The 284,326-nt window shown below is 39.4% G+C and overlaps 9 protein-coding genes and 3 long non-coding RNA genes across 15 annotated transcripts; 4 read left to right on the top strand and 8 right to left on the bottom strand.

The window, feature by feature from the left end:
* Positions 1-9,296: 9,296 nt before the first annotated feature.
* On the bottom strand, positions 9,297-19,914 carry sirt2 (sirtuin 2 (silent mating type information regulation 2, homolog) 2). Its single transcript, XM_082180682.1, has 16 exons — positions 19,755-19,914; positions 19,545-19,591; positions 18,691-18,742; positions 18,503-18,613; positions 18,242-18,283; positions 16,375-16,481; positions 16,213-16,269; positions 15,241-15,309; positions 15,010-15,139; positions 14,847-14,906; positions 13,590-13,645; positions 13,426-13,502; positions 12,888-12,939; positions 12,727-12,794; positions 10,784-10,850; positions 9,297-10,681 (listed from the first exon to the last, which is right to left on the bottom strand). Exons 1-16 carry the CDS (start codon positions 19,762-19,764, stop codon positions 10,547-10,549), a joined length of 1,140 nt encoding a protein of 379 aa, XP_082036808.1. The 5' UTR covers positions 19,765-19,914; the 3' UTR covers positions 9,297-10,546.
* Positions 19,915-20,901: 987 nt separating this feature from the next.
* Positions 20,902-25,400, bottom strand: dmac2 (distal membrane arm assembly component 2). The gene is made up of 6 exons (XM_082180729.1): positions 25,279-25,400; positions 24,104-24,294; positions 23,877-23,957; positions 21,926-22,065; positions 21,401-21,563; positions 20,902-21,222 (listed from the first exon to the last, which is right to left on the bottom strand). The coding sequence occupies exons 1-6, from the start codon at positions 25,294-25,296 to the stop codon at positions 21,024-21,026; spliced, it is 792 nt and encodes a 263-aa protein (XP_082036855.1). The 5' UTR covers positions 25,297-25,400; the 3' UTR covers positions 20,902-21,023.
* A 45,392-nt stretch (positions 25,401-70,792) lies between these two features.
* gjd1b (gap junction protein delta 1b) lies at positions 70,793-106,426 on the bottom strand. The gene is made up of 2 exons (XM_082180721.1): positions 105,473-106,426; positions 70,793-78,164 (listed from the first exon to the last, which is right to left on the bottom strand). Exons 1-2 carry the CDS (start codon positions 105,541-105,543, stop codon positions 77,321-77,323), a joined length of 915 nt encoding a protein of 304 aa, XP_082036847.1. The 5' UTR covers positions 105,544-106,426; the 3' UTR covers positions 70,793-77,320.
* Positions 106,427-110,847: 4,421 nt separating this feature from the next.
* nop53 (NOP53 ribosome biogenesis factor) lies at positions 110,848-122,815 on the bottom strand. Its single transcript, XM_082180656.1, has 12 exons — positions 122,592-122,815; positions 121,922-121,998; positions 121,745-121,832; positions 120,254-120,462; positions 120,120-120,175; positions 115,968-116,063; positions 115,779-115,877; positions 112,782-112,943; positions 112,521-112,696; positions 111,311-111,377; positions 111,148-111,224; positions 110,848-110,992 (listed from the first exon to the last, which is right to left on the bottom strand). Exons 1-12 carry the CDS (start codon positions 122,795-122,797, stop codon positions 110,932-110,934), a joined length of 1,374 nt encoding a protein of 457 aa, XP_082036782.1. The 5' UTR covers positions 122,798-122,815; the 3' UTR covers positions 110,848-110,931.
* Positions 122,816-137,242: 14,427 nt separating this feature from the next.
* On the bottom strand, positions 137,243-221,150 carry LOC309506808. 2 transcript variants are annotated; one of them, XR_014208927.1, is made up of 3 exons: positions 220,068-221,150; positions 137,824-138,195; positions 137,243-137,663 (listed from the first exon to the last, which is right to left on the bottom strand). It is a non-coding gene; the product is annotated as an uncharacterized lncRNA (long non-coding RNA). The 2 variants fall into 2 exon arrangements; XR_014208928.1 differs by having other exon boundaries at positions 137,243-137,657.
* On the bottom strand, positions 143,664-154,543 carry LOC309505934. Of its 2 annotated transcripts, XR_014208600.1 has the most exons (6): positions 153,212-154,543; positions 145,889-146,007; positions 145,452-145,761; positions 145,211-145,361; positions 144,749-145,029; positions 143,664-144,633 (listed from the first exon to the last, which is right to left on the bottom strand). It is a non-coding gene; the product is annotated as an uncharacterized lncRNA (long non-coding RNA). The 2 variants fall into 2 exon arrangements; XR_014208599.1 differs by having other exon boundaries at positions 145,211-145,761.
* Positions 157,853-206,753, bottom strand: LOC309505841 (uncharacterized protein; the record flags this gene model as incomplete). Its single annotated transcript, XM_082179305.1, has 2 exons — positions 206,531-206,753; positions 157,853-159,700 (listed from the first exon to the last, which is right to left on the bottom strand). Exon 2 carries the CDS (start codon positions 159,263-159,265, stop codon positions 157,853-157,855), a length of 1,413 nt encoding a protein of 470 aa, XP_082035431.1. The 5' UTR covers positions 159,266-159,700; positions 206,531-206,753.
* Positions 182,500-195,020, top strand: LOC309506736 (cilia- and flagella-associated protein 57-like). Its single transcript, XM_082180679.1, has 10 exons — positions 182,500-182,619; positions 186,120-186,310; positions 187,187-187,342; positions 187,459-187,617; positions 189,775-189,918; positions 190,243-190,359; positions 192,756-192,890; positions 192,977-193,120; positions 193,407-193,568; positions 193,697-195,020. Exons 1-9 carry the CDS (start codon positions 182,508-182,510, stop codon positions 193,491-193,493), a joined length of 1,245 nt encoding a protein of 414 aa, XP_082036805.1. The 5' UTR covers positions 182,500-182,507; the 3' UTR covers positions 193,494-193,568; positions 193,697-195,020.
* On the top strand, positions 210,519-213,856 carry LOC309505839 (olfactory receptor 52E8-like; the record flags this gene model as incomplete). The annotated part of the gene is given in 3 exon segments (XM_082179294.1): positions 210,519-210,554; positions 212,976-213,168; positions 213,171-213,856. Coding segments are annotated over 3 exon segments (915 nt in total).
* On the top strand, positions 216,732-217,434 carry LOC309505838 (olfactory receptor 56B4-like; the record flags this gene model as incomplete). The annotated part of the gene is given in 2 exon segments (XM_082179293.1): positions 216,732-216,838; positions 216,840-217,434. Coding segments are annotated over 2 exon segments (702 nt in total).
* A 9,989-nt stretch (positions 221,151-231,139) lies between the features above and the next one.
* Positions 231,140-233,392, bottom strand: LOC309506794. 2 transcript variants are annotated; one of them, XR_014208913.1, is made up of 3 exons: positions 232,116-233,390; positions 231,727-232,030; positions 231,140-231,694 (listed from the first exon to the last, which is right to left on the bottom strand). It is a non-coding gene; the product is annotated as an uncharacterized lncRNA (long non-coding RNA). The 2 variants fall into 2 exon arrangements; XR_014208912.1 differs by having other exon boundaries at positions 231,140-232,030; positions 232,116-233,392.
* Positions 233,393-255,402: 22,010 nt separating this feature from the next.
* On the top strand, positions 255,403-269,421 carry LOC309506733 (cilia- and flagella-associated protein 57-like). The gene is made up of 10 exons (XM_082180675.1): positions 255,403-255,672; positions 259,927-260,117; positions 260,995-261,150; positions 261,267-261,425; positions 263,557-263,700; positions 264,025-264,141; positions 267,157-267,291; positions 267,378-267,521; positions 267,808-267,969; positions 268,098-269,421. The coding sequence occupies exons 1-9, from the start codon at positions 255,549-255,551 to the stop codon at positions 267,892-267,894; spliced, it is 1,257 nt and encodes a 418-aa protein (XP_082036801.1). The 5' UTR covers positions 255,403-255,548; the 3' UTR covers positions 267,895-267,969; positions 268,098-269,421.
* The last annotated feature ends 14,905 nt before the right edge of the window (positions 269,422-284,326 follow it).

Genomic DNA, 284,326 nt, shown 5'->3' with positions numbered 1-284,326 from the left:
GTCTTATGTTTCCTGTTCCCTGTTATCCTTCGGTAAGTTCATGTTCTGGTTTTGTTTTGTATTTACTAGTTATGTTTTCCCCCTCGTGGGTTTTGTTTTGTGTTTGTTTTTCTTTTTGTAATTAAACTATCATTCTCCTGCACTTGAGTCCTCGCACCTTTTTGTATTACTGTATATTCAGCCGTGACATAACGATCCGACCACATGAGGACTCAGCAGAGAGAAGCATTTGATTGGGTTAGTTCTGGGGCGATGGTGGATGATTTCATTCGTGATCGGGAGAGAATTGCCAGGGAGGTAGTCCCAGTTCCGGTGGTCCCAGTGCCAGTGGTCCCAGTTCCGGTGGTCCAGAGTCCGGTGGCTCCAAGACACAGGAGGAGGAGGAGAAAGGCTCCCTCCGTAACTGTTCCGGTGGTCCCAGTTCCGGTGGTCCCAGTTCCGGTGGTCCCAGTTCCGGTGGTCCCGAGTCTGGTGGTCCCGAGTCCGATGATCCCGAGTCCGGTGGCTCCAAGACACAGGAGGAAGAGAAAGGCTCCCTCCGTAACTGTTCCGGTGATCCCAGTTCCGGTGGTCCCTGTTCCGGTGGTCCCGAGTCCGGTGGCTCCTAACACGGAGACCATCCCGGGGGTGACTGGCGTCCCTGACGCGCCGCCCAGGCGTCTTGCTCTGCCCACGCCGCCCAGGCGTCTTGCTCTGCCCGCGCTGCCCAGGCGTCATGCTCTGCTGGCCCAGCCAGAGACTGTTCACGTCACGTCTGCCCAGCCAGAGACTGTTCACGTCACGTCTGCCCAGCCAGAGACTGTTCACGTCACGTCTGCCCAGCCAGAGACTGTTCACGTCACGAGGGGTCGTCTCCGCCCTGGCTGCCCGAGGGGTCGTCTCCACCCTGGCCGCCAGATGGACTGTCTGCCCCGCCCTGGCCGCCAGATGGACTGTCTGTCCCTCCCGTCCCTCCCTGGTCTGTCCCTCCCGTCCCTCCCTGGTCTGTCCCTCCCGTCCCTCCCTGGTCTGTCCCTCCCTGGTCTGTTCCTCCCGTCCCTAGTGGAGCGTCTGGTAGCCGCTCCTTAAGGAGGGGGTAATGTCACATGCCTGTCCTAGGGTGACCAGACGTCCCGAAAAATTCGGGACAGTCCCGAAATCTAAACTGTTGTCCCGAATCCCGAATCTGGCCCTAATTGTCCCGAAAATTATACTAAAGCAAAATCTTGAGTAGTTGTCTGATAAACATTAAAAACTGTCTGCGGAGGTTGAGGCCGGCGACACACTGGCTGCGTGGCGTGTCCGTTTTTATTTCGGCTCCCCTGTTAACAGGTTAACTCGTCCGTTAGAGCTTGCACACTGCCTGCGTGACACGCGCGTCGCAGGCGCGCCTCGAGCCGCGCGGAAAACGCGTGCATGCTATAAATAGAACCGACGCCTATTTTTCACGCGACACGCAAGGCAAAATAGAATAGGAAAAGACGTTTGTATGTCATTTTGACGTCCCGAATTTCAGCCAATCTCATCTGGTCACCCTAGCCTGTCCTGTCTCGTGTAGCACATGTGGTGTTTGTGTTCCTGTCTCTGTTTTGACCCCACCCTCCTTGTTATCTCATTATTGGTTTCATTTGTCCCACCTGTTGTTCCCTCATTATCTGCCTGATTTGTCCCTTTTATAAGTTCCTTTGTGTTTGCAGTCTTTGTCGGATCGTTGTATTGTCTTATGTTTCCTGTTCCCTGTTATCCTTCAGTAAGTTCATGTTCTGGTTTTGTTTTGTATTTACTAGTTATGTTTTTCCCCTCGTGGGTTTTGTTTTGTGTTTGTTTTTCTTTTTGTAATTAAACTCTCATTCTCCTGCACTTGAGTCCTCGCACCTTTTTGTATTATATTCAGCCGTGACAGTATCCTAGTGACAAAGATATATATTAATTATATTAAGAAGAGGATCTGTGACCTCTGGAAGCATCTCTTTCAGTAGCTTAGTTGTTATAGGGTTTAACATACATGTTGTCGATTTAGATTATTTAACGAGTTTAACGAATTCTTCCTCTTCTATAGCAAGTAGACTGGCATAGTTATAATTTTCTCCCTGATATTATCAATCTTATAAGTGAAGAAGTTCATAAAGTCATTACTGCTGAGCTGCTTGGAAACTTTTGGCCTTGAAGCTTTATTTTTCGTTAGTTTAGCCACTGTTTCAAACAAATACCTAGGGTTTTGTTTATTGTTTAGTGACGTGCAACACAGACGCACTACGCTATTACACTACGTGAAAAGACTCGAGGCCCAGAGAGAAGGAAATGAAAAGTGGAATAAAGTCGTTATTTTTGTTTGTTTTTGCGCACAAAAAGTATTCTCGTTGCTTTATAAACTTAAGATTGAGTCACTTGGACTATATTAACAATGTCTTTAATAAATTTTCTGGGCCAGCAAGTTATAGTGTCCATAAGCCTGTGGAGGAGTGATCCAGCACTCAGATTTCATCAAAAATATATTAATTTGTGTTCCGAAGATGAACGAAAGTCTTACGGGGTTGGAACAACATGAGGGTGAGTAATTACTGACAGAATTTTCATTTTTGGGTGAACTAACCCTTTAAGGGCCCGAGTGTGCTCGTTGTACCATGGCGTTGGACTATTTCCTTTAATCTTCTTTAAGTGCAAAGGTGTCTAAAGTGCTGGAGAAGAGAGAGTTTAAAGTTTCTGTCGCAATATCGACTTCTAAGCTATCTGGGATGCTGAGATGCTGAAACTGATCAGGAAGATTATTAATAAAGCAATCTACACAGAATCTACTCTCTCCCAGAACCACCACCAGAGAGCTTCATGCCCAAAGGTTTAGCTTTTTACTCTCACGAACTGCATTTCCCATTGAACTATGCCCGGACTCAATTTCACCTCGCACCTGTTTCCTATTAGTCCTCGACTAATAAGCTTCCCATGTTCTCTCATACTTTGCAAAGTCTTGTTAGCCAAGCCTGCAATTCTGAGTGCTTATTTTTCTGTAATTTTTCCTATGTTTAACTTGTGCCTATTTATTCGGATTTCCCTGCCTGCTTGTGAGTTTTGGACTCAGTTTGCCCCGTTGTTTTCAACTTCTCTTCTGCCTATTGGTTTACACTTTGTTTGCCTAGTTGGACTGAACTTTGTGTACCGAACCCCTGCCTGTTTACTGTACTACGTTTTTGTCGTTATCCTTAAACGGCATATGGATCCTAACGACTTCACTTCAGTCTCTACTCAACAGAAGACGTCAACGCAATTGGATCCTGCAGCGCTTCAAAAGCTACACAAAATTGTTACTGCACAAGTGGAAATGCTGTCAGTCACTGTCAGCAACTCTACAAGCTCACCATGTTGACGGAGGAGCTCGTCAGATCTGTGCAGCTGCAATCCAGCATGAGCGCGCGTCCGGGTGAACTAACCACAAGCATTCATGCCGGCAACACAACGCATATCGCATCTAGCGTCTAGAATCTCGACTCTCTCCCTGAGAATTTTGTGTTGAGGCTTTCTAATGCAATGTAATCTCTTTCTGACCCAAGAACCCCTTCACGAGTTCACACTTACATATAATTAGATAGAGTAAAGGTTTATGTGTATTTGGCATGCTGTCCGAGGGGAATTTGGCCCAAACCTACAATTGTAGTACTCCATCCCAGGTTGGGATAGGAATAGTAAGAAGTGAGGAGATGGGGTGGTCGAGGGATGCTGGGAAACTGTCATAGAACAGAGGTAAGTCTGCAGTATATAGACCTCTTAATGCTAATTGAGTTGACTGGATGAGCTCCTCCCATGATAATTAGGTTAATTATCTGAATGTGCTTCTCCCGAACTTTGTTTATAAAACATCACATCTTTATCCCACTGAAGAGTCTCGAGATTCCTATGTAGCATCGCTGTTGTCAAGAAGAGCACTAGACTGTGCCACCACCATTTGGAATCATGAAAGTGAATTGCGAGGCTCCTGTACCCAGTTCATCTCCCGCATTCGGGAAGTGTTCAAACATTCAGAGGGGGGAAAGATGCAGGGGAGATTCTGCTGAGCCTGAAACAAGTACAGAGTTCAGCCGCTGACTTCGCTTTATTGTTCCACATGCTCGCCGCTCAAACTGTGTGGGTTGATGACACTTTAAAGCTTTTGTTTTGTCAAGGGTTGAATCCCAACCGCCATGCTGAACTGGCCTGTTGTGATGAGGACAACTAATGTTGCTATCCGGTTGGACAATTTGATCAGGGCATGTTGACCTTCCAGACACCTGCAGGCCTTCACAAGATGCAACCCAGACACCTGCGATCTTGAACCCATGCAGGTGGGTCGATCTTCTATGTTGGCTGAGGAGCATAAGAGCCCATCTGTGCCTTTACTGTGGACAATCAGAACACCTACTGGCTGCCTGCCCGTTTCGTCCCCTAGGAAGGGGTGACACTCGGTGATGAGTTTGGATTTTTCATGATGAGGCACATTCTGTATCAGCCAATTTAGATTCAGGAGCTGCGGGCAATTTCATAGATTTTAGTTTGGTTGATTTCCTGAATTGCTCTCTTGTTCTTTCTGTTCCTCTACAGTGCTAGAGGTCCACCTGTTGGGCGTGGGCAAGATTCAACACATCACTCCACCCATTTGTCTGCAAGTGGGCCTTCTACACTTTGAGAAGATCCAATTCCTAGTCACTCATTCTCCCGAAAAACCGTTGGTCCTCGTTTTGCCCTGGTTAAGATTTTACAATCCTGAGATTTCTTTCCACCTACTCTCATTTCTGTCTCAACCTTCTGGTACAAGCCACTCTCCCTCCAGTAAGCACCACAGCAGTGACCAGTAATGAGAACACTCTGGCCCTGCCCTCCACATCGCTCCTGTGTATGTGCTATTGATGTTTTGCCAAGTACTTCTCCCCTCACGGACACATATATACCCCCTTTCTGAACCTCAGGCCAGAGCCATGGAGGAGTACATTTCTGAGGCACTGGAGAAAGGCTTCATCCAACCAGGTACCATGCCTCCGCCGGCTTCTTTTTCATAGGAAAGAAGAGCGGGTTTCTCCGTCCGTGCATTGATTAACGGCATGTGAATGCTATCACCATTAAGTATCACTTTCTTTTACCCCTTGTTCCTGCAGCCTTTAAAACAGTTGAAGTCGGTGAAGATCTTCACATAACTAGACCTTTGTAACGTGTACAACTTGATCTGCATCCATGAGGGGCACGAATGCAAGGTTGCCTTTTCCACTTACACAGGGCACTATGAACATCTGGTGGTGTTGTTCGGTTCATCTGTCTTCCAGGCCTTTGTCAATGACATCTCCAGAGAATTCCTGGGCAATTGGGTCATGATCTATATTAGGGGTCTCCAAACTTCATCCTGGAGGGCCACTGTCCTGCAGAGTTTAGCTCCAACTTGCCTAAACTTGCCTGCCTGGAAGTTTCTAGTATACCTTGTATGACCTTGATTTGCTGATTCAGCTGTGTTTAATTGGGGTTGGTGCTAAACTTTGCTGGACAGTGGCCCTCCAGGAACAGGATTGGACCCCCCTGATCTATATCGCTGATATCCTGATCTACTCCTCTTCCCTTGATAAGCAGGTCCAGCATGTCAGAGTGTGAAGTTTAAGTTTTTCCAAGTATCTCAAACTACGTTTTACCAGCAAACCTATTTTTCACCATCCTAACCCTGCTCTCTTCTTAGTGCTCGAGGTCGATGCTTCTAATTTCAGTGCCGGATCCGTGCTCACCCACAAGACTCTACCCCAGTGTAGCTCTCTCATGGAAGATGTCGGAGGTACACCCTTTGCACCAGAGAATTCTCCAAGGGGTTCACTGTTCAACCAGCTCTGGCCATCCAGGAATCCAAGCTACCAGGTTCAGAACCGGTTTTCCCTTGCCACTGATGTCGCCACCTATGTTACTAATTGCAATGAATGTACCACATCAAAATATTCCAGACAACTTCCCTCTGGACTCCTTCATCCTCTGCCTACTCTGTCATTCTTGGTCTCATATTGCAGTGGATTTCATCATGGACCTACCCTGCTCACAGGGTTTTCAGCCATTTTGACAGTTGTAGACAGATTTTCCAAGGCCTGTCGACTCATCCGCCTTCCCCAAGAATGACCGTTCCAGTTCGTCTTCCACTTCTATGGGCTATAGATCTGGGAAAATTCCTCCGTGCTTACTGGCAGCTGAACCAGACAGACTGGAGTTGCTTCCTTCCTTGGGCGAAACACACTCAGAATTTTCGATTCAAACCTGCTACTGGGACCCACCCCTTCAAATGCATCCAGGGCTTTCAACCTCCACTCTTCCCATGGCCTGGAGAGCGATCAGATGTCCCTGCAGGTAATGATTGGATGCTACGCAGTGAAACCATGTGGACCCAAGCCCACGTCTATTTGTCGAGCAAGGTCCCAGCGTCGACCAGGTCCCAAATACTCTCCGGATCAGTGGGTGGGGCTGTCGACCAGAGTTCTCCATCTACAGCTTCCTTGCAGGAAAGTCCTAGGTATGTTGATCCTTTCAAAATCATCCGTCAAATTGATCTTGTATCTTTCAAGTTACAACGCCCTTTCTCACCCACTTTTCATGAGGAGGGCTCATAAGACTCACATAAGTTGACATGTACTAGCAGAGTTACTTCTAGTCAGGAGACCATCAAAATAAAGTGTTAGATATTAATTAGACAGTCTACTAATCCTCTAATGACTGGTTGTTGACATGTAGTTGTAAAGTTACTTATAGAATGTCTAAAGTGGACCATCAAAATAAAGTGTTACCTTATTAAATAATAAATAAGGACGGGTCGTTCATGAATATATTACTACAACATTAAGAACAAAACCGTGTTCCTAATTATAAAACAGTGTGGAATGAGAGTTAATGCTATTATGAATATATTATTTCTTATTGCTAACAAACTTGCTACACAATAAAATTATTAAGGACACAATTTTTCATCAAAACATCAAGTAATCAAATTACTAAGGTGTCATCCTTAAGCTAAAAGATATGGACCTGACACCAGGGCTGGACTGGGACAAAAAAATTGGCCCAGGGATTTTGGCCCAGACTGGCCCACTATATGATCATAAATACCACCCATCTTTGCACGCCCTTAATCATATGCATACCAACTCCTATTCCTTAAAACCACTAATGCCATGTAATGAGTGAGTATAGGAACGAGTGAAAATTTGACATTTATTAATTAATACAGTTGAACTATACTCCACAGTGATGAATCCTAAAACAAGCTATAAGCTGCAATGGCATAGCAATACCAGTGTTTCTCACAGGATTTTTGGTAAAACTGTTGGTGGGTGGACCTTGGTTCTTCTAGGGGAGTCCGGGGGCATGCCCCCCGTGAGAAAATTTTGTGCATTTTAATGTTAAATTCATCAATCTGGTGCACTTTGAGAGTTCAAAATTAAAAGCTCCAACCCATATTCAGTGTGCAAATTAAACGAAAAATTCAAACCTCTTTTAGTTACAGTGTCTATTTACATTACACACTACATAATAATAGTTATAATATTAATCCAATGACAGTAATAGCCATATTTTGTAAAACAAATGCACTAAAAAATAAAGGAAACTTTCATAATTAGTTTTGTACCAATTTCTATACTTGAAAGAGATAAGCACATGATCTTTTATTTTGACGCAAACTGCTGCAAGCTTTTATATTGGCGGAAAACATGGTTTACAAACGCCTCTCATTAAATTTCTAGTGAATTGCGGTAATCGTCTTTATATACTGTCTATGTAATCGTCAACTATGCAATGTGGAAATAATCTGTAACTGGGTTATGGGTTCCTACACTCGATCATGACAGCTTAAGTGTTTTGAAAGTAGGGCCCTGTCCCAAATGGCACACTCCGGACTTGTGGACTTCCTCAGAGTCCACACTTTGGTGACGTCATGTAGTGCAGACCTATAGGGCCCTTGGTGCGAGTCCACGAGGGCGCATTGAGAGGTATTTTTGGGACAGACTCGATCGGCATGCCGGAAATAACGGTCTGGTTGTTGTTGGACAGGAGAAATCACATTTTTGCGCTCCGACGTCTTATCTCCATGTCAACTACACAGCCTAATTTTACAGTTCTATATTTTGATATTGTGCATATCACCTGGGCATTAGACAATAGATACATCATGCTTATTTAAATGATGTATACAGTTGAACATAAAAATACATAATGTTCCATTTGAACTAAGATTACAATTTTAAAACATAATTTAAACATAATTTTTTCAATTTACAGGTTTCAATATTCATACTATGTTTACATATATGACTCAGTGAAGCCCTGACATTCGGTTCTATTTATTTAATGAATCATAATGCGATCATATTATTAAACGCGCTATTATTATGTTTGAGACATCAACCACTGCTCGATGACCATAATGTTTGTATAAACTGTAGGTAACAACTGGTAAAATGTACATTTAGGTCATAAAAACAGTCATATTTTCTTCTCAGCCATGTCAACAATTATCCGTGAGTGAAATCTCCTCCCATCTGTTGTCTGATTGGCCTTTCGCAAGGATTCCTGGGTAGTTAGTGCGTGGAGCCTGCTTCTATGCGGGCTTCGTGGAAGACCGCTTCAAGGGTACAAAGGGGGCGCTGCTGAGCACACTTCAGAGCGATAAAATGCTGAATGGGACGGCCTACGGACTCGTAGACTCAGCGAGCACGCGCAATTCAAGTCCACAAGACCGACATGAAGTGCGCCATTTGGGACAGGGCCTAGTTCTGCTTACCGCAGGCTCTACACTTTCTCATCTCTCTCCTGATCCTCCTCACTATCATCATCATCACTGGAGCTGATGAAGGGCAGAAAACATATATTTTGACACATTTTACAGTATCTGCTTTAAGGGCCTGTTTCAATTTTTTCACGCTATTTCTCTGCACTTTCCTTGCGTTTCTTCTCTATCTCGCAGACTATTTTGACAGATACAACTGACACTGCTGCACGCTCGCTCACTCGTTTAAAGTTGTGATTGGGCCAGCCCAGTGTCAATCAAGAAAAGAACCAATGGGCTGCTGATCTACGTGTTTCATGGGCTGGTCTGTCAGAAAAAAAAAAACTAACACTGACTTTTTTTTACCACTGCATTACACCGGCACAAACCCAGCGCCGCCAATTAAGCAAAACAAAACAAAACAAAACGAATGGGCCGCCGATGTACAAATTTTATGGGCCGTAAAAATAATAATAATAATAATAATGATAATAAATATTATGTATGAGTATGAGATGTATCGGCCAGTCCAGACTCCAGCCCTGCCTGACACATAAAATAAGGTTAATAGTTGGCTTGTTGGTGTTATGTAGCTTTAATGCCTTTTGATAACATCACACCACATGCATACATACAAAACTTGTTCTTGTTTCCTAATAAGGTTGCGTAGGGCTCAATCAGATATGATAGTAATGTTGTAAAACACTACTGGGCCAACTTCCTCTTACACAACTGAAGCATAGGGTGGATATCATTCCAAACCAAAGATAAGCATCAGAAGAAAAAAAGAAAAAAAGAGGAGAAAAAAAACAGCCAAATGTATTAGAATAGTTTTCTGCATATTATTAATAATTCATTAAAAGAAACAATTAATTAACCCTTTTAAAAATATAACATTATAGTCTACTAAAGTCTACAAATGATTGCACAAAAAAGAAAAGTCTCATTGACAAGGTACACCCTCATTAAAATTATGTTGAATATCATGAAACCTGTTAAGAATTTACCTCAGACTTAACGCAAATGCATTTCATAACGCAAATAAATGTAAATCTCATTATAGTAGTGCAAAAAAACAACAACTATTGCATCTAAATGGTAAAAAATGTATACAGCATGCTATCATTTGTTGTACAGCTTTTGTAAGTTTCTATAAATTCTATTTAATTTAAGTTAAATTTTTGTTAATAATTAAAAACTATTTTTAAAAGGGTGAAAAGTAACACTCAATGTTTAAATTAAAATGTCACAGTGCAAAAAAATCTCCATGGTCCTTAAAGTACGCTTCATTTTCTTTATGTAGAATATATTTTTTGTTAAATGTGACCTCAACATGTTTTCCTGTTTCACCCATAAATAACTTTTCAAGCCAACAGCCAAGTTAGCCTGTGCGTCTCATTTGACACAACACGCCACATCCCTGCGGCTTCAGACACATTTGCTTTTGCAAGATTAAACGAGACCTTATGTGATAAAGCCAAGTGTAATGCTTATCAGCTTTAAAAAATTACATTTAAAGCATCATGTTTTTTTTATAATTGTGTTTCACAAACTGTTTTTGTCAGAGCAGTCTCTTGGCCAAAGCAGAACACCACACTTCTGCTAAAGTATTTGCTGTCTATCTGTCTCACTGTTCCTGTCTGAGCTCTATGTGGTTTCTATACGATTTCTATAGCATCTATATTGCTATTACAGAGAAAACAGCTCAGAGAAACAGAAAAACATGATGGACAGTAGATACGAGAACTTGAAGGCCAGAGTGGAGTGAATTACGGAGATCTAATAGGACTGCCATGCAAACCCTCTGCATGCTCTGATTGGTTATTCTGTCTTGTCAGCCTTCACAGGCTCCGCCCCAGTGCTTCTGGAGCTCTGATTGGCTTCCTTGTCTTTCTTTTTATCATCTTTGCTGTCAATCAAAGCATGTTCACGCTTCACCATCTCTTCCAGCTCTGCCTGAAACCAAAAAGGTTGACATCTCATGCAACAAACAGTTTAAGAAGGGAACATTTTTACTGATTTAAATTAAATGTGAATGTGAATATTTATTGTATTTACCTTCCAGCCCAGCAGTTCGGCAAGAGCCATGCAGCCGTCATCACAGGTGCTCAGGTGAGCCACATCTCTGTGAACGATCAATAAAGTCAATCTTCGCAAACCACACTTATACATGTACGTGTCTAAATGCTCATTCACACCACCTGCCATTTTAAAAGTTTGGAAATACTTAAGACATTTTATGTTTTTTGGTATATTCAATAGTGGGGTATAATGGAGTACTGTATACATGAGCTGAAGGGGAAAATCTGGAATCTACTGCTGCTTAAATGTATATCTAATGAGTGATTATAATCAAGGTATTAATATTTTTCCTTCTAAATATCAAATGAGTTTAATGACATCTCTAGGCTTATGAGATTTTACTTTGTTATAGAAGTTACCAGTGTGATCACTGAAATGTTCTTTTCAGGTATTCTCTAATGTCTGTATTTGATATCTGAATGATATCTTTGATATCTTTTCTAGGGTACCCTGACAACTAAGGTCATTGAAGTCTATAGTTTAAGGGACCATTTCTCAGTTAAAGCTTTACTTTACGGTGTTATTTAAAAGTGTCCTCTCCTTGAGAGAAAGAACGCATTATCTTGATGTTTTGAGAATACTCTCCTGTTTAGAGTTAGAGCCTGGCCAAATCCAAGCTTGAAGAAGCTGTGTGTCGGTGTGTGTGTTCTTGGTTACAGGTTAAGGAACAACTGCATTATTGGAAAATGATTGAGTTGTTGTTCGGGACATGTTGGCGCCCAGCAACCCAGATCTGAGAACTGGAAGGTCACAACGTGCCTAACTTCAGGGTCCGAGTGTCAGCTGCATAATCAATGATGATATGATTCAGTCTATCTGTATATGTGTGGAAAATTACTATGTTTATCTATTTCTTAGCCAATGAGAATCATTTAACCTGAAGCAAGGATGTAGCTTAGACCTTGGTGTAGGGTATAACTGCTGTGTGTGTGTGTGTGTGTGTGTGTGTGTGTGTGTGTGTGCGCGTGTGTGTGTGGGGTATAACTGCTGTGATCTTTGTAACTGTAAACGGGCGGCCTACGAACTCCTGTGTGAGTCCTGTTAATCCCCTTACAGAGTCATTTGTCACATGCCATTTGTGCCTGTATTTCATAAAGTCCTTTTTTTTTTTTTATCATATCAAAGGTTAATGCTGAACTGAAAAAATCATATGTTTCCTCACGTCAAGCACAATTCCAATTTTGTGGTCAATTTTCAATAGCTAATTCTATATTACAGATAAAAATATATATATTTATTTTTTCCTGAAATAAAATTAATAACAAATCATTCAAAAATGATTTTGCATTAACAGAGCTAAATTGATCAAATAATGTAACTAAGTTCAATATCCTATTATATCAATAGTAAATCCTAGGAACACGCATAGCACACAAATAGCACAGTTTTAAGTCAATTAACTATATATTGTACCTGCTTAAATTCAGTATCATGTCATGAATAGTGTGAATAGTTTGTTACACTGTAAAATCTAATTAGTTAAACTTAAAGCATGCAAACCAAATGCCTTAGAAAACTAAGTAAAGTGAAATAGGAATATGTTGTACTGACAAATACTTAGTTTGAATACTTCACTTACACAAGAGTTCTAGTAACTAAAAAAGAACTGAGTACTTTATAATTTACTGTAGATTTACTCTTGACTTAGTATAGCTACTTTGCATGTTGAAGTCTGTGTGTCTCAAGCATGATCAATTGCAATATATTGACACAAATATAGAGGGATTATATCAACTCAATTCAAAGTTTTACAAGGTGTTTATGACATAAGTGTTAGCAATAAAAATGTAAAAGATCATTATTCAGCATGAAAAATAGACTAAAGGGATACTTCAGCATTTAGCATTAAGCTTTGCTTTTTGTGTGAACAGGCCTCAAAAAGACACGCTGTTTAACATGACAATACCTGGAGGCCTCACCTGTAGGCTTTATCTGAGTCAAAGTCCATTCCTCCTCCAAAAGCGAACAACCCCATGCCAAATTCCGACTGTCGGAGAAAGACACGTAATGCAAGAATGTAATTATAAAACGAATTTGTTTCATTCAAATGTTTATTATAATTAGATTAGCAATTACAGACCTGTCCGGTTTTCTCCATATTGATGAGCAGTCTAGGACAGCTGTTTGACACTCTAGAGATAAGACAATAAATGAGTCAGAGATTTAAACAACTGCAGACTTGCATAAAATTCTATTTTTGATGCGATGCGATGCGCTAGCCTGGCTCCGCCCTCCTACGTTCTTCCGCTCAATTTTCATTTTCCTTCAGTACTCCGTCTGGGTTTGCGGTATATTCGAGGGTTTTCTCCGGCCAAATTTTAACCGGTCCAATCAGTGAACAGAGCAGAGCAGAGAACGCTGAGGTTGTGCGCTAGTTTGAGTTGTAGGGTTACGTCACGACCAAACGTTAGCGATTGGTTATGGCAGATCCAGAGTGGCTCTGGGCAGATCCAATAGAAATGTACAAATGAAATGTACGAGATTCTGGTAGGACCAGGCTAGCGATGCGCATCATTCAATGTTAATTGTTGGAAAAATCAAATTAACCAACATTATTCATTTTCATTTAATTTGTGAATTTAATGCACATTAATTTGGATACCTGGAGACATGCTTACCTACTGACTAGTGATGCGAACGGCTGAACCTGTAGGGATGTGCCCAATATGATGAGAAGATCACATCGAGGAAAGTCCTGCGGTACACAGTGGGATGACAGTAAGAGTTGAACTGAAAATGTGGAATGACTGGCTTCGACCTTAAAGATGGACTGAATTCTCACCATTTTCATGGAAGTGAAGAATCGGGCAGGTAGATTCTCCCCAAAAAACACAATATCTAAAAAAGGACGAGAAATATATCCACAAAGAGGCTAAAACCATCAGAATATAAAAAGAGACTAGTCACCAATGAAAGCAATTTAATGACGGAGTGACAATAGGACTGTTCCTCACACTAAGCTTGTATGGTATGGTATTTATACCATAAAAATAGTTTCATTCCATATTCAATTTATTTGTATGCTAAAGGAATTCTGCAATATATCTTTTGTGTTTTGTGGAAGAAAGAAAACCATACAGTTTTGGAACAATATGAGAGTAAATAAATGACGACAGAATTATCATTTTTGGGGTGAACTATGTCTTGAATAGTTCCGGCAGATTCCTCTCCTGCTCTGAAAGCCCAGTTAGGTCCTCTCTCAACAAATGTATGCAAATAAATCAAAAACCTTGGAGTGATCTTTGACTCTTCACTATTTTTTGATAAACAAATTAGTGCGGTTATTAGAGGAAGCTTTTTCCATTTAAGATCTATTGCAAAGTTGAAGAACCTTCTTTCAAGCAAAGATTTAGAAGGTGCAATTCATGCATTTGCAACATCACGATTAGACTATTGCAACTCTCTTTATTGTGGTCTTCCTCAATCTTCACTATCTCGATTACAAATTGTGCAAAATGCGGCTGCAAGACATTTTTGACTGGGTCTAGAAAGAGGGATCATATTTCTCCTGTTTTGGCATCCCTTCACTGGCTTCCCATTAAGTTTCAAGTTGATTTTAAGATCCTTATGTTTGTTTATAAGGCGTTGTCTGGCTGTGCACCAAGGTATATTTGTGATCTTATTGTGCCATACTGTCCTGCTAGGGCACTTAGATCTTCAAATCACTTGCTTTTAAATGTGTCACGAAGTCGCTACAAATTAAAGGGTGATCGGGCCTTTTCTGTGGCTGGGCCCAAGCTTTGGAATGCTCTCCCTTATCATGTGAGGTCTGCTCCTTCATTGGACATTTTTAAATCTACTCTGAAAACACATTTTTATTCTTTAGCTTTTGGAAACGTGTAATTGTTGTTTTTTATAGTGTAGTCCTGCTATGCACTATGTACAGCACTTTGGATCAATTTGTATTGTGTTAAATGTGCTTTATAAATAAAGGTTGTTGTGGTGTTGTTGTTGTTGTTGTTGAATCCAAAACTAATTCTAATAAGAAAAAGAAAAGGCTCCAGATATTATTCTTGTTCTTAGAAATGATTGCTCTTACCAGGTTTGACCAGGCTTCCACAGGAATCGCACTTAGGAATATCTTCAGAGAAAATTTTATCTGCGAGTCAGAAACATGGAATAAGAATAGTGAAGCGAAACAACATTCCCACATCTCGTTTAAAACTGAGACCGCAGAGACATGTCAGTGTTCAATCCTGTACCTTTCATCCAGTCCATGGAGTACTCCTTACGACAGAGGAAGCTCACGCAGTGAGAGGTGTGAAATGTGCCATGAGCTTCAATCAGGTCCTCGCCTTCCAGACCGGCAACTCTCTCTAGAGTATCGATATTCTGAAAAAAAATAACAATAATAATTGTATAATATACATATATTATTGTTTCGCTCGCAAAGTAAGTGCGTATTCAATATATGCAGCCGAACACTGTCTTACCTGAGAGTAACAGCGACTCAGTAGGCCTTTGTCCTTCAGCATCTTCATGAAATAGTGACACACTGTGGGCTGGAGAAACCAAAGCGCATTCAACAGTCAAAACTACATTCATCACAGTATTAGATGGGTCATTATTTGTATGTGGTGCCTTTCTGACCTCATGACATGACAAAGAAGACCATGTAATATGTGTAAAATAATAATAATGAAATGTGTACGTCAACATTTTTTTATTTTGTTCGATTTGTTTATTCTATGCTTGCAAATTGAATGACTGGTATTTAAAAAAAAAATACTTATTCCACACTGCTGTCTAAAATTGGATTTTTGGTAAGACTTTACAATAAGGTCTCATTTGTTAACATTAGTTAATGCATTTACTTACATAAACTAAAAATGAGCAATAGATTTTTACAGCATTTATTAGGGTCCAAGCCTAAGGGGTGAAGGGCCCTATAGTTTTCCTATGGCAAACCTTCAAACTTTCAGGCACGTTTGGTGCCCTTAACATGCTCAAAAACTCTTGAAACTTTGCACACACGTTGGAATCGTCGGCCATCAGGACCGGGCCCTAGCACACATGGGCAACCTTTTATATGGTTGTATTTGAGGGGCTCTGTAGTGCACCCCTTTTCAGCTACAGTAACCAAACTTCATACATTTATAGATCTCATGGTACCAACTGCTGCAGTAACTGTGGCATATTCAAACAATTTTGATGAAGTTCTTTTACATTTACCCACTTTAAATAACTTTGGATTTTAATAATGCTGAGATTGACTAAGATGAATAAATGCTATAGAAGTTGTTCATTGTTAGTTTAAGTTAACTAATGTAGTTAACTAATGTTAACAAATGAAACCACACTGTAAAGTTTGCAGGATTTTTCCATTTGAAGAAAAAAAAACTAAAACAATTTAAGACAAAAGAGTATAAAAAGAGAAGAGAGAAGAGAGAAGATTCATAAACTACCTTAAACTGTCCTGGGTAGAGCTCTCTGGCCAGAGCAAAGAAGGGCTCCGGATGTTTCTGGAAAAAGGGAATGGAAAAATACTTTCAAATATGACTTATGTCCTCTTAGATGACAAACAATGAGAGTAAGACAGCAGCATTTCTTCAGAATCACAATCAGACCTTGAAATAGTCGATCTGAAAGATGGCCTCTGGGTAAGGCAGGTTGTACTTCTGTAAATTGGCATATAGACCAGTGCCAGGAGATCGGAAATCTGGGATTCCAGCAGCTACATTATGAATAATTTACAGGTTAATTAAAGGCACACTATGTAACTTTTTTTGTTAAAATTAACACAATTTAAATAATGAGTCAATACATCATCAGTCCTTCTTCCAAAACGTGTTTTTGTCTTAACCTAATTCCCTATGGTAAGCAATTATAAGCGTTTATATTTTAGACCTGACAGGATGGTTTTTACAGAAAATTGCGAACATGTCACTCGCCCGTGATTGTTTCATCATATCCGTAAATAGAGAGAGGTTGCTCCGGCTACTTTGACGTGTGTATGGTGTGGGAGTGTCGTAAGTTAGTTGTTACAAAGAGCGAGAAAGCTTGACATGGAGCAGATAAATCTCCAACCTCCGGGGAATCACGTGTTTTAAACAAATGCCGAATAGAGGAGAGTCCGCTGGAGAAAAAGAGAACGCAACAGAGCTCGTAATAAAACAAGAACCAACACTGGATTGGCTTTTCAGAGATGGCGAGAACCGAGGGATTTGAAATGTTGTAGAAGCGATGCAGAGATGGCTTTTTTATTTCTCAACAGGTGAGTAAGGTATTTAACTGAACAGATAAGCTGCCATATGTAGCTCTCTAACGGAGTTCATTGTAAAGCATCAATGGGTAAAGCTACAGTAACGTCTTCAGCTAGCCAGCTTTCCATCTAAACTGGTTATATAATCTCTTAAGCCTAGTAGTGAATATTTTATTAGCAGAAGAATAATATTCATCCACACAGTCACGCAGAGATGAAGCACAACCAAAACAACGTTCTTCCGGAAAAAGCATGCAGTTTTGATTTTTAACCGCTAGAGGGCCAAATGTGACAGTGTACCTTTAATAAAAAAGTCATTAATAAAGTCAATAATAATACATTTAAAATTAAAATAGTATGACCACAGATCATTTGCATCTACAGAATATATTCATGCAGCTCTGAAAAAAAATAAGACCACTGCAAAATGATCAGTGTATCTGGATTTACTATTTATACAGATTGTATTTATTTGAGTACAAATTTTTTTTTTATTGTTTCATTCTATAAACTACTACTGCATTTTCTTCATTTATTTGCAGAAAGATCAAGACTTAATATTCTGCAATATTATTGACCTGACTGCACTGATATCACTGTTTTCTCCAGAGCTGCTTTATAGATGAATTGAACTCTTTCCATAATTGATTATCTTTACACAGTTATTGAACCAAACTGAATCAACACTGAACTGACTTCACAATTGTCATTGAATCATTATTTTCTAGTTGATCACTGTAAAGCTATACAATCTCTATTGTATAAAGTGCTATATATAAATAAAGGTGACTTGACTTGTTTTCTTTGCATTATTTTAGGTCTGGCATCTTTTTTTTGTTATTTTGACCAATTGTTATTTTCTCCAATAAATGCTCTAAATCACAATATTTTATTTGAAATTGGAAAGAAATGCTATCAGTAGTTTATAGAATAAAACAAAAATGTTGATTTTACTAAAACCCATTCAGAGAAACCAATAATCTTGCTTTTTTCAGAACTCAATAAAATACAGCAGCAGAAAATACTACAAGTATTATAGCCTGTTTAATTTTAAGGATCAGTGATAGGAAATGGTCTAAAAAACTAAATTATGACTGCTTTTAAGCAAGAAAACTTAGCCAGAGGTTATAAAAGGGCTCTGTCATTATAACAGGTCTTAAAAATATGATCTATTTAAAAATAACTATGCTTAATTTAAGAAAATGTAATTTTATGATAAGATATTTACTTACATGTAGATATTCCAGCTCCAACCATACAGATAATGTTCTTGCCTGTTGACACAGACAGACACATCAAACTTCCTGAACAACCGACTCCTCAAACAGAGCCATGTTTTCACAGCACCATGTTAACACTGTTTCAGGAAGACAACCTTCAATTGGCTTTCTTATAGTTGGCTGTACATATTGAATGGAATATAATAGAGTATTTTAACATCGAAAAAATGACACACTTCACACCTACCACCCTCATCTGAGAAGTCAACTCACATTTGTCACTCAGGATGTAGCGGGCGACCCCATCCAGGGTCAGCTCATCCAAGACTTTCTCTCCAGGACTCAGGCCAAGGGTCCGTGAGAAGAGACTGCGCAGGAAATCCACTGAAAAACATCGAACTTTAGCTAAGATCACATGAGCTCTTTAGATGTACTTAAGGGAGAAATTCCTTGACACATACTCTCAGTGTCTCCTGAAGCTTCGCCTTCGTCACTGCTGTCGTCAGACTGACCCTGCAAAAAAAGTTACAAAAAGAATTACAGAGATTACCAATCCACTCCAATAATAGAAAACACTCACTATTAAAAAATGTCTTAATAATATATTAGGAGTAAGAAATAAAGTGTGAACTTGTACATGGTGGATGTTTGCTAAATTGACTTGTCTCATGTTTGTCTAACATATTCATCTCCTATATATACACACACGTTTTGTGAAAGAAAAAAACACTAGAAAAATATGACTGATATACTAATATATGGCTGAAATTTGGCCTTTTTAAAAATATTGGCATTGGTTGATAATGATGCCGGCTTGATTAACAGATGTATTAGTTCCATTCATGTCAGTTTCAAATTCTATTGGCAGCTTTTCAATATTTTTTTTTTTTGTACATATTTTGTAAAACAAACCTTTTTATTAATTAAATTAATTATTATATATTTTTACTATTTTATTTTTACTTAACTTTTAACCACTGAAAAATATAGGCCAATAATAATGTTGATATGTATGGTAATAATAATAATACTGTAGCACTACCATGGTAAAGTGATGGCACAAAATGGTAATACCATGGTATTTTGATAAATACTTCAGAGCACTTCAAAGTACCATGTATTTCCAAGGTCCAAAAAAAAGGTGTTTTAGCTTTTTAAAAGCCCCAAATTACATGGTTATTAGTCAGGTAAATGTCCTTGATTAGTATAATGATGTTTTTAGTGTCGTGACTCGTGTGCCAGGTATAATGAACTTATTTTGTTTAATAAATACAAACATTCATCTCTATCATAATAACAACTCATGGTTATTTACCTCGAGATCTGGTATCTCAGCCTCCTCTTCTGCCCTTTTAGAAACCTCTACAGGACACAATAAATCATATCACACTGATGTGACTGTCATAATAACAAATATCAATCACACAAACAGCGAAAAACTTCCAATGCACACTTAGCTTTCTCTTTTGCTAAAGGCTAACTGGATCTGACAACACCCATATATACAAAGGCATAATTATATTACCTTCAGACATCTATCCGCTTTCAAACAGTACTATACAATTCCAAAACACATAAAGTTAAGAGATGACAGCACTGTTTTTATTAAAGGGACAATTACTTGTGTGCGTCGCTAATATTTCTTTGGGTGGCTTGGCTAATGTTGATAGTAAATGTTTAATATGGCACATATACAGTTATTCCTCAAGGGGGCGCATGGAGGCTCAGATTGCCATTTAAATCAATTAATTATATTTTTGGAGAAACATATATGCTAAAAGTACGATCATTTAAATTCATTAATGTAAAGGAATGGACCTGACATATGAAAATCCGCCCTTGTAATGGATATCAAATTAAAACACGGATCTAGCGATCACAAACGACTGTGATTGGTCCTTCCTGACAGTGATGAGAAAAGTAACACGCATCACATGACATGCCATCTCTGCTTCGCACAAGTGTCGATCATAAATAATGTACACCGGTATAATGAAACTGAAAATGTATAGCCATTTAATTTTTATCTATTTATCGAATCTGAATAATTAGAAACAGCTTTTGGGCCTCACGTGCACGCCCAGTTCGGCTATCGTGAAAATTACCATTATTTACAATTCTATATTATTTATACATAATAGTTGTCTACAATTTATTGATCAGATCTTCCGGGTGGAAACTAATGATTTGTTCTTATATTATATTAGTTCAAAACATGTGTTTCAAGGACAATTTACAAACCGTAGTCATCTTTTTTGATTGAAAGTAGATTGTTCAAATATTTACATTAAAGAAAAACATTACCTATAGCGAGATTTCTTCATCCACCTTTCCATTGCATGTGCCTCAGTCTGTCTAACACTTAAATATCCTCACACCTCTATAAAAAGGATTACAGGATTTACTCCACCTGACTAATTAGACTCAACACCTTTTATGGATGGTACCATAGTATTACCATGTACCACCACAGTGCTGTTTCATTAGGGAAAGTGGTAGCACTTTATTTTACAGTTTTGCATGTACATACCATGTACTTGTTGACTAGTAACTGCGTCCTAACCTTAACCCATGTAGTTACCTTACACTGGTTTTGTGGTAAGTACACTGTAAGAAAAGTGCAAGTGGAAAAGCAGCGGTTTATAAGGAACAAATCATGTTTTAAGAACAAGTTCTCAACATTTACATATAAAACTTTATTGTGTCTGTCTCAAAAGAACAATGTATTTTACAACAGTTAAATATAAGTACACAGAACATACATGGGTGCAACACCATAACTCAGCCATGTAGTTTATATATGTCTGACTCCAGTGTTTGCGGAAGCTTCATGATCCTCCTCTGTTGGCTCTCGGGTGTCTGGCTGGATCAGGCCCTGCTCGTATTCAGCTCCAGTGACCCGACAGTGCGGCAGCATTTCCTCCAGCAGAATCCGGACCAGGCCTGGACTCTGAAGCCGGGCAAGTCCCGAAATATCCAGACGCTGTAGCTTTCTGTGGAGTAAAGACAGATCAAATAACACAGAAAATGAGGTTTAAAAAAACATACAAGGTATGATTTGGTTATTTGTTGCCCTACAAATATTTTGGGACACATGTCAGACTGAAATAAAAACCAAAGGACTACTAAAACAGTATTTTCGGGCATAAGTCCCAAGTGAAGACTGATCACCTGAGGTTTTGTAATGCAGCGAGACCTCCTACAGTGACACAAGGGCAGTGCGACACGTCTAACTCCACCAGACTTTCTCCAAAGACATGAAGACGAGCAAGAAACCAGTCGTCCACTTCAGGACATCCTCGCAGAGAGAGACTCTGCAGTTTATTCTGCTTTACTGAGAAGAGACAATTTGTTTGAGTGAGCCAGAGAACAATAATACACCACAACAATATGTTTTACTAGCAGCTGAACACTTCATAATCTTCATATGGATCATATGTTTTGTTACTATTTGATTCAGGAAGGGATTTTCTGTTGGCTACGTCTATACTGTTCAACATCTATCATGACAACTCCCAGAACAGATGTAAACTGCATTTATTGATAAGAATGTGTTAAGGCCCATTCACACCAAGAACAAAAAGTATATTAGCTGCTGCTTTGCCGTCTGAATCTCGAAACATAATTTGGCTTCATAATAAGGAAGGATTTCATATTGACTAGTCAAAGGCTGAGACATCAGGAGAAGTTGATTACCAAGGTTGTCAAGTCCATTATGGTTTATTATAGTGCCACTCAGATCTACTTCCTCTATTTGTGCGTCAGGTGTGCTCATGAAGTCATAGCTGAATCTTCCTCTCGAGTCTGGACGAAACCATTCAGACTGGCCTGCAAATCTAGAGACACAAGGGTTGAACTCATACAGGTTTGAAACAACTTGAGGGTGAGTGAATGATGACAGAAAAGTGAACTATCCCTTTAAGGACTTACTGTCCATAACACTCTCTATGATCTCATTTCCTGCCTTTTTCCCTGCACCACATATTTTGATTCGGCAGACAAATAGTAATTAAGCAGTTTTGTTTGAAATAATTATGAAATATTAAGCTAAACTACTCAAGGATTTCATTTCAAGGGTAAAACTTTACAATAAGGTCTCATTTGTTAACAAAAGTTAATACATTAACTAACAATGAACAATATTCTCTTACATCATTTATTAACCTTTGATAATGTTGCTTAAAAAAATAAATATCATGTTCATGTTAGTTCATTAGAATGGCATGAAACTTGGTAAAGGTTTTGGCACTTGCTATGTGAACACAAAAGAAAAAATATTCAAATGAAATAGGTTAAATGAAAAAGATAGTCACACTTGTACAAAAATGACCGCATTGGAAATGAATGGGAAGTGAATTTCATCTAGTGGAAACATTTGGTACAAACAAAATCTTACTGAAAGCTCATTCTCACATATATAAAACTCAAATTTGGAACACAACTTGTTTAATAAATTCATGGCTATTTAATAAATGTTTTTTTTAAACCTTTTTTTTTTTCACTGCGAAGTGTCTTCTTTAAAAAGAGACCCAACTTAAGTCTGTGCTCAAAAGCATCCAAGATTCATCACAGTTTAAGCTGGACATTTCATTTTCAGGTCTATGCTCAAAAAGTTAATAAATGGATTATAACTACTGTATAAATATATTTTAGTACCATAAAATTCCCTACAAATAAATAGTAAATATAAATGGTAAGGTAAATTCATTTGATTGAAATAAAAAAATGTCAGCCGTTTTTGAGCGCCACGCGAGGAACACCATAAATGTATTAATCTGAGATAAACATTAAAGCTGCCGTCGGCAACATTTTTTTGATCATATTCAGTGTAATCGACACTATAATCCGACAGAACAACATAAATAAGGTGGTTTTAGAAAAAAACCCGAGCTTCTAACTCCACCTGGAGCGTGTTATTTGTTTTGCAAAAATCCAGCGCTCCCGCTTCATCAGGTCCAATCAGCGCAGGGGGGTGTGAGATCTGACTGTCAATCACAGGTCGTGCACACGCCACAGATCCCCCTCACTCGCGCACGTTAATATCACATGCACACGCCAACGCCTGAAGTTCGCCTGGAGATTGCATGAAGCGTGATGGCGGAGAGAAAATCTACTAACAAGCTTCCAATTCCTCGGTTATTGCTATCTATGGATAGATTAGCCAGGGCAGCCTACCTCCGAGTCCATGGTGTTGATAGATGCTGAAGAGACGGACGCGTTCACAGAAAATCAGGTACACACGCACAGTGACGCACTGACGAGCACGACCTCGATGGGAGGGTGCTCGCTGGTAGTGGGGAGGGGCATGAGAGTTGTAAACATTCAAAATTTTGGCTAATCGACCCAATCTGCCAGACTTGCCGACGGCAGCTTTAACTAAGATGAATGAATGCTGCAGAAGTATTGTTCATTGTAGTTAATGTAGTTAACTAATGTTAACGAATGAAACCTTATTGTTTTTTCTTCATAATGACTTCAGACTTTATGCCCTCAATTAACTTTAATTCACAAAAAATATTCAGCAGTAAAATGTGTATTCATTTAATGAATGTTTGAATTTCATTTTAATGAAGTTTTTAATTGATTAACAGACAAAAAAAAAAAAAAAAAAGATATAAAAAAGGGGTGTCACATCATGGACTCTTACCTGAAGCTCCCTCTGAGAGTCAGAATATAATAGGCCGCTCCTATATTATCACCAAACCTCTGCTGTGCATAACCAAAAAACCTACAGAAAAAAAACCGTAAAGTCAACATTTCAGCAGAGAGAAATAAGTAAATAAAAAATGACAAAAATGGTTTTCATTTACAGTGCAATATTCTATTGAGAAATAAGACAATAACACATCTGAGCACACATACACTGGCACTTACGTATTCTTGCTTCTGACCAATTTCGTCCTCGCCCAGTCATTCCAACCTACAATGTGCTCCACATCATAGAAGTAGCGACTGAGATTTAATAAGAGCCTGGTGAAGACGGATGGAGGAGCAGCTGAACTCAAACCCCTCCTGACAGCAGCAGCAGCACAGGCGTGTGCTGAACATCTCCTCATGCCATGGGACTTACATAAAGAGACAATATATGAGACATAAAGAGCATTTACAACATGATGCTACCAAGAAGATGAACAAGTTTCAGATTAAAAAGCATATCCAGTTAACAACAACATATGTTTGATGAAACTTAGACTAATAATATTTAGTATGTGAAACTGTAGCATGAATTTAGCCCTCACAGAAGTACTGTGGTTTCATGGATGGGAGATCAGATGGCATTATCATCATGGTACGGTGACAAATAATGGCAATTTCCATGACATTTACGTTACCATTTATAATTCTGAACAATCAGCCTTCTTTCAATTCATGAGCTGGAACATGAGATGAATTCATTTCTATAGGTGGCATTTCAAACATTGATTACCTGCATCTAATATTTCTGAAAATACCTCATATGTGGAGCTGGATTAATATGTTTATGGGTAATTAATGCTGAAAATGACACTTGGAGCAGTTTCTTTGAAATATTTATATATATATATATATATATATATATATATATATATATATATATATATATATATACATACACACACATACATATATATATATATATATATATATATATATATATATATATATATATATATATATATACACATACATACATTATATATATATATATATATATATATATATATATATATGCATATATTGTAATTGTGCCTCAGGAATTGATTTAATTCCTGAATTTGAATCGAATGAATTGATTCCTTGACATTGCACTTTAGGTAGCTACTTCATAACACCATGGTAACGTTACCAGGTACAAAACAACAACAAAACATTACATTACCATGGTATAAACATGGTAACATCGAGCATTTTGCTAGTTTTTTTTGCTAGTATAGAACTATGCACAAGTGACTCGATTATAAAATTAACCAATTGAAATGTAAAACTCTGGCGTGTGTTATGGAGAGAAAAACAACAGCAACAATTTCCTCAATAAATGAAATGTATACACGCAGGACAGTTGAACTCACCAGCAAGGAGGCTGCCATGTTTTTTTTCTTCTTCTTCTTGTAATTTCAAAGATTTGGCGTTAGGAGGCGCGATCTCAGCGAACCCATTGAACTAACGTCTACACGTTTTAACTGAGTTCGGATTAGTGTTATAATGTAGACATTTTATTGGCTTATTTGTATAATAAAAAAGAACAGCAGTACTTAATTGTCTCATTTGTATATCAGTTTGCATGTTTGCGTTTTCGTTACACTTACATGTTTTGACCAGCAGATGTCGCCACCGTGTAGTATTTTGAGCTTCTTAAAACAGTGAATGATAATGATTTCGATTGGTTCAGTTGATTCGGAGCTTCGAGAAAAGCTCTGTTTCTCCCACCAGTACTAGGGGAAATTGCTTCTGTCTCTTCGTGTAATCCCAGTCTGACTTGGGTGAGATCAGATCTCTGTGTGGGTCAGAAAATCTGTTGCAAGACTTGGACATTCAAAATTAGATTTCCTGAAGGTAAGTAGCCCGAGTGGATGAAAACAAAGAGCTTACTTGCACACCTCCAAAAGGTTTGTCTTTGGACCACTGACGCAAGAACTCTCACATCAACTACAGTTTGATGAAAATACATCTGCCAGAGCTTATATTGTGCCCAAACTTATATGATTGTAAAATGAAGGGGTCATGACTGAGAAATCAAATTTGCCTTGATCTTTTGACATGATATAAGAGGTATTTGTCCCATTAAAACATCCTGCAAAATTGAATGGCGTAAAAAGGCCTCCTTATTATAATAAAAAGCATGTATGGGTCGACAGTTGAGGACCCCATTGCCTTACATACTATGGGGAAAAAATGCAATGGAAGTCAATGGGGTCCCATCCATTGTTTGGTTATACCAACATTGTCCAAAATATCTTCTTTTGTGCTCAGCAGAAGAAAGAAACTCATTTGGGTTTGAAACAACTTGAGGGAGAGTAAATGATGAATATTACTAGCCCTGTTGCTTTCCAGTGACCCTCACCAACCCAAATCTCCCAACCCAATCATTTATATATTGGAAATATATTTTCTTCTCATAAGGGCAGGGGCCCCAGGATCCTTAAATATGAATATTAACTTTAGGTTTGACAAGCACTCTACAATAAATAATTTATTCAGTAAGAAACCTATGATAATCAGGATCTTGTGTGTCCGTGTTTGGCGGTGTACAGTATGTGATGCATTTTATTAACAGCTGTTTGTTAACTCCTCACCCTTATGAAAAGAAAATATATTTCCCTATACATGAATGATCAATATATTAAATGGTTTAACAGTATATTTGAAAATATACAGAATAATATATTATGTTATACAATATATTGAATTATACATAAGGAATTGCCGACAATATGTGACAATATATTTTCTAATTTGTCATAATGTATGTAATTTTATATTCAGTAAGACACTTCATATAATATATAGATGACTAGATGTATATGTGATCAATATGGTACTGCATGTGTAATATGTAATATCGCATTATATTTTGCAGTATATTCCCATTTTAAAAAAAAATTTCCCTGAAGGGGTGTTTCACTCTTTATTATAGTTTTCACTCTTACACAATAGCGATGACAAATAGTTTCTAATAGTTTAACAATATACACACAGATTCCACCATTGGACACATAAACTTATCACACAGTATAAAAGTTGCTGGTGAATGTATGACGATTCATACAGTATTTGGCAGAAAATGGAGCAGGTTGTTCATCAGGTGCTGTCAGACTGTTCCTCAAGAGAAGTGATGCACACAGAGAAAACAAACACCTTATTAAATATGCCAGACACCCATATTCCTTTTATAATTGATAGCTAAATAAATATCTGTTTTGTTGTGCAGCTTCTGCTGTAAAACAGCTCTAAAAAGACAATAGCAAGCACTCATTATTCCGTTTAAATCAGTTCATCAATTCTGCTATGAGTTGAGTTTATCTATAAAGCAGCTCTGCAGAAAACTGGTCATAGGGTCTGTGCAGAGGACTTTCCTGGTTCTCACGGTCTTCTCCGCAGGGGATCTGTCTCTACGGCTCGTCTAGTTGTCATGGTCTCTGCTGACATTCAGGGCTGTAAGGAATAAGGATGAGACAGACTAATATAAGCATAGATGCAATTCCTCTTATGACGTAACAAGTACATTAGATGTTATGGGAAGTGCTGTGAAACTTCTTTGCACTATATATTGTATGTTTGTTCATATGTGTGTCCTTGATCTTGGTGTTTTTTCTCTTCTTTCTTTCTTATGTTTCTTTCATGTCTTGTCTCATTTTCTCTCAATAAATATATGATGTTGTTGAGATCTCTTCTAAAACTATAAAAGAGACCATTGTGAGTGTGTTAGAGTTTTTGTCTCAGGAGACAAGTGTGAGAAGCAGAAGACTCAAGCAAAAGTCTCCATTTGATGTCAAAGTAACCTAATTTTTGTCTAGTAGAAACATTTGAGATGTTAAAGAGATCTCATCTTTCTTTTTTTCTTCTATGGGGTGTTTGTTTCCCGAACAAGGCTAGGAAGACTGTTCCAAAGTTTTGGTGCTAAGTAGGAAAATGATCTACCACCTGCAGTTGTTTCTGATATTCTAGGTATTATCACGATAAACATGAAGGACTATAATGCGTTAAGAGCTCGCTCAAGTACTGGGGAGCTAAACCATTTAGTGCTTTATGAGTAATCAGCAAGATTTTAAAATGTATGATCTGCTGCTGCGTTTTGGACTAGCTGTAATTTGTTTATTAAGCGTGCAGGGCAACCACCCATAAGAGCATTACAATAATCTAGCCTTGAGGTCATGAATGCATGAATTAACTTTTCTGCATTTGTCATTTAAGAGCATGTGAGCATATGTCGTAATTTAGATATATTTTTAAGATGAAAAAAAAAAAGATTTTTCGAAATGCTTTCAAATGAAAGATTGGTATCAAAGAGCACACCCAGGTTCTTAACTGACGACAAAGACTTGACAGAGCAGCCATCAATTGTTAGACAGTTTTCTAGGTTATTACGTGTGGATTTTTCTGTGCAGTAAGTGTTGTGTAAATTTGCCATATCCCAGAGTTTTTTTTGTGCATCCATATATAATTCTTTAAAGGGGTTGTATAATGCCCTTTTCACAAAATGTAAAATAAGTCTTTGACGTCCCCAGAGTGTGTTTGTGAAGTTTTAGCTCAAAATACCCCCCAGATATTTTTATATATCATGTTAAAGTTGTCACTTTTTGAGGGTGAGCAAAAACGCAGTTTTTGTGTCTGTTCCTTTAAATGCAAATGAGCTGCTGCTCCCGTCACAGGGGGCGGAGCTTCAAGAGCTCTTGTCCTTTTACCTCAAACAGACATGCACTGAAAATTTCAAAAACATTTAGCCTTTTATGTTCAAACCGAAGTCAGAAAGATGGAGAAACTCAAGAAGTGACAACATGTAGACAACATTTCTAAATGGTTAGTTGGTGAATTTATGTAGCATATGTGTAGTTATCTTCTAGTCATTGATTAGCATATTCTGTCTTGATAATCTATAAATCGTGTCCCGGGGGCGGGGTTTATGTAAATTTTAGGGTTGGTGATGTCACTAACCCGGGAGGAAGCTTGTGTAGTCCCTACCAGCCGTTTGTTGTAGTCCTTAAAAAGCAATTTCTTTAAAAGCAAATATGAACTTTGAGCGTTGTAACTTTGCAGATGTTGTTTATGCTCAAACAGCAACATTACACACTAACTAAAGTTAGAAAAGTGAAATCATATTCAACCACCCCTTTCATCGTTGTAGTGCCTTGCCCTGTCTTGTCGTGTTTTTGTTCTGTGTCAGCTTCAGTCCTTTGCCTTGTCCTGCCCGAGGTTTTGCACCAACCTTCTGTTGGCCTTTGCCTTCTAGCCTCAGGGCCCTTTCACACCTACCTTGTTTGGTCCGGATTTTCGGACTTTTCAGTTTGATCCGAATCAAAATTACAGGTGTGAAACCTCCCCCGGACCACGGTCCGGACCAAACAGACGAAATTTGGTCAGACGAAAAGAGGTAGTCTCGGTCCGGATCAAACTGAACAAAGGTTTGGTTCATTTCTAGTGTGAAAGCATTTTCTGTATGGTTCGGACTTTCAGACCATTTACAGGAAGTTCCGGTGGTTCCCCTAAACAACTGAAGAAGAATATTTATGTGCAGATCTGTCAGTCCTGCCACAGCGTTTCTTCCAGCTGATTCGGAAACACACACACACACACACACAAACACACACACACACACACACACACACACACACACACACACACACACACACACACAAACACACACACACACACACACACACACACACACACACACACACACACACACACACACACACACACACACACACACACACACACACACACACACACACACACACACACACATATTTTTCCTGCGTCCTGCCAGCGACGATAAAATGTTCGCACAACGAGGAAGTTCATTTGGCGAATTTGAACAAGCCTCGAGTATAGTTGGTGCTGCAGGGAGTAATGCCGTAATAATAACAGTATAGTGGCAACGATATGCGTCTGTTCATTCATTCTTGTCAAAGTTACCCGCCGAATTGACAACAGTTACCCGCCGTTTACAAACCAATCAATGTCAAGATGCAGCCCATATAGATGATGATGACAACAACAGGACGCAAGTACGTCATGTAAAGTTCTTTAGTGCGCTCGCATAATTGCAATGTGAAACCAAACCAAAACTAACCGAATGTATACAATGTATCAAAACTTTGGTTCGGACCTTGTTGCAGACTTTCAGGTGTGAAAACGCCCTCAGTAAAGCCCCTTGACTTTGGTTGCAGGCCCGAACTGACCCCTGGTTTCTGACCTTCTGCCTGGCTCTAACTTTCCTTTGTGTTTGCCCTCCCGACTGTCTGCTTCCTTGATCTGACCATCTGGCTCTGACCCTCCCCCCGCCTGGCTCCAACTTTGCCCTTGTGTTTGCCCTGCAGTCTGTCTGTTTCCCTTGTCTGACTACCTGGCTCTGACCTCTGCCTGGATATTACTTATCTCTCTGCCTTCGCCTTGCTGGTTGAAGTTAGTCCTGGGATTATTTGAGCAGTCGACAATTTCCCTTGATTTTTCTTTGTTTTCTAAATTAAGTTTCTGTTTTGCAGTTTAGCACTTGGGTCCTGATATTGGGGGTGATACTGTATTTAGTTCAATGGACTTCATATCTTTCATTTATAACATCCCTTTGTGTGAGTAGGATAAAAAGCCCACTGCATTTAGAACACCCTTAGCTCTATACAAATTCAACCAGCATGCAGAGACTATGAAATATAATAAGCTTCTGAGGCTTTGGATGTATTTGGTCAAACTGTTAGTGGTTGCTCCAAATGAACTGAAGAGGATGGATATGGTATTTTGCAGATTGAGTGCTCATGGGCTGACAGTAGCTCAAAAATAGTTAAAGGGTGGCAACAAACCCTGACAAAATCAAAATCAAGGCTATCACCCCCATTACTGAAGAGTGCATGACCCAAACCCAAACTGTTCTAGTATTGTCAAATGCTTTTCATATTGACTGCTGTAAGTAAGGGGAAGAGGAGCTGACCAAGAGGTGGTGCTGTCTTCCAGAAACTCAGAGCCAATGACTAAATAGATGAATGCTGTCCAATACCTACAATAAACACCAGTTTCATCTGCAAAAGTCAAGGGAAAACTCTGAAATTATGTCCTTTATGCAGCATTTCACATTATTTTCAAGTTATTGGGCCAGAATAATCTGTTTTTTGATGTCTTGAGCTGTTGTTATTTCTGTGTTCACAAATATTCATATTATCACAAAGTACTGGGTTTATTCTTTGATCACTACCGTAGACATCAGTGTTTATATACAAAGTAGAGCATCACCTTTTGAAAGTAACTTGGTGCTTCAAATCAGGATTGTATACATTTTATTGTTAAGCCACTAGGTAGTGTCAAGTGACAATTAAAAATGTATTTGTCATCGAATCATTAATTTAAGAGAAAAAAACGTTCATTCATCTTTCAGCAGTTAGGTCTCAGAGTGTTATCACTGCTAATACTGCAGATACATTTTCTGATATGTTTGATCCTGTTTTAGTCATGGATTGCCTCGATGTGGATGATTTCATTCACTGTTTTAATAATCACTGTGTAACAATTCTGGATCAGGTGGCTCCTGTTAAATCTAACTTGTCTACTCAGAAAAAAGTGTGCCCTTGGACAAATGTGTCGAAAGACTGAACGCCTGTGGAAATCCACTAGTCTTGAGGTGCACAGGCTCTATCTCAGGGATCTTGTGTCGTCATACAACGTGATGGTTGAAAAGTGTTGTTTGACACGATCAATGCACTTGTATGTCCTGCTGCTCCAGTTACCCCTGTTTTTTGTGAAGCTGACAACAACGCCTTCTTGGGATTTTTCACCAACAAAATTAAGATGATTAAGGATAAAATCCCGCCCCTGCCGTGTGGTACCCCTGCTGTTTTTGAGCCTGTCTCCAGCATGTGGTCCTCATTTAGGACTGTGACGTTTGCTGATATTTCGGAACTGGTGACCAAGATGAAGCCATCTTCTTGTTCATGTGATGTCCTTCCTTATAGGCTCTTCCAAAAAGTGTTTGAGGTAATTGGCCCTTGTGTTACCAAAATGGTTAACCTCTCTTTGTCTACTGGTGTGTTTCCCAATGCTTTCAAGCATGCCATAGTGGAGCCCTTACTAAAAAAAGCAGGTTTAGACCCGACGGATTTCAATAGTTTTAGGCCTATTTCTAAGCTCCCGTTCCTGTACAAGATCCTTGAGAAGGTTGTCTGTGAACAGTTGACATTTTTCCTGGAAAAAAGTAACATCCATGAGTCATTTCAGTCCGGTTTCCGTAAACAACACTCTACTGAAACGGCCTTACTGAAAGTGTCAAATGACATTATGATGTCTGCTGATTCTGGAAAACACACTGTTCTAGTTCTTTTGGATCTGTCCTCAGCCTTTGACACCAGTGTCCATCAGGTTTTGCTGAGAAGACTGAGGGATCAAGTTGGACTGTCAGGGTCAGTTCTACAGTGGTTCTCCTCATATTTATCTGGGCGTAGCTTCAGTGTTACAGCTAACCAAATAAGGTCTGAGTCTGCGGATTTGGTGTGTGGAGTGCCTCAAGGTTCCGTTTTGGGTCCTGTTTTATTTTTGTTGTATTTGATCCCTTTGGGAAAGATCATACAAAGGTTCAGTGATGTTTCTTTCCACCTATTCACCCAACTTTACTGCTCCTTTAAGCCGTCTGAGATCTGGAAGCTAAACTCCTTGCTCCTGTGTCTCGTTGAAATTAAAAAATGGCTAAGTGATAACTCTCTGCAGCTCAATGCAGACAAAACAGAAACACTGGTTATTGCTCCTGATGTTTCAATTCCAGGGATTAAACAGTACTTGGGTGACTTAGGCCAGTCTGCTAAGCCAAGTCTTAGAAACTTGGGAGTTATCTTGGACAAAGACATGTCATTAATGCAGCACTGTAAGCAGCTGACGAGGAACTGCTTCTTTCAATTAAGGAAAATATCTAAACTTAGAAATATGGTCTCACGAAATGATTTGGAGCTTATCATTCATGCTTTTGTGTCTTCGCGTTTAGACTATTGTAATAGTTTATTTTCATGTCTGAACAAGAAGGAGCTCTCTCGACTGCAATTAGTGCAAAACTCTGCAGCCAGAATTCTGACCCGTACTAATAGGAGGACTCACATATCCCCTATTCTAAAAGAACTGCATTGGCTGCCAGTGTCCTATAGGATCAAGTTTAAAATTCTGGTTCTAGTTTTCAGAGCCTTGCATGGTCAGGCTCCTTCTTACATCAGTGATCTGATCCAGCCTTTCACCCCTGTGCGGGATCTGAGGTCTGTGGATCAGAATCTGCTGAAGGTTCCACGCACTCGTTTTCGTACTAGAGGTGACGATCCTTTCAGGCTGTTGCTTCTAGGCTTTGGAATGATCTTCCGCCCTCTTTGCGCTCTATTGACTCTGTTGATACCTTTAAGTGCAAACTAAAGACTCATCTATTTGTTCAGGCTTTTAATGAGCTACTTTTGGGTTGATATGATCTTGTATTGTCTTGGCCTTTTTATATTATGTGTATATCCTGATGTAAATTATTTCATTCAAATTAATTAAACATTTTTAAATAGACTGCAGCAATTAACATTTTGTCAGAACATCTAGTAAATCACATTATTTTGTTTAGTTTTTTTTTTTTTTTTCAGAATCATGAGAATAGCGAGATTCTGATAATAATGTGATTTTCAATTTATCCAGAATCGTGCAGCTTTAGTGTCAATAAACAGCAGGTTTAGATTGTGACAATTTACCATATATATTTACATTTACATGTATTATGGGCTCTGTAGTGCACCCCTTCACCTACAGTAACCAAACTTCATATATTTAGTTCTCATCAGAAAAAAAAAACAGGAAGTCCAACAGGAAGTTGGCTATTATGGTTTGTTTGAAAAACGCATGCTCTCGATTTTGATATACTCCTCCTAGGGTATTCATCTGATCGCCACCAAACTCGGTCAGCATGAAGTCAAGACATTGAGGATGCTAAATTGTGAGTGGATTTTTGATATCTCGAATGGTTTGGTCATGGCAAGGCAACAAATTCATGGCGAAAAAAGGGTATCAGGAGGTGTGTTATAACTTCTGCATCATTAATTGATTTTGATTAAAACTTCAGCTGTGTGTTCGTAGTTGGAGGCCGATCACATGGATGTGACTATTGTGAGTCAAAGTGTGTGCAGGAAGTGTTTCACTGGCAGCTGGAACTGTGTCACTTTCAAAATGCTTTGAAATCACTCTCTTATTTTATTCTTATTTATAACTTTGTCAGAATAATGTCAAGACACCACAGATGTACACCTGTAAAAGGATTCTTGATATTTTGAATACTGTTGTCATGGCAATGCATCAAACTTTAATAATCTCATTGGGTGTTTTTGAGACTTTTAGCATTCTTCAAATTTCATGAAACTCGAAACACACATAAGAGTTGTCGGCCAGTAGACATGGGCAAAGCTTTAGAAATGGATGTGTAGGAGGGGCTCAATAGCACCAACTTTTGACTAAACGTTTTACCTACATTTGGATATATATATATATATATATATACAGTCTGTAACTGATCCTTTGATCTCACCCTGCATCTCTCTCTCTCTCTCTCTCTCTCTCTCTTTCTTTCTGTGTGTGTGTGTGTGTGTGTGTGTGTGTCAGTCTTTTTTATACTGGTAATGGTTTAGAGTTTAACCCATTCATAACCATGTGCTTTTAACTGGATTAAAGGGATAGTTCACCCAAAAATTAAAATTAGCCCATGATTTACTCACCCTCAAGCCATCCTAGGTGTATATGACATTCTTCTTTCAGATGAATATCAATTTTTAAAACTTTATCGACTAAATAACTAGCTTCCACTAGAATAACTAGTACACTATGTGTGCTTTATAAATCGTACACATCGATTTACGATGGAAGAGTGACCCTTGACCTGACGCACAACATAATGTCGAACGTGGAAGCTCAGAGAATAAAGCAAAACAAAACTCTGTAATGTCGGAGGAGCTTGAGTTTGTTGCCCAGCCCTGTTTGTTTGAACCGCGAGAGGCGTCTAAACTTACGATACTCCTACATCTACGTCATACAAACATCACGAGTTACTCTTATGGCGCAAGTCGACTTGCGTAGACAGTCGTCTGCCGGAAGCTAGTTATTTTCGATACTCGATAAAGTTTTAAATATGGATATTTTTCTTACACGAATATTTACACATATATATACACAGATATTTTTCTTACACATCGCTTCACTTCAGAAGGCCTTTATTAACCCCTGGAGCTGTGTGGAGCACTTTTATGATGGATGGATGCACTTTGATGGACTTCAAAACAGAAAAATAGTTGTATATAATTAGTTTAATAATTAGGTTTGTAAAAATATAAAAAGACCTTAAGATAAATACTTCTGGACTGATCCATTTATCTCACTCTGCCTCTTTGTGTGTGTAAGACTATTTTACACTCTTGGTGGTTTAAAGTTTAACCCTTTCATTGCTGTGTGTTTTCCCCCCTGCATTACAGGATAAGAAACCTCTAAAGACTTAGGTGTCACGAAGATGAAGATGGATGAAGACGAATTTACACAGGATCCAATACGAAGTAATTTTTTATTATACAATAAACACAGGAGCAGATAGATATAAATGTATTTATTTATTAATTCATGAAAACAGATCTATGAACAAGCAAAACTGAATGTGTGTGACATTAGGGCTTAGGATCTGTTTCTATCAGGTTTAATGACAAAATAAAGGCATAGAACCAGTTTATTTGTAGTGCACTGACAACATAGTTTTATATAATTAGTTTAATAATAAGGATAATAGAATGAAAAAAAAACTATGAAAAAAAACCCAACAACTTTAAGACAGATACTTCTTCAAAAAACATTTGAGCTGCAGATGATAACTTCACTCTCATTTGAAAGTGGCCTATAGGATCTATGACATGAAATGTATGACTTACATTTTTTATTTCAATTTATAATCTACATTTTTTATATACATTTAAATGATCTCATGGATGTAGCTGTTGTGGTCATAGTGGCACCAGCTGCTGCAGTAAATGTGGCATATTCAAACAATTTTGACGTAGTTCTTTTAAATTTACCCACTTTAAATGCATGTTTCCCGCCGTGCACAGTTACCCAAAGCCACCGGGGGTTTGGGCCTGTCATCGCTGCTTGCAGCTATATTTTGTTGTTGAGACTTGAAGGTGTCTACTGAAACTGACTTTCAAAAATAAAGCCATTCCGAGTGATATTCACAGGACTAAGAAGTGTGACAACCAGTCTCCCCATTTGTGTTAACTTTAAATTTGATAGCCTGCATGACTTGAATAAGAACATGTTGTAAGCAGGTGATAATCAGCATCAGACAGCACAACATGACACTCACTCAAAAAGGACCCTGCTGGAACACAGACTGCTATTATAGCAGCTGAACAGAAAGTTAAATGACAGATCAAAAAAAAAAAAAACTACAACAAAACATTCAGGTTTTAATTAATCTACTGCTCCCTGTTCTCACTAAATAAAGTTTTAAGAAGAAGTTTGTTGAGTGGATAGTATAAACTTTATTACAGTAAATATTATAAACCAGTGTTTAGTTTTTCATGTCATATGTAATGGTATTTTTATATTGCTGTCAGAGAACAAACAACTACCTTTTCCTGCAATATATTTATGCATAATGCATTCCGTTTAATTAAAAATTAATTTACAATAGATGCTTTTGGCTTTAATGAAATCCACCTAACAATGCAGTATTTATATAAAATCTACATATGATTACTCAGAGTCATTATTAATTCATGCACACATTTGAATATGCATGCAGACTTTTAGATGTGATATGCCAGTAATTAATCTTATTTATGATTAAAAAAAATTACAGTACAACTAGTTTATTCAGTTTCTGGTTTCTGTGTTGCCTGCTTCTGTATAAGACAAATTGGACCCACTTTATATTACTAACATTTTAATTAATAATTTGATGCAATGCGCTTATTGTGTACGTACATGTTTTTACACTGTACTCATATAAAAAAAATATGCATGTGATTACATCTATAATTCACCATACCCCAAAACCTGTCCCTTACTTTTACCATATCCCACATCAAAAGTGTTTTGCAATAAAACATAAACACAAGTATATTGTACCGAACCATCTTTTTATACAAGTATATAATAATTAAAGACACCTAATATATGTTACTGGAGATCTGTATTCTTTTGTCGCTTTTCCACTGCATGGTACGGCTCACTTTTGGGGGATTTTCCACTGTGTACAGTACCTACAGTAGTACCTTGTACTTTTTTTTAGTACCCCCTCGGTTGAGATTCCAAGTGAGCCGTACTGATACTAAAATGAGACGTGTAAACACTGCAGATCACTGATTAATCAGAGAGAATCGTCACTACAGTGTCATTGGATTTGCGGCACGAGACACCAAACCCACTAGATTTAAATAATCAGCAACAACCATCATTTGTTCACACGACTTTTTTAAATGATTTGCTTTAAACGACTGTTGCACGCAACTTGAGAAGAAAATGGCTGTATCATGGTCAGAAGATGAGGTGGCGCAACTATAACGATCAGTCTATAATCCCAGCCACTTTTAAGCGGTACTAAACTGCAGTGGAAAAGCAAACCGAGCCAAAGTTAAGCGAGCAGAATCGTACCACGCAGTGGAAAAGCTCAGTTTGGGTGGATTTTCACATGTTTAGTTCAGTTTCCTTTGTTTTCAGTTCGTTTTTGGGTTTTTTATCTGTTTCTATGGTTATTCATTGTTTGATTAATGTTTGCACCTGTTGTTCATTTGGTTAATTACCAATTTTGGTCTGTGTATTTAAAGGTGTAAGATTGACAGCTAGTGGTTGAAATGGGTACTGCAGTCCAAATTCTAAATATTGGAGAGAGTTGTTTCCCCGCCACTCCTGCTCAGACTCGACGCTCATGCTGGTTGCCAGATTGAGGACACGCAACAGGAACAAGCGCAATTGACAATGGAAGGCGAGAAGATATACACACTGTAAGTTGATGAGTTAATTTTTTGATTCATGATGAGTTGATATAATGTTTTAATAAGCTCCAGATGCAGAGGCTTTTTAGGTCGGGTAGAATCTGTGATCTCTGACCAAGTTTGTTCCTTGGCTTCCATGGCTGCAATGTTTTCCGCCAACTGGCAACCTGTGGGGGCGAAAGACTATTGGGTAAATTGGCACAGACCAAAACTAAAACAGACATTCTGCCACGGAACGCACATTTCAAAGTAAAATAACTGGCTGTAGCATTGTTTTTCAGAGAAACGAGTAGGCTATGTGAACTCGGCATGTTTCCTAAATATTTGCAAACATATTATGGAATTTTTTGCTTTAGTACAGTCAAAAACGTACATACAGCACCTTTAAGCCCTGTGTTTTGTTCTGTTCACTGTCAGTTCTCGCTACTTGGTTTAAAGTTTGTGAAAATACAATTTAATACTGCTTGAGATTAGATTCAGCACTCATCTTTATTTGCAACCTAACTGTGACAATATATGGGACTTTCAAATTTGTAAATATCCAATTACCAATTTCATCTCTTTTCCTTTTCAATACAAATTCATTCACCACACCATCTATTATGCTATACTTGTACTAGTTTCACATTGTCAGTTTGTTTTGATTTCTGGGTTAATTAGTTCAGTTCTGGGATCACAAAGCTCACCTCTCCGCACTCCCATAAGCTTTTTGTCTTCTCCTATGCTGCCTGTTCAACTCATTGTGGATCCTCCTTTGACTGATAGTTCCCCAGGTCGACCCTGGACTGTTGACCCGTTTGCTCCACCTAGAACCTCTCAGCCCATCACTCCACCTCAGACCATCGACCTGATGGCTCCACTGTGACTCCTCGCCCCCTCGGCTTCACCGGGCTTCCTCTTGCCTCTGGCTCCATCTTGACTAGTCGTCGCTCTGCCGTTGTCATGAACTTATGGGCCTTTGTCCGTGATGTCCCTCCACCCCTTTGGCTCCATCGGGCTCTGCCTTCCCTCCGGCTCCACTTCAGTCATCAACCACACCGACTCTGCCTCAGTCCTCCGAAACCCTGGCTTCACCTTGGCTGCTCATGCCCATGGCTCTGCCTTGGTCTCCTGGACCTTCAGTGTCGCCTTAGTCTAAGCCTCAGACGTCACGCCCACGAACTGTTCGCTGAACGTATGAAACACTTTTTTGTATGTTCTTGAATTAATAATTTATTATATTCACGCCGGTCTGTTATTGTAGAGACATTATATTTTCACGCCCCTAAACATGACACGGAACAAAACGAACTGTGATTGGTTGTGTTACATGCCAGTCAAACGTCTGCTTGAGCAATGAAAGCTGTGATAGAGTCCAGACCAGTCTGGCTAAGCGAGACTACCTCCGCCTGGAAAAAAAAAGACGTGCTTTTTTTGGGTGACAAACCTTAGTAAAGATGGCGCCGCGGATGGCTGCCTCGGTGTTGAGCTCTCCAGTTGTTACACTGTTTTTGTTAGTTTGTCCTGTTTTATGTTTGTCATACGCTATCAGTTATACCAGGGACGAACTGCTGAACATTCGGCAGTGCACACCAACTGATCACCAACCAGTTTTTGATTCTTCTGGCGTTTTGCGGAACATTGTCGTCGGTTGCGCCGCTGCACTGTGGAAACAGTATAAGACGCGCAGGCGTGGGAAGCGAGCCGGCACACTCGTTAAGCTCAGGCAGCGCGGATTCAGAACGGCGCTGCCTAGCATCCATCTGGCGAATGTCCGCTCTCTCCCTAACAAAATGGACGAACTACTTCTGCTCTCACGCAAAAACAAGGACTTTACCAACTCTGCTGCTCTTTGTTTCACGGAAACCTGGCTGAACGAAGCCATTCCGGACAGCGCGTTACATCTACCGGACTTTCAGCTGTTCAGAGCAGATCGCGATATGGAGTCAACGGGTAAAACGCGCGGTGGTGGGACATGCTTTTACATCAACAGAAGGTGGTGTACTGATGTAACTGTGTTAAGGAAGATGTGCTGTCCTGATGTGGAAGTGCTTTTCCTTAACTGTAAGCCGTTCTACTCGCCGCGGGAGTTTTCCTCGCTCGTTCTCATCAGTGTTTACATTCCACCGCAAGCACACGTGAGTACGGCGCTGCAACAGCTGGCTGATCTGATCACAGAAACAGAACAACAACACCCGGACTCTGTTCTTATCATTCTCGGAGACTTTAATCAGGCAAAACTCACACGTGAGCTGCCTAAATTCAAACAGCACATTACATGCCCCACCAGAGACAATAATATTTTGGACCATTGCTACACCACAACAAAGGATGCATATCGCTCCGTCGCCAGAGCAGCTCTAGGACTTTCCGATCACTGCCTGGTTCATCTTCTACCAACTTACAGGCAAAAACTTAAAACTGCTAAGCCAGTAATAAGGACTGTAAAGAGATGGACCAACGACACAGAGCAGGTCTTACAAGCCTGTTTTGAATGCACTGACTGGAGTGTTTTTGAAGCTGCTGCCAGCGATCTGGACGAGCTCACAGAGACTGTAACATCATACATCAGTTTCTGTGAGGATTTATGCATCCCTACCAGGACTTACTTATCATTCAACAATGATAAACCATGGTTCACACCAAAACTCAGACAGCTTCGTCAGGTCAAAGAAGATGCCTACAGGAGTGGGGATAGGATCTTGTATAATCAGGCCAGGAACACATTGACAAAGGAGATTGAAGTGGCTAAGAAGAGCTATGCCAAAAAGCTGGAAAACCAGTTTTCCTCCAACGACCCTGCATCAGTGTGGAAAGGCCTGAAAGACATTACCAACTACAAGACACCATCCCCCAGCATCGACAGCAACAAGCATCTTGCGAACGAGCTGAATGTCTTTTACTGTAGATTTGAGACCCCCGATCAGACACCCCATACCCGCCCTGACCATCTCTCTACACAGCCATCAACACCTCCAGCCATCCCCCTCCCCTCCCTCCCTGCACTTCAGATCAGTGAGGATAATGTGCGTCAGATCTTCAGGAAACAGAAGAGAAGGAAAGCACCAGGCCCAGACGGTGTTTCACCAGCCTGTCTGAAAACCTGCGCTGACCAGCTGGCCTCTATCTTCTCACTGATCTTCAACAGATCACTGGAGCAGTGCAAAGTCCCTTTCTGCTTTAAACGCTCCACCATCATCCCAATCCCGAAGAAACCAAAGATCACAGGACTCAATGACTACAGACCTGTTGCCTTAACATCTGTGGCCATGAAGTCATTCGAAAGACTGGTGTTAGCATATCTGAAGGACATCACTGGACCCTTGCTGGACCCCCTGCAGTTTGCCTACAGAGCAAACCGGTCTGTGGATGATGTGGTCAATATGGGACTGCATTACACCCTACAACATCTGGACAAACCAGGGACCTATGCAAGGATTCTGTTCGTGGACTTTAGTTCTGCCTTCAACACCATCGTCCCATCACTGCTCCAGACCAAACTGACCCAGCTCTCTGTCCCTAGCTCCGTCTGTCAATGGATCACCAGCTTTCTGACAGACAGACAACAGCTAGTCAGAATGGGCAAAATCACGTCCGACAGCCGCACCATCAGCACCGGTGCTCCACAGGGATGTGTTCTCTCACCACTGCTCTTCTCCCTGTACACAAATGACTGCACCTCTAAAGACACCTCTGTCAAGCTCCTGAAGTTTGCGGACGACACTACTGTTATCGGACTCATCCGGAACGGTGACGAGTCTGCGTACAGACAGGAGGTGGAGCAGCTGGCTCTTTGGTGCAGTTATAACAACCTGGAGCTGAACACGCTCAAAACAGTGGAGATGATCGTGGACTTCAGGAGAAACCCCCCTGCACTCCCTTCACTCACCATCATGGACAGCACTGTGACTGCAGTAGAGTCATTCAGGTTCCTGGGCACCACCATCTCTCAGGATCTGAAGTGGGACACTCACATAGACTCTATTGTGAAGAAAGCCCAACAGAGACTGTACTTCCTGCGTCAGCTGAGGAAATTCAACCTGCCACAGGAGCTGCTCGTACAGTTCTACTCAGCTGTCATCCAGTCCATCCTCTGCACTTCAATCACCGTCTGGTTCGGCTCTGCTACCAAAACCGACCTCCGTAGACTACAGCGGATAGTTCGGACTGCTGAGCGAATCACTGGCACTACCCTTCCCACACTCAAAGTACTGCACTCATCCAGAGTGAGTAAAAGGGCTCGCAAAATCACTCTGGACCCGTCACACCCAGCACACTCTCTGTTTGAACTGTTACCGTCTGGTCGACGCTACAGAGCACCGAGCACAAAAACCACCAGACACAGGAAAAGTTTCTTTCCCCAGGCCATCTACCTCATGAACACTTAAATGTTCCCCTACTGTGGAACAAACATGTGCAATACTTCCCTCAGACATTTCATTATAGCACCTTATAACTTTATATATATTTATAATTTATAATCTTTTTATTTTATTTTTTCTATTTTTTTATTTTATTTTTTATTTATACCTGTTACTTGTCACTTGTCTTGTCACTTTGTATTGTATGTGTACTGGAAGCTACTGTCACCAAGACAAATTCCTCGTATGCGCAAGCATACTTGGCAATAAAGCTCTTTCTGATTCTTCTGATTCTGATTCTAAATAACCCTGCATGATTCATTTAAATATGATTCTCATAAATGTTGTGCCTGAAAAGGAAACTCCTACAAATGCATATGCAATAAGGTCAGCCGCAAAAATAACTGCGTCCAAGCCTTTTCAGTGCAAATGTTTCACAGTGTGTAAATCCTGAGAGTAGTTTTTTAACACCAAAAGAGGGTTTGCGCTGCCACAAGCTGTTAGTAAATCTGTTTTTTTACAATGTGACAGACACACTATATCGCTAATTGTTAGAAAAAGTAGCCTGTTATTGGAAAAAAAAACTATCCCATTTTAAAGACAACTGAACTACTGTCACATTATTGAAAGATGAAGTCAAGTTAGCAACGTCTCAGTGTGCAAGAAGTTGACATGTCAGCCGTTCAAACAAACAGAGCAGTGTTTGGAAAGAACCACAGGGCCAATGAGTTTATGCTCTTCGGGAGGTCAGCCTATAAATAGTTTACTTAAACTGGGATAGAAGAACATTTTCTAACATAAAAATTGCACTCCTACCTTCCATGTGATCCAAATGATCAGTCTACTGTAAACATTAAGAATGAAAAGAGACAGCTTAATTGCACAAAAAGATGCATTTCTCTCTTGCGACCTGATTATGAGGGCAGTCAGGATACACTGCTGCAAACTTTAAATGAACAGCAATAAATGTCAGAGTCTGATGTCTGTCGTCATGGAAAGTTTTCATGCACTTTCTCTAAAGGCTTGTTCAACAATAAATCTGTACATAGATAACTCTGGAATTTTTCAACAGTGCAATAAGATGATAATCATAACAACACTTGAAGTTTGGCTATAGATGTGTGTGCATGTTGTGTGTCATGTAATTATTATTTCTGTCCAATATAGGTAATGTTAAATTACAAGTTATTTTCGTCTCAATATTTCTATGTTGAGTAATAAAATCTAAATTAGAGTCGAGCTTTAACTTGAATTTCCTGTTGAATGCAGAATGCAGAGCACACAACATTAAGTTGTCAACAAAATGTAAATCTACAGTCAAACTAGATTTACATTCTGTGAAGAAAATCTGAATAGTGCTTTCCTGTACAAATTTCACTGCTACAATGCTAGTGTGTTGATGGTGGTTGCCAGCCCATTGCTATGTGGTTTCTAGGTTGGTTGCTAGGGTGTTGCTAGGATGTTCTAGGCCGTTTCTAGAGGGTATTCCTGTACTTAATTATGGCTTCCGCTTTCATTGTTAAGTCTATGAGATTTTTCCTGCATTTTAAAATACTCATGTCCAAAAAAATGTCCATGTCCAAACGCTTGGGTAAATAGCAGTGTCTTTGACACTATACAAAAAAGTCCTGTTTACTTTAGCTTCTATTCGTGTCAGTGTTCATTGGTTAGATTTTCAAGTAGGAATGATGTGACAGGTGAACAGAAAAGCTCCTGGGCTATGTTCACATAGGACATGTTGCCCTTGTCTCGACTGTTGTCAGTCCTTCTGAGAGAATGACTTCAATGGGAAAGGATTACAGCTGACGGTCAACATATGGTGGTCACTCTCTGAGTTAAATACAGTCAAGGCCATGCATCATATCTTGCATAAATACTTTTTTTACACTATAATGGCAATACAATTTTTTTACGTTTCACTACACATGCATACGGTTACACATGGCCTGCATGTGTATTTGTTTATTTTGTGTAATTTAAGTTATGGCGGGTTCAGACTACGCTTATCAGACTATTACTTTATCAGCCCGATTTTGGCACAATCCATTTGACGTATCGATATATTAAGTAACTGTATATAGTAACTGAGTAATAGTAAGTTGATTAATGAGTATGTGAATGATTGAGTTACACACTGACTGAGTAAATGTTAGTTTTTAATAAACACAAAAAACTAAAGCATAAGTTGACATGTACTTCTTAAGTTACTTATAGTCAGTAGAATGTATGTTGGGGGAGCATCACAATAAAGTGTTACCAAATAAAATAAAATAAAATTATTTTTGTAGAACGTTATCTTATAAGGCATTTTAACATATTAAATGAGTTAGTTATAGGCTACTTTAGAACATTAAAATGTTTAAATGACCGTCTTGAAACTAACTGTGGAACATTTTAAATATTTGTATCTATTATTGATCATTGATATTAGTGATCCAACGCTGCATACTCTTAAAGGTTACGTCCGTGGATCACGGCTGAACGCGTCTTCTCCACACTCACTTACAAACAAACAAACTTATAATATAAATTAGTATTAATATTGATAGCATCACTGGTAGCTTCGTTGCTAACTCACTGTCCATCTGTTAAAATGGCGAATATATCAGATGTAAGTAGTCTACCGTTTGGTGCAGGTGAGGACACATTTGAGCTGCACGCACTGCAGTCTGAGCTGGAAGCTGTTGAGAAACAGATCCACAACCTTTTATTGAGACAGGCCGAGCTGAGAGACCGGTGTTTGGCTCTTGAAACATCACGTGCCGATGCACACAAATCAGTGTTTAACGTTACTAACCCGCTGACTCCGACCGCGTCTACTCCGTGCGTTCCTCAGCATCGGTCGCAATCAGCCATGGTCTCGTTCACTCCGGCTCCAACACGCCACCACGAAGCCTGGGTGGTTCCGCAGCGGAAGACGCGAGTCAGGTTTAGACCAAGACTTTCTCCGACCCTCCCGGTTTTCGAGTTATCCACACAAAACCGCTTCTCCCCTCTACGCGAAACAGAACACGATGCTGTGATCATCGGCGATTCCATCGTTCGGCACGTACACGCTACGTTAGGTAAAAGTAAGGTGCAAAGTCACTGCTTTCCTGGTGCTCGTGTTTCTGAAATCGCTGCTCGCGTTCCCGAGATCCTGAACGGTGACGAGCGCGTCGGAACTGTGGTCCTGCACGCGGGAGTGAACGACATCAGGCTGCGCCAGACGGAGATTCTGAAGAAAGACTTCAGGAATCTATTCGATACGGTACGCAGCACATCGCCTGAAACAACGATCATTGTGTCAGGACCGCTTCCCACGTACCGACTAGGGCATGAAAAGTTCAGCAGATTATTTGCGCTAAATGAATGGTTAATGTCATGGTGCAATGAGCAGAAACTGCTCTTTGTAAATAATTGGAATCTGTTTTGGGAGCGTCCTAGGCTTTTCCGTGCTGATGGCTTACACCCAAGCAGATTCGGAGCGGCTCTTCTGTCAGATAACATCTCTAAAAAGTTAAATACCCTTTGACTAGTAACCAAAAGTCCAAATCATAGTCTCTGCTGCTCCAATTCAACTGATATAAATACTAGTGTAGAACATTGCATAGAAACCGTGTCTATTCCTCGTTTAGTGAGATCAAATAATAAATCTAATGCAGGATCTAGGAAAAATCTAATTGTTATTAAAACAGAAAATGTTGCTATTAGTAAACAAAAACTATTTCTAAAGCTAGGTCTTCTAAACATTAGATCACTCACACCTAAGGCAGTTATTGTAAATGAAATAGTCACAGATAATAGCTTCGATGTACTTTGCCTTACTGAAACCTGGCTTAAACCAAATGATTATTTCGGTATTAATGAGTCTACTCCTCCTGGATACTGTTATAAGCATGAGCCCCGTCTGATTGGTCGTGGCGGAGGTGTTGCAACCATTTATAGAGATATTCTAAATGTTACTCAGAAAACGGGTTATAAGTTTATTTCATTTGAAGTACTTGTACTAAATGTTATGCTCTTAGATGTTAGAAAAACATCACTATTATCTCTAGCCTTGGCTACCGTATATAGACCGCCAGGGCCTTACGCTGATTTCCTAAAAGAGTTTGCAGATTTTCTCTCAGACCTATTAGTCAATGTCGATAAAGCATTAATTGTTGGAGATTTTAACATACACGTAGATAATCCAAATGATGCGTTAGGAGCTGCGTTTACAGATTTATTAAATTCATTTGGGGTCAAGCAAAACGTCATCGGACCAACACATCGTCTTAATCATACACTCGATTTAATTATATCACATGGAACCGATCCAACCGATATAGATATCATTCCACAAAGTGATGAAGTCACTGATCACTACATGGTAACTTGCATATTACGTACTGCTGTAATATGTCATGCAGCGCCGCGTTATCGACCAGGCAGAACAATCCTTCCATCCACCATAGATAATTTCTCAAATTGCTTATCTAATTTGTCTCAGCTGCTGCCTGAACCCAAACAAACAGATGAACTAGAAGAACTAACTAGCACTATGAGCACCATTCTCTCTAGAACATTGGATGTGGTTGCACCTATTAAATTAAAAAAGGTCAGAGAGAAAAATAAAGCACCATGGTATAACAATACTACGCATGTTTTAAAGAGAGAAACCCGTATTTTAGAGCGTAAATGGAAACAAACTAATTTAGAGGTCTTTAGAATCGCGTGGAAAGACAGTATGTCACGTTATAAAAAGGCCCTAAAAGCGGCCAGGGCTGAGCACCTCCGCAAACTAATAGAAAACAACCAAAATAATCCAAGGTTTTTATTTAACACCGTGGCTAAACTAACAAATAAACAGACGTCACCCGAACAAAATATCCCATTACAGTTCAGTAGTAATGATTTCATGAACTTCTTCACTGAGAAAATAGAAAGCATCAGAACCACAATTGTAAACGTTCAATCTTCAATCGCGCCTTATAATTCAGCTTCAATTATCACCCCGCAAGAACAATTACAGTGCTTTACAACTATAGAACAAAAAGAGTTAAATAAACTTATCACTTCATCTAAAACAACAACATGTTTATTAGATCCTATACCAACTAAACTACTGAAAGAAGTGTTACCTGTAGTGGAAGAGCCTCTCCTCAATATTATTAACTCGTCTTTATCTCTAGGTCATGTTCCAAGAACATTTAAACTGGCAGTTATAAAACCTCTCATTAAGAAACCACAATTAGATCATAATAATCTAGCAAATTATAGACCCATTTCAAATCTTCCATTTATGTCTAAAATATTAGAAAAAGTGGTGTCCGCTCAACTGGGCTCTTTCTTGCAACAAAATGATATCTATGAAAAGTTTCAGTCTGGATTCAGACCGCATCATAGCACTGAAACTGCGCTCGTTAAAATCACAAATGATTTACTTTTAGCTTCTGACCAAGGCTGTATCTCAATACTAGTTTTACTTGATCTTAGTGCTGCGTTCGATACTATAGATCACACAATACTCTTAGATCGACTACAAAATTATACTGGTGTTCAAGGACAAGCACTAAGCTGGTTCAAATCATACCTATCTGACCGCTACCATTTTGTCTATTTAAATGGAGAAAAATCGATCATAACACCAGTTAACTATGGAGTGCCGCAGGGATCTGTGTTAGGCCCTCTGTTATTTTCAATATATATGATGCCACTTGGAAATATTATAAGGAAACATGGAATTAGTTTCCATTGTTATGCTGATGACACTCAAATATATATTTCATCAAGGCCGGATGAAAACGCTAAATTTTCCAAATTGACAGAGTGTGTTAAAGATATAAAAGATTGGATGACGCGTAATTTTCTTTTATTAAATCCAGACAAGACAGAGGTAATACTTATCGGTTCAAAAAACCGCCCACAAAACCTCGCACAATACAACTTTAACATCATAGGATGTCCTGTTACTTTATCCTCTACAGTAAAAGACCTGGGTGTTATACTCGATTGCAACCTGTCTTTTGAAAATCATATTTCATATGTTACAAAAACAGCCTTTTTCCACCTTAGAAACATTGCTAAGCTACGTAATATGCTATCAGTTTCTGATGCAGAAAAGTTAGTTCATGCATTCATTACCTCGAGACTGGATTACTGTAATGCCTTATTAGCTGGTTGTCCTGCATCCTCAATAAACAAGCTACAGTTAGTCCAAAATGCCGCCGCTAGAGTTCTTACGAGATCAAGAAAATATGATCATATAACACCGATTTTATCATCACTGCATTGGTTACCTATAAAGTTCCGTATTAATTACAAGGTATTGCTACTGACTTATAAAGCCCTAAACGGCTTAGCTCCAGTCTATTTAACGGATCTTCTATCGCCCTATAATCCATCGCGCTCTTTAAGATCACTAAATTCAAGGCTTTTGGTCATACCTAGGATATTCAGAACCACCAAAGGAGGGAGAGCATTTTCACATTTGGCTCCAAAACTCTGGAATAGTCTTCCTGATACTGTTCGTTGCTCAGACTCGCTCTCCCAGTTTAAAACTAGATTAAAGTCGCATCTCTTCAGCCAGGCATTCATATAATCCCACAGTTCAAACTACAATCCGGCCTCTAGCTCATAAATGCCAGAGGAGAACTGGCCCCCGACTGAGCCTGGGTTCTCCCAAGGTTTTTTTTTTCTCCATTAGGTCACCTGATGGAGTTTTAGGACACCATTAGGTCACTTGATGGAGTTTTTCGGTTCCTTGCCACTGTTGCCTTTGGCTTGCTCAGTTGGGGATATTTTGGGGATATTTAATTTAATTTTATCAATCAATAAATTCCTCTTGAAACAAACTTTGTTGTATTATTTAAATTGAATACTGTGAAGCTGCTTTGATACATTCTGTATTGTGAAAAGCGCTATACAAATAAACTTGACTTGACTTGATCATAATTTCTATAGTAGACAAGTAAAATAAATACCACATAAAAAAAAAACGATGTGTTTGTATTGACTAGTTTTTGTGTGTAGTCTATCTAGCCTATATGTACGATATGTGATAGATATGTTATATATCTGCATTATACTAGCCATCAGCCCTAGATATCAGCGTTAACACCGGCCATTGAAAAACATATTTCTACTACTATCTTGGAGAACCATGTAAATATGGTATATGATAAAAAGTATCAGGGTACATATCAAACTTGTGATACCATCACCATCATAAACCATAAAGGTTGCTCAGTTTTTGTTGAAAAATTTTCATTAAATCTTTGTAATATTATGTGATCTATTCAGAAACAGTCCTTTTTCATTTTTTTGTTTGTGTTTCTTCTATTTCTCTACACAAGAAATGCTCTGACTGTAATCTAAAATCAGTAATTCTGATCAGTCATTTGGAGAGAAGGACTGTTAATAAATATAGCAGGTGGACAAACAGGCAAATGATCTCAACAATGACAGCTTACAAATCTGTCTATAGTGTTTTTAATCATATACCACATTCTTATCATGTGTTCATATTAACAGTTTACTACTCTTTGCTTTATGTAGCATATTGTTCTATTGTCGTCGTAATTCTCTATCTTTCCTGGGATAAACCATTCGTTGCTAGAGATTATAAGTAAATACTGTCAACACAGAATACTGAACCAAACCAGGAGTCAAGACCGGCTTAAAAAGTGCAGGCTGCATGTGGCAGGATTACATAACCATGTGTTTGTGTGTGTGTGTGTGTGTGTTAGACTGGGAGGGATACACTTGTCAGGAGAGCCTGTGTGTCCTCTCTGCTATGGCTGTCACTGTGACTATATTGAGGGCTCAGGGCTGGTGACGTGGATGTGACCCGGGTCTTGGCGTTCCTATTGCACACTGTGGTTCCTCTCTGCATGTGTGGGCAGGGTTGCAGGCCAAACATGGCCACAGCGCAGTGTCGTGTGACAGTGTTGCTGCCAAGCTGCCAGAGTGTGTGTGTGTGTGTGTGGAGGCACGAGTGGCACGCTACACTGGTGTTTGATTGGCTTGAGTGGTACCAGTTTACTAGTGCTTTTGTCATTCATCTAAATTAGGCCGCATTTTAAGGCATCACAAGCCGCGTTTCCATTACTGATTTGCACAAATATTTTGCGATATTTTCTAAATTTTGATTAAAAAAACGATTGTAAAATGACGGCGTTTCCATTAACCGTCAATATGCGACTAAACGTCTTTTTTTTTTCTCTCACAATAAGTCATTCCAAAAATTATGGCGACGGATGTTGGTAGGTTTATGTATATCCCATCCACCACACTAGCCATTATTTTTAATGGATGGAGACGTAGGCGTGTTATCCAAGCTGTAATAGAAAGACTCTTATACTTGTGAGCGGCACATTTGAGGTGTTTCTCCCTCCTATCTGCTTCAAGGTCTTGATAAATTGTGGCATTTCTTTGTTGTTTTGAATCCAGTATTCCCGTGATAGTTTTGTCTTTTATTAGTTTAATGAAGAACGCTGTCTTGTCTTCTGTCCAAACATAAAACAAAAGTTGCATGAAAAAAAGGCCTTATGCGTCTGTCGTGATCGTCTTGCGACGACAACATGTCAGGTGGCAATGGGGTGTGATCCTTTGATTTTTGATCCACCACTGGAATGGTCGCATGTGGAGCAGACCCAACTGAACCACAGGGGACGCTGCTGCCATAAGACCCATCAGTCTGCGGCACAAACCCACCTAGGCTCAACATCCTGTCCTGAATTGACTCAGACAGTACTGCAATGACTGAACACGTGTGGGAGACAGCTGTGCCCGCATCGTGTGAGAGTCTAGATCTATGCCCAGAAAAGTTGTGTGTTGACGTGGCAGCAACACACTCTTCTGAGGGTTTATGCATAAACTCAAGCTCCTCAAATGGCTGAGTACCAAGTTTCTATGTACTATTTCCAAGTCCTGAGATTGAGCTAATATCAACCAATCGTCCAGGTAGTTTAAATGTGGATGCCCTGGAGCCGCAGCTGGGCCAGAGCTGCGTCCATACACTTTGTGAACGGTCAAGGAGCCAGAGCCAATCTGAACGGAAGAACACGGTACTGATAAGCTTTACCCTCGAAAGCGAACCTGGGGAATCACCTGTGCCTTTTGACGACCTGGATGTGGAAGTATGCATCCTTCAGATCGATAGTCACAAACCAATCTCCGGCATTCAACGTCAGCATTTTGAACAAGGTTTAGGCAACGTAAGTCCAGTATTGGACGCAAGCCACCATCCTTTTTGGGCACAACAAAATAGCGGCTTTAGAAGTCTGACTCCTTCTGAGTGAGGGGTATTTCTTCTATAGCCCCTTTCTTTAGGAGTGACACAATCTCCTGATTCAGAGTCGAAATCTCCCCAGGACCCACCGCCGTGAGAAGGAGGTGGGCCTTTCCCGAATTGGATGGTGTAACCGTGTCGAATGTTATGTAACACCCATTGCGAGACTTAGGGCAGGCGCTGCCATGCGACCCAGTACTCTGCTAGGGGCGTTAGCCATTCTTCCTCTGGAACCTGCCGTACTGCAGAAGTCAGTACATTTGCTGATTGCAAGAAACAGGAAGTACGGGTGGAGTGACTATGGTAGTCATAGACTGTTCCCCCTGCGTAGGGTTCCGAGGCACATAAGTGGCGGAAACCTCTATAACAGGAAACTGTCTCATCGCCTGATCGGGCTGGCCCATCACGTTTGAACGCCGTCATAAACTGGCCACGCGCCCGTGACCCTAGGGCTTTTCCTGGAAATCCGAAGGCGTGAGTGCGCGAAGTGTCTGGAGTGCTGCTTGTCGAGGAACCGAAACCGCCCGAGATGCAATTTGCGGCAGAACGTTAAAAGTCGGAGCACGGAGGCCACAATGAGAGAGGCCGCGCAACCGTGCAAGCGCAACTCTCCGATGGAGGCCTAGGCCTCCAAAGGACGAGCGAATGAATCAGGAACTACTTCTGGGGACCTGAGGTCGAGAGGTCTTGACTGTCGGACCCAGTCTATCCTTCTGCGTCGTGAACAAAATGGTGGACACGTCCTAGGGCCCCAGTCTCTGCGAGGGGGCTCCATAGGCGATGGTTCACTTCGCTGTGCCTCACGGGGGGTGCTGCAGGGAAGACCAGCGTGAACGGACTGTAGGTGGTTGTCGCTCGCTCTTCCCTAGGCCTATGTGGAATAAGCTGGCGGAAAACAGCAGGTTGTTGTTTTGCTGCTCTAAATTTCTCCACCACAGCGGTCACAAACTTGCCAAATATACCGTCCTTGGACATGGGGGCATCCAACAGGAAGGTCTTGTCTCTTTCCTTGATGTCAGTAAGAGTGAGCCAAAGGTGGCGCTCTACTGACACCATACCCGCCATGGACCAGCCTACTGCTCGGGCAGTGTACTTGGTAGCTCTAAGCGCCAAGTCAGTGGCCCGCCTGAGCTCTTTAACAGCCTCTGGAGTCAGGCCTTCTCCCTCATCCAAGTCTTTAATCAGCTTTGCTTGATAGGCCTGAAGTACAGCCATTGAATGAAGAGAGGCTGCTGCCTGCCCAGCGGCCATGTAGGATTTCCCAACCAAAGCGGAAGTAACTCTACAAGGTTTGGATGGCAGCATGGGCCGCAATTTCCAAGTCGGAGCCGAAGAAGGCGCAAGATGGGCAGCGAGAGTCTCTTTGATGGTCGGCATTGCCGCATAGCCGTGATCCGTGATCCATTTTAGAGACGGTGGCGAAATCTGCGGCCGCGGGATTCGTGATTCGCGCCGAAAAAAAGCTGCTTCCAATACTTCAAAACCTCGTGGTGGAGGTCTTGGAAGAAACGGAGAGGCCTACGGGGCTGGGCTGGGGCGCGGCTAGTCAAATAGCGATCGTCCAGCTTCGACTGGGCCTGAGTTTGAGCAGGCTCGCTGTCCCAATCCAGCCCCAGCTTGTTTACAGCACAAGTAACCACGTCTAACAGCTTGTTATAGGACAGAGAAGTGCGCTTTTCCTGTCCGCTCAGAGGGAGAGAGCCCCACAAATCACCTATAAGCTCCTCAGAATCAGTGCGCGCCAACAGGCCACAAGGGAGATAGAGAGAAAGGGCGAATATTGCGTCTGCTCGCTCTCCATGCGCTCAAGCTCATAATCGTCACCCCAAGCATCCATCTCGTGCGGTGCCTCGGCAACCGCAGAAATGGAGAGGCGGGGGTTAGACGTGAGGCCTTCTTTCCTCAGAAAGCAGGTGAGTCTAGTTTCTAACTTTCAAAGGCAGGCTTTCACAGTGACAACAGCCAGATAGGCCGTTAAGCGCCGCCTGGGCATGTTTAAGACCCAGACATTGCACGCACCTGTCACGAGTGTCTCCTCCTGCGATGAACCTGTCACACAGGTCGATGCATTTCTTGAAACTCATCGTGTCCGCTTCAGAGAAGTGGTAAAACTGTTCTGAATAATAGCAAAAAACACGACAAACACACTTTCCTACGGGCAACAGAAAATCATGCGAGCGTCAAAACTCTGAGCGATATATGAACGTTTTTGCGTTTTGCGTAAATTGACTGTTTCCATTGGGCGTATTTTCAATTCGCGCAATTTGAAGGAAAACGGAAATGCGGCTACATGTGTACTCTTAACAGGAAGGCTGTTCCAAAATGTAAAAGTTAAAATGAACATTGTTGTGGGCAACTAGAGGCAGCTCACTAGTTTTGTGACAGAGCCATTCATTTTCTGTATCTCTTTCAAACTTACTGCAGTTCTTTCCCTCTAAAATCATTTCTCTCTCAGCTTGTCTTTCTAAATGTCTATCTATTGTTACATCCATGAATTATTTAAGCCTGCCACCCATTTTTTAAGTATGTTTTCATGTAGCATGCTCTGTTTGTTGATCCTTTCTCTCATAATTTATCCTGCGTACATTTGTTTATTTTTGTACTTGTTGGGTCCCACTTTATATTTAGTACTTACATTGAAATTAATAATTTGATACAATGGACTTTTTGTGTACATACATGTTTTTACATTGTATTTATATTTTTAAAATACCTGCATGTAAATACAGCTGTAATTAAAGGCGCTCTAAGCGATGTCATGTGTTCTTTAGGCCAAAACATTTTTTGTCACATCCAGCAAACATCTCCTCACTATCCGCTAGCTGCCTGTCCCCTGAACACACTGTAAAAAACCGCGGTCTCTGTAGACAGCCCAGGCTCCACAAACGGCAAGAAAAACAAACTGGCCCAGCCTTGGCCACGAAACATAACAGTGTTCCAGCCAATAACTGACAAGAATGATTTGGGGGTGGGGGTTGGGGGGTGTGTGCACGTGCACATGAAGGGGGATGTGGGGAGTGAGAAGCATGAAGAGGGAAGTTAGCTAGAGGAGAGATGTCCTAACAATGACTAACATTAAAATTGTATATTGGGATGAGGAGGAGGGAGGGTCGAGCTAGCCTCCGTTTTGTTTGACAATACTTCGAACGTCAACAAGAAGTGACGTTACCAAACATCGCTTAGAGCACCTTTAAGGTATGTAATTACATTTGCAAGTACACTGTTGACCCTTCCCTTACACCTTAACCCACCCTTAAACCTTAAAACTTAAAACTTAAACCATACCACCACACCCTTCACTAACCTTAGCCGTATCACACCTTAGCAGCAAAAGTGTTTTACAATACAACATGAACACAATAAGTACATTGTACATATTTTTCAATGCAAGTACATAATACTTAAAGCCTCTTAATATAAACACATACAACTAAATGATGCTGAAAATGATTTAAAACTTTGTGTGCTACATAAACAGTTCTGGGTTAAATACGCTATATGGACAGTCTTAAAGAGAAAGTATATATAAACTTAATAAAGATATGATATAAACCTTCTTATGTAAAGAATTTAATCCTGATTTTATGATTACCTCTAAAACATGCACATGAAAGGAATGTCTGCAGCGAATAGTCAATCATTCAAAGGTCAGCACAATTTTACTCAAGAGATGATTATGAGCAAAATTAAGAACTTAAACACATTTACCTAACAAGAATAAATATTCTTTTAAATATTCGGCCATTCAGTGCTCATGCACCCTCCGAGAACAGCTTTATTTCGGCCAGTCCTTCAGGAATTTGCTGCTTTTGTGCTTTTGACTGAATTGTTTGCTTGTGTTTATTTTCTAGAGTACGAACTTCTTATACTTTAATAATGGCTATTATTGTTCATTTAATTATTAATGTTCAATCAATAATATTTTATTTGATATAAATAATATGTTGTATTTGGTAATGAGAAAGGGTCTGTTAATGATTGTGAAAGTTACATTATTACGTTGTTAGATGGCAGCAAAGACTGTCTTTATCAGTGAGTCAGTAGCAAAGACTTTCATATTAAAAGGGACTAAAACCAGATTTTAAAAAAGTACATTATTTGTTACATTAAGCAACACCTTATAAGAAGCGACCGACAAATGCATTGAAAAGCGCTGTCATTAGATATCCCAATAACTGTTAAAAGGATAAATAGGCAAGATATTGCTTTCCCCAGACCTATTTATAATAAAATATATATATTTTGAATGTTGGCTATTACACTTGCTTAGTCAATCTCTCTCTCATTATACTCTAACTCTGCATAAAACAGTAATTAATAATGAAACAACTCAGTGTTCCTTCGTTTGCTAGTTCTAAAGTGACGTTTTAGAATTATTGTACGTTTACACAACAATGATATGCTTAAAACAGTTTTTTTCTTTGAGTTTTCCGCGTATTGTCTGAAATTGTCATTTTGACATAGTCAATTGTCAAAACGATCCCCTTTCACACGGATCCGCGAAAACGACTAAAAACGCTGTATTCTGCACTTGGGCCATTAGATGGTGATGAAACAATATAGATTGAACACGTAATACGCATGACATCATCGTTTTCAGAGATTTACATTTTTGTTGTTTACACGGAGACCGTTTTCAAAAACTTGCACTTTGAAACCCGTTTTCAAAAGTTTGCATTTTCTGGCACCCAAAACGCAGTTGTCATGTAAATGAACGGCCACAACACATAAAAAGTTTTACGTTTTTAGTTGAAAACAGTGTCGTGTAAACAGCCCCTAAGTGTACGGAGGCTTATCTTTTAAACTGTCAATTTAAGATTTAAATCTGGGATGGAAGGAAGTAGTTCCCCACAAAAGAGGTGTTTTAAAGACAATCCATTGTCATTTCTTTTATTTACACACTTGTGCCGTCGAACTGTTGTATAAAAGCAATATCACATGAGTAGGAATTCGACATGGCTCTATTTCAACACGGCTGTGATTGCCTGCGGCCTCCTACTCCTACTCGTGTGATATTGCTCATATATCATACAATCAAGTTAAACTTTAAAACAATAATCAACAAGCTTGGCCATAGAGTTTTCCTCAGCCATGGGAGCTGTGCGTGCTAACAAGGATGCTTAACCTAAACTTTTCTCCCACCCGGGTCACGGCACCAATGCAACCGTTTCCACTCATTACAGACTCATATCAAACAATCAGAATTTGCACAGCATTTAAATATCATCTTACTAAGACCAATTATTGAGATATGGAGTGACAATGGTTATTCATATAAATTTGATGTAAATAATCTGTTATACGGTTGTACAGATCTTATTGACTTGGCCATATAAAAATCAGTAATTGCACCAAATTGCATATTTTTGCCTCTGAATACATTGAGGTGTTTTTTTCCCTCCTTGAGCATGAGCTACATATTTTCATATATCATACTATATGAGCCATAAAAAAACTCATGTATCAAATATAATACTCCACCAAAAAAACAACAACAACAACAACATGTATTTTTTTTTTTTTTTAAATACAGTTTTTCCAGTAAAAAAACAAACAAACAAAAAAAACTATTATTTCATATGTAAGGCTCTTCAGGATTAATATGACTCTGGGACAGTATCAAGTATTTTACCATTGAACAAAATACACACTTCACACCTAATGCACTAAGCTGTTTAGCGCTCTTTATTCTCTTTTCAGTCTCTCTCTTCTCTTTCAGTAGGATGCAAACCGCTCTCCTCTTCATCTATTAGTCCTGAAGAGACGATCAGTCAGGCAGAGCTGTCCACCTCGACCCCAGCATGAGAGCTGTGAAGAGCGGATTGAAGCCATTTCCCCTGCTCGAGGGTGTGTCAAAGAGAGGTCATTAGTATCTGAAGGCAGAGTGCATGTACATGTCATTATTGAACTTATAATAATTTCACTGCTCCACATGCACATTTCATTGATAGCTGTGTCATGCTATCAACGAATGAGAGGAGCATGCATTAAATAGCAAATCAGTGCTAATGCTGGCTATTATAATCTGAATCTCTCAGTGGTGCGTGAATATGTTACCAGAACGAGTCTGCTTTTTCAGTATTTTGAATGTATGATTACGTTGATCAAAGGTGATTACAGTGACATTTACTTTCACTGTGGGAGATCAGAGGATGAATACGGGTGGTGATGCTAACGATTATGACATATAGCATGTGGGCGGAGCTTGCCGTGATCTCTGCTCGTCTCTTAGGAAGTGACGCTCTCTCACCCATCTGTCCGCACAATAATCCCTGTAGCGCTTAGAGATATTACTGCCTGGCTTATTGCCGTGGCAACAGGCCCTCAATCCCAACTCGCAACCACGTGACTGCGGACAGTAGAGGGGCTTGACATGACACACACACACATAGATGTGTACAATAAATGAAAATAGACACTATCTAATGTCACACGTGCACAAATCCATGACTCGTATATGCATTATGCTTCAAATAAAAAAAAACACATTTAGAAGAAAATGTTCCTGCAGTTTAAATCTTTAATTCATGACAGTTCATTAGCCTTTCCGTTATAATTACCATATTCCTGCTATGACCACTGCTATTAAGAAGCTGTTGTGTATTTTGTTGATCTAGGAACTGCACTGACTCATTAATGCAGCCATTAAGCCATTCGAAATTACATCTTTTTCAGCTAATATAGTAGTTACAATGACTAATATGTGATTAGGTTACTGTGCAATTTAGCGCAGGGCTGATTTAATATAAACAACACACAGTTGGATTCAAAAGTCTGAAACCTTTTTTTTTTGTCATTTTTGCTTTTTCTGACAGCAGCACTCGAACTGGCATGGACTCCACACATTAGTGCTAAACCTGATGATCCATGTTATCCTGGTATATTGAGGATGTTTCAAAGGGCATCTTCTGTGAAATCTGACCTTTTGTACAAACAGTTTAAAAAACAAACAAACAAAACAAATTTTCATATTTGATTAGTGACCTGGAATGGGTGCAGAATTTCTTCCACATTTTACATGACAGATTTACACATAGTCTGGAGCCAACTGTTAAATTAACAAGTATTCAATCTTACCTTTCCTGAATAGTTCTGCGGTCATACAGTTTAAAGTAGAGTGCATAGATTCCTTGAAAAGGAAATGTGGAACAGAAACTGAATTTATTGGAATTAATTTACATAAAAATTATTTCATGAACTGTTTACACGCAGGAATTTATTCTGCTTGTGTATCATGAATAAATTCCAATTAGTTTTCTTCTGCGAAGTCGATCTATTCAGGTCACAAGGTCACACATACAAATAATCAGATAGAGAAAAAGTATGCGTATTTGGCGTCCTGTCTGAGGGGATGGCAAACCAGGTGAGTAACCAGGTGAGTGTGAGGAAACGGGGTGGTGGAGGGATGCTGAAAACTGTCGAGGAACATAGGTGAGTTCTGTGTATATATATATATATGTTCCTCCCGAACTTTGGTAATAAAACATCATGTAAAGAATTGCTCTGGTGTTAATTTACTCTAAATGTCATATTTATTTAAAGGGATAGTTCAGCCAGAAATGTAAAATCTGTCATTAATTACTCACTTTCCTTTCCAAACCTGTAAGATTTTCGTTCATCTTCAGAACACATTTGAAGATTATTTTAATGAAATCTGTCCCTCCATAGACAGCTACGCAACTACCAGTTTGACACTTCAAAAAGTTCATAAAGAGATCGTAAAACTTATCCATATGAATTGAGCGTAGTCCAAATTTTTTAAAGAGACTCGATTGCTTTATATATGATGCACAGATTTAATTTAGGCTTTTATTCATATTCAAAGATTGATCAGTGAACATAAACAAAAGCTCAACTGAACCTGCTTGACGCGCGAGAGCAAAACCTATTGCTGAAGCTCAAATGTGCTGCATAACTCACAAGAATGAACCTCATTGCTTATTGCAGAAGCTCAGATGTGCTGCGTAACACGAGACTGAACCTCATCGGTTCTTGCAGAAGCTCAAACGTGCTGTGTAACACGAGAATGAACATCATTGGTTATTGAAGAAGCTCAAACGTGCAGCGTAACATGAGACTGAACCTCACTGGTTCTTGCAGAAGCTCAAATGTTATGCATAGCATGAGACTGAACCTCATTGGTTCTTGCAGAAGCTCAGATGTGCTGCATAACACGAGAATGAACCTCATTGGTTCTTGCAGAAGCTCAAATGTGCTGTGTAACATGAGAATGAACCTCATTGGTTATTGCGGAAGCTCAAAACTGCTGCGTAACACGAGAATGAACCTCATTGGTTCTTGCGGAAGCTCAAACGTGCTGCGTAACACGAGAATGAACTTCATTGGTTCTTGCAGAAGCTCAAAACTGCTGCGTAACACGAGAATGAACTTCACTGGTTCTTGCAGAAGCTCAGATGTGCTGCGTAACAGGAGAATGAACTTCATTGGTTCTTGCGGAAGCTCAAACGTGCTGCATAACACAAGACTGGACCTCATTGATTCTTGAAGAAGCTCAAATGTGCTGCGTAACACGAGAATGATCTTCATTGGTTCTTGCGGAAGCTCAAAACTGCTGCGTAACACGAGAATTAACCTCATTGGTTTTTGCGGAAGCTCAAATGTGCTGCGGAACACGAGAATGAACCTCATTGGTTCTTGCAGAAGCTCAAACGTGCTGCGTAACACGAGAATAAACCTCATTGGTTCTTGCAGAAGCTCAAACGTGCTGCGTAACATGTGAAAGAACCTCATTGGTTCTTGAAGAAGCTCAAACATCCTGCGTAACATGAGAATGAACCTCATTGGCTCTTGCAGAAGCTTTAACGTGCTGCGTAACACGAGGCAGCACCTCATTTGTTCTTGCGGAAGCTTTAACGTGCTGCATAACACAAGACTGGATCTCATTGATTCTTGAAGAAGCTCAAATGTGCTGCGTAACACGAGAATGATCTTCATTGGTTCTTGCGGAAGCTCAAAACTGCTGCGTAACACGAGAATTAACCTCATTGGTTTTTGCGGAAGCTCAAATGTGCTGCGTAACACGAGAATGAACCTCATTGGTTCTTGCAGAAGCTCAAACGTGCTGCGTAACACGAGAATAAACCTCATTGGTTCTTGCAGAAGCTCAAACGTGCTGCGTAACATGTGAAAGAACCTCATTGGTTCTTGAAGAAGCTCAAACGTCCTGCGTAACATGAGAATGAACCTCATTGGCTCTTGCAGAAGCTTTAACGTGCTGCGTAACACGAGGCAGCACCTCATTTGTTCTTGCGGAAGCTTTAACGTGCTGTCTAACATGAGACTGAACCTCATTGCTTCTTGCAGAAGCTCAAACGTGCTGCGTAACACGAGAATTAACCTCATTGGTTCTCACACGTCAAGTCAAGTCATTTTCATTTCATTTCATTCATAGCGCTTTTAACAATGTAGATTGTTCCAAAGCGTCTTTACAGTGATAATAGGAAATTAAAGTAACAGAGATTGTTTTGACTTTACAGCAACTCTAGAATAAAATTATTGTCCAGCTAAAGTTAGTTTTGATTGATTCACTTCCGTCGCAATGATCATTAGTTATTACATGTAACTTAGGCTAACACGACACGGTTTTAACAGAAAACTCTTAAGTTCTTTCTGCACAAACTTCAAAAACGCGAACCTGTGAGAACTCTGAGGGAATGCACATGCGTATTACAAGTTCAGTCTATAGGTATGTGCGTTTGAATATATGTGCGCGGGCTTGTAGTGCGCAGGCGTGTCAGAGAGGGGAGAAACTAGTTGACATTTCAGGACTGCGCTGTCGTCGCGTCCAGGCTAGGTCCTTCATCAGATCTGGATACGGCCTGGATCCGGCAGACTGCGGTAAACCTCGGGATAAACAGAGAGACTAATATTAGTGTAGACGCCATTCTTCTTATGATGTTGCGAGTAGGGATGTCCCGATCAGGTTTTTTTGCCCTCGAGTCCGAGTCCGAGTCATTTGATTTTGAGTATCTGCCGATACCGAGTCCCGATCCGATACTTCTATAATACATTAAAAAAAGAATAAAGAAGAGCGAAAAAACAGATCCAGGATGTTCCTTATTTTTTATTTACATGTCTGCAAAACCAGACATGTAATTACAGGTCAGCTGGGTAACTTTGTAGATGAGCTGGATGTGCTGCTGTCCACTTTCCCTGAGGACGGCACCCCACTTCTAGTCTTCGGTGACTTCAACATTCATCTCGAAAAGCCACATGCAACAGACTTCACCTCTCTCCTAGCCTCTTTCGATCTCAAACGACTCATCACCACAGCTACTCACAAATCAGGCAACCAACTGGACCTGGTTTACACACGCAACTGCACCACAGAAAACATCCTGGTGACACCTCTCCACGTTTCAGATCATTTCCTCATTACTTTCAGTCTACAACTCTCTACCCCTGCACCCCCACCCCCACCACCAGTCACTTTCAGACGAAACCTGCGCTCACTTTCCCCCTCCCATCTCTCCTCTGCCGTGTCATCCTCTCTTCCCCCACCCTCACAATTCTCATCTCTGGATGTGAATACCGCAACGGACACCTTATGCTCCACTCTAATCTCTTCTCTAGACATTATCTGCCCTCTCTCCTCCAGGCCAGCACGCACTACTCCCTCTAACCCCTGGTTATCTGAGGTTCTTCGGGAACACCGGACCAAACTCAGGGCAGCGGAGAGGAAATGGCACAAATCAAAAGACGCATCTGACCTGAGTATGTATCAATCTCTCCTCTCCTCCTTTTCTGTTGATGTTCATGCTGCAAAATCTTCATACTTCCACAACAAGATCAACAGCTCCTCCAACACACGATTACTCTTCAAGACATTCAACTCTCTCCTCTGTCCACCTCCACCACCTCCCGCCTCCTCCTTAACTGCTGACGATTTTGCGACCTTCTTCACCAACAAAACAACAGCTATCAGCAGTCAGTTCTCAGCTCCACACACACAGGAACCCAGACCGACCCCTTCCACAGCCAATACCCCTCTGTCCTCCTTTTCTTCGCTAACCGAGGAAGAAGTATCTACACTTCTCCTCTCCAGTCACCCTACCACCTGCACGCTTGACCCCATCCCCTCACACCTTCTACAAGCCATCTCTCCCACACTTCTACCATCACTCACACACATCATCAACTCATCCCTCCACACTGGCACCTTCCCTACAGCATTCAAGCAGGCTCGGGTTACTCCACTGCTCAAAAAACCAACGCTAAACACATCATTGGTAGAGAATTACAGACCTATCTCTCTCCTACCATTCATTGCGAAGACACTTGAAAGAGCTGTCTTCAACCAACTAACATCCTTCTTGTCTCTAAACAACCAGCTGGATGTCAACCAATCTGGCTTCAAGAAAGGACATTCAACTGAGACTGCATTACTGTCAGTCACAGAAGCCCTACGGATCGCAAAAGCTGCTTCCAAATCTTCAGTCCTCATTCTCCTGGATCTGTCTGCTGCCTTCGACACGGTGAATCATCAGATCCTTCTGTCCACCCTCTCATCACTGGGCATCACAGGAACTTCACTCCACTGGTTTGAGTCCTATCTCACAGGTAGGTCCTTCAAGGTCGCATGGAGAGGCGAGGTATCCAGAGCACATCAGCTGACCACAGGGGTTCCCCAGGGTTCAGTTCTTGGTCCCCTCCTCTTCTCCATCTACACCACATCACTGGGACACATCATACAGGCACACGGTTTTTCCTACCACTGCTATGCTGATGACACACAGCTCTTCCTCTCCTTTCAACCAGATGATCCCACAGTAGCTGCACGGGTCTCAAGCTGTCTGGCGGACATCTCCACATGGATGAAGGAACACCACCTGCAGCTCAACCTGGCAAAGACTGAGCTTCTCGTCCTCCCTGCCAATCCGTCTCTACAGCACGACTTCACCATCCAGCTAGAGTCATCATTAATCACCCCATCAAGATCGGTCAGAAATCTTGGAGTAACGTTTGATGACCAGCTGACCTTCACAGATCACATTTCAAAGACAGCTCGATCATGCAGGTTTGCACTGCACAACATCAGGAAGATCAGGCCTTTCCTAACTGAGCATGCAACACAACTTATCGTCCAGGCCCTGGTCATCTCTAGGCTTGACTACTGCAATGCCCTTCTGGCTGGACTCCCAGCATGTGCGACCAAACCCCTACAGATGATCCAGAATGCTGCAGCTCGTCTTGTCTTCAACGAGCCCAAGAGGGCCCACGTCACTCCTCTGTTCATCTCTCTGCACTGGCTACCTCTAGCTGCTCGCATCAAGTTCAAGGCACTGACGCTTGCTTACAGAACTATCACAGGCTCAGCTCCCTCCTACTTTCACTCACTCCTACAAGTCTACATCCCTACCAGACACCTACGATCGGTCAACGAGCGACGTCTCGTGGTTCCATCACAGAAAGCCACAAAATCACTTTCCAGAACATTCTCATTTACAGTTCCATGCTGGTGGAACGCTCTCCCCACCCTCATCCGGAATGCAGAATCCCTGACAACATTCAAAAAACAGCTGAAAACCAATCTCTTCCGTGAGCACTTAACCTTATAGAAAAAAAAAAAAAAAAAATCCTTTCCCTTTGAAACATCACTTATCAGGCTTATGCTACTCTGAATAATACCTGAACTTCGTATTTTGAGCACTTCCTGCGTTGTTGTTGCTTTTGCCTCTTTATGATGACTCGCTGAACTTAGTCCTAATTTGTAAGTCGCTTTGGATAAGGGCGTCTGCTAAATGACTAAATGTAAATGTAAATGTATTTAATTCACCTTATTTTAACTTTCAACAACTCTGTTAACAAACAGAGCACTTCTGTGAGGTAGCTTGAACAATCAAGTAATAAATAACATAAATTCTTCACTTTTGGACTTTAGTGCAACAGTAAATATAAAAAAAGTCTAATATATAAACAAATAGCACCTCAACTTAAAATACCCGGCAGGCATGTAAACAAATAAAAGTGCCACAGTGTTTGCAAAGCCAGTAATGTGCTTTTAGGAACTGCACTCCTAACTCTTACGCCGGTTTCACACTGCACGCGTTAGCAGAGCGTGCAGCGCGTATTTTTTTCGCCGCCCATGTTAACAGATTAGAGCATTCACACCGCACGCAGAGGTGGCGCGGCAGTGCGTAGTAGAGCAGAGCAGCAGTGCCGCGATCGTTTCGGCGCCGAGTCTATTTTTGCTGCGCCGCTTATGCTGAATTAAAGTGACTATGCATTGATCATTGCCAAAATACACCGCAGTTTTATCCAAAAAGTGCATTGATGATATCTATTGTGTTTTAAACAGTCAATCAAATGACCAACAGCAATTTAAAAAGAAAACAAATGTCCAAAAACAAACTTGTTGCCAGAACAATAAAAACAAAGATGAACCAAAAGTTATATAAATGAAATTATTAATAAAATAAGCTTCTTGACAAGTCTTTTCTCTTAAATGTATTTGAAAACGAAATAAAGCAATGCCAACTTATCCATTATAGAGTAACCTACTCTGTCTGTAGCCTACACAACCCGCGGTTCAGCCGCGCGTGACAAACGCTGCCAGTGTGAAAGCAAAACGCGCGTGTCCTGCTCCTGCTCACCATACGCACTGCTCCTGCGCTGCTTACGCTCTGCTCGAGTGCAGTGTGAAACCGACGTAACTCTGTGCCACCGCATAACTATAGATGTGTTAAAAAATAATGAGAATATATATACATATATATCCGAGTCCTGATCGGGAGGTAACGTCCGATTCCGATCGAGTCTGAAAACACGTGATCGGGCCCGATTTCCGATCACGTGATCGGATCGGGACATCCCTAGTTGCGAGTACATCAGGATTTATGGGAAGTGTTCCCGGTTCCGGCTGGCCTAATCTATGCATACCTTTGGTGAGTAAACAACCTCCAACCACTAAGTATGTGAGGAAATGGTCTGAGGAGGCCAGTGAAGCACTGAGAGACTGCTTTGAGACCACAGACTGGGAAATGCTCTGTAATTCTCATGGGGAGGACATTGACACTCTCACTCATTGTGTTACTGATTACATCAATTTCTGTGTGGAGAACACCATACCTAAGAAGAAGGTTCGGTGTTTCTCCAACAACAAACCTTGGGTGACTTCAGAACTCAAAGCCTTGCTGAATGAAAAGAAAAGACTTTTTAAATCTGGGGAAAAAGAAGAGTTGAGGATGGTCCAAAAACAACTAAGATGGGAGATTAGGAAAGGAAAAGACAGTTACAGGAAGAAGTTGGAGTCACGCCTCCAACAAAACAACATAAGGGAGGTTTGGAGGGGTCTGAAAACCATCTCTGGTCAGAACAAAGTCAGTGGCAGAGGCTTTGTTTCTGGTGACTGTGACAGGGCAAATGAATTAAATCTTTTTTTCAATAGATTTGATTCTACCCCCTCTCCTCCCACCTCCAACCAGACTTCAGACCTGTCGGGAGCTTCTATATCTCCCTCTAGCAGCCTCTCTCTGACAGTCAATCAGGTGAGGAAGGAGCTAAAAAAGATCAAGGCAAGAAAGGCACCGGGCCCGGATGGAATCTGCCCCAGAATGCTTAAAGATTGTGCAGATCAGCTCAGCGAAGTCATCCTGCACATCTTCAACTTGAGCCTGAGTCTGGAGCGAGTTCCAGTCCTGTGGAAGACTTCGTGTGTTGTTCCAGTTCCAAAAACTGCATATCCCAGGGAGCCTAATCACTTCAGACCGGTTGCCTTAACTTCACACCTGATGAAGACTTTGGAGAGGATTGTACTACGACATCTGAGAACCGTGGTGAGTTCAGAACTGGATCCCCTACAGTTCGCTTACCAAACAGGCATAGGGGTGGAGGATGCTATCATCTATCTTTCACACAGAGCACTGTCACATCTGGAGAGCACTGGGAGCACTGTGAGGGTCATGTTTTTAGATTTTTCCAGTGCTTTCAATACAATTCAACCATCACTGCTCTGGGGGAAGCTATTGGGGGCTGGTGTTGACCAACACCTGTCTGCATGGACCATCAGTTACCTCACTGACAGACCACAGTATGTGAGGCTCCAGGACTGTGTGTCTGATGTGGTGACGAGCAGCACAGGAGCACCACAGGGGACAGTGCTCGCTCCTTTTCTCTACACCCTGTATACAGCGGACTTCAGGCATAACACAAGCAGCTGTCACATGCAGAAGTTCTCCGACGATACTGCCATTGTTGGGAGGGTTTCAGAGGAGAATGACCAGGAGTACCGGGAGGTCATCGGGGACTTTGTCAACTGGTGTGAGTCAAACCACCTTCACATCAACGCCAGCAAGACAAAGGAGTTGGTAGTTGACTTTCGCCGGAGGCCACCTGGTGCTACACCGGTGAACATCCAGGGTGTTGACATTGAGATGGTGGAGACATACAAATACCTGGGTGTTCACCTTAACAAGAAACTAGACTGGTCCACAAACACAGATGTCCTGTACAAGAAGGGCCAAAGCCGTCTCCACCTGCTGAGGAGGCTGAGTTCCTTCGGTGTGTGCAGGTCTCTGTTAAAAACTTTTTATGACTCTGTGGTGGCATCTGCAATCTTTTATGCAGTAGCATGTTGGGGAGCTGGGAGTACAGAAAGGGACAGGAAAAAGCTTAATAAACTGGTGAAGAAGGCTAGCTCTGTTCTGGTCTGCCCTCTGGACACCATAGAGGAGGTGGGGGAGAGGAGGATGTTAGCTAGGCTGACATCTATTATGGGCAACACTTCTCACCCCCTGCATGAGACTGTGAGCTCCTTGAGCAGCTCCTTCAGTAGCAGACTGCTGCACCCTCGGTGTAAGATGTCTTTAATGCAACATCCTAATGCAGCACTGCTAGCTGCTTCTGCACTTGAGTAGCACTGGACAATTATTCTGCATTATGTGTATTTCTTTATCTATTTATTACTTGTGTCACCTACAATTGTGCAATATGTTACCTCCGTTCATTTACATTATACTTATCTGTATATTTGTATATTTGTATTTATATACTGTCTGTTTACATTAGGTTGGTTATTGTGTGAATACAGTTGTTTTCTAATCATTAGGGGCCAAGCACCGAAGGTGCGTAGGCACCTATTGTATCTGTTCCCGTTCCTATTATTATTATTATTCTTCATTTTTCCGACTGGGAGTCTATGGCAGCCCATAGAACCGCTTGCGGGAAAGTTATCAAATTTGGCACACTGATAGAGGAGAGTCTGACCTATCAGCATAGCAAATTTGGAGTCTCCAATTCATTCCCTCTAGCGCCACCAGCTGTCCAAAGTTACACTCATGTTTATGCTAATAACTTTTGAACCACAAGGGCTAGAAACAAAATTCTTTTTTCCTCTTATTCCTTGGCTCAGGACGATTCGACTGCACCCTATGACGTCATTTTCCGTCATGGAAATTTTTCCACCATTTTGAATTTTCTGAAAAACATACTTTTTCAAACTCCTCCTAGACCGTTACTCCGATTTTCACGAAAATTGAACCAGATCATCTCCAGACCATGCCGACAAAAAGTTATGGAATTCGTGTTGATTCGTCAAACTGTTCTCGAATACCGCGCAAACAAATTTTACGTAGCGCTAACGAAAACAGACACAAGCTTGTATCTCCTCAACACTTTATCATATTCAGACCAAACTTGGTCCATATCATCACAAGCATGACCTGAGGCTACATGCTGCGTTTCGTCATAGTGCCACCTACTGGTCCGGAGATATGAAAAATGGCTGTTTTTGCTTATAACTTCTGAATGGATTGCCCAAAAATCATAAACGTTGTCTCGTTAGATTCAGGACGTCATGCTGAGTCGACTGATATCCAATTTTCCCAGATCAGCCATTTTGGCTGTCGGCCATTTTGAATTATGTGCTAAAATGCTGTATTTTAGGCATGCATGAACGTATCGTTACGAAACTCTGTATGGGTCATCAGCACGATGTCCTGAAGGAGTCTGAGAAGTTTCGAAACAGTGCCATCTAGTGGTGATTTTTTTTCCCCAAATGCTTCCAAATGCTTATAACTTTGGGTGTGGTCAACTTATTTTCACGAGACTCATCTCTTTAGACTCCTGAATCGTTGCCGAGTCCAACGATACCAAACATGTTAGGTTTCGCCTTATGGTTTGTGTAGCGTTGTGATTTAGCGCTTAAAAAACATTTGGCTATATCTTTGAAACCGCTTGTCCGATCGAGACGAAACCACCGTCAGAAGTTTGGAAACATAGGTCGATAGCTATACGCCAATGCCCAAATGTGAAAATATTGATGTTTAGGGGTAGTAAATTCCAATCAAAGTCATGTGTCAGTCATTTTTTTCGTGTTTTTTCATATAAATGTCTATAACTCCGAAGCGAATTGAGATATTTTCACCAAAATTGACACAAATATGCATGGGCTCACTCTGAGGACACATAAAAAAAATGGTGGGACTGAGTCTCTTGGTGGCGATATAACAGAACAAAACATGAATTTCCCATTGACTTCAATACAGTTTTGTGAATTAAAATGCTATAGTAAACAAATGCATTGGTGTAATATTACGAAACTCAGAATGTGCCATCAGCACCATCCCCTGAAGGTACCCAAAATATTTCGAGACAGCGCCACCTAGTGATCAAATGTTATGACAAAATTTCCAAAAAGGCTAATAACTTTTGAATAAATCTGGCTTTTGAAATGCCACTGGTCTTAATAGATTCCTTGGGTCAAGCCGAGAACATAGATACCAAGTTTTCCTTATTTGGCCGAAGTTCCTGTCCGCCATCTTGATTTTCAGTCAAAACCTACTTTTTCGAACTCCTCCTAGACCGTTTGTCCGATTTTCACCAAAATCGAATCGTATCATCTCCAAACCGTGCCGACTAAAAGTTATGGATTTCGTGTCGATACACGAAACTGTTTTCGTATAGCGTAGCAGCAAAGTTGAGGCATGATGCTATAAGCACTATTCAGGCTTTATCTCTGCAATGCCTTGACATATTGACACCAAACTTTGTATGTGTCATTGTCACTTCACTCTGACCACATCACATCAGTTTTGTAACTGCGCCACCTATTGGTCGAAAGTGATAATCATTTAAATCATATTTTGAATGACAATTTATGTGATTTTTCAGCCATTTGACCTAAAATCCTCTTTAAATGTATTTAATTGCTCATTGATGCAGTTGGTCTGACACCTTCAGCCATGTTGGCATATCCTGTCATCTGCTTGCGCTTGGCCCCGATAATTGCTGCTTGTTATTATTATTGTTATTGTAATTAATCTTATTCTATTCTATTTTTCATTCCCTATATTTTTGTATTTCTTACTTTATTTTTTATGTTTTGAGCTGCTGTAACACAGAAATTTCCCCAGTGTGGGATTAATAAAGTCTATCAATCAATCAATCAATCAATAACATTGAATTATAGAAGTCTATAATGTGTTGTGTGTATGCTAGGTCAAAGAGATGTGTTTTAGTCTTGCTTTGAACTGACAGAGTGTGTCTGCTTCCCGGACAATGTTAGGAAGACTGTTCCAAAGTTTCGGTATTTTACACTTAAAGCCCTGTTTTCAGATCGTTTCTGATGAAATACAATGGTTAAGATTGAAATTTGGACAAATGCTGCTGGCCCGAGAATTTTCGGTTTCTTTCGCTTTCCCCCCCACCCCCACAATGATTGCATAGGTGCATATGAACAATCCTTCCTAAAACGCATTAAACTTTCGTTTACAAAGACGTGAAACTCACCGAGTGGTCAGGGGTGTTCACTGATATGCTCACACAAAAGCCGCTGCAAAAGATGCTTTCCAACAGGTGTTTTGCCATTCGTTGTAAAACTGTGGACCTATTTTTCCAAACGCCTCACACCCGTACATTCTTCCGTTGAGAGCTTGAATAATAGACACTCCAGCCCAGCGGAGTAATACTGTACCTCACAGCACATCAAATACAAGTCAATGGAGTTGGACAAAAACTACGATAAAACCTGTTGGAAAGCATCTTTTGCAGCGATTTTTGTGCAGTGAACACCCCTGACCATCATGGAATCTTAAGTGATTGATTTGCAACACTAGGCAGCAATTATGCCAGATAATACAGTCAGGGTAGCCATATTTAATTTTTGACAGGAATGAAAAGGAGGTAATATGTTTTTCTTTTCACATCGTTCACAGTATGTGTTCACAAAACCAGTTTTATATTAAGTGATCCTGCTGTTTATATAAAAAATATTTAATCTGCACCAAATATCCACGAAAATATCTGAATTTAGTTGACAGCATACACACAAAAACACACACTTAAGGACACATCATTGAGTTCATTCAAGGTGTTTAATTAAGTACACAATCCACAATTCAGAAACATATAGAAAGAAAACCTTCAAATAAGGTCAGTTACAAAACAGAAATCTGTGTTCCAAACAACAGATTTCCTTGTGGAAATTAGAAACAAGTAAGAATTATTCATTTGGATTGAATTCAGCAACAACTATGAAAGAGATCGAAACAGGGCTGAGAGATATTGTGCCATTTGTTGACTTAACGATTGATGTACAGCTGTCAGTAAAATTTATATTACTCAAGCATTTTAGCAGCACCCATTTGATATTTCAGGAACATCACATTTTGCACACCGGTTTGAACACAATTGTGCGTTGACCTTTGCCTATCATTTCCACACACAAAATAAGACAAAAAAAGAAAAGGAAATCTGATTTAAACGAAGATTAATTAATAAACCCTTTTCAGTGCACATGATCTAACCCATTTTAATTAGTTAAAGTAATCAGACTGTTTATTTCAGGGAGGATTAAAGGGTTGCACATTGTAATCTCAGAAGGACGATCAGCTACAGGTGGCACCGTTACCCTTTACCATATGGCATAAGGTATCACAAGTCTAACATCTGCATTTCTGAATATATTAAAAACTGAAGAACTGTTGCTTTATGTGAGAAAAAAAACCCTGATTATTTTAGGAGTTAGGATAAGACCTTTAAATTGACTAAGCATTGCTTTATTTAGCAACTGTTGCCATCCGCCATATAATCAGACAAACTTTCGCACGTTTTAAGTCGAATATAAAGTGAATATTTTACAGAAATTATAGACTAAAACATTGTTGATAGGGCAATCATTATAGTGACACAATTGTAATCACTATGAAATGAGGTTTTTCTCTTTTCGTTTGACTGTAATAAGCATTTGATTGAACTTCATTACAAATATTCAGTATTCAAATTCATTCATGGGACGCTCTGTAAAGCTTGTCGAGCAAAAGCAACCAAGGGGGCAGAGCTAAGCAAAGTCACTTGTCTATCATGTTTCATATGGCTAATTACATTGATGTCACACTTTGCGATAAACTGAAAAGTTGTCCTGTAATAATCTTTCCCTTGTTAGACGAAGGGGCCCTGATTTCTCATTCTGTGTATAAACGTTGCTTATAGGATTGGTGCCTTTGCACAGATCCTGAGTTATAGCTGCGTGTGTTGATGTGATTTGTCCTGTGATGGTGCAGGTACGAGGGATGGATGACTCGCCTGCCCTTTTGCCTTTGCCAAATGCTAATCCTGTGTTTATACGTCCATGTAAGCAGCTAGCAGTGATTAGGAGCCGCGACTCTTCTTATTCCTGAGAGATTAGTACGGCTTGTGCAGCGGGTGTCAAACAGCCCTGGCAGCACACGTGAAGTTGTAATCGCTTGAAGCTCCCCTTAACTATCATCCTAGACCAGTTTTGTACTTAAAGAGAAAGGAAAAGCGGGTACACTTTATTTTAAGGTGTCATTGTTACAGTGTAATTATAAGTTCTGAGTAATATTAAGCAACTACATGTACTTACTATAGGGATAGGGTAGGATTAGGATTTGGTTGATGGTTAGTTGCATGTAATTATGCATAATTTACTGTTATTACTATGGTAAGTACATGTAACATATGTAACAAGGACACTGTAGAATAAAGTGTTACTGGAAAAGCTGACCCTATACGAGGGTTAAAACTAAAGGATGGCTTTTGGGGAATACAACAGTGGTTATTAAGAGAAGGAAAACAGATTAAAACTGCATAATCTCATTTAACTGTCCATGCCGAAATGAGGGATTCGTCATGAGTCAGGGATTTAGAGGAACACCTGGGTTGGTAAAAGTGTGGTTGGGACACGGGCTCTGGTGACTGTGGGTGCCGTGATTTCTGGCAGTCGCTCAGAGAGCGTTCTGGGACATTTGATGATCATTCAAAATGGATTAGAATGAGATTAGAATGATTCTTTTTCCTGAGCTAAACGGGAATGAACTTCACTCTGTTGTATTCATTACTTAATATGTAAATCTCTGTATGGGTGAATGTGATTTTACCAAGTACAGCATTGAAATCAGATTTGAGTTTACAGTTAATGTGAAGTTTAGTCCTACAACCAGGGTTAGTTGCTTCGGTCACCATGATTTTGCCAAGTAAGACAAGTTCCTGAATCAACATATTTTGATATTTGAGCATTATTCAGATTTTCCTGTATTGTATACATCCTGATAAACATGTTCGTAAAATATTCACTGGTATCAAATTAGTTTTAGAACTCTATAAAACATGGGCAAACTTTCAACTGGCTTTTGCAAAGATACCATACACAAAACAGTAATTGTAGAAACACTTAAACCATGTCATTTGAAAAGGTCATTTAAAAAAAAAAAAAAATCTGACACCTGAGACATTTTTTCCCCCCACATGCACTGGTCCACTGTGTTTTTCTGGGAATTTAATTGCCATTATGACTTTATGACTGAAATATCATCAGTTAATATCTTCATCTCACTGGCAGTAGATTAACGTCATATTGTCAATTAAACAGCAGGCTGGTTACTTACACATCAATTATGTCTCCATAAAACCTTTTTGTTAGTGAAAATGGTTATTTTCTACAAAATCATCTGGCAGTGACTACGGGGTGTATGTAACCATAAAAATACTTCCCTCACGTCAAAAGTTTGTGCTGAAAATGAAGTGTTGCATACGTTTGTAACAAGATTGCTGTAAAAAACCTGCTACAGTCTTTTGATTCAATTTTGGCCCATTAAAGCCTCAAGAATTTGCCACTTTAACCAGTTTTCTAATCTAACCATGCTGTTTACTTGTCCCTGCTTTTGTGTTTCATAAAAAAGAGAGGGAAAAGAAGAATAAAAACATGCTTTCCATATCAGTCATTCATGCTTTACAGTAAACAACCCATTCACTGAAACCCAATTAGTTATGAAGTTGCATATAACTTTGGCAAGTAAAGCCACATTTTTACTTCATATCCTAATTCTGATCTTTAAATACCCCCTGCGGTTAACCCTCATATTACAGCACGGTATAAAAGAGTAACACACATAAACATAATTCACAAGCTGGAATAAATAAAAAGAAGAAACAAAAATTGGACATTATTCTTTTTTCGTCCAGTATTTAAACTTGGATATAGGATTTCTGAAAATATACTGAGGAGAAGAGTGGATTAATGCAAGCACATGAAGAAGTTCTCACTTGGGGAATCAATCTTCATAATCTCTGAACTGCACTTGAAAATAATACGCTTGTAAAAGATGCCCTTTGACGCTGCATAGTTACAGAGGTTATGATTTTGGTAGAGATACTATATCCTTAGATCAGGATAAAAGAACTGGGATTTTCAGGAGAAGGTACAGCGTACTAAAAAGAGACAGATATAGGATGTGCTTGGTCCCAAGAGAAGGGATGCATTTCCTTTTTACCCCACACAAAAATAACTATATCATTTACATGTTAAACTGGTCCCGATATTTAAATCTGTAGAGGATACAATCGAACTTGAACCTTTCGTTCTGTTATTTTTTTGTTCTGATTAAATTGAGTTTCTTCCTAGATAGATACACTGCACAAATAATGTTCTTAAATAGTATTTTTTGTCTTGTTTTTCATATTAGCCTCCTTAAAACAAGATTAATTTACCAAACCGAAATTTGGTTAAGATGAGCAGACTTCAGAGAATACATCTTTTTATATTTGACTGGCATTTTTTCCAAACCTTTTTCCAAAAGATTTACTTGTATGCTTCAAAAATACTGTTGAATAAATATTTTTTTTAGAGTGCATACACGGCATCCAAAATTAACTTTTCATCATGCTGGCAAATGCCGGGGTTGTTTGTTTGTTTGTTTGTTTGTTTTAGTTTTTTTAAAGACAGTTTGTATGTCTTTAAGTTGCATCATCACTTCATCGAGGCTCAGATTATTGCAGTCTTTTGCAGTTCCTAATAAACTGGCAAGCAGTTTCATTTATGTACTTGCCAATTGCATTTGCTGCTTGATGAGAGTTAATTTTGCACCCTGGCGTAAATGTAAGCATAGAAATCCTGGTTCTCATCTTGGAAGCAACAGGATTGCATGTACAGAAAAGTCTGCATTTGCTTCTGAGGGTTTACGGATCATTTATGAGTTGCTTACATTCGTAGTAAAATAAATGCGAGGCCTCATAAACGTGACCCATTTTATACCTCTCATTCAATTTAGATGTGAACGACAATATCCATACTCACGCTGACTTCTGGCCTGAATCAGAATTGTGGCTGAACTGTCCAGCTAAACATAAACACACACTTTCTTGTGAAAGACTTTTCTATAAGACATGCCTAAGTCTGGATACATTGTGTTGCTATTAAAGGGCCTCTGCAGTTTCCTCTCTGTCTCTCTGCCTCTTCTCTGTCAATGTTTTCTGCGTCTGCGGTATGTCAGCGAGCTGGCCTGTGTTAGTTGACTGTGTTCTGTCTACACTGGGCTGTTTTTTATGTGCACGTGCAGAGGTTAGTCAGGGCGGTGTAGGCACAAGTACTTTCTTTAGTGGGCCTAAGCTACTGCTAATATTGGCTGAATGACAACTCAATGTAATTTGTGTCTTTTGTTAGAGACGTTACACCCTGCTTTATCCCACACTGTGTAAACAAAGGCACACAGGGGATCACAGCTACATACACGCACATACTCATCGTTGATCTTATTTAGGATGGACCAATTCAAAAGGCTCACTTTCTCAGCACTAATGTCCGTCCCACAGTGAGTTTCTCCTTTTATCCACTCTTCCCATCCCACAAAGTGCAATGCAAACATATATTTTTTTCTACGCTTCGTCTTTTCTTACTAATAAAGGCATGCTGATAAACACGTGACAAGAAGAAAAAGCTAATAAAACACTGTAAATTATTCCTTTTTCCTAATAACACACACTGAACATCGATTTTCATTTCAAAAGTCATTTGACAGATAAAGCTTTGTAAACATGCCTTTGATAGATACCTTTATGCTTTCTGATAATATATTCATCTGATAGAAACATCTGGACACATTTTTTTTTTTTTTTAATCATTTGTACGGGTGTCCCCACCAAGCATTATCATAACAAACAAGATTTCCTTTGTTAATCACATTCACTAGAAAGACCATGCTGGTTACCAAGCATATTTCTTTTCCGCTGAACAGCATTGGTGCATCTAAAATCGCATACTGTGAGTAGGTACTACATTTGAACTACAAGTACTACAAGTTCTATATACTGTGAATGTGTGTAGTATGAATGAAATTCTGACGTGCTACATCCGCCATATTGTTACTGTCACGTGACCTACGACAGTTGCGTCGCTTCACTGCCTTTCATAAATCCTCTTCTGTGGCCTCTTGGGAGGATAAAGTGTCCATCGAATGCGCACTTCATTTATCATACATACTACTCTTTTGGCATACTGTTTTTGGCATACTTTATAGTGGTGAAGTATTCGATTTCAGACACAGACCGTGGCTATGCTGCTCCACCAGCAATAATCAACATAAACCAGCCTTGGACCAGCATGGAAATTCTTTTCAGCAGGGTTGGCTCCATTTCCCAATAAAGATAAATAATCTAACTTTGTAATAATCTTTTAACTATATGTTTTAAATAATTATCTGAAAAAGAAAAAAAACAGTCATTTAAGTTGATGGCACCAACCTTTTCACACACAAAAAATCTAATGAACAAAAAGGAATCTGCAGTCTCTAAATTCTTTCAACTTTGGTCACATACATACATATAAACACACATTCATGCACCACAAGAGAGAGAGGAATACTTGACTGGAACACGTAAGAGTCTTTGTGGAAGGGCACAATTTGCGCAGAGGTAATAATCATCTCCTAGTCTCGTACGACAACCAGAGAGAGATTACAAAAACGATGCTAATGTTTGTTCAATCATACATCAAAGTGAAGGTGCCACTGCTGTAACAATGTTTATATCTCACCCGTTGTTTGTTTTAGGCCGATTCACTGCCAGGAGAGCAAACCTAAACAGTATTCCTCTTCTGGCACCATCTCAGTGACAACGGTTGAGAAAAAGTGGGAGGTTATAGTCATGCTACGCTCTCCTGCTAAATATCCTTCTTGGTCATTCCTCTTTCCTCAAGATCTGAGAGTGAGAAAAGTGGGAAAACAATCCCAGATTCTTTTGTTTCCATAACATTCTGTGTTTGACGTCCATCAGCTCCTAGTATCATACCTCACGTGCTTCATGCTCTTCACCCTTCCACCGATGCTTGTTCACAGTTTGAGACTTTCAAATTCCTCCATGCCTCGTCTTCACGTGCTGTTCCAGAAGCCTTACATTGTGCAAACTTCCTCAAACATGGTCATACGCAATAAACAGGGAGGGAGTGGCTTGTGGGAAAGGGGTGTGGCTATGTGGAGCCACTCCCTCTTCACCATTATAAACATTTGCACAAGTACTATAAGCACCTTGTAATTTCATCATTCCACTCTCCACTCGACTCCTTGTGACGCCATATTTGGATGAATGGAGATCAGACATAAGCAGACTCACTGGACTGGGTCCTGCCCAGGTTTGGCGGTTGTGACAGGTGGGCCATGTCCTTTTTACGGATTTCACAGATGGACTTCCTGCGGGCTTGCACACCTCGAATGGCAGCCTTAATTTTCCTCCAGCCGAGGTGGTTGAGCTCTGCGAGGTTGAGTACGACGCAGATCCCACTCACTGCAAACATGAACACTAGGAAGACCGTCTTCTCAGTGGGCCGTGATACGTAGCACTCCACCTCCTTCAGGCAGGGGTAGCGGTCACACTCGAAAATGCCAGGAACACTGAAGCCATATAAAAAGTACTGCCCCGCCAAGAAGCCTATCTCAAGTGCATTGCGGAAAACCACCTGGATTATGTAAAAGCGAGAGATTCCCTCTTGTCGGCGTACCTTGGAGCTCCTGCCATGCAGGAGGCCTCTTGGAGCATTTGGGATCTCCTTTACCTCTAAGCAATCAGCTTCGTCCTTTCCTCCACCACTGTCAGAATGCTGCACCAAAATACCATTAATGTTGCGTAGTTTGCGGGTACCCTCACGACTGTAGTCCTTCTCCATGATTGGGTAGAGGAAGGAGTAGCGACGGTCACGCTGTTTGGCCGACTGGTGCACTGAATAGGTGATGAAGCACAAGCTGGGTGTGCAAACAAGGATGATCTGGAAGACCCAGTAACGGATGTGGGAGATGGGGAAGGCCTTGTCGTAGCAGGCCTGGTTGCACCCAGGTTGGAGGGTGTTGCAGATAAACATGGTCTGCTCATCCTCGTACACTGTTTCACCAACAATGGCCACAATCAGGATTCGGAATATCACCACAACTGTCAGGAGAATCCTGGAGGAGAGAAAGAGAGGGACAATTTGATGTGTGATGTGAACAGAACACACACACACACACACACAAAACCTCCCACTGACGTAATTTCTCCCTTATTTTGGCTACCAGCTAATTAGCATTGCAGATGTTCGCATTTGCTATTCAAATGTGCGTTTTTCACTTTCAAGAGCAACTTTGCACATTTAATCAAGAGCTCTAATTTTGAAACAATTCTGCTCTCTCAAGCTCTAATTATAGCTCCTTCTGTGCTATTAAGCTCTGTTAACATGGTAACCTGTCCTCCTGGTACAGTAACCTGTGGAAATGCTAGTCTATGTGATGCTCATTTATTTGGTAGCATAATGGCAGTAAAATATGTTCTCTTCCCTTTTCCATAGCAACAGTTTAGATTTAACACCTCAGCTGTCACTACCGTTAGGGCTATTTCTGTACCAGTGTTTGATTGAGGGAAAGAGTGAGAGATGGATAAAGAGAGAGATTACATATGTTTGTAAGAGAAGGAAGGAGTAAAACACTGAGTGGGTTTGGACTTTACACACTTACATTTAAGATGATTGGCTCTGTAATATGGGTATATAGGGTAGCTCTTTTATATAGGGTATTTGCATATTTCTTTTTAGGTTCTGTAATTTAGCACGTGGATTATTCTTTGCAAAGTCAAAGATGGCGTGCTTTTCAACCCCATCCTCTTTAACCACAAATGTTTTGGCTTGAAAGGTTAGGCACATGTATTCAATGCTGTCCTGATTTTGCAGAGTTAGACACGTTCCTGGGTCAACATATTGATATGATCCTGAAACAATATTTCGGTCCGGAAATTTAATCCTAACCATATCCCTAGCCCTAAACCTAATCCTGATCCCTAAAATCAGAGGGAAATTATAGGTGAATAACACCAATTGTAGAAGCACCTAACCCTGGTTGTAAACCTAAACTTGACATAAAAAACTTGTCCCTCAAATCTGATTGGTTGATTGGAATGTTGTTCCAGGATCAACAAAGATGTCGATCCAGGAACATGTTGCATTTAGTGAAATCAGGTTCTGCATATTCAATACTGATTTGGTTTTCAAATCTGATCTGTAGCACTAACAATCCACTTCTGCAACTGATGAAATCTGGGGTGTGTTTCCCCAAGCCAAATATGGTTAACAACACAATTCAACAGAACTTGCGACCATAGTTGGTTAACTATGACTTTGGGAAATGCACCCCAGATCAGTTGTTTGGACAGCATATCTCAATATCCAGTAAATCTAGAATTGTCACCATAGCAATGACTTTAGCTTTAACACGACCTCCGAAGGAGATAAAAGAGTAGCTGTCAGTGTCGACAGAATTTTTTTGGGACATTTTGACATCTTGCCATTGTGCTGAACTCATGAGGCACATTAGACACCAGAGGCATTACTGCATTATGCACATGATATGTCTAAAAACTCTCACTCTGAGCGAATATAGAGACACAGCTTTAAACACTACTGTGATTTGCATTTGTTAACAGTCGGTCATGTCGTGTCCTGAATGACAACAACAAAAAAATTGCTTGCAATAGAATCTGACTTACTTAAATTAATTTCAAAAACTCTAATAGGCCCATTTTTCTTGTAAACTACATAGATCAAGTATGTGAAAAAAAAAAAAAAAAAAAAAACTTTTGCTTTGCATTTTGACTACAGACAACCAGATGGATATAACCAGATATTTTATGCCTCCCTGAACAAAGCTACAAATCCTGGCAAAAAGTACAAAGCACATTTCAAATAAAAGACACGTTTGTGTACATTTTCCAGAAGTCATGGCAGCATTGCTTCATCAAATAATAGTAAAATGATGGCGAATGTAGTTATATTCTGGCACACATCATTACGTACTTTCTGCTTTGTGGTAAAAATGTTATCACTTCCTTTTTCTTACTCACAGTAGGCTTGTGTAATGCCTGACACCTTAATATGTCATTAAACAATTATAAAAAAAAAAATATCAGGACTTTCCATTTTATGCTTTTTCAAATTTAGTTTTTAAACCCCTTCAGATACATGGTTGTGTCCAGTCTCCTCCATACTCATTTTCAGTAATTTTCAGTTCATAACATTAGCAATTGACAGAAAAGAATAACCTGCAAATCGTGGCCTCATTGCCGTATGACAATGATGTGTGACAGACAACCAGTTGTCATTTGTAGTTGTACATTTCAACTAAACTCACACACGGAATACAGTCGTAGAGTGTTTAAAGGCAATTAAGAGATTTAAATATTGTTCTTTTTTTTCAAAGCAAGATTAAGCCGTTCTAAAAAAAGTATTAATGAAAATATGATCAGATGTCGCAGGTGAAAAGTCTGATGGTCAGTTACCCGGCGGGAGAAAGTAATTACGGGATTTAGATAATGGCTGTTTTTGTTGTAAGCCAGAGTCAGTAAGCATCAGTGAAGAATCTATTTGGTTGTCTTAAAAAATAGCCAGTTGATGTGAGTTTTACTTTGTTTCCAAATGTAATGAGCAGTCATTTAATCAACAATGTTGACAAATATAGGATATGGCTTTAATTTCAATCAGAAGCGTCTCTGATTTCAGACAGAATTACTATAACGTGATGGGGTTCCTTACTGTGGTTGAAAATGAATATATCGTGGTAAGGATTTTGACCATCTCCCACCTCTAAGAAATTTAAACAGAGAGCTACCATATATTTCTTGATGTCCTCATCCAGAAGTGTAGTCGCTTTTCAGATCTCATTCATTTTTAAATCAAATTCAGCACTTGAACATCTATTCAAGCGAGTGGTATAACGATATATTAGGAATCTTAAGGCCCATTCACACCAAAAATGATAACTTTTAAAGATAACTATAGCATCCACATCAGCTGACGATATCATTTTGTTTATTCTGAAGGTCGTTCACACCAAGAATTATAACTGTAAAGATAACTATAACAATAACTATATTTGCATCCACACCAGCGGACGATATATTTCTGTTTATCATAAGCACTTGCTGCAGTTTTGTCATCTGCTGCAACGATATCCGTTCTCTGTGCCGTTATTGTTATAGTTGTGGTGTGGACTCTGTTATTCTCTTATATTTTGAACGATTTCTAGAACTATATATTTATCATTATCATTGTATTTATCGTCCTTGGTGTGAACAAGCCTTTAATCTTGATTCAGAACCACATAAACATGGTCTTGGTGTTAGGTTTCATTACTCATCGTCAACCATTGATTAATTAAGCCAAATTCACTATGTCAAATAAACGTGTCTGTATATTTGTCAGATGTGTCTATAGACTTTAAAATGTTAAATCCTATTCTGACGAAGGCTGACCTTAAAAACATTTTCCCTGACATTATTTCCATTAATCATGTGTGTCCCATATTGTCTGTCGGCTGGAATCAGAACCAGCACACAAAAAGAGCCCAAAATTAGTTGACTTCAATTCTGATATGAGGTTATCTCTTTATAGAAAGTAAACTGCATATATTCTGAATACAGTATTAATGTAGGTTTTAAATCTTCGAATGCTTTACAGTTAAATTTCACTTTATGATTTTAATTGTTTCTCTATGTGCTCTGTTGAAAGTGTCACATCAGGAAAGTGAATTATGGGATTGGAGCCCTTAATTATGATTTATGCACTATGTTCCTGTTATCCAGCTGTGAGGTCAAAGAGGCAGCTTTAATCTGCATCCAATCAACAGCAGTGTTTCCGTTTCTCCTGGCTCAGTCTGAGTTCATGTCTGGACAGGAGGAAAACGTACACCCAGTTCAAAGTTATGTGATAATCAACAGTTAAAGGGATTGTGAATGGCTCTCAGAAGGGTGGGTTTAGAGAGACTGAATCATTATTCAAACCATTTCAGACACTGTGAGAGAAGAGGTAATGCTGCAATATATTATGATAAAAACCTTTTCATAGGACAGAAATCTCTCAGTTTTCATTAAAAATATCATCATTCATGTCCAAAATGAACAAAATTGGAGCTCAGAGCTGAGGGTAGTGAGGTTTCCCTGCTCAGCTCATACCATCATGGTCTCTGTTGCACATACATAATCTGATCGTGGTTGTATCTCTCTATTAGTGTTACTGAATCTTAGTGCTGCATTTGATACTATTGACCATAGCATTCTTTTGAATAGACTCGTAAATTATGTTGGCATTAGGGGAATTGCATTAGCATGGTTTAAATCATACTTATCTGACCGTTATCAGTTTGTAGAAGTAAATAAAGAGATGTCTTATCGATCACAAGTTCAGTATGGCGTACCACAAGGCTCAGTACTAGGACCGTTGCTGTTCACTCTGTACATGCTACCCTTGGGAGATCATTAGGAAGAATGGTGTGAATGCAATGGCCAATCAGAGGTGTTTAAGAATCCGCTCAAAATGCTAGAGGGAAATGCTGGTATCGTCACATTTTTTAAATTTCAGTACCGACTTGGTACCAAAGTCCATACTTTTGACAACACTAATCTAAATTACAACATATGCTCTTAATGACAAATGCAGAAAAGGAAGTTCATGCGTTCATGACCTCAACTAGATTATTGTAATACTTTTATGTGTGGTTGCCTGCACGCATAATAAACAAACTCCAGTTGGTCCAAAACGCAGCAACTCGAGTTCTTACCAGAACCAGGATGTATGACCATATTAGCCCAGTTCTGCATTGGCTCCCTATTAAACATCACATACATTTTAAAATCTTGCTAATTACTTACAAAGCATTAAATGGTTTAGCTCCCCAGTACTTGAGCGAGCTCTTAACGCATTATAGTCCTTCACGTCTATTGCGGTGTCAAAATTCTGGCCAGTTGATAATACCTAGAATATCAAAATCGACTGCTGGCGGTAGATCCTTTTCCAATTTAGCACCAAAACTCTGGAACAGTCTTCCTAGCTTTGTTCGGGAAGCAGACACACTCTGTCAGTTTAAATCTAGACTAAAAACACATCTCTTTAACCTGGCATACACATAACACATTAACAATTTCACAAGTTCACACTTACATATGATTAAGCAGAGTAAAGGTTATGCGTATTTGACGTGCTGTCCGGGGGGAGGGCTCCGAGCTCGGAATTTGACCTGAACCCAGAGTACTCCCCCATGATTCCCGTTCTCATGGATCCGCAGAAACTTTTAATTTGGCGATGTCCCTTTGTAAAGAAAGACTTTGCACCCATGCAAAGACACATTCAAACGCGCATATATCAATTCATGCCTATAGAGTAAACACATAATACGCATTTGTACGCCGCCACCGTTTTCACATTTTCACATTTTTGAAGTTTACACAGAGATGATAACGGTATCGTTTTCAAAACTTGTTTCAAAGTTTGCATTCTCAGGCCACCAAACACCGGTGTCGTGTAAATGAACAGCCAGAACGCATTAAAATGTTTCTGTTTTCAGTTAAAAACAGTGTCCTGTAAGCGGCCCCTAAGTTAATAACTAATGATTTTTATAATGGAAATGAATCAATCAAAAACGTACTTAAACTAGACGATGACTTTCTTCTAGGGCTGCTTTACAGCCAAAACAATCTTTGTCCCATTGATGTCCTATTATCACTGTAAAGCTACTTCTATACAATATGTATTGTAAAAAGTGCTATATAAATGAAGGTGACTTCAGACAAGTAGTTTCTTTAAATTCTTCCTCTTTAAAGCACCACACATCGATAATGTTCAAGCTACAAATGACTAACACCTATTGTCTTCATTAAAATGACTGATGCTTAGAGAAAAACAAATGAACATCACATGTTGCTAGCAGTGCTCAATTGCAGGTTTCCCTAATATTTCATCACTTGGACATGAAATCCAAACTCACCAAAGATTACATTTCTGGTGACTTTGCCAAGGTGTGTAACGATAATGTATTATTTGTTTTATGCTTTTATGCAACTCGTTGCAAGCACTGTGCACTTTGTAGGAGTATGTTGTCTTTGTGTGGTTAACAGAGTAGGAAGCAAGACTGATCAGAAGAGTCCAATGCTGGGAAATGGAGAAAGGAAAAACTGTGCAGGGAATTACACATGTACACAGACACACACAACACTGACAAATAATATGAGATTTTAGTGAATAATAAAAGAAAAACTGCCAATACGGTAAAAATTTAATCAGAGGATGAATTATATAATATCTTCCACATGCCAAACCCACAACCTTTAATCCGCATTGCCGCCAATAGAGGGATTCCTGCATTACAAGTTCTTTAATGCCATCCAATAGCGTTGGATTATCTATTCCCCAAACCCCACCAACTCCTCACTAGTTCCCCTCACATTCTCTCTTCCATCTCTTTTCATCTTCCTCCTGTCTGGCTTACCTCTCATTAGTTTCCTGTCCAAAAATACATTTTAGGGCTATTTTAAAACTGCTTAAATTAAAGAAGAAGTAAAAAAATAAAATAAAAAATAAACTCATTTGTTACAGCCAAATTTATTTTTGAGTTTCTCAAATTATATCTATGGTTTGGTTTATTAATCAAAGATATTTATTTTTATATTTATATTTATTTTGAGATAAATATTTATTATTTTTAAGAACAAAAACATTAAAAGTAAAAAAAAATTATTTGTTATAAAGACCATCCACCTCATCCACCTCAATAAAGGTTCTTTAGACATAAGCCAAAATGTTACTTAATGTAGCTAAATATAATATTTTTTGTGACTTTTTACAATTTAACGTCACCATATTATCAGGAAACATTCCCAATAATCCCAATTTTAATTTTAATGACATTTATTTAGCGGCTAAAATAATAGATGTGATTTGCACATTTACTGTAAATATCAAAGATAAAAGTAAATTATGATCGTTTTATTTTGAATTAAAAAAAGATCAAAGAGAAAACTGAAGTTTTATTTACAAACCAGAAGTTACATTACACTACATATATGACATATAATTAGCAAAAACACTTTTACTTAAACACTCTCATTAACACACTTTACACAGGGTCTGAAAGTTTGGTCTGCTCATGCAATCCCAGTGATACCAGCCATTGCAACTGACACATTCAATCTAAAAGATATAATAAAATTGCATTTACAACCAACCTGTATTATTAAAATTTTAAATACACTATAATTTTTAAAACAAAGTGAAAATAAAAGTGTCTGCTTTGTCTTGTGTAGAGGTACAAGTCACCTTCTTTGGAAAAGAAACAAGGTTATATAGACATTATATTGGTTATCAAATGCATAATTCATCATGGCCTATTAAGATAATCATTAAAATAAATTAGCATTTTGTTTTTCTATGCATAGTAAAATAAAACCATTAGCTTTAGTTTGCATTTTTTGTCCAATAATTTTGTCAGACAAATATCATAACCAAGTTTAGAATTAGCATTAAAAACAAATATTCCCTCCGGACATCACTTTTGGCCACTACTGTATATTCTACTCCTAAATGTCGACAAATTCATAATTAGCAGATGCATGAAAGACAGTCAATCCTGTTGCTCTTACAGAGAAACACTGTTAGTCTTACAAGCCAAAGGCATTAAATCTGCTGCACATTCTGGCCAACAACCATCTATTCAGATATAAGGGCCCAGCCGTTTCAAACCACAACTTGTTCTTACATCACATCAGAGTGCATCAAAAGTGATCGTTCAACAAACATCTGGTTCACTTGGAAATATCTGCCTCAACCATAATTCTTAAATATCTTTCAAGCCACACCATTTGAGGTCTCATGTCTGTACAACGAACAGTACAGGGCACTTGGATACTTGAACTCCTCCACTTGAGGCAGGGACTTTCCACCAACCTGAAGTGGGCAAACCACCCTTTTCCGACTGAGAACCATGGCCTCGGATTTGGAAGCTGTTCATAATTTTAAAGTCACCTTCTTGACTTTACTTCTTGAAGTCACCGGCGCTGATTCTCATCCCAGCCGCTTCACACTCGGCTGCAAACCGTCCCAGTGCATGCCGAAGGTCCTGGTCTGATGGGGCCAGCATGACAACATCATCCGCAAAGAGCAGAGATGAAATCATGTGGTCCCCAAACCTGACACCCTCCAGCCCCTGGCTGCGCCTAGAAATTCTGTCCATAAAAATAATGAACAGAACCGGCGACAAAGGGCAACCTGCCGGAGTCCAACATGCACCGGGAACAAGTCTGACTTACTGCCGGCAATGCGAACCAAGCTCCTGCTCCGGTCGTACAGATAGCCCTTAGCAAAGGGCCCCGGACCCCATACTCCCAGAGCACCCTCCACAGGACGCCGCAGGAGTTTAAAGTCCCCCTGTAGTAAATTATTTTATCTCTTAAAACTCATTTTTATTTTTTTCTTTGAAAATAAAATTCTTATTGCCTAAAAATAGCTTGAATGTAACTCTAGTCTACACCCTTGCCTCATTTATTATATGCGGTTCTATAAATGAACCCCGCCTCCACTCACTCACACCAGCTCAGAGATCCATTCGTTGACGATAACACGTTGATCTGATTGGTTACAAGGTAGTTTGTGACGTCAGAAACACCAGCGATTTCAAACCGTGTTTTTGAGACTGTCTTTGGTTCACTGCAGTTTTAAGGAGAAAATACTCAGCAATGGTGTTGACTGATGAATTTGCATATAGTTTGTCTTAAAGCACATTAAAAACACCACATATACATATAAACAATATTAAAAGCTGGATTTTCACCACAGGGGGACTTTAATGGTGCGTTCACACCAAACGCGAATATGCGTCTGGCGCGAGTGATTTCAATGTTAAGTCAATGGTAAGACGCGTTTACGCGCGTCTGGAGGTCTTGCGGCGCGAATGAGGCGTTTAGCGCGGCGCGGTAGACGCGAATTCGCCTCATTCGCGCGAATTGAGCGTTTGGTTACGCGCGAAATTTATTAGTGCTATTTGTGCATTCACGCGTTTGACGCGAATTCGCGTCTGCCGCCCGAGTTGAAAAATCTGAACTTCTGCGTCAATTCGCGCCGCGTTAACCAATCAGAAGCCTGCTTGCTGCTGTCACGTGGTGAAGTGACAGTTTACAATGTTATTTTATGTTTGGCCTCAATAAATTATTTTGTAATATGACTAAAATGCACAACAAAGCAAATCTTTCACATAAAAACTCGATTTCAATATATGAGAGATACTCATTTTGTATTGAATGCTATTTATTCCATATCTATTCTAGATTATAATGAAACATTATTATTCTAATGTAAAGACAACAAACACAATTTAGTGTATAAAAACAAAAATCACAGGACAGGTTTCACCTTTGGAGGCTGACTCCATTTATTATCAAAACAAAAATAAATGACAGATTAGGTGGGTGCGGGCGAGGGTGAACCTCGCGCCGGGCTGTAGAGCGCGGGCTCGTCAGGCAGCGACCACTCGAGGCCGAGGCCTTACGGCCTACGCGGTCCTCGTCAGCGTCCTCACCGTTAGGTCCACCAAACCTAGCTCCTGGAGCAAATTGTGAAACTCCTGAAACCCTCCGGAGGGTCTGGTGGACCCGAGTACAGCGACGATGATCCCTACGCCGCTGTTCTGCTCTCCAGAGCAAATACAGAGCAGCGACTCTCTCGATAAATGACCGATCAATAACAGACATCTTGTAAAAAGATGGCCGCCAACGGGGTTCGAAACTTTCGCCTCTGACGCGCGTGACGCGCGTAAATTTCGCTTCAAACTTATTTCGCTCTTGACGCGCGAATGCACACAAAGTGGTCACGCGTATAACTAGACGCGGCAGGCGCGAATTTTGACGCAGATTCGCGTTTGGTGTGAACGCAGCATAATACTTCGAGTTGGGAGTTTATTGGGTAACACATTATTTTGATAGTCCACTTTAGATCTTCTACTAAGTAACTACATCAACTAGCTCTCATTAGAGTATTAGTAGACTGTCGGATTAATATTGGCTAAAACTTTATTTTGATGCTCCTCAACAGAAATTCTACTGACTATAAGTAACTTTGTAACTCTCAACTAACCCGAACCCTAACCTAACAGTCTACTAACAGTCTAAAGTCTACTAATACTCCAATGAGAGTAAGTTGACATTATAGTCAATAGAATGTCCATTGAAATAAATAAAATGTAAGTTTAAGTGAAAAAGTTACAATTTCCAGGGACTAAAAAGATCTGTTGTCTACTGTCAATAATAATCTATGTTATAATAAATATGCTATTGATGTTTGAAGCACAGCTTATACAGAAGTAATATGCATCATGAATCCACATGACCAACTTGAACACTTTGCGAAATCTGCACGGGAAAATCTTTCACCCTCATGCGAAATTCCAGCTCGCGCATGTCATTTTAAATGAATTAAATTGAAATGACAGGATTTTGCCAGCAAATATTTACCGAGCATTGGTAAATGTGACTCACCGCACCTTTATATTATGCTCTAAGTATTATACTTGATGGCATCAATGTTTTCTCCAGAGCTGCTTTATAGATGAACTGAGCTCATCCCAACAACACTTCGGCTGAACATATTGTTTTTTTGTTTTTTTTTAAAGATTTGCTTTACAGAAGAATTTAACATCATTGAATCATTGTTTCCCTGTTTATCACTGTAAAGCTGCTTTGTAACAATCTGTATTGTATAAAGCGCTATATAAATAGAGGTGACTTTTTTGAAAAGAATTAAATTAATACACTACAGCGTAAAATTCTGTAACATCATCAATCAACATGGTAATACAATGACCTTTATTTCCCTGATAAATACATTGAAAGCACTGTTGAACCACTTTATGTGGAGAAAGGACACTAGATATCAAGTGCATCTACCACTAGCCTGTAATGCCTCTGACTGTGTGTAGTAAGGAGGTGTGAAGGCGTTCAGTCGGTGAGGGCGAGAATCCCCCAAAACTCCCCCCGTCAATGGTACCCACAGCATCACTCTCCTCCCTCTGCCTGTTACCACGGCAACAACACAGGGCAGAAAGCTGGAGAGAACAGGGGAAAGGAGAGCAAGAGAGTGATTTTCCCTCAGTTATGTGATAAGGACCTGCTATATTGAGCCGTCGCGCTCTATTCAGCCTCTTTTTGAGCTCTAGCAGTGTGATAGCAGCAATTACACTGGCACACTGATGACTGATGAAGAAAACACAAAGGAGCCGAGAGGCACGAAGAAAGGGCTTGTTTTGAAAAGCATTTTTCATAATGCAACAAACTATCATGTAGTTCAGTTCAACCCAGCTCTTTCTCTTTCCCTACTGCTTCAGAAAATTAGGAGAACGAGTCGGATATAAGGAAAAATGGGGAAGAGAAGATAAAAGACCTCAATGAATCAATGAACCTGAAAGCTGATGTTCCTGTGCAGTTTTAGCTTGTGGCGTTTTCAGCTGCGCTGCGGACTGTGAAGTGTGACTGGGATTTGCTTTACATGCATATCTTACCATTGCTTAAATTACTGCATTAATTAATTATGTTAACTATTTAATATTCCATTTTTGATTTTCCACCGTGCTCACACTTCTCTGAGGCCAAACTATTATAATGCATAAACTCATGTCTGTATGCATAATGTATGGGCATATAACAGCCTTTTATACATTGTTGGGAGGGATGGGAATTGTGTTTTAAACATAGTTATGTCAAACATAGTTATTTTAGTGTACAAATTACTAATTTCTTACTAAAATGTAATCAGTAACACAATGCAAATACGACGGGTGGGTTTTTGCCACATGTGCACATACAAGAAAGGAGACAATAGAAAATGTAACTACAGTAGATGATATTTAAAGGGATAGTTCACTTTGAAATAAATTTTTGGTATGTTTTAGCTTACCACTCTATGGTCACTGTCTCAAAGAGCATGCACAGAGTCCAAATTAAAACAATTCCCCGTCGTCTCTTTGAGACAGTGACCATAGACCTGCATTATATGACTGACAGACAAGAACGGTTTGACCTAAAAATATCAAAATTGAAACTACTGTGGAAAAAAAGACACCTACATCTTGGATGCCCTTGAGGTAAGCTAAAACATACCAAAAATTAATTTCAAAGTGAACTATCCCTTTAAGACCTAAATGCCTTCTGGACACCAACAGTACCAGTAAATGGCAGTTTTATCTTAGAAATAAAAAAATAGGTGCAAGATTATTATAATTTTTTTCAATATACAGTTGGCAACCGTACCAATAGAGCGTGTTTGACTTACTGTATGACCAGAGTGGCTTAAGTTATAAGAATGGTGTATTTTGTGCATGTGGCACACACCTGAATGTTCACCACATAATGTTCCCCAACTTGAACTAATTAGCTGTGAATTTAATGGAGCTTTATGTAGAATTCAGAAACCCTTATAGCGACACCGGTGGCTGTTAAGTGAACTACAGCCACAATAGCTTCAATAGACTGAGGGCCCTATTTTAACGATCTGAAACGCAAGTATCAAACGCGAAACGCAAGTTACTTTGTGGGCGGATCTCGATGTTGCTATTATACCGGCGGGATAAATGACTCTTGCACCCGACGCAAATCTAAAATGGGTTGATCTGAAGTAGCTTCATTATTCATAGGTGTGGTTTGGCCGTAATGTGAAATAAACCAATCAGAGCGTCATCTCACGTTCCCTTTAAAAGCAGGCGTGCTTGTTCCATGGCGGATTGCTATTATAGCGGCGGATTTGCCAGGCGCCCGCCAGGAGCGGTTCACAGCCGAGGAGACCGACGTTCTCGTCAGGGCCGTAAAAGACAAAGAAGTGACATTGTATGGGGATGGGAGAAACACACCCAAATTAGCTTCGGTTAAACAGGCGTATAACAATTTGGGTAAATGTGTAAGCTAGATTTATGCTTATTTTTTCACATCTTCATGGACACAACAATGATTTCCCTCGTGTGGAATATTTTTCCTTAATGGTTTGCAAAAATGGCAACTGCTGCGTCTGTGTGTAGATGAGAGAAGTGTATGCGCATTGTGCAAACGCTACATTATGGCCAAGCATGCGCCCTTAAAATAGCATCTGAATAATGCGCCACTGACTTTAGACTAGGTTTTTCCTGGTCTGTGGCGGAATTGTTTTCTGAAACTGCAAAATAGCATCAGGGAACGTTTGCGCCGGAACACGCCTCCTCTTTTCGCTGAACCGCCCCCGGAAGCGCAAGTTAATTTCCTAATTTACCGACGTGCGTCTGTGGAGGGAAAAGTCTGCTGTGCGTCGGGTGCAAAATAGGAATGATACATGCGTTGGTGTACAAAGTCAATTGCGCTGGGTGCAAGATAGGGCCCTAAATTCAATTCAAGGCCCCTATCAGCAAAGTTCTTTTCGTTCTTTGCTTAGAAGTACAATACATTTGTAAGTATCTTTTGCAGCTGTTAACGAACATCCCGATGCCGTCTACGCTGCTGAGAGTGATGTTTATGTATATGTAAATATGTGCAGCGCGCTTTCCTTTGTTTCATGTGTCTTATATATCATTCATAAACAACCTAGGAAATTCAGTTTCGTTACAAGCTGTTCACACTGTCACAAGAAGATGAAGATGCTGAAGACAGGATACAAATATAAATGTGGTTTATTAAAACAAAAAGGTAGACAGGCATAACAGTGTGCAGCAAACACGAACATCGACCAACAGCAACAGACTGGACAGAGAGGAACTAATGGCCGTTCGTTTACACGACAACGGCGTTTTGGGTGCCTGAAAACGCAAACTTTTGAAAACGGGTTTCAAAGTGCAAGTTTTTGAAAACGGTCTCCGTGTAAACAACGTGAATCTCTGAAGACGATGATGTCATGCACATGTGTATTACGTGTTCAGTCTATAGTGTTTCATCGCCATCTAATGGCCTGGCAGCAGAATACAGAGCTTTTAGTCGTTTTCGCGGATCCGTTAGAATGTGGATCGTTTTGACAATGTAGGCCAATATTGTCTGTATGCGGTAAACTCAAAGAAAAAACGTTTCCGTATTAAGCATATCGTTGTTGTGTAAACGTACCCGAAGACAAAGAGACACACGTGACTGATGGACACAAATTGAAAGTCCAAGAAAACAGAAACTAAGATCGAACTAAACTGAGTGTGTAACACACACAGTGGCAAAAGTCATTAATACATGAAAAATCGTACATATAGGCAACATTTAATTAGTTAATGGAAATCCATTAGTTCTTTTAAAATTCAACGGTCCATTGTAACCAGACCTCTGAATATAACTTGAAATTGTTAATAGCTAAAAAAAATTAATCCTTCGTATTAATCCTTCGGCATGAATAAAGCAATATTTTATCTGCACTAATATAATCCAATCTAATATAATCCAAACCTCAATTTCCAAAAACCTGACTTCCTAAGACAGACCTACGTAACTAGTTTTCTGTTATAACTCTTGTACTGTCAAAATATTCTTAAAATATGTTAATAAAATTATCCTTTAATAAAATAAATGTATATTCATTCCATTTTAATGTAAATTAATTGTAAATTGAAAGCTGCCAATTGAAAACATTCGTAGCTAAAGAATGACAAACCTTTTGCATTGCTTTTTTCATTGTGTAAAAAAAAAAAAAAATGAATAAAACTGGACTAGAAATGAAGGAATGCATTTTTACATGAAGCCTTGCTTATCTCACACCCTGTTTCAATGAATTCTGCAAAACCTTCTTCTGACTTCTCGGTGGACAAACACATTAGCTTAGGTAATGTACTTCATACAGTCCTGTAATGAAAAACATCTCAAGATATTGCCTCCGTCTCTCTGTAATTCTCCAAAATGTGATTAAAACATTACTAGGGTGATGTTTCGACGCCTCACGGGTAAAGCACTGTTTCTTATGTGAGACTGCGCTGTTCAGTACCACAGTTATATCAAACTATGGGATTACCGGCACATTTTAGGTATATTTTAGGTACTTCCTTTCACAAACCCAGCAGAGACCCACATGTCCTTATATAGAGAGTCAGAGGAGGGCTAGGCAGAAGGACAGAGGAGAGGAAGGTCCCCACGCACAGTTTTGTGCCAGGACAACCATCCGTTTACCCGCACTGACTTCCAGAATCCTGCGTGACACACGCACACACAAGTCAGCAACAGGAAGTGACCGTTATTGTGTTTGACTTTAAATGAGAAATTGCATAAGGCTTTTAAAGGTCTTTAAATGTATTTGTGTGAAGCTTCTGTGGATCTTTAAGAGTAAATTTGGAGGTGATGTACTGTATGTACATTGCATAACTTGGAACGCTTTTCTCTCTCAGCCTTTATTGTTTTAAATCTGCTGGTCTAAGAAAAAACAGCATCCCTGTAGGATTACACTGCTGTGCCGATGTGTGCTGTGTTTGTGTGTCACTGAGTGGAATTATACATGGTTTACGCACATCTTACGCACTCGCTTGTCACTGTGAAGTCACATCCTGCTAGACAGTTGCTGTGTTGTGGGATATTTGTAATGGATATCTCTGACTTCCGAGTGAATGACTAAAATCATCCCACTGCCCAGCGCTTGGAAAAAGACATACAAGAAAACTAAATAACAATGCTACCCTAACTCTAATTCTATCCTTGTCTACAAAGACTTTTCTTAACAACCAAACTTGATGGGCATAAACAATGCTACAATTATCTACTCACTTATGCATTTTATTTGCTTAAAAGTGAATATTAACTCTGTACATCTCCTTGTGTGTAGTGTTTAGTGAATTTAATCCAGACGTACTACATTCACTATGTACTAAGTACTAGTACATACTACTCTTTTCACATACTGTTTTTCACTTACTATATAGAAGGGTCACATCACTCACGTGATTTTGGATGCAGTCAGTAGATCTGCTGTAATGAATGGAGATGGATTTGTCAACATCTAATGAGGCTAAAGTAGTTTCATGTAGAGGTATAATTTCATTCATGGGTCATAGAGCTTTTCTTTAGCTGTATTTTCTTTAGCTGTGTTAGAACAGAAATGGCGAATGAATCTCAGTAGTAGCTTAGTTGTATCTTCCTGGACAGCACAGAGATCAATGGAGAGCAAAGCAAGAGTTTTGCTTCTCAGATTTTTCTCAGACCCCAATAAACTCACAAATGTCCTTCTGTCCAGTTTCATAAAAAGTCTCAAATTGTTATAAACTGTCCTCAGATTTCCCAAGACAAACATCTGCCTAACCCTAACCCCAAAAGACATTTCAATATGAAGACTACCACATTAATTTAAAGCTGCATGTCAAAAAAAATGTCGCAAGTATGAAGGGTGCATGTGATTGTTGCTATGCAGAAATATTTATGGCAGCCCTCCTACATGTTTGCCACATATGTGAATGTGTGTGTGTGTGTGAGACATACCCCTGAAAGAACGCTTGTCTTGCTAATATGATGTGTTAGTAAATGGTGACATACTGTTGGTACAGACACCTCTGGTGGTGTGCATGTGTTGATAATGAATGTGTGTGTGTGTGTGTGTGTGATCTGATATTTGTTTTCATTTTGTGTTTGTTGGGTGGAATTTTGAAACACATGTTTTTGGGGTTTTTTTTGTTGGTGTTAGTCAGATCAGTCAGTGTGTGTGTGTATGTAATGGTTAGTGGTCTGTAAAGTATGTTTTTTGAACAGATTTGTCTTTGTTTTGCCTCAGTCTTGAGGAACGTAGACATTCACAGAACCTCACAGTATCAGCCCTAAACCTCGTGTTGTGGTATATTGGTACTGACAACCATCTCCTGTCCTCACAGGACCCTTTTACCCTTCTCATCTGATCTTTCATCGAGAAGCTTGAGGTTTTGATGAAGTGTCAGAGCGGGAAGACAGTGATTTATGCTTTATTTGCTCAGGAGAGAGGCAGTTACATGTCATCCCACAATTCTCCACGGTAAACTACCACACATCTTCACACAACTTCAAAATCTGATGGTGAATACTACATTGTCTTCTTTATAATGAGTGTGTCTACATAAAAGCTGTGATTTAATTCCCAGGAAAACATTTGCTAGGTGATGTGGTGCCATTCAACACAAAGCTGTTTTTACACTTCAAATGCAGCACTGAAGCCACTTCTGGCATGCTTGACACTAAAAAGTGCTGTAAGCACTGATTATGCAACAACAGTTTCAAGTTTACGGATTTCATTTACACAGAACCAAAGTCGCATTAAAACCTCCTTTGATACTGAGGGGGTCAGAAGTGGCATGTTTTTTTTGTTTTTTTAAGACAGTATTCAAATCTCATTTGCACAAATTCAACGCTAGCATTTGGTTTTGAGATACATGAGAACCAATGGCATTTTGAATATTTGACATCAAAACTGGCCTGACTTGAATTAAAAGAATAGTTCTCCCAAAAATGTTAATTCTGTAACACTTTATTGTGATGTCCACTTTAGACATTCGACTAACTATAAGTAACTTTGTAACTAGATGTCAACTAACTCTGATTAGAGGATTAGTGGGCTGTCTGCTTAATATCTGCTAACACTTTATTCTGCTGACTATAAGTAACTTTTAATGTGTGTTAATTTATTTTACTGGCCATAACCTAACCTAACAGTCTACTGATACTCTAATGAGAATTAGTTGACATGTAGTTGCAAAGTTACTTATAGTCAGTAGAATGTCTAAAGAGGACAATCAAAATAAAGTGTAATTGAAAATTCTGTCATCATGTTATGTGGAACTTAAAGGGGTGGTATAATGCCCTTTTCACAAGATGTAAAATAAGTCTTTGATGTCCCCAGAGTGTGTATGTGAAGTTTTAGCTCAAAATACCCCACAGATATTTTTATATAGCATGTTAAATTTGTCACTTTTTGAGGGTGAGCAAAAACACACAGTTTTTGTGTCTGTTGCTTTAAATGCAAATGAGTTGCTGCTCCTGGCACAGGGGGCGGAGCTACAACAGCTTGTGTCCTTTTACCTCACATAGACATACACTGAAAATGTCAAAAACTTTTGACCTTTTATGTTCAAACCGAAGTCAGAAAGATGGAGAAGATGGACAACATGTAGACAACATTTCTGAATGGTTAGTTGGTGAATTTATCAAGCTTATGTGTAGTTATCTTCTAGTCATTGATTAGCATATTGATTAGCATATCACTGTCTTGATAATATATAAATCGCGTTCCCGGGGGCGGGTTTATGTAAATTAACCCCATATATTTTCTCTCCCGAGATTCCATAGTCCTAACGTGGCCGTAGGTTATATGGAACCATGGGTGCTGAACGGAAATTTCCTTCACATACGAACTCCACGATCTTTCTCCACCTCTTCCTTTCCTGAGCCGCAGTCTTGTTGGCATAATCGGGTGAAATACCATACGCTGCTAGGTCCATCTCCACTTGTTTGATCCACGTCTTTTTAGGTGCGTTTCTTAATACTTTCCAGTCGTCAGGCCTGGTTCGCCATAGGGTGCGGTATGGGAGACGGTGCTCATCCATCCTGCAAACATGTCCAAACCATCGGAGGCGGGCACGTTTGATCAAGACGTTGATTTCCAGTTGGTGAGAACAGCGACGGCGGACTTCCTCGTTCGGGATCTTGTCGAGGAGTGTGACTCCAAGAATCCGGCGGAGGCAGCGCATTTGGAATACCTCCAGTCTTCTCACGTCTGCCTCTAAGAGTACCCAAGTTTCCGCTCCATATAGGAGAATTGGTAGGATCAGAGTGCGATATAGACGGACCTTCGTTGCTGTTGTTAAAGTCTTCTTCTTCCAGATGCACCAGGAAGTCGAACCAAAGGCCGAAGTTGCAGATCCGATTCGGTGGGTAATGGGGTAACCCCATATAAAGGTTGGTGATGTCACTAACCCGGGAGGAATGTCGTGTAGTCCCTACCAGCCGTTTGTTGTAGTCCTTAAAAGCAATTTTTTTAAAGCAAATATCTCCCTTTGCTTTGAACTTTGAGCGTTGTAACTTTGCAGATGTTGTTTATGCTCAAACAGCAACATTACACACTAACTAAAGTTAGAAAAGTAAAATATCATATTCAGCCACCCCTTTAAAAGAAGATATTTTGAGAAATGTCAATGGTCGCCAAAACTGTTTGGTTACCAAGATTCTTCAAAATATCTTCTTTTGTGTTCTGCAGAATGAATTGGACTTTATAACACGCAATTCTGACTTTATATCTCACAATTTTGAAAAAGTCAGAATTGAGAGATGTAAACTCGCAATTGTGAGATTCACGAGGTCACACTTACATATAATTAGATAGAGTAAAGGATATGCGTATTTGGCATGCTGTCCGAGGGGAAATTGGCCCGAATCCAGAATACTCCCCCATCCCAGGTTTGGGATAGGACTAGTAAGTCAGAAGATGGGGTGGTGGAGGGATGCTGGAAAACTGTCATAGAACAGTGTTAAAAAACTGCTGTATATATGCCTCTTTATGTTAATTGAGTTATTAGATTAATTATCTGAACGTGCTTCTCCCGAACTTTGTTAATAAAACATCATTAAAAGTCGCAATTATCTTTTAAAATGTTTTATTCTGTGGCGAAAACAAGCTTCCATAAAGATTTGAAGGAATGAGGACGTTTTTCAGTAAATATTGCTTTAGGAGAGATGAAAAATAGCTCAGAATTCATATTTTTTCATAGTGTTTTTTTCTTCTTCTCCGGTTTGGAGCTTTTAGTCACATTAAATGCTGTACTGTATGAAAGAAAGTCCTTCGGGATTGGAACAAACGATGACATGATGATAGAATCTTAATTTTTGAGTGAACTTTTGAGTTTAACAACGTCAGCTTTTTCATACTGAAGACGCTTCAATAAGTGCTAGAGACATCTTTCTCTTTTTCCTCCGTGATAAATGTCTCTCGCTCTACTCCATCCCTTCTTTGAACTCCTAATCGCAGTTAGGCACGACATCTGTGTATAATCTTGCTTTAACGGAGATTGAAGACGATTGTGTCTACAATATACATTTGTGGTCTCTAATCTGGATGAAATGCTTGTTGATGTTGAGTGGCAAACGGATTGATGATTTGGAAATGTGTGTCATAACACATCTCCTCTGAGGCTTCATGTTATTTCCCTGCACAGAATCGAATGCATAACCAATATAATCCAAAGGCTAAAACCGGCGAAGAGATGAAAACATGGATGGAGGGCAGAGAGAGGAACTGCAAAATCAGGACAGAAAACAGCCAACAGCCTGTGGTTCAGGAAGTCACAGTGGGACTCAAGTCACGCACGAGTGTATGTGAGTGAACAGAGCTGTAATGAATCTGTAAATGGATGTTTAAATATATATATATATAGAAATGACATGGTATGAATGAATGATTGAACAGTTAAATATGACTGGATGGTATGATGGAAATTCAAATCCACTGTGATGAAGGTGTCACTCTCTAAAAATACACACGGATACACGTCGAGAAGCACACATGATACCCATAAATCTGTGCAGCTATAAATACCTCGAAAGTGAGCATCCCTCAGCCTATAGTGCAGAACAATTGAAGTGATCACTCTTGGGGGATGATGGGAATGACTAACTCATATTTTGTGATCCCTTCCCTTTTCTGAAGGGATTAGTTGATTTCGACTCTACAGTATGTTTAGCGTCTGCTTCAAGAATGAAGAAATGCCATGGAATTTGTTCTGCGTGCATATTCAATCCCCCCAGTACTTGCCAAAATGAAAAAACCCAATTATAAATATATAATCTGTAGAACAGTACGCCAGTAGTTATCATGAAACTTTCCAACTCGTGCATAACTGCGGCATTTACGTGTACGTATAAAATGCAGTGTACGTATACAAAAATTCTTGTCTATTATCTTCAAAATAATGTTTTTTTTCTTCTTCAAACAGGTCTAAAGTGCACTGTGCACAGCAAGAATTACTCTAAAATTCACTTTGAATGACATTTATAATAACAAGGCATCTGCATGAAGGATCTACATTATAAAAATAAATTTCTATCTGATTTGGCTCTTGATAAAAATCTCTTTTATTGGTGAAATGGTGCATTCAGTTCATGTCGCAAAGATCGTATTTACGAGTTGAACACACAATGTCGTAAATACGAGTGGGAAGCTCGGGATTTTCTTTAAGCCCTGATGTTAAAGAGTTGGGGACGTGTCAGTGAACAACATGGCGGAATACCACAATACTTGAAGGTATTTATTTAGCAATGATATTGTCAGGCTTTTCTATTTACAGCGAAGTAAGCAAATTGCCTACACAATGTATTATAGTATTATAATATAACAATATAATATGATAAAGTATACAGTGGCTTCATAAATGGATTAAAAACATAAAAAAGCAAAGCACACCTGGTGCACATTTCTTGTTCTTCATTTTCTAGAAGTTGAGTTTAAAAACCTCGCTGTATTGTTGTGTAATTAATGAAGAGAAAGTACACCGCCATCTTACTCCGACGAAAGTGACTATAAACACACCTGCCGTCGTAAACGCGACTTCCCACCTCGTAAATACCAACTTCCCAGGAGGACTTGAACGCACCATGAAATAATGTAGCCACGTTAAAGTGAGTTCAACTATCTTTCAGTATCAAACACTATTAAGTATTATTATTTAATATTCAATCATATTAAAGCTGCAGTCCATAGTTTTCCCTCTTTGTCGCCATCTCTGTTCGAAATCTGCAATTGCAGTTACTCGCGGAATTATCAACTTTACGTGGGTTGTGCTTCGGCACAGGGCGGATGAATCCAATGTTTTGAGGAAAATGTGCGGCTGTCAGTCGGTGTGGATACTGTCATTCGCAATCACAGACTCTACTTCTTGGAAGTATGACAAGTAACATCCACTTTTGTTCTGACCAAGGGGAAAAAAGCATTGCTGATTAAATCTAACGATCGCTTATCATATCATGTCAAACAGTGCAAACTATACTTTGTTCTCAAATTGTTAATGTTAAAAACATCAGCATTGCGTGACTACATTTAATTCCTTTCCAATATTTATCCTTGTAGCCACTCCGAAGTCCGAAGTCTTTTGCGTTTTACAACGGGTGATTCTCCAGTTGTCACTGGTGATTGTCATTTGAACCTTTCTGGATCCGCCATCAAATTGATAAGTTTAATTATATCAAGTGCTGTGAGAAAAGGCTATAAATCTCCACCTCCAGCATCCTCACACTCATGGCCTACTAGCCGAGACTCTATGTGTACAGATGTGACGTAATGACGCAAAGACATGCTCGAATTTCCCACGGAAACCCACCAGTACCACTGGAATTAAATACATTATTACAAGCTTACCATTTTGAATCGAGCTACGGCAAGCAGATAGTTTTGAACATTGGCTGGTTATGTACTTGCTCAAACATTTATTTTGGATAATTTTTAACCCAAAAAAGTTATGGACTGCAGCTTTAAATAATCAAGTCAAGTCAAGTCACCTTTATTCATATAGCTGTAGCACTTAGATCCAATGAAGATGAAGATCAAGATAAATAGACAGCCAACATGCGAGACAATCGGCTTGTGCACAGACAATAATCAACAACTGAATGAAAAGGAGGAACTTAAATACACAGTGGTGATGAGACAATAACAAACAGCTGTGATGATTAGTGTCCAAGGTGAATGATTAGTGGCAGGAAAACAAAGACAAAGAAAACAACGTGATGAATGAAAACAAACTACAGTCAATGAACAGAACTAAAAAGGAACACAACGTGACAATAGCGCTTTAAACAACACAATTACTCGCATTACTGAGGCGACGTGGGTAGTTTTCTGTGTTTTTCAGCGGCGAGCTTTTACGACAAGGTTATGGCCAAAGTCAAAGAATGTTAAAAACAATGTACATGGACATTTTCAATGTATCTAACAAAAGCATTTCTTACACTGTATCCGTAAACATTCGCTGTGAGCACTATATAACAGCACAGCCACCTGTCTGCCGCACATCTCGCGTTGTCTATTTCAAGATGTCCTTTACTGAATAATAGCTTGTAAATGATACAGCTGTTTAGAAGCAGTCGCCCACATTCCTCCACCCCCTTCCCTATATATGAGAATTTAATTGAAAAACGCCTCCCATAAACCTCAGAGCGCTGCAAAATAAATCATCTATTAATTATGGAAGGGTTTATTAGGTGATTATACTGTATTGGCTCAATGACTATAAACCTATCTGGAGCATTTGGAAGTGCATTCATCTAAACTGGATTTTGCTAGGGTGCGGTTTTATCATTTCCAGCTAATTTTGTACGTGGTTACTAAAGTGTTTTTGAGCATTTCACTATGCAGTTTCCAAGGTGTTCAGTGTGGTTGCTAGGACGATCTGGGTAATTGCTTGGTTGCAAGCGCATTTGCAACAAACCAAGGTATCAGTCTGCTGTGTGTGATGTTTTCCTGTGATGTAAAGACTTGTGCATTGGTGCTACTTTTCCCCACTGAGGTATGAAACAAATGCTGTGTAATTGTCTTTTGTTGGACGAAACTCTCTTGTCTTCTATAAGAATACCCAATTCAGGTTCAGACAACTGCTGTAGTCTAATTTCTTAGCCAATTTTAAGCCTTTTTCAAGACAATATTTAATGTCGTAGAATAAAATATCTTGAGCTTGTGTTAACCACAGACCTTATTTGAGAAGGGCTTGTTTACACCCCTGTCTCTGATCAGATAAATGCCCTCTAAAACACTTTCAAGACAGATTTAAATCCGATCACTCAAACCACTTCAGGAGTTGGTCTGAGATGCATTCGAGACGAAACTGGACAAGTGTAAATGCATGGTTGTTGAAACCATGTAAATGTTACCCTTTTCCAAAATGTTAAAATATAAATGTGTGAGAGCATGTTATAGCGAGACATGACGGCGCTACTGCTAACACGCAAATGAAACTAAAAGTAAGTCACAGATGCTCAAAACACAATAATCTACATTAAAAGTAGTGACACTGAATGATCTTACCCGTGCTAAAGCTGCTCTCTCTCCTATCGCGGTCTTTGATTTTGAAATCAGCTGATGATAAATAAAATGCAGCTCATATCTGTTGTTTTCGTTGACGTGAACTCACATATAGAGTGAAATAAATGTGCATATAGTGTGGGAATTGAAGATCGGATTTATATTCGTTTTGCGGAGATGCACGTGGCCAAGTGGAACTGTTTTAACAAACCAGACAGCCATTCGATCAGCAAAAACATATGAACCAAACACAGCCCTGATGTCTAGGCTAAAACAAGGCCAAATTTAGGCTGTCAGTGAAAATTTAATAGACGTCTAAACCATAGCCCAAGAATAGACTAGTCATACACATAGAACATGTCAAAGAAATGAAACCAAACACTGTAATCACTGTTGACTTTGCTTACATGATTGGATATCATACATATCACAAGTTATTTTGGCAAAACGACATGTAACCTAATTCAAGGTTATTTTGGCTAGAAGTGGGTTTCTCATAGCCGGACTATCTCGGGTCTATGGTTAACTTAGACGAGGAAATGACGGCTATTGCTTGCTGGCACCTTCAATTCCCTTTGATATTTGGATTCTGGAAGCCATTGGTTTTTCACCTGCTTTATCATCTTCGGGTGTAAATCAGATGTCTGATCTCTTAAAACATAAAAGTGTCCTTAACATGTTGCTCGATTCGAGGTAGTCAGTGGCACAAAAGAAAGAGCCTTGCGTTGAAACGCAAAGAACATTCTTTGGCAACGTCCTCCATATTTACACACATTCATTAACCTCCTCGTAACAGCTCACATCAGAAAAATACAGAAAACTACCCACATCCCCTCAGTAATGCCAAACATAATGAATGAAACAGTCCCTCGAGACTGAGGCGTACCTTGTCAAGCGTAGTGCGAATCACCATTGGCTGCCAAGTAGCCTGCGCTCACTGAAGTGTGAGTGTGGGGGCAGTAACTGGTGAATGAGATTTGATAAGGGTAATCATTCATATTCAGCACATCGGCATCTCTATGAAAGTGTCGCTCAATGTCTGACCAGCCAAATCGATGCCAGAGCTGACAATGGCAAGAGAAAAACATGGCAACGGTCATCTTGTCTTGTGAATGAGCGGAGAAAGACAAATTCAAGCATCTGCTGCCATGGAATCGATATGTATTCTGAGTCCTGGCGTAGAAATGAACTGCAGATTCAGCAAAAGTCTTTTATTGTGTGCCTGGATGAGGTGGAGTCATCCATTACATCATAGCTTTAGATGGTCGTGACCTATGACGATCATTTGATATATGATACGCTGTCAGTAGGTGAGTCACCGATAACCTGAATGCTAAGCATTGGTAGATGCTTGTTTGGATGTCTAAACCATTTCACACCCCATGTCTTCTGGTTGACTGCCTCAATGTACACTGCTTGACAGTGATTGCCTTCGAGATGAATTCAGATGACAGGCTAAGACAAATTAGTGTGTTTCTGAGAAAAATGCATCAGCGATTATACAGGGCAAAGCACAGCACACAGAAAAGTGCCAAGCTAAAACCACATGTAGCTTAAACAAGCATCAAGCAATGTCTTTTTATAATATATATATATATACATATATATATGCAATGCTTGTTTTAGCATTTATATCCAAATTACAAAGGAAGAAGAGAGCGTGAGAGGCTAAACTGTAAGAGAAAATAGCATCACCCGAGCAGGCGATGTCACTTGAGGTCTCGCAAGCTTCAGTGGTTCAAACATTGGATCTACTGAAGCTTGAGATCGACCAATAGGAGCTTGCGGTGCCCGCAGGATTAGTTGAAAGCTCAGCCACGGGGTCATTTCTCTCTTCACCATAAGCCACCGTTATGGACCGATAACCGCATGCACTAGAGCTTCTTAATCCTGGTCCTGGGGACCCACAGAACTGCATATTGTGTATTTCTCCCTTATTTAATGCACCTGAATCAAATTGTCAGCTCATTAGCAGAGAGATTCATGAACCAAACTTGGTGCGTCAGATAAAAAAGACAAAATGTGCAGGGCTGTGGTCCCCAGGAACAGGATTAAGAACCACTGCACAGTAATTCTTATAATCCATCGATTCATCCCATATATAAATATAATATGTAAGGGATAATGTAGAGCGAGGCGGTTGTTTTAGTGAATACAACCCCGACAGGCTTGTTTTGCATTTAAAGTGTTGCTAATGTTTGCATTTAAATCATTACCTGAATTTGCTTTTTTGTTATCCAATGAATTGTTTGCATTATTTAGGTATTTTATGTGGTTACACTTTATTTTAAGGTGTCATTGTTACAGTGTAATTATATATTTAAGTACTGAGTAATATTAAGCAACTATACATGTACTTACTATTGGGTTAGGGTAGGATTAGGATTTGGTTGAGGGTTGATTGCATGTAATTGTGCATAATTTACTGTTATTACTATGGTAAGTACATGTAACATATAGGACACTGTAAAATAAAGTGTTACCGCTTTTTTTTTTTTTGTTATATCATGTATATTAACTTGCATCTGTTACCTTGGAATGATCTGTGCTTTTGTTTTGCAGTGAAATCAAACCGTCTCTGTGAAGCCATGCCCCAGATATTGCCAGTTTTATCATATGCCAGATGAAAATCAATTTAGAAAAGTAATAGCACATCTTATTACTACTTAATAAGCCACATGGTTCATTCATGTCCATAGCAAAAATGGTATGGGACGAGTCACTCTGCACTCTGTATAATACTTGAGGTTAGGGACTTCGACAACTTGATCTCATGGGAAAATATGACTATTTTACAAGGTGGCGATTTTGTGCAATACAAAAAATGTTTGTCCACCCCAGACCGCACCCCTGGACGTAACCGTTAATAGGGCATATGCAGATCATACAAACTCGTATAACTGAGATGGTACGAATTCATATGAATTAGCCACCAATTCATCAAAATTTTAAATAGTTACGAAACGCAATGATATAATTCTGCTCCAAACTATTGTAGACACAGATGTTGTGCTGTTTAAACAGAGTAAAGGTCCTTGCACAATGAGTCAGAAATTCTCGTCCGAAATATTCGCAAGTTAAAAAATAAATACTATCACATTTACACACTGCCTCCGAAACTTCCGTCCATCATAAAAAAATTTGAATCGGGTTAGATTTTTTTTTCTGCGTTTGTCGCATCCGTAGCAAGCATTTTGAGAGGTGTTTTGACAGTTCAGAGCCACCGGTTGACAAATACGGAAGAAAAAAAACGTATTTGAAAATTTCGGACTCATTGTGCAAGGACCTTGCCAGCGTCTATACTCTTCAGAAATTGGCTTTCTTGTAGTTGCCTCTGCATATGAACCCACGAGAGGAGAATGCACAGTATTTTAAACATTAAAAACCAATCGTTAGACCCGTATCAAAGGTCGCAGTTAATAATCATTTCGTTGAGACAACTGACGCCGATCATTGCATTGATTTTGCATTTCTTACCTTCCAATCATAGTGGAGTGCTGCTGCACGGCGGCCTCCAGGAGGCGCTCTAGAATGGTCCACTCTCCCATGGCTTTCTGCTGAAGACATCCAGGGATCACCGGACACTATACTGGACCCCGCCGATCCTTCACGAAGACCTCCGAAGAAACCCCACCGACTCCGCTCCTTCTCTTTGAGGTAGTCAACAGCAACAGAGATGCTTCGGTCCCACAAATAGTTCTGATGATGGCTCGAAAAGACACATGGTTTCTCCTTATTTTCCTTCAACAGTCTCTGTTTACTGGTTTGCTTTCCCTTTTAGGGTTTGAAGTACTCAGACAGCAGTTGCATTAAGAGTGCAGAATCGGAGAGCTGTGCCTGTCCCTGGATGCCCTTGTGTCCTCAAGTGCTTCAACTATCTTGACTATCTTTTCCCGTCCCTCAAGCACAGCTGCACGGTTTTTCCCTATCTAAACACGCACGCTCGCGGACAAGCTGCACCTAGCCCTTTTGTTCACCATTAAACACACACACTCTGACACACACACACAATCGTCCTCTTCTTGATCTCTCATAATCCACCGAGCACGTTTTCCTGGCAGCATTGGTCGCACGGACAATCAGACCCGCTCACACACACACACTCCACGCTCCGATTTAAGCACCGCCAGTTGCACATCACACACACATTTGAACAAATCACACTTTCTCTCTGCTTCTTCACTGTTGCTTCCTAATGTTTCTATCTAGGCTTGGCAAGCAGTCTGCATTCTCCTGTTTTCTCCTCTACCATTCCAGCTTCAGTGTCTTTCCTGCATTTTTCTTTTCCCCCCTCTGTCAGTTTTCTCTTCCCCTGCTTCCTCGCTCGCTCGCTCTGCCTCTCTCTACCCCTGCTGTCACTATGAGCCACTGTCTTGCCACACTCTCGTTTTCTGCTTAGTTCTCCCTCCCTCTCTCCACTGACGTTCTCTCTGTCACTCATGATAAGTGTGCCGCCTCCCACCATCTCTCTCTCTCTCTTTCTCTCTCTCTCTCTGTCTCACACACACACACACACACAGTGCTCTTGAACTGTTGCACGAGTCTCTGCTTCAAACGGTGTTGCTAACTGGTGGCACTCTTTATTAAACAGTTCTTTGAATTAACCCTGTTCATTCACCTTTCACTCTACAAGCCTCTTTCTCCCTCTCTCTCTCTCGTGGGCACCTGGCTTATGCGTGTGTCCAAAGGATTAGTGGGAGAATTCATCATGCTACCCCTCCTCTCCTTTCCTCTCATCCACACGCCACATATCCAACCAAACTCCTTTCATTTCCAATCGCAATCCCATTTTTGTCTCTCTTGCAATGGCGGAAATAGAGGTGTTGAACAAATAACATGACTCAAAAATTTGCATAAATGTTTAAACGGACACATGTTGAAGGCTGATGATCTAAAGACAGAAAGGAGATGGAAAAATGGAAAATAATAATAATAATAAAAAAAGAAACAGCTTTACACAACAAAGCAGCATTTAACAGTAGGGCAGCTTTAAGGGCCATTTCCAATGCGCTTCTTTTCCATTGTTTTTCTATGTAAACACACCGTTGACGGATGTGAATGACCGATGCGCTCGAATCTTGCGTCTTTTGCAGCATCTCGCACATGACACAGCGTTTTAAAACGTGGAGCTCAAGTTAAAATCAGTTCAAAATTTTTTAAAAACGTGTCTCAAAATATTCCCAATTCTCAAAGCAAAAACGCCCTCTTGTGAACAAGCCCTTACAGTACCTTACACAACAGATGAAACTTTACAGACCTCTACACAATATAATAGCTACACCTGATTTTTGTAGCATTAGGTTTATACAACAGAACTTTACATCACAATTACAAAACAAAGCACCTTTACACAACAGTTACACCACCTTTAAACAGATGTTTTGAAGAACAGAGTGGATTTATAACATATTTACAACAGAACAGCTCTATAAACCTCTACACAGCAAAACAACGTTACAGCACCTTTATGTAGAAAAGCAAGTTTACACAAGAGAGCAGCTTGATGCAACAGATAAGTTTAGCAAAACAGCAGATTTACAACACCTTTACACAGCAAGACAACTTTACACCACCTTTACGTGACAGAGTAGCTTTACACTACATTTAAATGACAGAACAGCTTTACACAATGGTTACACAACTTTTACACAACAGATCAGTTCTGTAATCTTGCTCTTATACATAAAGGTGCTGTAAAGACGTTCTGCTGTGTTGAGGTTTGTAAAACTGTTCTTTACACAACATATACGTTTTACAAAACAGAGCAGTTGTACAATACCTTTACACAGCAGGACAACTTTACTGCACCTTTACGTTACAGAGCAGTTTTACACAACAGAATAGCTTTACACTACATTTACACTGCAGGACAACTTTACAGCGCCTTTGCGTAACAAACGTTTTATACAACAGAGTATCTTTAAACCACATTTACACAACAGAACAGCTTTACACAATGGTTACACCACCTTTACACGACAGATAAGTTTAACAAAACAGCAGTTTTACAACACCTTTACACAGCAGGACAACTTTACACCACCTTTACGTAACAGAGCAGTTTTACACAACAGAATAGCTTTACACTACATTTACACTGCAGGACAACGTTACAGTGCCTTTGCGTAACAAAAGTTTTACACAACAGAGTATCTTTAAACCACATTTACACAACAGAACAGCTTTACACAATGGTTACACCACCTTTACACGACAGATAAGTTAAACAAAACAGAGCAGTTTTACAATACCTTTACACAGCAGGACAAATTTACACCACCTTTAGGTAACAGAGACGTTTTACACAACAGAATAGCTTTACACTACCTTTACTCGACAGAACAGCTTTACATACCGGTTACACCACCTTTACACAACATATCATTTTTTACAAAACAGAGCAGTTTTACAACACCTTTACACAGTAGGACAACTTTAAACCACCATTACGTAACAGAAAAGTTAAACACAACAGAATAGCTTTAAACCACATTTACACGGCAGAACAGCTTTACACAATGGTTACACCACCTTTACACAAAAGATACGCTTTACCAAACAGAGCAGGTTTACAACACCTTTACCCACCAGGGCAACTTTACAACACCTTTGCGTAACATAAGTTTTACACAACAGAATAGCTTTACACGACAGAACCACTTTAAACAATGGTTACACCACCTTTACACACCAGATAAGTTTTACAAAACTGAGCAGTTTTACAACACATTTACACAGCAGGAAACCATTACAAAGCTCTATACAATAGAAAATCTTCACTCTTATGTCCAAGAGCAGGTTTACACAACAGATTGGCTTTACACATCAGATCACTTAAAACAGAGCAGGTTTATAACACCTTTACACATTAAAGCAGTTTTACACAACAGAGTATCTTTCATAACATAACTGTTTTGAAAGATACACAACTGTTGACTTATTATGGCGTTGGCTTGTTATCCTGTTGTTTCACTTTAATCCTCTTGTGACTGTCCACTTTCCCTAATCTTGTTTAATGATTCACACTGATCTTTCAGTCATTACCTTGTAGATCTCTTTTTCAGGGTTATGAGTAGTATAGATGTAGTTGTAGGGAATAAAGGTGCATCAATACACAACTTCACAATAATTACCCATCAGTCATTGCAGATCACCTCAGCACTGCAAGAAGTCTGACTAAAACGAGAAGCAGTTAAGGCATTTTTATTGAGTTTAATTTGTTTCAGGTGTGGTTTGATATTCCCATCAAAATCTAAAACTAGAAATCTAGCATTATTTAGAAATACTCAAGAGACTTTAATGATTTATAACACATCTATAAATGTGTTATTACTCCCCTACAACACAAGATTCAATTACTTTGTCTGTCATTAACATCCTTCACAGATGTGCCAATATTAATAGGACTTTATTGAGGTGAATCTGGCGTGTGCAACGGAGCAGGATTACTGATGTTCCACCGGACAGCAAGGATCAGAGACGATGACCAGGGTGGGCGTCTCTTTAGGTAAGATTACCACCCATGACTGCATGATAATCAGCTTTGCCTGCGCACTGCTAACAGGGGAGAAGCAATGGGGGAAAAGCCCTCGTTTCCCGGCAGGGGCCTTAATTAAAGCTTAAGATAATGGGACTGAAACCAACAATAAATTATATATATATATATACAGTATAGTGTGCTATATAGTGGTCACGTGACCTCATTTTGTTGTGTTTAATGCAGTGAGCACTGTACAGTTACAGTATCACAAAATAAACATTCAGCATTTTCTATTCTATTGCAACAGAATTATGAGTCAAGAAATGTATTTTTAAGTGTACTTTTTATGCCATTTCTATCTCAATGGCAACAACAGGACAGCTTAAAATACAAAGAAGGATGTGTTAGACCTAAATTCTGAAACTTTACACAAAACGCATAATACAAAAATGAGTATGGAAGTATACAAGCATGCCCATTCTACGAAGATCTTTATAACATCTAAACACATTTTAGAAAATGATGTCATAATTTGCTCACCTTCATGTCTCTCCAAAAGTGTTTGACTTCTTTCTTTTATGAAACAAAAATATCTTCTTTTGCGAAAGGCATACAGGTTTGGAACGACACGAGACAGACTTTTTATTTGGGGGATAAACTATCCCTCTAAGATTAAAAAGAATAGCATTGCCAGTTTGTATAACGCCATAGAACGTCTTTAAAAATGGAAATGAAAATGAAAGGTCCAGTCGAGTGCATTGATTTGCGAGATTCTCAATTCCACACAATGTGATTTGCTGCAGTGGAGACATTTCAATACTTTCTTTTTTTTTTTTTTTGAACTCATTCACAAATGGGTCACACAAGTTCTTACATTCGCATATTAAATAATAGACATTACTGGCCTTAATTTTAGCCTGTTTAGCAGGCAATGCCTAGAGCAACAACCACAATCTGCAGCTGTGCGAGTATGAGTGTACCGTTTAGTTTTAACTGACCATGTTCATTACAACCACAATGAACAAAAACACATTACAACACAATAATGATTTATTCGAGGTCCAAAAATGACTCAATGCTCATGATTAGCATTGCACATACTATGTACCTAAATGTACTGCATATGCCTAATATTTTCTATTGTAATGTGTCTTTCCAGGGGGGATGGGCTCCCCCAGCTGAGTCTGGTTCCTGTCAAGGGTTTTTCCCCCACAATCCTCACATCTTATGGATTTTCCCCCTGGCCACAGTCACCTTTGGCCGACCGGAGGCACTAAAGGATGATTTTCTGAAAAGGTGATTTGCAACAGTGCGCATTGAAAAAAAAAAACACAAATAAAATGTACTTTTTCAAAAACACAGAGGCAAGGGGTTGTTGGAATATAACAGCTTTATTTTCTTCTTGCAATATGAATAGCACACCATAATTTGTTGAAGGACTGAGTAACAACTGCAGTCACACTATCTCCCTGAACGCTCTCTTCTCTGAGTACTTCACCTTGTACTTCCTCTTAAACCTGAAAAAGAGAAAAGCAAAGATTAAAAACAGACACAGAAAAAAAGAGAAAGCATTGTAGCTTCAGCTTGCCACAAAAAGCCTACAATTCCACACTGACACTCTTAATCTTAACATCCACTTTAAACAAATAAAGCAGTAAAACATCCAACTTACTTGGCTCTTTCTCTGGGCTCAATAAGGTTTCTCTTCTGTAAGCTCATAAATCGATCTTTTAGGATGCTGCCCTCTGGCTGCATGACAAGAAACACATGTTATTTCAAATAACATGCAAAAGGAAGTCAGTAAGAGATCAACGCAGACACAGTTAAACACACACCTTCAGACCGCGAAGAGAGCCGGCAAGCTCATGGCTAAGCTGAACATCGAGATCTGGTGCCTGAAACCTGTGGAAAATACAACACTAGTTTAATTACAATCAAAGAACAAGAGGTTACATCTTCATCAAACTTTGTTTTTGTTAAATATCTTTGTGTGTAGGGCACTTATGACGATCTTAAACGGCCCTAATGCCAATATATGCGCTTTTTCAACAAAGTGTCAGTAACACGTCAGGAAAATCTCACCTGGAGAGGTGAAACTGTCAGATAATCTCATTGATTTTTTTTATTTTTCATTGAGTCGATGTGTGAAAACTTTTGTGGAACATTATTTGTGAAATCACTCCTAATTCTAACACGTGACCCAATGTCCTGCAAATTTGAGCTCCAACCCTCATCAAACACACCTGAACCAGCCAATCAAATGCTTCCCTGTGGTGAAAATCAAGTTTTTAATGTTGTTTATATGTCTATGTGGTGTTTTTAATATGCTTTAAGACAAATCATGTGTAAATTCATCAGTCAACTCCATTGCTGAGTATTTTCTCCTTAAAACTGCAGTGAACCAAAGACAGTCTCAAAAACACGGTTTGAAATCGCTGGTGTTTGTGACGCCACAAACTACCTTGTAACCAATCAGATCAACGTGTGATCGTCAACGAGTGGATCTCTGAGCTGGAGTGAGTGAGTGGAGGCGGGCTCATTTGCATATTCATAGAACCATGTATACTAAATGAGGCAAGTGTGTAGAGTTACATTCAAGCTATTTTAAGCCATGAATATTTTTTTTTTCAAGGAAAAAAACTTTAAATATGTCATTTTGGTGATCAAAGATGAGTTAAGGGATAAAATGATTGACTACAGGGGGACTTTAAAGGTTGAAAATTTTATTTTGAAAATCAAAAGCTGATCAGGTTGGATATAAACTTTGCAGGGCAGTGGGTCTCCAGGAGAAGGGTTGAAGACCTCTGTTGTAACTCAGATTCTCAAATGAACTGAATTGATCTAATAATACCATAACATAGCTTTGTGTAATAGCGTTGCCTAAACTGAGATCACTCATGAAGGCCTATGTAATTAGGCACCAAACTGAGGTGTGAAGTTATTAATAAGCATTTCCTATTTCAAGATGTTGCCATTGATTTTTGAATCACTCTATTCACATCATGATGTCATGTCAGACACAGCTGGAGAACAAAAGAAACAAACTTGAGTCTGCCGAGTCTGCGAGGCATGCTCTTCTGCGCCTCCTGATTGGCCTTGCGCTGAGCCTGCCTCTGTTTGGTCCTCTGTTCCTGCGTCTTCAGGTTGGCACGGATGGATCGCAGCTGGAACAGTTGCTGCTGCTTGTCAATCATTTGACGCTCGGCCTTCCTCCGCAACTCCTGTTTAATAAATTAAAGGTTTGAATGTGAATCAAGAGATTCATCCCCAACTTGGTCAAGAGGCGAATCCATTCTGCTTCCTTACCTTGATCCTCTGAGCCTTCTCTTTCCTCCTCTGTTTCTCAGTTTTCTTTTCCTGTGTTGCGGTCGGCCCAATGACTGTGTCTTCGCTGCCCCCTTCTGGCTCTTCCGGCTCAACATCCCCTTCTTCAATCAATCCCTCCACCTGCTCTTTAAAGCTGCTCTCCTACAGAAACACAAGCACATCTATATTTAGAACAGCATGTGGACACATTCCCATCTAAACCTGGAGTGGAAACAGAACGCTAGCTTACCTAAGATCCGCACAAACAGCACTGTATAATGCTTACTATTTATTTATATATATATATATTAGGGCTGGGGGAATTAACGCGTTAATCTTTGCGATTAATTTGAGATGTTTAACGCGTTAAAAAAAAATAACGCATTTAACGCAGCACTTTTTTTTTGCCTCGTTTTAATGATTTCCTGTTGCGGCTGCTATTGAAATGCCGAAAATATGGGGATCGGGTTTCATTCTCGCGCAGCTTTCATGAGAGCGGGTCTTTTCCCCTCCGTGTGCGCGGCCGTTTTCCGTTCCGTGTGTGTGTGTGTGCGTGCGTGCGTGCGTGCGTGCGTGTGTGTGTGTGTGTGTGTGTCGGCCATAGGTGTCGGCGCGCTGCGCTCTCTGCTCAATGTTCGACTCCGTGTTTGCGCTGCATGTTCTGCTCTGTCGTTCACGGACCAAACGCTCAATCATGTACCGATCACGCACTGGAAAAGCAAAGTCCGCTCAAATAAGGTGAACTTTCTCTGTAGACTTCTGTTTGCTGAGCTGGTATAGTATTGCTGGGCAACAATGTTAAAGGGATAGTTCACCCAAAAATGAAAATTCTGTCATTTACTCTCGCTCAAGTTGTTCCAAACCTGTATGATTTCCTTTCTTCTGCTAAACACAAAAGAAGATATTTTAAAGAAGGTTGGTAATTAAACAGTTGCTGGTCCCCATTGACTTCCATAGTATTTTTTTTTCCTACTATGGAAGTCAATGGCCTCCATCAGTCGTTTGGTTACCGACTTTCTTCAAAATATCTTCTTTTGTGTTCAGCAGAATAAAGAAAGTCATACAGGTTTGGAACAACTTGAAAATTCTTGAGGAATTTTTATTTTTGGGTGAACTATTCCTTTAAAATTACCTGCTCTGATCACATGCTCTCTGGTAATAATAGCTTTTTTAGGACTATAGTTTATTTTTATAATTAGTAAAAGAAAAAATTGAAAAAAAAAAATCTTAAATTGATTATGTTGATTGATTATTGAAAAAGAATAATACATACAATACCTTTAATATAGGGCTATTTTCTGTTCCTTTTTTTCCGGTGATTCTAAGTTTAATTATTGATGATTACAAGCTTGGAGGAAATGCAATTAATTGCAATTAATTACAGCAAATTGTGCAATTAATTAGTTAATTTTTTTTAATCGATTCCCAGCCCTAATATATATATAAAAATAAATCACTCCGTGATTAACATACGCATGTTATCCATTTAACGTAGTAATTGCAACTTATTTTACATCTCTTAAAATTATTTTTTTACATAATGTCTTAATGTGACAGTTTAATGAGTCAAGAAAGATGCTGAAATAAACTCATTCTTCACTTCAAGTTACACTGTAATATACAGCATTTAATCACATTATACTGTATTATACAGCATTTAATCACATTATACTGTATAATACAGCATTTAATCGCATTATACTGTATAATACAGCATTTAATTGCATTATACTGTATAATACAGCATTTAATTGCATTATACTGTATAATACAGCATTTAATTGCATTATACTGTATAATACAGCATTTAATTGCATTATACTGTATAATACAGCATTTAATTGCATTATACTGTATAATACAGCATTTAATTGCATTATACTGTATAATACAGCATTTAATTGCATTATACTGTATAATACAGCATTTAATCGCATAACACTGTAAAACAGTATTTAATCGCATAACACTATTATACAGTATTTAATGGCATTACACTGTAATATACAGTATTTAATGGCATTACACTGTAATATACAGTATTTAATCGCATTACACAGTAATATGCAGTATTTGCAGCTGTATATTACACATTTTTGCAAATACAATTAAGTGTTGCAGACTCCAAGCCTTTCAGTAAGGACAGAGAAATGACTGTCCTGACTGAAAGGAGTTCAGGAAACATCCTGTCATGCGTTGACAGGGTAAAGGTGCAGTGAAGGAGCGTGGAATGATGGGAGTGGCCGTCTTCACCTCCCTTTATTTCATTTTTATGAATTAGCCGCAAGTAATGTAATGTTAAATTACTAATTACTTTGTCTAATTAAATGGCGTGGTAACGCAGCGCAGTTTTACGTGTTCAAAAAAACACTAAAACTAAAAGTACATTTGAACGTACCACACAGCATTTGCAAGAAGGCTGACTTACTATTCATATATAACCTATACTGTAAATGACTTTAATTACACTGGCATAGACTTGTTCAGCAGACACACCGATATGACACCATTGACAAGCGACAGAATGAGGAAGGACCTTACACTGTTTAAATCCAGAGAAATTAGCAAATTTAACCATTGTTGAAAACATTTGGGACAGTGCAAGTACACAAGTGAACGAACTATATAACACTGTAAAATAAAGTGTTACCAAAATATCCAAAAACCACTAAACACAGTGTCTTTACATACGTACATGTAGTTACTGTAGTAATTACTATAAATTGTGCTTAATTACATGCACCTAACCCTGAACAACACCCTAATCCTAACCCTATAGTAAGAGCATGTAGTTACTTATTATTACTCAATACTTAAATGTATAATTACACTAACACCGACACCTTAAACTGTGACCAATATTTTAATGCAAAAATCATACATATTGTGCCTTTAAGGTGGGGTGGAATTAAATTAATGGCAAAACGTCTGTCACCTCATGTACCCCAGTCTGGGAACCCCTGAGTTAAGTTGTTAGCATAAGGTTCGAGATTGTACCTCAGTGGCGATGTCCTCTTTCACAGCCAGCTGACGTGCCAACCTTTCCTCTGCTTTCAGCTTCTTGACCTCCACTTCATGGGCTTCACGAAGCAGGTCCTAGAAAAACACACACGCTGATTTCTAAACACACAGATGTAAAAGCAGCAGATCAATGTTTACGGATGCGAAGAGCTTTGTGTAGTTTACCTGGTGAGAAAAGAAGTCTGGGTTGTACGAGCCTCCAGGACCAACGACCTCAATTGCAGGAAGAACTGAAGGTTTCTCATTCAGCCTATCTGGTCTCTTAAAGAGGAAAATGAAAAAATTCAGCACATGAACAACAGCTAAACCTAGCGGTCAACACATGTGGATGATTTGATACCTGAGAAAACAGTGGCTGATGGTTGATGTAAAGCCAATATTTATGACAATCACACTATTTAATTTAAAGATAGAAAATAACATGCATAATAATTGCTGAAATTTTATATTTTACATCATATTTAATAAATTAATGAGTAAAATCAGAAAATACATTTGTAAAGTAAACTGATTTACTTTACTAGGATAACACAATCAAAAAGCTGCTAATCTATAGACCACTTAGGAGTAGACGTCACAGTTACGTCACTGCAGTTGCACACGCATTGTAGTGGCAGAAAAATAGTGCTAACAAGAGGAAGAACAGAATAATGGGAAAATAATGTCTTGTGCGTCTGTACGTCAGAATCATTCAGAATGCAAACAAAGATGGTCTTCATTTTTCATAGAACATCGTCAAACACTTTAGATGTATAAAGACTTATGAATTACTTATGAATGGGAGAAAGTACTACGCACAATATGTGGGAACAAGTCCCGTCTTCTAAATAAAAGAGCCAATCACTGATTGATAAAGTCATCACGTCACTGCAGCTGCCGTCAGTTAATATGTTATTTGATAGTGAGTTCAGCGTTCAGTTTTTGAGATTTTAGGATTCCTCCATTCAAGTAGATAGAATTGGGTCTTGGATGCCCGAAGTAGCAAATAGGACCGCTGAGTGAACAGACTTTCCTTGGAAGGGACTTTGATAACGCAAACTTTTATGGTTGCAAATACTAGACTGATGAAACCTGTGGCGAATTACCCTACTATAGATCTACATAATATTCACATATGCAGTTCATAGAAGGCATGGAATAATATTTAAACCTATAACACTGACATAGATAACATTTAAACTAGGGATGGGGCCGATCCGATCCAGTATCGGGACCGATACCAGCGTAATTCACGTATCGGATTTTCCCGATCCAACCTGCGGAGATATCCGATATCCTTGAGTCATGTCTGCGCTTTAACGTTGTCTGCTGAAATGACTCCAAAAGTGATTCCCGCCGGCTAGTCTGCTAGCTGGCTGCAAACTGCGGAATGGATTTCCTGAACGGAGGCGCGGCTCAATGAGACACAGAGTTATGAGACACGCCACCGCTCAGGAAATCCATTCCGCAGTTTGCGGCCGCTGTGTGGAAATACTTCACACTGGAAACACCGCAGAGCAAGACAGCAAAATGCAATGTTTGCAAAGCCGTAATTCAGAGCTCGTTGAAGCTCCCTCGCGTCGTACAACACAACGAATGCAATCAAACATTTGAAAAAGCACCACGTTACTGTGCGTTCACACCAAACGCGAATAGCGCGTCAAATTCGCGTCTGCCGCGTCTAGTTGGACGCTTGAATATTTTGAATCCATTCGCGCGCCCAGAGCGAAATTGACGCTCGTAAAAAGCAAAAGTTTGAAGCGAAATTGACGCGCGTCTGAGGCGAAATCCGCTTGTCTGTTTGCAACATGGCTGATGTTGATCGAGCATTCATCGATAGAGTTACAGCATCGGAGCGAGGATCACCCTTTAGATAGTGTGCAGAGGTGGAAAGAGTACTGAAAATTTGTACTCAAGTACAAGTACCGTTACATTGCTGAAATAATACTCAATTACAAGTAAAAGTACTGGTGTCAAAAAAGTAATTAAGTAAAAGTACAAATTACTCTTCTCAAAAACTACTCAGAGTACTAGTTACTAATTACTTTTTTTTAGCTGGCGATAGTTAATGCATTACCAATAAAAATATTCAACAAAATCATAGATTTATGTAGAAAATAGCTACTTTTAACACGTTTTTACCTTATTGTCAAAGGACATTAATTAGTGGATACTGGAATTTCTAACTTCAATATGACACCTTGAAATATGTCAATATTCAGTAGGCCTAGCCTATAATTTTTAATACCATCGGGAAAACTACTACATACTAAATATTTTAATATACATTTTTGTCCATCCATTTTGTCAAGGCAATCATTATTTTCAAGCATTGAAAAGCACAACACTCATTGTAACAGTAATCTATTTGAATGGAAAAGTTTAATTCAAGTCTTCTGAAGAGACACGTCCACTTTATAAGGTGAGATTTTAATTTAGGCTTTTGTTTACATATTTAAACATTGATCAATAACCATTACAATAATCTAATATTTACTCACTCAGTGTATTTGTCTTTTCAATAGGGTAACGTGAACTGTTGCAATAGCTCACACACAGCACAAGGAAGCTTGATTTCAATTCAAACTGAATTTAATTTGCAAAAAGACTAGATTTTTCATAACTTTTGACAGCGTTTAATTCAAGAGCATGGAGATATTGGAGCTGGACGTCATTTGAGTCTGCAGTGAGAACCACTTGGAGAGATTCGCGATTGCACATGATATGACACAGTCCGAGAGCGCACACTCAATATCCGAGTCCAGTTCATTCGTATATTTGAGAGCTCGCGTCCAGTTTTCTGCGATTACATGAATGTGCCCTCGCGTTATAATATTGTTCGTGACATTTGCCATTAAAATATGCCATAGAAACTTGCAGGTATAAAATTATGCGTAATAGGCCTACCTGCAATCCCGCGCTGAGAGGAGGCAGGTGTGTCAAACTAGCTGTCGTTGAGATGAGAGAATGAGAACGCGCAGCTGGTAAAATATAGATATTTTGACAATACTACTATGTAGTTTGTTGTTCCAAACTTTCAGTCCAGCCATTAATCACTCTGAGCTCCTCGCCTCCTTCATGACCAGCTCTTCAAAACCTGCTGCGACTGCTTTCATTCAGTCCAAATATCAGGGGTTTTATTGGTCCGTTTACGATCGAATATTTTTATTGGCTACCGAAATGCCATTCAAAGATTTGAATATCAATTCAAATTGTACTCAGTAACGAAATGTGATTTTACAAGTAGCGAAGTAGATTACTTAGCTTAATATGTACTTGAGTACAAGTAAAATTACAGATTTAAAAATATACTCAAAAAAGTACAAGTACCCCAAAAAACTACTTAATTACAGTAACGTGAGTATTTGTAATTCGTTACTTCCACCTCTGATAGTGTGTGTGTGTAAGATGTTTACACTTGCACTTTTCTTATATTTCAAGACTCAAGTATTTGACATTTTGGGAATGTAATAAATATTGACATGACCTACAGTTGCATATTTGTTTTCAGAATGGGATTTTTCCTGTTAACAGGATTTACTGTTTTTCTGACTTCCTTTTCTGACCTTATACTTACCATACATGCATAAATATGTAGGCCTACATATCATACTTGCCTGTTGAGAGGAGTTTATTTCAGCATCATATAAAATAAACAATAATGATAATAATAATATTAAAGCAAACACAGCTCTGGTATCGGAATAGTATCGGTATCGGCCGATATCCAAATTCAGGTATCGGGATCGGATCGGAAGTGAAAAAATGTGGATCGGTGCATCCCTAATTTAAACCTTTTTTTATCTCACAATTCTGACCGCAATTGCGAGTTCATATCTCCAAATTTGGAGTTTATAACGCACAATTTTGTGAGTTTTTCTCTCAATTCAGAGAAAGAAAAGTCATAATTGCAGTATATAAACTCACAATTCTGAGGGGAAAAAAGGAAGTTCTGAGAAGATTTTTCTCCTCAGAATTGCAGGATATAAACTCACAACTACTAATTTTTTTTATGCGATTTTTATTGCAGAACTGTCACTTTTTGCCACGTGGAAGGCTCTGCCCAAACAACACGTCAAACCAAAACCAGAATGGTCTATGGTATTTTTATTTTATATAGGAGTCGGAGCTCCTTGTGCGTTTGGGCTCAGGCAATGAAGTTCTCAGCGCTGTCAAAATAAAAGTCCCGCTTTTACAACAATTACCGGTCAAACTGAAAAAACAATCATTTAAAAATGCCAAATATTGTCCAACCACTAGCTACATCCATTGTCCAAATGACTGTGAATACTTTTCTAAAGATAATGATCACAAAACAAAAGAACGCACTGCTCTCACCTTGACAAGCTTTTGTTTTGTTTGTTCCAGGTAGTAGGGATCAGCCATCTCTGGCGCTGTTGGACAAAGACATTGAGCAACATTACGCCACTTGTTTACATTACTGACATATCAGAGAGTGTAAAGATACTCACTGCCTGCACTCCACAGGTCATAAAACGCTCTCGCTGGATTGTTATTGGCCACTGGAGTTTCTTTGACGGGCAGCCCAGAGGCAGCTGCAGCTCTTCGGAGTTGAAGAAGCTTTTCTCTTCGTGGCAACACTCCCATGGCCGCCAACCTCGCTGCTTTCTCTGCCATGCGCCGCTGCTTTTTAGCATTGGGCTGCTGGAACGCCAAGACACTAAAAGAACATCCGGAGAATCAGGGTCATGTAAGATTGGGGATAAATGGTTTGGAGACGATCAGATTATCCTTATATTATAGATGGATTTTATGATGCATTTTCCTTAATACTTAATGCCACTATATAGCAAATCTCTGCTGCATGATTGTTTATATCATCACAAAAACAAAAATACATTAAATCACACAGCTCTATGAAGCTGTATAAATATGTCCAACTTTATCCACACACTCACAAATCCTATATAGAAACTCTCAACTGCATGATTGTTTGAATTGCAAATTCTAAACTATATTATCATCCATCTCTAAGATTCAGATTCACATTATTATATTTAATGCCATGTCAGCATTCAAAGCTATTTTCATGGCAAAAATTCAATTACAAATATCATAAAAATACAATAAAAACAAAACAAACAAAGCAAGTCATATTATATTTTAAATTAACATATTCAAAAAAATCCAAAACCTTTTCAGGCATAATCTTATTAAATATGTCCTTAAGTGAAGTAACTTCATAAAAGAGCATTCTGCTTCTATTAAGTCCAGGACAATCCAATAAAATGTGTTTGACAGATAAGAGAATCTTACAAAACATACATAAAGTTGGGTCTTCACCTTTAAGCCAATCTCTAAGATACTGCAAACATTAACATCACTATTTTCTGTAAAGCTGCTTTAAAACGATGTGTATTGTGAAAAGCGATATACAAACAATACTGACTTGACTTTTAAATCTACAGCGAAGACATGATTTGGTGGTAAAATATAGATCTTCAGCTGTTCAGCTCACAGTTTTTCATCTGTTATGTTTCACGGCCAAATGTGAAACCTGAAACGTGTTTAACAGCGCCATATTTGATTTGAGAGTATTAGTATGACTTCAAAAGACTTTCTAATATAATGCACGAGTTGTCTGAACCACTTTTAGGGTGAATTTTAAGTAAATATTAGTAATTCATCTCAGCAATTGTGTGCATATATGCAATTTAATTATAATAAATATGCCTAATTTCAGTGTTCTCTAGATATAATGGCATTGGGCAAGAGAAAACTAAATAACACAAACACCAAATAAGAGTTTAATAACTGAATCCTGACAATATGCCCTCAGATCCTGGACGGCTGTTCACACAACAGCCCTCCAAGCTCCATTGTGTTATCTTCACATTCCCAAAGAAATACTGGGAGCGCAAGGATGAGATCATCAGCGGGCAGAAGAGGATGCGGATCACAGGTCATTTTGAAAGTTAATTTTACAGTCGTACTGTACTCACTTTTTGGGGGCAGGTATGCGGGAATCCGGCTGAAGAATGAGATCTATCCGCAAAGGTTTGGAGCGTTTACCTTTCTTAACTGTCGTCTCTAATAACGGAAAGAAAAAAAACAGTTTTGGATTGGGCAGGGAAAAAACAATGACATAGTATATAAAGAGAGGACCTTTTTAAACTTACGTGGTTGAGTTTCTTTGTCTTTTTCACCCGTGTCCACAAAGAAGAGACTGGCATCGGGTTTTTCAGCTATCAACCCCCTATGAATGAAGAAAGGAGGAAAAGAAGAAGAATAAATCAATGTTTGTTCAGAATCTCCTGTATCATGAACCGTCGTGCGGTTAACTGAAAGGTTGTGTTATAAGACGATATATATTTTATCATCATTTTATGTAGACAAACAATCAGCCATGCAACAGTAAGTGGAAATCAAAACAACAGCAACAAAATAAATAAAAATAATAAATAAGTTAGACTGGTTAGTTACACAGGGTGAATGACGGAAAAAAATTACCATATCAAATAAATTAGAAATAATATGCAGCAAAATATGCACAGCGCGCGAATTTAAAATTAAGCGAATATATAAAAATGCGAATGCAAACATCCAAGGACATGAGCATATATAAACTTAATGACTCAATGGTTACGTACTAACAGTTACATTAAAAAAAAAAAGCCACGTGACGCTTATCAACTCTTTATAACGCACACACAGTCACATATAACCTAAATTAAGGTTTTGTATTATACTAGAATAAAGCAGACTATAGATATAAATATAGAAGTCTAATCATTTCCATCAATGTTAAACTTTAATGATAATAATAACCCATATTTACCCATGACTTACCCTGCTGCTTTCTCCTGAAGCCGCACGTCGTCCAGAAACTCCTCCACATCCTGGATATCACTATATTTGTTCCAGTTCTTTTTCTTATTTTTGTTCACGCGTTTTCGCCGTTTAATATCCGAACTGTTTCCATCCAGACCCGAGTTAAAAGACAGAAACCCCGGCTGAGACGCCGCCATGCGCTTGTGTTTCCTGGCGGCCGCCATGATGGTAAAGAAGGAGGACGAGAAATGGGGGAGGAGACTATACGTTTGTGGACTCGACTCATGAATATTTATAATTAGGTCACGTGAGCTTAACAAAGAGGGTCGGGAAATCCAATATGTGGCCCCTGCCAGAGCCCGTCTACGGAGAGCCTTGGCACTTCCTATTAGCCCCATTGTATCGATCTTGGTTGCAGTTCCATTAGAATTCCACTGGAGGTGATCGCGGGCGAGTGCAGACTGAATGGGAGTCAATGGGGCTAGACGGCTAAATGTGTCTCTTTCACCCGATTGCCGCTGAGAAATCTCAGATTTTATTGTAGGTTTTGCAAGTTCAACATGGGTTATAGGTCGAAAGTTGAATGAACGAGTACTTATTTCTTTTCGATTTCTTACAGGTTGAGTTGTTGTTGCCCATAACACGCTAGCATTCTGCTAATGACGTCAGCATTCTGACGTCATTGACATTTTAAAAGACTTTTTAAACCAAATAAGTGACTCTAAAAAATCTAACACCCAACAATGTGTAATTTCTTTGCATCTCCTTTCGAATACAACATTCAAATTACTAGACAAAAAATTATATCCTGAGAAAGTGGATTTTGAGGGTTTTTCGCCATAGACCTCCATTCATTCTGCACTCGCCTGCGAGCGCCCCCGCATGGACAGAGACGTGTTACTCCAGAAACCGGAAGTAAGAAGGAGAAGTTCTGGGAGAAGTTCCACTCTCTGTAAACTTCCGGCTTCTGAACTGGTTGCAGTTCCACTCTGGTTCCATATGAGGGCGCTCACAGGACGAGTGCAGAATGAATGGAGGTCTATGGCGCTATACCCATCATGATGACAGTTTTTGTGTGTCTTTCTTGCTTTATTGGATTTAAATATAATTTAGGATTCTTTTTGTTTTAAGAAAAAAATATAAAAACTGTTATTGTTTGAAAACACTTATTTCAATATCGTGATAATACCAAATATATTAGGTCAAATTCCTGAAAAACAAATGATTGGGTCACGCCTTAATGTCCATGGGAAAATGTGGGTCCCATGGCCAAACCAGTTGAGAACTGCTGGTACAGTATAAGGGACCATTTCAGATACAGCTGTAGTGTCTTAGTGACTGTTCAAAGTCTTGTTTGTTGAATATTTCCAGAATATTGTAAAAAAGATTAATAATAAAAAAAAAATCAGCTTGGTCATTTATTTGTAATTTTACTTATAATGGCAGTAATTCAAAATTCACAGATTTAACCAATAAAAGCAAGACATTGCACTCATGATGTGGCCTAATGCTGCGTGACCTTGAAATTCAATAGGAATATGACATCTGTGAAGAACAATCCTCTTCATACAGGCCTCTGGTAAACTTGTTTGGGGTCACAGTCACAGCCTTAAAAAAAAAAAAAAAAAAAGTAAAGTGAAATAGGAATAGTATGTGGTAGGGGAGAGCGGGGCACAAAGTAACGCTTTTTGACTTTCTCAGTTTGTGTACATCTACTTATGGTTCAAAGTATTTTCTTTTTCCCACATTAATTTCCCACATGTCTAGTACAATTATGTGGTTTTGTTTTATTAATACAGTATATACTTTTTTCTTGATATACCCCGAAAGAATGGAAGTAAAATGTGACAACATGCCCCATAGGTGGGGTACATTGTAACATGTGAGGGGCACATTGTAACATGACCATATGACAGCTTAAATTGTTATCTGATGTAATAAAAAAATATACAAGAAAAACTAAAATATTTTCTTAATAAAATACAATTATTGACTTTTTCATATAAAATAATGGCATTTTTTTATAATTAAATATAAACTTATTTTTGAGTTTTGACTACGAACAGGAAAACACAGCTATACAACATAGTTCAAAACAAATAAATAATTAGTAATTTCTGAACACTGACTCTCAGTCTTTATTCACCCTTTTCTCATGTTTTCTCAATAGAATTAATAAAAGTATAGAATATAATAGCATATTTCTAATAGGGGCACATTGTAACGCAGTGTGACAACATGCCCCACCTGTACAACTGGGATTTAAACCCGGCTAGTGTCTTCTGCTAGTTAGCGAAGCATTAAAGAACTATCTCAACTGTTAAATAACATATTGGAGATTAAAATAATATCAGATTTGTCTAATTTTAAATAAACACAAAAAAATTGAGATAAAAAATTAACTTAAGAAATGTACTTTTGCTATGGTTTAATAAATGTCTACGGATATCTTCCAAAAAATATATATTCTCTATATAGTGTTGATATGGCAACTAGTAAATACACCAAGTTTTGTCATGCTAGCATGTGTGGAAGTATTTAAAACAAGTGTGTTACAACTAGCCCTGCGTTACGTTGTGCCCCGCGCTCCCCTACTGACAAATGCTTATTAGTATAGTTCATTTACACAAGAGTTCTAGTAACTAAAAAAGAACTGTAGAGAGTACTTGATAATTTACTTTAAATAAAATATAATTGTTTCCACTGTTGTGTTTTGCATGCTGAATGTTGAAGTCTGTGTGACTCAAGTATGATCAATTGCAAGATTGTCACAAATATAGAGGGATTATATCAACAAAATTAAAAGTTTCACAAAGTGTTTAGGACATAAGTGTTAGCAACAAAACTATAAAAGATCATTTATTGACATGAAATATAGTTATGTTATACATCATTCACTCATATATATATATATATATATATAGTCTTTGCTTACTCAAATTCACACACATGAATATGTCTAGTGCAGAAATATAATTGTGTGCATTTTCTTTCAGAGCACTTCTTTCACCTCTCCTTTCGGCACCACTGCGATTATCCTGTCCTGGTCTTATCAGAGTAACAACCAATCTTTATATCTGTACAATGTGAGTGTAAATGGGGAACGATGGATACAGAGTAACAATGAGACCATATGTCTCTGACCTGATCCCTGGGAACAACTACACCTTTGTAGTTGTGTGACTGTGCGAACTGTAGTAAACGGCATGATCTCTGAACCTGTAGCCATCTCTGCATTCACAGGTATTACAATTCACACATTTCTCAAACACGTCTCTTATACTATACACCACATGGCAGTAAAACTACTAGATGTATTTATTCCACACATTTTTACAGGACACTGTCTATACCGCTGTGATGTTGATAAGTAACCCTCTTTCTCCTCCTCTCTTATGTGTTATCAGTTCTTGGTAAAGCGTCCAATATTTCTGCAGTAGGCAGTACTCAGAGTATGAGAGTGGATTGGAGACTGCCTGCTGGTATTGTGAGTCTCTACAACGTCAAAATCCTGCTAAACGGAACTGTTTTAAAGACCGAGAACCGAACGAATGAGACTACCTCGGTGTTCTCAGACCTGCTGCCTGGAACTCTGTACTTGGTCATTGTGACAAGCATCAGTGGACCCATGAAGCAGGACAGCGATAGTGTGTTAAATGCCACCTGTAAGACCCTTCACACATTCTGAAATAAACACTGAATTACTCATGTACAAGCACTTAAAGCACTACTTGCATTCAAGTCATACTGCACACTGGTATTGCTATTTGCATGCACTTTGTGTGAAAAGGAAGTAAGACATTTGCTTTCAGAAACAAAGAGCTGACTAGTCTGTTCCAACCAGGCATATTACACTGGAAGTAGCACTTGAGTATGTCCTTTTCAAGAAAGATTATTACAGTTTTCACACCACTGTGCAGTTTTTTTCACAGGTTTCCTAATTCTTTTTTTCACAGTGCTGTATGTGTTTATTAATAGTTTGAAGTTTTAAAGTTCAAGGTTAGATTTACAGCAGTAAAAATATATTTAATAACGTTTAACATCTAGTTCACCCAAAAATTACAATTCAATCATTATTTGTTTATTTTTTGAAAATTAAACTGTCAAATAGAGACGTGTTTCTCTACGTGTTTGTTAGTGTGGCTGCCGTATTTTTTCAATGGGAGGGGCCACGTTTTTAAAGCTACACTGTGTAATTTTTTTAGTTGATTCTTAGCAAAAAACACTTAGTTCTTTCAAAAATATATGTGCTCATTCATGTATATTTACTTCTTTCAAGTAATAAAGTATTTTTGTAAGTTTATAATCTGCCATTGAAAATACATACGGGTGAGGGGTTCGAATGCCGGTCGCCATGTTGCCCCTCCATCTTGAAACTACATTAGCCAAAGAGGGACATACCAGTAAATTCAAGCTTCGCCTTTCGAGCTTTACACTCAGTGACACAGAGACGAATGCGAGGGGGAGATTACTCGCGACTGCCGGCAGATTTGAAAGATTGCTGAAGATGGAGGATCACGCCTGTTCTCGAGGACAAGTAGCAGAGTCGCCAAGGAAGCGAAAGAGAGAATTAAAACGTCAACGCGACAGGCAAATCAGCAAGACCAAAGTCAATATTGGAGTAACTTTTCCCAGATGGAAAGAGCTCATGAGGAGCAACGATTTTAAAACGGACGTCGAGGTGGGCAGGACGGAAGAAGGAAGTCGGATGTTCGAGTGCGGCGTTTTTGAAAGACTGCGAGCTGTAACTTCGAACGTAGGTCGTGTTAAGCCCCCGTTTTCTGGGCTCAGAAACGTGTGGGACTTGGCGGTTGGCATAAACTGGTTTGTGACTGGACTAGAATGGATAATGTTAGTCAGGAAGAAGAGGAAGATTGGGAAATGGAGCATGGTAATTGGACATCAGTTGCTAACAGGAGAAGACAAAGAACGGGGGTAAATAGGAGAGGAGCGGTAGGGGGGATTTCGAGTCAAGGAAGTAAACGTAGTTTGGAAGAGAACCGTTCAGATGAAGGAAGTGGGTTTGTGCGGAAAAGGGTGGGGATGAGTGAGGATTTTAAAATAATCCTCAAATTTAGAAAGGAAGATGAGAATGTTGGTTTAAGTCCGATAGCGGTGTCTAAGGAATTAAAAAAGAAATTAGGAGATGTGGAAATGGCAAAGATTTTGAGAGATGGAAGCTTGTTGATAATAAGTAAAACGGAGGAACAGAAAAATAAAGCCTTGCAAATCGAAAGTATTTGCAAGAAAAGTATTAGTGAGAGAAGGTTCTGGGTGAGAATAGAGTAACAAGGGGAGTGATAACAGGGATTCGGGTAGAGGAAGATTTGGAGAAACTCAAGCGGAATATTAGTGGAGGCGAGGTGAGTAGAATAAAGAGGTTGTTGAGAACAGTAAATGGTGAAAGGGTTGATAGCTTGTCTGTTCTTTTGGAATTTCAGGAGTCATTACTTCCAGAAAGAGTGAGAGTAGGATGTATGAGCTTCCTAGTCAGGCCCTATATTCCCCCACCACTACGATGTTACAAATGTCAAAGGTATGGGCATATAGCTGCAGTTTGCAAAGGGAAGCAGAGGTGTCCCAAATGCGGAGGTGAACACAGAATTGAAGAATGTAAGGAAAATGTGCAGGATAAATGTTGTAATTGTGGTGGCCAACACAGAGTAACATACGGTGGATGTGAAATCAGGAAAAGGGCTGTAGAAATACAACAGGTCAAAACAGTTGACAACATAAGTTATGCAGATGCAGTGAAGAAAGTACAAAGACAAAAGGGAAGGGTTGATACTGACAATGTTGTCCAGGTGTCGAGAGTAGATACCGGTCAAACAGAGAAGACAAATACAGAACTGTCAGTAGAGAAGATTATTTTGTATGTGGCCTATGTGATCAATTGTACTGATCAGGTAAAACAAAAAACAGAGAAAATTAAAATAATAGTCAAGGGAGCTGAGAAGTTTTTGGGTATAAAAGAAGTATCTTGGGAGCATATTAAAACAAGACTTGAAGCAGATGGGAAAGTAGGAGGGCCAGGTGATAAGACAAGCTGATTGTTGTACAATGGAATGCAAGAAGCTTAATAGCGAATGGTCAGGAGTTTAAGGGATTTATTAAAGATTTAGACAATAAACCAGAAATCATATGTGTTCAAGAGACATGGCTTAAAGCAGAATTGGAGTTTGTTATTAAAGGATATGATAGCATCCGCAGAGATAGAGGGGAGGGTAGAGGAGGTGGATGTATAATATTTATAAAACAAGGAATGCAATATAGAGTTTTGGGGAAAGGGAAAGAGTTGGAATATTTAATAATTGAAGTATGGACTAGAGAAGGAAATATCAAAGTTGTTAACTTTTATAATCCATGTCGTAAGTTGTCATTAGAATTGCTGGATGAAATGATGATACAATTAGTAGGGAAAGTGATTTGTTGTGGAGATTTTAATGCCCATAGCACTTTATGGGATAACTGTAATGATACAAATGGAATGGTGATTGAGGAGGTAATGGAGATGACAAATTTAGTGTGTTTAAATGATGGAAGTGGTACAAGAATTAATATCAGAACTGGTACAGAATCAGCAATAGATCTCACATTAGTGTCAGATTCATTAGCAGGCATTTGTACATGGGAAGTAGTTAGAGGAACGACAGTAGGAAGTGACCATTATCCTATTATAATAGAAGTAGGCTTGAATCTAGAAGAATTTGATATAGTAGGATTGCAGAAGTGGTCATTCAATAGTGCTGAATGGGATAAATTTTGGAATATTAGTGATCAAGAAATTGGAAAAATTGATAGAAATAAAGATGTTGATAATTTAAATGTTTCTTTTTGTAAAGTTGTTCTAGAGGCTGCAGAGAAGTCAATAAAGAAGAGGGCAGGTAAGTGCAAAAGTAAGATTGTACCATGGTGGACAAAGGAATGTAAAAGAGCGATACAATTTTGAAATAAAGGTTTTAAAGTGTTAAAAAGGAATCACTGTTTTCAGAATCTTATTGAATATAAAAAGTTGCAAGCAAATGTAAGGAGAGTCATAAAAAGTGCAAAGAAAGAATATTGGAGGAAATTCTGTTCCTCAGTAGGAAGGGAGACAGAAATTGGTAAAGTCTGGGGGATGATAAAAAGAATGAATGGGATAAAAAGAGAATATGGATACCCAATTTTAAATGATGGAGGGGAAATAGCAGTGAGTGATAAGGAGAAAGCAGAGATGCTGGCTAAAGCATTTGTAACAGTTCACAGTTCCGATAATATTAGTGATAAGGGGAAAAGAGGGAGGGAGACTACAGTAAGGGAGAATGAAGAAGTACAGCAAGAAGAACATTCGAATGACCTACTAAACAAATCATTTACTATGGTAGAACTAAAACGTGCTATCCAGAAAAATAAGAGGTCAGCACCAGGAATTGATCAGATTTGTTATATAATGATAAACCAGCTCAGTGAAAATTCAAAGGAGGTATTATTGGAACTATATAATAAAGTGTGGGAGGATGGGAAACTGCCACAGAGCTGGAGGGAGGCTGTGGTAGTGCCAATACGTAAACCAGGGAAAGACTGTACAAATCCGGGAAATTATACCAATAGCTTTGACTTCTAACATATGCAAAATAATGGAGAAAATGATAAATGAAAGGTTAACATACTATATGGAAAAGAACGTATATATAGCCAAATATCAAAGTGGCTTTAGGAGAGGTAGAAATACAATGGATCCAGCTGTATGTTTAGAGCATGAAATTAGAAGAGCACAAGTAAATAGAGAAAGTGTAGTGGCTGTCTTCTTTGACATTGAGAAGGCCTACGATATGATGTGGAGAGAAGGTTTGTTAATTAGAATATGTAAATTAGGTATCAAAGGAAGAATATATAGATGGATTAAGGACTTTTTACGAGGAAGATTAATACAAGTTAGAATAGGGGAGAGTTAGCAACACTATCTCACGACCAATTCGTACGAATGATAAAAAGATGGCTAAATCGTACGAATTCGTACGACCTCACTCGTACGAATTTGTACGATTTGTCTAAACCCACGTGATGGGTAGGTTTAGGGGCGGGGTCAGGGATAGGTCATTCGTATGAATTCATACGAATTGGGCAATTCGTAAAATATGTACGATTTTACAAAAATCGTACGAATTCGTATGAGTGAGGTCGTATGAATTCGTACGAATTAGCCACCTCGTAGAATTTGTACGTTTTCCCGTGAGATCGGGTTATTCAAGGAAATATATTGTTGAGAACGGAACACCTCAAGGGAGTATAATAAGTCCTTTATTATTCTCCATACTAATAAATGATGTTTATAGAGAAATAGAGAATGGGATGGGATTTTCACTTTTTGCGGATGACGGGGCGATTTGGAAGAGGGGAAGAAATCTGAAATTTATTGTTAAAAGACTACAGGAAGCTATTATGGAAATAGAGGAGTGGTCATATAAATGGGGGTTCAAATTTTCAGTAGATAAGACAAAGATAATGTTGTTTACAAAGAAAAGAATTGGTACTGAGGTAAAATTAAAGTTATATCATCAAGAGTTGGAAAGAGTGAAACACTTTAAGTTTTTGGGGATATGGTTTGATGAGGGATTAACATGGGATGTACATATCCAGAAAGTAATAGAAAAGTGTAGGAAGGTGTTAAATGTTATGAGGTGTTTGGTGGGAAGTGATTGGGGAGCTGACAGAACAGCACTGAAGGCAATTTATTGTGGATTAATTAGATCAGTACTGGATTATGGTTGTGTGGTGTATGGATCTGCATCAAGCACATCCCTCAAAAAATTAGATAACATTCAGTTTCAGGCTTTGAGATTATGCACAGGGGCATTCAAAACAACTTCAACAGCAGCTTTGTTAGGGAGAAATGCCACTCGAGTTGAGACGAATTCAGCTATCTCTGAATTATTGGGTCAATTTACAGGGCCATAATGAAGATCATCCAGCACAAAGTACTTTAAAACCTTGTTGGGAAAAGGAGAAGAGGGAGACAAAAAGCTTTGGATGGACAGTTTTAAAAAAGGCAAGAGAGTTAAAATGAACTGAATTAAAAATCAGTCCTACAGTACCATTAGTAGTGCCACCTTGGATAATACCTGAAGTGAAAGTAGATTTAGTGCTATTAGAAAAGAAGAACAAAGACGTGTCAATTTTTGACTCACATACTATACAGGAATATATTAATAATTACTACAGTTATATTCAGATTTACACAGATGCATCAAAGAATTTAGTTAATAAGATAGGAGTAGCTTTTATTGTTCCAGAGTTTCATATTTCAATAGCAAAGAGAACTAGATGTACCGCATGGCGGTACAAAATATGACCGCCACTCAGGCCTGCACTGGCTTTCCACAAAAATAAATGACGTGGAGCAATTTGGCTGTATTGCGTGTTTATGTATATACCTAAAAAAAATTGTAGTATGTGCATGTCTGTCTGTGTGTGTGTGTATGTGTGTGTGTTTGTGTATGTTTGTGTATGTGTGTGTCTGTCTGTCTGTGTGTGTGTGTGTGTGTGTGTGTGTGTGTGTGTGTGTGTGTGTGTGTGTGTGTGTGTGTGTGTGTGTGTGTGTGTGTGTGTGTGTGTGTGTGTGTGTGTGTGTGTGTGTGTGTGTGTCTGTGCGTGTATGTATACGTGGAGGTGGTGGTCTAGTGGGTTAAACCACTGAACTGGTAAACTGGTAAATCGAAGGTTGCTGGTTCGATCCCAGCAGTCACCACCAGTGTGTCCTTGAGCAAGACACTTTACTCCACGTTGCTCCAGGGGGATTGTCCCTGTAATAAGTGCACTGTAAGTTGCTTTGGATAAAAGCGTCTGCCAAAATGCCAAAATAAATGTAAATGTAATGTGTATGTCAGTGTGTGTGCATGCTTGTGTTTGTTTGTATTCCTGCATGTGTGTGTGTGACAGTATCATCCTAAACCAGCAACCCTTCGCTCAACACCACCATCTACAGGCCGATGAGTGTACAGTCACTAAATGTGCACATAAATGAATTTATTTTATACCATGGATGAAATTCTACGAAACTTAGCATACCCCCAGAGGATGTCAAGTTAATCATACACATGAAATATGGTGCAGTTCTGAACATCTCAACTGAAGATAGGGGCGATTAAAGCAGAATAATATTGCATTTTCATTTTTTATGGGAGGGGCGCAAATCACAAATGAGTGATTATGGGCTAGGTTGATGTGGGCCCTTAACACCAACATACCATTAAAATTTCTTCATCCTCGGTGCCACGGTTCAGGTAGTTATTTAGGAAAAACTGCATTTTTTGGGTTTGGGGGGGCCCAGCGCGGGGGGGGGAGTGGCCCCCGGGGACCAAACGAAATTTTTCCGTAAAAGTCTAGTGGGGCTACATGCCCACCAAATTTCATGTTCCCCCGTGTTTCGGTGTCCCTGGTATCGTTGACGAAAAATTCAGTAGATGACAAAAAAAAAAAAAAAAAAAAAAAAAACTTTGACAATCCCTATATGACCGCTTTCGCTAGCTACGCTAGCGGCGGTCATAATAAGTGATAATGTATCAGTATACACGGGAGAAATGTTAGCAATTCTGTTAGCAGTACAGTGGATAGAGGAAATAAGGAACCATTGAGGGTTATAATATGTTCAGATTCAACTTCATCATTAGTCAGTTTACAGAACAGTCATTCAAACAGCAGAGCCGATATTTTTATAGAAATACAACAAGCATTATATAGAATTCAAATGATGGGCATTGAAGTTATATTTTTGTGGGTACCAGCACATATTGGAGTCATAGGAAATGAAATGGCAGACAAGGCTGCAAAGGAGGCCACAAAAAGAGAGTATGTTGAAGTCACAGTTAACATCAGTAAGATGGAAATGAAAAGCATTATTAAACAGAGGTTGAAGGAAAGGTGGCAAAAACAATGCTTTCTTCTCGACAGGTAATCCAGCCTATTTGTGTAAATTCGAAGTTTTATAGTTGCTTGTCTAACCATAGCATGGTTGTGCATAATGCCAGAACGACCTCTTACCAGGTTTTTATTTATTTTATTTTTTTACAGTAAAATAATAATGACTTTACCAATCAACGATTGGCTCTTTTATTCAGAATGCTATTATAAGGTATTCCGCCATATTGCGCGTTGCAGTTTCTCCCATTCATAAGCCAAAATCAAAAAAAATCTAAAAGGAAAACCTGTTTTATAATTTCTGATAAAGTTGTATGCATGTGACGGTACCAAATTTTCATGTTGCGACAATTGCTGAAACTTTTATCATGGTACGGTATTTTCTCTACACAATTTTTTAAAACTTTTATTCTTATAACAAAAATAACTCTGAACATATAAATATAATAAAGCAGTACACAATAAAAATAAAGTAAACAAATGTTTCAAATTAAAGTGCAAAATGAATTAAAAAGAACAATAGGTATCACTTTACAATAAGATTAATGTTAGTTAGTGCCTTCTTTATTAATGTTAGTTAAAAAAATACAACTGATCATTGTTAGTTCATGTTAGTATTAAATGTTGAAATTAACATTAACTAAGATTAATAAATGCTTTAGAAGCATTTCATTCTCAGTTTATGTTAACTAATGAAATAACTAATGGAGCCTTATTGAAAAGTTTTACTGAACAATAATAAAGAATCATAACATTTCCATCAATATCTAGGGCATGTTGTAGTACAGATTAAAATAGAAAAAAAATGTAGTTTGAAAATAAATAGCCTATTAAATCTAAAGGTATTTAAAGGGTTAGTTCACCCAAAAATTGTAATCCTGTAAAACGAGAACAAACCTCACTGGTTCTTGCTGAAGCTCAAACGTTCTGCATAACACATTAATGAACCTTATTGGTTCTTGCTAAAGCTCAAACGTGCTGCGTAACACGAGAACGAAGCTCATTGGTTCTTGCTAAAGCTCAAACGTGCTGCGTAACACGAGAACGAAGCTCATTGGTTCTTGCTAAAGCTCAAAAGCTGCTGCGTAACACGAGAACGAAGCTCATTGGTTCTTGCTAAAGCTCAAACGTGCTGCGTAACACGAGAACGAAGCTCATTGGTTCTTGCTAAAGCTCAAACGTGCTGCGTAACACGAGAACGAAGCTCATTGGTTCTTGCAGAAGCTCAAATGTGCTGCGTAACACGAGAACGAAGCTCATTGGTTCTTGCTGAAGCTCAAACGTTCTGCATAACACGTGAATGAACCTCATTGGTTCTTGCTAAAGCTCAAACGTGCTGCGTAACACGAGAATGAACCTCATTGGTTCTTGCTGAAGCTCAAACGTGCTGCGTAACACGAGAATGAACCTCATTGGTTCTTGCAGAAGCTCAAACGTGCTGCGTAACACGAGAATGAACCTCATTGGTAAACCCAGCATGAATTCCATGTTGGTCCAGGCTGGTTTATTATAGTGCTGGTCCTGCTGGTGGACCAACACACTCATTCTGTTCTCAAGCAAAAATGTTTCCCATGCTGGTGACCAGCAAACCATGTGAAGCACAAATGGAGATACAGTAGTGGCCAAAAGTGATGTTTGCCTTTTTGCCAAATAATTTAGTCAGATAAATATCTTAATCAATTTTAGTGTTTTGTTCTTCACTCATATTTAAAATGTACTGTATATATAAAATATTTTATATATATATAAAATATTTTCCCCATTTTGATGGTTTAATCAAACTTGTAGGGTAATAAAAAAATCCCTTCTGGACATCACTTTTGACCACTACTGTATGTTTAATAATTTAATTATTCAGTCTTTGGCTGTCAACCACCAAAAGAAAAAGAAACAAAACCACCATATGATCCATATTAGTGTGATTGTCGTTATATAAGTCTTGTGAAGTCCTACGATTGTGTGAGGAGCATATTGAAATTTGCTAACAGAATAATATCTTGCCCTTTTCTTTCCACCTTGCAGTTTCAGGATGAATCCCGGCAGAAGGTTCGGGAATTAGAGGAATACATAGAGAAACAGGAGGTGGACACAGATAACGAAATCTATGATATCCACATGAAATACGAGCAAAACCTTAAGGAAGAAAAAAAGGCCAACGCTACGCTCAAAGTGGAATTAGATACCACAACAAAGTCGGTGAGTGACTATAATTTGGTTTTGAGTTAAATCCTGCAAAGTACAGTGTATAAAAGTGTATATGCAGTGAGCTGAATCTTATGTACAGTAGGTTGTGTGTCGTATAGTTTAATGGCCTGCAGACGGAAATTGATAAGAGGAACTTTGAGATCGAGAAGCCCTTAAGTGTTCGTAGTTTCCTTTACCTGGTTCAACAGCATCGTCTTCTCCTCCAGCTTGGCCTCATAAGACTGCATCATGTCCTCCAGGGCTCGGGTCTTTCTCTCCTCCATGCTGTGCAGCTGCTGCTCACATTCCTGCTGAACGTTGTGAAGCTTCAAGTGTAGCTCATGGTATTTCTCATATTCTAGCATGAGCTCCTGGTGTTTGGTTGACTCTGTAAAAAGCAGTTCAGTTAGCCTGGATAACTCTGAGAGGGGAACCGGCTGCTTCTGAAGATAGTAAACTGGTTAACATCACATTAAACATTACAAGCACAATAATAGCATTATTATTTTAATTCAGTCTTGATTTAAGTTGTCATGAGCTTGTTGATAAAACATATACATACACTGTTAACCCTTGCTGTAAAAAAAGGTCAAATTCTGACAACATCATACCATGAAGGACAGCATCATGTTGTCTATTTAACTGAACACGAATAGGCCAGATAAGGAAGGATTAAGGGAAAAGGAAAGGATAAGGGTTTTAAGGTTAAGTGCTCACGGAAGAGATGAGTTTTGTATTGTGAAAAACACTAGAGTTAAGGTTTTACTACAACAATCATAGATAAACCATAATTGTTGTAGTTAAACCATGGTTCTTTGTATTAGTTAATGCTTTTGCTGCAAATACTGTAGTAAAATGATGGTTAACCCGCGCACTGGCAGGTCGTATGCAGCAGGGACAATATAACAATGATGTTTTCTAGAGCACCATCTTCTATATATTGTAAAAAACATTCTTCATATCCAGCCAAGTTTCAAATACAAGTTTCTCCTTAGGGTAAATGGGAAAGTCGCTGGATGAGTGGGAACATGCACACGCGCGCATCGCCGAAGCTCACTGGCGCCATCTTGTGCACCGAGAGCCCATTGCAAGCACAGTTCTGCTGATATATGCTGTGCTACATACAAGTCCATTTATGTCGGACTGTGTGTCAGTTCTGATGTTTAATTACCATAGGTTACAACTAGGCCTACATATAATTACAGCATATTTTAAATGGGCCTCTGAAAGTCATGACCATTTTCACAATCACAATAGAAGTTGTGTTAGGATAATTACACATTTCCTTCAAATAGTATTTAGCCTACACTCCTACTGTAGCATATTTCTAAAGCATCTTTTTATAATTTAACTACTATGCATTATTTGTTAGAGAGCCCCTTCTGATAACACATTAAGCTTTGTGAATCTGATTGATATATATCGTATCGTATATATATATATATATATATATATATATATATATATATATATATATATATATATATATATATATATATATATATATACACTCACCTAAAGGATTATTAGGAACACCATACTAATACTGTGTTTGACCCCCTTTCGCCTTCAGAACTGCCTTAATTCTATGTGGCATTGATTCAACAAGGTGCTGACATTTTTTTTTAGAAATGTTGGCCCATATTGATAGGATAGCATCTTGCAGTTGATGGAGATTTGTGGGATGCACATCCAGGGCATGAAGCTCCCGTTCCACCACATCCCAAAGATGCTCTATTGGGTTGAGATCTGGTGACTGTGGGGGCCATTTTAGTACAGTGAACTCATTGTCATGTTCAAGAAACCAATTTGAAATGATTCGAGCTTTGTGACATGGTGCATTATCCTGCTGGAAGTAGCCATCAGAGGATGGGTACATCGTGGTCATAAAGGGATGGACATGGTCAGAAACAATGCTCAGGTAGGCCGTGGCATTTAAACGATGCCCAATTGGCACTTAGGGGCCTAAAGTGTGCCAAGAATACATCCCCCACACCATTACACCTGTAGCTCTCCTGTAGCTCAGTGGTAAGAGCATTGCGTTAACAACGCAAGGTTGTGGGTTCGATCCCAGGGGATTGCACATACCTATGTATAAATGTATAGGATAATGCAATGTAAGTCGCTTTGGATAAAAGCATCTGCCAAATGCATAAATGTAAATGTACACCACCACCACCAGCCTGCACAGTGGTAACAAGGCATGAAGGATCCATGTTCTCATTCTGTTTACGCCAAATTCTGACTCTACCATCTGAATGTCTCAACAGAAATCGAGACTCATCAGACCAGGCAACATTTTTCCAGTCTTCAACTGTCCAATTTTGGTGAGCTTGTGCAAATTGTAGCCTCTTTTTCCTATTTGTAGTGGAGATGAGTGGTACCCGGTGGGGTCTTCTGCTGTTGTAGCCCATCCGCCTCAAGGTTGTGCGTGTTGTGGCTTCACAAATGCTTTGCTGCATACCTCGGTTGTAACGAGTGGTTATTTCAGTCAAAGTTGCTCTTCTATCAGCTTGAATCAGTCGGCCCATTCTCCTCTGACCTAATTCTGCTTAGGGCCCCCAAAAGGCTCGGGCCGGCACTGGTAGAGACATTTATGTTAGGCTATACATTTTACATCTCATGTGTTGGGTAAAGGGAGAAGAGCGAGTTCGGCAAAAGGCGGATTCGAACTCGGGTCGAACGTGTAAAAAAAGCTACTTTCAATCACCTCGCGCCCAACGACCTACCTACTGTAGATATTTAGTGGCAGGCGTCTTTTTGTCACAAACACAGGAATTTTGTGCAAATATACTGTCTGTTATTGGAAATGTAAAAAAAAAAAAAATTTTCCACTCGCTTGGGTGAGAAAAAAATCTCTTGGTGTGACTAGGGCTCTTACTGGCTGTTTGCGCTCTAGGCGACTGCCTAGTTTGCTTATGCCTAAAAAACGGCCCTGGCTACACGTGTGTGAGTAGCCTATCTCTCTGTTCTGGAAATTATTCTGAGTATTAAAGAAACTTTCTTTATCATCCTGTTCTAGTCTGTCTTCCACTCAGCGCGTTGACAATAGCCAGAACATAGTTGTTTATTTTTTTTTTACAACATTGTGTTATTTATTTTATTAACGAAATGTAAATCTTCGTGTTTATAACAGAAGATACAATAAAATACAAAAATCTTCAAGATACAGCCTATAACGGATTGTCACCTTATAAACAGTCCTTTAGCGCCGTTGATCAAAATTACCTATGGATGAACAATCATTTAAAGGGATACTTCACCTCTGGAAAGAAGAAGAAATGTAGAAGAAATGTGAAATTATTTTTGAATTTGGAGCTTTCTAGACTGAGAAAAGTCAGAAAATGTATTTTTGGCTTATGTGGATGAAAGACAACAACTCCCAGAATGCACTTGCTTCGCTGCCCTAGGAGGCCACTCCCAAGCCATGCCTACCGGTAAGAGAGCGCAGTTGAAAACAACAAGGCTAGGCTACTAGTGAGTCTCCGTGACGAGTTTGCCCGGGATTTCGAGATCCCTCAAAATGTCCGGGATTCGGCTTTTGCGTTCTACAGTCGCCATTCATTATGTTTACTGTGGCGTTTACTTACCCCACGCCCCGCCATTTCACCCCCAGCCATTTCAACCCCCACGCCCTGCCATTTCACCTCCACGCTCCGCCATTTCTCCCCCACTATACGTCATTTCACCTCCACGCCCCGCCATTTCACCCCCACTATACGTCATTTCACCCCCACGCCCCGCCATTTCACCTCCACGCTCCGCCATTTCTCCCCCACTATACGTCATTTCACCTCCACACCCCGCCATTTCACCCCCAAGCTCCGACATGTCTCTCTTGTCACCTGGCATACCTGAAGAGTGAGTAGTGAATGCTTACTTCACAGACAATACTGCTCTTAAGCAATTAAAAACACAACATGCTTGCATTTGTCAATATTTATTCTGCCAAGTAACTAACTTGCAAGAAAAGAAAAAAAACAATGAGGTGAAATTCTGTTGTTTTGTAAATCTACCAGTCTTTATTCTGGTGAAAAGTAGCATCCAAGTGTTATACAACATGTTTAAGCTTGGGTATCAGAATATGAGCATTTTAAAGATATGTAATTTAATTCCTTCTTTATGTCAATGTATTTTTTTATCTACAATACAGACATTTGGACATTACTCACATTATGCCAATCAAGTTAATGTCCTCCGTGGAGAGGAATTTGATTGTGCGGTGAGAGCTTTCAGTCGGTCCACGTTTGATCCTCAGTCCAGGCTGGATGTGGTGTTTGTGGATAAGAGTGGAGTGGGTGAAGGGGCTGTTGATGAAGGTGGACCAACAAGGGAGTTCTGTTGTCTCCTCATGGCCCAAGCACCATATTTTTGAAGGGCCTTCCGAATCACGAGCTTTGGCTCTAGACAGTGTTGGTAGGCTATGTTTGCTTTCCACACAATCATCTTAAATGTCACTTTTTTAATACTATTATATTAATATATTAATATTATTAGATTATAACATTAGTCACTGGGTATCCTACACTAAACACTAATAAATGGTAATGCATCAAGACCTTACATTTTAAACAATTTTCCTCTATAGCTCTGCACAACGGGATATATAGGCTTGTCGGCCAAATGGTATAGCAGTTTGCCTAATTCAGGGAGGGGTTTCTCCACACTTCTTCTCCGATCGGCTCTTCAGGCAAGTCTGTGGCCTTCCACCGCTTGCCTCTTCCATAGAAGAGGTGGCAGACCCAGAGTTGCAGGACAAATTGCACAAGGCAAGTTTGTAAAATACTTTATACTGTTAGAATGTTAGAAGAGTTAGTCAAGCGGCAATGTACTGGTTTGTAGATATGACTCTTTTTATGAACTGGACCTGTAACTCTCACATGTAAAGTGTTTCCATGCATTTATTTTAATAGTAGTAATTACTAGTTAAATTTGTAGTTTTAATAGATATATATCAATTGTCTATAAAGGACAAATGGCTTTGAGAGTTTGTTATAACTTCAGAAATTTCCCATAAGTGAAGCATCAAATTCTCCTCTATTGTTAACATGTTAATAACATCTTAAGAAGTTTATAAAAACTCCATAATAACCATCTGTGACAACTACAAACTGTCTAGCACCCCAGCAACCGTTTAGAGCTACCTAGAAACCATATTGCAACATATTTCAGCCCCACAATATCGTACAGACATGGTTGTTGGCTCGTATGCAATCATGTAAAGCACCCTAACAAACGATTGCTGAGTTTTGCCACAGTGAGCACCACTCACATTTTCTCCAGAAAATGTAGATATCTGCCTTCCAGTTGTGCTTTACATTCCTTTCCTTCCTTCCTTCTCATACTAGATAGCAAGTGCTGGTACATTAGAGGAGGCCAGAGAGGCAATCACTGGAGCCACAGATGAGCTGTCTGTTATGGGAGCTTTATGCTAACCTAAACTCCATGGCCCAGAGAGACGAACTGATGACAGCAATTCTGGAGTTTTACACATTCATGCTGCACTCCAGCAGTAAGTTATGGTTAAAGGAATGAAGAAAAATGATGAAGAGGAATTCTCTTGTGTGGCAGATGCATCAATAAGTATTTATTCCAGCTAAGAGACGTAATGAAGCTTGTAAAGCATTCAGATTCAGGGTGTGGAGCTTGTTTTTACCACTTACAGCAGTAGTGTGATTTTAATAAGTGTAGTGCTTGTGAAATGGACTAACTGTTTTTATAGTACATGCAGAGTTGAAAATTTCTTCAATTGTGTTAATATTAAATTATTCTCAAAGAATTGCACATTGTACTTTTTGGAACCCAGATGTCATTGAGTGGTCAAATAGGTTTAAAAATGCTTACTCTGTGATATATTTAGTATTTACACAAAATATTTTTCCTACTACCATCTTTACTTTAGGTTCAAAGAAGGTCTAAATGCCCTTGGGCTCCTAGATGAGCTTGTTGCTCACCCAACAGTTTTTGAAGAACAATTTCTGAAAACTGATGCCCAAATTACTGCTGCTGACATTGTGGAGCTGTTCAAGCCACACTTCAGCTCACCAAGAGGCTCCCATAAAAGCAGACAAGAGACCAGGACCATTGCATTCTGGCGGGACTGGCTTCTGGAGGTGGAGGGTAAGACAGTTTTCAAACTCAGAACCAAATTATTACTTGTAATAGAGCTGAATCAATGAAGACTGCGATCTCGCTTCAAACACCCACAGAATATCATACCTATTTAAAACAGATTTGTCTGTCTATTTAACCTTGGGCAAGTACGGTCGACCACAGCGAACAGCTGCCGCTGACCCAGAGAGTCATAGATATGAAAAAGCTTCACAAATTGTATTTTTCAACCACACCGTATAATTATTTTTGTTAAAATAATTCAAATTAGCATAGATAATCGAAAAACTGCGATAAAAGTTTTTAGATTGGATAACAGTGATAAAAATAATAGAGTAAATCACTTTTTGAAAGTAACTTCAAATAAAAGTGCTTCAAATAAAGATTGTATCAATTACGTTGTTACACCAAATGTTTAAAGGTGTTATCAGTGATCTCGGTTGGCATAACCTCTTGTTGATGTTTGAATTATTATCAAACATAAGCTAGCTAGACCCTCCCTCCTCCTCATCTGCGCAATAACCCCCCAAACCCCACCCCACATCATTCTTGTCGGTTATTGGCTGGAACAGTCTGTTATGTTTCGTGATACGGGTCGAACTGTTTGTTGCCCAGTTTGTTTGAGCTGCGATTGTGGAGCCTGGGCAGTCTGCAGAGACTGTGTTTCTTTACAGTGTGTTCAGGGGACAGGCAGCTAGTGGATAGTGAGGAGATGTTTGCGGTATGTGAAAAAAAAAAAATGTTTTAGTCTAAAAAACGCGTGACATCACTGATAGCACCTTTAATGTATTTGTCATTGTATCATTAATGCAAGAGATTGTTCAAAAATTATGATTCATCCAGTGATTAAACAACTGAAGTCTTAATGAGAGACTCATCGAATCATTCATTCAAACTTTTTCTTTTTTAATTTTTAAACTTTATTAAATTGACTGCAGCAATAAACAGTTTGTCAGAACCTTGAGTAAATTACTTTTATTTTTTTATTGTATTTTCAGAATTGTGTCAGAATTGTGATCTATCGTGCAGAATCGTGCAGCTCTACTAAGTACTTAAACGAAAGAGTTTATAATCATACATATTTCTCATCACTTGACAGGTGGAGATGCAGCTCCAATTTCTCTACCCGATATTTTAATATTTGCCACAGGATTGGAGAGGGTTCCAGCAATGGGGTTTCAACCCCAGCCAGAGCTGTCCTTCCTCCATGAGGGTGATGAACGACTGGCAATGTACCCCACTGCAAACACATGTTTACTTATTTTAAGAATTCCAGTCAAGAATACCTATAGGGAGTTTAAAAGTGCAATGGAAACAGGGATTGGCTGTTCAGACCAGTTTGGTTTCCAGTAAATGTTTTATTTTTTTTGTAGACAAGTTTTGTATTTTATCTGAGTTCCTGTCATGTTTTGGTTTTGTTTCATGTCTGTCACAGTCCTGTTATAGTCATGTGTTCCTCATGTGAATGTGTCATGTTGTCCTTGATTATGTTTACAGGTGACCCTAGTCTAGTAATTAGTCTTGTGTATCTAAGCCCTCATGTTAGCCGTGTGTCTTTGTCAAGTATTGTTCCTGTATTCACTGTTTGTAAGTCTATGTTCACGTTTTTTGTTTTGAGATCCAGGCCACGCCATGCCTTTTTTTTTATGTTTGATCTTGTTCTGAATAAATACTTCACTTGGGTTCTTCAAACTTGCCTTCCGTGGATATTACTTACATTTGTTCCTTTGTAACAAGTTCATATTTTTTTATTCCTGTTTAACGTGTTTGGATGTTTTTACTGAACTGTTTCCCTGTTCACTATTTCACACAATTAATAGGCTGAAGTAGTTTATATTGTTATAGTTTTATTGACTTTAACACATGAAAGAATTGTCTTATGAATGTTGCAGATATCAATTAAACTGCATGTGAAACTGCATCCAATCAATCTAAATTGATTGGATAATAACTAGAATTCTGAAGCAGAAATATTATGAACATTTCAAGGAAAATCTGAATGTATTAGACAAAGCAAAACCAAACCTTAGTGAGATGAATGAGTGCTTAAAATGGGGAAAGAGAGAGGTACTGTACATAAATACAATGTAAAAACAGTACAAAGAACAATAAAAAGGTTATTACAGAGAGTCAAGGAACCTAATGGCCTCTCTCAAGAGGTCCACTCCAGGGTTGTCTCTTGGTCCTCCCAAGGGATCAACAAGTTGCTGAAGTTCACCCAAGTATACCCATTGTCCAGGGTATATTCAGTCAAGCGGACCTCAACGCTGTCTGGACAGTTAAAAGTGGGTACCTGAGGTGAGTGGGGCACTTCTGCATCCAGTTGAGCTGGCTGCTCATCAGCACCAAACACTCCTTGAATCCCAGTCAGATTTTGAGCCTGTAAGCAAAGACAGCCACGCACAAAGATCTGATATGGCGACATGTACCTTGCAGTTCTCAGGCGGTGATGGTTCCACTGATTAACAAAAAGATGTAAGTCCCGGTTAATTCGGGGAAGGTAGATGTAATGGAGTGCCCAAAGGTGCCTCTCATTGTTGCAGTCTACTACTCCATCGTCTTCTAAAAGGGTGAAAAGTGAATGGTACACATTAACAACTCCTCTCCAAACATCTCCCCACAGTCTCTCAATCCGCTGATTGTGGGTGCTCCTTCCCCTCAAAGCACTCCCCCTGTCAGAACCTCGAAAAACCTCCATGAAAAGACAAACGGCATTGTTCTCTCCACCTTGGTCACAGCGAACTCTTGATTGCACACCATACTGGTCGACAGCCTCAACAAACTTCTCCATCACAGTGCTGCTTCGATTGTTGTTTGAAGCTTCCAAAAACTAAAACCATCAATAGCCCCATGAATAACAATTCTCCACCTGAAAATGAAATGCAATATTAATACACTTGTTAAAAAAACATTGTCCTGACCTGAAGTATTTTATATATATATATATATATATAAAAGAGGAAGTATTCAAAACTATGTTCCACCTAATTAGCTTGTGGTTGCCATCCAGATGCCATAAAGAATTTGGCCCTGCAACTCGGTATGTCCGCCTGCGTAGTCTGGAAGACATGGCTCTGCGTGCAGCCCCTTCTGGGTTGGTCCGGAGCATACTTTGACGAACACGCCTCGGTTGCACCAGCAGATCTTCTCCAAAAAGTCTTGCTCGTACAGCCTCTGGACGCCATTGACCACCTGTTTGACTCTTTCATCCAACTCCGCATCAGAGATGTTTGTGAAGCAGCCACGCAGAGATAGATTGAATGATCTGTTTAGGATCAAACATTTAAACATAATTCTGAGTGTAACATTGATTTATTTGACTTAATTTTAAATAATTCTATATGATTTCAGTTTGTAAGTAGTGAAGTCAAGCTGACAATTATCATTATGCAATTAAACAAAATTATGACAATACCCTTGGGTTCATAGGTAAGATCTATATTTACCCAAGACGTCGTTTTACAGTGCAACTTGAAGTGCCCAGTATTTCTGCAATCTGGGGTATGGTGAACTGTAAAGACAGTTGTTCAGATGTGATGTGGCACTTTGGACGCCCAGTATGTCCCCTAACGCGTGGAACTTGATAACCAAGGAAAGCTGCAATAGAAAACATTGAATTAGATATAACAATGATTAGTGCTTTAACATCCACTTTACTTTACTTTGATTTTTTTTTTTTTTTTTTACACTTTATCCAAGTATGCTTTACTTTATCCAAGTATGCTTTACTTTACACTTTATCCAACTGCATGATTTATGTTTTCCATTACAGTGTGGGTACATTGAACATTAAAACCTCTAATGTGAAAGTATATTTATTTCTGTATCCATCAGAGTTCCGATATAGTCCAGCCCATCCACTAGTTTCTCATAGTGAAAAACAACAGGTCGTTGCTGCCGAACATCTGCCACAATTAAATGTAAGAGTCCGTCAGCTAGTTGGGATTCACAAAGTCTCCCTCTTGCCCATTGAAGACTCCGTGCCATCGTTTCCATTCTAGACAGAATTTAACAAGAAACAGGGCAATCAATGGATAGCCTTACCTTAATTTAAGTCAAATACAAAAATAGAGGAGCTGGAACAGATATTTCTTAATAATCAGTTGCCTTTTAGGTTAACTTACCTTGTAATTATTGTTTCAATAGAGTCCTGGTCGTGTGTTTGAGCCAATCGGGTGCACTCCCGAAATGCTCTATTGCAATCAGAAGAGACAGAAACTGTCCCAGCGCCATTGTAATCCTCCTGAAAAGAAGTGTATTATAGTGTAATATAGTTACTTAGGAGTAAAATAAGTGTAATATAGTTAGGAATATATTTAGGAAATAATGCTGATGTGATGGCTTCAAAAATCAAAAATAATAAAATCATATATTACAACAGTTCAGCACACTTGTCAGTCTTTGAGCTTCTATCTATCCATCCATCCATCCATCCATCCATCCATGATAGATACATATATAGCCTAGTTATGTCTGTCTGTCATCAACTCTGTATCATAGAATGGTAACTTTTCTTTCTGTTGTTATTTGTAGATGTTTGTTGTAACAATATGTATATTTGGCTTTAATGTAATTCTAGATAATTTAGTAAAACCATGGTTACTACAGTGATGGTTACTATGGTTTTACTGTATTGATACAATAGAACTGTAGTAAAACCCTGATTTTTCTTTAAAAAACTTGGTTAGCCTATCCTACAGTCATGGTTTACTATAGTAAAACTATAGGTTATATTCGTAAGGGTCTATCTATCTATCTATCTATCTATCTATCTATCTATCTATCTATCTATCTATCTATCTATCTATCTCCAACCGATGAGAGGGAGGTTATGAAAGTAATCAGGGACTGCAAGAACAAAATATCCCAAGACATATATAACATTGACATGAGGATTGTTCGTAATGTTGCTGAAGAAATGATAAATGCATTCACATATATCTGTAACTTATCCTTTCAACTCGGTCATTTTCCATCGCAAATGAAAACTGCTAAAGTCATACCAATTTTAAAGGTAGGGGACAAACATTATTTTAATAACTATCGGCCTGTTTCCCTCCTGCCACAGTTTTCCAAAATTTTTGGAAAATTATATGACAAAAGACTCCGGAGCTTCATTGATAAACACCAATTACTATCTGATTGTCAATATGGGTTCAGGGAAAATAGATGTACTTCACATGCATTAATCGATTTACTGGAAGAAATTACAGATGGTATTGAAATAAATAAATTAGTTTTAGGAATCTTTATAGATCTCCAAAAAGCCTTTGACACCATTGATCACCAGATTTTAATAAAAAAGATGGAGGACTATGGCATAAGGGGAATAGCAAAAAAATGGTTGGAGAGCTATCTAGGCGAGAGGAGACAGATTTTTGAGATTGATCAACATAAATCAGGGTTTCTGGATATAACGTGTGGAGTACCGCAGAGGTCAATACTGGGACCTACACTATTCCTAATGTATATTAAAAAGCATCAACATTTTACACCGAGCATAGTTTCAATCAAATTCCCTTAACATCCTATATTAACTCTACATATTTAAAACTGTTGCTGATTAAATGTTGATTATCGATCCGTTTAAACTTTGTTTATGTTCCTTTGACATGTGCTTCTCTAGATGAAACGAAAAGAAAGAATTCAGACCTCGAATTCAATTAGGAATTATTAATTAGGACAACAACATCAAATTCTTTATCATGTCTGAAAGTAGTGCAAGTTGGGGGTAATATAAAGGCTACTTTTAAGGCGCGAACGAAGCTAACATTGACTAGCTGGGCTGTTAGCTCATATTTTTGTTCTGCTAGCTTGGCAAAGAATTAGTCGCTAGGCTAGACGCCATTTTTATTGAATGCAATTAACGTGAATAATATTTACGAGCACAGTCTTGATCTGTGGAAGAAAATAAAGTGGAACAAAATGTTAGCTGGCTTAATGCCAATTCACACCGCACAGACAAACGCCAACAAACACGGTTTGTCCTAAAGTATATGTGTACACATTTTGATCCTGTAATAAAATGTTTATTTTACTTATGTAAATTGCAATAGAGGAATGATGTTGGACTGAAAGCTGGGTGTTGCTGAGTGAGATCGGGACTCCTATTATGAAAATGAACTGAGGACTCTTATAGAGGAGCAGTATTGCGAGTTTGCGCCGGCGCCCTCACAGTTGCTGGGGATTATGATTAACGTTACGCTGACACGTTTGCTCCTGTTCATACAGGTATGATACAACAAATATGCACACGAGTCATGTAAATCCGATATGTTCATACTGCAAATATTGTGTGTATTAATGTTCTGGGTTGTGAAGATATTGAATATGTGCAGACCGTCCGCCATTTTGTGAACGCCTTGACATGACGTGTCGTGAAATGCATTTAATGGCCTTTTGCTCGGGGCCTGTAACAGATGCACTCTCGACATTTAACAATAAAAACGAGAAGAAAGTCGCGTCATAACATTCTGAATACAACGGCCAACTTTTGTTGGTGACTTTTTTTTGTTGGTGTTTGTCTGTGCGGTGGGAATTGGCATCTAGTTGTACTTTTATGGCGTAAACTGAAGTAGCACTATAGCTAACATTAACATTACCTTTGGGTAAATGCGGGCTGTTCCGGCAGGTTTGAAAAGTTTATTAGCTATCTTCATGCCTGACTCCTTGGCAAGTTAACTTATTTTCTAAGAATAATTAACCGTTAAGCGCCATATAGTGCTAGCAACATCGTGACAAGTACACCGAATAAAATTGCCCTTCAGAGTAACGTTAGTGTTAATCCTCTCCACTAACTTAGTTGACATACTAGAGAACTGAGTTGGCACAACGGAAGTTCGAAATGCTTAGTTGTCACGTGATTCGCGTAGACCTCAGATAGTTCCAGGAAGTGCTTCAGCGCTAACTGTTAGAGAGCAGAACTTTGATTTTTGGTAGTTTGTAGTCAATAAATTAATTGATTTACAATATGTATATAATAAACTGATATGTGAATGTAGTATGTGTTTGTAGTTACAGTAAAGCCAAAACAATCTCTGTTACCATCAATTATACGTGTATCTCTGTAAAGCTGCTTTGAAACAATCTACATTGTTAAAAGCACTATATAAATGAAGATGACTTGACTTGACTATTTTTTGTTCTTAAACTAGAATGTTATTTATTTATTTATTTTTTACAACAGCTTTATTGAACTTTTTTCTTATCACAATAAACAATAAAGACGTCTGACAAAAATAAATAAAAAATATGACATCCTCAAAATGTACAATATAAATCTTATTGTATTATAAACTAAGAGTCACACCTCCAGCAAATCATCTGAAAAGACATTTTCTATACTGTACAAGGGAGAACAAACTAGATTGAAAGAACTCAAAACAATAAAATAAGCTCAAACAAAATAAATATGCAGTTTATGCAGTTTTTTAGCCTGGGCATTCTCAAACTTTATAAGACAGTTTTGGAACAGCAAAAGTTCATTTTTAAGTGCAGACCATGTGGGGGAGGACTTAGCAAATCGACATTTATGTATATAATATTTTGTTGCTATAATTCGATTATTGACCAAAAACTCATCATTTTTATTTTGTAGGATTACACCCATCTGAATGTTTTGATATGAAAAGAAATATATGTTTATAGACCTGGAGGACAACAGGTTGTGAAGAGATTTCCATAAATTCTGAGCCGGTTGACATTCATAAAACAGTTCAGTTGTTTAAACATTAATGTTGCAAATATGACAATTGTCTACCTCAAAATTGAATCTTTTCTTTACAAATTCATTAGAGGGATATATTTTATTTATTGTTTTAAAATGTACTTCCTTAAATTTAGGGGGAATTGGATATTTTAGCAATTTTGTTCTAATTGAATATATTTCAGATTTGTTATAACCAAGAAAAAAGAGAGTGCTTCTTGTTCTACCCGGGTACAAAATGTTAACAAGAGTTTGCTTAAGGAATTTATTATTACATTTTGTATCAACCAGGTCCACATAATCGATTTTAATTTTGTGTAGTCTTGGTGATGCAATGTTCAAAAAATTATTCTTTATTGCTTGAATAAGGACCTTTGGAATGTTCTGTGTTACTTTGTTGTAATCCACAATTGAGCAGTTAATATTATATTTAGAATTAAATTCCTCCAATTCAAGAATATTACCATTTTCATCCAATATATGAACAATTGACCATATTTGTTTTTCCCACCAGTCTTTCAGAAACATAGATTTCCTTCTACACAATATAACTCTGTTGTTCCATAATGGAACATTGTGGGGACTGAAGTTATGTTTAAACATCAGTTTCCACTGTAACAGAACCTGTTGATGAAAAGTTGAAAGTTTTATGGGCAATTTAGATATTTCAAAGTCACATGTTATTAAAAATGTAATACCTCCCACTTTATCAAAGATAAATGCCGGTAAGGAGAACCATATCTCTTCGCCGTTCCTCAAAAAAGATTGGAGCCATTTCATTTTCAATATTCCATTCATAATTTCAAAGTCGATTCCCTTTATGCCACCTTCCTCATAATTTTTCAACAGATCCCCTTTTCTAATGTAGTGATGTTTATTTTTCTAAATAAAATTTAAATTGATTCTATTCAATCTTGGTCAACATCGTTCTTCCAAATAATGTTAAATCTCTTTGTAGCCAACTGTTTAATGTTTTTCCACATTTATCAATATTATCTTGGATATTCTTTTTTTCACTTGTATCTGATGATTTGGTAATCCAAATACCTAGATATTTATTAATTTTTACATTTATTCATTTTAGCTGACGCTTTTATCCAAAGCGACTTACAATTGCTATATATGTCAGAGGTCGCACGCCTCTGGAGCAACTAGGGGTTAAGTGTCTTGCTCAGGGACACATTGGTGTCTCACAGTGGATTCGAACCCGGGTCTCTCACACCAAAGGCATGTGTCTTATCCATTGCGCCACCACCATCCCCGGTATATACCCCTCAGATATTGTTGAAGAATTTCCCCTTGATTCATGTCTAAGTATGATGCAATGAAAAATTACAAGCATGAAAAAATAGGTCTGGAAAGGATGAGAGAATGGAAAAATACCCAGTATGCATAAGAAATGCAAGGTGTCAAAATACTGTATGAAACAGGACACCATTATGTAAGGTTTTGAGATGTTTGACCAATAGAGCTAATTGTGTCAAGGTCACCAGGCGTGACAGAGGGGAAGAGATAGATTTGAGAGTATCTATTGGAGACTTGATGAAATGAAAAAAGTATAAGACATGAACACTGGCCAATGTAACTTTGGATGTCCGGATGGCCAGCCGGCTTCTCACTTTGTTGTTTGTACGATAAAGTTAATTCTTCTGACCTGGAACCTCGACTCTGAGAAACTTCTTTGAGACCTGAGCCAAGAAGGAACTATGAATTTGCCACAACAATATCTAATGTCATTTTTGACTGGTATATTACATAGTGAGGATTCAGAGCAGTTATGAATGCTCATCAGTTCACATTTACTCAGATTCAGATATAGGCCAGATGCTTGTGAAAACCGCTCTATTACTTTTACAGCCACTGGTATTTGTTCCTTATTTTGTAAAAACAGAGTTGTATCGTCAGCGAGCTGACTTATGAGTAACTTGTGGTTGTTTATCTCTAAACCTTTAATATTCGAATTTTTAACCGCAATTGCTAGTAGTTCAGTCACTGCAATGAATAAAAGAGGAGAAATACTACAGCCCTGTCTTATTCCTCGTTCAACCTTAAATCTAGGACATGTACCTTCTGAGAGGGAAACACAGCTATTAATATCTGTATGTAACATAGTGATCATATCAAGAAACTTATTTCCAAAGTGTCTCAGTGTGTTAACAATAAATAAATGTTCCACTGAATCGAATGCTTTATGGAAATCCCAAAAAAGATAAAACCATCTTCCTTAATTAAATAATTATAATCAATAAGATCCAGGACCTGGCGGATGTTATTATGGATGGATCTTCCTTTAAGAAAACCAGATTGTGTTGGGCTGATTAATTTAGATATACCCGTCTTTAATCTTGCTGCCAAAACTGTTGTTAGAATCTTGTAGTCTGTATTCAACAGTGTAATAGGTCTTAAATTGCTTAATATTTTCTTATCTTTTCCAGGTTTTGGAATCAATTTTATTATTCCTTGTTTCATTGTTTCCATCAGTTCTTTTTGATTAATACATTCATTTATAGCCTGAAACAATAGTTGTTTTAAGTCTTCCCAAAAGTGTTTATAGAAGTTAGTTGTAATACCGTCTGGTCCTGGCGAACGATCAGATGCCATTTTTTTTGTAGCATAGTCAAATTCTACAATTCTTAGTTCCTCATCACAAACTTCTTTAAAATTTTAATCAATAACAGGAATCAAATTGTTAATTTTATCAAAAAAAGATGAGGCATTTTGTTCCGAGTAGGAAGATTTATAAAGATTCCTATAAAAATTGAAAACTTCTTTTTCAATGCGTTTGGGTTCTGTACATTCCTCTCCATCAACTGTTAGACTACAAATCGAGTTATATTCTTGTCTGCGTTTTTCTAATTTGCAGACGTACAGTATGCCGTATTCTTTTCTCCTTCTTCAATCCACCGGGCCCTGGATCTAATATATGCACCTTTAGCTTTATCTATATACATTCTATCCAATTTGGATTGCAAATTACTTATCTTTTCTTTGTCCTCTTCACTCCAATCTGATTTACTATAAAGTGTCATGAGAACTTTAACCACTGTTGCTTCTTGTGCTCTCTTTTCTTTATTCACTTTTTTAGCAAACGTTATTGAATGCTTTCTAATACTAAATTTCAGAAATTCCCATTTTAGTATAGATGTGTCTAGTGTATTGTCATTTTTTATATAAAAAATATATTTTTTTAATGGAATGACAAAACTCTGAGTTTTTTAGTAACTGAGAGTTCAATTTCCAATAATCTTTTGGTTTGTTATTTTTATTACTGTTTCCGATTTTCAGGTTAATAATACAATGATCACTTAAAGGACAGTTTCTGTGACATGATCTGATATTGAATTTGATATCAGCCAATAATCAATTCGTGATTTGTTTTGTCCATTAGGTTTATGCCAGGTAAACTGTTTCACCCCACTATGTAAACTTCTCCAGATGTCTATCAATTGGTTAGCAAAAGCTTCCAAAATTGGGTTTCTATGTTCACTCAATAACTTGGAAGGCCATCTATCCATCCACTCATCAGGAGTTAAATTGAAATCCCCTCCAACAATAATATGATCTGTGGGGAATTTTGCTTTTAGTTCTATGATAACTTCTGATATCTGATGTAACAGATTTCTATTTTTGTTATCGTTGTTATAACCATATATGTTAATCAGAATAACAAGATTAGCATCAATTTCCAAGACACAGGCTACCCAGTATCCCTCCTTGTCTGCTTTTTCACCCAGAATCTTACCAGGACATCTGTTGAAACATATGGCAACTCCAGCCGACCGATTTGTCCCATGACTGAAGAGAATTTTATCTCCCCATTGTTGTGACCAAAACTTAACATCAGATATATCAGAGTGAGTCTCTTGAAGAAAGGTGCAATGTGCTTGTTGCCCTTTGCAAAACAAAAAGACAGCTTTTCGCTTAACTGAGTCTTTAAGTCCCCTTGTATTAAAGGAAAAAAAAAGAAAAGTCAGTATTTAACTGAAATACAGAACACATGAACAAATGAATTTTTTGTGAAAAAAATTGAGGGAGGTGGAGTAAAAACGTTGAGGTAGAAGTCCCATCACCTGAACTGATCGACTATGTATTCATTTCAAGCTTTAGTTTCAGCCCCTAACTTAAGTGTCCTCCATAATACGCTTGCCTTCGATGAATCCAAACGGGCCCCTGAAGCCTGCAGCCTTTCCTTCCTTTCTAGCCTGGTCGATTTTGGGCCAGAGAGCCTGTCTGGAACGCCAGTCCTCTTGAGTCAGATCTTCAGTAAAGCGAATCCCCTCTTCTTTGCAGATTGGAGAAGTTTTTGTTCGCCTCCAGATGTCATCTCTCACTGCTCGTCTCACAAATAAAATGATTATTTGTCGTTGCCGGTTGTCCATCCTTCTTCCCACTCTGTGGACAACATCGACCGCTTCATCCATCTTTACCGCCAAGTCCGGTGCAATCCTGCGAAGAAGCTCCTTATGTTTTCATTGGCCGTTTCTTTTTTCCCTTTGATGCGCAGGCACCACCGTCTTTTGTATCTGTCATTGTTCAATACCCGACCCCTCATGTCTTCATTTTCTTTAGTCAGTGTCTCCACTTTCTTTTCCAGGTGTTTTATTTTCGTTTTACACTCTTTTAGCTCTTCTGCGTTGAACTGCACCGACTTAGCAATAGAAGCTAGCATGGAGCTGTGCTGTTGCAACTGCGTGCTAAATTATTCCATGCGGTCGTCTACACGTTGACCGAGAGAGTTGATAGCATTCAGTATGGTCTCGGTGTTTGTTTCTTCTTGAGACATACCTTTCGTTTTCTTCTCCAGGTGTGTTTTTTCAGGGGTTTCCGCTGGGGTTGTCGGCCCTCGTTTGTTCTTGCTAACGTTAGCCATATCTACATAGTCGTGTTCACTCGTCTTCACACAGCTTTCAAATGGGAGACTTTTTTGCGCCGGAGGCTTTCCGCTGTTGTGTTTCTTCATTTTCGTGCTGAGTAGACAAATGGCAGTTAATAGTGGATTTTTTTATTTTTTTATTTTTTTTATTAACTATAACATCGGGACTTCTCGAGGAGCTCAGTGAGATGCGACTGCACAGACCGCCATCTTACCGGAACTCCCCTAGAATGTTATTTAAAGGTATCACGTAATGTTCACTATGGTTTCACAAGGACAGAGACTTGCAGGTAACAGGTGATTGAGAACATTATATTAATGTATAATATTACATTTTAAAACAAAACATGATTATACACACACACATTATTTCATTAGTGTCCATGTGCATTATTTACTTTTAACATAATTTGATAAATTCATGACCTACATCACTTTAATCTATAAAACCTATTTATTTGGTTATTTTATTGTAGTAATTACAGTATACATGATAATGCATCGTCCAGAGGAGCCTTAATGATGAGTGAAAAGGGTTGTAGATCTCTCTCAAATACTGGTAAAAACTGCTTTCAAGTATGGGTTGGTTGGTACACTTTCCATGTCAGGTGAATTTAAACACTTAGAAAGATTTACAGCTGAAACTTGTTTAAATTTCAAAAAGTCAAAGTTCATGACTCAAAAATATTCATTACATCAGTTTTAATATATATATATATATATATATATATATTTGCATTGATTTAGCACAATGGGATTTATAAATGTCTAATAAACTGCACGTCAAGCATGTTGTCTGTCATTTCCTCTATGTTGTTCTTGTAGTGTCTGACACAGAGGAGAAAATATGCTGAAACTGAAGGTGAGGGTACAGCGTCAGTGCAGGGAGTCTTCATGATCCACTGAATCCCTTTGAGCTTCTTGTGTTGAAAGAGATAAAGGAGACAAAAAACGGGACAAATTATATACAGTAGGCTAGTAGTATATATTGCATGTTGTGGTATTTAGTATTATTCCCCATTTAGTCAAGTGTGATTTGTTTTTTAAAATGGCTTGCTGCTTTTAAGCATTGTTTTTAATCTCACAAATAAACTTCCGTTTCCCTTTCTCATCAATCCAAAAATCAGCTGAGCTGAAACATAATATAGACAGCCTAATAGTCTATAGTCACACAATGTATAAAAAACTCCACCCATACGTTTTTGTTACTCAAAAATGCAATCTAAAATAAGGATTTTTGGTTTTGTTTTTTGATTTGCTATTGCACATTTAATGAGGAATGAAACGGATATTCTCATTTTATCACTTCCACATATCACACTCCCCAATGTTATATTTAACCCCTGTTTAGAAGCCTTTCCCTATTATTACACAAAGGATAAAACTGCATTAATAGAACGAGTTTAACCATTAATAGGCTGTTTGTGGTTTGTTATGCGCTACTAACTTTATCCAATGACCTATCTTTTATCTGATAACGTCCCCTAAAACTACTAATTTAGAGAGCAATAATCAACTAGCATGCTTTAATACAAGTTAATTTGATTCAGATGTACGGATAATATACAATCGTATTCTTTAAACGTCTTACCTTTTATAAAAGTCCATCACAAACGGTCTGTTCTTGTCACGGACACACACGGGAAACAGTAGATCCAATAGCAGTAGGTTTATTAAAGTGTAATCCAATCTCGTAGTCATCCAGGCAGGGGTCAAAATCCAAATAAGCAATCCAAGAAACAAGAACAAGAACAGACTAGAAAACAGACCTCAAAGTGTAGCAACATTAAACAACGACTCCGTGACATGGACTGAAACAGACAGGGTATTTATACACAGATACTAACAAGGTGACGGGGAACAGCTGTGTGCAATGATCAATGATTAGACAGAACAGGATGATGGGAAATGAAGTGCATGAGAGAATGACACCGTGGGGGACAAGGACCTCTAGTGGACACCCGGGGAAACACAAACCAGACACTGTGACATAACCCCCCCTCTACGGAGCGGCTACCAGACGCTCCAAGACCCACAAAAACAACCAAAACAAGAGTCCAGGAGGGAGGTGGAACGGTGGAGGATCAGGGGGAGGGATGGGGGGCCAGGTCCATGAAGGGGAACAGGAATAGGGGGTGACAGCTTAGCCGGTGACCAGGGTGAAGCAGATAGTCCATCGGGTGGCCAGGGCGGAGCAAACAGTCCATCGGGCGGCCAGGGCGGAGACGACCCTTCAGGCGACCATGGCGAAGACGACCCTTCGGGCGGCCAGGGAGGAGCAGACAGACAATCAGGCGGCCAGGGCGGAGACTTTCCCTCAGGCGGCCAGGGCGGAGCAGACAGTCCATCGGGCGGCCATGGCGGAGATGACCCTTCGGGCGGCCATGGCGGAGACTTCCGCTCAGGCGGCCAGGGCGGAGCAGACAGTCCATCGGGCGGCCAGGGCGGAGACGACCCTTCAGGCATCCAGGGCGGAGACGACCCTTCAGGCGACCATGGCGAAGACGACTCTTCGGGCGGCCAGGGAGGAGCAGACAGACAATCAGGCGGCCAGGGCGGAGACTTTCCCTCAGGCGGCCAGGGCGGAGCAGACAGTCCATCGGGCGGCCATGGCGGAGATGACCCTTCGGGCGGCCATGGCGGAGACTTCCGCTCAGGCGGCCAGGGCGGAGCAGACAGTCCATCGGGCGGCCAGGGCGGAGACGACCCTTCAGGCATCCATGGTGGAGACGACCCTTCGGGTGGCCATGGTGGAGACGACCCCTCGGGCGACCACGGAACAGGCACCCACTCAGGAACAGGCACCGGCTGCTCAGGAATAGACACCGGCTCAGGAACAGGAACAGACACCAGCTCAGGAACAGACACCACCGGCTCAGGAACTGGAACTGGCACCACCGACTCAGGAACAGGAACTGGCACCACCGACTCAGGAGCAGGAACTGGCACCACCGACTCAGGAGCAGGAACTGGCACCACCGACTCAGGAGCAGGAACTGGCACCACCGACTCAGGAGCAGGAACTGGCACCACCGACTCAGGAGCAGGAACTGGCACCACCGACTCAGGAGCAGGAACTGGCACCACCGACTCAGGAGCAGGAACTGGCACCACCGACTCAGGAGCAGGAACTGGCACCACCGACTCAGGAGCAGGAACTGGCACCACCGACTCAGGACCAGGAACTGGCACCACCGACTCAGGAGCAGGAACTGGCACCACCGACTCAGGAGCAGGAACTGGCACCACCGACTCAGGAGCAGGAACTGGCACCACCGACTCAGGAGCAGGAACTGGCACCACCGACTCAGGAGCAGGAACTGGCACCACCGACTCAGGAGCAGGAACTGGCACCACCGACTCAGGAGCAGGAACTGGCACCACCGACTCAGGAGCAGGAACTGGCACCACCGACTCAGGAGCAGGAACTGGCACCACCGACTCAGGAACAGGAACTGGCACCACCGGAACTGGCAACACCGTCTCAGGAACAGGAACTGGCACCACCGGCTAAGGAACAGGCACCATCGACTCAGGCACTGGAACTGGCACCAACGGCTCAGGCTCAGGAACAGACGCCACCGGCTCAGGCTCAGGAACAGACGCCACCGGCTCAGGCTCAGGAACAGACGCCACCGGCTCAGGCTCAGGAACAGACGCCACCGGCTCAGGCTCAGGAACAGACGCCACCGGCTCAGGCTCAGGAACAGACGTCACCGGCTCAGGCTCAGGAACAGACGCCACCGGCTCAGGCTCAGGAACAGACGCCACCGGCTCAGGCTCAGGAACAGACGCCACCGGCTCAGGCTCAGGAACAGACGCCACCGGCTCAGGCTCAGGAACAGACGCCACCGGCTCAGGCTCAGGAACAGACACAGGCACGGCGGCGGCCATCTTGTCTGAAGACACAGGCTCGGCAGACGTGACGTGAACAGTCTCTGTGGCGCCCATCTTATCCGAAGACACAGGCTCGGTAAACGTGACGTGAACAGGCTCTGTGGCGGCCATCTTGTCCGAAGACACAGGCTCGGCAGACGTGACGTGAACAGGCTCGGCGTCGGCCATCTTGTCTGAAGACACAGGCTCGGCAGACGTGACGTGAACAGTCTCTGTGGCGGTCATCTTGTCCGAAGACACAGGCCCAGCAGACGTGACGGATTGCTGGGGTGGTGCAGGCAGTACGGGCAGCTCGGGCGGGGCCAGTAGAGCATGACACCTGGGCGGCGCGGGCAGAGCAAGACGCCTGGGCGGTGCAGGCAGAGCAAGACGCCTGGGCGGCGCGGGCAGAGCAAGACGCCTGGGCGGTGCGGGCAGAGCAAGACGCCTGGGCGGTGCGTCAGGAATGGCAGTCACCTCCGGGATGGTCTCCGTGTTAGGAGCCACCGGACTTGGGACCACCGGAACAGTTACGGAGGGAGCCTTTCTCCTCCTCCTGTGTTTCGGGACCACCGGAACTGGGACTACCGGAACTGGGACCACCGGAACTGGGACCACCGGAACTGGGACCATCAGACTCGGGACCACCGGAACTGGGACCACCGGACTCAGGACCACCGGACTCGGGACCACCGGACTCGGGACCACCGGACTCGGGACCACCGGACTCGGAACCACCGGACTCGGGACCACCGGACTCGGAACCACCGGAACTGGGACCACCAGACTCGGGACCACCGGAACTGGCACGGAGGAAGTCTTCCTCCTCCTCCGTCGTGTCTGTGAGCGAGTGGATGCTGCTCTCTCCCCGGAATTCACCGGGAGCACAGCACTCTCCTCCCTGATACGAGCACATAAGGCAAAACACTCAAATAAGGTCATGCGAGGCTCCTCCTCTTCGGCTCGAAAAATCCCCCTCTGCTGCTTCCTCTCCCTCTTGGTGTTAGAGGAAGAGTCACAAAAACTCATACCGCTGGATCTATACATTGTGACGGAGTCGTTCTGTCACGGACACACACGGGAAACAGTAGATCCAATAGCAGTAGGTTTATTAAAGTGTAATCCAATCTCGTAGTCATCCAGGCAGGGGTCAAAATCCAAATAAGCAATCCAAGAAACAAGAACAAGAACAAGAACAAGAACAAGAACAAGAACAAGAACAAGAACAGACTAGAAAACAGACCTCAAAGTGTAGCAACATTAAACAACGACTCCGTGACATGGACTGAAACAGACAGGGTATTTATACACAGATACTAACAAGGTGATGGGGAACAGCTGTGTGCAATGATCAATGATTAGACAGAACAGGATGATGGGAAATGTAGTGCATGAGAGAATGACACCGTGGGGGACAAGGACCTCTAGTGGACACCCGGGGAAACACAAACCAGACACTGTGACAGTTCTACCGCGCTGCTGCTACTTCCGGGAACTACTGAGAGGCTCTACGAGCCGCCATTGCTGTAAAAAAAACGTTCCATTGTAGTCAATGGAGTTGTCGCAACTCTCTCTCTATATGGCTCTGGGAAGGCCAAAAGGGAGGGGGAAAATGGCGGTGTGAAGTTGACAGTGTGAGTGAATCAGTCCGTGAACAATTGCCTTTAAACATGTAATTTAAAGGGGTGGTTGATTATGATTTCACTTTTTTAACTTTAGTTAGTGTGTAATGTTGATGTTTGAGCATAAACAACATCTGCAAAGTCAGGATGCTCAAGGTTCAAAGCAAAGGGAGATATTTTCTTTTAAAAAAATTGCTTTTAAAGGACTACAACAAACGGCTGGTTTGGACTACACCACATTCCTCCCGGGTTAGTGACATCACTAACCCTAAAATTTACATAAACCCCGCCCACGGAACACGATTTATAGATTATCAAGACAGAATATGCTAATCAATGATTAAAAGATAGTTAACTCCACATCAGCCAGGCCCGGATTGGCTAATCGGGAGCACCGGGAAAGTTCCCGGTGGGCCGGTATGTTTTTTTGGGCCGTGAGGGCCGTTGTTGTCATGGCACTGGGTTGAATTTATAAAAAATGTTACCGCAGCCCCACTCTTTTTATTTATTATTTTACCGCAGTCCCATTCTTTTTTATTTAATATTTTCTCGCAGAGTGCAGCCTGCAGGATAATGATGACGTGATTATCTTTTGACTCCCTGGCCCCGCCCCCGACACGGCACCTTGCAAGTTGCTCAAAATAAAAAAGTCAGATAAAAATGGATAACAGAAAGCGCAAAGGCGGCGCTGAAAAGGCCAGAATAAAAAAGAAGAAAGCTTTGGAAACTGACGCGGCCAAATGTTCTAAGCTGAGCTCATTTTTCCTCAAAAAAACAAACGAAGACGACGAGGCCGGTAAGTAAGCTAACACGTTAAGGTAGTTAGGAGCAGTGCAAGATGCTAGCGACCGTGCAAAACAACGTTGTCAGCTAACCACCGTTCATGTATCAAACTTTTTCTTGTAGCTCTTCAGCAGCAGCCGCCTCTAGTCCAGTTTGCTGCTAACAGTTGAAGAGCAAGGCCCAGTAACATTACCAAGCTCCAGTCATGAGCCCAACACACCAGAATGGGCAGGTAGGAAGGATTGTCATTCAGAAGAACTGATAGTAATGAAGAGCCCTGCTCAATGAAAAATGCCCTTAGATAATTAATGATACCTGATGATACAGCAATACATTAATGAAACTGACATGACTTGATTTGAAAGCTTTGTAAAAAGGGGATATTTGTGGTGAGAAATAAATGTAAAAAATTTCATTTAGTGTCAGAAACAGAGCCAGGACCCAGTTGTGAAGAGACTAATGCTCTCACTGTGAAAGACACAGGTAAGCTGCTGTTGTACCATAGTGTGTGAATAAGCAAACATTATCACTGAAAAAAAATAAAAAAATTCTTACTTAGTATCTTACTTGTTTCCAGTTCAAATATCTAAATATTCTTCATTCAAGATACGTTTACTAGACAAGTGAAATGGCATAAGAAATGATGTCTTGTTTTCTGGAAAAAAAAAAACCCTAAAAATTAAGTGATTTTGGTTTTTTGTTGTTGCTTAAAACAAGCTAAATCTAAAACAATTATTTTTCTTACCCCATTGGCAGATAATGTAGCTTGTTTTAAGCAAAAAATCACTTAATTTTGAGGTGGTTTTTTCATACTTGTTTAGTAAATGCATCTTGATGTAAGATTTTTATATATATATTTGGACTGGAAACAAGACAAAAATACTACGTAAGAAAAGCATTTTATTTTTTTTGCAGTGATCACATTAGTTACAATATAACAACTTTATATGCCCAAGTGTTACTAGTGACCCATTATGTTTTTAATCAGACGATAGGGAATATACAAAGCCCACGATTGAAAGGGAATAGGGTAGAAGTAATATGTATTAAGCCTGCATATTTTGCCATTTGGAAATTTTTAATTTGCTTTGATTTAATTCAATTTAATTTGAACGTGCTTTCCATGTCAAATATGTTAAAGATTACAATTTGCTTTAATTGTGATTAAATACAGGTGCACACGAGTCTAGGGATACAGAAGGAAGTGTGAAAGGGAGAGCAGAGTCGACTCAGGGACAGATAGCAGAGTCAACAACTCAGCAGCAGAACCCAGAACCACAAGCTAGGAACAAGGCAGATAAAGATGATTCTGTTGATAGTTTTGATTACTTTGCTCGACCTCAGTCACAGGATATACATAAAAAAATTTCTTATCATCCTCAACAAATCCCAAATGTTCCTATACCAAAGGTTTTCAATAGCAAAGATGGAACAAACCGCAAGTGGCTAACTTACTGTGAAAAAAACCAGTCTCTGTACTGTTCAGTTTGTTTGGCATTTGCACCTTTGGTAAGTGATGGCCCTTTCATAAAGGGAGGCATGAAAGACTGGAAACACATTCACCAAAGGATAGTGGAACATGAAAAAAGTAAGACACACAGAGATAGTGCAGAAGATGCTTACTTTCTGAAAATACAAAAGGCAGATGTGAAAAGCCTGTTGACTGGCAACCAAATGTCATTACGTGCTGAGCAAGTGAAAAAGAAACGCCAGGTGATGGAGCGTATAGTGGACGTTGTTAAAGTCATAGGCAAATGTGGCCTTAGCTACAGGGGAGATAAAGAAGAGGGAGCCTTTAGCTTAGAAAACATTGCTGTTAATCATGGGAACGTCCTGGAGTTGATTCTACTCTTGAGTAGATATGACATTTGCCTCCAACAGCATGTTAACACTTGCATTGAAAACAGCAAAAAGCAGCATGAAACTGGTGCAAAAGGCAGAGACGCTCTAGTTGCTCGCTGTCAAAAGAGACAATAAATAAAGTTGTGGATGTCATTAGCCAACTGATAAAGGTGACTATAGCAGAAGAAGTGAGACAAGCTGGCATGTTTTCAGTTCAAATTGACACAACCCAAGATATCACCTCCAAAGACCAGTGTTCAATCATACTTCGATATGTAACAGATGTCATTCACGAAAGACTGATTGCTATGGTGGACTGTGAGTCATCTACTGGCCAGCATTTTGTAGAGCTTCTGGAAAAAGTGCTACTGAACCTTAATATTGACATTGGAACATGTGTGGGCAACTCAACAGATGGTGCAGCTAATATGCAGGGTCAGTTTATAGTTTTTTTTTTAAGAGAGTCATACAAGCGCATGCAGAAGTGGGAGGAGAAGAGTCAGGACAAGCATCACAGACGACTGTGCCCAATAGGGCCAACTAGGTGGTGGGCTAAGGATCAGGCACAAAGTAAAGTGTTTGGGTGCTTCGGGAATCCTCAGGAAGGCTTGTTTTTTGAAGTGCTCATGACTTTAGACACCATTATAGATGACAGTACACAAAAGCCATCTGTGAGGGCCAAGGCAAAGGGATTCATAGAAGGCTTTTTGAAGTATGAGACAGTGGTCACTGCTCAACTCTTCCTTCGCATTTTTTAGCTTACATCCCCCCTTTCAAAATACTTACAGACAAAGGGAATGGATATCATCACAGCTCAACGTCTGGTTGAGGGAACAGAGGAGGGTCTCAGGAAGTGTGCTAGGGACTTTGAAGGAGTTAAGTGTGCAGCTGATGAGTTTGTGAAGTGGGCTAATGGAAAGTTGCAAGAGGAGGAAGAGTGTGAGCTTGTAGTGCAGGCTGCCTTTTCTGAGAGAAGGATCAGAAAAAAGAAAAAAATGCCTGGAGAGCTTGCAGAAGATGAGCAGTTAGCATCAGCTGATACTGACTTTGAGGTAAAATAATAATAATAATAATAATTCATTACATTTATATAGCGCTTTTCTCGACACTCAAAGCGCTTTACAGAAGGGGGGAATCTCCTCAACCACCACCAATGTGCAGCACCCACTTGGATGATGCGACGGCAGCCATATTGCGCCAGAACGCCCACCACACACCAGCTTACTGGTGGAGAGGAGACAGAGCGATGAAGCCAATCAGTATATTGGTAAAAGTACACAATGTCATTGTAGACACAGTAACAGGCAGCATCCAAAGGAGGTTTTCTGCTAATGCAAAACTTTGCTCAGATTTTGCCTGTTTAGACCCTAGAAACTTTGCTCATGTGAGGGAAAATGGACTTCCCAGCTCAGCTCTGGAAGAAATAAGCAAATGTCTGCTTAAGTTTGACGACAGGGCTACAGTTGGCACATTATTTGGTGAACTGTACAGCCTTGCATCTCAGTGGGACAGACTAAAGATGTCCCCTCTGGAGGGTTACATTGTTAGGACAGCTAGTGAAATCCCACAAGGAGGTGATGAGGATCCTTCCATGGAACAGCAGGATGTCGAACTAGAGAGCAAAACTTGTTCCTCCTGTAAAAACTGTGTCATTTGTGTTCATCTCATTCTCTCTCAGTACAATCTACTAACTGATGCCTACCATGTGACTGGACTCGCCTACAAGTTGCTATTAACACTGTCCATCACACAAGTAGCCTGTGAGAGAAGCTTCTCAACAGTGAAATTCATAAAAAAACAGACTCAGGAGCACTTTAACCCAGAAGAACTTTGAGGCATTCATGCTCATGTGCACTGTGAAAGAAATTCTCATGTCTTTGGACAATGACACTGTGATAGATAAAGTTGCAGAGACCAGTGCACTGCTCAGGCGTTTATTAATGTTTTAGGGTTGTCCATGTTTCCTTGAAGCTAAACTTATGCAGAGGAAAAAGAGATGAAACGATCATTAGAAAGTTATACTGTGGAAAAAAAAAGTCAGATAACAGTGCAATACTTGTTTAATTCTTTAACTAATGTTCTCATATTTGTGAAAAATATTTGAAGTTGTAAAGCAGCTGTTTCCTTGAAAAAGAGATGATACTGTCATTAGAAAGTGCAATACGTTTTATTTTAATCTTTATTTTTTATTTTGTTTTATATATTTGTTTTTATTCGATTTTTTTCTTCATTTCAATGTTTGGATATTTATGAATACTAAATCTTAAAGAAAATAGATTCTGATACTATCCTGTTATTTACTGTTCTAATAAATCTTCACTGTGAAGCAAAACTTAGGCTACTGTTTTTGCACTGAATTGGAAATGTAAGACTGAAAATACTGGTTGAGGCCTGATTTATGGGACAAAAGGGCCCTGCTGGCTGATTAACATTTGACCTCCCCAATACAGCCTTTCTTCCTCTCAGAAACTAGGAACTCACACAAGAACATGGTTTAATGTGAATATTCAACATCGACTGTTATGTTTTTGGTGTCATTTGAAATGTCTCAAAGTGAGTGGTACAGATATCTCATATCCAGATAGATAAAATAAAAGGAAATAAGGTTTATAGAAGTTCATAGGAAACTGGTTTAGAGATAATGCCAGATAAGGCAACCCCCCTTCTGTGGGATAGAAGCCATTTGAGGGTGGTCTCACCCCATCCCCCTTGTCACCTGGTCAGAGGATAAAGGAAGGTGTTCTGGCTCTCTCTGTCTCTTCTTCTTGGCTGGACGTGGAATTGAATAGGTGGTTTCTCTCTCTCTCTCCCTCTCTCTCTCTCTCTCTCTCTCTCTTTCCCTTTCTCTCTCTCTATCTCAGGTACAAGCTGGGTAAGATTCTTTGGTGTAACCAATGTATAACCATGTTCTAGATATTTGAATTGATTGTGGAATTGATCTCTGATATCTGAAATATTAAATTGTTACATATGATTATTATAACTGATTTTGACATTGTTCATTTAATGGTTAAAGGAATAGTCAAACATTCGTTCACTTTTAGTGAGGCAGATTATTAAAACCTTTCATTTATGGAGTCAGATGAATTAACGAGTAAATACATATGATTAATGTATTGCAAATTTAACCAACCAATACTTTGCATGAGTGAGGACAGAACACGTGACAACCTTCCCCGTGTATTGGCGAGCCGGCAGATTGGGCCAATATAGCGGGCCTTACAAAATGGTGACCTCGGACGTGATCTCAAAACAGATCAAAACAGTTTCACGAGAAATGTCCTTTTCAGCAAGTATTTGGGATTTTAAAATCAACAAGAGGTTTGAACATCTTCTCTTTCTTCCGCCGCGATGGTAAGTAAACTTTTTCTGCCCTTTATAGAAGTGTTGAAGAAATGTTTGCATTGTTTACGGGTCGGAATTAAAGCCCTTTGTTTAGAACGTGATGCGGCAGCCAGATGAAGAATGAAAACCCTTGTGCATTAGATTTTAAAGATCTCCTTGTTTTGCCTAAGCAACAAGAAACGAAACCTAAAGTATAGCATCTTCCAAATAATGAATAATCGATGAAGAGCTAAAAAAGTAAAGCCTAAAAGTTTTAAAATCAGGCGCATGTTTTCCGGCCATTGTTGAAACCAGCAACACTCGAAGAGAATGAGCAAACTAACAGAAAACAGAGAAAGAAAAATCTAAGTTTGTAAAAGATCGGAAAACACGTGATTTTATAAATAAAAAGGCAGATCGATGCATTGTTTATGAAAAGAAAATTTGGGGAAAACAGGATGATATGATTTACAAGCTAAAACTCAAATATCAAGGCTAATGCTAAGTGCTATTGTCAATGCTAAGCCATGCTGTGCCCAAGGCTAATGCTAAAGGCTAAAGCCATGCTGTGTCCAAACGCTTAAACCATGTTTTGTCTCATTGGCTGACTGGTAGGCCCAAAAGCCACATTGAAAACATTAATATCCTATACTAAACCTAAACTAATCTTGACAAACTCTATATTCCATTAAAATCTTAAACTTTGACACAGATGGAATTAAATTAAGTAATTCAATTTAATTTGGCTTATTTAAGTTCCTCTGAGAAGTAAACCCCTAAAGTATTTGATATGCTGGGATGGAGATAGATCTTTTTTAGAAAGAAGACTATCTAGTCAAAAATCTGGGAAAATTAACTGTAAGCCCATTATTGTGAAATCATGTGTACTGATCATGTCTTGTTTACATTATGGGCCGAAAAGGTTCAGCCTACACTGTACAAACTCAGTAGAAAAGGTCTTAACATGGATGCTATTGACAATGACATTTTCACTTGGTGGAAAACAGTGGGGTAGTAAACAGAAGAAATCAAAACATGGTGAAATAATTGAGGCTTTAAACTTCATAAGTTATAAACGGCTAAATGAGTTAACAAAATTTCTATCTTCGCTTATGAATGCTAAATGTGAAGAAGTGCATTCTAAAAATGCAGAGGCACAAAAGTCTGAGGAAAAGATTCAAGATCTTCAAACACAGCTAGATAAATTACTAGCTGAGCTGTTAGCCCTGACTAAAAAGTGTAAAAATCACAAAGACACCATTGCAGATCTTAAGGCTAAGCTAAATGCTAAAAGCAAGTCTCCCAACAAGCTTAACAGTGATTGGGCTAAAAATGTACACTTCTTAGATGAGGCAGCCTGCTCTAATAATCTTGTATCTTTACAGACAGATGAAGCATGTGATAAAGTTATGAAAAGCCTGTTTCTGCCCTTAAGGTGATACGGCACCCAAACGGCACAGAGTCAACCATTCGGCGTCCTTTAACAGTAACTGAATGTAGCTTGTTTAAAGCAGAGATCGGACCGTTCCCTTTGAAAGGGCCATTCGAACCATGGTGGAGACACATTGTTAGTCTAAAACAGGGTTCACCAATCTCGGTCCTGGAGGGCCGCTGTCCCTGCAGAGTTTAGCTCCAACCAGCTCCAACACACCTGTTTGAAAGTTTCTAGTATGCCTAGTGAGACCTTGATTAGCTGGTTCAGGTGTGTTTAATTGGAGTTGGAGCTAAACTCTGCAGGACAGCGGCCCTCCAGGACCGAGATTGGTGAACCCTGGTCTAAAACATGCATTTCAGCTCGAACCAAAAGATATTTGGCAAATTGTTATCAGCTCAATTCCAGATGTCCTGAACTATAAGATACCACAGGTTTTGATGACAGGCACCATTGTGCAGTCAATGCATCAAAATGAGCCTGAGAGCGAAATCTTGAATAGACTAAAACAATGCCTTCGCGAGCTGCGTGGTTGTAGTCCTGTTGGATGGGAATTGATTTTCAATCGGAAAGTACTGAAGAATCGTTTGAGACATATGCAGAAAATATGTTTGAACTTTTTGAGGAGTATTCTGGAATTGAGGGTGTTAACCACAACAATGTAATTGTCCTTGAATTCCTGCTTACAAATGCAGGGCCGCGTGTACAGCAATCACTCATGTGTGGTGCTTCTCCAGCACAAAACACATTCAAAGGTATTGTTAGTTGGGCAACAAGAATTGAGTCACGAAAACAAATGCATGGTGAGGTAGCTGTGTTAGAATGTCATGAAGATCCTCCATCTGCAGGACAATTCAGAAAGCCACACTGTGGCAAACTGAACAGATTCTGTAATTCCTGTCACAAAACAGGCCATACAGAGGAAAAGTGTTGGTCACTGGGCAGAGGCAGACCTCCACCCTATTTCATAAAACGCAGACAATCACAATCTAATGACAAAAACCAGCACTCTGCAAGTAACCAAAGCTCAAATGCATCTAAAACTCTTACTGACCTAACAACTTTGGACGCTCAAGGCCTTCAGCTATTAGCGTCATTTGCTAGTCGGGTAGCAGCCCAATAGCAAATAGCTTAAATGTTTAACATCTAAATTCATTGAACCTGTCTGCATTTTCAAATTTGAAATTGTGCTTAACACATCGTGCACATAGAACACAATTTGGTTGTTTGTGCTACAACATGCACATAGGCTAATTTAAAGTTTATTCTTTAAACACAGGATTATTTTTCTGTAAGTGTAGTTGAAACACTTAGGCAAAGGTGATATAGATGTTGTATTCTATTGTTTTGCTGTGGGTGTATTTGGAACACTTAGGTAAAAAGGTTGTAGATGTTGTATTCTAGGCCATGTGTCCTGTGTAAACTGAAGTAAACGTGTGTGTCTGTGCTGAATTTGATGGCTATAATGTGATTCACAATGAATTTGAAAATCAGAAACAGCGAACGCATCTCATTAATCCTGAAACAAAAACCTTTTCATATTTAAGGCTTCAGAGAACTAAATATTGTTATGTTTGAATGTATTCTGAATTACTCTGAGATTTGTTTTTTCCAAAATAGATTAACGGATTCGTATATTTCCACAAGATTGGGTCAGAGATTAGCCACGGCTAATAACTGATATCAGGAAGTGTGCGGGTGACTTGGATGAGAGGATGGGTTAGTCCGACTAGGATCAGCTTTACGCTGGTTGATTAACCTAGCTTGGACGCTTCCGATGACTTCTGTTCTAATTTAATAGTTTTGGAAAACGGTTGAATTAAGTTCCTGAAGGGCATCCAAGGGGGCTATTGTATATATCTTTGGTTGTTGCGCGTGTACGGCAAAATCCCTAGATATTTAGCCAACTGCCTCAGCTTCTGATCTTCGGGGCTGACCACTTGTGTCGTGCATCCTTGGGAAGGACTGCAAAGCGATATAGTTTTCCTTATCTATAAACGGAAAAATATAAAGTAAGAGTAAATAGAAGAATCAAACGTTATAACGGCCATTTAAAAAGACTAAATGAGAAGAAAAGGTATTTGAAACCTGGCAAAGGAAAAAAGAAAAACAGCGAATGTACATCTTATCAGCCCTGAGCCAAAAAGGCCTTTTAATATTCAAATGTATTGACATGAGAACAAGTAGAGATTTGACCATGCGTTAAGTTGTTCCAGAGACTCTTCAGAGACCGAAAACAATATAATTTGACTTGTATTGTTAAAGAATATAATTATATTATAACTTGAATTATAATAAACATTATATTACACTCGCCGAGCAGGACAATAATTGGAGAAGTGTGACTTTCGTCATTAAAATTGAATTTCTGAAACAGAATTTCATTTGTGTGCTACCCAGTGCCAAAAAGGGGCGGAGTATGCCTTTATTTTTCACCGTTAGAAAACACGGCTAGGAGTGTGGCACAGGTAATAGCACGCTAAATAATCCTTGACTGGGGTGCACCAACTGAATTGAATCTGATAAGATAAGTAAATTTACGAGGAGGGTGTGAAATGCTAAACAGCAGACAGAAGTACCACAGTTTTTTGCAGGTCAAAAAATATCTGCACAAATTAAAATGTGTGAATGCATTGTACATGCAGACTGAAGGCTGAACTGAAAAAGCAGCTTCAGGTGTCACAACACACTGAGACAACAGCAACAATTCAGACGTGGTCAATGAAACTCGGTTTCATGTGGTTCGCTCTCCTCCGTTTTCTGTCTCAGGCTTAGGCTACCTCTGCAAAATGGTGGAGCCCACCTGGAGCAAATCCAGGACAGCGGAATTGTTCGAACATAACCTGAGACTCGGGAGATGGGTGAAAAGACATTATAAAAGGCCTTTTCACACGTCACACTATCACATTACTGCATAAATATGGCCTCCCAGTTTAGAACTGGATCGAAATTTGCAACACAATTGTTATATATTAGATTCCACCCATCTCCTAGACATGAACACTGAACACACCCCTCCATCACTATACCCTCACAGCAACATCACCTGGGGTAGATGGTCTATCCAGGCTGAACACTGCACATCAGACGAAGATGTGTCATCTTCACACTAACAGATCCAGATAGCTTCACACACACAGGGTGGAGCTGATCTCATGATCATGGCCTAACAGAGACACAGAGAATAGCATACGCTATTCACAACAAACTGCTAACTAATGTAACACACATGAACAACTGAATGGCTACAGTCACAAATCAAGACAAATTCTAAGGCAGACCTGCCATTAAATTTCAAACTCTATGATTGTTGGTGGGAGTTGGAAGATCAGAGGGCCCCTGATTTCTCAACTTACCACTAATAACAGAAACATAATTAAAATGGATAAATCTGAAGTGAGACCAATTCAATCAAGTACAAAAATTTACAATTCAACTCTGTCATCGACTGTGACTTAGCCAGATCAATACACACACTCTCAAACACACTCTCTCACACACACACACACACACACACACACACACACACACACACACACACACACACACACACACACACACACACACACTCTCTCACAGACAAAAACACACTCTGACATTCAAAAAAATTCTCACACAAACACACAAAACCATTGATTGGTTTACACCGACCTCTTGCTGCATTTCTGAAACCTATTTTGATTTCTGCATTTTTTCCTTTGAGTAATTCAGAAAAACATTTCTGAAACTTATTTTGATTTTAATTTCTGAAACTTATTTTGATTTCCTTTGAGTAATTCAGAAAAACATTTCTGAAACTTATCTGCATATTTGTATATTGTCCATTTTACTTGCAACAATGTATTTGGACATCAATTCAATTGAATCTCTATGTTTGGTTACACCAAAATAGCACTGGTTGTTTTGTTAGAATGCCATTTATTTAAATGTTTCTAGAAACAGGGTAAGAGCTTGTAAGATCTTCCTTTGTCCTTCCTTGACCCTCTATAGGAGTACTATTGACGTGGGAATTAAAAATCAGGTAATTAATGAGACCAAACCTACCACTCACAATTGCTGACATGAACATGGTATTTTACATTGAACATGACATGATTTTTCCTTATTGCATTATGCGTTCCTATGCATTTCCTTACGACTGTAAGTTCATATGTGCTCAATCGTGAAGCGGACATTTAAGATGCTTTTCAGGTGTCTCACACAAAGCCGTGTGGACCAAAGGAGAAGCCCTTCATCCACTGAGGTCTGCCCAGACCACCGTACCGCTGGAGGTGACAGGATTGGTCAAGAAGGGTCAGATCATCATCGTGGAGAAGGTGCCAGGGAAGCGGAAGTTTCTCCATGAAGGAATGACACGTCAACTGAACAAGTCACAAAAGGTCCAGATTGACTCTATGAACTTTGCTCACGTCACAGGATTACAGGAAGAGAACCTGAACGCATTCATCCACCTGCTGGACTCAGGCTATACACCTGGTGAGAACAGGTGTTCTGCAGGTGAACACAGCCCACTGAGCTTCTACAGATGCCAACATTGCAAAGACAATTTTTGTGCTACATCTTCAAGGACTATAACAAACGTCTTACTGTGACCCCGTAAGTGTTCATCGGAATGTGACCCACGGGATCAAGGAGGGAAACTGTAAGACTGAAAATACTGGTTGAGGCCTGATTTATGGGACAAAAGGGCCCTGCTGGCTGATTAACATTTGACCTCCCCAATACAGCCTTTCTTCCTCTCAGAAACTAGAAACTCACACAAGAACATGAGTGAGGACAGAACACGTGACAACCTTCCCCGTGTATTGGCGAACCGGCAGATTGGGCCAATATAGCGGGCCTTACAGAAATGATGATATTTTTCAAAAATACAATGAATTACAAGGCTGTAGAGAACAGTGTGCCTATTGCAGACTTATATTCGGAGGTTTTAATTACATTATTTTAACATAGTCAGTCGTGAACTAAAGTGGGCCTAAGTCGTGAACTAAGGCATGAAACTCCAGGGCTGAAAATGAGTCCCAATCCGGCCCTGACATCAGCTACATACATTTAAACATAAACAAAAAAAGTTTTTGACATTTTCAGGACACAAGCTGTTGTAGCTCCGCCCCCTGTGTTGGGAGCAGCTGCTCATTTGCATTTAAAGGGACAGACACAAAAACGGTGCATTTTTGCTCACCCTTAAAAAGTGACAATTTTAACATGCTATATAAAAATATCTGTGGGTTATTTTGAGCTAAAACTTCACATACACACTCTGGACACATCAGAGACTTATTTTACATCTTGTGAAAAGAGCATTATACCACCCCTTTAAAGTGCATCTCGTTTAATACTGCATGATTTATACTTGAAAACACTTTTTGTTCATTTAGGGGTCTGTTCTGTTACTTATTTTATTTTTTAATTTTGCTTTTGGGATGTTCGTTGTCGTGAATTAGGCCTATCCCTTGATTTAGATTTTCGCTAGTTTGGCCTTACATATTCGAGTTACGTGCTCGAACCGTTGGAAGAATTTTTGAACTATGTCAAAGGATAAAAAGCGTAAATCTAAGCCGATGGATTCATCTTTAGATCTCGGTGCAAGTGTTACTGTGGACTTCGACTCTGGTGCAGTTGTTCCTCTACCTGAAACTCCAATAAAGGAACCACCGCGCAAAAAAGGCAAGAATGATGATGATGATGAAGATCTGCATTCCCCTTTAGCCATGATGATAATAACATCACTCAAGTCCGTCATTAATGAAAGAGCCGACATCCTCGATAAAGGCATCGAAGAAGTGAAGGTATCAGTCAAATTTCTGGCAGAAGAAATTAAAGATGTTAAGGGGAATGTGGAGCGAGTTGATAAGCGAGTGACAAATGCTGAAAGACGAATCTGTGAATTGGAGAATAAAGTACAGGATCTCTCCAGATACAAAAGGAGATGGAATCGGCGGCTCCACGGTTTACCCGAACAACCAGGAGAAAACATCAGGCAGAAAGTTCTGGATATATGCGAGGCTGTTGTCCCAGCTTTTGCTGGTAGATCTCACTAGTTAATTGATGTGGCACATCGTTTGGGAAGAGTGAGGAGCGACGGGGTCAATAAAAAAACACGCGGAATTATTCTGCAGTTCACAATGCGTTATTTTCGGGATGCTCTTTGGAAAGCCGTAAAGAACTCTCCTTATCTTGCTACACACCACTTGCGTTTCGCAGAAGACTTGTCCCCCGAGGATCGCGTGCAGCGTAACAAACTTTGGCCACTAGTTGAGAGAGCACGTCAGCAAGGACAACGCGCTTACTTCGTTGGTCCAAAGGCTTACACGTTGATGGCAAAGAACTTAATTTGCAAGACATGGAGGTCGTTGAATGATTTGAATTTGACGATGTTGCTAGTGGTACTTTTCTGCCATTTTTTGTCATGTTTTTGACTTAAGTAACAGTTCTCAATCTTCAAAATGCTTATTGAAAGATTAACAGACTATTAGTGCATCTGCGGTTGCCATTAATGCATGAGGGTTACGTAATGACGTCAAACGTAAAGCTATTTTTATGTATGCTAAATCTCTTAGCTCTGATTTTTGTTTTATACAAGAGTCTCATGCAAACTCTAGTGATTTTAAGTTTTGGAAATCACAATGGGGTGATGAATTGTTTTCTTCATATGGTTCTAATCTTTCAGCAGGAGTCTTAACTTTAAAGCACAAGTTTAAGGGTAAAATAATAGAGACAATCTCTGATCCTGAAGGTCACTTCTTTTATTAGTTTTTTTTAGTTACCTTAAATGATTGTATCTTTGTCCTGGGTAACATTTATGGATTTAACACTGCAAAAAATAACTTAAAATTGTTTAATTCGATAGAAACATATTTAGACTATTTTAAATCTAAATATTCTAATTTGCTTATTATTTTGGGTGGAGACTTTAACCAAACTATTAACAGCTCTTTGGATAGATCACCACCTAGAATATCTAATGGATCATCAGGCCTCTGTGAATTGATTTCCCGTTTTGGTCTGACTGACATTTGGAGGGAAAAACATCATCATGCTTCACAATTTACCTGGTCTAACAGCTCTTCATTGAGGTCTAGGATTGACTTCTGGTTAATATCTGACTCTTTATCTGATTACGTCAATAAGGTTGAAATTTTGCCTTCTCCACTGTCCGATCATAAGTCTATTACTCTGTCTTTTGATAACCCAGCTTACTCAAGAACATACAGTTCATATTGGAAACTAAACTCTGCTTTATTAGAGGATGAGGAAACTTGTCAGTCTGTAATTTCTAAAATTCATTTTTTTTTTTTAATAAAGCTCAAGCTGAAGATAACTTTGGTTCTAATTGGGAGCTATTAAAATACAATATTAGGTTAATGTTATTCAAAGTTGGATCTCAAAAAGCCAAGCAAGACAAATTAGAGTAACTTAAAATTATTAAAAGTATTGTCCGTCTCTCCTGCATCCCCTTTGAAAATGTATCAATGTTGTCCAGAAATTAGAAATGGCTGAACTTCAGAACTCATTAGATAACTTGTATATATGTAAAGCAAAGGGTGCTTTTGTTCGTTCAAGAAGGAGATGGATGGAAGAGGGAGAAAAAAATTCCAATTATTTTTTTAGATTAGAGAAACAGCGTAATCATCTCAATTCTATAAACAGTCTTAACATAAATGGAGTGGTTTTAAAAGATCATTGTGAAGAAAAGTATTGTGAAGAATTTTATAAAAATCTTTATCGTTCTAGACACTCTCAACAAAATTTTGATTTATTTTTTAATTCTCTTGATTCAGACCGTATTTCAAAAAATGATGAAATTGGCAAAAGTCTGTGAATCTCCTATTCAAATGAAAGGTATTTCTGAGGCGATCGACAAGCTGAAACTTAATAAATCTCCTGGAAATTATGGTTTGACCACAGAGTTCTATAAGAAATTCTTGAATTTTCTTTCTCCATTTCTTCTCCAAGTATATTTAGAAAGCCTGCATAAGGGAACTCTTCCAAGCTCTATGACTCAGGGTGTTATAAATTTGATCCCTAAACCTTAAAAGGACCCTGCTCAACTTGAAAATTGGTGACCTATAAGCTTATTAAATAATGATTACAAAATATTAGCCATGATTTTAGCTAAAAGAATTAAATGTGTTTTAGATAATATAATTGATGACTTTCAGTCAGGTTTCATGAAAGATATACTTATTTCAAATAATATTAGGCTTGTTCTTGATATTTTAGATTACTCTGATCTGATCGCTGATGACGGTTTCTTGTTTTTTCTTGATTTTTATAAAGCTTTTGATTCTGTTGAGTTTCCTTTTATTCTTAAATCTTTGAATATTTTTGGTTTTGGCCCCAACTTTATCAATGCAATTCAAACTTTGTTCAATTAAATTACAGCATGGTACTACTCATAGATTTAATATAGACAGAGGCATCTTTCAAGGCTGCCCAATATCGCCGTATCTTTTTCTGCTTCCTATGCAATTATTAGCCATCCACATTCAAACTAGTAATTTGAAAGGCATCTCTGTTGCAAATCATTATTAATAAGCCAACTGGCTGATGATACAAGTAGATGGGTTATCTCGGGTTGTCTATCCTGCAATGGCTCTGGATGTTTCTGTGGAAATTTGTAGAATGCTGGACAAAATGATAGTAAACTTTGTTTGGAAATCTAAGAGTCATTTAATTAAAAAGAGTGTTATGATAGCTGATCGGACAATGGGTGGTTTTGACTTAGTGGACTTTTCCACTCTTAATAATTCTTTCAAGGTTAAGTGGATAAAATCTTTTTTGAACAATCCTACATCTTTTTGGAATATTATCCCAAATTATATTTTCAGTTCAGTTGGAGGTTTACATTTTTTGTTGCGCTGCAACTATGACATCTCTAAAATACCTTTACCTTTTTCTAGTTTTCATAAACAAGCTTTAATATGCTGGTCCCTAGTATATAATTATACATTTTCACCATATAGCTATTTTATATGGAACAACCAAAATATTAAATATAAAAATAAATCTCTATCTCTATTATAAATCTCTAAATCTAATTGGTTTGACAAAAACATACTTTTAGTGAGTCAACTTTTAGATGAAAGGGGTGTCTTGCTCTCTTATGAACACTTTATGCAAGAATTCTCTTTTCCAGTCCCCCCGAGATAATACGGCATAGTTTTTGGGGCAATTCCTGATTGTGTGAAACCTTTAGTCAAACCTGGCCCTATGCTCTCCACCTATATTTGACAACACTAATCTGTTTGTTGATCAATGTCCTCTCAGCAGATTGTCTAACAAGAAAATTGTTCAATTCTTAACAGAGAACACATTTCTTTACCTGCTTGTGTAAGCTTTTGGAATAACAAATTTGATGATACTAGTGCAAAATGCCCGTGCAAAATCAGTTTTTGTGTGTGTTTTGTTGCCTTTTTTTATTTCTGCAAGGTAGAAAGCCCACAGTGAACTCCGAGAAAACGCTATGCTTGAGCAAACAGTTTGTGAATAGGCAACTACAAAAGATGCCCGTGAAAGAGACTGTGAACGCATTGAATAGGATATGTTTAGTTGGTGAATAGCATAGGCTACTATTACACAGTAGCGATAACGTTAAGCGCACCAGAATGAAATATAATATTCAGAAGTAAACAGCATAGCTGACTTACAGATTCAGTTAACATCCACAAATGAATAAGCGCGTCGATTCAGAGAGCAGTGCAAAGTGTGTGCAAAGTTTTTGTGTGTGTTTTTAGTAATTGTTGGTTTGGTGTATTTGAGTGCTCATTGTTACAATTACACAGCAAAAGTTCAGTGACATTTTTATTTGTGCATGGTAGAAACCAAATACTGATACTGACATAATGACATACAATAAATGTGGAACATTGAACTACACGATTCAGGGAGCAGGCTACACAGGGAACTCCAAGCTACTTAAGCTCCGCTGCTTTCTTCGACCCTCTCTGTGAGGGTCAAAAGCCAGAGTGGCTAGAGTGGCAAAAGCCAGTGTGTGCTTCTTTTACCGATATATATTTACAGATATTTTTTGCATTTCTTATCCAAACAATGTCAAACTTGGCACTGCACTTACTCATGCCCGTAGCGAGACACCTGTCAAGTTTGAAATCCATCGGACTAACGGTTTGAGAAATATGCGAATAACACACACACACACACACACAGAAAGACGTTCCCGTAATTTATAAATAGATATAATATACAGAAGTAAACGGCGTAGGTGCCTTACAGATTTCAGGGAGCAGGCTACACAGTGAACTCCGAAAAAATGCTACGCTTGAGCAAACAGTTTGTGAATAGGTTACTACAAATGATGGCCATGAATAAAATATAATATTCAAAAGTAAACAGTGTAGCTGACAGAGTGTTTAAATCAGAATGTTTATTTTTAAACCACAACCTTCTAAGTGCTTCTTTTACTGGTATTTTTAATGATATATTTTCTCATCCAAACAACGTCAAACTTGGCACTGCACTTACTCGTGCCCATAGCAAGACACCTGTCGAGTTTGAAATCCATCGGACTAACGGTTCGAGAGATATGCGAATAACAGACAGACACACACACACACACACACACACACACACACACACACACACACACACACACACACACACACACACACACACACACACACACACACACACACACACACACACACACACACACACACACACACACACACTTATCTGTAATTTATAGATAGATAGTATGGGAGGATTTCTAGCTCCTTCAGAAAAAAATCTTTCTATCAAATAAAGAAGTCGAGGTTTCTATTAAAATGATTCACAATTACTACCCAGTTAATTATAAATTTGCTAAATTTAATATTAGTATTTCCCCCTTGTGCTCTTTTTGTCATCAGGTTGATGAAACAATTATTCATTTATTTTGGGAATGTATATATTGCAAAATCTTTTGGGTTGACTTTTCAAATTTTGTTAAAAGGTATCTATCTTTAAACTTCTGTATAAGCCAAAAAAAATGTTTTTTTGGTGAGTCTCTGAATCTAGACCCTTTTCATTTTAAATTAATTTTCAACCTGCTACTTTTTCTTGCCAAATTTTATATTCACAAGTGCAAACTCCTTCTTTTTATTTATTAAGAAAGATTTTGATATATATTTAAATTATTTGAGGTACTCCAAAAACTATTGTGTATTGTTCTTTGTTAATTATTGTCTTGTTCTGTATTTGTTATTGCATTAAATAAAATTTTTAACATTTAAAAAAATAAAAAGGCCAAAAGGGTCAAAACGTGTGAAACTGTTGTGTTAAAGGTATAGCGGAGGATGTTTTACTTCCTGGTGGGTAGTCTAAACTATTGGTCCTCCTAATTGTCAATCACTCTGGTGAATCAATCAAACTTTTCAAAAAGTGGAGAGGGCGGGTCTTATCTAAAATTTGGAAAGATCCTCCGCTATACCTTTAACGCGTAAATCGCGTGTTAACACGTACCTAAATTTGGGACATTAGCACCACCTACTGGTTTGGTGCTGCTCTTGCTCAAACCCAGAGAACCTAAATTAAAGGGACTATGTGTAGCTTTTTAGGTATTTTATTATCTAAAATCAATATTTTTATTCATAAATATGCCCTCAATGGTGTACAAATACCTATGCCAATGATCAGACTAATTCTCGTAAACGAAGAATTTATTATCTTTATATACATAGGACGGGTAGGTCCACAGAGGCTTCCATGTAGTTCCGCCATCTTGAAAAACTATAATAACAGAGAGGGACAAAAAGTACTAGGCCAAGGCGTTTCCACAACGCGTTTTCTTTCAGAACCAGCGTCACGTGACTGAAGCCAGCAGAAGCGGAGGCGCAGAGCAGTGAGAGGCGCTTGTCACTGCCGCGGCAAGTTTAAAAGGATGCACACTGCACGATTATTTATACACCGTTCATTCATACATATGCTGAGTCACAGGATAAGGAGTCCTTGTCGTCGAAAAAGTCCAAAATAGACCGTAAAAGGAAACGGGACCGGAGATTACAAAAACAAGGGTTAATGTCGGGATAGCTAATGCAGGAGAAAGCTTTCAAAAGAGACCCTGAAGTTGCCTGCTTTCTTCTCGACAGGTAAGTCAATGTTACGGTCTTAATTACAAGCTTTTTTTCATTGCTTGGTTGTGTACTTTATTATATAGACAGTCGAACATTTATAGTTAAAAGTTAAACAGGCTCTTTGATGAATAGCAGCTATTGAGTAAAGGAACGTTAGAGAAGGCTCTGATGATGATGATATCTAACAATGATATCTAACAATGATTTTTTACTTCAAAAAATATAACGAGTAAAGGCGGCATTACTACTAATTACCATAGTTAATGTTTTTCACAGTCAGTAATTGATAACTGTAACATTCTTTTTTTCGTTGTTTCAAGTTTCAGTTTGTTTTAAATAACAAACCTGTTCACCCGATGAAAAACTCGAAGTGCTATTATAAGACATCCTGTCATAGCTTTTTGGTACATAACGGCAACCGTAGATGCAACGCGCATTTGAAAAAGTGAGGCGCTGGAGAGCATTATTCGTTTGAATGCAAAATACAATTTCACCACTAGATGGGAGAAATTCCTACACACAGTCCCTTTAAGCTTGCAAATAGCAGTATTTAAGGTGAAAATACATGTTCAACAATGACTTTTCAGAATAATTACAGAATATTTTAAATGGGCATATTTAGACAATTAACTATAACTGTTCAAGCCCTAAAAGTCATGACCTTTTCCACAATCACAATAGAAATTGTGTAATATATTTACACATTTCTCCAAACAGTATTTACATGTACACTTATACTGTAGCATATTTCTAAAGCATCTTTTTATAATTTAACAACTATGCATTATTTGTTAGAGAGCCCCTTCTGATAACAGCATTAAGCCTTGAATCTGAGAATTTGAGAAGAATCTGAGATTTGAGATGCATTGTTTTGCAGTGTTTTTCGAAGATAACAAGCTCAATAAAATATTACAAATAATATATATATATATATATTATTATAAATTATATATATATAAATTAGAATGTCATGGAAAAGTTCATTTTTTTCAGGAATTCAACTTAAAGGGACTGTGTGTAGGAATTTCTCCCATCTAGTGGTGAAATTGTATTTTGCATTCAAACGAATAATGCTCTCCAGCGCCTCACTTTTTCAAATGCGCGTTGCATCTACGGTTGCCGTTATGTACCAAAAAGCTATGACAGGATGTCTTATAATAGCACTTCGAGTTTTTCATCGGGTGAACAGGTTTGTTATTTAAAACAAACTGAAACTTGAAACAACGAAAAAAAGAATGTTACAGTTATCAATTACTGACTGTGAAAAACATTAACTATGGTAATTAGTAGTAATGCCGCCTTTACTCGTTATATTTTTTGAAGTAAAAAATCATTGTTAGATATCATTGTTAGATATCATCATCATCAGAGCCTTCTCTAACGTTCCTTTACTCAATAGCTGCTATTCATCAAAGAGCCTGTTTAACTTTTAACTATAAATGTTCGACTGTCTATATAATAAAGTACACAACCAAGCAATGAAAAAAAGCTTGTAATTAAGACCGTAACATTGACTTACCTGTCGAGAAGAAAGCAGGCAACTTCAGGGTCTCTTTTGAAAGCTTTCTCCTGCATTAGCTATCCCGACATTAACCCTTGTTTTTGTAATCTCCGGTCCCGTTTCCTTTTACGGTCTATTTTGGACTTTTTCGACGACAAGGACTCCTTATTAGAGTTCTCAACGGGCCTGAAAATAACAACCCGACCCGACCCGGCCCGTGGCTTTTAAAGCCCGGACCCGATGTAACCCGACACATCAACATGAATTATCTGTCCGAACCCGGCCCACGGCCCGACGCCGCGTCGGAATTTTTTTTTTCTCATACACGTATTATCATGACCAGCAGACGCGAATTCAAATCAACCTTTAATGTTCACGCCTTTTAACAATACAAACAACTGAAACAATAAACTTTAAATATATAGGCTGTAGTAGCGACGGTGAATTCACCTGCGGCAAGTTTACTTTTCACCAACTCCATCTTCTTCTCCAGGCTAAAGGCGTGCACGCAGCGGCGTCTGCCCCCGCCCCTCTCCATGATGCACGTTGCACGCAGCAGCCAGACTTTCTTTACGGTGAACAGCAGCGATGATTAATAAATGTTTTTTTTGTTTTTACTGAGCGGAAAAGATTAAGCCCGAGGTCCGACCCGACCCGAGTCATTTGCTTATATTTTCGACCCGAACCCGGCCCGAACCCGCGGGTCCCGTCGGGTTTGTCGGGCCGACCCGACCCGTTGAGAACTCTACTCCTTATCCTGTGACTCAGCATATGTATGAATGAACGGTGTATAAATAATCGTGCAGTGTGCATCCTTTTAAACTTGCCGCGGCAGTGACAAGCGCCTCTCACTGCTCTGCGCCTCCGCTTCTGCTGGCTTCAGTCACGTGACGCTGGTTCTGAAAGAAAACGCGTTGTGGAAACGCCTTGGCCTAGTACTTTTTGTCCCTCTCTGTTATTATAGTTTTTCAAGATGGCGGAACTACATGGAAGCCTCCGTGGACCTACCCGTCCTATGTATATAAAGATAATAAATTCTTCGTTTACGAGAATTAGTCTGATCATTGGCATAGGTATTTGTACACCATTGAGGGCATATTTATGAATAAAAATATTGATTTTAGATAATAAAATACCTAAAAAGCTACACATAGTCCCTTTAACAGGTGAAACTGTTCATAAGCAAAAGTGGCCCAAACCAAGTACTGAGTACATATGCATGATTAAACTTTTCAGAGGACCAACATTTCTGTATTTAAAATCCTTTTTTTTTTTTCATGTAATATTCAAAGTCTATATAATATATTAGTTTCACCTGTAAAGTTGAATTCCAGAAATAAATGAACTTTTCCACGACATTCTAATTTATTGAGAAGCACCTGTATATATATATATATATATATATATATATATATATATATATATAGGCTATTACAAAGTTATATTACAACACGCACTACACACAAACACACACACATGCATAATAATAATCTAAAGTGAGTTGCTTGAATTTTTAATAAATGAAATGAAACAGAACTTCTGCTTTTAATGTCATTTTACAATGGATATTAAAATGTGAAATCATGAATATAGGACCAAAAGTAATATTTTATTAATTCTTCACAGAACAAGAGATTAATCCAGTGGCTGTGACGTCACAGAAAGCGCGCGTTCCATATGACGTCACAGACAGTGTTGTTCAGTCAATCTTATCATGTCTGCAAATTTCCCAATGGAGAGCTTGTCCGAGGACGCTAAACCGTTGATTCGCAGGACAAGTGAGCCGACTGCTAACCCGAGAGACGCTTGGGAGAACCACACAACAGGTAACGTTACCGAGTAAATACACATCAGAAATGACACATAATTAATCCGACGCTTTGAATTTGCGCGTACAATGAATAACATCGCATCGGGAGCTGACTAACAAAGCTACAAAAGTTAAAGACAATTGACGTTTGTATTCAAAGTTAAAAAGCCAACACACTAAAACATTTTTAAATGTTTCAAATAAAGGATCTCATATCTATGGGTTTATCTTCTAAATTCTGCGGATGATTAGATTATACTGCTATGTAATTAATTATGCAATATACCGGTTGTTGTTGCCTGTGGACAATGGCATTGATGTAGTAGAGAAAATAAATTGGTCCAAAATTTCTAAGAAAGATCTTAATAGATATGTTGATCATTCATTCAGATGCTCTGCTGGGCAATATTGAGGTCCCAAAAGATGCTTTATTGTGTCGGGATATGAACTGTAAGAATGTACAACACCGTAAGGATTTATGTTCCTGTATGAAGCCATTGTGGAGTCTCTCAGTATCTCGAGTAGGCCTCTATATAAAACTAGGAAAAATGTGTGCATTGCTAAGCCAGGATGGAAGGATCACGTAGAAGAGCTTCATGTAGAGGCCCGAAATGCTTTTAAAAAATGGGCTAAGTCAGGCAAAAGTAGGCATGGCCCCTTGTTTAAAAAAAAAAAAAAAGACTAATGCCAGATTTAAATGTGCATTTCGCTATATTAAAAGAAATGAAAACATTATGAGGTCTGATTCACTGGCATGGAAGCTGCAAAATAATAATGTTAATGACTTCTGGAAAGAAATGAAAACTATTAATAATTGCAAACATCTCTTCCGTCTAACATAGATGGTGTGAGTGGTCCTGATGAAATTTCACAGTTATGGCGGAAACATTATTGTGAACTACTAAACTGTGTAAAAAGTAATCTGTTTGTGGTGGATAATGTGGAGTATAATGATGATGTTGTTATCACTTCTTCTGAAATCCATGAAGTAATATTGAAGCTAAGAGATAATAAGGCATGTGGTCCGGATCATATTACAGCTGAACATCTTAAACTTGCCAGTAAGAAACTGTGTCCTCTGGTGGCTATGTGCTACACAGGGTTTTTTGTTCATGGAGAGTTACCTGATTCTATGCTGTCTGTTGAGCTGGTACCTGTTATCAAAGATAAAGTGGGGAAGCTGAATAGCTCAGATAATTATAGGCCAATAGCTTTGGCCAGTGTTATGTCAAAAGTGCTGGAGATAGTTATATTGTGTAGACTTGAGAGGTATATCCTGTCTACTGATAATCAATTTGGTTTTAAACGAAAGCATGGTACTGATTTATGTATTTTTGCATTAAAGGAAATTTTAGATAAATATAATAAACAAAATTCCACAATGTTCTTGTGCTTCATTGATGCTTCTAAAGCATTTGACCGTGTTAATCATCAAAAATTGTTTTTAAAATTGATTAAAAGTGGGGTCCCTGTTTTTTTTATTAGAATCTTGGTCTATTGGTATTCTCATCAGACAATGAAAGTTAAATGGGGGAGTGTAACATCAGGTCCCTTTCAAGTGACCAATGGGGTTCGCCAGGGTGGAATTTTGTCTCCTTTTCTTTTTAATGTGTATATGAATGATTTGTCTGTGATTTTAAATGCTTGTGGTACAGGTTGTAGGGTTGGTGACTCACTAATTAATCACCTTATGTATGCTGATGACTTGGTCATTTTTAGCCCATATAGTGCAGGACTGCAGGTATACAACAGCTTCTGAGACTATGCACACAGTATGGTGTGGATTTTGATATAAAGTATAATCCAAAAAAGAGTAAAATTATGATTATAAGGAGTAGAGAAGATAGACAGTCACACTTTCCTGACTTCTATCTATCTGGTACTGTACTTGATGTATGCACAGATATTACATATCTGGGCCATATTATTGCAAATGACCTGTCCGATGACAAGGATATTTATAGGCAGCGTCGTAAGCTGTATGCTCAAGCGAACATGTTGTGTCGTAAGTTTAGTATGTGCTCTGTCCCTGTGAAGATCTCTTTAGAACGTACTGTACACCATTGTATACTGCCTATCTGTGGTGTCGTTATAGGTAAGGCAGCATTAGAAAGCTCATAGTGGCTTATAATGACAGCATGAGGCTGCTGCTAAGAGTTCCAAGAGACTCCAGTGCAAGCCATATGTTTGTTAGTGTTGGGGTACCTACCTGTGCTGCAGTTTTACCTAACTTGATGTATAGATTTATGGGTAGGGTGTCTGAGTCAAAAAATGACCTAATCGCTGTGCTGGTTAACCCTGGACGTAGTTCTGTAAGATTTTCGTCCAGACTGTGGAACCACTGGCGTACATGTCTGTATGTTAGACACTGAACACTGTGGAAGTTTTTTTATTTATTTTTTTATGTATTATTATGTATGTGTCTCGTATTGTATTATGGATCCCTCTGGGTCTGAAATAAAGTTTGGTTTATACCCTGACATCACTTACGCCAGTAATAATAGTTTAGATTTTTTTCTTCTGCTCAGTAGCGATCGTGTCTTTCTCTTCCACTTGATTTGTGTATAGCATATTTAAGGTAACAATGCAATACATAATATCATATTACTGATATCAATAATATGACAATATCTGCAGTCAATATTGATTAAATGGGAGGGAAAAATCCTGCCCAACCGCAGCTTTTTATCAAAAAAATGATAAACGCACTTATGTTCATCTACTGTGAATAAATGAATAAAACATTAAAATAACAACAACAACAATAACATCTTCATTAAACAAAAAAGAGATTACCTTTTAAGTTTGATTAATATGTAAATACAGTACTGGTAAAAAGCCTGGACCCATTACTATTTTTAATGTTTTTGAAATAAGTTTCTTATTATTCTCTACAAGCCTGCATTTATTTGATCAAAAATACAGAAAAAAACAGGAATATATAAAAAGTGATTGTGAAGACTTTTTTAAAACAACTTTTTAATAATCAAAAATCCTTAATATTTATAAAATAAATATTAAGCACCATTTCTATCATTTGATAATACATCAGATTATAAAGTTTTCTGAAGGATCACGTGACACTAAATTCAGCTTTGCATCACAGAAATATATTTTAAAGTATAGAACCATTATTTTAAATTTGAATAATATTTCACTATATTATTTTTCTGTATTTTTGATCAAATAAATCCAGGCTTGATGAGCATAAGAGACTTTTCAAAAACATTAAAAATAGTAATGTGTCCAAACTTATGTTCTGTGTAAGTACAAATATACTAAATTTAAAATTAAATGTTGTATAAATAAAAAGGTAAGGAATCATATTTGTTTCAAGTGTTTTTTATTGGGGGTGGGGGGCCTCCAACATGAATTTTGCCTAGGGCCTCCTAATGTCTAGAACCGGCCCTGAGCACAGCATAGCAGCAGAACTGTGCTTGTAATGGGCTTTCGGTGCACAAGATGGCGCCAGTGATCTTCGGCGATGCGCTAACTGAACTGAACTGCTTTTTACAGAGTCAACCAATAACCAGAAGCTCATGCTGGAATTCGAAAAATACCATGGGCTATACTTGAAGGTTCACAACGTTGAGCAGGAATGTGAGCAGCAGCTGCACAGCATGGAGGAGAGAATGACCCGAGCCCTGGAGGACATGATGCAGTCTTACGAGGCCAAGCTGGAGGAGAAGACGATGCTGTTGAACCAGGTAAAGGAAACTACGAACACTTAAGCCACATTCTCTGCTGAAAAACCCAGCATGAATTCCATGTTGGTCCAGGCTGGTTTATTATAGTGCTGGTCCTGCTGATGGACCAACACACTCATTCTGTTCTCAAGCAAAAATGTTTCCCATGCTGGTGACCAGCAAACCATGTGAAGCACCAACGGAGATACAGTAGTGGCCAAAAGTGATGTCCGGCCTAGGAAAATTGACATCTTCACCCTTTATTCAAATATTATTGAAAAATGTGTTGTTTTATTTGTGATAACGCTATGAAACATGTCAAATTGTGTGGACGTAATTTTTGGCCAGGCTGTCATACAAAGAAATGATGAACACATGCAAATACAACAGAGAACCAATGATATATTAATCACTGATTATGTTGTAGTCAGTGTATCCTTTGTCCTGTGAGCTTTTTTGTTTTTCTATGATTTTTTTTTGTTAGCATACTAGTAAAATAAAACCTGTTGCTGTAATTTGCCTTTTTTCCAAATAATTTAGTCAGATAAATATCTTAACCAATTTTAGTGTTTTGTTCTTCACTCATATTTAAAATATATAAAAAAAATGTATGTATATATATAAAATATTTTCCCCATATTTTGATGGTTTAATCAAACTTGTAGAGTAATAAAAAATCCCTTCTGGACATCACTTTTGACCACTACTGTATGTTTAATAATTTAATTATTCAGTCTTTGGCTGTCAACCTCCAAAAGAAAAAAAAAAAGACCACCATATGATCCATATTAGTGTGATTGTCGTTATATAAGTCTTGTGAAGTCCTACGATTGTGTGAGGAGCATATTGAAATTTGCTAACAGAATAATATCTTGCCCTTTTCTTTCCACCTTGCAGTTTCAGGATGAACCCCAGCAGAAGATACGGGAATTAGAAGAATACATAAAGAAAAAGGAGGTGGACACAGATATCGAAATCTGTGAATTCCGCATGAAATACGAGCAAAAACTCGAGGAACAAAAAGTGGAACAAAGTGAGACCACAGAAAAGTTGGTGAGTGACTATAATTCGGTTTTGAGTTCAATCCTGCAAAGTACAGTGTATAAAAGACGGCATACTGTATATGCAGTGAGCTGAATCTTATGTAGGTTGGGTTGTGTGTCGTATAGCGTAAACGCCTGCAGTCGGAAATTGAGAACGGGAACTTGGAGATTGATACGCTGAACCAGGAAGAGCAGGAGCTACAGTCGCAGATCATATCACTGGAGAATGGCATCACTAAGTTGGAGGTCAAAATTCAGAATAAAGATGGAATTATGCAGGACAAGGTGAGCACACATGAACCCTGTTCATAATGACATGAGGAAAAGCAAGTCAAGTCAGTTTTATTTAAATTGTAATAAGCAATTTGTCTTTCTATGCTGAAGTTGATCATTCTGAATGACAAGACACAATCACAAATCATGCGTCTACAATCAGTCTCTCCTCGTCCATATTTGATGATCAGTATTCAAGAGCAGCACTTTGTTTTGTTCCAGTGAGATTTCAGTGTGGGCACCACTATCAGACGCAATCCTGTAGAAATCAAGTGACTAACGGTCGAGTCTGATTAGAACTAAAATTCACATTAACTCTCTTGTCACTTTTTATCCCTGTTCCTTAAACAACATTTGCCTTTCTAAGCAGTTGTAGACGGATTACAAATTGCTAATTTCGCACCCTCCAAAGTCATAGAAACCACTCCAAGTAATTAATCTATCATATTTATTATTAATACAGACATATTAATTTGTATAGCACTTTTCATAAATGGAATGCAGCTCAAAGTGCTTCACAAGCATAAAAACAAATATTGGGAATACAAATTCACACAATGCCAATATAAAGATATTCGAAAACAACTATAAAAGGTTCACTATGTAAAATAAAGGTATTGGCCATATCATTTCACCTCAATATCAATATATATAATGATAAAACATTTTTAAAAAAACTACAAGAGAATCAGAAGGTAAAATATTGCTATACTGATAAGCAACTCAAGAGTCTCAAGGTTCCATATTTTGTGACAGAAGTGATATTTGGACAGAAATGTTATTAATTTGTTACGGCAGAATGCATACAATTAAATTCAATGGAATGTATGTCACCCGGTGGCATTTTTGTGATATCAACTTCAAATTTGGAACACAACTTGGTTAGATATATGGCTTTGATTTTATAGTAATTTTATTGTAAAAAATATTTATTAAAATGTATATTTTATTTAAAAGAAAAAATTATTAAGTACAGTATATTTGATTTACTGTAAATTTAAACTTCATACTTTCATTTTTTGAAGTGCTTTCACTACAGCAATAATCTGCTGAATGTTTTCTTTAAAACAAGACCAAACTAGCATTATTGAATAAGAACCAAGTTTTAATAGTGCATTTTAATGCCCATTCTCAAAAAGGGGGGTGACAGTTAACCATTATGTGACAAATCAACCGTTTGGTTGAGCATGTTTTTGAAAAATTATTAAAAACATACTAAAGTTTTTTTCATGGCATCAAGTAACATAATTTTGTAAAGTTAGGGCTCTTACAGTGTAATATGTCACAAAAATATGCTTACCTTGCAAAATTTCACCAAAAACAGTTCACATGGCAGGAGTGATTTTTGTTTGTTTCTGTAATCCATGTGTGAGGAAGTGTTGTGACAAGTGCTGTTGATTGACAGTGTGACATCTAGTGGATTTTTTTTTGGCATAACATACCTCAACCAGATGGTAGAGATGGCTCAATCAGCTTGAGTTAAGTTAAGTACTCATCTCAATAAAATTTAGTGACTCAGAATGTGCTCAACCATTTGGTCTAGAAGGCAGACAAAGGGTCTGTCTTAACAGACAGATATCTGTCAAAAGATATGTCTTAACCCGCCTTTTTAAAATATGAATGCTAGTATTCACAATCCAAATTTCTGGAGCACAGTGGCTAAAAGAAGTACCACCAGATTGTTTAAGATTAGCGCTAGAGGATCGTAAACTACGAATTGGAACGTATCTCGACAGACAGTCTGAAATGTATAAAGATGCCAGAAATGCAGTGTTTTATAAACCAATAAAAGAACCTTAAAGTCATTCCTTTGATGAACTGGTTACCAATGTATTTCCATTAAAACCGGTGTAATATGCTCTCTCCTTTTTAATTTCATTAGAACTCTGTTTGCTGCATGTTGTATCAACTGTATAGAACCCTTAGGCAAGCCAGTGTACATAGCATTACAATAATCAAGAGATTAGAGAAGATAAAAGCGTGAATGAGTGAAAGATGTGCATTTGAAGTAAACATTGTTGATAAATAAATGTATTATGGTTTAAGAAAATCAATCACAGAGCCTCAAGTAGTTTAATTAATATTGGCAAAAACAAATTTAGTATTGTATTCATGCCATCTGAGTCCAATGGACTGTACATGAAAGGAATATCTGCTTTGTCTCAACAGGAAAAGAGCATATATGATCTGAAAAGGTGGAATAGCGCACTTAACAATTCGCTCGAAATTACGAAGTTCAGCTATGAATTAACGAAGGAGGAGCTTGCAGCAAAAAATCATCAAACTGAAGAGCAGAAGGAGCAGATCCAGGAGGTGTTTTACTGCATATATGTCATGTCTCACACAACTATAAGTGACTTTGCAACTACATGTCAACTAACTCTCATTAATTTGCAACTGCATGTCAAATAACTATCACTAAAGTATTAGTAGACTGTTAGGGTTTGGGTTAGTTGAAGAAGTCGACGTGTACTTGCAAAGTTACTTATAGTTAGTAGAATGTCCAAAGAGGACTATCGAAATAAAGTGGTATCCAGAATACATTGTCAGATGTAAATAAAAACAATCATTTTATATAAACCAGGTTATTGTTATGAACACAGTGTGATAAAAGATGTTTGTGTGTGTGTGTTCCAGATGGCGGGAGAGTTGAAGGAGTTCCATGAGACGAACACAAAACTGGAACTGAAAATTGATGAACTGAACTTAAAATTGAAAGCCAAAGACAAAGATTTACACAAAGAAATGAACAAGGTTAGTACTGTGTTTGTACTGCGAACTTACTGTTCCTTAAATTTAGAACCCACTGTCCATATTTAATATTTCCTTCAATAAGTCATAAATGATAAAAGAATTATAAAATTAGTTGGTCATTGACAATTTTTACAGACTTAATACATTATGTGTGCAATAATTTATTAAGAACATAATTAGGGATTATCAATTATGTAAAATACTTGGGTATTTTCCTTGATTACTATACTTAAGTATTATTTTGGGGGATTTAATCTGAATGCTTAGCTTAACTACATTTTCAAAGAAAAAGAAATTAAACTTTTTACTCCTTACAATTTTATTTTGACTTGAAAGCACTCCTATATTTTTGCAATGGTGTTTTGAGATTTGACTTATTTTTATAACATCAAAATTGATTGGTCAGTGGTAGCTGTCTACGACATTGTGAATGACAATTAAATCAGTCATTTTACTTCAAAGAGAATTTAAATAAAAATTCGGTCACACTTTAGTTTAGGGTCCAATTCACAATGAACTTATTATTAACTATGACTTTTGTCTCAATAAACTCCTTATTACTGCATATTAATAGTTAGTAAGATAGTTAAGTTTAGGAATTGGGTAGGATTAAGGGATATAGAATATGATCATGCAGAATAAGGCATTAATATGTGCTTACAGCCAGTATCCTAGTAATATATGCATACTAATAAACAACTAGTTAATAGTGAGAATTGGACCCTAAACTAAAGTGTTACCAAAAATTCATATTGGCCATTATTAAAGGGGTCATATAATGCCATTTTTGTACAAGCTAATATGATTCTTTAGGGTCTAAATTAAAAGTTTGTAATATGCTTTAATTAAAAATTATCATTAGTATTGTAAGAAAACACTCATGTTACCTGTTTTCAGCACGCCATTTAAGTGCATGGGTCTTTAATGATAATGAGCTTTGCTCACCCTGCCCCTCTGTTCTGTGCGTACACCGTTTGAAATAATAACACAATAACCATAACGCGTTGTTCATTATAAACGTGGGATTATTAATTATATTGAGAACGTCGTACATAGAAAACATGCCGTAATGTACCTGAGTGTAAACCTTAGCCGCATTCATCGTGAAGCGTGCAAGCGATTTGCAAAGATTAATATAATGATTAATAAAACGTTACACTCACTTCTTCTTCTAGAGGTGCAGCAGGAACACGAATAGTTGGTACCGATCCTTTTTTCAGGAGCAGCTTCTTAGCAAAACCAGCACTGACCTCGTTTGTAAAGCAGTCTGGTGTGTGAAATGATGATTCGCGCAAACATGAAAGCATTGACGTTGATCGTGGGGAATATTCCCTTCGAAAACAAAACTCAGCCACTGCGTCTTCAGCGGTTCGGATTTAGGAACAACAAAATGACTGCTGTGTTCGTTATTACACCCAAGAACAGAACACCACAATCGCTTAGACGCCATTATGCTCATAGACATCACTCCAGTGAGCGTATCAACAATGACGCGCGGACTATGATGACAGACAGCTCCCTCACGAGCGAGGGCGGGTCTGTGTTGAAATGCTGCTGTCAATCAACAATCGTGGGAGGGGCGTCCGACCGTGTGACGTCACTAGGTCGAACGGCTTGATTTGAGAGATTGGAAAACATATAAGGAGATAAAAAAAAAACACTGGATGGATTTTTATCATTTTATGATGGTTGTGTACAGTCACTGCCAACACACATTTCAGTACAATCAACTGGTAAAAGTGCATGTACCATTATATGACCCCTTTAAACGTTTTTTTATTAGATGTTATGAACCTTGAAAACAATTAGCTATTTATTGACGTTTTTACCAGGGAGTGGAAAAAGTATTGTAATTATATTATCGTTATTTTTTGCTATTGTTCTATTTTTATAATACTCGCGTACAATTTAAAATTGTATACGCCCCCTACTGCTGATTGGCTGCAAGTTTGTTGTAATTGCTGCTCCGTTCACTTTCAACAGCGTTTCTCAGAAATGTACCTTTAAGTAAAATGTTCACTCAGTATCCATACTTTTAGTTTGAGTACTTTTACACCCCTGACAGAAATAATTTTCATGCTATTGACAATAACCAATAAATGGCTGTTTTGTACAGTATATTCTTTACAGATCTTAAAAATAAAAAATTCTATTAACTAAAATTAGTACTAAAAGTGAATAATAAAAGTGAACTTCTACATTATGATATACAGTATGGAAAATTTTCATTTTGAGGTTTGCTAAAGATGACCTTTAACAGTATTATTTATTATGAATTATTTTGTAAATTGTTTTTAAAACTGACCTTTATGGGAACATTAGTTGACAATGAAATAGTCAACTAATGTTCTAGTTGTACTATAATTTACGAGTGCCTATCCTGATGTCTTCTCCAGGTGCAGGACTTTGGGGTTCTGATACAGAGATTTAAAGCTGACCTTCACACATGTGTGGAATGCATTCAGGACCCAAAAAGACTGAAGGACAACATTATAGAGCTCTATAAATGTTACGTTCAGCCGTCAGATATGGTAAGCTCAAGACGTTGGGGTTATTATTCATATTTCGGTCTATTTTGACCTCCAGTGAAGCGAGCTTGTGTTGTGTTTGTCTGTAGGTGGAGAAAGTGGCAGTGGACACAGATATGGAGAGGGAAAACAGCAGACTGAGGGAGCACTATGAGAAGATTATCACTACTATGAAGAAACAGATTAGCAGAGATACAAACGACTTCCAGGCCAACAATACGACGAAGCTGAAGGTGAGAGGAACAAAAAATGACAGTGTGGAAATGAGTATCTTCAGTCTAAATCGGACACGTGCATGTAGAAATCAAGCATAGCGTTAGTTCTGGCAGGGTCATGTCAGTAATGCAGATCCACGTCTACCTATAGAAATATAATCCCAGACAGCAACATAGTGTCGGCCCAGATCCGGCCCACATCTGGTACAATGTGGATTCCTTGTGTACCAGATGTGGGCCGGATTTTCCTTAAGTCATTGTTTCTGTTTGTGTGAAAGTTCTCACATCTGCCATCTGTGTTCAGGAAAATGTAGATCTTTTGAAAGAGATCAATGATCTGCGTCAGGAACTGCACACAGTCCGAACGCAGCTGCACAACTACGAGAAGTAAACCAACTTCAACAAGAACAAGGGGCTCTGCTAACACAAGAGGTGACCCATGTTGACTTGAAGCTGATCGTTTTTGGTACGTTCTTTACATCTTTACAAATGTTAACCTTTCAGGATTGAAACAAAATGCCACTGGATAATAATGGACCAACTCAGATGTTAATGTTGGAGGTTCTCAGCTGCCCTTTTTCTGTCCTGCTTCAGGTGCAGCTTCAGCAGGGAGGGCTGGCTTGATGACGGAGCAGAGAATTCATAGACAATTGGAAACGTTTTTGGGGCAGACCTGACCTGTTGAAAAGAGATGGTATTCATCCCTCCTGGGATGGTGCTGCTCTTCTCTCTAGTAATATGGCACATAGTCTTAGAGCTCAAACATGACAATCTGGGCCTCAGGTCAGGAAGCAGACAGATTGGCTAAACCGACCGTCTGCTAGCTGTCTCACGTCACCGAGGTCAGATAAATCCCATCACATAGAGCCTCTTTCACTTAGATATCATCACATATTAGAGACTGTGTCTGTTCCCCGAATTAGTAAATACCAAAAACTCCTAAACCCATTCAAGGGTAAAAATTTAATTGATGTTCAACAAATAAAAAACAGATATAAAAAGGATGAACAAATGATAAAGCTCGGGTTGCTGAATATTCGATCCCTTACCTCAAAAGCACTCATTGTTAATGATATGATTACAGACTAAAATCTAGATGTGCTGTGTTTGACAGAAACCTGGCTAAAACCAAACGATTACGTTACTTTAAATGAGACCACCCCGCAAGATTACTGTTATAAGCATGAACCTCGTCTGAAAGGCAAAGGGGGAGGTGTTGCTGTAATTTATAGTAATATCTTCAGAATTACTGAGAAGTCTTGTTTTAAATATAATTCTTTTGAAGTGTTGTTGCTAAATGTAACACTATCTAGTGTAAATGATAAATCACGTTTAACATTTGTGCTGGCTACTGTATACAGGCCACCAGGGCACCATACAGACTTTATCAAAGAATTTGCTGATTTTCTATCAGAGTTAGTATTGGCTGCAGATAAAGTCCTAATTGTTGGTGATTTTAATATACATGTAGATAACGAAAAAGATGCATTGTTATTGGCATTTAAAGACATTCTTAACTCTATTGGAGTTAGAAAACACGTGTCAGGACTCATTCTCGTAATCATACTCTAGATCTAAAATTATCACATGGAATCAATGTTGATGCCGTTGAAATTCTGCAGCAGAGCGATGACATCTCAGATCATTATGTAGTCTCGTGTAAACTTCATTTAGCCAAGGCTGCAAAGCCGACTCCGTGTTACAAATATGTTAGACCTATCACTTCTGCCACTAAAGATTGCTTTATTAATAATCTTCCTGATCAGTTTCATCATCTCAGCATCCCGGATAGCTTAGAAGAACTAGATATTGCGACAGAAACTTTTAACTCTCTCTTTTCCAGCACTTTAGACACAGTTGCTCCTTTGCGCTTAAAGAAGATTAAAGAAAATAGTCCAACGCCGTGGTACAACGAGCACACTCGGGCCCTTAAGAGAGCAGCCAGAAAAAGGGAGCGCAACTGGAAGAAAACAAAACTAGAGGTATTTCGCATTTCATGAAAAGAGAGCTCGATTGCATACAGAGAAGCCTTGAAAGCTGCTAGATCTGCTTATTTTTCAAACCTATTAGAAGAAAATGAACAAAACCCTAGGTATTTATTTGAAATAGTAGCTAAACTAACGAAAAATAAATCTTCAACCCCAGACGTTTCCAAGCAGCTCAGCAGTAATGACTTTTTGAATTTCTTTACTAACAAGATTGATAATATCAGGGAGAAAATTATAACTATGAAACCGTCTACTACAGTATCGCATCAGGCAGTGCATTGTAGTCTCCTTGAAGAAAAATTTGATTCATTCGTTGCTATAGGAGAGGAAGAATTTACTAAACTCGTTAATTCATCTTAATCGACAACATGTATGTTAGACCCTATACCGACTAAGCTACTGAAAGAGATGCTTCCAGAGGTCACACATCCTCTTCTCAACCCTTGTGCATTGTTCAAATTCACTACCCTTTCGTTATGTTCGTGGCTGAAAACAGCCACTACTTTAAACTGCTGTAAAAATGTATCAGATAAATATTTTTTTCAATTTTTTTTGCATAAATCTATTAATCAACCTCAGTCCTGATCAAAACTACTAAATGTTTTAAAAAAAATTAGGATTTTAACTCTTTAATTGCCAAATTCATAAATTATGTCACTGATTTGGGGAAAAAAACACACAAAATGACTTATTTTCAGTTATAAAATGTGATTGTGGACTGGATTTTTTTTTACCTTTTATCACAGTCTTGGACATGTCAAAGATTAGAAACAACATTGGTTTTGATGCATTGTTAGTTTTTGTGCAGCATCAGATTTTAACTTTTTTTCCCTCATTTACTGTCCGTGGCTGTTTTTGCCCCATTGACTTCCATTATAACCACATTTTTTTATTGCAAAGCCATGACACCATATAATCATGCATTTTTTATTGTTGGTGGTTTTCCCTGTTGGGAAGAGGTAAAATTGGTCATTTTTACTGTTGATAACCAGGTGGCACCATTAACCCTTTAGATAGGCCTGTGCAAAAAAAAAGCTTAGTTTCTGGCTTTTACATGGAGTTATATGGAGTATAATAGCATATTGTGTGTGTGTGTGTGTGTGTGTGTGAGAGAGAGAGAGAGAGTGAGAACTCACCTTGATGTGTCTGAGAAAATCAAAATATGCACCTCAGCTCTCAGAACTACATGGAGTAAACAAAAACAAAGTAAGTGTATTTATGCAACTGCTGCCTTTTGATGGTGAGAAATGCAGACTAAACAAAAACAAAGCAAGTGGATTTAAACACTTGCATGCAAGCATGCTGGTCATTTGATGGTGAGAAGAGCAGCAAGCAACATGAGAAAGGGCTTGACTTGTAGTGAAGTTTTAGAGATGATTATGTAGCCTGACCCCTCCAGAGAGCTGCAGGATGTATCGTCTTCTCCCTCTGACACCACAGACTCAGGAGAGTCAGATCCTGATTTGGATGTGGCACCCTCATCATCCTCTCTAGCTTCCACTGAAGGCGAGGAGGATTCGGAGGATCCTGGATCTGGGTGGATTGGGAGAAACGGCGAACTGTGGTTTTCCACCAACGTGGAGACAACTCCCTTTCTTCAGCCTGCCAGAGGAGTGACTCCAGGGCCGACGCGCTATGCCATCGCAAGGGTCCAGAACAAGGATTCTGTGTTCAATCTGTTATTACGGAGGAGATGATTGACCTCATTGTCAGCATGACCAACCTCCATGGGCGCTGCACAATGAGAAACTGGACCGGGGTGGACTCCAAAGATCTCCGTGCCTACATGGGGCTACTGATTTTGTCCGGCGTCTACAGGTCCAGAGGGGAGTCCACACGTTGCCTGTGGGATGATCGCAGTGGTCGTGCAATTTTTAGAGCCACCATGTCCCTCTCAAGATTCCATGAAATCAGGCGATGCGTCCACATTTCCCACAGGGATCTGATTGAGCAAGCTTGTCCTCTCTACAGCGAGCTGGTCTTTGCAGCTTGTCGTCAAAGCGCAGAGCTCTGCTGATTTCATGGAATCTTGAGAGGGACATGGTGGCTCTAAAAATTGCACGACCACTGCGATCATCCCACAGGCAACGTGTGTACTCCCCTCTGGACCTGTAGACGCCGGCCAAAATCAGTAGCCCCATGTAGGCACGGAGATCTGTGGAGTCCACCCCGGTCCAGTTTCTCATTGTGCAGCGCCCATGGAGGTTGGTCATGCTGACAATGAGGTCAGTCATCTCCTCCGTAAAAAAACAGATTGAACACAGAATCCATGTTCTGGACCCTTGCGATGGCATAGCGCGTCGGCCCTGGAGTCACGCCTCTGGCAGGCTGAAGAAAGGGAGTTGTCTCCACGTTGGTGGAAAACCACAGTTCGCCGTTTCTCCCAATCCACCCAGATCCAGGATCCTCCGAATCCTCCTCGCATTCAGTGGAAGCTAGAGAGGATGATGAGGGTGCCACATCCAAATCAGGATCTGACTCTCCTGAGTCTGTGGTGTCAGAGGGAGAAGACGATACATCCTGCAGCTCGCTGGAGGGGTCAGGCTACATAATCATCTCTAAAACTTCACTACAAGTCAAGCCCTTTCTCATGTTGCTTGCTGCTCTTCTCACCATCAAATGACCAGCATGCTTGCATGCAAGTGTTTAAATCCACTTGCTTTGTTTTTGTTTAGTCTGCATTTCTCACCATCAAAAGGCAGCAGTTGCATAAATACACTTACTTTGTTTTTGTTTACTCCATGTAGTTCTGAGAGCTGAGGTGCATATTTTGATTTTCTCAGACACATCAAGGTGAGTTCTCACACTCTCTCTCTCTCTCTCTCTCACACACACACACACAAACACACAATATGCTATTATGTGCGTGAGTGTGTGTGTGTGTGTGAGAGAGAGAGAGAGAGAGAGAGAGAGTGAGAGTGAGAATGAGATCTCACCTTGATACGTCTGAGAAAATCAAAATATGCACCTCAGCTCTCAGAACTACATGGAGTAAACAAAAACAAAGTAAGTGTATTTATGCATCTACTGCCTTTTGATGGTGAGAAATGCAGACTAAACAAAAACAAAGCAAGTGGATTTAAACACTTGCATGCAAGCCTGCTGGTCATTTGATGGTGAGAAGAGCAGCAAGCAACATGAGAAAGGGCTTGACTTGTAGTGAAGTTTTAGAGATGATTATGCAGCCTGACCCCTCCAGCGAGCTGCAGGATGTATCGTCTTCTCCCTCTGACACCACAGACTCAGGAGAGTCAGATCCTGATTTGGATGTGGCACCCTCATCATCCTCTCTAGCTTCCACTGAAGGCGAGGAGTATTCGGAGGATCCTGGATCTGGGTGGATTGGGAGAAACGGCGAACTGTGGTTTTCCACCAACGTGGAGACAACTCCCTTTCTTCAGCCTGCCAGAGGAGTGACTCCAGGGCCGACGCGCTATGCCATCGCAAGGGTCCAGAACAAGGATTCTGTGTTCAATCTGTTATTACGGAGGAGATGATTGACCTCATTGTCAGCATGACCAACCTCCATGGCCGCTGCACAATGAGAAACTGGACCGGGGTGGACTCCACAGATCTCCGTGCCTACATGGGGCTACTGATTTTGGCCGGCGTCTACAGGTCCAGAGGGGAAGTCCACACGTTGCCTGTGGGATGATCGCAGTGGTCGTGCAATTTTTAGAGCCACCATGTCCCTCTCAAGATTCCATGAAATCAGGCGATGCGTCCACATTTCCCACAGGGATCTGATTGAGCAAGCTTGTCCTCTCTACAGCGAGCTCTGCTGATTTCATGGAATCTTGAGAGGGACATGGTGGCTCTAAAAATTGCACGACCACTGCGATCATCCCACAGGCAACGTGTGTACTCCCCTCTGGACCTGTAGACGCCGGACAAAATCAGTAGCCCCATGTAGGCACGGAGATCTGTGGAGTCCACCCCGGTCCAGTTTCTCATTGTGCAGCGCCCATGGAGGTTGGTCATGCTGATAATGAGGTCAGTCATCTCCTCCGTAAAAAAACAGATTGAACACAGAATCCATGTTCTGGACCCTTGCGATGGCATAGCGCGTCGGCCCTGGAGTCACACCTCTGGCAGGCTGAAGAAAGGGAGTTGTCTCCACATTGGTGGAAAACCACAGTTCGCCGTTTCTCCCAATCCACCCAGATCCAGGATCCTCCGAATCCTCCTCCAGTGGAAGCTAGAGAGGATGATGAGGGTGCCACATCCAAATCAGGATCTGACTCTCCTGAGTCTGTGGTGTCAGAGGGAGAAGACGATACATCCTGCAGCTCGCTGGAGGGGTCAGGCTGCATAATCATCTCTAAAACTTCACTACAAGTCAAGCCCTTTCTCATGTTGCTTGCTGCTCTTCTCACCATCAAATGACCAGCAGGCTTGCATGCAAGTGTTTAAATCCACTTGCTTTGTTTTTGTTTAGTCTGCATTTCTCACCATCAAAAGGCAGTAGATGCATAAATACACTTACTTTGTTTTTGTTTACTCCATGTAGTTCTGAGAGCTGAGGTGCATATTTTGATTTTCTCAGACGTATCAAGGTGAGTTCTCTCTCTCTCTCTCTCTCTCTCTCTCTCTCTCTCTCTCTCTCTCTCTCTCTCTCTCACACACACACACACTCACGCACATAATAGCATATTGTGTGTTTGTGTGTGTGTGTGTGAGAGAGAGAGAGAGAGAGTGTGAGAACTCACCTTGATGTGTCTGAGAAAATCAAAATATGCACCTCAGCTCTCAGAACTACATGGAGTAAACAAAAACAAAGTAAGTGTATTTATGCAACTGCTGCCTTTTTGATGGTGAGAAATGCAGACTAAACAAAAACAAAGCAAGTGGATTTAAACACTTGCATGCAAGCATGCTGGTCATTTGATGGTGAGAAGAGCAGCAAGCAACATGAGAAAGGGCTTGACTTGTAGTGAAGTTTTAGAGATGATTATGCAGCCTGACCCCTCCAGCGAGCTGCAGGATGTATCGTCTTCTCCCTCTGACACCACAGACTCAGGAGAGTCAGATCCTGATTTGGATGTGGCACCCTCATCATCCTCTCTAGCTTCCACTGAAGGCGAGGAGGATTCGGAGGATCCTGGATCTGGGTGGATTGGGAGAAACGGCGAACTGTGGTTTTCCACCAACGTGGAGACAACTCCCTTTCTTCAGCCTGCCAGAGGAGTGACTCCAGGGCCGACGCGCTATGCCATCGCAAGGGTCCAGAACAAGGATTCTGTGTTCAATCTGTTATTACGGAGGAGATGATTGACCTCATTGTCAGCATGACCAACCTCCATGGCCGCTGCACAATGAGAAACTGGACCGGGGTGGACTCCACAGATCTCCGTGCCTACATGGGGCTACTGATTTTGGCCGGCGTCTACAGGTCCAGAGGGGAAGTCCACACGTTGCCGGTGGGATGATCGCAGTGGTCGTGCAATTTTTAGAGCCACCATGTCCCTCTCAAGATTCCATGAAATCAGGCGATGCGTCCACATTTCCCACAGGGATCTGATTGAGCAAGCTTGTCCTCTCTACAGCGAGCTCTGCTGATTTCATGGAATCTTGAGAGGGACATGGTGGCTCTAAAAATTGCACGACCACTGCGATCATCCCACAGGCAACGTGTGTACTCCCCTCTGGACCTGTAGACGCCGGACAAAATCAGTAGCCCCATGTAGGCACGGAGATCTGTGGAGTCCACCCCGGTCCAGTTTCTCATTGTGCAGCGCCCATGGAGGTTGGTCATGCTGATAATGAGGTCAGTCATCTCCTCCGTAAAAAAACAGATTGAACACAGAATCCATGTTCTGGACCCTTGCGATGGCATAGCGCGTCGGCCCTGGAGTCACACCTCTGGCAGGCTGAAGAAAGGGAGTTGTCTCCACGTTGGTGGAAAACCACAGTTCGCCGTTTCTCCCAATCCACCCAGATCCAGGATCCTCCGAATCCTCCTCCAGTGGAAGCTAGAGAGGATGATGAGGGTGCCACATCCAAATCAGGATCTGACTCTCCTGAGTCTGTGGTGTCAGAGGGAGAAGACGATACATCCTGCAGCTCGCTGGAGGGGTCAGGCTGCATAATCATCTCTAAAACTTCACTACAAGTCAAGCCCTTTCTCATGTTGCTTGCTGCTCTTCTCACCATCAAATGACCAGCAGGCTTGCATGCAAGTGTTTAAATCCACTTGCTTTGTTTTTGTTTAGTCTGCATTTCTCACCATCAAAAGGCAGTAGATGCATAAATACACTTACTTTGTTTTTGTTTACTCCATGTAGTTCTGAGAGCTGAGGTGCATATTTTGATTTTCTCAGACGTATCAAGGTGAGTTCTCTCTCTCTCTCTCTCTCTCTCTCTCTCTCTCTCTCTCACACACACACACACTCACGCACATAATAGCATATTGTGTGTTTGTGTGTGTGTGTGTGAGAGAGAGAGAGAGAGAGTGTGAGAACTCACCTTGATGTGTCTGAGAAAATCAAAATATGCACCTCAGCTCTCAGAACTACATGGAGTAAACAAAAACAAAGTAAGTGTATTTATGCAACTGCTGCCTTTTTGATGGTGAGAAATGCAGACTAAACAAAAACAAAGCAAGTGGATTTAAACACTTGCATGCAAGCATGCTGGTCATTTGATGGTGAGAAGAGCAGCAAGCAACATGAGAAAGGGCTTGACTTGTAGTGAAGTTTTAGAGATGATTATGTAGCCTGACCCCTCCAGCAAGCTTCAGGATGTATCGTCTTCTCCCTCTGACACCACAGACTCAGGAGAGTCAGATCCTGATTTGGATGTGGCACCCTCATCATCCTCTCTAGCTTCCACTGAAGGCGAGGAGGATTCGGAGGATCCTGGATCTGGGTGAATTGGGAGAAACGGCGAAGTGTGATTTTCCACCAACGTGGAGACAACTCCCTTTCTTCAGCCTGCCAGAGGAGTGACTCCAGGGCCGACGTGCTATGCCATCGCAAGGGTCCAGAACAAGGATTCTGTGTTCAATCTGTTATTACGGAGGAGATGATTGACCTCATTGTCAGCATGACCAACCTCCATGGGCGCTGCACAATGAGAAACTGGACCGGGGTGGACTCCACAGATCTCCGTGCCTACATGGGGCTACTGATTTTGGCCGGCGTCTACAGGTCCAGAGGGGAAGTCCACACGTTGCCTGTGGGATGATCGCAGTGGTCGTGCAATTTTTAGAGCCACCATGTCCCTCTCAAGATTCCATGAAATCAGGCGATGCGTCCACATTTCCCACAGGGATCTGATTGAGCAAGCTTGTCCTCTCTACAGCGAGCTCTGCTGATATCATGGAATCTTGAGAGGGACATGGTGGCTCTAAAAATTGCACGACCACTGCGATCATCCCACAGGCAACGTGTGTACTCCCCTCTGGACCTGTAGACGCCGGCCAAAATCAGTAGCCCCATGTAGGCACGGAGATCTGTGGAGTCCACCCCGGTCCAGTTTCTCATTGTGCAGCGCCCATGGAGGTTGGTCATGCTGACAATGAGGTCAATCATCTCCTCCGTAAAAAAACAGATTGAACACAGAATCCATGTTCTGGACCCTTGCGATGGCATAGCGCGTCGGCCCTGGAGTCACGCCTCTGGCAGGCTGAAGAAAGGGAGTTGTCTCCACGTTGGTGGAAAACCACAGTTCGCCGTTTCTCCCAATCCACCCAGATCCAGGATCCTCCGAATCCTCCTCGCCTTCAGTGGAAGCTAGAGAGGATGATGAGGGTGCCACATCCAAATCAGGATCTGACTCTCCTGAGTCTGTGGTGTCAGAGGGAGAAGACGATACATCCTGCAGCTCGCTGGAGGGGTCAGGCTGCATAATCATCTCTAAAACTTCACTACAAGTCAAGCCCTTTCTCATGTTGCTTGCTGCTCTTCTCACCATCAAATGACCAGCAGGCTTGCATGCAAGTGTTTAAATCCACTTGCTTTGTTTTTGTTTAGTCTGCATTTCTCACCATCAAATGGCAGCAGATGCATAAATACACTTACTTTGTTTTTGTTTACTCCATGTAGTTCTGAGAGCTGAGATGCATATTTTGATTTTCTCAGACGTATCAAGGTGAGTTATCTCTCTCTCTCTCTCTCTCTCTCTCTCCCTCTCCCTCTCCCTCTCCCTCTCCCTCTCCCTCTCCCTCTCCCTCTCTCTCTCTCTCACACACACACACACACACACACACACACACACAATATGCTATTATACTCCATATAACTCCATGTAAAAGCCAGGAACTAAGCTTTTTTTTGCACAGGCCTATCTAAAGGGTTAATGGTGCCACCTGGTTATCAACAGTAAAAATTACAAATTTTACCTCTTCCCAACAGGGAAAACCATCAACAATAAAAAATGCATGATTATATGGTGTCATGGCTTTGCAATCAAAAAATGTGGTTATAATGGAAGTCAATGGGGCAAAAACAGCCACGGACAGTAAATAAGGAGAAAAAAGTTAAAATCTGATGCTGCACAAAAACTAACAATGCATCAAAACCAATGTTGTTTCTAATCTTTGACATGTCCAAGACTGTGATAAAAGGGGAAAAAAAATCCAGTCCACAATCACATTTTATATTGAAAATAAGTCATTTTGTGTGTTTTTTCCCCCAAATCAGTGACATCATTTATGAATTTGGCAATTAAAGAGTTAAAATCCAGTTTTTTTTTTTATTTAGTAGTTTTGATCAGGACTGAGGTTGATTAATAGATTTATGCAAAAAAAAAAAAAAAAAAAAAAATTTATCTGATACATTTTTACAGCAGTTTAATGTAGTGGCTGTTTTCAGCCACGAACATAACGAAAGGGTAGTGAATTTGCCCACAGTGTACTGTTGAAGTTTTTGAAAATTTTCAAAGCATTTTCCCAAAATATGTGTCAAAATAAGATTTGTCACCAAAAATCATTCCATTTGCTGAAACACGGAGAAAGTTATGGCCAAATTAAGACTCAAAAATACCCCATAGTGGATAAAAACATCCCCAACAGCACATAAGGGTTAATATCATTAATTCATCTTTGTCACTAGGATACGTACCAAAAACCTTTAAGCTGGCTATTATTAAACCGCTTCTTAAAAAAACGCAACTTGATCGTACAGAATTAGTCAATTACAGGCCGATCTCGAATCTACCTTTTCTGTCAAAGATACTAGAAAAAGCAGTATCCTCACAACTATGATCCTTTTTAGAAAGAAATTATATCTGCAAGGATTTCCAGTCAGGATTTAGACCGTACCATAGTACTGAGACAGCTCTCATTAGAGTCACAAATGATTTGCTCCTATCATCTGATCGTGGTTGTATCTCGCTATTAGTGTTACTTGATGTTAGTGCTGCATTTGATACTATTGACCACAACATTCTTTTAAATAGACTCGAAAATTATGTTGGCATTAGTGGAATTGCATTAGCATGGTTTAAATCATAATTAGCTGACCGTTATCAGTTTGTAGCAGTAAATGAAGAGATGTCTTATCAATCACAAGTTCAGTATGGCGTACCACAGGGCTCAGTACTAGGACCGTTGCTGTTCACTCTGTTCATGCGACCCTTAGGAGATATCATTAGGAAGCATGGCATCAGTTTTCACTGTTATGCTGATGATACGCAGCTCTATATTTCTTCACGCCCTGACGAAACTTACCAATTCACAAAATTAACGGAAAGCATAGCTGATATAAAAAAAATTGGATGACTAGTAATTTCCTACTACTTGATTCTGAAAAAAACAGAGATTCTAATTATTGGACAAAAAACGTACACACGTAATAACCTAGAATACTGTCTAACAATTGATGGTTGCTCTGTTAAGTCTTCGTTGTCGGTTAGGAACTTGGGTTTGCTCTTTGATACCAATCTTTCATTTGAAAGTCACGTGTCTAGTATCTGTAAAACCGCATTCTTCCATCTTAAAAATATATCTAAATTACGTCATATGCTCTCATTGACAAATGCGGAACAATTAGTTAATGCGTTCATGACATCAAGGCTAGATTATTGTAATGCTCTAATGGGTGTTTGCCCTGCACGCTTAATATACAAACTACAGCTAGTTCAAAATGCAGCAGCTCGAGTTCTTACCAGAACCAGGAAGTATGACCATATTAGCCCAGTTCTGTCAACACTGCATTGGCTCCCTATTAAACATCGTATACATTTTAAAATATTGCTGATTACTTACAAAGCACTAAATGGTTTAGCTCCGCAGTACTTGAGCGAACTCTTAACGCATTATAGTCCTTCACGTCTATTGCGATCTCAAAATTCCGGCCAGTTAATAATACCTAGAATATCAAAATCGACTGCTGGCGGTAGATCCTTTTCCTATTTAGCACCAAAACTTTGGAACAATCTTCGTAACATTGTCCGGGAAGCAGACACAATCTGTCAGTTCAAAGCTAGACTAAAAACACATCTTTTTGACCTAGCATACACATAACACATTATAGACTTCTATAATTCCATATTAGGCTGCATAGATTAGGCCAGCCGGAACCGGGAACACTTCCCATAAATCCTGATGTACTCGTTACATCATAAGAAGAATGGCGTCTACGCTAATATTAGTCTCTCTGTTTATACCAAGGTTTACCGCAGTCCGTCGGATCCAGGCCGTATCCAGATCTGAAGAAGGACCAGCGCCTGGACGCGACGACAACGCAGTCCTGAAGTGTCAACAAGACTCTCCGTTTCCTGAAGTGAGGTGGACCTCGGCCGTATCCAGATCAGATGGTGGATCTTCACCTGGACCTAACCATGACGCATCCTGAAGTGCCAGCCTCATCAGCCCTGTGAAGGCCTCATCGACACGACCAATCTGACTTCTGACCTGTAATGCTGCCTGGATCATAATCATACACTGTTCACTCGTTGGCCAGAACCCGTTGGGAGAACCCAGGCTCAGTCGGGGGCCAGTTCTCCTCTGGCCAACGAGCGAACAGTATATGATTATGATCCAGGCAGCATTACAGGTCAGAAGTCAGATTGGTCGTGTCGATGAGGCCTTCACAGAGCTGATGAGGCTGGCACTTCAGGATGCGTCATGGTTAGGTCCAGGTGCAGCTCCACCATCTGATCTGGATACGGCCGAGGTCCACCTCACTTCAGGAAACGGAGAGTCTTGTTGACACTTCAGGGCTGCGTTGTCGTTGCGTCGAGGCGCTGGTCCTTCTTCAGATCTGGATACGGCCTGGATCCGACGGACTGCGGTAAACCTTGGTATAAACAGAGAGACTAATATTAGCGTAGACGCCATTCTTCTTATGATGTAACGAGTACATCAGGATTTATGGGAAGTGTCCCCGGTTCCGGCTGGCCTAATCTATGCAGCCTAATATGGAATTATAGAAGTCTATAATGTGTTATGTGTATGCTAGGTCAAAAAGATGTGTTTTTAGTCTAGCTTTGAACTGACAGAGTGTGTCTGCTTCCCGGACAATGTTAGGAAGATTGTTCCAAAGTTTTGGTGCTAAATAGGAAAAGGATCTACCGCCAGCAGTCGATTTTGATATTCTAGGTATCATTAACTGGCCGGAATTTTGAGATCGCAATAGACGTGAAGGACTATAATGCATTAAGAGCTCGTTCAAGTACTGCGGAGCTAAACCATTTAGTGCTTTGTAAGTAATCAGCAATATTTTAAAATGTATATGATGTTTAATAGGGAGCCAGTGCAGTGTTGACAGAATGGGCTAATATGGTCATACTTCTTAGTTCTGGTAAGAACTCGAGCTGCTGCGTTTTGGACCAGCTGTAGTTTGTTTATTAAGCGTGCAGGGCAACCACCCAGTAGAGCATTACAATAATCTAGCCTTGAGGTCATGAACGCATGAACTAACTGTTCCGCATTTGTCAATGAGAGCATATGACGTAATTTAGATATATTTTTAAGATGGAAAAATGCGGTTTTACAGATACTAGACACGTGACTTTCAAATGAAAGATTGGTATCAAAGAGCACACCCAGGTTCCTAACCGACGACGAAGACTTAACAGAGCAGCCATCAAGTGTTAGACAGTATTCTAGGTTATTAAGTGAGGACGTTTTTTGTCCAATAATTAGAATCTCTGTTTTTTCAGAATTAAGTACTAAGAAATTACTAGTCATCCAATTTTTTATATCAGCTATGCATTCCGTTAATTTTGTGAATTGGTAAGTTTCGTCAGGGCGTGAAGAAATATAGAGCTGAGTATCATCAGCATAACAGTGAAAACTAATGCCATGCTTCCTAATGATATCTCCTAAGGGTAGCATGTACAGAGTGAACAGCAACGGTCCTAGTACTGAGCCTTGTGGTACGCCATACTGAACTTGTGAACGATAAGACATCTCTTCATTTACTGCTACAAACTGATAACAGTCAGATAAGTATGATTTAAACCATGCTAGTGCAATTCCACTAATGCCAACATAATTTTCGAGTCTATTTAAAAGAATGTTATGGTCCATAGTGTCAAATGCAGCACCTAGATCGAGTAACACTAATAGAGAGATACAACCACGATCGGATGATAAGAGCAAATCATTTGTAACTCTAATGAGAGCTGTCTCGGTACTATGGTACGGTCTAAATCCTGACTGGAAATCCTCGCAGATACCATTTCTTTCTAAAAAAAGGAGCATAGTTGTGAGGATACTGCCTTTTCTAGTATCTTTGACAGAAAAGGCAGATTCGAGATCGGCCTATAATTGACTAATTCTGTAGGATCAAGTTGCGTTTTTTTAACAAGCGGTTTAATAATAGCCAGCTTAAAAGTTTTCGGTACATATCCTATTGACAAAGATGAATTAATGATATTAAGAAGAGGATGTGTGACCTCTGGAAGCATCTCTTTCAGTAGCTTAGTCGGTATAGGGTCTAACATACATGTTGTCGATTTAGATGATTTAACGAGTTTAGTAAATTCTTCCTCTCCTATAGCAACGAATTAATCAAATTTTTCTTCAAGGAGACTACAATGCACTGCCTGATGCGATACTGTAGTAGGCGGTTGCATAGTTATAATTTTCTCCCTGATATTATCAATCTTGTTAATAAAGAAGATCATAAAGTCATTACTGCTGTGTTGTTTAGAAACGTCTGGGGTTGAGGATTTATTTTTCGTTAGTTTAGCCACTATTTCAAATAAACACCTAGGGTTTTGTTTATTTTCTTCTAATAGGTTTGAAAAATAAGCAGATCTAGCAGCTTTTAAGGCCTCTCTGTATGCAATCGAGCATTTCTTCCAGTTGCGCTCCATTGTTTTGGCTGCTCTCTTAAGGGCCCGAGTGTGCTCGTTGTACCACGGCGTTGGACTATTTTCTTGAATCTTCTTTAAGCGCAAAGGAGAAACTGTGTCTAAAGTGCTGGAAAAGAGAGAGTTAAAAGTTTCTGTTGCAATATCTAGTTCTTCTAAGCTATCTGGTATGCTGAGATGATGAAACTGATCAGTAATATTATTAATAAAGCAATCTTTAGTGGCAGAAGTGATAGGTCTAACATATTTGTAACACGGAGTCAACTTTGCAGCCTTGGCTAAATGAAGTTTACACGAGACTAAATAATGATCTGAGATGTCATTGCTCTGCTGCAGAATTTCAACGGCATCAACATCTATTCCATGTGATAATATTAGATCTAGAGTGTGATTACGACAATGAGTAGGTCCTGACACGTGTTGTCTAACTCCAATAGAGTTCAGAATTTCTTTAAATGCCAATCCCAATGCATCTTTTTCGTTATCTACATGTATATTAAAATCACCAACAATTAGGACTTTATCTGCAGCCAGTACTAACTCTGATAGAAAATCAGCAAATTCTTTGATAAAGTCTGTATGGTGCCCTGGTGGCCTGTATACAGTAGCCAGCACAAATGTTAAACATGATTTATCATTTACACTAGATAGTGTTACATTTAGCAACAACACTTCAAAAGAATTATATTTAAAACAAGACTTCTCAGTAATTCTGAAGATATTACTATAAATTACAGCAACACCTCCCCCTTTGCCTTTCAGACGAGGTTCATGTTTATAACAGTAATCTTGTGGGGTGGACTCATTTAAAGTAATACAATTGTCTGGTTTTAGCCAGGTTTCTGTCAAACACAGCACGTCGAGATTATAGTCAGTAATCATATCATTAACAATGACTGCTTTTGAAGTAAGGGATCGAATATTCAGCAACCCGAGCTTTATCATTTGTTCATCCGTATTATATCTGTTTTTTATTTGTTGAACATCAATAAAAATTTTAACCTTGAATGGGTTTAGGAGTTTTTTGTATTTCCTAGTTCGGGGAACAGACACAGTCTCTATATGATGATATCTAGGTGAAAGAGGCTCTATATGTGATGGGATTTATCTGACCTTGGTGACGTGAGACAGCTATCAGACGGTCGGTTTAGCCAGTCTGTCTATGTTGGATAGGCCAACTTTGTAACCCTTCACTCAATTTGGTACAGACGCAATGTCTGAGTATGGACCAGTCAGATCAGAAGACTAAATTCGCCTGCAGAGAATAAGGATGTCACAACAATAATGAGCCACTCACACAAGGTATAAGGTGTAACTGAATATATTGTTTTGTTTGGAATTCAAAACTTGAATTATAAACAAATAACTAATGCATAAAAGAAAGAAAAATAAAATAAAATACAATGTATACTTTAAAATAAAAACAATAAAAATTCTTCAAACACCTCTTTTTTTCTTATGGGTTTCAAAGACTCAAAAGGTAAGTACTGTATAATCACTTGTCACTGTTTATGTAAATTAATACACTCTAGGTTTAACTCGTTTTACTCAGTTTCTTTGAAAAAATAAAATAAAAAATAAATAAATTCAAATTAGGCTAGTCACCACACTGAATTCACCTTATAGCTGAAAAGCTTAATTTCGGGTATAATCAATTAAAGTTAAACTCCTTATTTGATCCCTTTTGAAAATGTATGTTGGATAGGTTGGGAAATTGGCCATATAAATTTGGATAGGTTTCTTCTTCTAGCTTAGAACCAATATTCTAGCTTAAATTTGGTAAAAGTGGACTTCAAAGATTTATTATACTGTTGCGCCCCCTATAAGCCATGAATGATCAGCGACTAGTAGGGGTGCGCAGGCGTGTAGTCCTTCTTTACAAATCAAGAAGAAGAAGTTTTATTTATATAGCGCCTTTCCGTAGCTCAAGGTTGCTTTACATTTGTACATTACAATACATTTACACACCCGCACACATTACAATCACATAAGGACACATATAGTCACATTATCCAAAATACATGTTAAATAGATGTGTTTTTTGCTGAGTCTTGAATGTAGCCATGTATGAGATATTATGAAGTGTAAGGAGTAGTGAATTCCATAATTTAGGAGCATTCACACTAAATGACCTTCCACCTACAGTAGCCAACCGGAAACGAGGGATGGACAATAAACCAAGTTCAGCTGATCTAAGGGAGGTAAGAGTAAAGTAAATCAGACAGATATGGAGGTGCAAGACCATTTAATGCCTTAAACGTTAGAAGTAGTCCCTTAAAGTGAATACGTGATGCCACGGGTAGCCAGTGAAGGTCATGAAGCAGAGGAGTAATGTGAGCTGAATGCCTGGTGGAGGTGAGAACTCTTGCTGCTGAGTTTTGAACATACTGTAATCTTGCAATATTTTTTGGGGGGGCAGACCAAGAAATAGAGCATTGCAGTAATCCAGACGTGACGTGATTAATGCATGAATTAAGGTTTCAGTATCAGCTAGAGTGAGAAGATTGAAGACGTGCAATATTACGAAGATGGAAAAAAGAGTTTTTAACAAGAAGCCAAAAGATAGAGTTGAGTTGATTAAGGCACCAAGGTTACGAATAGATGATGAAGGCTTAACATGAACTCCATCAATATCAAAGGATAGGTCCATCCTTTTGACTGAGGCAGCAGAGCCAATGAGGAAATTCAGGGACATTCAATGCTTGCTGAAATCCTTGCATTGGATGGGTGAAATCCTGACTGAAAAGGTTCAGCCAGAGCCGGGCCGTATCCAGATCAGATGGAGGATCTGCGCCTATGACCACAGCACAGCCCTGAATGTCAGCAGAGACTCTGTCAACTAGACTTTCACCTGTGATCGAAATTACAGCACAGATCCTCAACAAAACCCGTCTCATATCAGCGTGATTAAAACAGGATTAAATATGACAATTTTTCCGATCCCAATCTGACTTCTGACCTGTAATGCAGCTTGAATCATAATCATACACTGTTTGTTCATTGGTCAGAGGAAAACTGGCCCCCCGACTGAGTCTGGTTTCCCCCAAGGTTTTTTTTCTCCATTCTGTCACCTGATGGAGTTTGGGTTCCTTGCCACTGTCACCTTTGGCTTGCTGAGTTGGGGACACTAAATATTCAACAGTATTTTTGATCTGACTGCATTGATACCATTGTGTACCTACATTGATACCTTCGGTATAGATACATGAACTAAATTAATAACTAATGATTTTTACAACCAAAATTAATCAACACTGAACTTACTTAAGCTGGACAATGACACTATTTTCTTCTAAAGCTGCTGTACAGCCGAAACAAACTTTGTTGCATTATTTTCCTGTTATCCCTAAAAAGCTGTTTAAAACAATCTGTATTGTAAAAAGAGCTATATAAATAAAGTTGACGTGACTTGTCAATGATGTTGCAAGAGTTTACACTGCCTTACTGGACAATTAGAGACACTAATACTGGACACTTACACTATCTATGCTATAGCAACTAAAACCACAAACATGAACCCCCTCAGCAGAGCTAATTAACCAAGACAAAAATAATCTAGTAATTGGTTCATTCTTCCTGGAACAATCATTTCTTCTGCGTGTTTGAGTGGATGGAATGAGGTCATTATAATGTACACAAGGTCAGTGGCTGTATAGTTTGTTGTCTTATTCCTATGGGAGCATTGATCAAACTCACTGTATATATGCTCCTATTCGAATGGCTTCAGGTCTTAATGTGGGCCCCTATTCTACAGCATATGACCAAACGACAGAGAAAGCAAGACACTCAGGCAGGTATGTTTCCATGCAGCCGAATCTGAGCAAATATGACTAAAGTGAACAGAAAAAATTGATAATGTATTTTATTTTCATGTAAATGTAAGAATGAATGTATATTTCTATTGAAAATAAACTTGTAAGACTTATAATTGCCTTTGTTTTGGGGTGGTTACCAGTGATGTGATTGTTGTGATGTTGCATTTCCAATTTTGACAAAATTTTAACAAAAAAACATTTTGATTTGTTTTGTTGAAATTCTTTTAATTTACAAAAAGTACTTTGTTGTAGTTACTACCTATGCAGGCATGATGAGAAATAGCCTGGGAACAAAGTCATCAAATTCCAACAAGAATGTTGCTCATGAAAAAAACTTTAAGAAAGGATAAGACAGGAGAATGTACCAGACAATTGGTGGATATTTCATACATGATACATTTACATTTGCTGGAGTAATTGTGTTTTCAATTCATTGAGTAGCTAAATGATAACTGCCATTTAATATAGAGGTCACAATGTGTGGCTAAACTATATGGCTAATCCCAAACATGATGTTTATTTAATTCCATCAAGTGATAAATAATAATCATTTTGTACTTACCCTGTAAAATAGGTTGCAACGACCACATTCAGAGTGCCATGATTGAGGAACTCCAAGAAGCAAACATCTGTTATGGGAAAAATTCAGTATTACTTATATTCATCGTTTTCCAAACTGTTAATATCATTTAGTCATGTGTTTCTGTGAGGGTCTCTTACAGCTGAAGGGACATGAAAGAACAAACACAATAACGCCATATGGGCCAGGAAGATAACATACACCTGGGGCACGAGAAAGAGTTTTAGTCATTTTTTGTATGTTACATTTTGGTTGTGCTGGGGAATTCTTTGTTGCTTTTCGTGATCAGAAATACAGAAAGTCTTCACAGTCCAATGTACATTCTAGTGTCTGCTTTGGCGGTTGTCGACATCATTGTACCCACTGCCATTATCCCAGCAATGCTTCTTGGTTTCCTCTTTGACTTGAATGAAATATCTTTATTTTGACACAAATGTTTGTTACTCATTTCTTTTTTTCTGTAGAATCCACCATACTTTTAGCTATGGCTTTAGATCGCTTTGTGGCCATTTGCAAGCCATTACATTACACTGAAATCATGAACTCAGACATGTTTATGAAACTGCTTATTTTTACATTGATCAGAAGTGGCACTATAATGTTTGCACTGGTTGCTTTGGCTTCACTTTTGTCTTTTTGTGGGTCTAATGTTATCCATCATTGCTACAGTGACCACATGGCTCTTGTTAGCTTGGCCTGTGATTCAATAAGCACAAATAATGCAATGGGATTAGTTGTGATAATCTGTTTTGTGGGAATTGACATATCTATTATTTTCTTCTCTTATGTGAAAATCTTGCATGTTGTGTTGGGGGCTGCAGCTGGAGAGGATCGTTGGAAAGCCTTTCATACCTGTGGTACACACTTAATGGTTATGATGTGTTTTTACTTTGTGGGGAGTATTACCTTTCTATCACGAAATCTTCACATTCCAATCCCAGTCGATATAAATACCTTTCTGGGCGTTACGTATATAGTATTTCCTGCAAGTATCAATCCAATCATTTATGGTGTGCGAACAAAAGAAATAAGGAATGCTTTATTGAAAATGTTCAAAATAAATATAAATAAAGTTTCCATTGTAAAGGTTTCAACAATAAAGATTTAAGTGTCTGGAAATTCATTCAATTTGACAGTTTGTCTATCAAGTAATTTCAGCCACTGAAATAGAAATGTTTGTAGTCCTATAAAGAGACTTTCTTTGTCAGAAACAGTGTTCATTGCCAATAAACCATGTTAATCTGTTATCTGCATCCTCAGATGAATTAAAGTCTGTTCAGCTATAAGTTTCAGGTAAAACATATTGTTTCATCTTTATCTTGTTAATGGAGAAAACATTTGGGAATCACTGTCTTGATTTACATACCAAGTGCTGTTCTGTTCACTGTTTCATATAGTACACTGCAATAAATGGATTAAATGGATACTCTGTAATAAATGGATTTTTTTCTATAAAATTGAAGTTTCCAATGAAAATGGAAAAAAATGGAAACATGTGCTTGTACCTTTAAGGTTACATATATCCTACCTGCTAACAATCAAGTTGTTGGTTTACGTCTAAAATGGAGGGATCAGGAAGTAGTTACTAATATTATGAACAATTCAAAAACAATCCTGTTTTATTACAGTTAGGTGCATAAGAACAATTAAAAAAGTAGGAGCAAACGTTCTCATCAGCCTCTTTTCACAAGTAAGATATGGCTTTGGCAAAATGTATTCAGTAATTATATTTGGGTAGTATTTAGTCATTTCACTGATGCCCTGAAAGATGTTTTAATCTAAAGCCTTCTCCAGGATGACTACAGTATAACTGCATTTAGTATACTAAGTTTTGTATGAAAGTAGCCTCCTATAAACAACTTTTTTAAAGTTGTGACCTCTAATATATGTACATATTTAAGTTCATTTTATAAGTCCCACGAAAACAGCTACAAATTAAATTATCACGACACTTCCTATACATTGCCACTCTGTTTACATGAGAAGGCACAGGTTGGTAATTTGCTCAAACTCGTTATACTTATTATGCTAACTCCAACGAAAGGGCTCTAATTTAAGCAGTGACAACAGATTAAATGAGTTTAGGGATCATCAGAAAATCCCAAAGTGATCAAGTGTGCAAAGAGAGGGCCAATTATAACCACTCCAAAATTTATTAAATATCCATCTACTCAGCTTCAACCAATGAAACTGAAGCAAGGGCGGGGTCAAGACTTTTGAACGTGCGGTGCGAAGGGATTGAGGAATAGTCGGAATACAAGACAGATGTTCGTGGGAGAACACATTTATTGCAAGGTAAGTGACTTTTCTATAAAATTTTGTTAAAATTCAACATCTTCTAACGTTTACTAAGATAATTAGCGAACATTAAAATGTATTGTATGCATTTTAATTTGACCGTTTCAAAAGTCGACAACAACAAAGCTGACAAGCTGTTCTGACACTGACAGTACAGTCTGCAGTCTTCATTTGATTGTTTTAATCGTCTGCGAGCAAAAATAAAAGGCTAAACTACTGATAGCATACAAGTCTAAACTAACTACTGATAGGTAGCTAACGCTATATCGGGTGCCATTAGCAAAAGCTACATATACTACATACCTTCATAATTATGAATAAATGAGGAGGCGTAAAACTTAAATCCCTTGTCTAGCAGAGTACGTCTGTTTGGCAATACGGTGTACATGGGAAATTGATATTAGCTGTAACTCCTGCAAACACCAGCTAGAAGGTCACCATTACTACGCTGTGTTTACCTCAGTAGCTGACGGCCGGAAGTAGTTAAACCTGTTTTGTAGAACCCGGAAGCATGTTGCGCATAACCCCTATATGAGCTTCAGTGAGTGCACAGTGCGGTTACACTTTTAGCTCACTGTGAACTCACATTGTGATCATATGGAGAGATCACTGTGAGATCAACGTGTTTACATTTATTCATTTTTTTTTGTGTTGACAGAGTGTACGCACGTTGTGGACCCGCCTATAAATGCACATTACTAACACGCTCTTTAAAAAAAATAAAAAAATATGAGGACGTAAAAATGATAACTGCGTCGGGCTGAAACTAGCAAAAGACATTTGCGTCGCGCCTGGCGCTGCATTGCACTAGGTGTATGATAGCGCCCTTAGTTGTAAACTATTTGTGTACTCAAAGTTTACTACAGTTACACTTTTTAAGTATACGTAAATGTATACTTTTATAAACTAAAAAGTGGGCCAATAAGTCCCAAGTATTATTGAAACAGTACACTTACAAGTATACTTCTAGTACATTGGTATTGGTATACTTACTTCATAGAGTATTCTTAAAAATATACTTGAACTTTACTAAGGTATAGCCTACTTAATAAAATGAACTTGAAGTATACTTATATACTTAGGGATATATACTGTGTATATATAATGCATAAGTGAAAACCTGTGGCTGGTTCTATTCCAACATGGGAATAGTTTACAGACTCATGGGAACACGGCATAGTGTTTAGAGACCATGATTTCATGTCACACTTTCATTTCACTCTTACATGTAAGAAAAAGAATTATGATAGTTAAACAATAGTTATGATAGTTATCGAGAGCACAGGTTAATGCATGAAAGGCCTATGTACTTAAACATAACATCATATCTTGTATCTTTATCTTTATATAATGAAACATTCACAGAACATCTAACATGTGAAGGTCAGCTTGATTTTTTTTCTCTCTTCACAGCAACAAAGTACAACAAAGAAGCATCACAAATAAGGTCAAATTAAGTGTATTCTAATCCTTTCATAATGATAATAGATGAAAAGCACATTCACTCTGCATTTTTATTCATAATTGTGAAAGTGAAATCACTGAATAACATAATAATGAGCAATACTGTGTATTTTTTTTATTTATCACTCTCAAATGTAGCACAGCCTACTGGACATACATGGAAAAATGGTTTAGTTTTTATCTTTAGGCATTAATTCCTTTTTATTTTATTTATGAACAGCATGAAGAATCTTTCTGCACAAAATATTTCATTCACAGACTTCAATCTGATTGGTTTCTACAGCCTAGAAGAATGGAGACCTTTTTTATTTATCCCTTTCTCTCTGATGACTGTCTATCACAGCAAATTCTATTATCATATATTTAATCATATGTCAAAAGTCTCTGCATTCTCCTATGTATGTACTAATAGGTTTAATGGCTGTTGTAGACTTGATCTCGCCTGTATTTTTTGTACCTAACATGCTTCTTGGCTTTTTATTTGATTGGAGTGGGATATCTCTAACAGGTTGTTTGATACAAAAGTTTTGCATTCATTTTGTTGGCTCATTTCAGTCCACTTTGCTTTTTTGGATGGCCCTGGACCGTTACTTTGCAATATGCAAACCGCTTTACTATCATAAATACATGGAAATCCCTAACTTTCTAAAGTTTATTGTTGTCCCATTAATCAGAAATGGACTTCTGAATATCACCATGGTCTCTCTGGCTGGAAAACTGTCATTTTGTTTAACAAATGTGATTGATCACTGTTTTTGTGAACACATGGCGTTGGTTCTGTTAGCATGTGGAGATATATCTATTAATAACTTAGTAGGACTTTTGTCTGCTTTCCTTATACCAACTGCAGATTTTATTCTCATTACTGCTTCCTATGCTGTGATTTTTTTTTCTCTGTGTTTAAATCTGGTAAGGCCCACATGAAGGCCATAAACACCTTGCCCTGATTGCGTTTATGTCATACAGAATAAGAAATAATTTTTCTACCAGTAGTCGTGTATTTGTGAGCACAATGTACTTACTTTTTCCAAGTTGTTTTAACCCAATTGTTTATGGAGTGAGAACAAAAGAAATAAGACAAAGGTTTATCCAGTTTATTAGAGAAGTAAAAGTCTTTCCTTTGCAAAGAAACCCCCCCCCCCCCCCCCCCCCCCCAAAAAACAAAAACAAAACAATATAATATGCTGATGCTGTAACATTTTAAAAAGGATGTGGTATGTTAAAGCTATAGTTTAAAATGGCCGTATAGGCCCTATTTGAAAATATGGGACTGAAAATACACTCACCTAAAGGATTATTAGGAACACCATACTAATACTGTGTTTGACCCCCTTTCGCCTCCAGAACTGCCTTAATTCTACGTGGCATTGATTCAACAAGGTGCTGAAAGCATTCTTTAGAAATGTTGGCCCATATTGATAGGATAGCATCTTGCAGTTGATGGAGATTTGTGGGATGCACATCCAGGGCACGAAGCTCCCGTTCCACCACATCCCAAAGTTGCTCTATTGGGTTGAGATCTGGTGACTGTGGGGGCCATTTTAGTACAGTGAACTCATTGTCATGTTCAAGAAACCAATTTGAAATGATTCGAGCTTTGTGACATGGTGCATTATCCTGCTGGAAGTAGCCATCAGAGGATGGGTACATGGTGGTCATAAAGGGATGGACATGGTCAGAAACAATGCTCAGGTAGGCCGTGGCATTTAAACGATGCCCAATTGGCACTAAGGGGCCTAAAGTGTGCCAAGAAAACATCCCCCACACCATTACACCACCACCACCAGCCTGCACAGTGGTAACAAGGCATGATGGATCCATGTTCTCATTCTGTTTACGCCAAATTCTGACTCTACCATCTGAATGTCTCAACAGAAATCGAGACTCATCAGACCAGGCAACATTTTTCCAGTCTTCAACTGTCCACTTTTGGTGAGCTTGTGCAAATTGTAGCCTCTTTTTCCTATTTGTAGTGGAGATGAGTGGTACCCGGTGGGGTCTTCTGCTGTTGTAGCCCATCCGCCTCAAGGTTGTGCGTGTTGTGGCTTCACAAATGCTTTGCTGCATACCTCGGTTGTAACGAGTGGTTATTTCAGTCAAAGTTGCTCTTCTATCAGCTAGGGATGGCTGACGCGAAACAGTCGTTCCGAAGCTTTGCGAGATCCCGAAGCGCAGATGTTTCGAAACACTGATCCGAAGCGTGATTCAAAACACCCATGTCACGTGACTATGGCCAAACGAAGCCTCGAAGTGTTTCACTAAGTGTTTCATCAGGTGTGGTCCGCCGAATCAGCGTTTGATTGACACGGTCGGGAACAGAACACACAATCGCATATCTGTATAAAAGTGAAATCAACGCATATTGACCTCGTGGGTTTTTGTGAGAGGAGTTTGATTTTGAGATAGCGGATTTTTGGTGATATAGTGGCATAGTGCGATTTGACTAGTTATAGGCTTAAGGCTTACATTTAAATTTACACAACACATTGACTGATAGGCTAGAGACAGACAGAGTATATAGTGACAAATTAATAGATACATAGATATAAATATAGCCTATATAGCAAGCTAGATTAATAGATAGATACATATATAGATAGATTATAGATACATAAATACATAGATAGATTATAGATAGATACATAGATTATATCTAGATACATAGGTAGATTATAGAGACATATAGTTTTTTAGCCATACATAGATAGATTCATATAGATAGATACATAAATAGATAGATAAAATGGAGGCTCCACAGAAGAGTACATCTGTGGTGTGGGAGCATTTCCGTTTAGAAATCCTAAATATGAGATGTGTGTATTGTGATCGGCAGCTAGCCTACTGCAACAATACATCATCCATGATGCGCCATTTGAGGAGAATTTGAAATTTGCGTATTTGCCCAGAACTCATGATCCACTAACTTACTGGAAAGAGAGAGCAGTAATCTTTCCTCATTTGTATGTCCTAGCTAAAAAATATCTTTGCATGCCAGCAACAAGTGTCCATTGTGAGAGGATTTTTTCAAAGGCTGGAGAAATTATCTGTAAAAAAAAAAGAAGTAGGCTAAGTCCTTCCACAGCAGAGAAATTAATATTTTTTTATAAAAATCTCAAAAAAAAGTGAGACATTGTGGCTTGATTTCTTTTATTAATATTCATTTTGCAGGACCAAAATAACATTATGCACAGTGAGGAGCCTATTCATGGGTTTCATCTGGTCCCTTTCCACAGGTGTATAAAATCAAGCACCTAGATTATGAATGCAGACTGCATTGTGCTTGATTAATACACCTGTGGAAAGGGACCGGATGAAATCCATGAATAGGTTACAAGCTTCACATATTAGAAAAATACAATAAAAAAAAAAAAGCTCGTCAAGGTTGTTTCAGATCAACACCTGCAAGTGACCACTAGGTGTCACCGTTGAGATGGGTGTCGGATTGATTCGAAGCCTCAAAACAATATGGCCCATTTGGTTCAACTGTTTCATTGCTTCACGAAGCCTCGATCTGCCCACCACTACTATCAGCTTGAATCAGCCCATTCTCCTCTGACCTCTAGCATCAACAAGGCATTTTCGCCCACAGGACTGCCGCATACTGGATGTTTTTCCCTTTTCACACCATTCTTTGTAAACCCTAGAAATGGTTGTGCGTGAAAATCCCAGTAACTGAGCAGATTGTGAAATACTCAGACCGGCCCGTCTGGCACCAACAACCATGCCACGCTCAAAATTGCTTAAATCAACTTTCTTTCCCATTCTGACATTCAGTTTGGAGTTTAGGAGATTGTCTTGACCAGGACCACACCCCTAAATGCATTGAAGCAACTGCCATGTGATTGGTTGATTAGATAATTGCATTAATGAGAAATTGAACAGGTGTTCCAAATAATCCTTTAGGTGAGTGTACGTAGTTAATAATAAACATACTGTTGGTAATTTACAAGAATGATATCCTTGTTCACATTTTTTGAATCCAGAACTGAAGGAGTTATTGACGAATTCAATTAGCAAAAAAAAAAAAAAAAAACCAGCATTCTCCATCAGCTACAATTTTTCTCAAGCCTGTCTGATAAAGCCTACTAAATAGAATCATATATTTTTATTCCATTTATACTCTTTGTTTTTCCTTGTAAGAGAAATACAACTAGTTACCTGTATGTTTTCTATTAGTGTCTACTTACTTGCAGTATACACACCTCTAAGAAGCCAATCTCTATGGAGTAAACAAAACTCACTACCAGAATATCGTAAAAATCAGGTATTCAACTATATAATCATTTTCAGTAATATAGGGTGTACCAAAGCTTAGAATTTGTAATATGACATGTAAATTAAGCTTCATATACAGATTTGAGTAAAAAAAAAAAATATATATATATGGAAAAGTTATCTCCTGGTAATACAGACTATTACCAGGAGAGGGAGACAATAATGTATGAGATAATTGGAGAAGGAATAGCATGAACCTGCATATCTTTTTTCTCATTACTGCTTTATTATTTCACTTAAAGCTTATTATTATTATAAACCAGAAGGTACTTTCTAGCAAAGCTTTGGTCATGGCATTTACCCATTACCCAAAACAATTTTTGTTATTTTATAAAATAACCTGTGTTATTTTGTTGATGCCATCAGTCATTCGTTTTAAACAAATATACATTTCCTTTAGACACTACATTTTTAGATTTCTAATCATGTCTTTCTGATAACATTTTTAAAAAAGAATTCTATTTTATGCCTATGCTTAGATGCTTAAATGCTATTTAACTAGTTCATTATTGCTAAAATGCAGTGTTGAAGTGCTCATTGACGCCCACTCCAGCTGGTGGTGGCCTAGGAAACCTCCTAGGTTGCCAATGCCTAGAAAAGGCCGTGCAATAATCTCTTGTATGTAGTGACTGAGACAAATCAGACACAATTATTTGTTATATGTAACAAATAATCTTTAAAACTCACTCTGGGATCTATGGTCCCATTCCCCCAACAAGGGCAAGAAGGGTCTTGGTAACCATGACTACGATCAGATAAGTTGGTTTTATTGCTGTTAAAAATGTGGTCATGTGGTCAAGGCAGAGACCATAGGGAAGACAGAAACAGACCTAAAAACAGACTTTGCTGCATTCATTTATAGACAAACTGATCTATAAATGAACATTCGTGTGAATGATTTACTGTCTTGTGTAGTGTCTTTTATTTCAATTTTTTTTAGTACTGTGTATTTTATGATAGAGCCAACGGTCAATGTAACCTCACCTATACCATGTTTGGTCTCTATAAATTGATACTTTAAAGATCGAAATGATTGTGTACATGATATGCCGATAGCCGCGCAACATATTAGTATTACAAGAATCTTTCTTAGTTTCTTCATCAGAAACCAATCCAGCTGCACATGCAAATGAGCACGCTTAAAACAAAGATTCATAAATCAACCACAGAGGAATCTTCCCGCTTGGAAATTCCACCTTTCTCATTGGTCAAGTAAACCCGGAGAGGTGGGGCCTTTCTCAGGCTTCATTAGAGACAAATTCACAGTGACTCCCCCTCTTCTTCTGGCCTTCACAGCTGCTTCTTCGTGTTGATGTCTGTGGGGACCCCCACTGGGGCCCATGGGCCCCAGCAGGCCGTGACTCATACTATGCCTTCACTCTCCCAACAGTGTCAGACTGTATTTTCTTCAATCCAACTCAGAAGAAAACTGCAACTTTACCATCATTGAATGGGCAACCATCTTCGACTTCCTCACTCCTTGGTTGCCTGCGTGGCCTTTCTGGCCCAATCTGCATGTGGTCAGCCATGTGCTCATGGAGAGAGAGAAAACCTTCAACCAGAACAGTGTCAAACAACCCACTAAAGTTCATAATTTCTTCTTCATCCAACGGAGAAGAAAACATTTGCGACTTCCATGTTTGGCACTCACTGAACCATCAACATCCTTTTCCAAGAACTTACAGAATTGTTTCCACTGCATACACCATGCAGGTATAAATTTAATGAGGTGCTCTGAAAATGATAAACTGATGGTTCTTTTCATAGTTAAATGGATCTTTTCCATAGTCCCATTTCCTGCTTCCAGTTCCATTCTGTCACTCACCATTTTACCTATGCTTGTTTGTATGTGTGTTTAGATTAGGTATGTTTATGATTTAGTTAATAAAACTTGTGCACAATACGTATTTGGTTCTGATTCTCTGCTTGCAACAAAGTTTACTTTACGATTTTGAAAACAGGCTCTTAGTAGTACTGTACGATAAGAAAGACATTTCCCTCCCCCGGAATTAAATATTTCTTAGAATTAATAAACAATTAACGCTGTGTTCACGGGACGAACAGGTGGGTTGATTGTAATATATAAATTTTACTACATTAAGTTAATTCTATAAACTGATCCAAATATTCATAATCAATTATAACAAGTTATGATTGATTATTATTTCTTTGAGCTAACTCGTTACATGTATTATGTGGCTCAAGCTGATATCCTTTGCTTGTAATCTGCAGCCAATATGCTTGCCCGCTCTCTCTACCGCTAACATTTAAATGGTCTGTTTCAGTACTTGCTGTAAGCTGGTGCAGTTTTCTCTCTGACACCTTCCTCTTCCCCAGCACCACATGTCTAGATCTGCTCATAGGGCATATCATGTCAAGTCAAGTCACCTTTATTTATATAGCGCTATTTACAATTAGCCTGGGTTTCCCCATACTGCCTTGAGCAGCGCGATTTTATTCACGCTGCAAGGTAGTCTGGCTACCATGGGCTAATTTTTCCCCTGAAATAGGGAACCAATCACAGAACGGGGAGGGAGCAGCAAGACGATGACGAAGTATATGCGACACACCGAAGCAGTTTGTTTATCTATGGATCCAACATGACAGACGTAAAAATATATGCATATTTAGTTTATCAAGCATCTCATCTACAAAAATATGCCTGTATTTCAAGTTGATAAAATAATTTAAAATCCACATCAGTTTATTTGTGCCGACGCGCCACCACGCCCTCCCAGGATCTATAACGTTACCTAGGCTACTTCCACTTTTAAAAATTCATCATAACCGCGCGCGCGATCTGCTTGCAGTCGTCGAGATGGATGCTGAGGAGTTGAAGAAAAGAATAGCTAGTGGAGATTGTAAAGTTGTCGACAATACGTCATCAAAAATCAAGTCCAGTGTGTGGGAGAAATTTGGAGTTATCTGAAGAAAATATTGTAAAAAGCTTTGCTGCAAACATTTTCGTGTTGGATAGCCGCAAATGTGGAACTTCATCCCTGAGGAAGCACGCAGATAACTGGTAACAAAGCAGTTCTATCGAACGGTATTTTTCATATTTAACACTGTTAGTATGTGTGGTGTGCAGGGCGTGTTTGAACCCAACATTGTCAGATGTAGGCTAGACGAAATTGCGTGGCATATAGTGGTGTAGCCGCGTCTGTTCGATTTGTGTGGTAACGTTAGCCATGTTCTTAATGTACCGGCCTTTTGACAGCTTCGGCTGAAGTTGTCCTTGTGTTAATTGTCGTGTAACTTCTGTATGACCTGGCAATAAACATTTTTGTAAGTGTCTATAATGTGATAGTCTAAACTGATTTTATTTAGGGTGCGGGTCGGGTGTCGGTTCTATTTTAAGCGGGGCGGGTGCGGATTTACAAAATCGGACCCGTGCAGGACTCTCTGGTGTACACATAAATCTCTGACCCATCGTCGTCTTCTTCGTTGAATATCTGTCGCTCTACTTGCGTCATCTGGTATAATTTGAAACGATTGGCTATGAGCTACGTACAGGCGCATTTGATAGACATTTGTAGCGCCCAATAAACGGCTCTGGGCATTCGTAAACCACGCCTCAAATACGAGAAAATGAACATGTAGTATCCAGACCACGTCTCAAAGAGAAAGTGGTCTGACGTTAGCCAGGCTAATTTACAATACAGATTGTATCAAAGCAGCTTCACATTGATAACATGAAAATAATACAACACAGTTTGTTTCTAGAAGAAAATTGCATCATCGTCCACCCTTAATAAGGCAGATCAATAATATTGTTGAATATTAAATGTCCCCAACTAAGCAAGCCAAAAGCCAAGGCAACAGTGGCAAGGAACCAAAACTCCATCAGGTGACAGAATGGAGAAAAAAACCTTGGGAGAACCCAGGCTCAGTCGGGGGCCAGTTCTCCTCTGGCCAACGAGCGAACAGTGTATGATTATGATCCAGGCAGCATTACAGGTCAGAGGTCAGATTGGTCGTGTCGATGAGGCCTTCACAGGGCTGATGAGGCTGGCACTTCAGGGATGCGTCATGGTTAGGTCCAGGTACAGATCCACCATCTGATCTGGATACGGCCGAGGTCCACCTCACTTCAGGAAACGGAGAGTCTTGTTGACACTTCAGGACTGCATTGTCGTCGCGTCCAGGCGCTGGTCCTTCTTCAGATCTGGATACGGCCTGGATCCGGCGGAAGAGGAGAGACTAGTTGACACTTCAGGACTGCGTTGTCGTCCCGTCCAGGCACCGGCCCTTCATTAGATCTGGTTACGGCCTGGATCTGACGGACTGCGGTAAACCTCGATATAAACAGAGAGACTAATATTAGCGTAGACGCCATTCTTCTTATGATGTAACGAGTACATCAGGATTTATGGGAAGTGTTCCCGGTTCCGGCTGGCCTAATCTATGCAGCCTAATATGGAATTATAGAAGTCTATAATGTGTTGTGTGTATGCTAGGTCAAAGAGTTGTGTTTTAGTCTTGCTTTGAACTGACAGAGTGTGTCTGCTTCCCGGACAATGGTAGGAAGACTAAAAGACTAAATAGAAAAAGTATCTACTGCCAGCAATCGATTTTGATATTCTAGGTATTATCAACTGGCCGGAATTTTGAGATCGCAGTAGACGTGAAGGACTATAATGCGTTAAGAGTTCGCTCAAGTACTGCGGAGCTAAACCATTTAATGCTTTGTAAGTAATCAGCAATATTAAAAAATGTATATGATGTTTAATAGGGAGCCAATGCAGTGTTGACAGAACTGGGCTAATATGGTCATACTTCCTGGTTCTGGTAAGAACTCGAGCTGCTGCGTTTTGGACCAGCTGTAGTTTGTTTATTAAGCGTGCAGGGCAACCACCCATTAGAGCATTACAATAATCTAGCCTTGATGTCATGAACGCATGAACTAATTGTTCCGCATTTGTCAATGAGAGCATATGACGTAATTTAGATATATTTTAAGATGGAAAAAATGTGGTTTTACAGATACTAGGCACGTGACTTTCAAATGAAAAATTGGTATCAAAGAGCACACCCAGGTTCCTAACCGACGACGAAGACTTAACAGAGCAACCATCAATTGTTAGACAGTATTCTAGGTTATTACGTGTGTACGTTTTTTGTCCAATAATTAGAATCTCTGTTTTTTCAGAATTAAGTACTAAGAATTAATTACTAGTCATCCAATTTTTTATATCAGCTATGCATTCCGTTAATTTTGTGAATTGGTAAGTTTCGTCTGGGCGTGAAGAAAATATAGAGCTGCGTATCATCAGCATAACAGTGAAAACTAATGCCATGCTTCCTAATGATATTTCCTAAGGGTAGCATGTACAGAGTTAACTGCAACGGTCCTAGTACTGAGCCTTGTGGTACGCCATACTGAACTTGTGATCGATAAGACATCTCTTCATTTACTGCTACAAACTGATAACGGTCAGATAAGTATGATTTAAACCATGCTAGTGCAATTCCACTAATGCCAACATAATTTTCGAGTCTATTTAAAAGAATGTTGTGGTCGATAGTGTCAAATGCAGCACTAAGATCGAGTAACACTAATAGCGAGATACAACCACGATCGGATGATAGGAGCAAATCATTTGTGACTCTAATCAGAGCAGTCTCAGTACTATGGTATGGTCTAAATCCTGACTGGAAATCCTCGCAGATATCATTTCTTTCTAAAAAGGAACATAGTTGTGAGGATACTGCCTTTTCTTAGCCTGGCTAACGTCAGACCTCTTTCTCATTGAGACGTGGTCTGGGAACCACATGTTCATTTTCTCGTATTTGAGGCGTGGTTTACGAATGCCCAGAGCCGTTTATTGGGCGCTACGAATGTCTATCAAATGCGCCTGTACGTAGCTCATAGCCAATCGTTTCAATTATACCAGATGATGTATGTAGAGCGACAGAAATTCGACGAGGAAGAAGACGAAATAAACTTGCGTTCTAAACTACTTAGAACACTATCTAAGGTTGCATCGAAAGGTAATTTCACGTCTGCTGCCATGTTGGATCCATAGATATAAACAAACTGCTTCGGTGTGTCGCATAGACGTCGTCATCGTCTTGCTGCTCCCTCCCGTTGTGTGATTGATCCCCTCGCTGAGGCGAAAATCTAGTCCATGGAATCCAGACTGCCTAGCAGCGTGAATAAAATTGCGCTGCGCTCAAGGCAGCATGGGGAAACCCAGGCTAGCCTTTTCTAGTATCTTTGACAGAAAAGGTAGATTCGAGATCAGCCTGTAATTGACTAATTCTGTAGGATCAAGTTGTGTTTTTTTAACAAGCGGTTTAATCATAGCCAGCTTAAAAGATTTCGGTACATATCCTAGTGACAAAGATGAATTAATGATATTAAGAGGATCTGTGACCTCTGGAAGCATCTCTTTCAGTAGCTTAGTCGGTATAGGGTGTAACATACATGTTGTCGATTTAGATGAATTATCGAGTTTAGTAAATTCTTCGTCTCCTATAGCAACGAATGAATCAAATTTTTCTTCAAGGAGACTACAATGCACTGCCTGATGTGATACTGTAGTAGATGGTTGCATAGTTCAGGGTTCATACACATTTTAACCAATACTTTTCCATGACTTTTCCATAACTTTTCCATGACTTTTCGGCACATTTCCATGACTATGTATTCCTGAAAATGTCAGTCGACATTATAAGAATAAAAATATGTGTAAAAGTTTACCCTCAGAGGTTTAACAATAAAATGGATGACAATTTATGGTACAATCCAAAATAAACATTTATTTAAACACACACAAAGTGCAAGATCTTTGAAGGACAGGATAAAATACATGTACAGTGTCCTCAGTATTAAAGGATACTTTAAATATGAAACTAAAACCACAAGTAGGTGGCGGCAAGATCACGGTCTTAATAAGCGAGTTGTTGGAGTCATTTATTCAACCGATTTGTTCAAACGGCTGATTCATTCAGAAAAACAAGTGATTGTACATTGAATCGTTAAAATGATTCGTTCAAAACGCGGATTTCATTAAATAAATTTTAAAAAATCATCGATGTCTGTTGGACTATACGGCTTCATTATGAAATTCTCGTTGGCGATATAAAGTGAAAATTGACAATATTGTGTCCAAAAAGTAACTCACAAATGTTAACTTTATAGTTAATTTAACTGTTGTATTAAATAAATAGCACATTTGCAATTGTGCAAAGGAAAACGGCACTCTTGCTCATGTGATATTCTAATATGACAACATAATATGATATAAATATAAGACAAAAACTCATTTGGGGACATCAGTGCATCACTCGCAGTGCCTCGTACATAGTTAAAACAATGATTACAAAATCATCATAGTTCATAGACAATATCGCACACTCCTAAGCACATAAAGAATGAACTTACAATTGAACTGACATTTACAGGAGACAGACGTAGGCTTATATGCTGCGTATCGTTTCACATGCGGCCAGAGCTGCAATCCTCTTTCCGCTACGTTAACATTCTCGACCCACCGGTGCTTGCAAAACTTTAGCATGCTCGTGCCCCTTTCCTGGCATTTCAATTAAATTTCTGTCAGCACCGACTTCGCCTCAGGCAACATCGCAACAAGTGAGTGAATCGGAAGTGAACTGAACGTTATGCCGCCCGAATATAAGGACGTTAAGACAACGCGAAATATTTTTTTTTATTAACCCCCTGAGGTCTACGGTATCGGCGGCGATACCAGCTCGCTTTTTTTTTTTCAGTGTAAAAGAAACTCATAAATACTCTGTTGACTTTGATTTTTCATAGGAGTTTCGTACATCAATCGATTCTGTTAAATGTGTATTATTTGTGTATACTCATAATAAAAACAAAGTGTTGAGCTTTTCGCCAAATAAAGAAAAATAAACACGAAGCGAGTTCTGCCTTCTCTCTGTCAGTGTAGTCCATTCTGAAACGCGTCCGAAAATTAACTGTAACTCACCGAATACTTCTCACACAGACACGTGAGATATGTCTTTATGAAGCTTGAAATCTCTTCTTTTAAATGAAGTAATTTATATAAAAAACTAATGTTTTCAACTCATGTAATCCGTTTGAAAGCAAGGAGAGGTGCCGTTTTTCCTTCTGCCTCATTATCTCTATAATGAGTTGAGGCCGCCCCGCCCCCGGCGCTATTCAAATGGTAAATAGTTTAGGTGATCTAGTATGCATCGCATACGCCCCCCGATCAATGCCATAAAAACACAGTTTCTTCATCAGACTTACTGATAGTTCATCGCGTTTTGAGTATGGCACGCTTCTCCAGTAAAGACGTCCTTCAGATGATTCTGGACAGCGAGGACGAATGCTTCCTCAGAGGAACTCAGACTAGAACGGCAGCATTTTGAAGAGCGAATTCCGCCGAGGACACAATTTCGGAGTAAGTTTTACTTAAAAGTCTTTTGTCTTTTATTTTTCGTGTTCGCATTTATGAGGAAAAAACAATATTACGTGACAGTTCTCCATTATGGACGCGAGCGCTCTCGCACTAAAAGACTTTCAAACTTTCACAGAGAAACAGAAACTCCAAATCCTTTCTTTAAAACTAATTTCGTTTTGTATCAATTGTATCTTAATTTTAATCATTTTTTCATTAACAAATTTCCTGGATTTAAAGTAAATATAGGCTAGCAATCACAACAATAGGGTGCTTGAACTGGAGATCATCATTAACCAGACCGTAGCCTACTCGCCTCACATGTCTAAAAAATGTGAAATATATTTACAGAAAGCTGGTTCTAAACAAAACCATCCAAAACAAAAAACTATGTAGCCTAATAAATGTGCATTTCTCCGGTGCGTTCACTAGCCTACTGCGAAGATCGCGAGTCAATAGCCTATCGTCAACTTCATCTTTGCCAGAAGTTAAATTTAAATTGCATGTGTGAATGAATGATGATGTTTTAGCAAACTGTATTGCTATACTGAGATGAGTAAAAATCGATATTTGTATAAGCAACGTATTAAACTGCAAATTAACAATATGCCCTAATATTTCATGAAAACAACGTTACAGTCAGGCAAAATATGAAAGACAACATCTTGTTGACTAGATTTGAGTACAGTTTTTACTGTAGAATATACTGCCACGTCAAATAAGCTTTTGTTTAGCAATTTCTATATCTGTTTTTGTCAAAAATAAAGTCATCAACTAAGATGTTAGCTGTTCCAATGTTGACTATATTCAAACTAATGAATACATAGATAAAATGTAGGCCTATAATCTTTTTTTTTTACAAAGAAAGAGTACACTTGAAATATTGTTGAAATTGTAATTATTGTTGTAATTGTAACCTTTTTAATAAAATAGCAAAACATATTTACAAGATAGATGTAAGCAAAATCTTAAATGGTCAATATAAGTCTTCTTCTAAATATATCTTTTGTCCTTGCATTGTGGCTCAGTCAGTGTCACACCTGAGTGAATGGCTCATCATTATGCAGAGTGGGTGGGACATAGTATTCTAAGGTGTAAACCACTCCTCGTTCACGCCCCCCTCGCATAATGGCTTTCCAAGCAAAACCTGTTTTACATCAATTTAAATCAATGTATGGTTTTATGTGAACGATAAAGCAAGACTATTTTCACATAATTTTGAAGAAAAAACTCTAGGCGAGGACATCCATTAGTCAAAAGTCTTATTGACACATATTTACTATGTGTTTTGTGGCCTTATTTCAGAAATTTTAGTTTTTAGTTTTTTCAATAACCATGCATAAACATTATTCTCTCAAAAATGAAAACATGTACATACACGTGGCTCACATATTATGGTAGCCCTGTTTGTGCTAAATAGAGTGAATTTACACCTTTGCCATTAATATGTTTATATGCAACTGAAAAAAGCACAAATGTCAGGGCATGTCAGAACATCTCAAGGGCCCCAAAAACAGCCTAGACCCCAGAGGGTTAAACAGTTTTTGTATTAATCACATATTATGCTGTGTTAAAAAAAAAATTCCATGACTTTTCCAAAACTTTCTGGGTCTTTTTATTTTTTCAAAACCTTTCCAGGCCTGGAATTTGCATTTTTCAAATTCCATAACTTTTCCAGGTTTTTTTCAAAACGTACGAACCCTGATATAGTTATAATTTTCTCCCTGATATTATCAATCTTGTTAGTAAAGAAGTTCATAAAGTCATTACTGCTGTGCTGCTTGGAAACGTCTGGGGTTGAAGATTTATTTTCTTCTAAAAGGGTTGAAAAATAAGCAGATCTAGCAGCTTTTAAAGCCTCTCTGTATGCAATCGAACTCTCTTTCCATGAAATGTGAAATACCTCTAGTTTTGTTTTCTTCCAGTTGCGCTCCCTTTTTCTGGCTGCTCTCATAAGGGCCCGAGTGTGCTCGTTGTACCACGGCGTTGGACTATTTTCTTTAATCTTCTTTAAGCGCAAAGGAGCAACTGTGTCTAAAGTGCTGGAAAAGAGAGAGTTAAAAGTTTCTGTCGCAATATCTAGTTCTTCTAAGCTATCCGGGATGCTGAGATGATGAAACTGATTAGGAAGATTATTGATAAAGCAATCTTTAGTGGCAGAAGTGATAGGTCTAACATATTTGTAACACGGAGTCGGCTTTGCAGCCTTGGCTAAATGAAGTTTACACGAGACTAGATAATGATCTGAGATGTCATCGCTCTGCTGCAGAATTTCAACGGCATCAACATCTATTCCATGTGATAATATTAGATCTAGAGTATGATTACGACAATGAGTCTTTCTTTCTTGCTCTCTTTTTCTTTCTTTCTTACTTTCTTCTTAAATTATCTTTATTTCTAACTTATCTATGTATCTATCTATACAATACTTTAAACTTCAAGATTTTAAATCTTTCTTTCTTTCTTTCTTTAATCCATCCAGACTAATTTTCCATTCTATCTAATATTTTTAATTTATCTATCTCATAACAACCACCCAGAACATAATGGCAACCACCTAGCAACCACCCAGAACAATTATATGATAATTTGATAGTTTTTCATGTGACGGCAACACAATATTTTATTGTTATAAAAGGGTCGAGAAAGATAATAATAATAATGTGATACTTCAAACTACTTTAAACTTCTCGCTCAAACTTTTCCAAGCCAACTTAAAGTTTGTCTCGTTTGTCTCGTAAAGTTTGTAACTTACTGTACAAACCAAAACCCCACAGTTGTTAGAGTCAGCCAGCCTCCACTGTTCTGGGTACTCAACAGTCCATTTTCCCAAGTCCCAAGAATTTCAGAAGGCATTGCTTTTGTACAAAAGAAAAAAGAAATTAATAAATGTACATTAGTAAATAAAGATAACAATTCTGACATTTACAAAGCACATAATACCATAGTATAGCCAGGTCCATCGCAGAAATTGACTTGTAGTTGCCAGTGAGGTCGTAAACTCGAATACGATTCAGCAAACCATCCAAGACCTTTACAAAATAAACAGAAACCGCTTTAACCAGAGTAACAACTGTTGAGTAAAAATTAATTTTTTTATCCACACATACCCACAAAATGAAGTGATTTCCCTTTTCTGGGCTCTGTCCACCAACAATTCTTGTATGCATGAAAGGGTTAATCCATATAAAACAGCGCTTAATCTTGCAAAGTACATTTTACAAATATTCTTACATAGGCTATATAAAATAAAATTATACAACCCTGTCTCTTTTTGTTAAATTTCAGTTTTATTGATCAATTATAGCCATTATAAAAGTATAAGTAGCCTAAAAGGTATAAGAAGCTATACAAGTCAAGAAATAAAGTAAGTAAAACGATTCAGTCAAACATAAGTCAGCAGGCTACAACGTCAAAGATAAATAGCCTAAATAATTTAACGTTATATAAAGTTATAAAACTAAACTTTGCCCTCAGCCAAAACGATTTGCCAGGGAACAAATGATAGATTAATGAGATCAAAGATCGTCCGTTAGATATAGCCTACACAAGACGAATTACATCTCATGTTTAACCACTAGACTAGAGACATCAGCCATCGGCAAACGTCAGCAGCACTAGCCGAAGTAAGGCTGTTCCAGGCGGGATACATGAGCGCTGAGCGCCCGGTGTTCGCTTGGATCTCACAACTCCGAAAACGTCAGATAAAAATTTTAAATAGGTGCTATCTGTATAAACAAACATATTTGAGATTGAAAACGTACTCGGTTACTAACGTAACCTCGGTTCTCTCTAGAAGAGGGAACGAGTACTGCGTAAGATATCTTATGCTAGGGGAAAATCCTTTTCCGCGAGATATTGAAGCCAAAAATTATCCTTAATTTTTAATAATGCAAAACGCGTTGCGGCAGCATGCAGACATAGGCGAGACAGCTCGCGCGCCTATTGGCTGCTCTGCGGCAACTGCAGCAGCCTATCGAGCGAGGCCTGGCGTGACGCCAGACCCAATCAGGGCACTTCGCGCCCGCTGCGTCACGTCCCGCCGAAATGGGCGTGGTCTAGGCCTATAAATACCGCTCGCAGGCAGCTATTATCTGGTTTTTCATCATCGAAGCAACCAGAGCGTGTGCATGCACGGCAAGATATGCAGTACTCGTTCCCTCTTCTAGAGAGAACCGAGGTTACGTTAGTAACCGAGTACGTTCTCTTACGAGAGGTCTCTCGTACTGCGTAAGATATATTACGCTAGGGCACCCAATGCAAAACGCTGTGCATGCTGAGATCTGACACCAAAGACCCAAGGGCGAAAACCCGGGGTACATATAGTGCGCAATCACTCAGGGAACTCACAGGGAGTCCGGGAAGAGGGAGGGGCGGAGCCGCACTCTTCCACATATGACAGCGTCGCTTAGACGCGAATTTCATCATACAGACAGAGCGGGGTACGGCCTGAACTGATGGGAAAATGTGGGTCTTACACAGTTTGCCCAGGCACATCTCGTGCTACGGCTTTTCACTGTCGATCATTGAGCTATGCTCAGTAGACGCAGCATTCTGAGTTGATAGCATCAAGTCAGATAATACTGGTTAACTTAGACCGACAGCAGCCTGGCCTGCAGGGCGGGAACCTCTAGGTTGTAGAACCTTATAAATGTAGACGGGGAGGCCCAGCCTGCCGCCGTACAAATATCTTGCAAGGCAATCCCACTTGACCAGGCCCACGAAGAGGCCACGCCTCTCGTGGAGTGCGCTCTGACACCCAGCGGGCACTGTATGCCCTTGGAGGCATATGCCAGCGCTATAGCGTCAACTATCCATCTGGATAGGCTCTGTTTCGACGCGGCTAGTCCCTTAGAACGCCCGCTAAACGAAACAAAGAGCTGCTCCGTCTGTCTGAAGACAGACGAGCGAGACACATAAGCTCGTAATGCCCTGACCGGGCAAAGGAGGCTCGCGTCCCTTTCCTCATTGCAGGCAGGGCTGACAGGGAGATAACCTGCGCCTTAAACGGTGTGTTGAGGGATTTTGGAACATAACCGTGCTTAGGTTTGAGTATAACTTTTGAGTCATTAGGCCCAAACTCCATGTACGTCGCCCCCTTTATACATCCAGGTAGCGCGTTAATCAATCAAGCTGATGATTCACGGGCTGTCGCCGGTCAACATGATTGACGTGAGTTGATATTTATTTCAGACACCTGTCACGCCTGAGGCGTTCCCCATAGCGTCATTCTGACGTAGTGTCTCGTTCCCTGTTCTCAGGGAACATAGGTTACAGTCGTAACCTGAGACGTTCTCTGGGTTTGAGCAAGAGCAGCACCAACCCAGTAGGTGGTGCTAATGTCCCAAATTTAGGTACGTGTTAACACGCGATTTACGCGTTAACACAACAGTTTCACACGTTTTGACCCTTTTGGCCTTTTTATTTTTTTAAATGTTAATTTTATTTAATGCAATAACAAATACAGAACAAGACAATAATAAACAAAGAACAATACACAATACAAAGGGTTACATTACATAAACATAAAACATATTATAGCTTCAATGATTGACACCATTGCAGAGTCTTACATGCAGCAGAGTTTTTGGAGTACCTCAAATAATTTAAATATATATATCAAAATCTTTCTTAAATGAAAAAAGGAGTTTGCACTTGTGAATATAAAATTTGGCAAGAAAAAGTAGCAGGTTGAAAATAAATTTAAAATGAAAAGACTCATCTAGACTCGTCTAGATTCAGAGACTCATCATACAGAAGTTTAAAAATAGATACCTTTTAACAAAATTTGACAAGTCAACCCAAAAGATTTTGCAATATATACATTCCCAAAATAAATGAATAATAGTTTCATCAACCTGATGACAAAAAGTGTTCTCTGTTAAGAATTGAACAATTTTCTTGTTAGACAATCTGCTGAGAGGACGTTGATCAACAAACAGATTAGTGTTGTCAAATATAGGTGGAGAGCATAAAGGACCTTTAGGGCCAGGTTTGACTAAAGGTTTCACACAATCAGGAATTGCCCCAAAAACTATGCCGTATTATCTCGGGGGGACTGGAAAAGAGAATTCTTGCATAAAGTGTTCATAAGAGAGCAAGACACCCCTTTCATCTAAAAGTTGACTCACTAAAAGTATGTTTTTGTCAAACCAATTATTTAGAAAAAGAGATTTATTTTTATATTTAATATTTTGGTTGTTCCATATAAAATAGCTATATGGTGAAAATGTATAATTATATACTAGGGACCAGCATATTAAAGCTTGTTTATGAAAACTAGAAAAAGGTAAAGGTATTTTAGAGATGCCATAGTTGCAGCGCAACAAAAAATGTAAACCTCCAACTGAACTGAAAATATAATTTGGGATAATATTCCAAAAAGATGTAGGATTGTTCAAAAAAGATGTTATCCACTTAACCTTGAAAGAATTATTAAGAGTGGAAAAGTCCACTAAGTCAAAACCACCCATTGTCCGATCAGCTATCATAACACTCTTTTTAATTAAATGACTCTTAGATTTCCAAACAAAGTTTACTATCATTTTGTCCAGCATTCTACAAAATTCCACAGAAACATCCAGAGCCATTGCAGGATAGATAACCCGAGATAACCCATCTACTTGTATCATCAGCCAGTTGGCTTATTAATAATGATTGGTTTGCAACAGAGATGCCTTTCAAATTACTAGTTTGAATGTGGATGGCTAATAATTGCATATGAAGCAGAAAAAGATATGGCGATATTGGGCAGCCTTGACAGATGCCTCTGTCTATATTAAATCTATGAGTTATGAGTACCATGCTGTAATTAATTGAACAAAGTTTGAATTGCATTGATAAAGTTGGAGCCAAAACCAAAAATATTCAAAGATTTAAGAATAAAAGGAAACTCAACAGAATCAAAAGCTTTATAAAAATCAAGAAAAAACAAGAAACCGTCATCAGGGATCAGATCAGAGTAATCTAAAATATCAAGAACAAGCCTAATATTATTTGAAATAAGTCTATCTTTCATGAAACCTGAAAGTCATCAATTATATTATCTAAAACACATTTAATTCTTTTAGCTAAAATCATGGCTAATATTTTGTAATCATTATTTAATAAGCTTATAGGTCACCAATTTTCAAGTTGAGCAGGGTCCTTTTGAGGTTTAGGGATCAAATTTATAACACCCTTTGTCATAGAGCTTGGAAGAGTTCCCTTATGCAGGCTTTCTAAATATACTTGGAGAAGAAATGGAGAAAGAAAATTCGAGAATTTCTTATAGAACTCTGTGGTCAAACCATCATTTCCAGTAGATTTATTAAGTTTCAGCTTGTCGATCGCCTCAGAAATACCTTTCATTTGAATAGGAGATTCACAGACTTTTGGCAATTTCATCATTTTTTGAAATACGGTCTGAATCAAGAGAATTAAAAAATAAATCTAAATTTTGTTGAGAGTGTCTAGAACGATAAAGATTTTTATAAAATTCTTCACAATACTTAGAAATGTCTTTATGATCTTTTAAAACCACTCCATTTATGTTAAGACTGTTTACAGAATTGAGATGATTACGCTGTTTCTCTAATCTAAAAAAATAATTGGAATTTTTTTCTCCCTCTTCCATCCATCTCCTTCTTGAACGAACAAAAGCACCCTTTGCTGTACATATATACAAGTTATCTAATGAGTTCTGAAGTTCAGCCATTTCTAATTTCTGGACAACATTGATACATTTTCAAAGGGGATGCAGGAGAGACGGACAATACTTTTAATAATTTTAAGTTACTCTAATTTGTCTTGCTTGGCTTTTTGAGATCCAACTTTGAATAACATTAACCTAATATTGTATTTTAATAGCTCCCAATTAGAACCAAAGTTATCTTCAGCTTGAGCTTTATAAAAAAAAAAATGAATTTTAGAAATTACAGACTGACAAGTTTCCTCATCCTCTAATAAAGCAGAGTTTAGTTTCCAATATGAACTGTATGTTCTTGAGTAAGCTGGGTTATCAAAAGACAGAGTAATAGACTTATGATCGGACAGTGGAGAAGGCAAAATTTCAACCTTATTGACGTAATCAGATAAAGAGTCAGATATTAACCAGAAGTCAATCCTAGACCTCAATGAAGAGCTGTTAGACCAGGTAAATTGTGAAGCATGATGATGTTTTTCCCTCCAAATGTCAGTCAGACCAAAACGGGAAATCAATTCACAGAGGCCTGATGATCCATTAGATATTCTAGGTGGTGATCTATCCAAAGAGCTGTTAATAGTTTGGTTAAAGTCTCCGCCCAAAATAATAAGCAAATTAGAATATTTAGATTTAAAATAGTCTAAATATGTTTCTATCGAATTAAACAATTTTAAGTTATTTTTTGCAGTGTTAAATCCATAAATGTTACCCAGGACAAAGATACAATCATTTAAGGTAACTAAAAAAAACTAATAAAAGAAGTGACCTTCAGGATCAGAGATTGTCTCTATTATTTTACCCTTAAACTTGTGCTTTAAAGTTAAGACTCCTGCTGAAATATTAGAACCATATGAAGAAAACAACTCATCACCCCATTGTGATTTCCAAAACTTAAAATCACTAGAGTTTGCATGAGACTCTTGTATAAAACAAAAATCAGAGCTAAGAGATTTAGCATACATTAAAATAGCTTTACGTTTGACGTCATTACGTAACCCTCATGCATTAATGGCAACCGCAGATGCACTAATAGTCTGTTAATCTTTCAATAAGCATTTTGAAGATTGAGAACTGTTACTTAAGTCAAAAACATGACAAAAAATGGCAGAACAGTACCACTAGCAACATCGTCAAATTCAAATCATTCAACGACCCCCATGTCTTGCAAATTAAGTTCTTTGCCATCAACGTACGCCTTTGGACCAACGAAGTAAGCGCGTTGTCCTTGCTGACGTGCTCTCTCAACTAGTGGCCAAAGTTTGTTACGCTGCACGCGATCCTCGGGGGACAAGTCTTCTGCGAAACGCAAGTGGTGTGTAGCAAGATAAGGAGAGTTCTTTACGGCTTTCCAAAGAGCATCCCGAAAATAACGCATTGTGAACTGCAGAATAATTCCGCGCGTTTTTTTATTGACCCCGTCGCTCCTCACTCTTCCCAAACGATGTACCACATCAATAAACGATGTACCACATCAATTAACTCGTGAGATTTACCAGCAAAAGCTGGGACAACAGCCTTGCATATATCCAGAACTTTCTGCCTGATGTTTTCTCCTGGTTGTTCGGGTAAACCGTGGAGCCGCAGATTCCATCTCCTTTTGTATGTGGAGAGATCCCGTACTTTATTCTCCAATTCACAGATTCGTCTTTCAGCATTTGTCACTCGCTTATCAACTCGCTCCACATCCCCCTTAACATCTTTAATTTCTTCTGCCAGAAATTCGACTGATACCTTCACTTCTTCGATGCCTTTATCGAGGATGTCGGCTCTTTCATTAATGACGGACTTGAATGATGTTATTATCATCATGGCTAAAGGGGAATGCAGATCTTCATCATCATCATCATTCTTGTTTCAGGTATCGGAACGACTGCACCAGAGTCGAAGTCCACAGTAACACTTGCACCGAGATCTAAAGATGAATCCATCGGCTTAGATTTACGCTTTTTATCCTTTGACATAGTTAAAAAATTCTTCCAACGGTTCGAGCACGTAACTCGAATATGTAAGGCCAAACTAGCGAAAATCTAAATCAAGGGATAGGCCTAATTCACGACAACGAACATCCCAAAAGCAAAGTTAAAAAATAAAATAAGTAACAGAACAGTCCCCTAAATGAACAAAAAGTGTTTTCAAGTATAAATCATGTAGTATTAAACGACATGCACTTTAAAGGGGTGGTATAATGCTCTTTTCACAAGATGTAAAATAAGTCTCTGATGTGTCCAGAGTGTGTATGTGAAGTTTTAGCTCAAAATAACCCACAGATATTTTTATATAGCATGTTAAAATTGTCACTTTTTAAGGGTGAGCAAAAATGCACCGTTTTTGTGTCTGTCCCTTTAAATGCAAATGAGCAGCTGCTCCCAACACAGGGGGCGGAGCTACAACAGCTTGTGTCCTGAAAATGTCAAAAACTTTTTTTGTTTGTTTAAATGTATGTAGCTGATGTCAGGGCCGGATTGGGACTCATTTTCAGCCCTGGAGTTTCATGCCCACTTTAGTTCACGACTGACTATGTTAAAATAATGTAATTAAAACCTCAGAATATAAGACTGCAATAGGCACACTGTTCTCTACAGCCTTGTAATTCATTGTAATTTTGAAAAATATCATCATTTCCAATTAAGTGCAAAAACAGTAGCCTAAGTTTTGCTTCACAGTGAAGATTTATTAGAACAGTAAATAACAGGATAGTATCAGAATCTATTTTCTTTAAGATTTAGTATTCATAAATATCCAAACATTGAAATGAAGAAAAAAATCTAATAAAAACAAATATATAAAACAAAATAAAAAATAAAGATTAAAATAAAATGTATTGCACTTTCTAATGACAGTATCATCTCTTTTTCAAGGAAACAGCTGCTTTACAACTTCAAATATTTTTCACAAATATGAGAACATTAGTTAAAGAATTAAACAAGTATTGCACTGTTATCTGACTTTTTTTTTCCACAGTATAACTTTCTAATGATCGTTTCATCTCTTTTTCCTCTGCATACGTTTAGCTTCAAGGAAACATGGACAACCCTAAAACATTAATAAACGCCTGAGCAGTGCACTGGTCTCTGCAACTTTATCTATCACAGTGTCATTGTCCAAAGACATGAGAATTTCTTTCACAGTGCACATGCGCATGAATGCCTCCAATTTCTTCTGGGTTAAAATGCTCCTGAGTCTGTTTTTTATGAATTTCACTGTTGAGAAGCTTCTCTCACAGGCTACTTGTGTGATGGACAGTGTTAATAGCAACTTGTAGGCGAGTCCAGTCACATGGTAGGCATCAGTTAGTAGATTGTACTGAGAGAGAATGAGATGAACACAAATGACACCGTTTTTACAGGAGGAACAAGTTTTGCTCTCTAGTTCGACATCCTGCTGTTCCATGGAAGGATCCTCATCACCTCCTTGTGGGATTTCACTAGCTGTCCTAACAATGTAACCCTCCAGAGGGGACATCTTTAGTCTGTCCCACTGAGATGCAAGGCTGTACAGTTCACCAAATAATGTGGCAACTGTAGCCCTGTCGTCAAACTTAAGCAGACATTTGCTTATTTCTTCCAGAGCTGAGCTGGGAAGTCCATTTTCCCTCACATGAGCAAAGTTTCTAGGGTCTAAACAGGCAAAATCTGAGCAAAGTTTTGCATTAGCAGAAAACCTCCTTCGGATACTGCCTATTACTGTGTCTACAATGACATTGTGTACTTTTACCTCAAAGTCAGTATCAGCTGATGCTAACTGCTCATCTTCTGCAAGCTCTCCTGGCATTCTTTTCTTTTTTCTGATCCTTCTCTCAGAAAAGGCAGCCTGCACTACAAGCTCACACTCTTCCTCCTCTTGCAACTTTCCATTAGCCCACTTCACAAACTCATCAGCTGCACACTTAACTCCTTCAAAGTCCCTAGCACACTTCCTGAGACCCTCCTCTGTTCCCTCAACCAGACGTTGAGCTGTGATGATATCCATTCCCTTTGTCTGTAAGTATTTTGAAAGGGGGGATGTAAGCTCAAAAATGCGAAGGAAGAGTTGAGCAGTGACCACTGTCTCATACTTCAAAAAGCCTTCTATGAATCCCTTTGCCTTGGCCCTCACAGATGGCTTTTGTGTACTGTCATCTATAATGGTGTCTAAAGTCATGAGCACTTCAAAAAACAAGCCTTCCTGAGGATTCCCGAAGCACCCAAACAGATGTTAGTGCCTGATCCTTAGCCCACCACCTAGTTGGCCCTATTGGGCACAGTCGTCTGTGATGCTTGTCCTGACTCTTCTCCTCCCACTTCTGCATGCGCTTGTATGACTCTCTTAAAAAAAACCCTATAAACTGACCCTGCATATTAGCTGCACCATCTGTTGAGTTGCCCACACATGTTCCAATGTCAGTATTAAGGTTCAGTAGCACTTTTTCCAGAAGCTCTACAAAATGCTGGCCAGTAGATGACTCACAGTCCACCATAGCAATCAGTCTTTCGTGAATGACATCTGTTACATATCGAAGTATGATTGAACACTGGTCTTTGGAGGTGATATCTTGGGTTGTGTCAATTTGAACTGAAAACATGCCAGCTTGTCTCACTTCTTCTGCTATAGTCACCTTTATCAGTTGGCTAATGACATCCACAACTTTATTTATTGTCTCTTTTGACAGCAGAGTAACTAGAGCGCCTCTGCCTTTTGCACCAGTTTCATGCTGCTTTTTGCTGTTTTCAATGCAAGTGTTAATATGCTGTTGGAGGCAAATGTCATATCTACTCAAGAGTAGAATCAACTCCAGGACGTTACCATGATTAACAGCAATGTTTTCTAAGCTAAAGGCTCCCTCTTCTTTATCTCCCCTGTAGCTAAGGCCACATTTGCCTATGACTTTAACAACGTCCACTATACGCTCCATCACCTGGCGTTTCTTTTTCACTTGCTCAGCACGTATAATGACATTTGGTTGCCAGTCAACAGGCTTTTCACTATTCTGCACTATCTCTGTGTCTTACTTTTTTCACGTTCCACTATCCTTTGGTGAGTGTGTTTCCAGTCTTTCATGCCTCCCTTTATGAAAGGGCCATCACTTTCCAAAGGTGCAAATGCCAAACAAACTGAACAGTACAGAGACTGGTTTTTTTCACAGTAAGTTAGCCACTTGCGGTTTGTTCCATCTTTGCTATTGAAAACCTTTGGTATAGGAACATTTGGGATTTGTTGAGGATGATAAGACATTTTTTTATGTATATCCTGTGACTGAGGTCGAGCAAAGTAATCAAAACTATCAACAGAATCATCTTTATCTGCCTTGTTCCTATAGCTTGTGGTTCTGGGTTCTGCTGCTGAGTTGTTGACTCTGCTATCTGTCCCTGAGTCGACTCTGCTCTCCCTTTCACACTTCCTTCTGTATCCCTAGACTCGAGTGCACCTGTATTTAATCACAATTAAAGCATATTGTAATCTTTAACATATTTGACATGGAAAGCACGTTCAAATTAAATTGAATTAAATCAAAGCAAATGAAAAATTTCCAAATGGCAAAATATGCAGGCTTAATACATATTACTTTTATCCTATTCCCTTTCAATCGTGGGCTTTGTATATTCCCTATCGTCTGATTAAAAACATAATGGGTCACTAGTAACACTTGGGCATATAAAGTTGTTATATTGTAACTAATGTGATCACTGCAAAAAATAAATAAAATGCTTTTCTTACGTAGTATTTTTGTCTTGTTTCCAGTCCAAATATATATATAAAAATCTTACATCAAGATGCATTTACTAAACAAGTATGAAAAAAACACCTCAAAATTAAGTGATTTTTGGCTTAAAACAAGCTACATTATCTGGCAATGGGTTAAGAAAAATAATTGTTTTAGATTTAGCTTGTTTTAAGCAACAACAAAAAAACAAAATCACTTAATTTTTAGGGTGTTTTTTTTTCCAGAAAACAAGACATAATTTCTTATGCCATTTCACTTGTCTAGTAAACGTATCTTGAATTAAGAATATTTAGATATTTGAACTGGAAACAAGTAAGATACTAAGTAAGAAAAACCTTTTTTTTTTCAGTGATAATGTTTGCTTATTCACACACTATGGTACAACAGCAGCTTACCTGTGTCTTTCACAGTGAGAGCATTAGTCTCTTCACAACTGGGTCCTGGCTCTGTTTCTGACACTAAATGAAATTTTTTACATTTATTTCTCACCACAAATATCCCCTTTTTACAAAGCTTTCAAATCAAGTCATGTCAGTTTCATTAATGTATTGCTGTATCATCAGGTATCATTAATTATCTAAGGGCATTTTTCATTGAGCAGGGCTCTTCATTACTATCAGTTCTTCTGAATGACAATCCTTCTTACCTGCCCATTCTGGTGTGTTGGGCTCATGACTGGAGCTTGGTAACGTTACTGGGCCTTGCTCTTCAACTGTTAGCAGCAAACTGGACTAGAGGCGGCTGCTGCTGAAGAGCTACAAGAAAAAGTTTGATACATGAACGGTGGTTAGCTGACAACGTTGTTTTGCACAGTCGCTAGCATCTTGCACTGCTCCTAACTACCTTAACGTGTTAGCTTACTTACCGACCTCGTCGTGTTTGTTTGTTTTTTTGAGGAAAAATGAGCTCAGCTTAGAACATTTGGCCGCGTCAGTTTCCAAAGCTTTCTTCTTTTTTATTATGGCCTTTTCAGCGCTGCCTTTGCGCTTTCTGTTATCCATTTTTATCTGACTTTTTTATTTTGAGCAACTTGCAAGTCAAAAGATAATCACGTCATCATTATCCTGCAGGCTGCACTCTGCGAGAAAATATTAAATAAAAAAGAATGGGACTGCGGTAAAATAATAAATAAAAAGAGTGTGGCTGCGGTAAAAAAAAAAAAAAATTCAACCCAGTGCCATGACAACAACGGCCCTCACGGCCCAAAAAAACATACCGGCCCACCGGGAACTTTCCCGGTGCTCCCGATTAGCCAATCCGGGCCTGGCTGATGTGGAGTTAACTATCTTTTAATCATTGATTAGCATATTCTGTCTTGATAATCTATAAATCGTGTTCCGTGGGCGGGGCTTCCCGTTGATTCAGCTGCCTTTGCCTATTGCCTTTTCTTAAGGACAAAGGGATGTGGTCAATCCCACAGATCTGTAAGGTGGATTGGTCACTATTGTGATGTTCCATATAGTGTCTTGCCATGGGATAGTTGGTGTTACCTGTGCGAATTGCGTATTTGTGTTCAGCCAGTCTGTCCAATAAACGCCGCTTGGTTCTTCCTACATAAAAGACTTCACACATAGGACATTCCAATCTATAAATGACAAAGGTAGTTTGGCAGTTTATAAAATGGTTAATAGTGAATTCCTTTTTAGAACCAACATCATGAAAATGTTTGGTTTGTCTTACATTAGCACAATGGTTGCAGTGATGGCATTTGTACGAACCTATGGGCCTAGGGCCTAACCATGTTTGTTTTACTTCTGGTTTAAGATAACTGTGAACCAGTCTTGTAGGGTGGGACATCTTCTAAAACTAATGAGAGGTGGTTCAGGAAAGACCTGACTTAATACCTCATCACTTTCAATAATTCCCCAGTTCCCTTTCAAGGGAACTCCCGTTGCGTCGAAAAGCTGACGCTATGGGAACGCTTTGCGTGATGACGTCTTGAAGCACATGTAAAATCAGTCCAATGGTGTGGCGGAACGTCAGAGGCGGGTGACGTCACGTACCAGGAAGCTATAAAAGCCGGCCCGAAACAGAAAACGAAAGCTTTCTGAGTCTTCAGTTGCGCTCTGTGTTGAATCTGTCCTTGTTATTTGGTGTTGTCTGTCTATATTATATATATATATTCAGTATGGCGAGCAAGCAGCAGTTTAGAGTGTGTGTCCATCCCTGCCCGCGTTATTTAACGGGAGGTGATACTCACACTCTTTGTGTTGTTTGTTTGGGTGAGGAGCATGCCCAGTCAGCACTCGAGGGTGGTGACTGTGTGCATTGCGACGCGCTTCCATTGCGCACGCTCCGATCCCGCTTGGCTCGGTTCAATCCCGATCGCGTTCCCCAGGGCTCGGGTCCCGCCGCGGCTGAGGCTCGGCGGCGATCTCAGACCTGGGGTTCGCAAATGGATCTGTCAGTGGATGTTGAGACGGGCTCTGCCTTATCTCAGCATCAATCTGACAGATCCAGTGCCTCTCATCAGGGTGTGGAAGCACGCATTGCGGTTTCTTCCCCCCCGATAGAGGCACCAATACTGCAACTGTCCAGCTCTGAGGAGTTGGATGTTGTGAGTATTGAAGCTGAGTCTGAGGATTCGCCACCTCAGTCTCATGCGTTTGAGGAACTGCTCGATGTTATTACTAGAGCAGTTGACAGACTATCTATTGAGTGGCCAGAGGATAGGCAGGACGTTCGTTCGAAAAGTAAGCTCGACGAACGCTTCCTGCCATCTCGTACACAGCCTCAGCGAAGAAGCCTTCCGTTTTTCCCCGATCTCCACACCGAGGTGTCGAAATCGTGGGGAAAACCGGTTTCATACAGAGTGTATGCACCACAAACATCCCACTATTCTTCCATTCACAAATATAAAGAATATGGTTATGGGGAGATGCCGAAGGTGGAGGAGACGCTTGCGAGCTATCTCTCTCCAGCAACGGCATCTTCCCTGAAAGCTCCTTCACTTCCCTCTAAGCCAGTAAAATTCACATCATCTCTGGTTCATAAATCGTATGCAGCCGCTGGTCAAGCTGCAGCGTGTCTGCATACGATGTCTATTATGCAAGCCTATCAGGCAGAATTATTGGGGGATTTAGAGGAGGGCGGGGGAATTGGTCCTGACACAGTGGCTGAACTACGCAGAGCCACAGATCTGTCTCTCAGGGCCACCAAGGAGACCGCTAAATCAATCGGGCGGTCTATGGCAGCCCTGGTGGCCACTGAGAGGCATCTGTGGCTCAATTTGAGCGATATAAAAGAGAAAGAAAAGCACGTTCTCTTAGATGCTCCGGTTTCCACTGTTGGTTTATTTGGTGATGCAGTAAACAGTGCGGTAGCTAAATCTGCAGGAAGCTGCTAAACAGGCAGCTGCATTACAAAAACTTCTCCCCCGCCGTTCTTTCATTGAGGCTGCTGAGCGGGAGCAGCCTCACTCCTCTAAAAAGAGCGCTGAACATCGTGCCACTCAAAAACAGAGTGTGTCCTCTCGTGCTCCCCCACAAAAATCTCGGGGACACGGAGGGCGCTCTCAAACCCAGCAGTCTTCGAGGGGTAAAACGGATCTGCGGACCGTTATTACCGCCAAGAAGGCTGCTGGGAAAAAGTCCTGATGTCTGAGGGCTCAGGACAAATGAGGGTAGTCCCCCCGAAGCAGAGCGGTTAACACCTCTTTTCACGGTGCCCGTCTCTCTTCGGTGCCCTCAGGGGACCGTTCTGCCAACCCTGCCACCTCTGGTGTTACAGGGCGCAGCGGTCTCCGGCGAGCACATATCTCAAGGTCCACCCGGAAACGTAGTGGCCTCGGGATGCCCGCCCCCTCTGAGGAGGGTGCTAGAGCAGTCTGTTTGGTCGTTCCCTGCCGGTGCGCCGTTACAGGGCGACGAACCGACTACTCAACAGCAGGAGAAAAATACGGTGCCGTCTCTCTTCGGTGCCCTCAGGGGACCGTTCTGCCAACCCTGCCGCCTCCGGTGTTACAGGGCGCAGCGGTCTCCGGCGAGCACATATCTCAAGGTCCACCCGGAAACGTAGTGGCCTCGGGATGCCCGCCCCCTCTGAGGAGGGTGCTGGAGCAGTCTGTTTGGTCGTTCCCTGCCGGTGCGCCGTTACAGGGCGACGAACCGACTTCTCAACAGCAACAAAATCCAGAAACCAGTCTCGAGAGACTGGTACCTCTAGTAGAATCTTTGACAGCGTGGAAGCTACTGTCAAATGTTTCTCGTTGGGTCCTGCAGACCGTGGAAAAAGGGTATTAGATACAATTCTATTAACGCCCACCGCGGTTTATGGGGGTCCTGCCCACAGTGGTGGGCCCCGAGCAGGTTCTGGTTATGGAACAGGAAGTAAACACTCTGTTAGAGAAAGGGGCCATAGAATATGTACCCCCCTCCAACAGGGAAACCGGGTTTTACAACCGGTACTTCATAGTTCCAAAAAAGGACGGGGGATTGCGTCCCATTTTAGATCTTCGAGTTCTGTACGAGTACATGCAGCTCAAGTTCAAAATGTTAACCTTGAGACAAATCGTGCCACAGATCAGGTCCGAGGACTGGTTTGTCACGATAGACCTCAAGGACGCATATTTCCATCCATCCGTGTCATTGGAAGTTCCTGAGGTTTGCTTTCGGGGGCAAAGCATACCAATATCGAGTTCTTCCATTCGGCCTGGCTTTATCACCCCGCACTTTCACCAAATGCGTGGATGCAGCTCTGGCGCCTCTGCGCCTCCGGGGTATTCGCATCACGAACTACATCGACGATTGGTTGATTTTAGCTCAGTCGCATTAGATGGCGGTTCAACATCGAGATGTTGTTCTCGCCCATATGAAAGAGTTGGGGTTACGGCTGAACGCCAAGAAGAGTGTGCTTTCTCCATTTTAGAGGACCACTTTTTTAGGCGTGGTTTGGGATTCAGTGTCGATGCAGGCGCGCCTGTCATCGCCACGCTTCGATTCCATCCTGGCAGCTGTGAGAAGTGTAAAGCTAGGCCAGCTACTCACTGTCAAACAGTTCCAGAGACTGTTGGGTCTCATGGCAGCAGCTTCCAACGGGATACCTTTTGGACTGCTGCACATGAGGCCCCTGCAGTGGTGGCTCAGGACCAGAGGGTTTTTCCCCGAGGGGCAACCCATTTCGCACAATCAAGGTCACGCGGTGATGCCTACGTGCCTTGGTTATGTGGAAGAAACCTTGGTTCCTGTCCCAGGGCCCAGTGCTGGGAGCTCCTTGTCGTCGCAAACTGCTAACGACGGATGCTTCCCTCACGGGTTGGGGAGCGATCCTGTGGGTCGCTCATCTCAAGGTCTGTGGGAAGACCATCATCGTTCCTGGCATTCTATAGCCTAGAGATGTTAGCTGTCTTCCGGGCTCTGAGGAGCTTTATCACAGGTCTCAGGGGACACCATGTGTAGTACATACGGACAACACGTCGGTAGTCGCCTATATCAAGGGGGTTTGCGCTGGCATGCCATATCCTCTTGTGGTCCCAGGGGAAGTTGCTGTCACTCAAGGCAGCCTACATCCCCGGGGTCCAGAATATAGGAGCAGACACTCTGTCGAGACAGGGGCCGAGGCCCGGGGAATGGTGGCTCCACCCCCGAGGTGGTGGAGCTGATATGGAAATTATAAGTGGATCTGTTTGCGTCTCGAGAGACGTCTCACTGTCCACTTTGGTTCTCCTTCACGCATCCAGCTCCTCTGGGACTGGATGCTATGGTACAGACGTGGCCGAGGCTACGTCTGTACGCCTTTCCCCCAGTTGCTCTGCTCCCGGGAGTTCTGGAAAGAGTTCGCAGGGACCGGGTTTCCCGATCTTGTGTCCCTCCTCGACGGGCATCCTCTGGAGTTACCCGTCAGGAGGGACCTTCTGTCCCAGGCAGAGGGCTCGATATTTCACCCTCGGCCAGAACTGTGGAACCTGTGGGCTTGGCCTCTGAGGGGGCCCAGCTCATAGAGTCAGGTCTCTCAACCGAGGTTGTTGAGACCATTCTACAGTCCAGAGCTCCCTCCACGAGGAAACTTTATGCCCTGAAGTGGAGAGTATTCACTTCTTGGTGTAGTGACCGTCGGTTGGACCCAGTCCACTGCCCAATTGGTACAGTGCTGGAGTTCCTGCAGGAACGGTTCACTGCAGGTCTGACCCCGTCCACTTTAAAGGTCTATGTGGCGGCCATAGGTGCTTACCACAGTCCTTTGGGTGGAATGTCTGTGGGGAAAAGACCCCTTGGTATCTCGTTTCCTTCGTGGCACTTGGAGGTCCTCCTCCCTTTCGAAATCGGACCAGGAGGCGAATAATTTGCTTTGCCCTGTTCGGGCGTTAGACGCGTATGTCCACAGAGCTGCCCTGTGGCGTAAAAGTGACTTTTGCTCCCCTAACAAGGGAGGTCCAGTGTCTAAGCAAAGGATGAGCAAGTGGGTGGTTGAGACTATCTCACTGGCTTATGAGGCGGCTGGACAGCCTTCTCCTTTGGCTGTCCGGTCGCTCTCTACTAGGAGTATGGCGGCCTCTAAGGCCCTTATATCAGGAGTATCGTTACAGGACGTCTGTGATGCGGCAGGCTGGTCCTCACCGCACACCTTCGTCAGGTTCTACTCTCTGGATTTAGACTCTACTCTAGGGTCTCATGTTTTGTCTTCTTAGTGCTGCTCACATGATTACACACAGGACAGACATTTGTAGCTATGGAGGCGTTGGTATAGACGTTCCCATAGCGTCAGCTTTTCGACGCAACGGGAGTTCCCTTGAAAGGGAACGCCTCGGTTACGACTGTAACCTCGGTTCCCTGAAGAGGGAACGAGCGTTGCGTCGCCTTGCCATATCTCCTTCATGCCTGTCAGCGCGACTTCAGACTTTACGAAGCTTTCGTTTTCTGTTTCGGGCCGGCTTTTATAGCTTCCTGGTACGTGACGTCACCCGCCTCTGACGTTCCGCCACACCATTGGACTGATTTTACATGTGCTTCAAGACGTCATCACGCAAAGCGTTCCCATAGCGTCAGCTTTTCGACGCAACGCTCGTTCCCTCTTCAGGGAACCGAGGTTACAGTCGTAACCGAGGCGTTTTTTTGTATGATTTGCCTTATCTGTTCAGCCTCTGTACTGTATGTAGTGACAAAAACAGACCTCTCTTTTGTTAGTTTCGGTGTATTCCTTTGTAGTAATGATGCCCTATCTATATGTTTGGCTCTGGTGTAAGCTTTTTGAAGAGTAGAGCTTCTATATCCCCTTTCCTTAAATCGTGACATCATCTCTAGTGATTTACTTTCAAAAACATGATCTTGGTCACAGATCCTCTTCACTCTCTGAAACTGCCCATATGGGACATTCTCTTTAAGCCAATTTGGATGGAAACTCTTGGCATGTAAAATTGTGTTTCTGTCTGTCGGTTTTCTATACACTGATGAATGCAAGGTTCCTTGGTTATCTTTTGAAATTGTCAAATCAAGAAAATGAATACACACTTTGCTATATTCTAAAGACAACTTGATGTTTGGATTAATGCTATTCAGATAACCATGAAATTCAATCAACTCTGTTTCCGAGCCAGACCAAAAAAGACATATATCATCAATATAGCGCCCCCACCAGATAATAAACTTGTGAAACACATTATTTTCTTGATTCAAAACAAAGTCCTCCTCCCATTTGCCCAGGTACAAACCTGCATAGGAAGGGCTGTAACATGCCCCCATAGCACAACCTTTTGTCTGTTTAAAGATCTTATCCTGGAAGACAAAAATGTTATTAGTCAAAGTCCATTCTGTTAGTGACAGCAAAAAATCAGTGGGTGGCATTTCATGTGCAGGGCGGCCACTCAAGAAATGTCTCAGTGCTGCAAGGCCCTGTTGATGGTCGATATTTGTATATAATGCTTCCACATCCATAGTTACAAGGAAGGTTTCAGAGCCTATATCTTGTAGCTCTTTGTTCTTGTTTAAAACATCAGTAGTGTCCTGGACATATGCAGGGAGTGCAGGTAGAAAAGGTTTGATGAAATAGTCAATATACTTAGACACTGCTTCTGTAAGGCTTTCGTTCCCTGAAATCACAGGTCTACCTGGGGGGTTCTCAAGACATTTATGTATCTTGGGTAACATATAAAAAGATGCCATTCTAGGATTCTCATTAAACAAAAATCTAAGTTCGGGGTCTGAGATCCAACCACTGGCTTTAGCTTGATGTAACATCCTTCCCAATTCCTCTTTAAGAGACTCCGTAGGATTATGGGTCAGTAGTTGGTAGAACTCTGTGTTATTTAACTGACGGGAAGCCTCTTTTACATACAAGTCCTTACTCCAAACCACAATTGCACCCCCTTTGTCTGCTTTTTTAATAACTAAATCTTCATCTTTGGATAGTGTTTCCAAAGCACTTTTTTCTTTGTGAGAAAGGTTACTTCGTTTGGATGCCCTTTTATTCTTAAACAAATTCTCAATATCAAAATTTACTTTTTTAGCAAATGTATGTAAAGAAGCATTTTGTACCAAAGGGCAAAAAGTAGATTTTGGCTTAAACCGGGGAAAGGAGTCTGTCTGACCTGTATCTGTGGAGCTTGTAGATGTTGGGGTCTGCTGCTTGTACCAAGTTTTGAGATGTAGATTTCTATAGAATCGAAAAAGATCGATTTTCGTGTCAAATTCCTTTCCTGGGTGGGTTGGTGCGAAGGATAATCCTTTAGACAGGACTCGGATGCTCTCCTCTGACAAGACCTTACCGGAGATGTTGATTACTGCCTGAGTCTGGCTTTGCTCCATGTCCATCTGGGTTCTTCGTGTCCTTCTACCTCTCCTCGTTCTCCTCTTCCTCTGCTTATGTCCCTGCTCCCTCCTCGTCCGCGTCCATGTCCGCGTCTCCATCCCCTCCCCCCTCTGGTGGGGTATGGTGGATGTTCTAAAAAATCCTCTCGAGAGGCCTGGGCTGCAGAGGATCCCGAGTTGTCCTCTTCTTCACTGCTAGTAAAGTTGAAGGAGACGGTTCTGGGTTTCCTACCAGCTGGGCGACCTCCATCTGGATAGAATGGATAGAATGGAATGGATAGAATGTATATAGATAAAGCTAAAGGTGCATTTATTAGATCCAGGGCCCGGTGGATTGAAGAAGGAGAAAAGAATACGGCATACTTCTGCAAATTAGAAAAACGCAGACAAGAATATAACTCGATTTGTAGTCTAACAGTTGATGGAGAGGAATGTACAGAACCCAAACGCATTGAAAAAGAAGTTTTCAATTTTTATAGGAATCTTTATAAATCTTCCTACTCAGAACAAAATGCCTCATCTTTTTTTGATAAAATTAACAATTTGATTCCTGTTATTGATGAAAATTTTAAAGAAGTTTGTGATGAGGAACTTGACTGAGAATTTGATGAGAATTTGACTATGCTATAAAAAAAATGGCATCTGATCGTTCGCCAGGACCAGACGGTATTACAACTAACTTCTATAAACACTTTTGGGAAGACTTAAAACAACTATTGTTTCAGGCAATAAATGAATGTATTAATCAAAAAGAACTGATGGAAACAATGAAACAAGGAATAATAAAATTGATTCCAAAACCTGGAAAAGATAAGAAAATATTAAGCAATTTAACACTGTTAAATACAGACTACAAGATTCTAACAACAGTTTTGGCAGCAAGATTAAAGACGGGTATATCTAAATTAATCAGCCCAACACAATCTGGTTTTCTTAAAGGAAGATCCATCCATAATAACATCCGCCTGGTCCTGGATCTTATTGATTATAATTATTTAATTAAGGAAGATGGTTTTATCTTTTTTTGGGGGATTTCCATAAAGCATTCGATTCAGTGGAACATTTATTTATTGTTAACACACTGAGACACTTTGGCTTTGGAAATAAGTTTCTTGATATGATCACTATGTTACATACAGATATTAATAGCTGTGTTTCCCTCTCAGAAGGTACATGTCCTAGATTTAAGGTTGAACGAGGAATAAGACAGGGCTGTAGTATTTCTCCTCTTTTATTCATTGCAGTGACTGAACTACTAGCAATTGCGGTTAAAAATTCGAATATTAAAGGTTTAGAGATAAACAACCACAAGTTACTCATAAGTCAGCTCGCTGACGAACTCTGTTTTTACAAAATAAGGAACAAATACCAGTGGCTGTAAAAGTAATAGAGCGGTTTTCACAAGCATCTGGCCTATATCTGAATCTGAGTAAATGTGAACTGATGAGCTTTCATAACTGTTCTGAATCCTCACTATGTAATATACCAGTCAAAAATGACATTAGATATTGTTGTGGCAAATTCATAGTTCCTTCTTGGCTCAGGTCTCAAAGAAGTTTCTCAGAGTCGAGGTTCCAGGTCAGAAGAATTAACTTTATCGTACAAACAACAAAGTGAGAAGCCGGCTGGCCATCCGGACATCCAAAGTTACATTGGCCAGTGTTCATGTCTTATACTTTTTTCATTTCATCAAGTCTCCAATAGATACTCTCAAATCTATCTCTTCCCCTCTGTCACGCCTGGTGACCTTGACACAATTAGCTCTATTGGTCAAACATCTCAAAACCTTACATAATGGTGTCCTGTTTCATACAGTATTTTGACACCTTGCATTTCTTATGCATACTGGGTATTTTTCCATTCTCTCATCCTTTCCAGACCTATTTTTTCATGCTTGTAATTTTTCATTGCATCATACTTAGACATGAATCAAGGGGAAATTCTTCAACAATATCTGAGGGGTATATACCGGGGATGGTGGTGGCGCAATGGATAAGACACATGCCTTTGGTGTGAGAGACCCGGGTTCGAATCCACTGTGAGACACCAATGTGTCCCTGAGCAAGACACTTAACCCCTAGTTGCTCCAGAGGCGTGCGACCTCTGACATATATAGCAATTGTAAGTCGCTTTGGATAAAAGCGTCAGCTAAAATGAATAAATGTAAAAATTAATAAATATCTAGGTATTTGGATTACCAAATCATCAGATACAAGTGAAAAAAAGAATATCCAAGATAATATTGATAAATGTGGAAAAACATTAAACAGTTGGCTACAAAGAGATTTAACATTATTTGGAAGAACGATGTTGACCAAGATTGAATAGAATCAATTTAAATTTTATTTAGAAAAATAAACATCACTACATTAGAAAAGGGGATCTGTTGAAAAATTATGAGGAAGGTGGCATAAAGGCAATCGACTTTGAAATTATGAATGGAATATTGAAAATGAAATGGCTCCAATCTTTTTTGAGGAACGGCGAAGAGATATGGTTCTCCTTACCGGCATATATCTTTGATAAAGTGGGAGGTATTACATTTTTAATAACATGTGACTTTGAAATATCTAAATTGCCCATAAAACTTTCAACTTTTCATCAACAGGTTCTGTTACAGTGGAAACTGATGTTTAAACATAACTTCAGTCCCCACAATGTTCCATTATGGAACAACAGAGTTATATTGTGTAGAAGGAAATCTATGTTTCTGAAAGACTGGTGGGAAAAACAAATATGGTCAATTGTTCATATATTGGATGAAAATGGTAATATTCTTGAATTGGAGGAATTTAATTCTAAATATAATATTAACTGCTCAATTGTGGATTACAACAAAGTAACACAGAACATTCCAAAGGTCCTTATTCAAGCAATAAAGAATAATTTTTTGAACATTGCATCACCAAGACTACACAAAATTAAAATCGATTATGTGGACCTGGTTGATACAAAATGTAATAATAAATTCCTTAAGCAAACTCTTGTTAACATTTTGTACCCGGGTAGAACAAGAAGCACTCTCTTTTTTCTTGGTTATAACAAATCTGAAATATATTCAATTAGAACAAAATTGCTAAAATATCCAATTCCCCCTAAATTTAAGGAAGTACATTTTAAAACAATAAATAAAATATATCCCTCTAATGAATTTGTAAAGAAAAGATTCAATTTTGAGGTAGACAATTGTCATATTTGCAACATTAATGTTGAAACAACTGAACACCTGTTTTATGAATGTCAACCGGCTCAGAATTTATGGAAATCTCTTCACAACCTGTTGTCCTCCAGGTCTATAAACATAGATTTCTTTTCATATCAAAACATTCAGATGGGTGTAATCCTACAAAATAAAAATGATGAGTTTTTGGTCAATAATCGAATTATAGCAACAAAATATTATATACATAAATGTCGATTTGCTAAGTCCTCCCCCACATGGTCTGCACTTAAAAATGAACTTTTGCTGTTCCAAAACTGTCTTATAAAGTTTGAGAATGCCCAGGCTAAAAAACTGCATAAACGTTTAATAACACTTCAGATGAGCTGAGTCCCTCTTATTTGGTTTGTTTTATGTTATTTATTTTGTTTGAGCTTATTTTTATTGTTTTGAGTTCTTTCAATCTAGTTTGTTCTCCCTTGTACATTATAGAAAATGTCTTTTCAGATGATTTGCTGGAGGTGTGACTTTTAGTTTATAATACAATAAGATTTATATTGTACATTTTGAGGATGTCATATTTTTTATTTATTTTTGTCAGACGTCTTTATTGTTTATTGTGATAAGAAAAAAGTTCAATAAAGCTGTTGTAAAAAATAAATAAATAAATAACATTCTAGTTTAAGAACAAAAAATAGTCAAGTCAAGTCATCTTCATTTATATAGTGCTTTTAACAATGTAGATTGTTTCAAAGCAGCTTTACAGAGATACACGTATAATTGATGGTAACAGAGATTGTTTTGGCTTTACTGTAACTACAAACACATACTACATTCACATATCAGTTTATTATATACATATTGTAAATCAATTAATTTATTGACTACAAACTACCAAAAATCAAAGTTCTGCTCTCTAACAGTTCTCTAGCTGGCAGAGCAGCAGCTGTGACGTCACAGAGAGCGCGGGTTCCATATGACGTCACAGACCCAGTTGATCAGGTCAGGACAGCGGCAAATATCAGACACATAATAAAAAGTGTTACAAACCCAGTCTACAAGCCAGAGACAGAGGAGTCGATCTAATATAATGTTTTCAAACTTCCCACTGGATCTGGAGAGCTTGTCCGAGGACACTCAACCGCCTCTGAGACGCAGGACAAGTGAGCCGACTAACGTTAACCCGAGAGACGCTTGGGAGAACCACACAACAGGTACCGAGTAAATACACATCAGAGCTGACACATAATTAATCCGACATAAATGGATTTGTATATAGCACAGCCAGGGCCTCCATAACCGTTATATCCCCTATATATAAAGTCCAGTCAAGACGGGCAGAAATACTAGCCTCGTTGTTCATTGGATATTGTTGAATTGTCACTCATCTGCAGTTAAACCAATTAATTTTTCCGTTTCAAATCGGGTGCCGGCTTCTGAAAGTTCGTGTAACGAACGCATCCATCAGTTCAGATGCTGCGTAGCAAAATAGTCACGCAAAGAAGCACAGCTCGTTATGCAGGTGTGTGAGTTGTCGTCATCTATTTTGGAGTGATTGCAATGTATTCTAAATATAAACTTGTACTGTAGATCAGCGTTTATTTCTGGAAAAATCATTCCCCGTCTATATGAGCATTTGTGTCGTGTCTTATAATGCGCGTGGATTGCGTGTTGATGGCCACAGTGATACTGATAAATCACGCCGTGTCGTTGTGGACAAATTGATGGAGAGATGTGACATTTTGTGTGTCCAGGAGACGTTCCTTGCCAAACAAGAACTGGAAGGCTTAAATTCCTTGCATAGAAACTTTCATGGAGCGGGTGAATCAACAACTGACTTAGTGCTAAAGTTGTCCGAGGGAGAATTCCTGGGGGGGTTGCTACTTTGTGGAATAGAAAATATGATCAGTTGGTTAATGTTATAAGACTGGGAGTTGACTGGGCTATTGGTATTGAGCTGTGTTGTAATGACAAGAAGATAATAATTTTGAATGTTTATATGCCATATGAGTGCATATATAATGAGGATAAGTACTTCAGTAGATTGGCATTTATCATGTCTTTTATTCAAGATAATTCTTCCACCTGCATATATGTTTTAGGTGACATGAATGCTGACATAACTGATGTAAACTCTTCATTTGGTAATCATTTAATGCAGTTTTGTACAGACAGTGGATTAATTTGATCTAGTAAGGTACTATTGCCAAATGATATATACTTATATCAGCGAGGCCTGGCTAGATCACAGCCTTTGTACAGTGGATGCCCATGACTCCATTGAGATAATGAAGATTGATTATGATCTGGCTACTACGGACCATATACCCTTTCTCATGGTGGTGAACACGGGCAATATACCGGTGTTGTTGCCTGTGGACAATGGCATTGATGCAGAGAAAATAAATTGGTCCAAAATTTCTAAGAAAGATCTTAATAGATATGTTGATCATTCAGATGCTCTGCTGGGCAATATTGAGGTCCCAAAAGATGCTTTATTGTGTCGGGATATGAACTGTAAGAATGTACAACACTGTAAGGATTTATGTTCCCTGTATGAAGCCATTGTGGAGTCTCTCAGTATCTCGAGTAGGCCTCTATATAAAACTAGGAAAAATGTGTGCATTGCTAAGCCAGGATGGAAGGATCACGTAGAAGAGCTTCATGTAGAGGCCCGAAATGCTTTTAAAAAATGGGCTAAGTCAGGCAAAAGTAGGCATGGCCCCTTGTTAAAAAAAAAGAAAAAAAAAAGACTAATGCCAGATTTAAATGTGCACTTCGCTATATTAAAAGAAATGAAAACATTATGAGGTCTGATTCACTGGCATGGAAGCTGCAAAATAAGAATGTTAATAATAAGGAAATTTCACAGTTATGGCGGAAACATTATTGTGAACTACTAAACTGTGTAAAAAGTAATCTGTTTGTGGTGGATAATGTGGAGTATAATGATGATGTTGTTATCACTTCTTCTGAAATCCATGAAGTAATATTGAAGCTAAGAGATAATAAGGCATGTGGTCCGGATCATATTACAGCTGAACATCTTAAACTTGCCAGTAAGAAACTGTGTCCTCTGGTGGCTATGTGCTACACAGGGTTTTTTGTTCATGGAGAGTTACCTGATTCTATGCTGTCTGTTGAGCTGGTACCTGTTATCAAAGATATAGTGGGGAAGCTGAATAGCTCAGATAATTATAGGCCAATAGCTTTGGCCAGTGTTATGTCAAAAGTGCTGGAGATAGTTATATTGTGTAGACTTGAGAGGTATATCCTGTCTACTGATAATCAATTTGGTTTTAAACGAAAGCATGGTACTGATTTATGTATTTTTGCATTAAAGGAAATTTTAGATAAATATAATAAACAAAATTCCACAATGTTCTTGTGCTTCATTGATGCTTCTAAAGCATTTGACCGTGTTAATCATCAAAAATTGTTTTTAAAATTGAATCTTGGTCTATTGGTATTCTCATCAGACAATGAAAGTTAAATGGGGGAGTGTAACATCAGCTCCCTTTCAAGTGACCAATGGGGTTCGCCAGGGTGGAATTTTGTCTCCTTTTCTTTTTAATGTGTATATGAATGATTTGTCTGTGATTTTAAATGCTTGTGGTACAGGTTGTAGGGTTGGTGACTCACTAATTAATCACCTTATGTATGCTGATGACTTGGTCATTTTTAGCCCATATAGTGCAGGTATACAACAGCTTCTGAGACTATGCACACAGTATGGTGTGGATTTTGATATAAAGTATAATCCAAAAAAGAGTAAAATTATGATTATAAGGAGTAGAGAAGATAGACAGTCACACTTTCCTGACTTCTATCTATCTGGTACTGTATGTATGCACAGATATTACATATCTGGGCCATATTATTGCAAATGACCTGTCCGATGACAAGGATATTTATAGGCAGCGTCGTAAGCTGTATGCTCAAGCGAACATGTTGTGTCGTAAGTTTAGTATGTGCTCTGTCCCTGTGAAGATCTCACTCTTTAGAACGTACTGTACACCATTGTATACTGCCTATCTGTGGTGTCGTTATAGGTAAGGCAGCATTAGAAAGCTCATAGTGGCTTATAATGACAGCATGAGGCTGCTGCTAAGAGTTCCAAGAGACTCCAGTGCAAGCCATATGTTTGTTAGTGTTGGGGTACCTACCTGTGCTGCAGTTTTACCTAACTTGATGTATAGATTTATGGGTAGGGTGTCTGAGTCAAAAAATGACCTAATCGCTGTGCTGGTTAACCCTGGACGTAGTTCTGTAAGATTTTCGTCCAGACTGTGGAACCACTGGCGTACATGTCTGTATGTTAGACACTGAACACTGTGGAAGTTTTTTTATTTATTTTTTTATGTATTATTATGTATGTGTCTCGTATTGTATTATGGATCCCTCTGGGTCTGAAATAAAGTTTGGTTTATACCCTGACATCACTTACGCCAGTAATAATAGTTTAGATTTTTTTCTTCTGCTCAGTAGCGATCGTGTCTTTCTCTTCCACTTGATTTGTGTATAGCATATTTAAGGTAACAATGCAATACATAATATCATATTACTGATATCAATAATATGACAATATCTGCAGTCAATATTGATTAAATGGGAGGGAAAAATCCTGCCCAACCGCAGCTTTTTATCAAAAAAATGATAAAAGCACTTATGTTCATCTACTGTGAATAAATGAATAAAACATTAAAATAACAACAACAACAATAACATCTTCATTAAACAAAAAAGAGATTACCTTTTAAGTTTGATTAATATGTAAATACAGTACTGGTAAAAAGCCTGGACCCATTACTATTTTTAATGTTTTTGAAATAAGTTTCTTATTATTCTCTACAAGCCTGCATTTATTTGATCAAAAATACAGAAAAAAACAGGAATATATAAAAAGTGATAGTGAAGACTTTTTTAAAACAACTTTTTAATAATCAAAAATCCTTAATATTTATAAAATAAATATTAAGCACCATTTCTAACATTTGATAATACATTAGATTATAAAGTTTTCTGAAGGATCACGTGACACTAAATTCAGCTTTGCATCACAGAAATATATTTTAAAGTATAGAACCATTATTTTAAATTTGAATAATATTTCACTATATTATTTTTCTGTATTTTTGATCAAATAAATCCAGGCTTGATGAGCATAAGAGACTTTTCAAAAACATTAAAAATAGTAATGTGTCCAAACTTATGTTCTGTGTAAGTAAAAATATACTAAATTTAAAATTAAATGTTGTATAAATAAAAAGGTAAGGAATCATATTTGTTTCAAGTGTTTTTTATTGGGGGTGGGGGGCCTCCAACATGAATTTTGCCTAGGGCCTCCTAATGTCTAGAACCGGCCCTGAGCACAGCATATCAGCAGAACTGTGCTTGTAATGGGCTTTCGGTGCACAAGATGGCGCCAGTGAGCTTCGGCGATGCGCTAACTGAACTGCTTTTTACAGAGTCAACCAATAACCAGAAGCTCATGCTGGAATTCGAAAAATACCATGGGCTATACTTGAAGGTTCACAACGTTGAGCAGGAATGTGAGCAGCAGCTGCACAGCATGGAGGAGAGAAAGACCCGAGCCCTGGAGGACATGATGCAGTCTTACGAGGCCAAGCTGGAGGAGAAGACGATGCTGTTGAACCAGGTAAAGGAAACTACGAACACTTAAGCCACATTCTCTGCTGAAAAACCCAGCATGAATTCCATGTTGGTCCAGGCTGGTTTATTATAGTGCTGGTCCTGCTGATGGACCAACACACTCATTCTGTTCTCAAGCAAAAATGTTTCCCATGCTGGTGACCAGCAAACCATGTGAAGCACCAACGGAGATACAGTAGTGGCCAAAAGTGATGTCCGGCCTAGGAAAATTGACATCTTCACCCTTTATTCAAATATTATTGAAAAATGTGTTGTTTTATTTGTGATAACGCTATGAAACATGTCAAATTGTGTGGACGTAATTTTTGGCCAGGCTGTCATACAAAGAAATGATGAACACATGCAAATACAACAGAGAACCAATGATATATTAATCACTGATTATGTTGTAGTCAGTGTATCCTTTGTCCTGTGAGCTTTTTTGTTTTTCTATGATTTTTTTTTGTTAGCATACTAGTAAAATAAAACCTGTTGCTCTAATTTACCTTTTTTCCAAATAATTTAGTCAGATAAATATCTTAACCAATTTTAGTGTTTTGTTCTTCACTCATATTTAAAATATATAAAAAAAAAGTATGTATATATATAAAATATTTTCCCCATATTTTGATGGTTTAATCAAACTTGTAGAGTAATAAAAAATCCCTTCTGGACATCACTTTTGACCACTACTGTATGTTTAATAATTTAATTATTCAGTCTTTGGCTGTCAACCTCCAAAAGAAAAAAAAAAAAGACCACCATATGATCCATATTAGTGTGATTGTCGTTATATAAGTCTTGTGAAGTCCTACGATTGTGTGAGGAGCATATTGAAATTTGCTAACAGAATAATATCTTGCCCTTTTCTTTCCACCTTGCAGTTTCAGGATGAACCCCAGCAGAAGATACGGGAATTAGAAGAATACATAAAGAAACAGGAGGTGGACACAGATATCGAAATCTGTGAATTCCGCATGAAATACGAGCAAAAACTCGAGGAACAAAAAGTGGAACAAAGTGAGACCACAGAAAAGTTGGTGAGTGACTATAATTCGGTTTTGAGTTCAATCCTGCAAAGTACAGTGTATAAAAGACGGCATACTGTATATGCAGTGAGCTGAATCTTATGTAGGTTGGGTTGTGTGTCGTATAGCGTAAACGCCTGCAGTCGGAAATTGATAACGGGAACTTGGAGATTGATACGCTGAAGCAGGAAGAGCAGGAGCTACAGTCGCAGATCATATCACTGGAGAAGGACATCACTAAGTTGGAGGTCAAAATTCAGAATAAAGATGGAATTATGCAGGACAAGGTGAGCACACATGAACCCTGTTCATAATGACATGAGGAAAAGCAAGTCAAGTCAGTTTTATTTAAATTGTAATAAGCAATTTGTCTTTCTATGCTGAAGTTGATCATTCTGAATGACAAGACACAATCACAAATCATGCGTCTACAATCAGTCTCTCCTCGTCCATATTTGATGATCAGTATTCAAGAGCAGCACTTTGTTTTGTTCCAGTGAGATTTCAGTGTGGGCACCACTATCAGACGCAATCCTGTAGAAATCAAGTGACTAACGGTCGAGTCTGATTAGAACTAAAATTCACATTAACTCTCGTCACTTTTTATCCCTGTTCCTTAAACAACATTTGCCTTTCTAAGCAGTTGTAGACGGATTACAAATTGCTAATTTCGCACCCTCCAAAGTCATAGAAACCACTCCAAGTAATTAATCTATCATATTTATTATTAATACAGACATATTAATTTGTATAGCACTTTTCATAAATGGAATGCAGCTCAAAGTGCTTCACAAGCATAAAAACAAATATTGGGAATACAAATTCACACAATGCCAATATAAAGATATTCGAAAACAACTATAAAAGGTTCACTATGTAAAATAAAGGTATTGGCCATATCATTTCACCTCAATATCAATATATATAATGATAAAACATTTTTTTTAAAACTACAAGAGAATCAGAAGGTAAAATATTGCTATACTGATAAGCAACTCAAGAGTCTCAAGGTTCCATATTTTGTGACAGAAGTGATATTTGGACAGAAATGTTATTAATTTGTTACGGCAGAATGCATACAATTAAATTCAATGGAATGTATGTCACCCGGTGGCATTTTTGTGATATCAACTTCAAATTTGGAACACAACTTGGTTAGATATATGGCTTTGATTTTATAGTAATTTTATTGTAAAAAATATTTATTAAAATGTATATTTTATTTAAAAGAAAAAATTATTAAGTACAGTATATTTGATTTACTGTAAATTTAAACTTCATACTTTCATTTTTTGAAGTGCTTTCACTACAGCAATAATCTGCTGAATGTTTTCTTTAAAACAAGACCAAACTAGCATTATTGAATAAGAACCAAGTTTTAATAGTGCATTTTAATGCCCATTCTCAAAAAGGGGGGTGACAGTTAACCATTATGTGACAAATCAACCGTTTGGTTGAGCATGTTTTTGAAAAATTATTAAAAACATACTAAAGTTTTTTCATGGCATCAAGTAACATAATTTTGTAAAGTTAGGGCTCTTACAGTGTAATATGTCACAAAAATATGCTTACCTTGCAAAATTTCACCAAAAACAGTTCACATGGCAGGAGTGATTTTTGTTTGTTTCTGTAATCCATGTGTGAGGAAGTGTTGTGACAAGTGCTGTTGATTGACAGTGTGACATCTAGTGGATTTTTTTTTGGCATAACATACCTCAACCAGATGGTAGAGATGGCTCAATCAGCTTGAGTTAAGTTAAGTACTCATCTAAATAAAATTTAGTGACTCAGAATGTGCTCAACCATGTGGTCTAGAAGGCAGACAAAGGGTTAAAAAGATATGTCTTAACCCGCCTTTTTAAAATATGAATGCTAGTATTCACAATCCAAATTTCTGGAGCACAGTGGCTAAAAGAAGTACCACCAGATTGTTTAAGATTAGCGCTAGAGGATCGTAAACTACGAATTGGAACGTATCTCGACAGACAGTCTGAAATGTATAAAGATGCCAGAAATGCAGTGTTTTATAAACCAATAAAAGAACCTTAAAGTCATTCCTTTGATGAACTGGTTACCAATGTATTTCCATTAAAACCGGTGTAATATGCTCTCTCCTTTTTAATTTCATTAGAACTCTGTTTGCTGCATGTTGTATCAACTGTATAGAACCCTTAGGCAAGCCAGTGTACATAGCATTACAATAATCAAGAGATTAGAGAAGATAAAAGCGTGAATGAGTGAAAGATGTGCATTTGAAGTAAACATTGTTGATAAATAAATGTATTATGGTTTAAGAAAATCAATCACAGAGCCTCAAGTAGTTTAATTAATATTGGCAAAAACAAATTTAGTATTGTATTCATGCCATCTGAGTCCAATGGACTGTACATGAAAGGAATATCTGCTTTGTCTCAACAGGAAAAGAGCATATATGATCTGAAAAGGTGGAATAGCGCACTTAACAATTCGCTCGAAATTACGAAGTTCAGCTATGAATTAACGAAGGAGGAGCTTGCAGCAAAAAATCATCAAACTGAAGAGCAGAAGGAGCAGATCCAGGAGGTGTTTTACTGCATATATGTCATGTCTCACACAACTATAAGTGACTTTGCAACTACATGTCAACTAACTCTCATTAATTTGCAACTGCATGTCAAATAACTATCACTAAAGTATTAGTAGACTGTTAGGGTTTGGGTTAGTTGAAGAAGTCGACGTGTACTTGCAAAGTTACTTATAGTTAGTAGAATGTCCAAAGAGGACTATCGAAATAAAGTGGTATCCAGAATACATTGTCAGATGTAAATAAAAACAATCATTTTATATAAACCAGGTTATTGTTATGAACACAGTGTGATAAAAGATGTTTGTGTGTGTGTGTTCCAGATGGCGGGAGAGTTGAAGGAGTTCCATGAGACGAACACAAAACTGGAACTGAAAATTGATGAACTGAACTTAAAATTGAAAGCCAAAGACAAAGATTTACACAAAGAAATGAACAAGGTTAGTACTGTGTTTGTACTGCGAACTTACTGTTCCTTAAATTTAGAACCCACTGTCCATATTTAATATTTCCTTCAATAAGTCATAAATGATAAAAGAATTATAAAATTAGTTGGTCATTGACAATTTTTACAGACTTAATACATTATGTGTGCAATAATTTATTAAGAACATAATTAGGGATTATCAATTATGTAAAATACTTGGGTATTTTCCTTGATTACTATACTTAAGTATTATTTTGGGGGATTTAATCTGAATGCTTAGCTTAACTACATTTTCAAAGAAAAATAAATTAAACTTTTTACTCCTTACAATTTTATTTTGACTTGAAAGCACTCCTATATTTTTGCAATGGTGTTTTGAGATTTGACTTATTTTTATAACATCAAAATTGATTGGTCAGTGGTAGCTGTCTACGACATTGTGAATGACAATTAAATCAGTAATTTTACTTCAAAGAGAATTTAAATAAAAATTCGGTCACACTTTAGTTTAGGGTCCAATTCACAATGAACTTACTATTAACTATGACTTTTGTCTCAATAAACTCCTTATTACTGCATATTAATAGTTAGTAAGATAGTTAAGTTTAGGAATTGGGTAGGATTAAGGGATATAGAATATGATCATGCAGAATAAGGCATTAATATGTGCTTACAGCCAGTATCCTAGTAATATATGCATACTAATAAACAACTAGTTAATAGTGAGAATTGGACCCTAAACTAAAGTGTTACCAAAAATTCATATTGGCCATTATTAAAGGGGTCATATAATGCCATTTTTGTACAAGCTAATATGATTCTTTAGGGTCTAAATTAAAAGTTTGTAATATGCTTTAATTAAAAATTATCATTAGTATTGTAAGAAAACACTCATGTTACCTGTTTTCAGCACGCCATTTAAGTGCATGGGTCTTTAATGATAATGAGCTTTGCTCACCCTGCCCCTCTGTTCTGTGCGTACACCGTTTGAAATAATAACACAATAACCATAACGCGTTGTTCATTATAAACGTGGGATTATTAATTATATTGAGAACGTCGTACATAGAAAACATGCCGTAATGTACCTGAGTGTAAACCTTAGCCGCATTCATCGTGAAGCGTGCAAGCGATTTGCAAAGATTAATATAAAGGTTAATAAAACGTTACACTCACTTCTTCTTCTAGAGGTGCAGCAGGAACACGAATAGTTGGTACCGATCCTTTTTTCAGGAGCAGCTTCTTAGCAAAACCAGCACTGACCTCGTTTGTAAAGCAGTCTGGTGTGTCAAATGATGATTCGCGCAAACATGAAAGCATTGACGTTGATCGTGGGGAATATTCCCTTCGAAAACAAAACTCAGCCACTGCGTCTTCAGCGGTTCGGATTTAGGAACAACAAAATGACTGCTGTGTTCGTTATTACACCCAAGAACAGAACACCACAATCGCTTAGACGCCATTATGCTCATAGACATCACTCCAGTGAGCGTATCAACAATGACGTGCGGACTATGATGACAGACAGCTCCCTCACGAGCGAGGGCGGGTCTGTGTTGAAACGCTGCTGTCAATCAACAATCGTGGGGAGGGGCGTCCGACCGTGTGACGTCACTAGGTCGAACGGCTTGATTTGAGAGATTGGAAAACATATAAGGAGATAAAAAAAAAACACTGGATGGATTTTTATCATTTTATGATGGTTGTGTACAGTCACTGCCAACACACATTTCAGTACAATCAACTGGTAAAAGTGCATGTACCATTATATGACCCCTTTAAACGTTTTTTATTAGATGTTATGAACCTTGAAAACAATTAGCTATTTATTGACGTTTTTACCAGGGAGTGGAAAAAGTATTGTAATTATATTATCGTTATTTTTTGCTATTGTTCTATTTTTATAATACTCGCGTACAATTTAAAATTGTAAATTTTTGCTTTCACTCAAGTATGTTTTTGACTAGATATTTTTAATCAAAGGTGCAGTAAGCAGTTTCTGAGAAACACTGTTGATATTTGAAATCAACCCAAACAAACACACCCCTCCCTTAATTTCTCCACCCCCAAAATGCACAAACACGCAATATACGAGTGGATGTCTCTCTATCATAGCTGAAGCAAAATAATGCTTCAAAATAAAGAGAAGACAAACGAACGACAAGGTAGAACATACAGTACACAAGAGTATATACAAGCAAGAGTTTGTTGTAAGCCGCCAGTAGCACAGCAGCTCCAGACAAATAATGACACTCAGAACTGTCCTGTTACTAGAGCTAAACAACAGAAAATCTTGTTTTCTGTGAAACAAAGCAAAATTGTTACTCGCGTATGAAGCAGAAACAACGCAACCTCGCCGTCTGTTTTCAGGCCTTCTAGCTGGAAAACTTTACTAATATTAACGTGGGTCCTAAAGCTCTTGCCTGATTATAACCCTTCTTTTTCCACTTACCTTTTCTCTTTTGTAAAGTCTCTCAGCAATCTTTCTTTCTACAGTCTATCTTCAAATCTCTCTCTTGCTCACTCTCTCTCATCCCCCATTATGAGTGTATATGCCCCCTACTGCTGATTGGCTGCAAGTTTGTTGTAATTGCTGCTCCGTTCACTTTCAACAGCGTTTCTCAGAAATGTACCTTTAAGTAAAATGTTCACTCAGTATCCATACTTTTAGTTTGAGTACTTTTACACCCCTGACAGAAATAATTTTCATGCTATTGACAATAACCAATAAATGGCTGTTTTGTACAGTATATTCTTTACAGATCTTAAAAATAAAAAATTCTATTAACTAAAATTAGTACTAAAAGTGAATAATAAAAGTGAACTTCTACATTATGATATACAGTATGGAAAATTTTCATTTTGAGGTTTGCTAAAGATGACCTTTAACAGTATTATTTATTATTAATTATTTTGTAAATTGTTTTTAAAACTGACCTTTATGGGAACATTAGTTGACAATGAAATAGTCAACTAATGTTCTAGTTGTACTATAATTTACGAGTGCCTATCCTGATGTCTTCTCCAGGTGCAGGACTTTGGGGTTCTGATACAGAGATTTAAAGCTGACCTTCACACATGTGTGGAATGCATTCAGGACCCAAAAAGACTGAAGGACAACATTATAGAGCTCTATAAATGTTACGTTCAGCCGTCAGATATGGTAAGCTCAAGACGTTGGGGTTATTATTCATATTTCTGTCTATTTTGACCTCCAGTGAAGCGAGCTTGTGTTGTGTTTGTCTGTAGGTGGAGAAAGTGGCAGTGGACACAGATATGGAGAGGGAAAACAGCAGACTGAGGGAGCACTATGAGAAGATTATCACTACTATGAAGAAACAGATTAGCAGAGATACAAACGACTTCCAGGCCAACAATACGACGAAGCTGAAGGTGAGAGGAACAAAAAATGACAGTGTGGAAATGAGTATCTTCAGTCTAAATCGGACACGTGCATGTAGAAATCAAGCGTAGCGTTAGTTCTGGCAGGGTCATGTCAGTAATGCAGATCCACGTCTACCTATAGAAATATAATCCCAGACAGCAACATAGTGTCGGCCCAGATCCGGCCCACATCTGGTACAATGTGGATTCCTTGTGTACCAGATGTGGGCCGGATTTTCCTTAAGTCATTGTTTCTGTTTGTGTGAAAGTTCTCACATCTGCCATCTGTGTTCAGGAAAATGTAGATCTTTTGAAAGAGATCAATGATCTGCGTCAGGAACTGCACACAGTCCGAACGCAGCTGCACAACTACGAGAAGTAAACCAACTTCAACAAGAACAAGGGGCTCTGCTAACACAAGAGGTGACCCATGTTGACTTGAAGCTGATCGTTTTTGGTACGTTCTTTACATCTTTACAAATGTTAACCTTTCAGGATTGAAACAAAATGCCACTGGATAATAATGGACCAACTCAGATGTTAATGTTGGAGGTTCTCAGCTGCCCTTTTTCTGTCCTGCTTCAGGTGCAGCTTCAGCAGGGAGGGCTGGCTTGATGACGGAGCAGAGAATTCATAGACAATTGGAAACGTTTTTGGGGCAGACCTGACCTGTTGAAAAGAGATGGTATTCATCCCTCCTGGGATGGTGCTGCTCTTCTCTCTAGTAATATGGCACATAGTCTTAGAGCTCAAACATGACAATCTGGGCCTCAGGTCAGGAAGCAGACAGATTGGCTAAACCGACCGTCTGCTAGCTGTCTCACGTCACCGAGGTCAGATAAATCCCATCACATAGAGCCTCTTTCACTTAGATATCATCACATATTAGAGACTGTGTCTGTTCCCCGAATTAGTAAATACCAAAAACTCCTAAACCCATTCAAGGGTAAAAATTTAATTGATGTTCAACAAATAAAAAACAGATATAAAAAGGATGAACAAATGATAAAGCTCGGGTTGCTGAATATTCGATCCCTTACCTCAAAAGCACTCATTGTTAATGATATGATTACAGACTAAAATCTAGATGTGCTGTGTTTGACAGAAACCTGGCTAAAACCAAACGATTACGTTACTTTAAATGAGACCACCCCGCAAGATTACTGTTATAAGCATGAACCTCGTCTGAAAGGCAAAGGGGGAGGTGTTGCTGTAATTTATAGTAATATCTTCAGAATTACTGAGAAGTCTTGTTTTAAATATAATTCTTTTGAAGTGTTGTTGCTAAATGTAACACTATCTAGTGTAAATGATAAATCACGTTTAACATTTGTGCTGGCTACTGTATACAGGCCACCAGGGCACCATACAGACTTTATCAAAGAATTTGCTGATTTTCTATCAGAGTTAGTATTGGCTGCAGATAAAGTCCTAATTGTTGGTGATTTTAATATACATGTAGATAACGAAAAAGATGCATTGTTATTGGCATTTAAAGACATTCTTAACTCTATTGGAGTTAGAAAACACGTGTCAGGACTCATTCTCGTAATCATACTCTAGATCTAAAATTATCACATGGAATCAATGTTGATGCCGTTGAAATTCTGCAGCAGAGCGATGACATCTCAGATCATTATGTAGTCTCGTGTAAACTTCATTTAGCCAAGGCTGCAAAGCCGACTCCGTGTTACAAATATGTTAGACCTATCACTTCTGCCACTAAAGATTGCTTTATTAATAATCTTCCTGATCAGTTTCATCATCTCAGCATCCCGGATAGCTTAGAAGAACTAGATATTGCGACAGAAACTTTTAACTCTCTCTTTTCCAGCACTTTAGACACAGTTGCTCCTTTGCGCTTAAAGAAGATTAAAGAAAATAGTCCAACGCCGTGGTACAACGAGCACACTCGGGCCCTTAAGAGAGCAGCCAGAAAAAGGGAGCGCAACTGGAAGAAAACAAAACTAGAGGTATTTCGCATTTCATGAAAAGAGAGCTCGATTGCATACAGAGAAGCCTTAAAAGCTGCTAGATCTGCTTATTTTTCAAACCTATTAGAAGAAAATGAACAAAACCCTAGGTATTTATTTGAAATAGTAGCTAAACTAACGAAAAATAAATCTTCAACCCCAGACGTTTCCAAGCAGCTCAGCAGTAATGACTTTTTGAATTTCTTTACTAACAAGATTGATAATATCAGGGAGAAAATTATAACTATGAAACCGTCTACTACAGTATCGCATCAGGCAGTGCATTGTAGTCTCCTTGAAGAAAAATTTGATTCATTCGTTGCTATAGGAGAGGAAGAATTTACTAAACTCGTTAATTCATCTTAATCGACAACATGTATGTTAGACCCTATACCGACTAAGCTACTGAAAGAGATGCTTCCAGAGGTCACACATCCTCTTCTCAACCCTTGTACATTGTTCAAATTCACTACCCTTTCGTTATGTTCGTGGCTGAAAACAGCCACTACTTTAAACTGCTGTAAAAATGTATCAGATAAATATTTTTTTCAATTTTTTTTTGCATAAATCTATTAATCAACCTCAGTCCTGATCAAAACTACTAAATGTTTTTTAAAAAATTAGGATTTTAACTCTTTAATTGCCAAATTCATAAATTATGTCACTGATTTGGGGAAAAAAACACACAAAATGACTTATTTTCAGTTATAAAATGTGATTGTGGACTGGATTTTTTTGGACCTTTTATCACAGTCTTGGATATGTCAAAGATTAGAAACAACATTGGTTTTGATGCATTGTTAGTTGTTGTGCAGCATCAGATTTTAACTTTTTTTTCCCTCATTTACTGTCCGTGGCTGTTTTTGCCCCATTGACTTCCATTATAACCACATTTTTTTATTGGAAAGCCATGACACCATATAATCATGCATTTTTTATTGTTGGTGGTTTTCCCTGTTGGGAAGAGGTAAAATTGGTCATTTTTACTGTTGATAACCAGGTGGCACCATTAACCCTTTAGATAGGCCTGTGCAAAAAAAAAAGCTTAGTTTCTGGCTTTTACATGGAGTTATATGGAGTATAATAGCATATTGTGTGTGTGTGTGTGTGTGTGTGTGTGTGTGTGTGTGAGAGAGAGAGAGAGAGAGAGAGAGAGAGAGAGAGAGAGAGAGTGAGAACTCACCTTGATGTGTCTGAGAAAATCTAAATATGCACCTCAGCTCTCAGAACTACATGGAGTAAACAAAAACAAAGTAAGTGTATTTATGCAACTGCTGCCTTTTGATGGTGAGAAATGCAGACTAAACAAAAACAAAGCAAGTGGATTTAAACACTTGCATGCAAGCATGCTGGTCATTTGATGGTGAGAAGAGCAGCAAGCAACATGAGAAAGGGCTTGACTTGTAGTGAAGTTTTAGAGATGATTATGTAGCCTGACCCCTCCAGCGAGCTGCAGGATGTATCGTCTTCTCCCTCTGACACCACAGACTCAGGAGAGTCAGATCCTGATTTGGATGTGGCACCCTCATCATCCTCTCTAGCTTCCACTGAAGGCGAGGAGGATTCGGAGGATCCTGGATCTGGGTGGATTGGGAGAAACGGCGAACTGTGGTTTTCCACCAACGTGGAGACAACTCCCTTTCTTCAGCCTGCCAGAGGAGTGACTCCAGGGCCGACGCGCTATGCCATCGCAAGGGTCCAGAACAAGGATTCTGTGTTCAATCTGTTATTACGGAGGAGATGATTGACCTCATTGTCAGCATGACCAACCTCCATGGGCGCTGCACAATGAGAAACTGGACCGGGGTGGACTCCACAGATCTCCGTGCCTACATGGGGCTACTGATTTTGGCCGGCGTCTACAGGTCCAGAGGGGAAGTCCACACGTTGCCTGTGGGATGATCGCAGTGGTCGTGCAATTTTTAGAGCCACCATGTCCCTCTCAAGATTCCATGAAATCAGGCGATGCGTCCACATTTCCCACAGAGATCTGATTGAGCAAGCTTGTCCTCTCTACAGCGAGCTGGTCTTTGCAGCTTGTCGTCAAAGCGCAGAGCTCTGCTGATTTCATGGAATCTTGAGAGGGACATGGTGGCTCTAAAAATTGCACGACCACTGCGATCATCCCACAGGCAACGTGTGTACTCCTCTCTGGACCTGTAGACGCCGGCCAAAATCAGTAGCCCCATGTAGGCACGGAGATCTGTGGAGTCCACCCCGGTCCAGTTTCTCATTGTGCAGCGCCCATGGAGGTTGGTCATGCTGACAATGAGGTCAGTCATCTCCTCCGTAAAAAAACAGATTGAACACAGAATCCATGTTCTGGACCCTTGCGATGGCATAGCGCATCGGCCCTGGAGTCACGCCTCTGGCAGGCTGAAGAAAGGGAGTTGTCTCCATGTTGGTGGAAAACCACAGTTCGCTGTTTCTCCCAATCCACCCAGATCCAGGATCCTCCGAATCCTCCTCGCCTTCAGTGGAAGCTAGAGAGGATGATGAGGGTGCCACATCCAAATCAGGATCTGACTCTCCTGAGTCTGTGGTGTCAGAGGGAGAAGACGATACATCCTGCAGCTCGCTGGAGGGGTCAGGCTGCATAATCATCTCTAAAACTTCACTACAAGTCAAGCCCTTTCTCATGTTGCTTGCTGCTCTTCTCACCATCAAATGACCAGCATGCTTGCATGCAAGTGTTTAAATCCACTTGCTTTGTTTTTGTTTAGTCTGCATTTCTCACCATCAAAAGGCAGCAGTTGCATAAATACACTTACTTTGTTTTTGTTTACTCCATGTAGTTCTGAGAGCTGAGGTGCATATTTTGATTTTCTCAGACGTATCAAGGTGAGTTCTCACTCTCTCTCTCTCTCTCTCTCTCTCTCTCTCTCACACGCACATAATAGCATATTGTGTGTTTGTGTGTGTGTGTGTGTGAGAGAGAGAGAGAGAGAGAGAGTGTGAGAACTCACCTTGATGTTTCTGAGAAAATCAAAATATGCACCTCAGCTCTCAGAACTACATGGAGTAAACAAAAACAAAGTAAGTGTATTTATGCAACTGCTGCCTTTTGATGGTGAGAAATGCAGACTAAACAAAAACAAAGCAAGTGGATTTAAACACTTGCATGCAAGCATGCTGGTCATTTGATGGTGAGAAGAGCAGCAAGCAACATGAGAAAGGGCTTGACTTGTAGTGAAGTTTTAGAGATGATTATGTAGCCTGACCCCTCCAGCGAGCTGCAGGATGTATCGTCTTCTCCCTCTGACACCACAGACTCAGGAGAGTCAGATCCTGATTTGGATGTGGCACCCTCATCATCCTCTCTAGCTTCCACTGAAGGCGAGGAGGATTCGGAGGATCCTGGATCTGGGTGGATTGGGAGAAACGGCGAAGTGTGGTTTTCCACCAACGTGGAGACAACTCCCTTTCTTCAGCCTGCCAAAGGAGTGACTCCAGGGCCGACGCGCTATGCCATCGCAAGGGTCCAGAACAAGGATTCTGTGTTCAATCTGTTATTACGGAGGAGATGATTGACCTCATTGTCAGCATGACCAACCTCCATGGGCGCTGCACAATGAGAAACTGGACCGGGGTGGACTCCACAGATCTCCGTGCCTACATGGGGCTACTGATTTTGGCCGGCGTCTACAGGTCCAGAGGGGAAGTCCACACGTTGCCTGTGGGATGATCGCAGTGGTCGTGCAATTTTTAGAGCCACCATGTCCCTCTCAAGATTCCATGAAATCAGGCGATGCGTCCACATTTCCCACAGGGATCTGATTGAGCAAGCTTGTCCTCTCTACAGCGAGCTGGTCTTTGCAGCTTGTCGTCAAAGCGCAGAGCTCTGCTGATTTCATGGAATCTTGAGAGGGACATGGTGGCTCTAAAAATTGCACGACCACTGCGATCATCCCACAGGCAACGTGTGTACTCCCCTCTGGACCTGTAGACGCCGGCCAAAATCAGTAGCCCCATGTAGGCACGGAGATCTGTGGAGTCCACCCCGGTCCAGTTTCTCATTGTGCAGCGCCCATGGAGGTTGGTCATGCTGACAATGAGGTCAGTCATCTCCTCCGTAAAAAAACAGATTGAACACAGAATCCATGTTCTGGACCCTTGCGATGGCATAGCGCGTCGGCCCTGGAGTCACGCCTCTGGCAGGCTGAAGAAAGGGAGTTGTCTCCACGTTGGTGGAAAAGCACAGTTCGCCGTTTCTCCCAATCCACCCAGATCCAGGATCCTCCGAATCCTCCTCGCCTTCAGTGGAAGCTAGAGAGGATGATGAGGGTGCCACATCCAAATCAGGATCTGACTCTCCTGAGTCTGTGGTGTCAGAGGGAGAAGACGATACATCCTGCAGCTCGCTGGAGGGGTCAGGCTGCATAATCATCTCTAAAACTTCACTACAAGTCAAGCCCTTTCTCATGTTGCTTGCTGCTCTTCTCACCATCAAATGACCAGCAGGCTTGCATGCAAGTGTTTAAATCCACTTGCTTTGTTTTTGTTTAGTCTGCATTTCTCACCATCAAAAGGCAGTAGATGCATAAATACACTTACTTTGTTTTTGTTTACTCCATGTAGTTCTGAGAGCTGAGGTGCATATTTTGATTTTCTCAGACATATCAAGGTGAGTTCTCACTCTCTCTCTCTCTCTCTCTCACTCACACACACACACACACACACACACATAATAGCATATTGTGTGTTTGTGTGTGTGTGTGAGAGAGAGAGAGAGAGAGAGAGAGAGAGAGGGAGAGTGTGAGAACTCACCTTGATGTGTCTGAGAAAATCTAAATATGCACCTCAGCTCTCAGAACTACATGGAGTAAACAAAAACAAAGTAAGTGTATTTATGCAACTGCTGCCTTTTGATGGTGAGAAATGCAGACTAAACAAAAACAAAGCAAGTGGATTTAAACACTTGCATGCAAGCATGCTGGTCATTTGATGGTGAGAAGAGCAGCAAGCAACATGAGAAAGGGCTTGACTTGTAGTGAAGTTTTAGAGATGATTATGTAGCCTGACCCCTCCAGCAAGCTTCAGGATGTATCGTCTTCTCCCTCTGACACCACAGACTCAGGAGAGTCAGATCCTGATTTGGATGTGGCACCCTCATCATCCTCTCTAGCTTCCACTGAAGGCGAGGAGGATTCGGAGGATCCTGGATCTGGGTGGATTGGGAGAAACGGCGAAGTGTGATTTTCCACCAACGTGGAGACGACTCCCTTTCTTCAGCCTGCCAGAGGAGTGACTCCAGGGCCGACGCGCTATGCCATCGCAAGGGTCCAGAACAAGGATTCTGTGTTCAATCTGTTATTACGGAGGAGATGATTGACCTCATTGTCAGCATGACCAACCTCCATGGGCGCTGCACAATGAGAAACTGGATCGAGGTGGACTCCACAGATCTCCGTGCCTACGTGGGGCTACTGATTTTGGCCGGCATCTACAGGTCCAGAGGGGAAGTCCACACGTTGCCTGTGGGATGATCGCAGTGGTCGTGCAATTTTTAGAGCCACCATGTCCCTCTCAAGATTCCATGAAATCAGGCGATGCGCCCACATTTCCCACAGGGATCTGATTGAGCAAGCTTGTCCTCTCTACAACGAGCTCTGCTGATTTCATGGAATCTTGAGAGGGACATGGTGGCTCTAAAAATTGCACGACCACTGCGATCATCCCACAGGCAACGTGTGTACTCCCCTCTGGACCTGTAGACGCCGGCCAAAATCAGTAGCCCCATGTAGGCACGGAGATCTGTGGAGTCCACCCCGGTCCAGTTTCTCATTGTGCAGCGCCCATGGAGGTTGGTCATGCTGACAATGAGGTCAATCATCTCCTCCGTAAAAAAACAGATTGAACACAGAATCCATGTTCTGGACCCTTGCGATGGCATAGCGCGTCGGCCCTGGAGTCACTCCTCTGGCAGGCTGAAGAAAGGGAGTTGTCTCCACGTTGGTGGAAAACCACAGTTCGCCGTTTCTCCCAATCCACCCAGATCCAGGATCCTCCGAATCCTCCTCGCCTTCAGTGGAAGCTAGAGAGGATGATGAGGGTGCCACATCCAAATCAGGATCTGACTCTCCTGAGTCTGTGGTGTCAGAGGGAGAAGACGATACATCCTGCAGCTCGCTGGAGGGGTCAGGCTACATAATCATCTCTAAAACTTCACTACAAGTCAAGCCCTTTCTCATGTTGCTTGCTGCTCTTCTCACCATCAAATGACCAGCATGCTTGCATGCAAGTGTTTAAATCCACTTGCTTTGTTTTTGTTTAGTCTGCATTTCTCACCATCAAAAGGCAGCAGTTGCATAAATACACTTACTTTGTTTTTGTTTACTCCATGTAGTTCTGAGAGCTGAGGTGCATATTTAGATTTTCTCAGACACATCAAGGTGAGTTCTCACTCTCTCTCTCTCTCTCTCTCTCTCTCTCTCTCTCTCTCTCACACACACACACACACACACACACACACACACACACACAATATGCTATTATACTCCATATAACTCCATGTAAAAGCCAGAAACTAAGCTTTTTTTTTTGCACAGGCCTATCTAAAGGGTTAATGGTGCCACCTGGTTATCAACAGTAAAAATGACCAATTTTACCTCTTCCCAACAGGGAAAACCACCAACAATAAAAAATGCATGATTATATGGTGTCATGGCTTTCCAATAAAAAAATGTGGTTATAATGGAAGTCAATGGGGCAAAAACAGCCACGGACAGTAAATGAGGGAAAAAAAGTTAAAATCTGATGCTGCACAACAACTAACAATGCATCAAAACCAATGTTGTTTCTAATCTTTGACATATCCAAGACTGTGATAAAAGGTCCAAAAAAATCCAGTCCACAATCACATTTTATAACTGAAAATAAGTCATTTTGTGTGTTTTTTTCCCCAAATCAGAGACATAATTTATGAATTTGGCAATTAAAGAGTTAAAATCCTGTTTTTTTTTTTTATTTAGTAGTTTTGATCAGGACTGAGGTTGATTAATAGATTTATGCAAAAAAAAAAAAATGAAAAAAATATTTATCTGATACATTTTTACAGCAGTTTAATGTAGTGGCTGTTTTCAGCCACGAACATAACGTAAGGGTAGTGAATTTGCCCACAGTGTACTGTTGAAGTTTTTGAAAATGTTCAAAGCATTTTCCCAAAATATGTGTCAAAATAAGATTTGTCACCAAAAATCATTCCATTTGCTGAAACACGGAGAAAGTTATGGCCAAATTAAGACTCAAAAATATCCCATAGTGGATAAAAACATCCCCAACAGCACATAAGGGTTAATATCATTAATTCATCTTTGTCACTAGGATACGTACCAAAAACCTTTAAGCTGGCTATTATTAAACCGCTTCTTAAAAAAACGCAACTTGATCGTACAGAATTAGTCAATTACAGGCCGATCTCGAATCTACCTTTTCTGTCAAAGATACTAGAAAAAGCAGTATCCTCACAACTATGATCCTTTTTAGAAAGAAATTATATCTGCAAGGATTTCCAGTCAGGATTTAGACCGTACCATAGTACTGAGACAGCTCTCATTAGAGTCACAAATGATTTGCTCCTATCATCTGATCGTGGTTGTATCTCGCTATTAGTGTTACTTGATGTTAGTGCTGCATTTGATACTATTGACCACAACATTCTTTTAAATAGACTCGAAAATTATGTTGGCATTAGTGGAATTGCATTAGCATGGTTTAAATCATAATTAGCTGACCGTTATCAGTTTGTAGCAGTAAATGAAGAGATGTCTTATCAATCACAAGTTCAGTATGGCGTACCACAGGGCTCAGTACTAGGACCGTTGCTGTTCACTCTGTACATGCTACCCTTAGGAGATATCATTAGGAAGCATGGCATCAGTTTTCACTGTTATGCTGATGATACGCAGCTCTATATTTCTTCACGCCCTGACGAAACTTACCAATTCAATAAATTAACGGAAAGCATAGCTGATATAAAAAAAATTGGATGACTAGTAATTTCCTACTACTTGATTCTGAAAAAAACAGAGATTCTAATTATTGGACAAAAAACGTACACACGTAATAACCTAGAATACTGTCTAACAATTGATGGTTGCTCTGTTAAGTCTTCGTCGTCGGTTAGGAACTTGGGTGTGCTCTTTGATACCAATCTTTCATTTGAAAGTCACGTGTCTAGTATCTGTAAAACCGCATTCTTCCATCTTAAAAATATATCTAAATTACGTCATATGCTCTCATTGACAAATGCGGAACAATTAGTTCATGCGTTCATGACATCAAGGCTAGATTATTGTAATGCTCTAATGGGTGTTTGCCCTGCACGCTTAATATACAAACTACAGCTAGTTCAAAATGCAGCAGCTCGAGTTCTTACCAGAACCAGGAAGTATGACCATATTAGCCCAGTTCTGTCAACACTGCATTGGCTCCCTATTAAACATCGTATACATTTTAAAATATTGCTGATTACTTACAAAGCACTAAATGGTTTAGCTCCGCAGTACTTGAGCGAACTCTTAACGCATTATAGTCCTTCACGTCTATTGCGATCTCAAAATTCCGGCCAGTTAATAATACCTAGAATATCAAAATCGACTGCTGGCGGTAGATCCTTTTCCTATTTAGCACCAAAACTTTGGAACAATCTTCGTAACATTGTCCGGGAAGCAGACACAATCTGTCAGTTCAAAGCTAGACTAAAAACACATCTTTTTGACCTAGCATACACATAACACATTATACACTTCTATAATTCCATATTAGGCTGCATAGATTAGGCCAGCCGGAACCGGGAACCGTTCCCATAAATCCTGATGTACTCGTTACATCATAAGAAGAATGGCGTCTACGCTAATATTAGTCTCTCTGTTTATACCAAGGTTTACCACCAGTCCGTCGGATCCAGGCCGTATCCAGATCTGAAGAAGGACCAGCGCCTGGACGCGACGACAACGCAGTCCTGAAGTGTCAACAAGACTCTCCGTTTCCTGAAGTGAGGTGGACCTCGGCCGTATCCAGATCAGATGGTGGATCTTCACCTGTACCTAACCATGACGCATCCTGAAGTGCCAGCCTCATCAGCCCTGTGAAGGCCTCATCGACACGACCAATCTGACTTCTGACCTGTAACGCTGCCTGGATCATAATCATACACTGTTCACTCGTTAGCCAGAACCCGTTGGGAGAACTCAGGCTTAGTTGGGGGCCAGTTCTCCTCTGGCCAACGAGCGAACAGTATATGATTATGATCCAGGCAGCATTACAGGTCAGAGGTCAGATTGGTCGTGTCGATGAGGCCTTCACAGGGCTGATGAGGCTGGCACTTCAGGATGCGTCATGGTTAGGTCCAGGTGCAGCTCCACCATCTGATCTGGATACGTCCGAGGTCCACCTCACTTCAGGAAACGGAGAGTCTTGTTGACACTTCAGGACTGCGTTGTCGTCGCGTCGAGGCGCTGGTCCTTCTTCAGATCTGGATACGGCCTGGATCCGACGGACTGCGGTAAACCTTGGTATAAACAGAGAGACTAATATTAGCGTAGACGCCATTCTTCTTATGATGTAACGAGTACATCAGGATTTATGGGAAGTGTTCCCGGTTCCGGCTGGCCTAATCTATGCAGCCTAATATGGAATTATAGAAGTCTATAATGTGTTATGTGTATGCTAGGTCAAAAAGATGTGTTTTTAGTCTAGCTTTGAACTGACAGAGTGTGTCTGCTTCCCGGACAATGTTAGGAAGATTGTTCCAAAGTTTTGGTGCTAAATAGGAAAAGGATCTACCGCCAGCAGTCGATTTTGATATTCTAGGTATTATTAACTGGCCGGAATTTTGAGATCGCAATAGACGTGAAGGACTATAATGCGTTTAGAGCTCGTTCAAGTACTGCGGAGCTAAACCATTTAGTGCTTTGTAAGTAATCAGCAATATTTTAAAATGTATACGATGTTTAATAGGGAGCCAGTGCAGTGTTGACAGAACTGGGCTAATATGGTCATACTTCTTAGTTCTGGTAAGAACTCGAGCTGCTGCGTTTTGGACCAGCTGTAGTTTGTTTATTAAGCGTGCAGGGCAACCACCCAGTAGAGCATTACAATAATCTAGCCTTGAGGTCATGAACGCATGAACTAACTGTTCCGCATTTGTCAATGAGAGCATATGACGTAATTTAGATATATTTTTAAGATAGAAGAATGCGGTTTTACAGATACTAGACACGTGACTTTCAAATGAAAGATTGGTATCAAAGAGCACACCCAGGTTCCTAACCGACGACGAAGACTTAACAGAGCAGCCATCAAGTGTTAGACAGTATTCTAGGTTATTAAGTGAGGACGTTTTTTGTCCAATAATTAGAATCTCTGTTTTTTCAGAATTAAGTATTAAGAAATTACTAGTCATCCAATTTTTTATATCAGCTATGCATTCCGTTAATTTTGTGAATTGGTAAGTTTCGTCAGGGCGTGAAAAAATATAGAGCTGAGTATCATCAGCATAACAGTGAAAACTAATGCCATGCTTCCTAATGATATCTCCTAAGGGTAGCATGTACAGAGTGAACAGCAACGGTCCTAGTACTGAGCCTTGTGGTACGCCATACTGAACTTGTGAACGATAAGACATCTCTTCATTTACTGCTACAAACTGATAACAGTCAGATAAGTATGATTTAAACCATGCTAGTGCAATTCCACTAATGCCAACATCATTTTCGAGTCTATTTAAAAGAATGTTATGGTCCATAGTGTCAAATGCAGCACTTAGATCGAGTAACACTAATAGAGAGATACAACCACGATCGGATGATAAGAGCAAATCATTTGTAACTCTAATGAGAGCTGTCTCGGTACTATGGTACGGTCTAAATCCTGACTGGAAATCCTCGCAGATACCATTTCTTTCTAAAAAAAGGAGCATAGTTGTGAGGATACTGCCTTTTCTAGTATCTTTGACAGAAAAGGCAGATTCGAGATCGGCCTATAATTGACTAATTCTGTTGGATCAAGTTGCGTTTTTTTAACAAGCGGTTTAATCATAGCCAGCTTAAAAGTTTTCGGTACATATCCTATTGACAAAGATGAATTAATGATATTAAGAAGAGGATGTGTGACCTCTGGAAGCATCTCTTTCAGTAGCTTAGTCGGTATAGGGTCTAACATACATGTTGTCGATTTAGATGATTTAACGAGTTTAGTAAATTCTTCCTCTCCTATAGCAACGAATGAATCAAATTTTTCTTCAAGGAGACTACAATGCACTGCCTGATGCGATACTGTAGTAGGCGGTTGCATAGTTATAATTTTCTCCCTGATATTATCAATCTTGTTAGTAAAGAAGATCATAAAGTCATTACTGCTGTGTTGTTTAGAAACGTCTGGGGTTGAGGATTTATTTTTCGTTAGTTTAGCCACTATTTCAAATAAACACCTAGGGTTTTGTTTATTTTCTTCTTATAGGTTTGAAAAATAAGCAGATCTAGCAGCTTTTAAGGCCTCTCTGAATGCAATCGAGCATTTCTTCCAGTTGCGCTCCATTGTTCTGGCTGCTCTCTTAAGGGCCCGAGTGTGCTCGTTGTACCACGGCGTTGGATTATTTTCTTGAATCTTCTTTAAGCGCAAAGGAGCAACTGTGTCTAAAGTGCTGGAAAAGAGAGAGTTAAAAGTTTCTGTTGCAATATCTAGTTCTTCTAAGCTATCTGGTATGCTGAGATGATGAAACTGATCAGTAATATTATTAATAAAGCAATCTTTAGTGGCAGAAGTGATAGGTCTAACATATTTGTAACACGGAGTCAACTTTGCAGCCTTGGCTAAATGAAGTTTACACGAGACTAAATAATGATCTGAGATGTCAGTGCTCTGCTGCAGAATTTCAACGGCATCAACATCTATTCCATGTGATAATATTAGATCTAGAGTGTGATTACGACAATGAGTAGGTTCTGACACGTGTTGTCTAACTCCAATAGAGTTAAGAATTTCTTTAAATGCCAATCCCAATGCATCTTTTTCGTTATCTACATGTATATTAAAATCACCAACAATTAGGACTTTATCTGCAGCCAGTACTAACTCTGATAGAAAATAAGCAAATTCTTTGATAAAATCTTTATGGTGCCCTGGTGGCCTGTATACAGTAGCCAGCACAAATGTTAAATGTGATTTATCATTTACACTAGATAGTGTTACATTTAGCAACAACACTTCAAAAGAATTATAATTAAAACAAGACTTCTCAGTAATTCTGAAGATATTACTATAAATTACAGCAACACCTCCCCCTTTGCCTATCTCCGACTGGCGGAGCCTAACATCATTAGTGCCGACGTGAATAATAATTTTAGAGAATTTACGATTAGCATTAGCCAGCACTTTTAAATTTGCTCTGATGTCAGGCGCTCTAGCTCCCGGCAAACATGTGACTATGGTGGCTGGTATCTCTATTTTCACGTTCCATGTAATAGAATCTCCAATAACTAGGGCACAATCAACAGGATTCTCAGTGGGTGTTTCACTGAGAGGGGAAAATCTGTTTGATGTTGTAATCGGAACGGAAGAGCGGTGTTTTGTCCCGCGACTAGAGCGTCTCACCGTCACCCAATTGCCCTGCTGCAAGGGCTCTACTTCAGCCGGAACCGAACAGTGTACAAGCTAGTCGCATCCAAAACAGTATCTAAAGTCCTTGCACTCTTACAATTAACCTCGATTAAAGTTTGGATGCGTGTCTCTAGTTCTGAAATCTTCCCCGTCAGCTTTACTATCTCCCTGCGTTTATCACATGTAAATCCTGTGCTGACAGAGAAGGCTATGCTATACATGTTACATGAGGTGCAGGTGACAATAAGAGGAGAAGATGACATGACTCACCGTGTTTGTTGACTGATACTCACCACAGTTTTTGTGTAACTCGTAAAAGGCGCGAGAGAAAAAAAATATATAAAAAAATAAAGAGCGCAAGGAAGGTGCGAGCGCGCTAGAGAATAAATAAATAAATAAAAAGCGAACGGAAGGTGCGGGCGTGCTAGAGAATAAATAATAAATAAAGAGCGCACGGATGGTAGCCTACGCTAACAGGCTAGTGATAAATTTGAAAATATTGCTGATTACTCACAAAGCACTAAATGGTTTAGCTCCGCAGTACTTGAGCGAGCTCTTAACGCATTATAGTCCTTCACGTCTATTGCGATCTCAAAATTCCGGCCAGTTGATAATACCTAGAATATCAAAATCGACTGCTGGCGGTAGATCCTTTTCCAATTTAGCACCAAAACTTTGGAACAGTCTTCCTACCATTGTCCGGGAAGCAGACACACTCTGTCAGTTCAAAGCTAGACTAAAAACACATCTCTTTGACCTAGCATACACATAACACATTATAGACTTCTATAATTCCATATTAGGCTGCATAGATTAGGCCAGCCGGAACCAGGAACACTTCCCATAAATCCTGATGTACTCGTTACATCATAAGAAGAATGGCGTCTACGCTAATATCAGTCTCTCTGTTTATACCGAGGTTTACCGCAGTCCGCCGGATCCGGGCCGTATCCAGATCAGATGGTGGATCTGCACCTGGACCTAACCATGACGCATCCCTGAAGTGCCAGCCTCATCAGCCCTGTGAAGGCCTCATCGACATGACCAATCTTGACTTCTGGCCAGATTTTCCTTAAGTCATTGTTTTTGTTTGTGTGAAATCTGCCATCTGTGTCCAGGACAATGTAGTTCTTATGAAAGAGATCAATGATCTGCGTCAGGAACTGCACACAGTCCGAACGCAGCTGCACAACTAGGAGAAGCAAACCAACTTCAACAAGAACAAGGGCTCTGCTCACACAAGAGGTGACCCATGTTGACTTAAAACTGATCGTTTTTGTTGCGTTCTTTACATCTTTACAAATGTTAACCTTTCAGGATTGAAACAAAATGCCACTGGGTAATAATGGACCAACTCAGATGTTAATGTTGGAGGTTCTCAGCTGCCCTTTTTCTGTCCTGCTTCAGGTGCAGCTTCAGCAGGGAGGGCTGGCTTGATGACGGAGCAGAGAATTCATAGACAATTGGAAACGTTTTTGGGGCAGACCTGACCTGTTGAAAAGAGATGGTATTCATCCCTCCTGGGATGGTGCTGCTCTTCTCTCTAGTAATATGGCACATAGTCTTAGAGCTCAAACATGACAATCTGGGCCTCAGGTCAGGAAGCAGACAGATTGGCTAAACCGACCGTCTGCTAGCTGTCTCACGTCACCGAGGTCAGATAAATCCCATCACATAGAGCCTCTTTCACCTAGATATCATCACATATTAGAGACTGTGTCTGTTCCCCGAATTAGTAAATATGAAAAACTCCTAAACCCAATCAAGGGTAAAAATTTAATTGATGTTCAACAAATAAAAAACAGATATAAAAAGGATGAACAAATGATAAAGCTTGGATTGCTGAATATTCGATCCCTTACCTCAAAAGCACTCATTGTTAATGATATGATTACAGACTACAATCTAGATGTGCTGTGTTTGACAGAAACCTGGCTAAAACCAAACGATTACATTACTTTAAATGAGTCCACCCCGCAAGATTACTGTTATAAACATGAACCTCGTCTGAAAGGCAAAGGGGGAGGTGTTGCTGTAATTTATAGTAATATCTTCAGAATTACTGAGAAGTCTTGTTTTAAATATAATTATTTTGAAGTGTTGTTGCTAAATGTAACACTATCTAGTGTAAATGATAAATCACGTTTAACATTTGTGCTGGCTACTGTATACAGGCCACCAGGGCACCATACAGACTTTATCAAAGAATTTGCTGATTTTCCATCAGAGTTAGTATTGGCT

This window comes from Leuciscus leuciscus, assembly GCF_965113295.1.
Source record: "Leuciscus leuciscus genome assembly, chromosome: 9".
NCBI classification, from domain to species: Eukaryota; Metazoa; Chordata; class Actinopteri; order Cypriniformes; family Leuciscidae; genus Leuciscus; species Leuciscus leuciscus.
This window is presented reverse-complemented; position numbering and strand designations above follow the sequence as displayed.

Coding starts and splice junctions, on each gene's coding strand:
- LOC309506733 (XM_082180675.1), top strand. CDS start 255,549: ATGTTTTCAAACTTCCCACTGGATCTGGAGAGCTTGTCCGAGGACACT. Junction 267,292..267,377: donor ACGTTCAGCCGTCAGATATG/GTAAGCTCAAGA, acceptor GTTTGTCTGTAG/GTGGAGAAAGTGGCAGTGGA. Junction 267,522..267,807: donor ACAATACGACGAAGCTGAAG/GTGAGAGGAACA, acceptor ATCTGTGTTCAG/GAAAATGTAGATCTTTTGAA.
- LOC309506736 (XM_082180679.1), top strand. CDS start 182,508: ATGTCTGCAAATTTCCCAATGGAGAGCTTGTCCGAGGACGCTAAACCG. Junction 182,620..186,119: donor TTGGGAGAACCACACAACAG/GTAACGTTACCG, acceptor TGCTTTTTACAG/AGTCAACCAATAACCAGAAG. Junction 187,618..189,774: donor ATGGAATTATGCAGGACAAG/GTGAGCACACAT, acceptor TTGTCTCAACAG/GAAAAGAGCATATATGATCT.
- gjd1b (XM_082180721.1), bottom strand. CDS start 105,543: ATGGGAGAGTGGACCATTCTAGAGCGCCTCCTGGAGGCCGCCGTGCAG. Junction 78,165..105,472: donor CACTCCACTATGATTGGAAG/GTAAGAAATGCA, acceptor TCTCTCCTCCAG/GATTCTCCTGACAGTTGTGG.
- nop53 (XM_082180656.1), bottom strand. CDS start 122,797: ATGGCGGCCGCCAGGAAACACAAGCGCATGGCGGCGTCTCAGCCGGGG. Junction 120,463..121,744: donor CGCATACCTGCCCCCAAAAA/GTGAGTACAGTA, acceptor ATGTTCTTTTAG/TGTCTTGGCGTTCCAGCAGC. Junction 112,944..115,778: donor AAGAGGACATCGCCACTGAG/GTACAATCTCGA, acceptor GTGTTTCTGTAG/GAGAGCAGCTTTAAAGAGCA.
- dmac2 (XM_082180729.1), bottom strand. Junction 22,066..23,876: donor ACTCTCAGAGGGAGCTTCAG/GTAAGAGTCCAT, acceptor TTGTGTCTCTAG/ATTTGCAGGCCAGTCTGAAT. Junction 21,223..21,400: donor GCTGCATTACAAAACCTCAG/GTGATCAGTCTT, acceptor TTTACTCCACAG/AAAGCTACAGCGTCTGGATA.
- sirt2 (XM_082180682.1), bottom strand. Junction 13,646..14,846: donor TGGAAGCCTGGTCAAACCTG/GTAAGAGCAATC, acceptor GTCCTTTTTTAG/ATATTGTGTTTTTTGGGGAG. Junction 12,795..12,887: donor ATATGGAGAAAACCGGACAG/GTCTGTAATTGC, acceptor TTTCTCCGACAG/TCGGAATTTGGCATGGGGTT.